General features: G+C 45.1%; 82 protein-coding genes across 82 annotated transcripts; 41 read left to right on the top strand and 41 right to left on the bottom strand.

Moving 5' to 3' along the window:
- Positions 1-820: 820 nt before the first annotated feature.
- On the top strand, positions 821-1,811 carry AOL_s00173g381 (uncharacterized protein; the record flags this gene model as incomplete). Its single annotated transcript, XM_011128123.1, has 2 exons — positions 821-1,367; positions 1,432-1,811. 2 exons carry the CDS (start codon positions 821-823, stop codon positions 1,809-1,811), a joined length of 927 nt encoding a protein of 308 aa, XP_011126425.1.
- A 413-nt stretch (positions 1,812-2,224) lies between these two features.
- Positions 2,225-3,170, bottom strand: AOL_s00173g380 (uncharacterized protein; the record flags this gene model as incomplete). Its single annotated transcript, XM_011128122.1, has 2 exons — positions 2,225-2,278; positions 2,388-3,170. The coding sequence occupies 2 exons, from the start codon at positions 3,168-3,170 to the stop codon at positions 2,225-2,227; spliced, it is 837 nt and encodes a 278-aa protein (XP_011126424.1).
- Positions 3,171-3,621: 451 nt separating this feature from the next.
- Positions 3,622-7,826, bottom strand: AOL_s00173g379 (uncharacterized protein; the record flags this gene model as incomplete). Its single annotated transcript, XM_011128121.1, has 10 exons — positions 3,622-4,864; positions 4,930-4,944; positions 5,003-5,179; positions 5,260-5,399; positions 5,481-5,546; positions 6,580-6,643; positions 6,704-6,768; positions 6,835-7,328; positions 7,430-7,542; positions 7,654-7,826. The coding sequence occupies 10 exons, from the start codon at positions 7,824-7,826 to the stop codon at positions 3,622-3,624; spliced, it is 2,550 nt and encodes an 849-aa protein (XP_011126423.1).
- A 2,874-nt stretch (positions 7,827-10,700) lies between these two features.
- Positions 10,701-12,008, bottom strand: AOL_s00173g378 (uncharacterized protein; the record flags this gene model as incomplete). Its single annotated transcript, XM_011128120.1, has 1 exon — positions 10,701-12,008. One exon carries the CDS (start codon positions 12,006-12,008, stop codon positions 10,701-10,703), a length of 1,308 nt encoding a protein of 435 aa, XP_011126422.1.
- Positions 12,009-13,484: 1,476 nt separating this feature from the next.
- AOL_s00173g377 (uncharacterized protein) lies at positions 13,485-14,658 on the bottom strand (the record flags this gene model as incomplete). Its single annotated transcript, XM_011128119.1, has 3 exons — positions 13,485-13,794; positions 13,871-14,432; positions 14,550-14,658. The coding sequence occupies 3 exons, from the start codon at positions 14,656-14,658 to the stop codon at positions 13,485-13,487; spliced, it is 981 nt and encodes a 326-aa protein (XP_011126421.1).
- Positions 14,659-15,521: 863 nt separating this feature from the next.
- On the bottom strand, positions 15,522-16,719 carry AOL_s00173g376 (uncharacterized protein; the record flags this gene model as incomplete). Its single annotated transcript, XM_011128118.1, has 4 exons — positions 15,522-15,800; positions 15,875-15,999; positions 16,073-16,503; positions 16,562-16,719. The coding sequence occupies 4 exons, from the start codon at positions 16,717-16,719 to the stop codon at positions 15,522-15,524; spliced, it is 993 nt and encodes a 330-aa protein (XP_011126420.1).
- A 5,158-nt stretch (positions 16,720-21,877) lies between these two features.
- AOL_s00173g375 (uncharacterized protein) lies at positions 21,878-24,541 on the top strand (the record flags this gene model as incomplete). The annotated part of the gene is made up of 4 exons (XM_011128117.1): positions 21,878-22,423; positions 22,483-23,087; positions 23,140-24,406; positions 24,467-24,541. The coding sequence occupies 4 exons, from the start codon at positions 21,878-21,880 to the stop codon at positions 24,539-24,541; spliced, it is 2,493 nt and encodes an 830-aa protein (XP_011126419.1).
- Positions 24,542-25,738: 1,197 nt separating this feature from the next.
- Positions 25,739-28,016, top strand: AOL_s00173g374 (uncharacterized protein; the record flags this gene model as incomplete). Its single annotated transcript, XM_011128116.1, has 8 exons — positions 25,739-26,043; positions 26,127-26,339; positions 26,414-26,417; positions 26,478-26,672; positions 26,739-26,744; positions 26,808-27,290; positions 27,353-27,364; positions 27,426-28,016. 8 exons carry the CDS (start codon positions 25,739-25,741, stop codon positions 28,014-28,016), a joined length of 1,809 nt encoding a protein of 602 aa, XP_011126418.1.
- A 1,277-nt stretch (positions 28,017-29,293) lies between these two features.
- AOL_s00173g373 (uncharacterized protein) lies at positions 29,294-30,258 on the top strand (the record flags this gene model as incomplete). Its single annotated transcript, XM_011128115.1, has 2 exons — positions 29,294-29,409; positions 29,481-30,258. 2 exons carry the CDS (start codon positions 29,294-29,296, stop codon positions 30,256-30,258), a joined length of 894 nt encoding a protein of 297 aa, XP_011126417.1.
- A 1,917-nt stretch (positions 30,259-32,175) lies between these two features.
- Positions 32,176-34,218, top strand: AOL_s00173g372 (uncharacterized protein; the record flags this gene model as incomplete). The annotated part of the gene is made up of 6 exons (XM_011128114.1): positions 32,176-32,438; positions 32,531-32,659; positions 32,739-32,788; positions 32,857-33,098; positions 33,154-33,542; positions 33,615-34,218. 6 exons carry the CDS (start codon positions 32,176-32,178, stop codon positions 34,216-34,218), a joined length of 1,677 nt encoding a protein of 558 aa, XP_011126416.1.
- A 1,846-nt stretch (positions 34,219-36,064) lies between these two features.
- AOL_s00173g371 (uncharacterized protein) lies at positions 36,065-37,422 on the top strand (the record flags this gene model as incomplete). The annotated part of the gene is made up of 3 exons (XM_011128113.1): positions 36,065-36,279; positions 36,363-37,300; positions 37,358-37,422. The coding sequence occupies 3 exons, from the start codon at positions 36,065-36,067 to the stop codon at positions 37,420-37,422; spliced, it is 1,218 nt and encodes a 405-aa protein (XP_011126415.1).
- Positions 37,423-38,141: 719 nt separating this feature from the next.
- Positions 38,142-40,566, bottom strand: AOL_s00173g370 (uncharacterized protein; the record flags this gene model as incomplete). Its single annotated transcript, XM_011128112.1, has 6 exons — positions 38,142-38,400; positions 38,470-38,510; positions 38,578-39,806; positions 39,917-39,981; positions 40,232-40,247; positions 40,419-40,566. The coding sequence occupies 6 exons, from the start codon at positions 40,564-40,566 to the stop codon at positions 38,142-38,144; spliced, it is 1,758 nt and encodes a 585-aa protein (XP_011126414.1).
- Positions 40,567-48,548: 7,982 nt separating this feature from the next.
- Positions 48,549-50,587, top strand: AOL_s00173g369 (uncharacterized protein; the record flags this gene model as incomplete). The annotated part of the gene is made up of 4 exons (XM_011128111.1): positions 48,549-49,001; positions 49,072-49,866; positions 49,933-50,295; positions 50,366-50,587. 4 exons carry the CDS (start codon positions 48,549-48,551, stop codon positions 50,585-50,587), a joined length of 1,833 nt encoding a protein of 610 aa, XP_011126413.1.
- Positions 50,588-50,872: 285 nt separating this feature from the next.
- Positions 50,873-52,034, bottom strand: AOL_s00173g368 (uncharacterized protein; the record flags this gene model as incomplete). The annotated part of the gene is made up of 4 exons (XM_011128110.1): positions 50,873-51,013; positions 51,134-51,673; positions 51,799-51,903; positions 52,011-52,034. The coding sequence occupies 4 exons, from the start codon at positions 52,032-52,034 to the stop codon at positions 50,873-50,875; spliced, it is 810 nt and encodes a 269-aa protein (XP_011126412.1).
- A 470-nt stretch (positions 52,035-52,504) lies between these two features.
- On the bottom strand, positions 52,505-54,799 carry AOL_s00173g367 (uncharacterized protein; the record flags this gene model as incomplete). The annotated part of the gene is made up of 6 exons (XM_011128109.1): positions 52,505-52,691; positions 52,793-53,165; positions 53,221-53,432; positions 53,486-53,656; positions 53,717-54,622; positions 54,708-54,799. 6 exons carry the CDS (start codon positions 54,797-54,799, stop codon positions 52,505-52,507), a joined length of 1,941 nt encoding a protein of 646 aa, XP_011126411.1.
- A 712-nt stretch (positions 54,800-55,511) lies between these two features.
- On the bottom strand, positions 55,512-56,589 carry AOL_s00173g366 (uncharacterized protein; the record flags this gene model as incomplete). Its single annotated transcript, XM_011128108.1, has 2 exons — positions 55,512-55,928; positions 56,005-56,589. The coding sequence occupies 2 exons, from the start codon at positions 56,587-56,589 to the stop codon at positions 55,512-55,514; spliced, it is 1,002 nt and encodes a 333-aa protein (XP_011126410.1).
- A 2,203-nt stretch (positions 56,590-58,792) lies between these two features.
- On the bottom strand, positions 58,793-60,541 carry AOL_s00173g365 (uncharacterized protein; the record flags this gene model as incomplete). Its single annotated transcript, XM_011128107.1, has 1 exon — positions 58,793-60,541. One exon carries the CDS (start codon positions 60,539-60,541, stop codon positions 58,793-58,795), a length of 1,749 nt encoding a protein of 582 aa, XP_011126409.1.
- A 4,505-nt stretch (positions 60,542-65,046) lies between these two features.
- Positions 65,047-65,913, top strand: AOL_s00173g364 (uncharacterized protein; the record flags this gene model as incomplete). The annotated part of the gene is made up of 1 exon (XM_011128106.1): positions 65,047-65,913. One exon carries the CDS (start codon positions 65,047-65,049, stop codon positions 65,911-65,913), a length of 867 nt encoding a protein of 288 aa, XP_011126408.1.
- A 524-nt stretch (positions 65,914-66,437) lies between these two features.
- Positions 66,438-67,781, bottom strand: AOL_s00173g363 (uncharacterized protein; the record flags this gene model as incomplete). Its single annotated transcript, XM_011128105.1, has 7 exons — positions 66,438-66,466; positions 66,658-66,908; positions 66,968-67,017; positions 67,082-67,111; positions 67,169-67,249; positions 67,314-67,624; positions 67,697-67,781. 7 exons carry the CDS (start codon positions 67,779-67,781, stop codon positions 66,438-66,440), a joined length of 837 nt encoding a protein of 278 aa, XP_011126407.1.
- A 615-nt stretch (positions 67,782-68,396) lies between these two features.
- Positions 68,397-70,354, bottom strand: AOL_s00173g362 (uncharacterized protein; the record flags this gene model as incomplete). Its single annotated transcript, XM_011128104.1, has 3 exons — positions 68,397-69,301; positions 69,421-69,622; positions 69,689-70,354. The coding sequence occupies 3 exons, from the start codon at positions 70,352-70,354 to the stop codon at positions 68,397-68,399; spliced, it is 1,773 nt and encodes a 590-aa protein (XP_011126406.1).
- A 1,057-nt stretch (positions 70,355-71,411) lies between these two features.
- On the top strand, positions 71,412-71,933 carry AOL_s00173g361 (uncharacterized protein; the record flags this gene model as incomplete). The annotated part of the gene is made up of 1 exon (XM_011128103.1): positions 71,412-71,933. The coding sequence occupies one exon, from the start codon at positions 71,412-71,414 to the stop codon at positions 71,931-71,933; it is 522 nt and encodes a 173-aa protein (XP_011126405.1).
- Positions 71,934-72,963: 1,030 nt separating this feature from the next.
- AOL_s00173g360 (uncharacterized protein) lies at positions 72,964-75,367 on the top strand (the record flags this gene model as incomplete). Its single annotated transcript, XM_011128102.1, has 5 exons — positions 72,964-73,070; positions 73,294-74,100; positions 74,166-74,205; positions 74,267-74,320; positions 74,384-75,367. The coding sequence occupies 5 exons, from the start codon at positions 72,964-72,966 to the stop codon at positions 75,365-75,367; spliced, it is 1,992 nt and encodes a 663-aa protein (XP_011126404.1).
- Positions 75,368-76,140: 773 nt separating this feature from the next.
- AOL_s00173g359 (uncharacterized protein) lies at positions 76,141-77,170 on the bottom strand (the record flags this gene model as incomplete). The annotated part of the gene is made up of 3 exons (XM_011128101.1): positions 76,141-76,488; positions 76,547-76,929; positions 77,005-77,170. 3 exons carry the CDS (start codon positions 77,168-77,170, stop codon positions 76,141-76,143), a joined length of 897 nt encoding a protein of 298 aa, XP_011126403.1.
- Positions 77,171-78,635: 1,465 nt separating this feature from the next.
- AOL_s00173g358 (uncharacterized protein) lies at positions 78,636-80,380 on the top strand (the record flags this gene model as incomplete). The annotated part of the gene is made up of 6 exons (XM_011128100.1): positions 78,636-78,799; positions 78,861-78,875; positions 78,948-79,138; positions 79,202-79,405; positions 79,467-79,757; positions 79,839-80,380. The coding sequence occupies 6 exons, from the start codon at positions 78,636-78,638 to the stop codon at positions 80,378-80,380; spliced, it is 1,407 nt and encodes a 468-aa protein (XP_011126402.1).
- A 1,373-nt stretch (positions 80,381-81,753) lies between these two features.
- Positions 81,754-82,828, top strand: AOL_s00173g357 (uncharacterized protein; the record flags this gene model as incomplete). Its single annotated transcript, XM_011128099.1, has 2 exons — positions 81,754-81,853; positions 81,933-82,828. 2 exons carry the CDS (start codon positions 81,754-81,756, stop codon positions 82,826-82,828), a joined length of 996 nt encoding a protein of 331 aa, XP_011126401.1.
- Positions 82,829-83,483: 655 nt separating this feature from the next.
- AOL_s00173g356 (uncharacterized protein) lies at positions 83,484-84,677 on the bottom strand (the record flags this gene model as incomplete). Its single annotated transcript, XM_011128098.1, has 1 exon — positions 83,484-84,677. The coding sequence occupies one exon, from the start codon at positions 84,675-84,677 to the stop codon at positions 83,484-83,486; it is 1,194 nt and encodes a 397-aa protein (XP_011126400.1).
- Positions 84,678-85,951: 1,274 nt separating this feature from the next.
- Positions 85,952-88,145, bottom strand: AOL_s00173g355 (uncharacterized protein; the record flags this gene model as incomplete). Its single annotated transcript, XM_011128097.1, has 7 exons — positions 85,952-86,913; positions 86,970-87,094; positions 87,169-87,288; positions 87,358-87,459; positions 87,525-87,704; positions 87,775-87,879; positions 87,976-88,145. The coding sequence occupies 7 exons, from the start codon at positions 88,143-88,145 to the stop codon at positions 85,952-85,954; spliced, it is 1,764 nt and encodes a 587-aa protein (XP_011126399.1).
- Positions 88,146-89,604: 1,459 nt separating this feature from the next.
- AOL_s00173g354 (uncharacterized protein) lies at positions 89,605-90,680 on the top strand (the record flags this gene model as incomplete). The annotated part of the gene is made up of 6 exons (XM_011128096.1): positions 89,605-89,725; positions 89,787-89,811; positions 89,885-90,073; positions 90,126-90,257; positions 90,330-90,452; positions 90,509-90,680. The coding sequence occupies 6 exons, from the start codon at positions 89,605-89,607 to the stop codon at positions 90,678-90,680; spliced, it is 762 nt and encodes a 253-aa protein (XP_011126398.1).
- Positions 90,681-95,115: 4,435 nt separating this feature from the next.
- Positions 95,116-97,413, bottom strand: AOL_s00173g353 (uncharacterized protein; the record flags this gene model as incomplete). Its single annotated transcript, XM_011128095.1, has 8 exons — positions 95,116-95,406; positions 95,468-95,731; positions 95,790-95,900; positions 95,968-96,635; positions 96,728-96,854; positions 96,960-96,999; positions 97,089-97,117; positions 97,195-97,413. 8 exons carry the CDS (start codon positions 97,411-97,413, stop codon positions 95,116-95,118), a joined length of 1,749 nt encoding a protein of 582 aa, XP_011126397.1.
- A 575-nt stretch (positions 97,414-97,988) lies between these two features.
- On the top strand, positions 97,989-99,304 carry AOL_s00173g352 (uncharacterized protein; the record flags this gene model as incomplete). Its single annotated transcript, XM_011128094.1, has 5 exons — positions 97,989-98,089; positions 98,160-98,220; positions 98,326-98,497; positions 98,572-98,932; positions 98,992-99,304. The coding sequence occupies 5 exons, from the start codon at positions 97,989-97,991 to the stop codon at positions 99,302-99,304; spliced, it is 1,008 nt and encodes a 335-aa protein (XP_011126396.1).
- Positions 99,305-99,787: 483 nt separating this feature from the next.
- Positions 99,788-101,696, top strand: AOL_s00173g351 (uncharacterized protein; the record flags this gene model as incomplete). Its single annotated transcript, XM_011128093.1, has 2 exons — positions 99,788-99,941; positions 100,015-101,696. The coding sequence occupies 2 exons, from the start codon at positions 99,788-99,790 to the stop codon at positions 101,694-101,696; spliced, it is 1,836 nt and encodes a 611-aa protein (XP_011126395.1).
- Positions 101,697-107,647: 5,951 nt separating this feature from the next.
- Positions 107,648-107,959, bottom strand: AOL_s00173g350 (uncharacterized protein; the record flags this gene model as incomplete). Its single annotated transcript, XM_011128092.1, has 1 exon — positions 107,648-107,959. The coding sequence occupies one exon, from the start codon at positions 107,957-107,959 to the stop codon at positions 107,648-107,650; it is 312 nt and encodes a 103-aa protein (XP_011126394.1).
- Positions 107,960-115,552: 7,593 nt separating this feature from the next.
- Positions 115,553-115,975, top strand: AOL_s00173g349 (uncharacterized protein; the record flags this gene model as incomplete). The annotated part of the gene is made up of 2 exons (XM_011128091.1): positions 115,553-115,654; positions 115,745-115,975. The coding sequence occupies 2 exons, from the start codon at positions 115,553-115,555 to the stop codon at positions 115,973-115,975; spliced, it is 333 nt and encodes a 110-aa protein (XP_011126393.1).
- Positions 115,976-119,949: 3,974 nt separating this feature from the next.
- Positions 119,950-121,069, top strand: AOL_s00173g348 (uncharacterized protein; the record flags this gene model as incomplete). The annotated part of the gene is made up of 2 exons (XM_011128090.1): positions 119,950-120,157; positions 120,243-121,069. The coding sequence occupies 2 exons, from the start codon at positions 119,950-119,952 to the stop codon at positions 121,067-121,069; spliced, it is 1,035 nt and encodes a 344-aa protein (XP_011126392.1).
- Positions 121,070-130,191: 9,122 nt separating this feature from the next.
- On the bottom strand, positions 130,192-131,268 carry AOL_s00173g347 (uncharacterized protein; the record flags this gene model as incomplete). The annotated part of the gene is made up of 4 exons (XM_011128089.1): positions 130,192-130,413; positions 130,506-130,579; positions 130,664-130,687; positions 130,803-131,268. The coding sequence occupies 4 exons, from the start codon at positions 131,266-131,268 to the stop codon at positions 130,192-130,194; spliced, it is 786 nt and encodes a 261-aa protein (XP_011126391.1).
- Positions 131,269-133,038: 1,770 nt separating this feature from the next.
- AOL_s00173g346 (uncharacterized protein) lies at positions 133,039-136,853 on the bottom strand (the record flags this gene model as incomplete). Its single annotated transcript, XM_011128088.1, has 3 exons — positions 133,039-134,384; positions 134,409-134,452; positions 134,581-136,853. 3 exons carry the CDS (start codon positions 136,851-136,853, stop codon positions 133,039-133,041), a joined length of 3,663 nt encoding a protein of 1,220 aa, XP_011126390.1.
- A 3,078-nt stretch (positions 136,854-139,931) lies between these two features.
- AOL_s00173g345 (uncharacterized protein) lies at positions 139,932-140,356 on the top strand (the record flags this gene model as incomplete). Its single annotated transcript, XM_011128087.1, has 2 exons — positions 139,932-140,187; positions 140,265-140,356. 2 exons carry the CDS (start codon positions 139,932-139,934, stop codon positions 140,354-140,356), a joined length of 348 nt encoding a protein of 115 aa, XP_011126389.1.
- A 1,194-nt stretch (positions 140,357-141,550) lies between these two features.
- AOL_s00173g344 (uncharacterized protein) lies at positions 141,551-149,669 on the bottom strand (the record flags this gene model as incomplete). The annotated part of the gene is made up of 2 exons (XM_011128086.1): positions 141,551-149,416; positions 149,610-149,669. The coding sequence occupies 2 exons, from the start codon at positions 149,667-149,669 to the stop codon at positions 141,551-141,553; spliced, it is 7,926 nt and encodes a 2,641-aa protein (XP_011126388.1).
- Positions 149,670-150,848: 1,179 nt separating this feature from the next.
- On the bottom strand, positions 150,849-151,457 carry AOL_s00173g343 (uncharacterized protein; the record flags this gene model as incomplete). Its single annotated transcript, XM_011128085.1, has 1 exon — positions 150,849-151,457. One exon carries the CDS (start codon positions 151,455-151,457, stop codon positions 150,849-150,851), a length of 609 nt encoding a protein of 202 aa, XP_011126387.1.
- Positions 151,458-152,029: 572 nt separating this feature from the next.
- On the top strand, positions 152,030-152,278 carry AOL_s00173g342 (uncharacterized protein; the record flags this gene model as incomplete). The annotated part of the gene is made up of 1 exon (XM_011128084.1): positions 152,030-152,278. One exon carries the CDS (start codon positions 152,030-152,032, stop codon positions 152,276-152,278), a length of 249 nt encoding a protein of 82 aa, XP_011126386.1.
- A 3,514-nt stretch (positions 152,279-155,792) lies between these two features.
- AOL_s00173g341 (uncharacterized protein) lies at positions 155,793-156,865 on the bottom strand (the record flags this gene model as incomplete). The annotated part of the gene is made up of 2 exons (XM_011128083.1): positions 155,793-156,223; positions 156,373-156,865. 2 exons carry the CDS (start codon positions 156,863-156,865, stop codon positions 155,793-155,795), a joined length of 924 nt encoding a protein of 307 aa, XP_011126385.1.
- An 815-nt stretch (positions 156,866-157,680) lies between these two features.
- AOL_s00173g340 (uncharacterized protein) lies at positions 157,681-159,693 on the bottom strand (the record flags this gene model as incomplete). The annotated part of the gene is made up of 5 exons (XM_011128082.1): positions 157,681-158,154; positions 158,267-158,578; positions 158,639-159,158; positions 159,267-159,556; positions 159,634-159,693. The coding sequence occupies 5 exons, from the start codon at positions 159,691-159,693 to the stop codon at positions 157,681-157,683; spliced, it is 1,656 nt and encodes a 551-aa protein (XP_011126384.1).
- A 656-nt stretch (positions 159,694-160,349) lies between these two features.
- Positions 160,350-162,250, bottom strand: AOL_s00173g339 (uncharacterized protein; the record flags this gene model as incomplete). The annotated part of the gene is made up of 4 exons (XM_011128081.1): positions 160,350-160,454; positions 160,541-160,641; positions 160,723-161,223; positions 161,428-162,250. 4 exons carry the CDS (start codon positions 162,248-162,250, stop codon positions 160,350-160,352), a joined length of 1,530 nt encoding a protein of 509 aa, XP_011126383.1.
- A 1,330-nt stretch (positions 162,251-163,580) lies between these two features.
- Positions 163,581-165,359, bottom strand: AOL_s00173g338 (uncharacterized protein; the record flags this gene model as incomplete). The annotated part of the gene is made up of 2 exons (XM_011128080.1): positions 163,581-164,341; positions 164,420-165,359. 2 exons carry the CDS (start codon positions 165,357-165,359, stop codon positions 163,581-163,583), a joined length of 1,701 nt encoding a protein of 566 aa, XP_011126382.1.
- A 945-nt stretch (positions 165,360-166,304) lies between these two features.
- AOL_s00173g337 (uncharacterized protein) lies at positions 166,305-167,149 on the top strand (the record flags this gene model as incomplete). The annotated part of the gene is made up of 3 exons (XM_011128079.1): positions 166,305-166,323; positions 166,436-166,807; positions 166,887-167,149. The coding sequence occupies 3 exons, from the start codon at positions 166,305-166,307 to the stop codon at positions 167,147-167,149; spliced, it is 654 nt and encodes a 217-aa protein (XP_011126381.1).
- A 1,022-nt stretch (positions 167,150-168,171) lies between these two features.
- AOL_s00173g336 (uncharacterized protein) lies at positions 168,172-169,143 on the top strand (the record flags this gene model as incomplete). The annotated part of the gene is made up of 2 exons (XM_011128078.1): positions 168,172-168,261; positions 168,406-169,143. 2 exons carry the CDS (start codon positions 168,172-168,174, stop codon positions 169,141-169,143), a joined length of 828 nt encoding a protein of 275 aa, XP_011126380.1.
- Positions 169,144-169,516: 373 nt separating this feature from the next.
- On the top strand, positions 169,517-170,875 carry AOL_s00173g335 (uncharacterized protein; the record flags this gene model as incomplete). The annotated part of the gene is made up of 1 exon (XM_011128077.1): positions 169,517-170,875. One exon carries the CDS (start codon positions 169,517-169,519, stop codon positions 170,873-170,875), a length of 1,359 nt encoding a protein of 452 aa, XP_011126379.1.
- Positions 170,876-172,047: 1,172 nt separating this feature from the next.
- Positions 172,048-173,705, top strand: AOL_s00173g334 (uncharacterized protein; the record flags this gene model as incomplete). Its single annotated transcript, XM_011128076.1, has 3 exons — positions 172,048-172,538; positions 172,618-173,311; positions 173,388-173,705. 3 exons carry the CDS (start codon positions 172,048-172,050, stop codon positions 173,703-173,705), a joined length of 1,503 nt encoding a protein of 500 aa, XP_011126378.1.
- Positions 173,706-175,023: 1,318 nt separating this feature from the next.
- Positions 175,024-176,223, top strand: AOL_s00173g333 (uncharacterized protein; the record flags this gene model as incomplete). The annotated part of the gene is made up of 1 exon (XM_011128075.1): positions 175,024-176,223. One exon carries the CDS (start codon positions 175,024-175,026, stop codon positions 176,221-176,223), a length of 1,200 nt encoding a protein of 399 aa, XP_011126377.1.
- Positions 176,224-177,553: 1,330 nt separating this feature from the next.
- Positions 177,554-181,457, top strand: AOL_s00173g332 (uncharacterized protein; the record flags this gene model as incomplete). Its single annotated transcript, XM_011128074.1, has 10 exons — positions 177,554-177,831; positions 178,145-179,080; positions 179,155-179,248; positions 179,305-179,343; positions 179,409-179,506; positions 179,571-179,730; positions 179,789-179,886; positions 179,948-180,109; positions 180,171-180,813; positions 180,885-181,457. The coding sequence occupies 10 exons, from the start codon at positions 177,554-177,556 to the stop codon at positions 181,455-181,457; spliced, it is 3,081 nt and encodes a 1,026-aa protein (XP_011126376.1).
- Positions 181,458-181,802: 345 nt separating this feature from the next.
- Positions 181,803-182,204, bottom strand: AOL_s00173g331 (uncharacterized protein; the record flags this gene model as incomplete). The annotated part of the gene is made up of 1 exon (XM_011128073.1): positions 181,803-182,204. One exon carries the CDS (start codon positions 182,202-182,204, stop codon positions 181,803-181,805), a length of 402 nt encoding a protein of 133 aa, XP_011126375.1.
- Positions 182,205-182,866: 662 nt separating this feature from the next.
- Positions 182,867-184,081, bottom strand: AOL_s00173g330 (uncharacterized protein; the record flags this gene model as incomplete). Its single annotated transcript, XM_011128072.1, has 4 exons — positions 182,867-183,140; positions 183,213-183,517; positions 183,596-183,661; positions 183,764-184,081. 4 exons carry the CDS (start codon positions 184,079-184,081, stop codon positions 182,867-182,869), a joined length of 963 nt encoding a protein of 320 aa, XP_011126374.1.
- A 965-nt stretch (positions 184,082-185,046) lies between these two features.
- On the top strand, positions 185,047-187,222 carry AOL_s00173g329 (uncharacterized protein; the record flags this gene model as incomplete). Its single annotated transcript, XM_011128071.1, has 3 exons — positions 185,047-185,920; positions 185,993-186,840; positions 186,935-187,222. 3 exons carry the CDS (start codon positions 185,047-185,049, stop codon positions 187,220-187,222), a joined length of 2,010 nt encoding a protein of 669 aa, XP_011126373.1.
- Positions 187,223-187,298: 76 nt separating this feature from the next.
- On the bottom strand, positions 187,299-188,020 carry AOL_s00173g328 (uncharacterized protein; the record flags this gene model as incomplete). The annotated part of the gene is made up of 2 exons (XM_011128070.1): positions 187,299-187,553; positions 187,655-188,020. 2 exons carry the CDS (start codon positions 188,018-188,020, stop codon positions 187,299-187,301), a joined length of 621 nt encoding a protein of 206 aa, XP_011126372.1.
- Positions 188,021-189,043: 1,023 nt separating this feature from the next.
- On the bottom strand, positions 189,044-191,892 carry AOL_s00173g327 (uncharacterized protein; the record flags this gene model as incomplete). The annotated part of the gene is made up of 2 exons (XM_011128069.1): positions 189,044-190,333; positions 190,393-191,892. The coding sequence occupies 2 exons, from the start codon at positions 191,890-191,892 to the stop codon at positions 189,044-189,046; spliced, it is 2,790 nt and encodes a 929-aa protein (XP_011126371.1).
- A 1,350-nt stretch (positions 191,893-193,242) lies between these two features.
- On the bottom strand, positions 193,243-194,605 carry AOL_s00173g326 (uncharacterized protein; the record flags this gene model as incomplete). Its single annotated transcript, XM_011128068.1, has 2 exons — positions 193,243-193,286; positions 193,357-194,605. The coding sequence occupies 2 exons, from the start codon at positions 194,603-194,605 to the stop codon at positions 193,243-193,245; spliced, it is 1,293 nt and encodes a 430-aa protein (XP_011126370.1).
- A 3,126-nt stretch (positions 194,606-197,731) lies between these two features.
- Positions 197,732-198,589, bottom strand: AOL_s00173g325 (uncharacterized protein; the record flags this gene model as incomplete). Its single annotated transcript, XM_011128067.1, has 3 exons — positions 197,732-198,252; positions 198,311-198,448; positions 198,583-198,589. 3 exons carry the CDS (start codon positions 198,587-198,589, stop codon positions 197,732-197,734), a joined length of 666 nt encoding a protein of 221 aa, XP_011126369.1.
- Positions 198,590-199,783: 1,194 nt separating this feature from the next.
- On the top strand, positions 199,784-200,919 carry AOL_s00173g324 (uncharacterized protein; the record flags this gene model as incomplete). The annotated part of the gene is made up of 5 exons (XM_011128066.1): positions 199,784-199,823; positions 199,909-199,948; positions 200,134-200,451; positions 200,538-200,615; positions 200,700-200,919. 5 exons carry the CDS (start codon positions 199,784-199,786, stop codon positions 200,917-200,919), a joined length of 696 nt encoding a protein of 231 aa, XP_011126368.1.
- Positions 200,920-201,302: 383 nt separating this feature from the next.
- Positions 201,303-201,913, bottom strand: AOL_s00173g323 (uncharacterized protein; the record flags this gene model as incomplete). The annotated part of the gene is made up of 3 exons (XM_011128065.1): positions 201,303-201,356; positions 201,434-201,743; positions 201,852-201,913. 3 exons carry the CDS (start codon positions 201,911-201,913, stop codon positions 201,303-201,305), a joined length of 426 nt encoding a protein of 141 aa, XP_011126367.1.
- A 2,342-nt stretch (positions 201,914-204,255) lies between these two features.
- AOL_s00173g322 (uncharacterized protein) lies at positions 204,256-205,518 on the top strand (the record flags this gene model as incomplete). Its single annotated transcript, XM_011128064.1, has 3 exons — positions 204,256-204,482; positions 204,558-204,736; positions 204,830-205,518. The coding sequence occupies 3 exons, from the start codon at positions 204,256-204,258 to the stop codon at positions 205,516-205,518; spliced, it is 1,095 nt and encodes a 364-aa protein (XP_011126366.1).
- A 408-nt stretch (positions 205,519-205,926) lies between these two features.
- Positions 205,927-206,730, top strand: AOL_s00173g321 (uncharacterized protein; the record flags this gene model as incomplete). The annotated part of the gene is made up of 1 exon (XM_011128063.1): positions 205,927-206,730. The coding sequence occupies one exon, from the start codon at positions 205,927-205,929 to the stop codon at positions 206,728-206,730; it is 804 nt and encodes a 267-aa protein (XP_011126365.1).
- Positions 206,731-206,877: 147 nt separating this feature from the next.
- Positions 206,878-210,588, bottom strand: AOL_s00173g320 (uncharacterized protein; the record flags this gene model as incomplete). The annotated part of the gene is made up of 2 exons (XM_011128062.1): positions 206,878-210,173; positions 210,252-210,588. 2 exons carry the CDS (start codon positions 210,586-210,588, stop codon positions 206,878-206,880), a joined length of 3,633 nt encoding a protein of 1,210 aa, XP_011126364.1.
- Positions 210,589-211,684: 1,096 nt separating this feature from the next.
- AOL_s00173g319 (uncharacterized protein) lies at positions 211,685-214,921 on the bottom strand (the record flags this gene model as incomplete). The annotated part of the gene is made up of 6 exons (XM_011128061.1): positions 211,685-212,137; positions 212,219-212,560; positions 212,625-213,371; positions 213,446-213,570; positions 213,693-214,122; positions 214,280-214,921. 6 exons carry the CDS (start codon positions 214,919-214,921, stop codon positions 211,685-211,687), a joined length of 2,739 nt encoding a protein of 912 aa, XP_011126363.1.
- A 2,721-nt stretch (positions 214,922-217,642) lies between these two features.
- AOL_s00173g318 (uncharacterized protein) lies at positions 217,643-218,884 on the top strand (the record flags this gene model as incomplete). Its single annotated transcript, XM_011128060.1, has 6 exons — positions 217,643-217,697; positions 217,771-217,806; positions 217,881-217,971; positions 218,052-218,598; positions 218,658-218,746; positions 218,845-218,884. The coding sequence occupies 6 exons, from the start codon at positions 217,643-217,645 to the stop codon at positions 218,882-218,884; spliced, it is 858 nt and encodes a 285-aa protein (XP_011126362.1).
- A 1,514-nt stretch (positions 218,885-220,398) lies between these two features.
- Positions 220,399-221,931, top strand: AOL_s00173g317 (uncharacterized protein; the record flags this gene model as incomplete). Its single annotated transcript, XM_011128059.1, has 1 exon — positions 220,399-221,931. One exon carries the CDS (start codon positions 220,399-220,401, stop codon positions 221,929-221,931), a length of 1,533 nt encoding a protein of 510 aa, XP_011126361.1.
- Positions 221,932-222,513: 582 nt separating this feature from the next.
- AOL_s00173g316 (uncharacterized protein) lies at positions 222,514-224,817 on the top strand (the record flags this gene model as incomplete). Its single annotated transcript, XM_011128058.1, has 6 exons — positions 222,514-222,540; positions 222,645-222,810; positions 222,884-223,216; positions 223,289-223,349; positions 223,423-224,297; positions 224,351-224,817. The coding sequence occupies 6 exons, from the start codon at positions 222,514-222,516 to the stop codon at positions 224,815-224,817; spliced, it is 1,929 nt and encodes a 642-aa protein (XP_011126360.1).
- Positions 224,818-226,085: 1,268 nt separating this feature from the next.
- Positions 226,086-228,246, top strand: AOL_s00173g315 (uncharacterized protein; the record flags this gene model as incomplete). Its single annotated transcript, XM_011128057.1, has 4 exons — positions 226,086-226,142; positions 226,206-226,549; positions 226,616-227,741; positions 227,800-228,246. The coding sequence occupies 4 exons, from the start codon at positions 226,086-226,088 to the stop codon at positions 228,244-228,246; spliced, it is 1,974 nt and encodes a 657-aa protein (XP_011126359.1).
- Positions 228,247-229,651: 1,405 nt separating this feature from the next.
- On the top strand, positions 229,652-232,816 carry AOL_s00173g314 (uncharacterized protein; the record flags this gene model as incomplete). The annotated part of the gene is made up of 4 exons (XM_011128056.1): positions 229,652-229,937; positions 230,001-231,534; positions 231,635-231,762; positions 231,843-232,816. The coding sequence occupies 4 exons, from the start codon at positions 229,652-229,654 to the stop codon at positions 232,814-232,816; spliced, it is 2,922 nt and encodes a 973-aa protein (XP_011126358.1).
- Positions 232,817-233,822: 1,006 nt separating this feature from the next.
- On the top strand, positions 233,823-234,473 carry AOL_s00173g313 (uncharacterized protein; the record flags this gene model as incomplete). The annotated part of the gene is made up of 1 exon (XM_011128055.1): positions 233,823-234,473. The coding sequence occupies one exon, from the start codon at positions 233,823-233,825 to the stop codon at positions 234,471-234,473; it is 651 nt and encodes a 216-aa protein (XP_011126357.1).
- Positions 234,474-235,296: 823 nt separating this feature from the next.
- On the bottom strand, positions 235,297-236,574 carry AOL_s00173g312 (uncharacterized protein; the record flags this gene model as incomplete). The annotated part of the gene is made up of 1 exon (XM_011128054.1): positions 235,297-236,574. The coding sequence occupies one exon, from the start codon at positions 236,572-236,574 to the stop codon at positions 235,297-235,299; it is 1,278 nt and encodes a 425-aa protein (XP_011126356.1).
- Positions 236,575-237,441: 867 nt separating this feature from the next.
- Positions 237,442-238,442, top strand: AOL_s00173g311 (uncharacterized protein; the record flags this gene model as incomplete). Its single annotated transcript, XM_011128053.1, has 2 exons — positions 237,442-237,925; positions 238,021-238,442. The coding sequence occupies 2 exons, from the start codon at positions 237,442-237,444 to the stop codon at positions 238,440-238,442; spliced, it is 906 nt and encodes a 301-aa protein (XP_011126355.1).
- A 1,782-nt stretch (positions 238,443-240,224) lies between these two features.
- AOL_s00173g310 (uncharacterized protein) lies at positions 240,225-241,427 on the top strand (the record flags this gene model as incomplete). Its single annotated transcript, XM_011128052.1, has 2 exons — positions 240,225-240,900; positions 241,003-241,427. The coding sequence occupies 2 exons, from the start codon at positions 240,225-240,227 to the stop codon at positions 241,425-241,427; spliced, it is 1,101 nt and encodes a 366-aa protein (XP_011126354.1).
- A 582-nt stretch (positions 241,428-242,009) lies between these two features.
- On the top strand, positions 242,010-243,429 carry AOL_s00173g309 (uncharacterized protein; the record flags this gene model as incomplete). Its single annotated transcript, XM_011128051.1, has 3 exons — positions 242,010-242,652; positions 242,732-243,157; positions 243,278-243,429. The coding sequence occupies 3 exons, from the start codon at positions 242,010-242,012 to the stop codon at positions 243,427-243,429; spliced, it is 1,221 nt and encodes a 406-aa protein (XP_011126353.1).
- A 668-nt stretch (positions 243,430-244,097) lies between these two features.
- On the bottom strand, positions 244,098-244,973 carry AOL_s00173g308 (uncharacterized protein; the record flags this gene model as incomplete). The annotated part of the gene is made up of 2 exons (XM_011128050.1): positions 244,098-244,261; positions 244,361-244,973. 2 exons carry the CDS (start codon positions 244,971-244,973, stop codon positions 244,098-244,100), a joined length of 777 nt encoding a protein of 258 aa, XP_011126352.1.
- An 870-nt stretch (positions 244,974-245,843) lies between these two features.
- On the top strand, positions 245,844-247,158 carry AOL_s00173g307 (uncharacterized protein; the record flags this gene model as incomplete). The annotated part of the gene is made up of 3 exons (XM_011128049.1): positions 245,844-245,917; positions 245,977-246,093; positions 246,147-247,158. 3 exons carry the CDS (start codon positions 245,844-245,846, stop codon positions 247,156-247,158), a joined length of 1,203 nt encoding a protein of 400 aa, XP_011126351.1.
- A 634-nt stretch (positions 247,159-247,792) lies between these two features.
- AOL_s00173g306 (uncharacterized protein) lies at positions 247,793-248,182 on the bottom strand (the record flags this gene model as incomplete). The annotated part of the gene is made up of 1 exon (XM_011128048.1): positions 247,793-248,182. The coding sequence occupies one exon, from the start codon at positions 248,180-248,182 to the stop codon at positions 247,793-247,795; it is 390 nt and encodes a 129-aa protein (XP_011126350.1).
- A 995-nt stretch (positions 248,183-249,177) lies between these two features.
- On the top strand, positions 249,178-253,120 carry AOL_s00173g305 (uncharacterized protein; the record flags this gene model as incomplete). Its single annotated transcript, XM_011128047.1, has 14 exons — positions 249,178-249,733; positions 249,794-249,871; positions 249,933-250,195; positions 250,261-250,388; positions 250,465-250,888; positions 250,952-251,089; positions 251,149-251,530; positions 251,589-251,685; positions 251,741-252,052; positions 252,112-252,305; positions 252,358-252,447; positions 252,511-252,664; positions 252,731-252,869; positions 252,989-253,120. 14 exons carry the CDS (start codon positions 249,178-249,180, stop codon positions 253,118-253,120), a joined length of 3,087 nt encoding a protein of 1,028 aa, XP_011126349.1.
- Positions 253,121-253,792: 672 nt separating this feature from the next.
- Positions 253,793-254,690, bottom strand: AOL_s00173g304 (uncharacterized protein; the record flags this gene model as incomplete). The annotated part of the gene is made up of 3 exons (XM_011128046.1): positions 253,793-253,815; positions 253,867-254,241; positions 254,321-254,690. 3 exons carry the CDS (start codon positions 254,688-254,690, stop codon positions 253,793-253,795), a joined length of 768 nt encoding a protein of 255 aa, XP_011126348.1.
- Positions 254,691-256,271: 1,581 nt separating this feature from the next.
- AOL_s00173g303 (uncharacterized protein) lies at positions 256,272-257,087 on the bottom strand (the record flags this gene model as incomplete). The annotated part of the gene is made up of 1 exon (XM_011128045.1): positions 256,272-257,087. The coding sequence occupies one exon, from the start codon at positions 257,085-257,087 to the stop codon at positions 256,272-256,274; it is 816 nt and encodes a 271-aa protein (XP_011126347.1).
- A 2,540-nt stretch (positions 257,088-259,627) lies between these two features.
- AOL_s00173g302 (uncharacterized protein) lies at positions 259,628-260,810 on the bottom strand (the record flags this gene model as incomplete). Its single annotated transcript, XM_011128044.1, has 2 exons — positions 259,628-260,676; positions 260,744-260,810. 2 exons carry the CDS (start codon positions 260,808-260,810, stop codon positions 259,628-259,630), a joined length of 1,116 nt encoding a protein of 371 aa, XP_011126346.1.
- A 3,651-nt stretch (positions 260,811-264,461) lies between these two features.
- AOL_s00173g301 (uncharacterized protein) lies at positions 264,462-270,871 on the top strand (the record flags this gene model as incomplete). The annotated part of the gene is made up of 7 exons (XM_011128043.1): positions 264,462-266,671; positions 266,727-267,430; positions 267,498-268,201; positions 268,286-268,386; positions 268,451-269,869; positions 269,954-270,662; positions 270,725-270,871. 7 exons carry the CDS (start codon positions 264,462-264,464, stop codon positions 270,869-270,871), a joined length of 5,994 nt encoding a protein of 1,997 aa, XP_011126345.1.
- Positions 270,872-272,036: 1,165 nt separating this feature from the next.
- AOL_s00173g300 (uncharacterized protein) lies at positions 272,037-273,617 on the bottom strand (the record flags this gene model as incomplete). The annotated part of the gene is made up of 1 exon (XM_011128042.1): positions 272,037-273,617. One exon carries the CDS (start codon positions 273,615-273,617, stop codon positions 272,037-272,039), a length of 1,581 nt encoding a protein of 526 aa, XP_011126344.1.
- Between the last annotated feature and the right edge of the window lie 1,680 nt (positions 273,618-275,297).

The raw sequence follows: 275,297 nt of genomic DNA, 5'->3' as shown, positions 1-275,297 counted from the left end.
ATTTCTCATCGTCTCGATGCAATATTGAACGTTACAAGCTTGTGTCTTCGATATTGATCGAAGCTCCAGCTATGGAGCGGGCTTGAGCTCCTAGTTTCGGTTGAAAAGTTAACCGACCACCAATTGCAGTGGTTGGTTGGCTTCTCCTTCCCCAGGATATCATATCAATCCCAGGATGTCCCATGCCATGCCATGCTTGGAACATGAACGAACGACATGCAACTTACAAACTTACAAAGAATACTTAATGCTCAAAGGATTCCGGCCTGCAACCTCCCATCGGCGTCGCCGAAAGCAAGCCAACAGCGGCACTAAAAAAGACGGGATCTCTTCCACTAGCTATGGAATGCAAATGTAAGTGGAGGTTAGCGTCACCCCGGGCTCTTTTGGTACTTCTCCTGCTTCAAAGTTAACCGCGGTAATTTCTCAGGAAAGTTATTGAAGAAGAACCGAAAGAATGCCGACTATCCTGACCACACCGCCGGGATGGGAAAGATATATTTCTTTGGCCTCCTGCCTTGAGATTTTAAATACTTCCCCCAAAGATATCATCGCTTCCTCCTTCGCACGGTTTTTGCTGTTGAGTCTAGATATATAGTTCTGAAGAGTCCGATTAATATATTGATTCGCAATCTCAGCACATGCGCAGCCTCAGGCTCAATTGAGGTCACGTCACACAAAGATATTACCACGCCGTTTGCATCTGATATCCGCCGTGGCTAAACAATAAATATCAAATATCAAATTAATATCACCAACTTCTACCTCCGACTTCGAATATTAGAATATCAAAGTATAGAATATCAGAGTATCAATCAGAATGGCGCCAAACACATTCACTCTAACACCCTCTTCAATCTCCCCTGCCGCTTTCGCAAATAAGCATATTCTCATCACCGGTGGCTCCTCAGGAATCGGTCTCTCAACCGCCGAACTCCTTCTCTCCTTCTCTGCCAAGCTTACAATCCTCGACCTCAACTCTCCTCCCTCAACCTCAGCCCTGCATAATAATAAGTCTGTATTAGTCATCACTGGTGACATCAGGGATTGGAAATACCAACGCGCAGCTTTTGCTCAAGCTGTTAAACACCATGGGGAATTGGAAGGTGTATTTGTAAACGCCGGTATCGGCGAGAATTCCGATGTCTTCTTTACAGACGAATTGGACAAAGATGGAGAATTGAAGGAAATTGACCATAAAGTACTTGACATCGATATCCGAGCTGCAGCCGACACCACCAAGCTGGCAATTCATCACATGAGGAAGAACAATGGTGGTAAAGGCAGCGGTAGCATCGTCCTTACCGCCAGTTTAGCCGGATACCTTGCCTCCAAGGGATTACCACTGTATAGTGCCGCAAAATTCGGTAAGTCATGCACCAAAAATTTATATATAGTGCATATGAACAGCTTTACTAACACGAAATTCAGGTATCGTTGGTCTCATGAGATCCCTCAAAAATGACGTCTCGCGACTCAACATCGCAATTTCCGTCGTCGCTCCAGCAATCACAGTCACCCCACTCCTCACCAAAGACGGTGCTCTCACACTTGATTCTGAAGTTAGCAAGATGACAAACTTTGGTGTTCCGCTTAACAAAGTCGAGACAATCTCCACAGCCACAGCGTGGTTATTATCTCTCGGCCAGAAGAGCAACGGCAAGGGTATCCTATGTCAAGCAGATAAGCTAATCGACATCGAGGAAGGCCTCGCCACAAGCAGGACAGCTTGGTTGGGTGATGAGATGCTGGGATACTTCAGAAACGGCCGGGGCATGAAGGACTTTAGCAAGTTGAAGTCCAAGATCTAATTCCTTGCCCTTCCTCTTCTTAAATCTCTTTTGTATCCACGGACGGACTTGTACTTTTAGCATTATACCGGGCGTTCTGGTCTCCTCTACATGAATCAAAACATTCCCTACCTCTCCATCTTCAAAAATACAAAACTATAATAATACACCCGTGTAGTACTCAAATAATAGAACTGGAGATACCTTAGATCCCCCAAACCAAACACCCAATCGCCCCAACCACAGCAGGTGCCATAACCATCCAGCCCCCCCTCACAGGCTCACAAAGCCTCCCCATTTCGACTGACACCAACTGTGCAATCCCATAACAAACGCCCACCACCAATACCTTCGCACAACATTGCCATGAAACGCCCATCAAATGCGGCCAGATAAGGGAATACTCAGCGGACCCATAACAAGATACAAGAGCTCTAAACGACACCGCACTCCCCGCCAACATGACCAGTTCTGGCGCATTTTGTGAACTAGTCATAAGTATATCCCTTGTCACCACATTCTAGATGTCGATTAGATTATCACCGTCTGCCTCAATGGGGGCGGGGTCGTGTATATGGAAGAGGAAAAGAAAAATACCTTGAATCCCAAAAGTGCCACTCCAACCATACACGCCCACCACTCAAAACTCGTCTGATAACTCCAACAGACTCCCAACCCTCCTACCACAACTGCCATCTTTAATCTTTGCAAATCCTTCTTCTCAACCCCCTTAACCAGCCTCTCTTTCTTCCCCGAAAATACCCACTCCAAAGTGAAAAGGGCCACAAACAGCGGGTATGCTAAATACGCGACCCTTTGCCGAAACAAATCCAATGAAGACTGTGAAAACCAAAACCCTTCTTCGGATGCCATATATAAAAAGACAAAAGCAAATAGCTTCCAGCGATCCGATCGGTCCTGCGCTAGTTGCCTTATTCCTACGGATTTATAATTCTCTGCATCTCTGGCAAGATTAATTTGTTGTCTACAAGAATTATAAGTAATCCCAAAAGCCGCCACTACCACTGCGATAGTATTATACACCGCCATCAAAAAATACGGGACATTCTTTTCACCCAAGATACTTTGGTGTAAGAACGTAGCTGTAGTAAGAGCAACGGTATAAATGAATGGTAGTAAAAACTTCTTCCATTTGGTGGAACTGCTGAGGGATTGTGGTGAGGAGATACCGGCCTCGTCATATTGGCCGCTGTCATAATAATTCTGGATTTCCTTATAAATCTCAACTTCGTGATCATAGGGCAATCCATCTGATCTGTTATAAGCAGGGAGAAGTGGAGACTTTTCTGTCTTTATCTCCGCATATGCCGGAGACCCAATATTTGTCGATTGCATCTTCGAAAGCTGGTGTGGTAACATGTATATTAGAATACTTAAGGACTATGTCGTGGAGAAGTATAATGAATTAATGACCGAGCCACAAGATTTTTTTTATCAAGAGGGAGAGAGATCTTGAAATCAAAGGAGTCAATTAAAGGACAGCTCCTCGGAATTGGTAAGAATAGACATGATGCTATTCCGCGAGCGTTCATTGTCAGATCTCATCGGGCGATCTTGAATATCCCTAAAATGTGCACGTGGACTCGCTATCCTCGACCTTCCACATATAGATCTTTTGACATGCCAAAACTCCACATATTACACTCTGGATTCAGAAATCAATCTCGTGATATTATGAAGATGCTACCTTTATTAAACTACAAATATGTATATTTAAATGTTAACAATATGAACTCCGATACAGTGGCATCGAATGTACCTATAGACTCTACCAATCTAGTACGATTAATGATGATAAGACTAATGAACTTCACGTTCTCCTCCTCCCGACCCCAGGCTGCCGACTCCTAACCTCCTCCCACAGCCTCTCCAAACAAAATTCTACTCCACATCTTACCTCCACCTCTCCACAAACAGGCCAAACACTCTTCTCCCCTTTCATAACCCAATATCCCACCCTTTCATAGTTTGGATTCTCCACCAACATTTCAAAATCCATCCACCCCAAATCAGGAACAACAGTCAGTGTACTGCCCGGCACAACTTCATCGATCAGAAACTTCCTAATCCCAGTCGGTAACAATCCTAACGTATCGATCTGTTGCAATCGGTGTCGAATCTCTAGCCCGAGTACTTTATAAAAACTTGAACTAGTGGAATGCGTGTGTGCCGGTGATATGAATGGGGCGATGTAAGGTCTCGCCTGACTGACGATAAAATGATTGACGTTAAATAGCTCCGCAACTCGTGCGTGTGGTGAACCCCTCGGATCTCCATGCCTTCGACTCGACAACTTCGTTTTTCCAGTGGTAGTAGTGTTGGTAGCTGTCGTCGTAGCTTCAGACCCAGGAGACCCTTGCCGCTGCGGAATCGTACTAGTGTAAGGGACCACAACTCCATTATGATCCTTACAAAGCAACTCCACCGCCTTGTAAAGTCCACCGGTGGCATTAGATGCGCAAGCCGCTGTATAGATCAGCACATTCGGCGTCGTAATGTGATTAAGTAGCCCCGGAATCTCCGCACCACCAATTCCCTTCTGTTCCGCCAGTGTAATATTCAATACCCTCTTTGTTCGCTGGTATGCTTCTTCGAACGTTAGATCCCCGACGTTGGCCCTAACACAACGTTCTATAACCCCGATGTCGAGAAGATACCCCGTTCGCAGTATTCTCAAAAGCTTCCGTTTAACTCCACCTTTTTCTTTCCCTGCAAAAGCAGAAAGATCGATTCCCTCGCCACAGAGGAACCCTGGGAGTTCCGCATCAGTGTGAATACATACTAGGGCAGCGATCAGTGCCCCGACTCCGGTGCCTGTAATGATCCTAGGCAATAGGTTTCTAAGCAATAGAGCTCTTACAACTCCAATATGGTATAATCCAAAGATAGCACCACCTTGCAGGATCAACGAAGTTCTACCGAAGGATGATCGCGTATCATGCAAGATATCTAATTTCTTTTGAGGCGAAAGAATAGGCGAAGGTGGGAGTTCAGCAATATAATAAAGCGAAGCCATCACCGACTGTATGTAGTCCTCAATCAAGAGCTTCGTCCTATACCGAATTACCAAGGGTCAGCCATTTGCAAACCTCAGAACTCGGAAGATAAATCAACATACCCTGCATAAGATTGACTATACAGATTCCCATGACATATATTCCCTAAATTCCTCAACATCCCTAATTATATACCCACATTCGTCAGCCCCTTGCCCCCCGGAAAACGACTTCAAAGAGATATGATACCCACCAGACCGTAAAAGATTCACTAAACCGGCCACATCCCCATCGCTCCTCGCCTTCTCTAAAGCCTCTAACCGCTCCTGTATCATCTTATAATCATATCTCTTACTGACCGGGTTCTTCCGCCTACCCTCTTCCACATTAGCATCACTTCGATTATCTGATAGAACGAAAAAAAATTGAAAAAAAATCTGAACATAACTTACCAAACATCCTTTCCCAAAAGCACATCGAGCCTCTCTGCCGCCTCTTGCCATTCTTCAAAAGTGGTTGCCGTAGCTAATAATCCATGTAATTCCTCAAGTGTTCTATAATGTGGTGATCTCCCTCCAAGGGACCGTATCCTCTATATTCCCTGCCACATCAGCCGCACAGACATAAAAACTACTTAGGTAGTAGCCAGAGAATTCTCGCCTCAAATACGTACCATAAACAATCCAACAAAGAACCGGAGAATAACTCGATAAAGGTTTATAATCGCGATAATGACAATCTATTCCCAGTGTTATGCATCGTTAGCCACTGGAATCACTCCCCAACACTCGGCTTAAAAACCCCACAGCACGGGAAAAATGAAAGGGGAAAGAAAAGACCCACCGACGTCATCGCGCCTGCATCATGCTAGAAAAGCTCGACTCGCTATATAGAAAACCACGTGAAAAAAAGATCGAAGCAGAATTGAAGATGAGGAAAAAGACGAGATCATCGGTTTATATACTTATGCATGCCCGCGATCCCGATTCCCCCGAAGATAAGCAAGCAGTCGGAGAGGAACAAAGTGAGGTGCACATTCCACTCTCGCGCGTCATCATTTTCGGCGAATTAATTGGGGGAGTGTTAGTTGGGCAACACAAGAAATTAGAACATGTGAAAGAGGGAAAGAGCCGCTTTGCCTCTTCTGACTTCTAATTGACCAATCACTAGCGACATGCCCAATCCAAGCCAATTAATGTACGAACGTTGGTGAGAGAAAGGTCCAAGAGAATATAGAAGGATAGCTTAGTAACTAATATCTCGTTTCATTCCCAACGTATTATTTACAGAGGTAGGTAGAAGAGGACTTTGAACCAGGAAACGAACATGAGATCTCATAACGGAAAAAAAAAAAACGGAATAATGAAACTAAGGATGAGGGAAGGGGGAAAAAAATAAAAAAATACAAAGCTGGAAAGGTATACAGCACAAAACAATATAAATGCATGGTCTGGAGGCAATAAATGCAATAGAAGGGGACACAGTTGTTTCATATCAACTTTTCTTTCTTGTCAAAAACAAAACATAATGAGGGCCGTTCTTTTCGTCGTCTCAGTCGTTCTATTCAAGGGCGGGTAGAAGACAATGCACTGCTTTTCCTCCGTCTCAGAACAGCTCCAAGAGTTCATAGTAAACTTTAGTAGTAGTAGTAGTAGTAATGTCATATAATACGATGATTTTATATCGTCAAATGCATTCGATTGTATGCTTTGAGCGATAGCGCTGATATAGGGAACTGGGGGTATCAAACGAAGAGAACGCGTCTAATAGACCTTCTTCTTCTCGTCGACACTGAATTGACCAGGTCCCATGTTGACAAGAAGGACAAGACCACCACTACATTAAATCATCAGCACATATTTCTTATTGTATTCCTCAGCTTGCGGTAAAACTTACACAATCGATAAGATTTGGAAGAAATCGTACTTGGCAAAGTCGCGGTGAGGATGGTGTGGTTGCAGCTGTTCCAAGGTTAGCGCCTATTCATACAGCCAATTCCGGCGAAAGGAGGGAAAGGATAGACTCACAGTCCAGAAGTTATTGATGATAACGTTGAAGATACTCAAGATAACCACCAAGATGATGGCGCTCCACTTAGCCTTAAATCCAACAACAACCATCACACAAGCCACGAATCCCAAAACGCTGACCAGAGCCCTAGTAAGGCTCCATTCGCCGCTGAAGACGAACCCAATGAACAAGAAGATGAGCAAAACACGACCAGCAAGCTGGAAGTACATTTTCCTGTCCTTCTCTTCAAGCTGTGGAATTCCAGCGAAAGCGAATCGTTTGCGATTCCAGCTGTCAGAAACTACCATGAGAAGCCCACCCATGACGGAAAGATTGCGAAGGAAGAAGTTAAGATCGAAGATGAGACCGTATCCGAGAGCCTGGGTAACCACGACACCGATGAGACCACCGACGGCGTATTCAGAGTGCTTGCGAGCGATAACCATGACGGAACAGGTAGCCATTGTGACGACGTTGGCAAGAAGGAAGAAGTGAGTGAGACCCCAAGGAACTAACAGTCGCCAAAGTTCATTAGTAAACTAATTCCAGTGACAGTTTATCGCGAGGCAATGAAGAAGAAGAAAAGGCAAAGAGAGAGACAGGTAAACGTACTGTGTCGGTAATCGCTAAGGTACTTGAGCTGTTCGCTCCACTGAGTAATTATCCGAATTGCATCTTCCAAGAAGGTAGCAACGATCAAAAATCGTCCAATTGCCGGTAGGTAACTACGAAATCCCAAAACATACGGCTGTCAGCTTTCTTGTCACACCTTGACAGGATCTGCCCTTTAAAGCAAGCTCCCGAGCCCATCTTCTCCGAATAAAGGAACAACATACGGCTTAACAGGATCGAAATAGGTATCCAGCAGATCTTCAATCTTGCTAGTCTGCTCTCGGATGGCATCGAGAGGCGATGGATCGTTTGTGGCGTTTGGGTTCTGTGGTGCTCCACCAAACTGTCTTGGAGGTCCACCAAGATGGTAACCGGCAGTGCCGCGGATTTGGGCCATTGTCGTCGGGTAGTTGAACTCTTCGAGAGTCTTTTTCACGGGGAAGGAAGATTGTTTCCGGCAGTTGAGATTATTCGATGGTAGTGTTCAGGATAGAACGATGAGATCGATTGGTGGGGCCCGGCGGGTAAGTATAAGCGGGGAGATCGATGAAGAACACCGTCGTCGTCGTCGCCGGCGAAGATGAAAAGTCACAGAAAAGAAACGAGGACAAGAAGAATAGAAGAAGCCGAGGAAGATGAGCTTAAGGAAGAGAGAGCGAGAGACAGAGAGAGGAGAGTAAGAAGAGGAGGAGGGAAATTGTCGAGGTTTCTTTCTGCTTGAAGAGGAAGCTGGCCAGGTCGTTAGCTTTTGGTGTTGAAGGGCGAGATGTTGACACATACGCCAGAACCACACAACAGAACACAGATATTTGTTAAAGAACAGAATGCAATATGTATTGCATTGCGGCCGACTAGCCACAATCACTTTTTTTTTTTTTTTAATTTTTTTTTTAATACGACAATCCCGGCTTTGACTTACCGATGAGAATGTTTTCTATTATTATCCGATCTCTGAGTTCGAATGTAGGGAGATATTATATTGTAAACAGGGAATGGAGCGGTGAGGGTATGGTTGTCGTGAAAAGTATAAAAAGTCAAAGAACTCAAAATTAATCGGTGGCTATGGGAAAGGGACCCATCTATTATATACATCCAGATACCTACCCGGCCTACTTACTTCCTGGCTTCCTGACTTCCTGACTTCCTGACTTACCTAGGCCTCTTATTTAACATAAGAAGAGCCTTTACATATCTGAAATTAGGTAGACAGGCAGTTGCATTGCATTTCATTTCATTCCCCATCCCTGGGAAGCTCATCCTCCTCCCGTGGTCTAAAAGCCCAAAGCTCTCAAGCTCTCAAAAGAGCTTCATGCAGGGGACCATAACCCCAATAACTTGAGCTTGCTTGACTAAACTGACCACATACATCCATTACATACATACAATCCCAATCGCTAGCGGTCTCTCTTCGCATGAAACCCGTTTCAGGAGACTACCCCAATCCTCTATTGCGGAGCACTTGCGTAAACAGAAGCTAGTCGCCTCGGAAGGACAGGAAAGCGTATGCGCATTATCGATTCCAGTATATTCCTATCGGATGCTGTCTTCTCGAAAACTACCAGAAATAGCTATATTTAGGTAAACTCGCTCTAACCCATTTCTGGTAAAACCAGGGGTTAGGAATTCTCGTTTTGGCCAGAGACTATACCGGATCTCGACACGAACATTTAAACACGCCAATGTTTCTTGCAATTAATTACGGATGTAAGCTGACACTCCATGGCCAGTGATATCCGACTTCGAATCTCACTTGTACAAGACCGAGGGTGGCCTGCGTAGGAAAGAATTTGCAATCGATTATATGACGTTGTGCATGTACAGTTCCTGTCCCCTGACTCCCTCAACATTTCTCACAGTAGGCCCGGGTTTGAACGAGTTTTGGATTCTCCAATCGATCCCAGACTAGGAATCCGAATTCTAGAATAAAGTTATAATATCAACATGCATGTAAGTACTTTAGGCATGCCGGTAAGTATCTTTGGAATGGTACTACACAGGAAGAGTCTTTATCAATATTTCTCTCTAGCTACTAGCCAGCTGGCCGTAACGGGTTAAAAACTACACTAAAAAGATATTCGCTCAAATTGACCAATTGCCAGTCGTACGCTAAATATGCCACGGACAGAAATTCTTTCTGCACGTCGATATCTATAGCAGGATAGAAGTAAGTGCTTAAGTATTCAGATCTCCAAGATCGATTAAGGTTCGTATATTGAGAAGGCTAGTTTATTCGTAGGTACTTAAGTACCTGGCAGCTTAGATGACTCAAGTTACGCATCTAGATCTAGAACTAGTTTTCATTATAATACTTCTGCCATCCGTCTGGTCAAGCTCTCTATCATAAAATCGATAGAATAAAAGCAGAGCAGGTGGAGACTAAAGATATATCTATAAGGCCTCCCAAGCATTGAGATAGCAAAAATTTTAAAATAGGCAATATGAAAATACACTAGGAATTATGTACCGTGTAGCTTTCAAAGGTTCAATTGACCCTCCCGCGCACGGGTAGAGGACTAATAATGCTACTATAGCGGTAAACAAATTTAAAATTTTTCAGGGTAGTGGAAGTTTCGTACAAAGAAGCAAAAATGAACCAACGGTAATAAAACGTCGATTGATCAGTCTTATAATCAATCTTCGGGAATTTCGGAGAAAGAGATAGGAGAGGAAGGAAGGAAGTATGTTACATAGAATGAGGTTAGTGCTAAAGCGAAACAATTGAGGATTTGTTTTCAGCGATTATTGCGGTTGGTTGAATGGTGCAGCGGATACGGCATGAAAATAAAGTCCATAAAGTGGGACGTGGAATGTAGGCGTATTTAGTCAGTTGGAGGGGACGGGGTTAATGTGATAGCTCGCGCTCGCGACTCTATAGCAAACCAGAGTAATTGCCCAAAGTTCGAGTCAGGAAGGTGGAGGGGTTCGAATCGATATTGACGCACTGTCGAACTGAGATATGTTATGAAGGAGAACGAAGGATAAGAAGTGGAAACGTAAATATCATTCAAATAGACAAAAACAACAAACCGATGTCATTGCAGAAAAACAGCACTTTTTTTAAAATGATAAAAAAAAAAAGAGGGAGAGAGAGGAAAAGAAAGAAAAGGGGAGCATGATGGTTGTGGCATGCTCTTCAATGTATTTGAAATATGCTTATAGTGAAGAATCATAAAACGAGAGATCCTAGGTGGCGATGGAGCATTGAAAGATCCGGTATTCAGGACACTGGCCAGAAATTATCTGGAAAACGAGGATGTACACTGGGAAAATACTACCAGGCATGGGCATCCCATCCATCCGTGTTCTCGACCACAGGCATATCCGGGATCTTCAAGTCCTGGTCCGTGAATACCTTCTTGGGCTTTTGTGCCGGGGGTTGAGGGGTACTACCCGTAGCAGCCGATTTTGTTGGCTGTCCAACAGAGGAAGCAGAGGCAGTCAGATTCTGGTTCGCGTCACTATCGGTCTCCGATTCTGTAGGTGCTGGTTTCTTCTTCTTCTGTCGGGGTTTAACCTCAACCCACTCGTTTTCAATACCCGGTGGGAGTTCGCGCTGGGCGGCTCGGTGTTCGTCGAGGAACTCCTGAGGGATAGCATCAGAGAGATCCGAGGTTGAAGGTGTGATGCCAGATCTCGAGTTAGCAGAGTTACTACTATCGAAAGTGTCTAGCAAGCTGCTGGATAGGGCAGTTTGGCCATTCGATCCTGCCAAAGGTGTATTGCTGCCAGACCAAGCGCTCGAGGCAGCGTTAGACTGGCTTTTCTTTGGCTTGCTAGCGGCTTCAGATTCTCTAGCTAGTCTTTGGTCTCTCTTGTGGGATTCCAATCGCTTCAATTGGTCTTCTCTTTCCAGCTTCTTCAGTTCTTTCTTCATCTCGTTCTTCTTCTGATTCTTCTTCTGAAGCGGAGTAAGCCCCTCCTTCTTCTCAGATTGGTTACCCTTCTTACGCGTGACGGTGGTGAATTCGTCTTGGACCGGTGTGATGCGCATGACGCTGGGTCCGGAAGTCTTCTCCAGCATATCATCGATCAAATTCTCCTCGTCAACGCTGTCTGGTTCGTCAATATCGCCATCTGCTCCGGTTGTCGAGGAAGTAGATGAGATAGCTCCGAGGGACGGAGAAATTGGGACTGCAGTCAGTTTGATCTCCGAAGCTGCAGGGGCTAGAGCAGCCTTGGAAGCCTGCTTGTCGGTTTTTTTCTTCTCTGGCTTGGACTCTTGTTTAGAGGATTTTGTCTGCCCGCTCTTGAATCCTGCAAGGCGCTGAAGACTGCCCTTATCTTCGGTCAAAGCAGGGGAATCCGGGATATCGTCATTGCTCTCAGATTCCAAAGCCACAATTGGGACTTGAAGTTCTCGGGTGCTCACAGCGGCCGGTTTCTGCTGCTTCTTCTGGTTTTTAGAGGGTTTTTTCTTTTTCTCATTTCCGGATACCTCGTCCAGAATGTTTCCTCTAGCGACGGCGGTTTTCTGAGCCACCGGCGCGGGAGTTTGTTGCTTCTTGGTGATGTAGAAGTATGCGCCAACGACGGCCAAGATGACGGTCCATTGGATGATAGTACTCATTCCGACACCCATTTTCGGTAAAGAGGTATTATATCACTCTAAAAGGAGTAACTTATTGTGAAGCAACGGAAATTAGGAGTGAAATCTGCGCGTTGTTTGAAGGCTCACGCAGTTATTCCGGCAGAATATATGAGAGCAGTACGAGGTAAATGAAATGAGCGAAGCTTTCGCGTTGTTAGATGTGGGTTTGTGCGTGGAGTTGGAGTTGGAAGTTGCAGTTGGACAGCTGGACCTTAACCTTGCTCGTACCGATCGGGAAGGTCTTGATACGGCTACGATACGTACTGTAAGTATGAAAAGCAGGGCCAATTAAGGACACGAAGGACTTAGGGGAGCTTATGAAGTATGAAGGATAGAATGGAACATACTGCAACGGTTACAGTATCGCAGTGGTGCCAAGTGTCACCAAAACGGCTTTATATAAGCAAGTATACTGGTAGAAGTAATATGTGGTGGTAGTGGGTATGAAACACCCCTACTTTCGACTTTCGCGATCAAATTCTCCGACAGTACTCGGTATTTCTGCCAATTGGTAAGACAGTGAGGGCTGGTTATTGCAGGCTGTGATAGTGGCTGCAGTGCAAAATGGCGTGTGAGTGTATTCGAACCAGGTGGAATGGTGGGAACTGTGATGATGGTGATGATGATGGTGGAAGTGGTGAGTGTGTGTAAAGGAGATGTTGTGGGTTATGTGGCCAAGCTCGAGTCAACGTTCCAAACCCAAGATTAATATTAGGTACTTAGGTCCGGGCTTATACAAAGTACACAGCTGCTCAGCTCAGGCAACGTTGCACGCAAACAATTTTAGTTAATCTTGCAAAGCCGCCCCCCAATATTCATTCATACTACTCTATCACATTACTAATTAGTAAGGAGAGGTTCTCGGAGAATTATATTTACAGACAGTCGGCAAGCGGGGTTTGTAAGTTTTATTGGGAAGACGCGAGTTGGATAGTGTAATCCCGCAGATCTGTTCAAACCATCGCATATACCCCGAACCTGTTTTATATTTTGTATCTCTACTTCAAAAGTTGTCTTTGAAATCGATGGCAGAGGCAGGGAATCTCTTGTTTCATGGCCACGGCTCTGCGGCATCTTTTTCTAGGGAGGAACACTATCGAAGTGGCTACGTATGCATCAAGCGACGACAAGGCAATCGAAGCCACCCCTGCGCCATGCATTGGTTCCTGAACATGGAATCCGTTTCTGGCCAAAAATTGCTCGCCTCTACCGTACTTTAATCACACACAAAAGGTTGGCCAGCGGTCGCTTGTTCACAAAGTATGGGGTTTTAGCCTGACTGTTTTTCGTTTTTCAGCAATTTCAGTGGTCCGGATCGTGATGGCCGTTAGTCAGGGCCGATATGATATATATGATATGATACAAACGCCTATTCTACCACTCTCTACCATCGCTACACTTTAACTTCGCTGTTTCAAACAAAAGGCCAAGGAGGGGGCCACGCATCAAGGCATATCGCATCACATCTCATATCCTGGGGGCATTACCAATCTGTATGATTTCCCCTGTAGCCTCGTCATTTCGGAGAGCTGGCCAAGATGTCCCGTCGGCTTTTTTCAAGCTCATCTCCACCTTCGTCCCCATTACCTTGAACGTCGACTCGTCCGGTGTTATCGTCGCATACAACGGTATAGTCGTCTGATACCTCTTATTGTCCGTCGTCTTTAAGTCGACATCAATCTCCGTAGGCCTGAAGGTAATGGTTGACTTGTCCTTATCTGTTTTCTTCAGGAATATCGAGGCATTGATATTTGTGTATGTTTGATAGAAGTCCGTTCTGTACATACATCCCCATTAGTACCGATCCACAGTATACACAGCTATATAATAAAAATTTAGATATTAATACATACCGACAAGTAACGATCTCTTCTCCTCCAGCCTCATCCTTCTTCTGGGTACCAACATAGCAATGGTTTCCCTCTGAACACCCTCCAATCTTTAAAAACTCCGAAAACTCCAACACCCGTCTCTTACAGCACGACCACCCTTTCGAGCCTTCGTGGAATATTGCAACTCCAGGGTGATGTACACAAGATCCAGGCTTCCTGCTCTCCTCTTCACTAACATATGTAATCTCACACCCATTCCTTTTGCATTTCGCTCCAGCGGGGACAGTGACACCCGGTTCATCTTCCTCGGGGACTTGCTCTTTCGGAGCTGCTGGTTGTGGATTGATCCTAGCTTGGGAAATAGGAGCTCTAACACGTTCAGTCCCAAAGGTTTCCTTCCCATCCTTCGAGATCACGGGTGCAGGGAGATTCGCACCGGCTGAGGCGGCAGCCGATGAGGTTTCGGATCCATAATCTGCTGCTGTCGTTGTAACCTTTTCGGTGGAGTGTCTTCCCGTGGCACAAGGCGGTATAGTAAGGAATTCATCGAATGTCAAGACGCGGGGTTTGCAGCATTTCCAACCTACAATCAATACAGAGTGTGGGGCAGGCAGGGTTAGTGGGGCAAATCCCATCCAAACAAAACAAAAAGAAAGCTTGACACTAAGGGAGAAGAAAGAAGGGAAAGAGTAGCACGTACCTTTCTGGCCCTCATGGAAAACTGGAGGACCTGGGTGAAAGCAACATTCTTCCTCTGGGTCAGAGAATGTCTTGCCGCAGCCTTGGTGAGTGCACTTCTGGGAGGACATTGTCGCGATTTCAGGCTTCGTTTCAGACTACCAGCGAAGGTAGGATGAATGACGCCAAGGCTAGTAGTAAGGAAAAAATGTAGGATCGCTACGAAGCTGATATGGGCTATAAGTAATGAACAATCCTGTGAGAGATGACTGCAGGGTGGGGCTGATAGTGACGTTGCTGGTGGTGCAGAAGCAAGTGCAGGTGAAGGTGAAGTTCTGTGATAGACGGGTTTTCGTTGTTCTTGTTGTTGTTTCACAACACAATCCGAAAAAGAACTTTCTAGACTTCTCCAGCATGCTTCTTCCTTGCTTCCCTTCATTCCTCCAACATTCGCTTCCTATATCCTACAAAACACCAGTATCAGAAATTCCCCGAATTCCGACATCTCGTCTCGTCTCATCTTAATCCGTTATCTATATTCAGCGATTGTACCATTTTGACTTCTCATTTATGCATATTTCTGTCAATTAAGTTTTAATTTAAAGAATAAGCTATCGTACAGTCAAAAACCACCGGACAGACCGCGGCTTTGTTTTTGCAGCAGGTTTTTTTCGTATATATAAAAGTATAAGTACTACTTAAGTATGCATATCCATGGTTCTCGAAGCCTCTCCGAGATAAGACAGAGAATGAGAAGAGGAAAGAAAGAAAGAGAAGGGTATAAAACGGATGCTCCGAAACCACCAATGGATATTATCATCATGCATAAGGTCGCATCAAAGCATTGGACCTAAGACTGATCGGAGAACAGAAAAAAACGAACTAGAACTAAAGCCGCCAGAGTGCGACAGGCCATCTAAGCCCGAAACAGCAACTCCTACAGCTGGAGGGGAAACCCCCACAAAGACAACAAGCCAAACGAAGAGAGAACCATTTACTGCGGGTTCAATACCGCAATGACTGGTGGTGCATCGTGGAGTGGCTTCTCTAACCATTCAATGTGCTCACCATTGAACACTGTCGAGTTCGCAGTCAATGTAATGTTGGTATTTGGAGCCTTCAGCGAGGCAAGGAAGATTGGAATCTCGAGAAGAGCTGGGGTGATGTGATTGTAGATCTTGACGTGGTTTTCACCGGGGTAGAGGGTAAGATCCTTAACAACAGACCAGCCAAGCTTCTGGGGCCCAACAGCGATGTCGACGGTCAAATCACCCTATAAGGCTCTGGGTTAGTCATGTTTACTCCCTCTCCTTAAAGTGAAACATCTTAGGAATCTGAGTGACTTACAACTTGCAGAGTGAAAGAGCTAGGGTTCGGGATCATGCCGTCTGTGATCATATTGGTTCCGTCCTCTAGTGGCTCCTCAAGGATCTCGGGATTGTACAGTTCAATTCCTTTAAGACCATTAAGACCTGTGGCACCTCGATTGTGAGCAATTTATTTCCCTTATAAGCCCCTCTTTTAGAATTCGTGGTTTCCGCTTACCCTTGAGTTCAACAGTCTTCTGGTAATCAACCTTGAACTTGATGGAACCAACATTGACCTCGGGGTTAGACCTGATACCAAGGCTAAGCCTCTCATTGCTCAAAACCTGAGTAGAGAACTCGTCGTATGCAGGCTTATCCAAGATCTCGGTCACAACGTCTGTAACGTTGATTGTCAGGGTGTCCTTGATGTCGAGTCTGTCGACGCTCAAGGTCATAAATGGAACGATCTGTTCACCCTCAGCTGGTGGCAAGTACATCTCAAATGTTTGAGGTGAGAAGTGTGCGCTGACGGGAGCGTGGGAGTGGGCGGTGGAGTTCATGGAGAGAGTGAATCTTTCGTTGGATGGGTTGGTGATGGCGAGGTCATCGACATGTAGTGTCGAATCATTCACGCTGTCCTGAGCGATCTTTGGGATAATGCCGAAGATTCTTCATTCACAATTAGTGCCATCACTACATTAAGATGGGACTGTAGAAGGAAGCTTACATTCCAAGAACAAGGGCAAGGATAACCAACAAAGTGGCGATGAGGTAAATCCACCACCTTCGACCACAATGTCGCTTGAACCTTTGGCCACGAGTCTGACGGACCTCGACGACACCGGCATTCTCGATGGTCTCGATCTTCTCACTTTTGTCGCTCATGTTGGGATTTTTATATTAGGCCCTGGTATATAATTGTCCTTTGTGATGGTATTAAACTCTGTTATGCTAGCCTCGCGGAGGGTACACTAAAGTCATATTAGTAATTTGAATGTTTTGTAAAAAAAAAAAAAAAGGGAAACAAATTGGAAACAAAACTAAAAAGGTACGAAGGATGAAGAAAAGGAGGGGGAAAAAAAGACTATTGATAGAAAAGGAATATGTGCATATGTGAAGAATGTATGAAGAACGTGAATTGCTCGTCCTGGTCGCAAGAACAATCGGGGAAAGTCAAAAGAATTCCATTATTAAATATATCAGGTGGCTCACAGGCGTGTGAGACTTATGACACCAGGAATGGTCGAACACGACTTCCATTGCATGTATGATACTTACTAAAAAAAAAGCCTGATCCAAAGATAATCGTGTTTCCAACAAAAACCAGCCTTGTGATACACAAAGTGGGTAGAATAGAAGATGGGAAGGCTTAAGGGAAGGAAATAGAAACCAATCGACAAAAAACGAGGCTTCAAGGGAGTAATATTTACCTGTTTCTCAGACCAATTCAAGAGAGGGGGGCAGCAAAAGTGGTTTCTAGCCTTATCAATCAAGCTGGATCCAAGGCCCTTTTGTAGTCTTGAAAGTTAGTCAAGGAAAAAAAAAAAGCAGAATAAGAAGAAGAAGAAGTGAGGACCTAAGAATGCGACACTCGATTACACATTACAATCAGGAATGCCACCCATTTCATGGGGCTAAAGCTTCTTTTCAGGTTGGTAATATGCCCGGGTTGGGTTCCCCAGACTATGTCTCTGAAATAGATCATGAGATATTGCTTCGGGAAGGCACCGCTAGTCCCTACCAGCGAATTAGGATAGCCCCCGACGGTCTCTAAAAGATTGTCCATTGGCTACCTGATTGGAAAGCGCGCATACGCAGATTATTCAAATCTTTTTTGTTAGGAAATGGTTCCTGATAGATTTTTGAGGGTGGTTGTGGTCCGGGAACCCCTAGCTTCGGCCGGCCGCTGATTCGGATTTTATGGCGGTTTGCCTGGACTTGTCTGGGTTCCATGCAAGACTGTAACCCACACTTTCGATTTTTTGGAGTAAAAGGCTGGGACATGAACATCCTGCCCTTGTATCACGCACGTTGGTCCCGCTTTCAGATGTCAAAAGGACAGGGATGTCGGGATGGTTTTCACAGCAAAGGCTTTGATCATCGATCATCGGGTCAAGTTGTAGGTTGCAGTTTGCAAGTTACAAGTTGCAACAAGCCCATTCTCTCGGTTTTAAACCCTTTCCTTCTCGGGCTCGATCTTCCACATATTATATTTTATTATATTAGGAGTTAGAATCCATTTCAAATGGCGTTGTTCTGTCGTCTGCCTCCCATCCCTTGGCGGAATCTTGACTGCGTGCGGGACCCACTCGTGTGAGAACTTCTGCACTGTTCGGGCAGCTGTCAATGACGCCCCCGACTGTGCGACCCCGCATTGGCACTGCTTTCCTCCAGCTTCTTCCGTCTAAGATGTCTTTCGTCTATTTTGTACGGAGTACGAGCCCCCTTCGAAATTTAAAGCCTATTTCTCGATATTTGGCAGTTGCCTTCTTTAAACTTTTCCTTCCCCTTGAAAGAGAGCTCTCCCGAGAGCCTCCTTCTAATCCATTTCAGACGTTTCCTCTTATCGTCCAAGATGTCTTTTTTTTTTTAAATGAACACCGCTAATACTGCATGTTCTGGAAAAACTTTTTCCAAGTACTGATTTAATGTATGTACCCGTGAGACAGAAACTATTGCATTGATTCAGACACCCGATCTATCGAAGGGATCAGGAACAAGACTAACACGGAAGAAAAAAGAAGAAAAAAGGTCTTGGTTAAAACGTCCTCGATTAACCATCTCAAAGATCCATCTCACTAAACTATACAAGGTAATTCTTCCTGCTACATCTCTCCCCACCCAGTCCGTTCTACCTTAACTTGTACATAGTACCGAGGCACCTTCCATAAAATCGCAGAATCCACCAGGGAATTCCCATGTGCAAAAAAAACAAGCCTGGGTCAAGCTTGCATGCCCGTGAACTCCAATTTGCTAGCGAGAGATTGGATGCAAGGATCCTTTCGGCCTGGCCAACATCGCCTAACGACCAAGTTTTGACTAGGATTTGTACGAACTGTTTGACCTACACAGTGGAATTAATATTCGGATGTGGACGCTGCCGCTCCAGGAAAGATTGGTTGGTTGGTTCCTTCCCCACAATTTCCAAACTCGCCCCAGCGGTCGAATCCCGCAGACCTACACATGTAGAAGCCCACGAACAGGTTCTCCAGCTTGAGGAGTAGAGCCACTAAGCTGCCGTAGATACGTACACTCTTACATAACCAAGCAGTTATCTACTGCTGCTTCGGGGTTATGCAAACATGTGGTATGATATAAATAAACCAACATTGGTCGGTTTCCTTTCTTGGCGTTTTTCCGGAGCAAGCGGTGGCCAACCAGTCAACCTGTAGAGACAACGTTAACTCTAGTCTAGGCCCCGAAGAAATGTGAATAAACCAAGATCAGCCCGTCCTGCAAATATCATGTCTAAAATTCCTGCTTTTGCATAAGGCGAATCGAAGAAAGAGCCATCTTCATGTGATACATTCATTCCATCATTCTATCAATGTTATCTCCCCACACGCAGTTGGCATTATTAATTCGCAATCCGGTTGGCTGCATCGAGGTCCCTTTCTTTTTCCCTCTATCGCAGTTTTCCCACCCTGCCCAAAAGCCCGCTCTAGCCCTTTTGAATCGTCGCCACAGTTAATCGCAACGGACGATATACCACGTTTGGTAATGCCCCGGGTTGTTGGTGGATTGCGAACATCAGGAAGCGACTTCCAGGCTATCGGTGGATGCAAGATGCAAAGAAGTGTGGATCTCAGGATATTTTGTTTCTTTTTGAAATTTAATCTGTATGAATCGCATGGGTATGGTCTGAGATTTTTTATTTTTTTTGCGTCCCCAAAAACTGCAGCGCCCCGGGCCTACCTCTCCCCGCGGGGAACAGGTATAGGACCCCATTTATCGTTTAACCGGCAACCATGAATCACTTGCATATCAGCTACCCAAGCCAGCCTCAAGCGATAAAAAGAAGATAGACAAGGCGCACATGTCTATGCTCCTATCAATTGGCGAACAAGGCATCCATGGTTTTTCTTTAAGCCGCTTGTTGGTTTCACGAGATCTATTTAATATGTTCTTTAGATAGAACTCGATTTCAAGGGTAGGTTTCGGGCATGCGGAAGCATGTGTGACCGAGTGAATACTCCTGGTGGCGATTTTCAAACTCTCAACTACATACTACCTGTACTCGAATATAATCCAAAGCGGGACGCTTCTTGGTATTTTGTACGATCGCCACTTACCTGCATGCGATATGATACAAGGTCTGTATTTCGGCATCGTCAAACGATACATCTGTGGGTGCGCTTTCATAGTTTCTAGTAGTTTTATAATCTGTTTTCTTAAATTTTCATTTATAAAAATTTGGAAGATCAGACCATACATACGGTTATTCATGATATATACATGAAACGTTGGAATACTTCGTGTTGTCGTAACATGTACAGGCTTCGGAAGTAGTACATGTCCTATCACGATCTTCAAAATCTAGATCTTGACACAAAACGTCAACGTTTTCATAATTGTAACGTAGGACAAATAATCCAATTTGAAAACGTCACCAGCAATAGTAAGTCCTTGGCCGCACCGAGAAGGGGCAATATATGCGTTCCCACTTACATGTGTTGCCGCCCAGGTGCTGGGTCTTCAATATGAATAGATGCAACAGGTCCGAGTGTTCTAGTGATCGATATTGGTTTAAATTTATTGAATCGGTTAATTTTGATTGCTACAACGAAATATTGAAGAGATGAGGATGTAACCGTTAGAAATACGTATCACGAACGTGCACCACCCGTAATAAAAAATAATCCTTAGCCTTGACCCGTGCCAATATGATTTAAACTAGTTCAGTCCTTCACCGCGGCTCCTTGTCTCGTAGCCAGAGCGGCTCTTCAGATTTCGTTTCCTAATTAAAATTAGCGCGAGGAATATCAATTGATCGGGTTTTGAAACGGAGTACCAGTGCACCTGGATGTACATGCATATATATGCATATGCCTACCATCGGCCTTGTGCATGCAGCGTCAGATACAGCTGTACAGGCGCCGCGTCACCGCCTCATATGATCATATTGTACGATTGTGCCCCAGTACAGCGTACCTATCCTCAAGCATCCAATAACCTAGGTAGACTATTCGTTCAATCCCCAGCGGGCATCGGACCTTCCCAGGCTCATTTGATGAGCAGGCTACTAAACCCCCCTAGACCTTATACCTGTGTTATATTTGCAAGCTTCGAAATTCTACTGGGAAACACGTATATGCTATTACTAAGCCTAAGTCCTAAAATAGTTCCTCGAAGATATGTATACTTTGGTAAGCTTATTTCCGCTTTACTGACTGATCTCATAGTTCCTTTGGCCTTGTGACATGCGATTCCGAATATTATTTGCAGGCGGGGTCCAGCCTAGCATTTTATTTGGAAGGCTTAATGGCCTCGTACTATTACTCCGATGCTAGTTGTTCCCGAGTTTTTAAGATGAAGACCAAAGATAACGTTACTCGCAAAGAAATAAAGCCCTGATATCATTTTTAGCCCGGCCCCCCAAGAAGCGTAAGAGGGGGTATCGTTGAGCGCTAGCGTTCGTATGTTGACTAGCTTATGTCCGTAAGATAACCAACAGCCTCTAGATGGGCGTATCTTGATTATCGAGATAATATTAATATCACAATGTCATGCCCGCAGCTGCTCTAAATTTTATTCTAGACTTTTACGGTTTTAGGACCATAGATATTTACATATACCATAGAAGGAGGCAAGAGGGCCCTGGGGCGCCACATCTGATAAGAAAACATGCTGCTGTTGCAATTTATGCGTTGCAGTCGGACAGCTATTAAAATCCTTAACCCCGATCGGCCAGCCACGGATTTCCTATCTCGTTCCCTTCTCATCGCCGACCGCTTGAACATTAACTCCTACCATAATCTCCGTCCAAGAAAACCGCCAGTCGCCCATAAATCCCAATCGCCGACAGGCCAAAGAAGGTATCGATATGGACTCGACAGCATCCATATCTTATGAGCGCCATTCTGCTTCGAGTTCCTATGCCCCTGAAGCTGGACCTCCACCCGCGCCGACGGAACTGCCTCCGGTCCAGGAGCACCGTTCCTCTCCTTCCAGTCCGCCGCCAGGAAATATTGATCCCAATCTCATCGAACCAACCACCGCCAATGCTACTGCTGCCGCTGGGCCTCGACCAGTCAGAAAGCGAAACCGAAAGGCTCTCTCGTGTAAACCATGCCGGAACATGAAAGTAAAGTGTGATCGGTCCATGCCCTGTGACCGATGTGTCAAGAATAATAGGTCCGGAGACTGCATCTATGATGGAGAGCCAGAGTCGAAGAAACTGTGCGTTACAGGCACATATGACGAACCTGTTGCTGGTAAACCCCAGGCTGCTTCTACTAAACCTACTCCCGTCGGGCCACTCGACAAGTTCAGCCTATATGTGCAGAAGGTTGGGACAGCCATCACTCATTATAAGCGTGGGAAAGCAAGATATGTTGGAGGCACGCATTGGGTTCATATGTTTGGGGAAGTATGTTTCTACGAGTTCCATATTCAATGCAATTGATGATTTTTGTTAACCTATTCTAGTTCGAGGAAATCGGACCGTGGTATATACAGAGAATGAAAGATTTCGCAACATCGCGCAGGGAGATCAAGAATCTCAAAAAGTATTTCAAGAACAAAAACCGTCACAACTTCCCTTTCTCGAGCGGTCTCCAAATTCCCCTTACAATTAACGATATACCGTCTCTGCTCCCTCAACGTCATATTGCAGACCGGTACATAAACCGTTACTTGGAAACCTTTGAGGTAACACATCCCCTTTTCCACGAACCTGCTTTTCGTCGAGAGTTGGATTCTTTCTGGCAGGATACCATAAACGAATCTCCAAAAGATGCTTTTAATGCCGTAGGTCCGGCATGGGTAGGGACGTTGTTCATGATGATGTTCCTTGGTTGTTGGTTCATGCCCCTTTCTCAAGAGACGGAGAAGAATCGTGATGTCTTGGATCGCCTGCTGGATGGAGCACAAGCTTGCATGAACCTGAGTAGTATTCGGGCGAGGAACACGGTTCACGTTGTCCGTGCATACTGTATGGTTGTTATAGCGAAACAGTGCGATGCCTTATCACATTCGGATTCAAATGTGGTATCTGTGACGGTAGCTATGATCACACAAATCGCAATGATGGCGTAAGTCCAAACCTTCGGACAAATTTTAAGCGCCGTACTAACTCTTAAATAGGGGCATTCACCGCGACCCGGATCATTTTAAAGACATGCCACCCTTGGAGAAATTCATTCGCCGACGGGTGTGGAACACCATACTCTATATGAATTTTCAAAATAGTATGGATGGTGGGATGCCATTCCTTCTAGGGCCGAGTGTGTACGACTGCCCTGCGCCCTTAAACCAAAACGACAACGACGTGGCCATCGAGCCTGCCGCCACAGGCCCAGATAATATGGAACCAGGGAGCTGGCATAAGCCACCCCACAACCAAACGACATCGTTACAGCATCCTATGACTGTAGTTACGGATTGTGCTCATCAAATAATCCTTCGTTCAATTCTTTCGATCGGTACGGAAATTATAACGCCACTCAATAACGCCAATGCCGAAGTACTTCCTTATGATGCGGTCATGAAATACGATTACCGGCTTACAAGGATACTTGATGACCTCCCGGATTCCCTCAATCCCGATCGCTATGGTGCAAGTGGATCGAGGCTTGACTTTCGAGCCAGACTGGCGACACAACAGCGAATGATCGAGTTCTTCATCCGTTCTATCCTCCTAGTACTTCATCGACCGTATGCCCAGGGTCCGGACAGCAAAGAACAGTATCCCAACAGCTATTTTGCAGCCCTCAAGCATGCGACTACTTTCATAGCAAAGAGGAAACAGCTCTCTCTCGACAAATCTGTCAATTCCGTCAACGGGATTTGGATTGCCGAAGTCTTCAAGGAAATGTTCACACTTTCCTTCCTCCTATGCTATGCTGACATACGCAGACGAGATAACATTGATATTCACAATGATGATAAGTACAGAAGCATTCTAGACAGCCAAGAAATGGGTGAAAAAGAGGCGGTAATATCAGAGCATCATTTCCAGCTCTTCATTGCTACCGCGCTCAAAATTCCGTCGTTGGTTTCAGCCAAAGAAGGTAAAGCGGTGATATTTTCAGAGGAATATGTCGCCAGTTTGAACGATTCAATACGTAATGCTGCACAGAAAGTTAGGATCGCTCTGGGGCTCCCACCGCCTAACTCGGATGAGAAAGGCCAGGCTTCCGGAGATGGAGAGCAGAGCACTAAAGAAGGCGCCCCTAGTATGATAACGAACTCGGAAACGGTAACTACCGACTCTCCGGGAGCGGATATAACACCTGACCTTACATCTGCAGCAGCACGGGCGGTCGACATGGCGGATTTACGGGATAAAACCCATTCGCAACAGATATCTAGTGGCGGTGAGCAGTATGGGCCGATACCATCGGCGCTATTCGTAAGTGGCTCTCCCAAATAATCGATCGTCCCCAATAAATATGCTAACACTATCGCCAAGGATTCAATAATGAATGATCCCAACCTCATGCTTGACGAGTTCTTTACATCATTTGTGTTTGGCGGGTTTCAATAAAGGTCGGAATTGTGAATATATCGCCCTCCCATCCCAACTCTGACAATTCCGTAGATTCATAGCTGTAATAATAAAAACAAGGTTATCAAAATAATTTGAATTTTTCTTTATCGGCGGGGTGTTGAAATGTTTTAACAGTATCGGAACAGGCTAGGTGCGCGCGATACGTGTTTGTCCATGAGCTGTTACCCGAAGCTGGAGCTTCCGAAGACAAGCGAGCCGGCAACTTTTTTTGGTCGTCTTTGAACCCCAGATTTAATGTTCATGCATCGAACTAATACCGACATGCACAAGCGGCAGGAACTGCTGCATTGGGGGTGGGGCCAAATTTTGTAATGGACGCAATGTGAGTGGCCAAAGGACTCTCAGACCGGATCGAAGACGTCAGACCCGGCAGGTTTGCGAGGGATATCGCCGGATTCCTGGCAATTAAAGACACCGTGTGGAGCATGGCATTACTCGCGTCACCACCTTTATCTTGGACCAACAGGTGCACGAAAATACTTAAATTCTTTGCCAGAAGGTCATTTCCTCACTCGATCACGATCGATTCTAGTTTCTAGAACTCAACCGTCTCAGTCCGGATTACTAACCCAACGAGCATTTCACTAAATACTTACTGAGCTCAGACCCACTTGCCAAGGATTTCTAGTATTGAAGCTTGTGAGCCGGTAAGTTGACCTGAGTCGCGAACGTGAGATCGTTGGAACGTACATTGCAAGTCGAAGCTTCACAAGTAACTTGACGTACCTTCTACGCATTGGCCGTTTCTCTACCCCGCTTTTTTCTCTCTCGTTCAAGCTCCAATTGCAAGGGGGCAGACTAATTACTAACAGGGCCAGGCAATAATACTATTGCATCTAGAATCCAGTGATTGGTCAACCTCCTGGGATTCTGTACCGGAACTGGTAATCTAGTCGACCTGCAGGCCAATTGCATATATAAACTTTTCCTGATTTCGAGTACAGTCGAGTACAGTGGCACTGCAGCTGAATAGCATTACTAACCCAGTCCAGTCCCAGTACATTCCGTCCCGTCGAGTCGTTATACGTTACAGTACTTAAAAGTAATTTCGTGTACCCTTAAGTTTAGCCACTGCATGCCCATGGCCTTCCCCCCTTCTCATTCCCCTCTTTTTTCTGTTACAAATTATAGCTGTGTCTGAAGTAGAAAAAGAGTATAAAACAACTGACCTCCATGTGGGCTCGTCGTGCTCCTTCCATCGCCCGTAGATTCAGCTTATCCCTCCATCGTCACCCAAACTTTTACCACACAAGCAACATCAAAGGATATCCAACCATGTCCAACAAGTTCACAGGTTATCAGAACTCCCAATCGAGGGACTACGTCGAGGATAGGGATACTAAATCCCAAGATACACTCTATGCTACTAGCAATGGTGCTCCCCATCCTCATCCATACGGTGCCCAGAGGGCTGGGGAAAATGGACCACTGCTGCTCCAGGATTTCCATTTGATCGATCTACTATCCCATTTCGATAGGTACATCTTCACCCATCTCATCTATATCTGGAGGAACATTCTCATGAGCATATGTTCGGACCGCTAATTCACATAACCTACAGAGAGCGAGTTCCCGAACGTGTCGTCCACGCAAAGGGTTCTGGTGCCCACGGCTACTTTGAATGCACAAATCCCATTCCTGAACTCACAGTTGCCGACTTGTTCTCACAGAAGGGAAAGAAATGCCCGCTATCGATTCGATTCTCTACCGTCGGTGGCGAGTCCGGCTCGCACGATTGTGCTCGTGATCCTCGCGGTTTCGCAGTAAAGTTCAGGTATGTTTTTCTCATTGTCTTGCCAGACATACACCGCCAATACCGATGACTAAGATAGTATTTTCACAATCTAGAACTGTTAGTTAAACCAATACAGAGAAAAAAGTCTCGAAAATATATACTTACCCTTTAACTTAGGACGAGGGAAACTGGGACCTTGTTGGCAATAATACTCCCGTATTCTTCTTAAGAGATCCCGCCAAGTTCCCACATTTTATCCACACTCAGAAAAGACATCCTGCTACTCACTTGAGCGGTGGAGACGACTCAACTATGTTCTGGGACTACTTGAGCCAAAACCCAGAAGCTGTCCATCAAGTCATGATCCTCTTCGTAAGCTATCCTTTTTATCCTTGAAAATGACGTGCTATCTTAGATTTACTAACTGCTTTTCCCTAGGGTGACGTATGTTCATAAATTGGTATGAGGAGGCTTCTTACACAATGCTGACATCAAAATTTCGCCTAGCGTGGCATTCCCGATGGATACAGACACATGAACGGATACAGCGGCCACACTCTCAAATTCATCAACAAGACCGGCGAATGGGTCTACGTTCAAATCCACTGGAAGACCAACCAGGGCATCAAATGGATCCCCGCCGAGGAAGCCAATGGCCACTCCCCAGACCACTCCCAGAAAGACCTCTACTACTCGATCGAGAACGGCCAGTTCCCTAGTTGGACACTGTTCATCCAAACCATGACACCAAAGGAAGCCGAGGAACTCTGGGAGAAACAAAAGATCAACGTCTTCGACTTGACTCATGTTTGGCCGCAGAAGCAGTTCCCTCTCCGAGAGGTTGGTAAGCTCGTTTTGAATGAGAATGCGAAGAATTACTTTGCAGAGATCGAGCAGATTGCCTTCAGCCCGTCTCATCTCGTCCCAGGTATTGAACCGTCTGCAGACCCTGTTCTTCAATCTCGATTGTTCTCTTACCCAGATACCCACGTAAGTAATCGCCATCTATTTTTGCGTATAAAAGCTACTATACTAACGACATCCTGCTATAGAGGCATCGCATTGTAAGGCAAAACCTACGTCAGTGTTATTGTAATGATGATAGGATACTAACCAAAGAACTAGGGCACAAATTACCAACAACTCCCAGTCAATGCCCCGCGCTGCCCCTTCCGCCTCGCTAATTTTCAACGCGACGGCGCCATGGCGTTCCACAACCAAGGCGGCAGAGCCAACTACCTCTCCTCCATTGAACCAGTTCAATTCAAACCCCCAGTCGTAGATATCGACAAGACCCACGGCCACTTCATCGGCAATGCCGTCAGCTACCTCTCTTCAATTCGACCCGAAGACTTTAACGCTCCACGAGCTCTCTGGGAACGAGTATTCGACGAGGGCGCAAGACAGAGATTCGTCAAGAACATCTCGGGTCATATGGCAAATTGCCACCACAAGGACGCTATCAAACGAATGATTGCAATCTTCGGTGAGGTCAGCCCAGATTTGGGATCTCGTCTTGAGAAGGCCACTGGTGTTCAGGGCTATCCCGGTATTAAGGATTTGTCTTTCAATGGTTCACATAATGGAATGAACGATCCTCTCAAGGTGGCAAATCAAACACCTTCTGAGAAATTTGGACATGACACTGGAAATGTTAATGCTGGACCGAGATATGGATCTCATGGAGAACCGGTCAAAATTGAGGGTAAGCTATGAATGGTGTTGGATGATGGGTAAACTGCTACCATCTTCAACTACTTCCTGTTCTTTTCTTCTTTTCTTTTCTTTCTTTCTTTCCACCCCTTTCTCACCCCCACTCCCTTATTGTTTTTCTTGGGCAACTTTTTTCTTTGATTCCTTGTGTGATAGTTTCTTATAATTTGGTTTCCGGTTGCGAAATATAGGTATTAGGTCCAACCTATAAGAATAAGCGGTTAGCTTGGAGGATCATGTGATGGAAGATGGTTTTTGATACGTCTCGATCTGATTTTTGGCAAAGCACACCTTTCTTCCGCTTTTGACATCTGTTCAATTCGCTTTGAAAATGCATGCCTCGGGTGCACTCGCGTTCTGTTAAAGCTCAGATGCGGTATTGAGTTTATCTTACCATGTTGATTTCGCGATTGTTCGAGAATGTGAAGCAAGGCTAGGGCGGGAAGGTTTAAGGAACGGGTTACGTATGGGATTATCATTGTTTTTTTATTTATTTTATCTTTATAGTTAGCGGCCAATGAAGAAAAGTCTACCGAACAAATACCAAACTTGAAGTAAAGTAGGTCTAACTTAGAAGGCCAAGCTATATAAGTCGGTTAAACAATTCGGCTACAGATCCGAACCCGAGTTCCTGGATCATGTTAGGAAACGTGGACGATCGGGCGTGCAGCAAGGCGAGATTTCTCGGCGTCACGGCTCGACTAAGAATACAGGTAATTGAGATTATTTTAACGTTATAACTAGCGTCAAGCTTTGATATCGGTTGATTTCCTTGAAAACCCCTGTTGTGGATCCCCATCCCGCCCGTTAACGTTTGGGACACAGAGACGAGGTCTATGGTATAAAACTTTTGGTGTGAACCGAGACGAGAACCCGGGACGAGGTCAACAACCCCGCCACCAAAAGTCCAAGAACCCGAATGTTCAAAGCTTCAGAAATTCCAGGATTCGACTCACTTGAATTGTGAGCTCGTCTACCCCCCCCACATGGGTTTATCGAACGCAAATCCGGGGTATCAAGCCGGATTCATCGAAGGCTAGCAAATGGCATCTTGCCGATTAATTGACAAAGACGGACCATTCCGGCGGGTATAAGGATGGGCATATAATAAATTGATTTGTTTTCGTTGAGCTTCTGTTATAGACATCTTCAATAGCCCGTTGATTTAATAATTAGATTTCGATATATATACACAGTATTCCCAATTTCAATTCTATATCCTAAACCCTTTCAACAGAGACTTGCTGTTTTCAAGAACAATATCTTGTCTATACTTAATAATGGCTCCCACGAACGGCACAAACGGCGCTGCCAAAGACTGGCGTAGCAAGAACAAGACCATCCAAATCCTGGATGCAGCGGAAAAAGGTGGTTACGGTGTTATCGCCGCTATAGTGTAAGAAAGCCTCAGTCATTACCACTCGCGTATCAAGCAGGACTAAAAAAAACATGTCGAAATATGTATAGCTACAATATCGAGCAAATAATCGGCATGGTCAAAGCTGCGGAACAAAAACGTTCTCCGTTGATAATCCAGGTCTTTCCCTGGGCAATCACCTTCTCAAACGGTCTACTCGTCCACGCCGCGGCACAAGCCGCAAAAACAGCTTCAGTACCTATCGCGATCCATCTAGACCACGCTCAAGATGAAGATATGATCCGACTTGCGGCCGATACTCTCCCATTCGACAGTATCATGGTTGACATGTCGCATTACGAGAAGGAAGAGAATCTGCAGAAGACAAAAGATTTGGTTGCATATTGTCACGCTCGCGGAATATCCACCGAAGCTGAACCTGGAAGGATCGAGGGTGGTGAGGACGGGATCGCGGATACTGCTGACCTCGAGGGCCTTTTGACAACCGCTGAGGATATCGAAGATTTCTTGGCTACAGGTGTAGATTTCTTAGCCCCAAGCTTTGGAAATGTCCACGGAGAGTATGGGAAGAGAGGGCCGCAGCTGGATTATGCACGACTTGATGATATCAGGAAGGCGATTAACGGTAGAGTTAGGATTGTGCTTCATGGTACCAACGATTTCCCGGAGGATGTGATGAAGCGGTGTATCGGACAAGGTGTTTCGAAAGTCAATGTGAACAAACTCGTGCTGGATGATTATTTGGTTCATCTTGAAGGGAATGCTAGTAAGTTGAGTCTTACAAAGCTCATGGAGGAAGGGGTGGAGCATGTAATCAAGTTGATGGAGTGGCAGATGGATGTTTGTGGGTCGACGGGGAAGGCTTAGATTCTAGTCGATTCTAAGCTTCCTGTTTTCTAGCCTGCGTCGAGGCGCGAAATATGCAGAATTCGCGTAAGTTGTTAGGTCATCGAAGTCTTTCATCGATATGTTCTAGATATAGGAATTTTATACATGACCCGTTTGGACCTCTTTTCCTAAATTCTGCAGCACGGTGGCTTTGGAATGGCAGTGCGCGATATGAAAGACAAGGGTTTGTCGGTTAATTCAAGATCAGTAATCGAACCTCAAAAGTTTTCTCCCCATTTGCATTGCATCGTCGACTCTTAGGCTTACGATCCGAAGGGCGATGGCTTAAGCTTGCTGTGTGTAACAGTTAGCAAAGCAAGCATCCGGTTCACCAATGCACAGTGCATGCATTATCGCCGTCCAAATGGCCAAACGGGTGCATGTGGATACCGACGACACGTTTTTGCCCCCTCAGAAAGTAACCTCTTCTGAGTTTTAAAGCTTGAAACGATGATGGCTTGTAGACGTGCACATGTCTGCATGTGCAATCGCATGGGGAGCTCGAGAGGCATGCAGCATGCAGCGCATATTATATTATACTATTCTAATGAGAATTAAAACCCTCATGAAATCGTGAAGCCGACCGCCGAAAAAGACGATGGATCATCCAATCGGAACCATTATCGCATGCGCAACTGGACAAAGGTGTATATATCGATGTTTCCCCTGTACAGTGCTCATTTGTAATCGATCCATGGTGTATTCTTTTCCATGGAAGGGGTAGGGGTTGGACTGACATGAAATTGCGAAAAGAGCTCATCTTTCCCGTGAAATAATTGGACCGAACCTCAGCCTTCCTATGTATGCATGACGATGACGAGGAGGATAAGAGTTTAAAGTTGAAATTCTTGAATTCGGCTGCACAGGCTCTAGCTTTTTGATGGGAACCCGGAAATCCTCATGACGGTTTGCTCGCCCAGGCAGCAGCGATGGGATGGACCCTGAATGCATGCCGGATATAGGACCTGCTCGGCTTGCTAACTGGATCAGGCCACAGCCCCAGAAAAGCGGCCACGGCTTGGCCTTTGTCGTGGAATGCGAGTAAGCAAAGCTGAAGAGGCAGCGCGGACGTCGATCGATATTGGTCCTTGCCGATGGTTTGGAGTCGTCTGAGAACGTACATACACCTGCAGTTGACACGATATGACGGTCGATGGTAGTACTTTGCAATACCCGGTTAGTTCATCATGATCATGATTTTTCATATGATCGAGTGAATATTATTGAGTTCATGGAGAAGTATTCTCCATGGCGAACGTAACATAACGGTTCGGGACGAGGTGATCGTGAGCTGGTTATCGAGATGGATATCGAGATGGATATCATTGGTTCACCATTCATTCTTCATGAATTCACATCAGCACCATCAGCACCACCACTACCACCACCACCACTAGTCTAGACACCAGATACATAAGATATCTCCTCAAGACTTCGGCCAGTCCGCAGAGACAATTCGTGACTTGGCCCTGCCTGTCTGCACAATTGTTTTGTTCGAGGTCTACCCAGCTGGCTAGGATAGTTTTGGTTAGTCAGCCAGGAGAGGAACAACAGGGGATCAGACGCCCAAGCAGGGAAGCCCGCATGCTTGGTCTGACACCCTTCCAGGTCAGCCGAAACAGCCCTCGACGGGATTCAGAACAAGACCCCTGCGCCTGCCTTGCGAGACTTCAAATTTAACGAAACGACGGAAAATTCCCTGGGCATGTACTGGTGCTTGTGCTTTTGCCAATAACTACTACTCGATTGAGTATACACTTAATTAAATATAAAGAAAACGCCCGGACGTTCGATTTCTTTAAATTTGAGTTTTTATTTTTTTATTTTTCGATTTTCCATGGCTCCAAGTTTAACTGCAATCAACCTCACAGAAAATATTCCTGCAAAACATTCACGATGACTTCAAGTTCGAGTTCACCAGGCGAGGATTTCCCCGCCAGCGAGAAGTCTGCTAGCGGCGTCATCGGTGTTGCGGAGTCAATTAGCACCGGTGATGTGAACGTTCCGCGTTCACACGATACCACCCACCGACAGTTAAAAGAACGTCACGTTCAGCTCATCGGGATCGGTGGTACTATAGGCACTGCCCTATTTGTCGCCATAGGAAGGGGACTGGCTCTTGGTGGGCCAGCTAGCTTGTTCCTCGGCTTTACACTTTGGTAAGGAATCCATATCCACCAGATCGATCATAATCGGATATTTAGATAATGAAGCGAGGGTAAAAAAAGCTAACACGATGGCGAAATTACAGGAGCACGGTTGTCCTCTGTGTTAACAATTGTTTGGCGGAGATGGTGTCCTATCTCCCCATATCCTCCCCATTCATTCGATTCGCTGGTCGTTTCGTGGATGAAGCCTTCGGTGTCGCTACTGGCTACAAGTAAGTTTATCCTATACAACACCAACTATATATACCTATAAGTATATAAAAAGAAAGACCACTGACAACTTCTCAATAGCTTCTTCATATTCGAGGCCATGATGGTCCCTTTTGAAATTGTCGCAACTAGTACGTATATATATCTATAGAAATACTCAAAGATTAATATTTATGGTTGCTAATTTTTTTCAACACAGCTTTCATTTTAAGTTTTTGGCCCGGGTCGACATCGGTCCACCCTGCAATAATTATCAGTCTTATAATCGTGGTTTACACTTTCGCCAATATATTTACAGTTAAATGGTATGGCGAAGCCGAATTCTGGATGGCCCTCGGCAAGGTCATATTGATCGTCGGGCTCCTGATTTTCACCTTCGTCACCATGCTGGGAGGGAACCCGTTACACGATCGATTTGGTTTCCGATACTGGAGCAATCCGGTAAGTCTACAGCTCATAATCTTATTCCCTTGACCTGCACTAACAGAAAATGAAGGGCGCATTTGCTGAATTCTACCACACCGGAAGCCTCGGTCGCTTCATGGGATTTCTCGCCTGCTTCATCCAAGCTAGTTTCACAATCGCCGGCCCGGACTATGTCGCGATGGCAGCTGGTGAAACCCAGAATCCCCGTAAGACCCTCCCCAGGGCCTTTAAGGGTGTCTTCTTCCGTCTTACAACCTTCTTCGTCCTTGGTTCGCTCGCCGTTGGGGTCTTGGTACCCTATAACTCTAAAGATCTCGTTGACATCTACCTTCTTGGAAAGCCAACGGCAGGAGCAGCTGGGTCACCATACGTGCTAGCTATGCAGAGGCTTCAAATTGGAGTATTGCCCCACATTGTAAATGCTCTGGTATTCACTTCCGCTCTGAGCGCTGGAAACTCGTATGTTTTTTGTGCGAGCCGTTGTCTCTTTGGTCTGGCTCTCGAGGGAAAAGCGCCTAAGATATTTACTAGGACCAACAAAGTCGGTGTTCCCATCTACTGCGTAGGCTTGGTTATGTGCTTTTCATTGTTGGCGTTCCTCCAACTTTCGGCCGGGACTGCGCAGGTTTTGAACTGGTTTATTGGATTAGTTACTTCCTCGCAGTTAATGAACTATGCCGTCTGCAGCTTCACTTATATCAAATTTCACCGGGCTTGTATTGCACAGGGATTGGATAGGAAGGGTAGACTTCCGTTCTGTGGGATGTTTCAACCATATGCGGCATACTACTCCCTGTTTTTTACCTTTGTCATGACATTTGTTGGAGGGTTCACCGTCTTCTTGCCTGGATTCTGGAGTCTGCCGACGTTTTTCTTTAGTTATACCATGCCATTTATGTTTCCTGTTATCTTTTTGGTTTGGAAGTTTACTAAGGGGACGACGTGGAGGAGGAGCATAGATATTGATTTAGTTGAAGGGTTAGATGAGATTGAGGCGTACGAGAGGACGATTCCAGAGAAGAAGAAGAAGGCCGAGACAACGGGCACCTTTGAGAAGGTACAGCAGACACTATTCCGTCGAGTCATGAAGAAACAAAATTCAAGTGTGGAGTCGAACCTGGGGAAGGGTCAATGAGAGTAAGGGAGAGGGCCTGGAGGGTGCTGTGATTCGATCCGAGTTTTCATATATCTGGCGTTCCGGTTGTCTAATTTTTTTTTTCATGTTAATTCTTCTTTTGCATTTTTTCTAATGTCTAATGTACCCGTCCTGATATATACTTCAAGTGTATATCAAGGTATATCTCTTTGAATTTACCTTATACTGATAATATACGCGGAGAGGGTGTGAATTGTGGACAAGCATCCAGCCGTAAATACTGTCTCTTACCATTGACCTATTTTCTACTTTTGTTTCCCCTTCTTCTTCTGCTCTCTTATCTCTTATGTATGATCCGGACCCCTTGCATCGAGCTACAGCATGCTAGCTCCCCAAATCGAATCCCTTTCCAATGCATCGATGTCCTCTCAACCATCTCCTCTCAACCATCCATACACACACACACACACACACACACACGAACCCCCGACCTTCATTGATTCCAATCCATCCATCCATCCATCCATCTACTCGCGAACATGGACTAACCAACAAAACTTGCAAATCCAGATGCTCCTAATGTGATTGATATAGGAAACCGACAGACCCAAACAGGGTCCCGTGCATCGGCTACAAGCCGGGGTCGCTAGCACCCACTCTTTGAGATGGCCTGTTACATAACAGTTACGGCACTCCAACCACCATTTGTGCCACGCAAGGAAAAGTCGCACGACGCTATCTCACCTAAAGCCGCCTCCCTGGTAGCATGGCACCCCTTCGAACAGAACAAACAGCCCTCGGGTGCTTGTTATCTGCGTGCGAATGTGCTGGCTGGGCTACGGCTTGCTTGCTATCTGGCTAGCTTCTCCAGAATAAAACAAAAAAATAAAAGTCCGAGGCCAACCGGTCTTTCTATTCTAAAAACGATGCCAGATGTCCTCCGCGAGCCATGGCATACATTGCATTGCTGTCCGTCCTGCTCTCGAGCTCTCTGTCTGCCTCCTCCTGTCGAAGTGATCTGATCAGGGATTCTCATTCGGCTTTCTGGGGTAGCTTCGTTTTTTGACTTGGCCTTGGATGGATGGACGGATGGCCTGTCTCGAACTCAAAGCATTCAGTCTTAAAGCACGAAAAAGCTTTCCTTCCTTCCCCATATCAATATTTCCGAAACCTCGAATTTGGGATTCCCGACATCGACATCATCGCTCAACAATATCGCCACGATTAATATCTGCACCCCATAGCTAACTATAGCTAGCGGACGCCGCATTTTCTGTCATCTGCCATTTTTCGGTTTCGCAGGCTATTAATATTAAGGAAACCAGGGAACCTGCACATTCCTTCCCCAGTTTGGCTTGGCTTCGGATTCAGAACCCTCCCGAACTCTCCGGGTGAACAAGCAAGCTCTTCCTTTCAATCAAATCAATTTCAATCCGACTCCCACTTCGACTACAACCTGTCGGCATTATCACTCTATACGTACAACATATCATCTCTCAGGCTAACAATTTAACCGTCTTTTACATTAATCCAACCGGCTTTTGATCTGTTTTCCCATTCGACCCTTTCTCTTCAGAACCCGACGTCTACTAGCTCTTCCGCCGTGGCATCTTTCCTCGGCGCTGATGCATGATGACCGACAAGGAGAAGCACCATAAGGCTTGCGACGAGTGCCGTATGTTGTTTGCCTTTTCACCTGCTAATTTTTTTTCTTCTCTTTCTCATATTGTTCATCTTTTCTTTTTTACTCCAATCCCAATTCAAACTGACCTGCCTCTGGTGCATTTTTCAAGGTATCCGAAAGCTCAAATGTCCCGGCGAATACCCAGCATGTTCACGATGTGTTCGAGACGGCGTTCCCTGTGTATACAGCCTCCAAAAGACGATGGGAAGGCCTCGAAAACGAAGAAGAAGCGACGCTCTCCGAGCCCACCAAGCTGCCACCATAGGCAAAGGAGAAACCAACAATTACATTAGCATCTCCGCCGGCGACAGTACCAACGGACACAACACGACGAATCAATGGCTCGAGGGAAATAACGTCTTTATGGGTGACGAAAGCAGGCTGTTAGACCTGAACATCTTGGGGTCGGGCGATGGGTGAGGATTAAGAAAAACCCCCACGCGGTCGCCCCGAACATCGATGGCATAATGCTGACAAGCTGCGACTGGCTGGATCGTAGACATAACCACCACGTCGGGGGTTGCATCCCCCACACGACCAATAGAAGCTCCTCGAATAATGGGCATTTCGATCCCAGTCTTGCTGGTTCCAGCGATACTGTAACCACCGATCTGGACACCCTCTTCGACCCTTCCGCTCAAAACATCGATTTCTCGTCTCTTCTTAGTGACCTCTCACCGTCACAAGACAGTCCCCTACCGAATCCATCGACACCGTCATCATGTTCTGCACCTCACGTAGCCCACCACCTCCACTGCACTAATGCTTCCTCCCAACCAGTCCTATCAAACCTGATAGATCATACCAAAATTCCACTCGAAGTCGGCACGGCAATGAGCCCTCGAGACATGACCGCCTTCGGTATAAACCCTGAAACTAGCCTCGGCCTCACCTGCGACTGCCTTCTCCACTTCTTTTCCGCGATAATGACGCTTAAAAAGATGATATACAACCCTGTACACCTCTCACCTCCCACACCGTTTAGCACGCCACCACCACCAATCAGCCTCGAAGAGATAACTGCCATTAGCGCAAATGCGATCGAAATCACCAAAACAAGCTTGAAATGCGCCAGTTGCAACATGTGCTTCACCACGTTGATGAATGTCGGTCAGTTGCTAGGTTTATTATTAAGAGCGTACTCCCAATTCCTACAAACCTCCAATAACGTTATGCCCCGTTCCCAAGCGAAAAAAGTAGTAAACGACGAGATGGACAAAATATTGGATATCCTCGGCCAGGTTGAAATCCGCTCGTTAGCACGGCACGGAATGGTATTGAGCAGAGATACGAGTATCTCAAAGGATATGGTTGGAAGAGGGGTTATCGAGCGCATTGCAACGGGGAATTGGGTGGGGGATAGAAATCCGTTATGTTTAAAGATCGTTAATATGGTCAGAGGACTGGCGGATGGATTGATATGCGGAGTTGGAGTCGGTGAATGCGTGAATGGGGGACAGTGTAATTCGGGGCTGAATACTCTATCTTAACTAGGTGATTCTAATGAGGATGAAGATACGACGACAACGATGATGTTTGAATCCGGGCGCTTGAGATAGAAGGCGATCGGGTGGTAATGCCGGTGTTCTTTTTATGGGATGCACGAACCGTTCTTGAATGAATTTGGGTTTACTGGCGTTCATTTACTTTGGGCAGGGACAATTCAATTTGTACGATTAATACAAACGCGGAAGGGTATGGTATGTATATAGCATTTTATTTCCCTTCTTCGTCTCTATTTCTTCTTTTTCTTCTTCTTCTTTTTCTTCCTTTTTCTTTTCGCTTATCTCTCTTCACTTTCTTCTTCTGCCTTTATTTTCATTTTGACATCAACAGGTCGGGCTTCTTTTGGAATAACTTTGGTTTTCAAGCTTTTTGATTTTAGTTTCTTACCCTTAGGCGCAAAAAGTACTGTACAAGGTGCCCAGGAGGGGATCTGATCTGATCTGGTTTTATTGATATCGTATCGTCTACAGCGAGCTTCACCAAAAAATTACTTTCATTATGCTGTTATCTTCTAATACACTCCACATTCATCGAGACAATTAGGGGATATACCAACCATTATCCCGTTCATGTCATATGTCATTCCATTTGATCTTTGATTAAAAATTCAGCCTGAGGCCAATTTAATTCGCAGTTGATGAAAAAAGAGTATATTACAATTGACTTGGCCATAAAAGATATATATAAACCGGTTTCATACCTAATAACAAAGCCAAATAGCGTCATGGCCTCTACATAGACTAGTTACAAAGAATGGTATAATATATAGTATCTACTGGATACCCGCCCTCAAAACTCCAGCCAATTTGTCCAACGAATCAGCCAGCAGTACAGCCCCGATCTTCGTAATATCCGTAAAGCTCAAACCTCTATTCCTCAGCCAAAGATTCGCTCCGCCGAAGCCAAAGATTAGGAATATAACTAGCATCTTCCGAACCCTAGTCTTCCAGATTCCTTGGTTGGTTTTCTTAATCATCCAGTCCTTGTAGACGGGGAAATATGTGCGGTAGGTGAAGTGGATTTGGGAACGGCTGTGTTGGGTAGATGTTAGCCATTATTCTTTAGTAAGATAAGGTCATATAAGAGAGGGGTTTACTCACGGATAAGTTGTCGAGTTCCAGCCGTCATCTCTTACATACCACTATTCACGCAATTATATCAGCGCCCCGCAAACCTCACAAAGAAGGGATGGGAAGAGTAATACTTACAGTCTTGTCCTTCTTCCCAGTAGTATTAAATACTGTATCCTTCATTTTCTCTTGAACCCATTTACTATACTCCACCTCGGCGCCTTGCTTGATCTCCACCTCACTCGCATCCCCCTTCAACACGGGCTTAGCAATGTTTAAAGCATATTGACACATGTTCTCCGTCGCCAGAATAACGCTAGTATGTCCGGTTACAGAGTTGGGTCCAAAGATCATAAAGAAATTTGGAAACCCAGATACAGCGGTAGAGTTATATGCTGCGGGACCCCCCATTTTCCCCCAATGTTGGGATAAAGTTTCGCCTTTCCTACCGACAACGTCAAGGGGTGCTATCCACTCGTTAGTTTTGTAACCTGTCGCCATGATTACTACGTCCGCTTTGTATTCTGCCCCTGATGCTGTATGAATGGCGTTTTCGGATAGATGGGTGACTTCGTCCTTTGTTAATGTTACTTTGTTGGATTTTAAGGCCGGGAGGTAGGTATCGTCATAAATCCGTCTTTTGAAACCAATTGGGAAAGTTGGAATCAATAGATTCCAATACTTCTCCGGTGCATTACGTTTGACATGAGCTATACTATGTTTCTCTTGCGCTGCTCGAATGCGTTCTCCTAGTTTTCCATTTCGGAAGGCTAGCCAACCGGCTTCGATGCTGGTGAATACGAGTGCCCGGGCGATGGTTTGCGAACCCGGGAGGTAGCGGAATATTCTGGGCGACCATGTCTCGTAGGTGTCTGGGCTTATACCCGGGAATTTCGGACGAGGAAGCATCCAATGCGAAGAACGGACTATCTGAGTGACGGATTTGACCTGGGGTTCTATAGCGGGCATGATTTGAGCGGCTGTACACCCGTTACCGATCAATACGACATCCTTCCCTTCCAGATCAACGGTATGATCCCAATAAGCCGAATGGAATATCTTCCCCTGGTAACCCTCCATACCCTTGATATCAATGGTACTGGGTTCAACGAGTCCACCGACCGCGGAGATAAATATTTTACATTCGTGAGTCCAGGTATCACCGACGTTTCCGATGGTATGTAACTTTTTATCTTGAGACCCAGTTTTTAATTCCCAGTCTGCGACAGGACGACGTCGTAGTCGCACGGACCATATTTTTCTTGATTCGTCGTAGACAGCGGTTTCGACTTCGGTGTTGAAGGTACAGTGGCGACGGAGATCGTTGTCGTCGCAAAATTTTGTAAAGTAGGCGTGAAGTTCGGGGCCTGTTATATTATATATTTAATTCGACCGAGATAGATATTTGTATTTGAGGCTGAAGGGGGGTAATTGATGTAGAGATGGATGGAGATGGATGTAATATGTATGTACATACCTTGTGGGTAGAACGCCGACCATCCAGGATGCCTATAAAATGAGTAGGAATAACATAAAGCCGGCCTGCAATTACATAATTAATTGTAATTTCAATTAGTTAGCGATTCGTCGGCGGTATTCGCAATTTGAACTGGCTGAACTGAATTGCATATATTATCAAACATCGCAGGAATGGAAAAAAAAGCCGTGACAAGGATTATATTATGGTGTCTATTCATTTGAACGGGTGTCGGCTCAGAGCGAATCGATGCTAGAGTCCATACAGATAGTTCGATCGTAAAAGATGGATCGCTAGATATATAAAACAACTTACACATCACAGGCCACACCTATATGAAAGTTTCGGTCCGATGTTAGTCTGACATTTCTCGCGTTCGAAAAGTTAAAGCGGGTATCGAATAAAAATCGAATCAATACGGGAATAGGCGAAGGGAGACTAAAACACCCCTCCACCTGCAACCATCTCCCAAATACAGCGGATAAGAAGAAAAGTTAATTACCTGGATATTTGTTCGTATACCAAGTACCGCCTATATCGCCATGTCGTTCGTAGATAACAAAGTCGTCGACATTGAGCTGTTTCTTGAGCTGGGCTCCCATGCAGAGACCGCTCTCGCCAGCGCCAACAATAAGGACCGTCGAGTACATTTTCAATAGACGGTGGAATGCGGAATCGAACGGGCGCCCGACTATCAAAGTAAAGCTATTCGAATGTGTAGTAATTCAATAACGATTGAATATGATTGTTGGTTCAATATTTGCTTCGGGATATGATATTAAACGTTGAAAAGAAAGAGGAGGAGAGGAAAGGTTCTTATAATATCATCTCTCCCGACGTTTGCTTCTTAGCCGGCAAAGGGACGGACGGGGCGCTAGAAAGGTAGGTATTGAAAGGAACCGAGCTTCCCGTATCTTGGGTCCGATCTGAAAAAAAAAAAAAACTTTTCTTTTCTTTCTTTTCTGTCAACTTGTTGCATGTATGCGTAGTTAACCATGTCAGATTCGCAAACAGGAAAAAAAAAAAAAGAAAGAAAGAAACTGGTAGCCGGGGTCTACACACCATGTGCATATTACGATAGTCTAACTGTGATAGTCTAACTGTAGCTATATACTATGAGCTAGCTGGGAGAAATTCTAAATTGTTCTGTTGCAGGTCCTGGATTGAAAAAGTGGGACCGCAAAACTGGGGAAATACTAGTAATTTGTGGGGGCTTGTGTCCCTAACTCCGCTATAATGGCACCAACATGGTGCGACAAGGTGCCAGTTTTCCCATTCGAAAAAGGAAGAGGGTTGTTTCGTATTCGTATGGGTCGAGTGGATTTGGGTCCGATGAATTCGTACGTACTCGATTGTTCCCGGTCCGATATCAAGCTCAAGAATTGATATTCTTGGTCATGTCGGTATTACAGACACCCTTTATCAAGGTTACACCGAAGCGCATGGGGTACAGAAGTGCATTCATATTATTGTATTGGTCTATTTGAGCGATCTAGCTCTAGTGGATCCCCAGGCATAGATCGATAAGAGTCGCCAAGTTAAAGTCCCGCGGCCTAAGTTAGGTAACTACGAGGAATCCCCAGATTTCGGCCTTTGCCGCGGCTGGAAATTCGATGTTTCTGACGGAGGACTTGATTTAAATCCACGGCGCTGTGAGTCGAAGTCTTTCGGCATGGCACATGCAACTATTATGCCATCATGTTCGGGCCTGCGCGGATCGTGGAAGCCATCGGTCAAAATCCATCCCCTTTCAACTATACGTAGTATCTCTTTTGATCCTTACAGACATCATTCAGGCCGTATTTAATGTTAAATGATGAGCATTGAAGATTTAATAGCTAATTCCCTGTTACACCAAATTATTAATATATTGCTTCAGAGCAGTGTTATGGATACTAATTATATTAATACGCAGTTAAAGAGTTAAAGTTGGAGGCTCCTTAATCTTAATAAAGTTATATAACATGTTATAAACACCAACCCAAAGTTGCCATTTCCGCTGTCAAACGAACATGTGCCCACGCCACTTTGACGTCAAATTATTGGTCTCCAAATTGCAAAGCCACGCTGCATATATGCATATTCCTTGGCTATGAGACCCACGATTCAGCTTAACGTTCTAAGCCGAATATATGAGCAGAAAGGGTTTAAAATCACGCCCAGACCGGCAAAAGATCCGGAGATAAACATACATAGTATGTTCGTTCATGTTCCAGATCCAGATCCAATCTCTCACTCTAATTGTAACAAGATCCAGCTATCATATAAAAATATATTCCGCGAATCCTAGTCACAAGTCGATTCAAATCATATCACCATATATAAGAGTATAAATAGGATATGTGATCACATTTTGTTTCATGACATTTTTGTTCCATTCTATAATTTTATATGATTTTATTATACAAAATAGGCTTGATGATGGAAGCCAAGCGGACCCTACTTCTAACGTTACCAGTAACAGATCCAACCCACGCGGGGGGGGGGGTCTCGTATCCATGGTTCTGCTGTAGCTCCCCTACTCCCCTTTGCTCATGGCCATTGCGATTCACTAATAACTGTATCTCGGCTTTATTATTGATTGAATCATGGGCATGTATGCATATATGTCAGCTACGGCTGGAAGGAATGCAGTTATCACTATCACAGTTGATCACTCGGCCCTGCCGTTCACCATGCAAAACATGCTACTATTCACAGCCTCGAACCGCTCGCCATCCGCAAGAATGGGCACGCGAGTACACAGCAGGTATGTGTATGTACAACATGGAATTCGTGCAAAATCCTATGCCTGAGCTTTGCAAAGAAAAGAAAGGAAAGGAAAGGAAAGGAAAAGAAAAAACAAAAAAGAAAGAAAATAAAGCCAACTTTCGGTTCAAAACGATAACAGAAAATCCCCCTTCGAACATACCTAATTCCTACAGCCTCAAAGTTTCAATTCTAGATCTCCTTGAAAACTAGTAGGCGAAGTCGTCGATTCCGTGGTATCACGGAAAAACCTCTCCGTACGTAATGTACACACATACTAGTAAACTATGTAAGTACGTACATACTCATACCTAGGTATAGGTAGGTGGTGGATATATGCACACGAATGCGTGTATCTTGACAACATACAACGGCATCCCAATTCGAATTCCTAAGTTTAAGTTTAAAGTTTAAGAATTGGTTGAGAATAGCGATGACGACTGAATTCACCATAAATACAACCAATTCCGAAGCCATCTTTTGTTTTGCATACTTCGTATATGTTAGTTCGTTAACGAGAGCGCAGTCATGAATTCAAATTCATGTGATTGCATAATCAATTCGAGATAGCAAAATAAAATAAAAAAAGTTTGTCAAAAGTTTTGTTAACATGTTTGCATAAGCGATGAATGGATGAATGATCATGAACGAATGGAGATAACTAGCGCCTGGCTCCTGCCTAAATTGACAATCCTCGCCGATAGACTATCTCGTTAGCCATTTGTGACACCGGATGTGCCAGAGATGTGTCGGCGCGGCCTGACTAGGAATAGAATAGAATAGGATATCACAGCACAGCACAGTCGAGTCGAGTCGAGTCTACAGAGTATACTACATACTAAGTAAATACTATGTATGTACTATGTAGGACATATAAGACCCCCGTCAAACGTTGGAAAGTGATTCAAGGGGAGGCTCGAGGAACTATTAACCGGCTGACGTATATCGTCTCTCCACATCATGAACACCACGGCACCAACCACATCGCGTACATCACGTACATACACACACGCACACATGTGCTTACACACTGCACTTACAATTCACATCACATCTGTGCATACATACTACGTTAAAAAGAGAGACAAATGTGCTGGAATGTGCAGGTCAATGTCACGACATGCACAACACATTCCAATCGGAAATAGGGAACTGTGCCCAATCGGATTCCTCCAAGACCCGTCCCCGGACAAGGAATTTCGACAGACAAAGTAAAATCACCTGCCTGCTTTGATGAAAACACCCGTTCACCACCTGTCGAAAGGGGATTGTTATCCATGGGACTTGTCGACATTTCTCGAAGGGTACGAAGGGGGTTTGTCTATCTTGGAAGGACGGTGGGTTTTCACTCTTCCTCACACCATCCCGTTTCAAGCAGTTGGAAGCACACACACTCTAACTCTGGTCCGTTTTTCAAGCAATTCGCCGGTGAGCGCGCTGCAGGGGTCACTCCTAGTCCGAAAGCCTAAGCAGGGGAGGTTGGACTTGTCCATTTTCAATCTTTCTCCACCACACATCCTGTTCCAAGATCCCCTAAGATCCTTCGAGAAATGCCATGCCATCACGCAGAGAATACCCGTCCAAAGGGGGTTATTGAATGTGGTGACCTGTGCGCGATATTCCTCCCAAGCAGAATGTCCGTTCTCTCGTGGCCATATCAACCTGCGATCATTTGCTGTTCAAGCCCCCCTATTGGAGAATGTGGGTTCGTCACTTTTTTCCTCTGCGTGCCCCGGCCTTATCCTAGGAATGTGAGGCTAATGCCCACTCAAGCAAACCCACCGCAGCACACACTCACCACCACCTCCCACCCTTGTCTTCGAGGAATTTTCTTTCAACATTCTTTTTTTCTTCTTTCTTCCTTTCTTTTCCTTGGGTGGTGTGCTTGGATCGCACCAAGCCTTTGGACTTTTTTAGCCCCCGATTTATAAGGACGGGCAGATCCACCGCACACTATCTTGCATAGACCATGCACCATTTAACCTGATCTTCGACTCAGGTCGACATAACCTTCGTTTCCAATCTACGTCACCACTACTAGTATTACTACACAAGCATATCGAATATATACACATACATTTACTCAAGGAAAATCTTGAGGAAAAACTTGTTCAAAAGGATATAACAGAAGGGGACCATTGGCTTGGGATCTCTTCATATACACAAACACATACACACACCCCCTTCAAAGAAAAACACACATCCAAACATGGAATTCGAATGGACATGCTGCAGATGCAGCCAGTCTAACAGCACCTGCACAAGATGCAACTGCAACCACTCCTACTGCAACATTTGCGCCGACATCCTCACGCCCAGCAGCTGCCCATCTCAATCCCCGGTATCGACAATACCATCCTGCGGTTATACATCTTCGTCGTCAGGGAGTTCATCCCCAGTCTTACCATATGCGTCACTTTACGACGATGCAAGGCCGCGATCGACGCCTCATGGAATGGGAATCTTAAACTCTACACATCCTTGTAATCAACTGTCTTTAATAGCACCGTTTTACGACTCTGTGCCTCCTCCGACATCAGTCAGGTCGCATCATCACCATCAGATGGGGACGGTAACAACAATATCATCGAACAGTGGGAGTGCCTCCAGACGGAGACATTTGATCCGACCGAGATTATCAATCTCTCACTTCAAGGGGCTGTGGAGCAGCAATAGCAGCAGCTGTGACGACCAGAGCGACGACGAGAGGGAGACCTTTAGCCATCATAGTGGGGGTCGAAAGCACTCCAACTCCATTTCCCGGGTAGACAGGTGGTGGTTGCAATTATGACTCTGCAATGGTTAAACCACCTCTCCTCCTCCTCGCCATCATCTACCTCTTCACAACAACAACCCCAAAAGTTAGTCATTCTTTTAACGGCATATCAACGGTGGCGTTTCTATTTCCTTAGGTCACGGCTTTTCATTGTTATTATATCAATCTCACAAACACATCGGGAGTTATCATCTTACAATATCAGATTCAAACCTATATCTATTTCATTTGTCTTCATTCTTCATCTTTATTCTTTTTGTCCCGATTTTCCTTTCTTGTATACATCATCATCATCATCATCATTATCATAGCACGGTGCATATTAGACGCGGTGGGGAAAACTGGGCATATGGCGGGAATTCCTTTTCCATCCGACACACATACATAGGAAAGGGGTGGAGGAAAGGAAAAGAACCGGGAAATTCTGTGTAACCTTCTCTTCTTGTTTATATTATAGATTCTCTTCCCCTCGATCACTGCCTCCCTTTTATCATAAGGCTAAGGGAGGTAGTATGGGTTATCGATCAGGGATTTTTCTTCTTCTTTCTTTTCGTTTACTGTATTATTATGGGAATTGGAATTGTATATTACGAAGCATATGAGGTCATGCATAGCATAGCAGGTTTTATTATTATTATCATTATCATTATTCTAGAATTCTTCTTATTACCATTCTCATTACTCTTTACCATTTTCTTGAGGATATACCTACCTGCTTGTAGATATTATCTTATTCTGGAAGGCATCTGCTCATTTATTCTTTTATCCCGTATATAACCAAGTCTTTGCAAATCCTCAAGGGCCCGTAATTTTTATTCTTCCGATCTTGAATTCCTCGACAGAAGAAAAAGATCAAAGGAAAAGAAATATACAGGAAACCCATTTTATATCTGCACAAAATCTCCCCGCAATCCCGTACTACGTCAAACCTTGAAGGTAAACCTTGAACAACCCAAGAAAAGGATCTCCAAACTGCTTGTTTACATATATATTACTAGCCCATATACGTATACTCCAACTGTCAACGATGAGGTATTAGCCTAAAGAACCAGGACGTAGTTCTTTTCTTAAAAGAAAGAACCGAACTTCCAAATGGCGCAAGTGCTCGCAAAGTCGCTGACAGAAGCCAAGACTGCGTTAACTTTTACTTACTATAACTCGTTTTGAGGGCAACTCCGCGTTAAGGAAGGTATAAGATAGACGCCCTGCAGCCCTGTTCAGTCCCGTCAAAGGAATAGGGGAAAAGGTTCCGATTAAGATATTTTGGGAATGTCTATTGGGCTGAGCCAAACGAAAAACAGACCTAGATTCTTTTAGTTTAGTGATTTTGCTCTTGTCACGAGCTAAAGTATTCAAGTTGTTGGATTCCAATTACGGGATGCGGGAAACCCGTGGGAGTGGTTGAAGTTTTTGTTCTTGTTCGTTGGATTGGGAAGGCTTAACGTTGGCTTGGAATGAAAAGCTTGTGGACCGACCAACTCCCCTCTTGAGCTGGTACTTTAAGAAAAGAGGACGAGACGAGGTAACAGGAGTGAACAACACAATTTGTCCAAAAGAGGAAAGAATATTATCGACAAACATACTTTCTAAGTAACGACACAACACAGCAGTCGGAATCCTCAAGACCTGGTGCACATGGTGTTCACCCATGGCCATGGCAGAACATTAATATAGCCTTCCCTGCCCTTAAATCTTCAGGCCAAGTCCGAGCCGACGGTTAAGCCAGGCGCCACACCGCGCAGGCGAACCGATCTGAACAAAATAACACCTTCTGCTCTGTATGGTATGTACTTCCTTACATATCTCGCAATTGCCGTTGGCCAGTTGATAAGAGGTCGCTTTCAGCGTAATACGTATGGATATGCCGCATCCGAAAGATACTCTTCGGCCGTCTGCAGAACGGACATCCGGGACGATATCAATTGAGTGACGACGGAAGAATGGGAAGTCAGAATAATGGCCTACTACATCTTTTTGCCAATCAGTTTCGTCAATTGTGTCTTCTATTCACATGAAATTTACGGGTCCTCCGATGGGAACAGAGGAGATAGTGAGGAGATACTACGATTAATCATCGTAGGATTCAACCTGTTCCCCGCATTTCAGTGACCTCCAGCACCCACGCGTAGAATCCAAATCCAAACCATCCTTAGTTAGGAGAACGCCCGGGATCTAAATCCGGAAAGCTTCAAATTTCACAATCAAGCCTTCTTATCATTGCAATGATGCAGTGGAAACGAAACTAGGACGTACGGCTCCATGACTCGAGATCAGAAACCAATCCCCACTATGGACTATTATGCATCTTCGGTCGTCAGGATCTTAGGGTCTTAGGAATCTTAGAGACGTAACGTCTACTATGTAACCCCCGCATGGACAATGCATTCAAGATCAAATAGTGTGTTCCCCGGCAATACCCCGCATGGAGAACTCGGTACGGAGCCAACCACCACGAATCACCCGCACTTTTTTATGCCAGCTAGTTAATGCAAGGGGGCTTTAATTTAGTTGCGAGAGTCAAAGCAGCACTATAACGTACTAGCTCCGTGTGACATTAGATTGATTTGTATTCAATGGGGAGTCGTCCCCATATACACCGGAGTAACTTCGAATGTGTACCACCGGCTTGCATATTGTATCTTATAACGAAACCATTTTTTCAGCTTTCAGTTTCCGAATACTAGAATCTTCTCTAAATCTAGCTAAAATGCAGCTGGTGCGAAAGCCAGAGAACACTGTATCTCAGACTTTGATATTCATGCATGTCAGGAACCCTGATCGCAGGGGAAAGAACTCACAGTTTGGCGTGTATGTAGTCCATGTACCAGTGAACCAGCGCTTAACAGGTATTATACTAGCGAAACTCACATGCATCAAGCAAATCCGGAGTTCTACATGGCGGACGAAGGGAAAGCTCGCAGCCCCAGTTCGCAGTTTCCTGGGTTATAAATAAGTGGGGGTAGCTTAGACGAAATTGAATCCAGTCATTATAACGACAGCAATAAAAAGATATATAATACTGCAATTAGGTATATATCACCAAATCCCCAGATTATCTTGATATCACACACCATATTCTACAAATCACGATAACTTCAACAAATAAAAATGCCTGTCGACACGCATTCCCAGCCGTTACAGGCAGTCCCACCCCCGACTTTCAAATACAAGTCTCCACCTTCGGCCGCTAGTATCAATGCCTCCGAAGTTGTTTCCGACTATCTTGCTCGTCTCCAAAAAGCCATTGAAAAGCCTACGGTACTAGACTTGCAAGACGTGATCTTCCCCGAAGGTTTCTGGCGAGATGGTCTCTTCCTGACCTGGGACCTTCGTACTTCGCGAGGAGTCGACAAGATCAGTCAGTTCTTGAGTAAAGATGTTACTGAGAAGAGGCTCGGATCTCTTAAGGTCAAACCTACTGTTGGGAATTATAAGCGACTTCCAGTTTTGCAGGTTGAGGAGTCTTCGATTAGCATCCTGGCTTATATTGATGTTGAATCCGATGAGGGACTCGGAGAAGGTATTATTCGGTTGTTCCTTGACTCTAATAATACATGGAAGGTTAGAATACACACTCCCCGTGCCTGATGCCCGTGGTTCCATTTCTCTAATTATAAATTTAATACTTTAGGCATTCACGATTTATACCACTCTCACAAACCTCAAAAGCCACCCAGAAGCCAGTGGCATCAACCGCCCTCACGGCGGCCTCCACGGCGACCAATCCTCAAACCCCACAAACTGGAAAGAACGACTTGCTGAATACTCAGAGTTCACTACCACAGACCCAACGGTCCTCATCATTGGTGGCGGTCAAGCAGGACTCACAGTCGCTGCCCGTCTGACCCGTCTAGGAATTCCTACCTTAATAGTCGACAAGAATCCTAGAATCGGTGATAACTGGCGTAACCGTTATCACAGCCTTGTCCTCCACGACCCAGTGTGGTATGATCATCTTCCATACATTCCATTCCCCAAGACGTGGCCAATCTTCACTCCCAAGGACAAATTGGGAGACTGGCTCGAATTCTACGCTCGTTCTTTGGAAATCCCCGTCTGGACGTCGACGGCCCCGACCTCTTCATCATATGAGAATGGGAAATGGACGGTCAAGGTTCTTCGGGAAGGGAAAGAACGTATTTTATCTCCAAAGCATGTAATCCTCGCCACCGGTCATTCTGGCGAACCCAACATTCCAACATTCCGGGGACAAGAAGTCTTTAAAGGAAAAATTACTCATTCCTCGAAATGGAGCAACCCAGAAAGACTAAAGGGGAAGAAGGTTTTGGTTGTCGGAGCGGGGAATACGGCACATGATATCGCTCAGTCGTTGTATTCGAACGGGGCATACCCAACGCTTATTCAAAGATCGAGCACTCATGTTCTTACGTCTAAAGTTGGATTGCCGGCTCTCCTTGGTACTACAGTACGTTCCCGTCTATTCGGAAATAATAAAATAGAAAAAATGATACAAACTGACAAAATTATGTAGTATTGTGAAAACGGCCCAGAGGTCGAGGAGGCGGATCTACAATTCTTTAGTCTCCCCAACGCCGTCACCAAAGCCTACCACCAAGCCATAATAAAGGACCTCAAGTCCCCCTCCAAAGATGGTAAAATCATCGAAGGCCTCAACAAAGCCGGTTTCGTTACCGATGATGGCCCCGATGGTGCTGGATTATTGATCAAGTACTTCGATGTGGGAGGAAGCTATTATATTGATATTGGTGCCTCGAGCATGATTATTGATGGAAAGATCGGGGTCAAGCATGGTAGACTCGATAAATTTACCGAGAAGGGAGTATTATTCGAAGATGGACAAGAGCTAGAAGCTGCCGAAGTCGTCCTTGCAACGGTATATTCTCCCACCTTCCCCCAAAGCCTACCGTACCCGAATTGAGGGCTAATGAATAATTGTATTTCAGGGTTACCAAAACATGCGCACAACAGCAGGTGCCATCTTCCCATGCGTCAAGGATGCAGTCAAGCCCGTTGGGGGGTTCGATTCAGAAGGGGAGTTCAACACACTGTTTAGGGATAGCGGACATCCTGGATTCTGGTTTATGGGTATGAATTTGGCGCATTGTCGGTGGTATTCGAGAGTTTTGGCATTGAGGATTGCGGGACAGGAGTTTGGTCTTTATTGATTTTTTTTTGGTTTCGGTTCCTATTTGCGACGCTTTCTTTCAGTTGGGTTTCTTTATAAACACCTGTACCTAGTACGTGGGAGAAGTAGAATTAATCCTTCTAGAAGCCTAGATTCGATATATATAACTTCATGAGTTCAATAGCAATAGCTCGTATATACGCGCTAAATATAAACCTCCCCCTATACCAACACAAGACTACCTCTATATCAAACTCTAGTAATGTGATTCCGAACTCCAGCTCCGAAGGGCATTAGACTATACTCCATAAATCCAAAATAATGTTTACAACTTTGATTTTCCTTTGTTTTTACCCTCAGGAATCGAGGTCTCTTTATCTTGCTCCCACGGAACAAGATGCTCAATATCCGCCACTCTGGGCACCTTATCCAAAGGTATCCCGCATACCTTGGCCACCTTCTCACACTATAACATAGCAGTGCACATCAGATTAGTCTTCAACAGATATGCCATAATAAGGAAAGTCGAAGTGAGAGGAGGAACGAAGCGAAGGGGGAAGAAAGAAAGAAAGAAAGAAAAACATACACAAACATGAATCGCCTCGACGTCCTCCATTTTGACACCCACTCTCCTTAGGCCCCTCAAATGAAAGGCCGTCACCGGCGCCAAATTTTGTATCAACAATCCGCACAAAACCACAAGTTCCGATTCCACGGGGTCCAAAACACTATGGTCCGATAAATAAAGTCCATAGGTAATATTGTAACTAATCCACCTAAAATCATCATGTCCTCTAAACCTCCTGTCAACTTCCTCACTATCCCCTCGATATATTGTTTTCAACCAGTTCAACCCATTTTCGAGGTTCTCTGGATCGCATTTCCAATCTTTCCGGGTGAAAGAGAAATCTCGGTCTTCTTCGCGTTCGATGGTGGCGATGGTCCAGATAACTAACAGGGGTTTGGCAACACCGATGAGGGAGACGACTTTGACCAGGGCTTCGCGGATACGCCGGATTAGAGCTTGTCGGGACGAAGGAGTCGAGTATTCGGGAAGGGAGATTAGATAGGTGTAGAGGGATGCGAGGGCGGTGGGGTCTGGGAGGGCGTATGTGAGGGTTGTGAACTGAGTGCATAATCAAATCATATGTGTCAGCGGTTAATCGTTAGTAGTTCTATGTCCGGTATCTGAATGATGGGAGAGAACCCCTGAAATGAGAACAGAAGCAGAGGAGATTATATATTACTTACTAGCATCAAATACCACTTTTCATCCCCAAGGGCTTTTGGGAAGAACTCCCGAACATCGCGAAACAATGCCAGGAGTTCCTCGGCTGTGGGATCCGGCTTCGCGTTCTACCACGTCTATTAGTGATCATATATCGACCAAAGAAAGAAAATTTAAATATATATTGTTTAGATAGTATGAAGGAGGTTGCAGAAAGTGCGAAATATAGTCTTACCTCGATCGGAGCTTTTGACGCCATAGTACGATCGAACTTTGATGCGGACGTCTACAAGAATTACCGTTGGTTGTAAAGCTTAAGCTCTGGTTGGAGCTTGAGTTGAGGGATGTTGGATTCCGCCATACATTTAAACTGGGGAAAACTACCTATTAAGTATTTAAGTTCTCAACTCGGACGTCAGGGCGCGAGAGCCAAAAATCTTGACTAGTCGTGAACACAAGCATGCATCAAGGATAGTTTCTAATCGACAGGCATCTGGGCATAAGCACGCATGTAAGTACCTAGATATGGGGCTCCTTAGTACGTGTCATGGATATTAAAATACCAGACGTCATCCTTGTCTCTTACAGTTTAGGTGAAGGGTTTCATAAAACTTCCAGAACATGCTATTTTCGCTAAGGCCTTTTGTTATTCCAAGCCTTAACCATGATGAGATGAGGGTTGCAACGTTGGTCTCGACAGTAGGCGGCTTGGCCGAGACCGGAGTCAGTTCACTTGCTATATAGCGCTTCTAAGATGTACAGATCTCTCGCAAGCGTGGGGCTTTTGGGCGCCATATCCCTGAAGTAGCCTAGCACTTTCTCCACCCACTGCTCCCATCCAACCGGCAAACAAGCTCTTACTTCCTCTCGTATCGACATCTCCACCCCCTTAAGCAGCAACAACTGGCCCATAAATCTGCAAAGGGAAAAAAAAGAGGGGTTCAAAAGTTAGTTCACGACCTAATTAGAACCCGACCGTTCCGGATAACGGGGTTAGAGGAAGTAAATGAGACTAACTGGCTTCCGAATCCGAATTTTATCGGCACTGCTGTCCTCGCTCGTTCAAATACACCTGTGATCTGCGGCCAGTCTAAAGAACTCTCAAGGCACGATCTGACTTCATCCAGCACATCCGGACTTATGATTTCTTCCGCGGGTGTGTGCAAAGCTTTATACACAAACGGCCGACGCATGAGGTGTTTGCCAACGAGATAGCGACCGTGTAGCATTGCCGTCATGACATGTGAGGCGAGTTTTGTGGGTGATAACGGCGAATGTGAGTTTTGAGGATCTTGTTGGATGAATGGCGGGTGGTGGGAACGCCAGAGGTCGAGTTGGAGCTGGAGCTCACGGGACAGAGCTATGGACGGGAATTGTGTCATGTCGGACTCTATTCCTATTAGAAAACCCATTGCTCCTTGTTGTTGGGGGTAGAATAGGTTTACCATAGCTGTATACACTGTTTCTCATCCGATTGAGAAGCTTTCTATGGGCAGCTTGAGCGAGAAAGTGGTATTGGTAGTTCGACTCGGTATCTTCGACAGGGCTGGAGGCTAACGACGAAGGGCTGGCGTACGAAGGGAACTTAGGTAACGGCACGATCTCTTCGTAATCCGTCAGGCCGCTCGGCGGAACATCTAACTCTTGAACAAGGATACTGCCAATCCCCCATTAGATGGCCATTTATAATGGTAGTGCCATGATACTAACCTCTCAAACATCAGAGTATTCCAGAATACTCTCGCCAGCATGTCGCTTTCCCAAGCATCCCAGTCCATCAACTCTGCCTTCGAACCATTAAGCAACATCAGGCAGCCGACAGCTGCCTTGTGTATCATATTCCAATGGTCCAGCACCCGTACAGCCTGTGCATAGTATAAACTATACCCATCCGACCAATAAGTAACATCATCCCTGTAGAGAACGATGGAGAGCACTTACCCAACTAGCAGATGACATTGTACATACTCCAACCCCATACCACATATCAGAAACCCAATCCTCCTTCTCTGCTCATTCAAGAATCTCAAGCCAGACGGCATACCCTCCGCCTCCTCCGTGACCTCCGCCCAATCCGGTGGTACAAATCCCATCATCCCGTCGGCCTCCTCTCCTCTTAGTGGAAATAACGGGAATCCCGCTTCTTTATGTGCTGTAACCGCCATACACCCCAACGCCAATACAATAAGCAAAATACAACTCTCGATATTATACCCAAACCCGCTTTCCATCGCTACGCTTAATGTCGCCGTGTAAAAGTATCCTCTGTCTAAAATCGGGTTCGATGTATTGAACGTATTGAAGTATGCTTCAGTCAACCCTCTAATGACCGATAACGGGAGCGAATGTAGCCAATCTTGTTTTCCGGGACTTCTGGTGGTTCCGTATCCGCTGGTCATAGGTACGTCAAAAGGTAACGGCGGCCGGGCAGCTTCCAACTTTGTAACATAGTCCTCCACCAAATCTAACCCTTGTAAAAAATCGGGTAGTAGAGCCTGTATCGCCGGCCATTGTAGTATCTTATGTGCCGAAAAGGACATTCGCTTTGCCTCTTGCGTGAGATGAGATGTATGGGCCGTAGGGACGGGCGTGAAAATGTTGGCATTGGCGCCCACCTGGGCTTTTGTCAAGCTCGGACTAGTGTTTAGGACATCGGCGATCGATAATCGTCCCTTTTGGGCAACTTCCGAGGGTAGGTCGATTGCTCCAAGATCCGAGGGAGATTGTATATGTACATGTAGGTCTGATTGTGGGTCACTTTGCTGACGAATGAGGGTTGCGACATCTTCAATCTTCTTTTCGAGACGGTATATGCTACTGTAGATTTTGGAGATTGTTTGGTCCTTTCTGGTAGTTCACAATGGTTTTTGTCAGCGACATGAATGTACAGGTATGCCGGTTATGACGGCCTGAGTAGGAAGGACGTGTGTACTTTGTCGGTTTCGTCTCCGCATAATGGCAGTCCAGCCCGTTTCTAGAGCATGTCGAACATCGTGGTCGGTCCTTCAAATTGTCAGTCGCCATTTCTCAACTGCATCGCCGAACAAACAATTGGCTCTTCAGAAGGAGAAATACCTCGTCGCATTTAGTCTTCTTACTTCGACACTGATCGCAAGCCTATTCTCAGGAAGAAGGAACGTCATTGCATTAGACATTTTATTCTACCCCCTTGCATGAACAAGAGAAAAAACGACGGCAGAAACCTGTCCTAACCGGATCGATTAGCCTACTTGAGACGCGATGAAGGGCCTAGCGCGGCTGGGTATCGTAGAGGCAGAGCCTGGGTCCGGACTGGAAGCGTCGTGCGGGGAGGGTATAAGTAGAGGAGGGGCCTGCTCTGCCATTTCGGAGTGTTTGCGCTTTGTCATGGTTGGAGATGTGAGGAATTCGGTGGGAGATGTATTGATATTGATGGAGTTGGGTTGAAGGCTGGGATGAGTCGACCGCACTTTGGGGACTCATAATTATCCGTCAATATGCAACAATGCACAACTCGGTTAACTTCAAGCTTCGAATTCCTCGAGGCCAGCACTACGAACGTGACATGACAGTTTGTATTTTTGTATATATAGCGATATGAATCCGATGCCAAATTTAACCTCGAATCGGTTAGAATAAGAATTATTGTCGAATCCGAATTAATTAATCGATCTACACATTGGGTAAAGGGAAACTATATGGACGTATATGCGTCGAATGAGCTGAAGCATAGCTCTACAGCTACGGCATGGGATTATCAAGCCCTCGAAACGATAACCTTCAATTTCTTATCCTTTGCCCCTTCCTTGACAATAACCGTAACCTTCCCCCTCTCCCTCACAAGGTCGAAATCAACCCCTTCTGTCCCTTCTGCCGTGGCAACCTTAACCCCATTCTCCCACTGACTATCAAAGCGGATATCAAAGCTACCGGGGGTACCGAACCAACTAAACACAAGCTGGAATTGTGCGTCATTAAAGTTTGCGTCGTCTCCCGCTGTGTTCTTCAGGAACTCTTGTCGTAGTTGGCCAGGAAACTCGTCGTGGATGTTAATGTATGGGACTAGTCCTTTCTTTTCGATGAAGCTTCTGACCCTTGCTATACAGAGTGGAGTTTCTTTCACGACTGCTTCCAGTAGATAACCTGGGATCGAGCCTTTTGGATCGAATTTCACCTATTTATATTATGTAAACCCAAGTCAGCATCTATATTTATATATTGAAACGAAATATATAGAGGAAATAACTTACAATATAGGTGCACTTGACACCTTCCGCCCCTTCCTCGAGAACCCATCCAGCCAAGCTAGTTTGCCCCCTCACGGTCCCACTGACCTCTGGGACATCATCAAACTCCGCACTAGTTTGTAAAAAATAGTATCTTGTGACCCCGTCTTCACCGACCTCCTTTACGTGTCCACTATACCCAGTGAAATCCCTTGGAGCTACAACTGCAAACCAACCCTCCCCAACGCCCTTTTGTACGGCATAAAAACGCACAAGTGTTCTTGAGTATCGTAGACTCTGGAATCCGAGTTTGTACCTTTCATCCCAATACTTCCTACACGCCAACTGGTGGACCACGGGGAGAATTTGCTCCGCCGTGAGCCCCTTGGGAAAAGTACCGATTCCACGACAGACAGGAGCTGGGAGTGGAGGATCGGGCTGGTAAGTCGATAGTTCAACATCGTCTTTGGTACCATTCGAAGTCCAGGGGATCGATTTATCAGTAAGGAAATTTTTAAGAAGCTTAAGAGCATCGGGGAAGACGTCTGGGTGCTTGATTTCGGCGTATTGGTCGAAGACGGCGTCTGCTGGGGGCTGTAAGTCTGGCATTGTGTAGTCTTGTCAATATTGAATGCTCTTAGGGTTTTCTAGAGCCGGATCTAATCAAGACCCTATCGATAGCTATCCAAGTCTATCCTAAGCTATGATATTGACAGTGTGGTGTTCTATTCGGATGTGTGCTGTGTATACTTATACGTATAAACCGGTCTGTTAGTCAATAAATTATTCGTAAACTAGCTGAGGGTTAAGAGGTTGGTATATATAATGGAAAAGAGCCCTGACCAGCTGGCTGCGCTGGGGAGCATGCAATGTCGTTTACAATGGTGACATCAATGACAGCAGTTGGAATGCGGGGAAGTTGCGTACCTTTCCAGAGCTTGACCCTAGTAGGCGGAATGCACCAAACGGGAAAACGCCCAAAAACGGCAAAGAAGATCCCATGATCAGTGTGCCCATGGTAACGAAATGAACCGAGGCTCAAACCCTCAAACCGTCTACAACACATGTTCATTCCAATTCGTATAATACGAAGTTTTGACATGAAGTCGAGTCATGCATGGCATACGATATTGAACAATCTTCCGAGTTGATGGAACATAATCGAGGTACAACGTTTTACCGAGTTCAAATATTATGCCGTCAACAAAATTGTTGGGATATTGGTGAAGTGCATGAGTTTGGCTGGTCTCTAAAGCTGGCTCGAAACTGGTGGGTCGCAACGTCGCGTTGACTATATACTGGGACCCGATTAGAGTACAATAACTCCGTTATGTGGGCGTCTTCACATTAGATCCATGGATAAAAGGACCATAATACTATCGTAAACTGATAGCATTCCAGATGGAGCATGCTGCGGGTAATGCCCCAAGAATCTTGAATATTTCAGATCCAGAATGGTATTATATATCTGCGCAACCCATCCAATGATTGCTTTATAATATAAGCAAACCGAGTACCCGAAAATCTCGTTCAGGAAAGCTTTGGGTTACTGATCTCACTGTTGATAGTTCAAAGGGTAGTATCGTCGTACGCAGGTTTGGGTAACTTATCTGAGTATATTGCAATATATTGTCCTGTGTCTGATTGGTTGATGTAGATGCGATCACGAAAATTGATATGAGCTCGAGAACAGTACCATGGTTAGTCAGATCAAACAAAGAGCATCAGGTATGCATGCGGCTGTACAGTGCTCTTATCTTCACGTGGGGGGGACAAATCATCCAAATCTGTTCTGCCGTGGGCCCAAAAGAGTCGGGTCGCCGTTTGAAGTGGGTCGATCAACATTCCCAAAGGCTTAGCTGAGCCGTCTTCTTGACAAAGCTTCTAGCGAAAGGCTGTTGGACCTGACCCGTTTTTAGCTTCTTGCCAATCGATTGGCGAGGTATTCATGAAAATATAGTACTTCTTATTGAAAGCTGTGGAACTGACCTCTCCCCGTCTTTAACTAGCTGATGCATGATAGGCGGGCCCAACTAAATATCTATTCAAGTATTATCCACGAGATTCTCTAGCTGGTCCGATTCCTCCGCCCGAATTTTTTTTATCCCAAGGTAACATCAAGAGATTGAAAGTTAATTCAGGTGGAAAATCCGGAAATCCAGGAAACTATCTCGGCTATGTGAGGGACAACCGAGCGATCGTGGCGTGGTCCGTCCCACTGATTTTGAGGCATGAACGCCGACTAAAAAAGTAATTCATTTCTACGGAGTACAACTATGGAAATACCAGTGGTTAACCGGGAAAAGAAATATGATTATAAAGAAAATAAAGGAAATAAATATCTGACTCAAAGTAGTGATATATTCCCAGATACGAAATTTCCACCTGCCAACGCCGTTTCCTAAAACCGATGCTTTATATATACTTCCAGTAACAAAAAGCCAAAAAAAAAAAAAGAGACAAAGTAAGAAGAAGTTGACCCAAAAGGGAAACGAAATAGAAGAGTTGATATCTGGTTTATGAAGATGCATGCAGGATCCTCCTTCTGGAAGGCGTTAATCCAATTGAGAAGATCTCGCATATGCAGGCCTCTATCCAACTCGTACGGCCCGCATCCTGGGTTTCCGACGATATATACGACCGGAACTTTGTAAATTTCTTGTATATCGGCAAGTAGTTTAGTTTGTTGGGTCAAATAAAGGCGCTTAAACCCGTAAGGCCTACCAGCAATAACTAGACCCGGAGGCTGCCAGTTCGCCGATGTATCCCAAGGCTTTTCTCTCTCCCGGATAAATCCTATCTCTGCACCCACTTATCCATCCGCATGGAACCATGAAAAACCGTTACTCTTTCCAGGACTACCCCCATAATCCGTAACTGGTGTATGGAGAACCTCATCCATCGTACTCCCCCAATCTCCAAAACTGAACACCCTGTCAGTCCGATAACATTCGTTCCCACAGTGTGGGATATTCGGATTGCATTCCTCCTCCGCCATAACAAATAACCTATCTCTGATAACCCAAGGTTCGGGGCGCTGAGTAGGTTCCTTGAATAGCATTTCCGAGCATAAACTAGCTGCGCGCTTGACATTACCATCGTTTTTGCGGTCGGCTTCTTTTGTTATCATTGCGATCCAGGTATTAACCTGCTCTAGATTCGCATGGAAGGATTGGTCGGCGAGTGCACCCCTCGCACCCCTCGCACCACGCCGGTTTTTTGCTGCTCTATGGGAAGCGAAGTCTTTCATCGAACGTTTCCCTTGGAGAAATGTGATGATTTCGAGATATACGCACGCCAGCGAGAAGATGTCACTGCGTTTGATTTGGTCCTCTGTGGATTGTACCCAATCGACAACATGCATATCCGGCATGGCTGCTGTTATAGCTGAGTCGTGTGACCCCCTCCTAGAAACTGCACGGCCGGAATATATGACGTTTCTGACCGTCTCCTGTCGTGTCAGACTACGGCGATAGATTTCCGGCGCTGCATATTCGTAGTTTGGCTTTTCGGTGGAAGTTGCGGATTTGTTCCCAACATCTAATCGTTGTGACACGCCGGTATCCGCAAGGAAAATGTTTGTGCCGTCGATGAGAATCGATTTCGGTCTGATGTCTCGGTGGACTATTCCTCTCTCATAGAGAAACGTGACCGCATCTGATAAACAGTGCATCCAATCAAACATTTGCCGCCTTTTCCCTTCTTTTGAAAGTGATTTGTATATCGCGGGAGGGTTCTGAAAGAACGATTTTAGTGTAAGTTCAGTAGCAGGTGCGAATAATAGGCACCCCTCATCTTGTACTGTATACGAGGCGTAAAGTCCGACGATATGGTGGTGTGTGAGTTCTTTTAGATATTGTATCGTTCCTTGAAATTCTTCTTCTCTAACTCGATCGCTGAGGGACATTGTTTTCCGTATAACAACCTGTTGCGTTCGAGGGAAAACAAATTTGTCGTGGGAGTTGATACTGACGGTGAGCCCGGTCTTTAAAGGTTCGATGGGGATGGTTTCGTATGCATCGTAGTTGATATGGGCGCCCCGATCAAGATCGCGAACAAGGAATGCGTATTGTCTTCTAAAGAACTTCCTCTCTACTGATTGATCTCTAAGCCGCAATCTTGAGATTTGTTCAGAATCCAATGGTAAGTCCGTATCATCCCACGAACTTTCCACTAAATCAAACACCTTCGCAACCTCTCCAAGCTCGAGCAAGATCAAAAAGAATCGTTTGGCCTTCCAGAGAATCCATTCTGCAAAAGTTGTATCCGACAAACCCTCCATCATCGGCATGTGTAATTTAGCCCGTAATGATTCATCCCCTATCGACCGTTGCAAGAATGAATTTGTAACGGTCTCCACGATCCGTCTTTCATCCCACCAAATCTGCGGCGCATTCGAAGTCGTTTGTCCGGTGGAATCAACACTCCCTCGACTTGACCGCGACTGTACGGAAATTCTCGATCTTGCTTGAGCCATCATAAACGCTGAGCTTCCGTCATTATTTTCTCGAAATGCCTGGCCTCTGGCCCGTGCTTGCTGGATTATAAATGTCTGGCTCATCGAGTTTTGGAAATGGGATATATAATTCCGAATCGTAATGTTATCCGGCCCCCTGCCTAGATAGGGAATTCTAGTTCCAGATCCCTCCAAACGCTACCAATAAATGTGTTGTTGATATCACTATTTTAATAACACCCTATTGATTCCCTATCTCCATTCAAAGGCATTAGATGATTCTATTATTTGTGAAACGTCAGAAGTAAGTTTTGTGCGTGCATACCTTGTAATATCTATTGGTATATTGGTATGGTTATCCTGGCTTTCCCGTAAAACGTTGTTGCTTCTCCGTGGTTGGAATTATCCCCTTCTGGAGTTTCTGTTACGAGATAATAATCGATTCGTTACCGTTTTTGTCGAGGGCAGACGGGACGAATATAATGAGGCTCAAGATCGAATGGATATTAGACTCGGATATATTATTTTACTTTGTATTCTTTATATTAGGAAAACGATAATAAAAATAAAAATTCACAATCGGCTCGGAATTGTGGGATAAAGGTGTAGAGAGAACTGAGAATGCCAAACCTTTCCAAAGAAGCACTTTGGGAGAGCGGAGGACAGCGATTATAAATATCAGGATTCGAAAGGGAGAGTTGAAACATGCGGAACTTCTTATCAAATATTCATTTGATGATAGCGAAAACCTAAATGGCAATCAGCCCGGGCTACCTTTTTCTTCTTCTCTATTTTCGCGAAAGGGAAGGAAACTGAACATCGATATCTTCCAAAAGCAAATTAACAGGGTTTTTTCGGCGTGCAGAATGTATTTAGATGTGGGGTGACCCTTATTGCTGACTGGGCGACACGATATCCCGGTGAATAGCACAGCTACAAGACCCAGATATTGCGACGTGGGATGACATGCCTTTCACAAGGATAGGTCCAACCCAGTGCACGTAAATCCTAGTCCATTGGGCCCCGAATTTTCAATATACGTAGTATTACATAGTTCAAAAATTCCAAGATAAATAAGTGTCACCGTATCTCTTTAGGCAGTCTACCGTTGTCGGGTTCAGGGTTTTGATTGTGTGCAACCAGATTGTCTGGTACAAAACTCCTACCGTTACAATTGCTCTGCCTAATACTTCTAAGACTGGGTATCTTAATGTCTCGCTGCGTGCTGAAGTCGACGCATGTTTCACAAGTACCAAAATTGATCCCCGGGCCGGGCTTCATATCAACCCTTGTAAAGAGATACCCGTATAGTCGCGTCGGCATAGCTTGATCGATCCTTGATGTTTAGGGAAGGTGCAATTTTTGAATAATTAAGAATGATTATCATAATAAGGATATATCTCCTGGTCTTTGCGCGGTGAAACCGAAATCAATTCATCTGGGCATCCTCGACAATTTTTGACGACGGTTTACTGATGCAGCTCGTGCTATCATAATACATTAATATGTAGCTCTAATTGATGGCAATCAAGCTAGCGAGGTGGGTTTTCCGTGGTCTCGCGTGGTAGTGATCATGACATTCTTGAGTGACACTCCTAAATTTGGCATCCGCTTTGTCACCTTCTCACTCAACTTTTAGATGTGAGCTTGAATCTAGAATATTGATATCGATCCCCGGTTCTCGGGCGCAACATTTATTTTCTGTGTTCGTTGTGGGGGTTGAAGATAACGCTATTTTGTCCAATTGGTGACCTTAAGCGAGGAGGATGTATTTTCTTTACGGTCTAAATTGTATCTCTAAAAAAAAAAGTCCAACGAAAGTCCTTCGCATAGAGAGGGGAAAGAAAAAAAAATAATCAATCCATATCTATAATATCTAAAGATGGTTCGACAAGCTCAAGAAGACATTGAGCTCCACCAGACTACAAGAAGCCCAGTTTGGATAATCTGCAGGTAAGCTTTGCCCGGCGAACACAGACCCACGTGTGCCTGCGCCTGTACCACAACTGATTTTTTTGCCTTCGACTCATTGCGTCGAAGGTTGCGCAGCTTTGGTATCGGACGCACATCCAGATTCGAAATGTTGGGCCAAGTTTCCGAATTCCCAAGCGAACGATTCGATCTGCATCGATGCATACATTTTTATGGTATGTAACACAACCCTCTCATACTACTGCAAGTGAGCATGAGAAGCAGTAGCTGACACTTATTTGTTGTAATAAGATCACTAACCAAACCAATTTATTATTTCATATGTGTGCACGTGTGGCACGAATATCCTACCGGTTTAAAGCATCGAGATATGTGATCAACGACTGTGCAAATAACGAGGAATGGAAATTAATGCGTGAACACGGAAGTTCATGCGAGATTCCTATGAGATTCCTAGCCAACCGAGAAGAAGGGACGTCTGGTTTCAATATTAGCATGTCTCTGACACGCGCACCTATGCCTGTGAGGAACATATCGCCGTTGCTAACGTTTGCGATGCCTTGAATGCAAAATTAATTTTAATAATGCTGATCGATACCTTTAACCAACGGCTTCGGTATGACTAGATGTAAATGAGCGTTTGCAAGCGAGGTAGTGTTAACTTTGGGCAACTACTTAGATTTGCAGCGTTTGTTCTACACCCTTAAGGTCTTCTAGATCTTCGTCAACTAATCAAGGTATCATCTATCGATCGTGATTGGTAATTTAGGGAAATCCTATTTTGAGATGGAGATACATATAGTGCAGCGGTCGAGGGCCAGCAGTTTTGCGAGTCGATTGAACGTCACATCAAGCTCCAGATCGCGATGCAATGTCCGTTTAGTTCCGTTGGTTGCAATCTATTGGTCTGGGCCGTGGGTATGTTAGTTAGCGGCATGGCAGCCATCGGCCGCCACAGTTCATTCTGGCGCCCACGATTTCAAATTTAGCCAGCCAGTACTGTTACTATTAATATTTTCGTGATGTTCCAAATTGTTGCAATCGAATCGTCGACTAATTCTCTACATATATGCATGCTGTAAATGACTTTAGTATAGATATACACACATAGGCTGTCCAGCTGGGCACGTGCAATCAGGTCGTGATAACTATTTTGAAATATTAATATTGCTATTTGATTCGAGCTTCAGGCATGGGAGTGTTTGGTACTTTTGTTGCGAGACCGGCATTGGTGTCACTAACGTTCTATACTGGCCGAAATACCAACGAGACTAGCCGAATGTGATTGCTGAACATACAAGAAATATTCACAAACTGGTTAGTTAGGTAAACAGTACCAGTACATACAAGAACATATTCTCGAGGCTAATAATTTGGAAAGAGTTTTAATCAGGAGGTTTTAGGTATCACGTTGGGAAGACCGTGCTTAGCACTATCCTAGCCTAGCTTACAGCTGTCAACACTTCGAATTCCTGAATTCACATTAATGACTTTCCGCAGATTCGGCTCGAGATACTTCGGAAGATTCCCCTTTTCCTTAGTGAAACAAGGTCTGTGATGGGAAACTTTGGGGTATCGACTACCCTGGTGGATAAATACTCGATCGGATTCGCTTTCGGTTGTGCACATGTGATGCAGGTTCAAGATCCGCCGTGGCCGGCCGGGCGCGAATGGCCATCATTCCACCCTTTCATTACCGCTGTCTGCAGGGCGATTTTAGTCGGCTCTGACTTGGACCAATAGCCAACAACCACAGCGTTAAAATGCCCCACCCCTTTACTCAAGCCTTCCCAAGACCTGCCCACAGAAAAAAACTTTTTTTAAACATGCCAGAGCTCGACGTTTGCATGGCGCTTGTTGCACCGATCAGAAAGAGAACATAGATTTTCGATCTTCACATACCACAAACGCACGCGTATAAATTATTATTGCTATTATTATTTGATAAACAAGATGAGGGGGAAATAAAAACAAAAAAGAAATAGAAAAAAGGGAGGGTAGAAACAAAACTCTGGCTATCACTTCATACCCTGGTGTATACGTGTGGCTTTACTGGTGACCACTCTCAATAGCAACCAATCGATTGACATAAGAACAGAAAATGACCGATAGGCAAATCCATAAGACCTAGGAAAGTAGCGCTGGTGGAGCGCGAGCTGGAGTCAGGGGGAAAGTTGTAAGGGGAACGTATGGTTGCATGCATTCCCACCGTGGGTCGTTCCGAAGAGCGTCGGAGTTATGAATTTAAGCTTATACATGCCGCACGTTTATAGAAAGGCTAGCCCTGCCGGTGATCCAAAAGGGGATTAGCTGAACCAAGAATAAACCAAGGGCCAATCCCCTTGCCATAATGCAGGAACCACCAAGACAATAGCAGGCCTCAACCCTTCGAAGTCTGCATCCAACGGATTCGGACACTAATTTAATTGGGTGGCTCTACATAGGAACATGGGGTGTTTCTTTGCCTTCAATACGGGATGGAAACAATGCTTGGTTAGGGCTTCTACTTCTCCCAAGTAGTATATATAGTCGTGTTCTTGTCCTGCTTGGGATTCATTTCTTCCTTATTCACCATCCACATCCACCCATCCGTACAGCTGTGAGGACCTTCGCTTGGAAAATATAGCATAGACATTCTTTATTACATCTATTCAACCACATAATACCAATTATTCAAAATGAAGTCATTCACTAAGCCCCTTCTCTTTGGTGTTTTGGCCATTGGTGTTTCTGCTAGCTATGGGAACGATGCTCCAGCTGTAACCACGCCCTGCACAACAGCGACTCCAGTCACACCTGTACCTCAATACCAGAGCACTTCCGAAGCTCCACCACCACCAGTGTACACTACTCAGGCTCCACCACCACCACCAGTTTACAGTGTTTCTTCAAGCCCCCCTCCTCCAGTGTCAAGCACGCCACCAGAGGTCACTTGCCCAGAACCTTCCGCCTACGCCGCTTCTTGTGCGTATTTATGCAAGGGTTCGAATGCAGTTGCGTATTGCTCTGGAACCGATGTTACAGATACCGGCTCTGGCACCACTTGTACACCTTGCGGTGGAGCCCCAGTTCCATCTACTGAGCCTGTGTACACCCCACCACCACCACCAAAAACTGAGGAACCACCAACTCCAGAACCTTCTACCGAGCCTGCGTACACCCCACCACCACCAGTAGAGACCGAGCCTGTGTACACTTCTCCTCCAACTCCTCCAAGCACTTTGTCGACCGCGCCTTCCCCAGTTCCTACTCCAGAAGCTTGCCCGTCGTACGGATACACTGCTTCCTGCGCTTACATCTGCACAGGAGGCTCTCAGAAGGTTGCCAAATGCTTTGACAAGGACATTTCGTCAGACGACGAAGGTGCAGTCTGCACTCCCTGTGGCGGCTCTCCAGTCCCACCACCAAACAATACCACCACACCTGTTTACCCACCAAGCAATACCACCATCCCACCCCCACCTAATTATAATTCAGGAGCTACCGCCCTAAATATTGGAACCGCTGCTATCTTCGGATTAATCTGCATGATGTTCACCTTGTAAAAGGTTGGATGTGTAATTTTATTTCTGAATTTTTGATCTCCAGAAACCTCCAAAAGTACAAGATGCCTGAATGCCTTAATGTATACATATACTTTATAATGTTTTTCTCGACGTGCACTAGTTAGTCAATTTACCAATATCAAAAGCGACGCTTTACATGGTCGTTCTAGTTTCTATTTCAATTCCCATCGTTCTATACAATTACCCAGCGTAATCAATTGGTTGGACTTGGCACAGCTGTTCTCAAAATTTAATTCTGTGTTGCTACTGTTGGAAGCCAGCCAGTCATAATAGGAAATTAGCTAGTCTATTTAGGAAATATCTATATTTGGACTTGGCTCCAGAACGTACAACACATTTGTCGCCCACATAATATTATCTCGCGCTCGAGAATCACAATATCACTGATTAGAGCTAGTGACAGATTCGAAAGTATTCTATATCCCACGAATAAGTTTCCGCTAGTAGTCTGGCCAATTTATGGATAAATATGCTAACTTCTATCTGTAAGACAAATCATGCCTTTATTCACGAAACTCCGATACATGAGGGTCTATATTTGTGATTAGCACTAGCGCACTATAGTCCTAGATACATAAGCGCTTAGCTACGCTAGCATATAAAATTATACCTATGAGATCAGCAAACTAAATGAAAGAGCATAGAGTTAGTATTCAATTCATGGATAACCATGGCCATATCTTATACGACGATGATGTTGATAGAGGAAATGGTTCGACTTACTTCCGATAACACCATTTACTTGTAAGTCCACACTAGTTGTGTAGCTAGCCGCATCACTGAGGAAGTACACATAGGCACCTCCAAGCTCCTGGACTTCAGCTAACCTTGGGATACCACCATAATACTTAAGCTGCTGCTCCCAGTCGGGTTGTTGGGGAACCCAGTATGTCATTGCAGTCTTGACGAGACCAGGGGATACGGAGTTAACTCTGATGCCATGTTTGGCCCACTCGTAGGCAAGAGTTTTGACCCTATATGATCCAAGTTAGATATTTAATTCGAGAGAATGTATGGACGGTTTAAAACTTACATGTTCCGAACACCGGCCTTGCTAGCACCATATGGTGCGGATGGGACTCTCTGGGATAAAGATGTTAGCTTCTGGTTGCTAAGAAAATAGCGAAATTTTTTAAGTATTGTTTACCTTATTGGGCCTGTGCGATGCCATAGACGCCTGTATTCTGTTAGCTTTACTCCCACTTCATCTTATGGCGATTTCTATGTTTCTTACCGTGAAAACAATTGATCCTTTAACTCCAAGGCGGATGAAAGTCCTGGCGGCAACTCGAGCACAGTAGAATGCACCGAAGAGCTAGAAGTTTTTATTAGCTATAGTCTAGACTTAAGCCCGTTAACCCCTAGACTAAAGTACTAACATTGATGTTGAAAAGTCTCTCAATCTCTTCTTTTGTGAAGTCCAAAGCGGATTTATGATTGGTGATGCCAGCGTTAACAACCATTCCACTTAGAGTGCCAGCTTCCTCGACAATTCTGTCAACTACAGTTGTGACCTCGTCTTCATTTCGAATATCGGCCTTGAGAGCGAACAATCGTTTGGGATATTCTTTCGAAATCTTCTCGAAATCTTCGCCGACGTCGCCAATATCGATCGAGTAGACTCTAGCGGCACCGTTTGCGAGACAGCATTCGGCAACACCGAGGCCAATACCTCTATTGGCTCCAGTTACTATTGCGATCAAAATTAGAGCTGTGGGATTTATTTGAGAGGAATATTATAAACGATAGGAGGGCCGCTTACTAGCAATAACTTTACCCTCGAGCATAATCTTCTTAACTGGCTCGACTTCGGCGGTAGCGCCGTTAGTTCCATTTGGTGCAGACATTGTGATTCCGATTTAAGAAAGATATAGGATTCTTCAAATGAAGTTGATTGCGCGTGAGGCTTGTAGTGATTATGGATGATAAAGGATGACATTGCGGGAAATTTCGTTACTTATATATGAAAGCCGCTGCAGCTCTGGCTTATCGATAGCACACTACCCGATTGATTATCTCGGAGTCCGGGGAAGCTCCAACTAGTAGCTCCGCAATTATTGATCTCGTTACGGGGCACTTTATTAGTCATGTGCTCGCGAATTATATGAGCCCGGAGAACGAATGCAGGTGAGTAGTATCAAATTAGGTCAAATTGGGTCGGGTGCTTGCGCCCGGGAAAACTGGTAGTTTTGATCCACCGTTGCCTTCATTAGGGGACTATTTCCGAGAATCTGGGACCATATGTGCATAGATGACGACTTGGCACCATTTCCCTCAACCCGATACCTTGGGTTCACGCGTAGTATCTCATTTTTGCCAGGGATGTTCACTTAGTACGGGACATAGAGCTACTATTTATGATGTAAAAATATGTGCATAGGAAATTGACTGGAAAATTCGTCTATTGAACAAAATAAACTGCTGGTACACTGCCTAGAGCTCCTCATCCCGAGATTTCGCCATCAAAACTGAGTTTGGACGACCTCTAAAACGCCCAGAAGCATTTCTCTGACTGCCCAAGCGCCCGGGTCTGGCGGCTCTACGTACCCCTCTCGCCCCTTTACGTATGTCGCTCTTCCAAATCTTGCTTTCATCCCCCTTGTTCCTTCAGCGCCATCTGCACCTGCCTTCACAGCCTTGGGGAAACTACCAGAACTCTTGTAAGTTTCGCAAAATGGAATAAGTGTATCCATAACTGTTCTATCTCCGACTCTGGCCCCACTATGGCTCATCAGACCTTGGAGGGCATCATAGACTGAGTTGGCAAAAAGCTCATTAATATCTGTATTTTCTGGCTGTCTTCGTATTGAAGCAGTAAGGCTTGCTAAAAATATGCCAAAGATCGCACCGAGAGTCCCGCCCATTGCATCAATGGAGGTTCCGAGCAACGATAGAAGGGAAACCAGTGAAGTGTCAGGAGTGTCCGGAAATGATTGCAAAATAGATTGACAGACAGCCTTGACACTCTCTCCGCAATCACCATCACCCATTTCCATGTCCCACTTTGTGAGCTCGGGCTCAGATGCGATGGCCCGCTCACAAGCCAGTTTTATGGAGTGATACAAGAGCGATGAATCAAGCTGCCGGTCACCAGTTATGTGGTCTTTAGAAAGGCCATTTTTATCGGCACCACTCATAACGCCATTGGTTGCAGTTTTGGCAGTTTCTGCGAATTTGTAGTTCACTCGTGGCCACGCGGGAGCATCAGTTGGGAGATCTAACAGTCGAAGAATTCCTTCTGCCGATGTCTTATGCTCTCGGGCAGTTCCTGAGATGTTTAATAGGGAAATAGAGAAACCGGGTCCATTCAAAGAAGTCTCGAAAGTTCCGGAGAATGTTCGCACCGGAAAAATTGACCAAGAGTTTCCTATTTGATAATGTTAGCTCATCTTACAGCTGTATCTCAAGTTTTAATGAGCTTGAGATAAGGCAAAACCCTTTTGGTGAAGCACATCATTTAGATACAAGAATAAGCTTGAGACTTACCTAGTTGGACTATAGCCTCATTTGTGAGGGCCTGTAACTCGAGCAAACTGGTTCCGCCAAAGTTGTTTACAAGCAAGGCAATGTCATCTCCCTGTTTGAATTTAAGAAAGGCTCTATCTTCATCTTCCGGGTCGAGGAGGAATTTTAGCATTTGCTCGATCAAAGATTCTGGTGAGGGTAATGGTGATAAATGTTGCAAGCCCTACTCATTTTCAAAAATTAGCTAAACGCCGCAAGTTGGACCGAAATATATCTCAGATAAACTTACGGGTTCATTATGAATACCCATACCCAGCACACAGACGTCATCGGGTACTCTCTCGTGATTTATTCGTCCAAGAACATGACAATGATCAAGCGAAGCCCCTACAGTGACGAGGTTCGAATTGACGGCTCGCCCGACAGAAAGACATTCGTCGAATGAATAATCTGTTTCCGATGCCGCTCCCAAAATCTTGAGGCCGAGTATATTTCCTGCTAGGCCTCTTCTACCGACCATTCCGGCTCGTTTCCTCCCAAGGGCGACATCATCTGTAACCGCTAGAACTGCGACTTCTAGCCCTTTTGCTCTGGCTTTTTCGCATGCTAGTCCGAAATGTAGCTTATCGCCGGTATAATTTGTTATTACCAAAATTGTGCCTTTGTCGCTCTTGACACTATTGATTCCGGCCATCACTTGCGCGGCGCTGGGGCTTCCAAAAATGTCGCCATTAACAGCTGCCGCTAGCATCCCTTCTCCGACATACCCTGACCATGCGGGTTCGTGCCCGCTACCACCTCCAGAAACAATTGAGACTTTAGAGGTGTTATGAGATGGATTGAAAATGACTTTGTGCTGCGGAATCAGTGAGAGTGAAGGGTTTGTATGACAAAGTCCTCGGAGGGACTTGACCACTAATCCCTCATATTCATGGAAGAAGTGCTTTGTTGACATTTTGATTAATTGAGGTTTGCGGAATATCCAGCCTTGACGTAGATCTAAGGGAAGTCTTGGTTGTAGAATGAAGGAGGACGAGAATGCTAAGATTTAGGCAAGTCAATAAACATTTTGTAGATCTAAGTGGCCCATGGATTGCGGTACATAAAGTTAGTATTTGAGGTCAACCAAATCCGACTAGATGGCCGACGATATGCGTACGCAGCTTAATGCCAGTGTCATGCATCTGAGAAATCTATTGTTGCTTTCATGATGTCGTCGCCCCCCGACCGTGGACCAGGTGTCGAGACAGAAAAAGTTCAAAAGCTATCGATGGAAAGGAATCGTGGCCGCGACCACGACACGATTTGACAGCAGCCGAGTTGAGAAACCTGGAGATATTAAGATGCGGAGGACGCCTAGGACCTTGCTTGCGCCTCAGTCGTTCCCACGTTTAATTAAATTCCTTGCGTTCGTGCGACATGCGCATGGGCGAAGGATGCATGTAGATGCGGATGCATGGGTGTGGAGATTCGGCTAGTTGCCTCGTCTCGGTGTCCAAATTTCTTTTTCCGTACTACCGTTGTCACTAGCCGAACCCTCGGCACCTAAGTCCCGTGGCTGTGAAAGACGTCTCGGACCTAATATGGAGAGGCCTGGAGGGAATGATGATGCTTCAAGCTTCAGGAACCTATGCCTTCTGGAAACAATAATCTAAACTATCTGTTGGTTCTTTTTAGACAGAACTGCCGCCATGGCTATGCCGGCTTGGTATATTAGCACTAAGGTCGACGCCCTCTAGGTTGCAAGGGAACTCCGACAACAATATTAATTCGAAGACCACGGAAGGCACAAGGCTTATACCCAATCCTCGAAAGATTAGTTAGAGAAGATCCCATATTAGTTTCCCTCTTCTCTAATTACTTATATGCGAAGGAGGTTCAATAAAAGTGTTTACGAGATCAAATCCAGTCGACTCTACATCAGACGTTCAACCCGAGACGCAACATTATATTTACCGCAATAATCCTAAGCTCTTTATATACCGGCAGCGCTATATCTTTGAAAGTTCGAAATGGCACCCTCTGCGAACGATGCTACAACCAACACCGGCCTTCGAGTAGTTATAGGCTGCGACGGCGCGGGCGTTCAATATAAAGATGCCTTATATGCGGATCTATCCAGCGACGCAAGAGTTGCTTCTATCACAGATATCACCAAGCCGCTCACTGATCTAACGGACTACGCCAACATCGCAATCACAGCTGCTGAAGCTGTTGCTACGGGTACAGCTGATCGAGCTATTCTGATCTGCGGCACCGGCCTTGGAGTTGCAATCTCGGCCAACAAAGTCAAGGGAATACGCGCGGTTACAGCTCATGATAGCTTCAGCGTTGAAAGGAGTATTCTCAGCAACAACTGCCAGGTTCTGTGTATGGGCCAGAGAGTGATTGGGTTGGAGTTAGCAAGGAGGCTGGTACGAGAGTGGTTGGGTTACACTTTTGACACCAAGAGTGCAAGTGCGAACAAGCTACATGAGATCGAGAAGTACGAGAGTCGAACGGGCAATGTCCATGAAGTTGTCACTTGCTCTTAGATTCGATATCGCGATTCAAGATAGGTCTGCTAGCTAGTTATACTTGTATATACTATGATTACTATATATAACCCACTAGCAAAATTTAGATTATTTGAATTGAATATTAGATAAGCTTCTGTCCTGATCATAACCTAACATCGGCATCCTTTGATTTCTCATTGCTACTTGGCAATCGTTTATATATCTATATATTATTAGTCACTGACAAGATCCTGAGATCAGCACACTGTCAGAGCTCAATTCGACTGGGAACTAGAAAAAATAGGCCCGAATCTCGCGAACAAAATAGCTAGGATGATGTAATATTGAGACTAGGATCCTAGGAATCGTTCCCACAACGTAAAGATAGCTAAATAGATTAAATCTTCGAATTTCTCTGTCCATGTTGCGCTAAACGGGGAATACCCATAAAACGATGAATATCAGTCGGTCGAAAATTGCCATTTATGCGTTTTCTCGATTCTGTCTATCATCCCGATATCAGACCACTTGGTCTCTGAGCCCGGACCGTTATGTTCAATGCCGCGCTTGGTGTTTGTTGAATCTAGAATTTAAAATCTTGGGCTCACTTGAGTTTTCGTGTCCATCAGCCTAGCCGTCCTATACCCGCCAGCGTTGCATTTTAAACTAGCGCATATCCTGGTTACTAAACACCTTCACGAGATCAGAACCGGCAAACGGTCTCGGTTGTTGTCCACCACAGCTTTGCTTAAACTGGTTTTCACTAAACTGCATGCGGCCTACGCTCCGCTTTGATACCAATGAATTATGGAAGCACCCTTGCTGGTATGTGGTCCGCAAGCCTGTGCTTTTGCCTTGGAGCTGAGACCTTCTGTAATGGCGGTTAGAGCTGTAGCTCGTTACATGTCCAGAAATGCCCATTAAACGAGTCCAACCTGCTCAACTCTACTTCCCCGGATTTCGTCCAATTCGCCTATCCGGATATCGCGAGACGGCCATCATTTCCCCACCACGCGTGACGGCCGTTGCAGTGCTGCAGCGTTGACGTTGTGTAATCGAACACATCATGAGCCGGCCAGTCAACCAAACCACATCTTCTGGAAGTGCGTCGCCGGCTCCAAAACGCAGACAGCGCAAGAGTCGGGCGCGAGGGTTGCGCACAAAGACGGGATGGTGAGTCGTATATCCCCGGGTTATGCGCCGATTTATACAGTCTACCCCGGATAACGGTCCTTTTGTCGGAAATCTGGGGTATGGGTTTATATGAACCCAAAAATATCCAATGAATGTGGACCACCTTTCAGCGACACTCTAAAATTTTGCCACGTGCATACCAATACTGCGATTCACTGAGATTTTCAGTTTGAACACTTTCTAACAACTAGCGGTAATATAGCATAACATGCCGCAAGAGACACATGAAATGCTCTGAAGAACGGCCCAAGTGTGCACAATGCCAAAAGAGCGATAGGGAATGCATTTTCGAGGATCATGGCATCACTACGATAACGATCCCAATCCCCGAGCCTGTAAGCACAGGAGGGGAAAGACGTCCGAACCCACCTTCTTTTACACCAGTGTCGCCAATTGCGACTCCAATAGTGCTACCGACGAGGGCTCCGCATCCTCAGGCGCCGTCTGAACCTCCAGTAGGATCTCGTCCGGAAGACGATCCGCGGTATCAATTTACTCCTCCTCCACCTGAAGCAGCAGCTGAAATCAGGAAACACCGCCAGTCGGAAAGCATACATAAACCCCTGACTCCAAACTTAGCAAATTTAACAGTCGACAACTTGTTCGCGGACGTTGTTCCCTCTGTTAGCATACCATCCTTGGATCCACCTAATGCTGGATTATCACCAGCAAACACGGATACTACTCATGCATCATCAAATTTAATTAGTACTGAGCTGGCCTCGATAAGATGGTTGGGGCTTTTGGCAGCAGATGCGGCGCAATCTGAACCAAATTTCTCGTTATCGCCTTTCATAACTTCTGAGGACGGCATCTCAGGCCGCTTAGCACTACAACAGCAAGCCTCTGCGAATCGGCATAGCTATCAAAGCGGGTTGGAAGGTCCTGGTGGTACTGGCTATAGGGACCTTGACCAACTATTGTACGCGGTCGACGTCCAGGCGAATCCTTCTAATGAGCGGAAGCTGTGGCAGTCACAGGAGAGAATAAAGCTGACAGAACAAGAAATGTAAGATATTTTTACTTTAAACTCGTCTCTGACTCCCCAATTCTCATGAATTTGCTCTATAACAGTCCAGTCTTCCGGAATTTCGTCGAAAATGTGAGCTCGTGGGTAAGAACAAGTATCTTGTTTAAGCACTCTTCAGTAGTCTTGCTAACATGAGGTATTTTAGATTGACCTCCTTGATCCATTGAAACATTTTGGAACTTTGATACCACGACTCGCAGTAAGTAATATATCTCAATGCATATAATTAAATTTAACGCAACGGTTTTTAATTGTATGATAGCTTCACAACGTTGGCCTTATGAAAGCCATACTTGCACTCTCTCACCGCCACCTCTCCTTGAACCCAGAAAATATGACAGATAGGAACACCGCCGTTCAGTATTACTTCGAAACCCTTCACTACCTCCAAACTGCACTACAGTTTGAGTCTTACAGTCGTTCACAGGAATTGTTAGCCAGTGTTCTGATTATCTCAACATATGAGATGTTAGACGGGTCGAACTCAGGATGGGAACGACACCTTAAAGGTGTATTCTGGATTCAAAGATCCCAAAATATTCACGGCGACTCTGGGGGAACTAAACAAGCTGTCTGGTGGGCATGGTTACGACAAGATGTGTGGGCAAGTTTCCGTGAGCGGCGGCGACCACTATCCTTCTGGAAACCTTTGAGGTCCCACGAAGTCTTGAATCAGGATGAATTGGCAAGCCGGAGTGTCTACTTGCTGGCACAAGCGGTAAACTACTGCTCTGATGAAGAAATCGAGGCTGGAAAAATGAATGTACAGGGACGAGTAGAACGTGGGGAGCGCTTGTTGGAAATGCTAGAAGACTGGACCCGTCATCTCGGGGACGAGTTTACTCCCTTGCCAGCGATCCAAGATCCAGCAGATATAATTCTCCACGATATCGAACCTTTGTGGTACCATCCTCCTCAATACGGGATTGCGGTTCAAACCCATGCTTTTGCCAAGATATTAGTCTTGTTACATCGGCCGAGTATTGGAGGCTACAAGGAGTTTGCGGTTTGTCAAAAGCTACTTGCAGACTGTGTTAATATCATCATAGGGATCGCGGCTACGATACCCTATGAAGCTGCTTATTGTCTAATGAGTGAAATGTGCTTGTTTGGCGCGGGGTTATGCGTTTCGCACGACGAGAGGAAGAAGGAAATTGTGATGGAACTAATACGTCGATGCCAAAGAAGAACAAATTGGCCAGCCGTTAGCTTAGCAGACGAGTTGCAAAGAGAGTGGGAAAAATGAAGGATCAGAGCATTGATATGTTCGATCTATAAAAAAAAGTATATCGATTTCTTGATCTTGTCGAGTTGTTTGACATTTTGGCGCGGTGTATTCTGGGAGCGGTTCGGAATGTTTATGTTCTGCTGGCGTTCGAATCAGCTGAAGCCACAAGAAGTAATACCACTTCGGCCTGTATAATACTCTTATTCATATTAATACAACTTCGTCGGCATCATCTCTTTTTAAACTATATTTTAAGCTCTATAATATATAATCACTGTGCGCTCGAGTCTCACAGGTTAGCTAAATTGGCACGGAGCGTCCAATAGTTAACGCGTAACGTTAAAATCAACAAGTATATATAATGGATGTCTGGCCGCGGAATTACAGTGAAAATTTGAGGCTTTATAAATTAAGGCCTTAAAAATTCTTCAACCCTAGCCCGGGTATGCATCAGGCAAGCCGGGTTTCCCATCGCCACTACCCTCAAGTTGGGTACACACGTAAAGATATATCTAACTTACCGAGTTAGTATTTCTAGATTTACGCGGGAGATGCTATAATTCTCAGCGTATTAGGTTCGGGAGTTGATACTAATATTCAATTCAAGCAGAAAACTGCTTGGGCGATATGCACACCCCTTCATAATTCCGAGGCAATAAACTAAAATAGATCTATACACAAAAACCCAGATGAACCAGAAGATATATATACAATGAAAATAAACTCCACCCGAATGCCAAAGCTTGCATAGTATATTTATACAACTCCCTGGTTTCCCTATATTGATCGATTTACCAGGCTCCAACAACACCAGAAATCGGAATATCAATGCCCGAAGTATAAGAAGCAGTATCAGAAAGCAAGTAAACATAGGCACCTCCAAGTTCCTGAGGCAACGCCAGTCGTGGCATTCCTCCGTAGTATTGCATCTTAAGATCCCAATCCGGAGCGGTTTCAACATAGTATGTCATTGCGGTCTTCACGAAACCGGGCGAAATCGAGTTTACGCGGATACCGTATTTGGACCATTCCATAGCGAGGGTTTTGGCAATGTTTCGGACAGCGGCTTTGGTACCACCGTATGGTGCCGAGGGGGCGGCACGGTTAGGTCCGTCTCCTACTTTACTGGCGGTGCAGACCTAATGGAAGCCGTTAGATCGGATATCTTTTATTCGGGTTAGCAGCAAGATAACTTACGATCGATCCCTTAATTCCGAGTTCGATAAACTTCTTGGCGGCGATAGTGCAACAAGAGAAAACGCCGAAGAAGTTAAGGTTGAAGAGTTTATCCATCTGAGCGCGATCGAACTCCAAAGCAGGTTGGTGCTTTGTCATTCCAGCATTGGCAACCATGCCGTGGATAGCGCCGGATTCTTCGACAATCTTGTCAACCGCGTTCTGGATGGATGCGTCTTGTGTAACATCAGTTTGAATGTAGGCAAGACGACCGTTGAAGCGTTTCGACAGGGCATTGAATTCTTCGGTGGGCTCGAGGAGGTCTAGAGAGTAGACTTTAGTTGCAGAGTTGGCGAGGCAGACTTCAGCAATACCAAGTCCAATTCCACGGTTGGCGCCAGTGACTAGCGACGTCAATTGGTCAGTTCTTGCACCCTCCAAGTAGGTATGTAGTATCCTGAAAATTTATCTGGACTTACTGGCGATAACTTTTCCCTCCAAAGTTATTCTCCAGTCAAAGGTTTCATCGGGGAGGGTGCTAATCGCCTTTGACCGGGCTTGGTGAGCGGCCTCCAACATTTCATTTCCAGTAGTTGGCTTTTGAGCGCCATTGGCGGTAGTTCCGTTGGTAGAAGTCGGTGACATTATTTAAGATGTTAAGAAAGTTAAATTTGGAGGAAAAAATGGTCTTGTGAGGGTAATATGGAGTTGAAAATGTGCGAATATCTGTCAATGGCTTGGATAATTCAAGTTTTCGAAAAGCCAAAGTTCAATTTGGGCGGCTTCCCTCTATATATGTGAAGCTATGGCCGGCAAGTCCGAGGCCCTCCTAGGAAAATAATTTTAGTTCTGGAATTTTTTTTTTACGGAATTAGGCACATGTGAGCTAACTCATCGCATCGATTTCCATCTTAGCAGCTATAGGGCGGTTGGCTTTGCGAAGCTCGTCCGATGCGAGTTTTGGATTCCAAGCTTGACCCCGGATATCGATAACAGCTACAAGCTAAGCTAGGGCCCACATATTTGATCCGCGTCTCCGGATCCCCACATTGTAGTTATGTCCACGAAACGAGCCAGGGGAAAGAAATGGTCACGGCGGCGAGATGCATTAGGCGGAGAGAGAAGCTTCCATGAAGCGCAATCTGGGGCGGACTTGCGTACAAGAGACGGCACTCTACGGCGTGAGGACTCGTCTCTAGGCATCTAGCCGCCACTACTGGTGACGAAAGGCCTCGAGCCCAAGACGGAAAAATTATGGAGAATGTGTTGAAAAGTGTGGTATATCATGTCAGCGGGCACCCGCGTCGGGGTCACTGCCAGGAGACGAGGGAGTCTGGCAGCCTTCGGTTCTCGTCTTCGCCAGCTGAAGGAAAAGCCATGCACGCCACAGACAAAAGGTTTTAAACTTTCGCCCCACACTCCACGCGTGGAAAAAACTTGGGGATTAGGACTGACAGTGGTTCCGGCTCCAAGGAAAAGCCAATCCGGGGTAAGATTTGCATGCATTGGTGAAGAATTGGTCAGGCCTTGGTTCTTGGGAAGTGGCCACATGCGCGCAGGGTCTGTTTCGCTTCCGCCGTTGAGGTGCAGCGCTGGCCAGGAGATTTCCGAGGACAAGTTTTGAAGACGGTTCAAAGGGAGGTTGGTTTACGTTAAACATGACAAGCCCGGCAATGTGACGCCCAACCTAGTTCCCTAAGACGTTAGAGTTATCTAAGACCAAAGCCCAAGTGACCAATGCAAGTAGAATTCGGTTCTCCGCCCGGGGAACTGGAACTCGGAACTAGAACTTTGTTAGATCATCTCCAGACCTGAATTAATTTTACTCAACACCATCTGTCCCGTTTCGTGGAGTAAAGGCTTGGAGGTTCGTGATGTGTCTTCTATAAAGTCGCAAGGTTTCGCCTTTCCTTTAGGTCTAATCCCCTGCAGGCCTGTCTCTACTATCCTATCTATCTCGTACTTGATCTTGGGAATTTGGGTCACTTCGAGTAAAGAAGACATCTACTAAGAACCTCAAGACCAAGACTCGACTATCGACTTCTTTTTCTTCTTCTTTTTCTTTAATTAATTTTACAGATACATTTCCCAACATCACCAGGCTGCAGTTATGGCATCTCTCACAGACACCAAGCAGCATGCAGAAGATGTCGAGTATGCCGGCTCCGGCTCAGCTCCATCTGTCGAAATCGACCCCGAGGAAGAAAAGAGATTGGTTCGCAAGATTGATATGATTATCCTACCAACAATGTGGCTCATGTATCTCCTTTCATAGTAAGTTCATTAAACATTCTATCAATATTGTATCAGGAACAGAAACTGACAGATCAAATAGCATGGATCGAACAAAGTAAGTAATTAATTACAACCTAATAGCACCACTATCAGACCCTTAAAACATGATGAGCTGACTCAATAATAGCATTGGAAATGCTAAAATCGCTGGCATGGAAGAAGATTTACAGCTTACATCGGGCCAATACTCTATTGCCTTAGTTGTGTTCTTCATCGGCTACGTCTTGTGCGAAGTTCCATCGAACATGATTCTCAGCAAAGTAAACCCGAGTGCCTACATTCCTTGCATGATGTTTGTTTGGGGTATCGTCACAATCTGTAAGAATTTCTTCAGTCGAATATCCTCATGATTTCGTGCCTTTTGTCTAACTTTTATCATAGGCATGGGATTCATCAAGACCTATCATCATTTGGTTGGCCTCCGAGTTATCGTCGGTGTTTTGGAATCTTCCTTCGCCCCCGGTATCATGATGTTGCTCTCTTCGTGGTACAAGAAGTCCGAGCAATCCACGAGATTTTCCGTCTACATTTCCGCTGCCATCCTTTCCGGTGCCTTCGGCGGACTTTTGGCCGGTGCGATCACAAGTAAAGTTCCCTTATTTTTCTAATACACAGGAGAAACTTTTGAAGCTAATTTTTTCGATAGGCGGTCTTGAAGGTGCTCATGGAATCCGAGGCTGGAGATGGCTCTTTATCGTCGAGGGTGTCGCAACTTCCGGCTGGGCGGCTGTTGCCTATTTCATTCTCCCAAATTTCCCCGCGACAAGCCAGAACAAATTCACCGCCCGAGAAATTGAAGTTGCCATTGCTCGTCTCGCCACAGAAAATGTCACCGCCCGAAAGGCAGGCGAGAAGGGTGTTGGGCACATCGAAGCGCTCAAGACTGCCTTCAAGTCCTGGGAACTCTGGATTTTGACTTTGGGATACATGACCATCGGTAAGAACCTTGCTACCCCACTCAGAGGCTTTGCCTTCATGTTCAATTTCAACATTTTCATTTACTAATCTAAACTCGTAGTTGGTTCTTCGACACTCTCTTACTTCTACCCAACTCTCGTCAAGGGTCTCGGATACACCGCCCACATGGCCCAATACATGACCATTCCAATCTATGCCGTCGCATTCGTCGTCAACTTAGCCAATGGTTTCTTCGCAGATAAATACAACCGATACAGAGGCATCATCATCGCCGGCTGGATGACAGTCGCCTTAGTCACCAGCGCAATCGTTGTTGGTGTCTACGGTTTCACTGCCCGATACGTTCTTCTTGTCTTGATGGCCGCCGGTCTTTGGACTGCCAACGGTTGCGGTTTGAGTTACGGAGGCTCTACCTTTGGATCTATGGAACCCGAGACTCGCGCTGTTGCCCTCGCTTTCATGAACGGTATGGGTAATTTGGCATCGATTTATGGTGCCTACCTTTTCCCGAGTGAAGACGCACCAAAGTACTTGACGGGATTCGGGGTTACCACCGCTATGTGTTTCGTCGGTATTGTTGCCTACGCATCTGCGCATTTCTTGATGGCCCGTAAGGAGCGCCGTCTAGCTAGTTCTTCTTAAACATCTCTATAGAGCGCTAGATCCTTCGAATATCGATAGATCTTGGGTGGGCGGGGTATTTTTGACTATATACTAATGTTTTATATATACATCATGTAATGCATGCATATTTGCGGCTTTTTTGGTGCGATCTCAGCAAATTCGAAGAGTGGAAGGGGGTGGTGGGATTGTATATATATCTTCTACGACTTTACGAATTCTAATTGCGGGACCAATAACGAAGCAATTGGCGTTTTTGTTTTAAAAAGAATCTATTTAATTGACTACATACAGCTCTAATATTTGAAAAAAATTCTATCTGTGTAAATTTGAACACCTATATACTAGTTGAGCATGGCAACAGAACAACCAAGCTTAAGTTTGACTCCCACCCAGATATAGGTCGGATGAAGCTTAGATCATAGAGGTATCAACTGCGAACTTGGAAATCTGAGAAAATACTAAATGTTCCTGACAGCGCACGAGCACTACCAACTTCAAGCTTCATGAAAATTATTAAATTTTATGGGCATAATTCCTAATGTCTTCCCCCAGGCCCCGTACGTACGACATCTATACATCTTCACGCTTGGTTTCCCATGAATTCGGGGACAGCCGATCACCTAAGTATCTGCAGATCTGTACTCCCTACACGTGTGACACATATCCTGCGTCTACTCAACTAAATAGAATAAAAATGTTAGATAGCATGTAGAGTTAACCGGCAATCATTGTCGTGATCGATATATATATCGTCCTGAGCCTTTTGTGTTAACCCGTCCCAAAAATCCAACACTTCCCAACTGTTCGGTAAGATGTATGCATGCGTAGATGCAACTTTATCACTTTCCGGTACTGGTTTAAACGTTTGCTTCTACAGGCTAGAATCCCTACCTTTTAGATCACCTAATTACCCCGCGGCCCCGCCGAAACCTTGAATCATGACATCGTTGCTTATTAATTTCTATTATTGCAAGTCGTTTGGTCGCCTTGTCGGCGTTAATGGGGATTAAACCGGGCTTACAATTATACAAGCATTATTCAATTGTCGAGTTTATGGATCTAGTTATTATAAATATACTAACACTATATTACGGGTTTTCTCCGCATTGCATTGCATTGACTCACAATCAAAAGGCACCACACCATTGAACGGTCAAATAGCGCTGTTTGGGGGTTCAGGTTTCAGATTTGAGATCTACTTGAGCTTAACGTAAGTAACAAATTGCAAATATATACTAGACTTCGCTTCGAGGGCTAGACCTTAGTCTATATATATAAGCTAGAAGCCTCCCCAATATCCTTTCTAAAATTGATAGCTAACCACCATCTGCACTTATAGACAGATTTGCAAACCACGATTCGAGGTTTAGATCCTTAGAAATAAAACAAATATGGCACAAAGCAGGGCCCAACTGCCCGTCATCCTGGGCACCATGACCTTCGGCGAGAACAGTCGTATCACCGACCCCGAAGAATGCAAGCAACTCATCGGTATATATTCTCATATATTTACACCCCCCCCCTTCCAATTCTTGGATATCTTTATTAAATTAACAAAATAACACCTTAGAAATCTTTAAATCCTACGGCCACACCGAACTCGACACCGCACGAATGTACAATTCTGGCACTTCAGAAATATACCTCGGAAAAATCGGGACAGAGGGCCTAACTGTCGCCACAAAGCTCTATCCAACCGCAAAGGCTGGTGTCGCCAACCCTACAGCCACAAATCATACCCCCGCCTGCATCAATAAGGAAGTCTCAATCTCCTTAAAATCTCTGAATCTCCCATCAATAGACCTATGGTACCTCCACGCCCCAGACCACACAACAGACATCAGCATCACCCTCCCCGCTGTAAACGACCTCTTCACGTCCGGTAAGATCAAAAACCTAGGAATTTCAAATTACAAATCCTGGGAAGTCGCTCGTATTTGTGAAATTTCAAAGGCGAGAGGGTATCAACTTCCTAAAGTATACCAAGGAGTCTACAACGTCATTCATCGGGAAGTAGAACCTGAATTATTCAGTGTTTTACGCCACTATGAAATCTCATTTTATGCTTATAACCCATTGGCCGGTGGATTCTTCACCGCTACGGGTCCAAAGTCTGTCGATGGGGACGTGGAATCCGGCACGAGGTTTGATAATACCAAAATACAGGGACAAATGTATAGGGCACGTTATTGGAAGGAGTCTTATTTCAAGGCCCGGAGCCTCATTGAAGCAGTAGCGAATAAACACGGTTTAACTTTGGTGGAGGTGGCGTTAAGGTGGATCAATCATCATAGTTTGATGAATAGAGAGAACGGGGATAAGGTGATCATTGGAGCTAGTAGTGAAAACCACTTGAGAGAGAATTGTGAGGATTTGGAGAAGGGTCCTTTGCCAGAGGAGGTTGTGGAGGTTTGTGCAAAAGCTTGGGCGGTGGTGAAACCTGACTGTGAAACATACTGGAGGTGATCACCGACTAGCAGTAGAATCGAGTCGAATTGATCAATTGATCGAGTCGCGCTGTTGATAGAATGATCGATTGCGAATCGATGTTAAGCACTAGCAAGTTCCCACTGCAAGACATTATAATTATATCGACCGCTTTCTACTTTTGTCAAAAATGGATTCGTTCCCTACAAAGTATTCGCTACAGTTCGAAACATCAAGAAAATTCCACCCATTGCGACCGGCTTTTGCCTCCTCATTGTGATAGTGTATCATAAAATTAGAAATAAAAGCTAGAAACACGACCCATGCTGCGCAGTAACACAAGAGGGAAATAGATACATTGGATAAGATAGAAAAGGAAAGGGAGACAAAATAGCAGTATTTCTAACAAAGGAAGTATACAAACCGTAAAGTTCACAGGAGCCACACCAAGAAGGACCAGATACTTTTGGCCCGAGAACAAGCTGTAAGGCTAAGATATCTATCCAGTAGAAAAACCGAGCAGACGCCCTAAAGAGGAGGGAACACGGGAATGTACAGGAAAAGAGGCGGAGAAGAGGTGATGTATGAAAAGAGTTGGCTGGTTGGCTGGTTGGTCTATATCGAACAAATGGAGATTGAAAGCCTAAAGGCTGCAAAAGCTAGCTGGTTACCTAGTCGAGGTTGGCTAGGCCCGTCAAGCTTTACTTATCCTCCTTACTGGCTTCTTAATCGTCCTTCTTTGCTCTAACGATTCTTGTGGCCCTGGAGACATGTCCATCCCGTCCTCATCCCTTACTGGCTTCTTCTTCTTCTTTCTTAACCTTCCTGTCCTTCTCATCTCGGCACGTGTCATTTCATCCAACAAGTTCATATCTTCGGGTCTGATCCTCAACCATTTCATCCTGGGCCCACTTTTACTCCTCTCGCTAACTTTAAACCCGTAGATTTTCATCTCATATTGCCTGTGTACTCCCAACCCTGGCGCGATATTTTGTGCAGCGAATCCGTTTAGATTAGCAGGCTGTGGCGGCAAGGATGAAGCGGATCCAGATGCACCGGAGTTCAATGTCGACGCGGAGACAAGTGCGCCAGGTTTCCTAGCCACCGGCGGGATTTGTGCAGGTGTCTTGTGACTCGGAGCACTATAATCGATATCTGTGAATGTCATAAGGAACAGGCTAGCAAAGCTGGTACCGAAGAAAGCGCCATCTACTTGTTGGAATCTTGAATTGGGTGGCGTGTAAACGTCCAAGCAGCATGGACAAAAGAGCTTCACGGTGTCGATATTCGGGGTATCGTTGGAACCACAAGGGAGGACGCGGGCGTTGTTGCAGAAAAATCTGGGACAATGACCGAAATGGGCGGCGAGATACTTTTCGTACATTTGTTGCATCCCCGGGCGAGAGAGAATATATCTCTGGTGAACGAGACCGTACAATATTTCTGCCGAGCTTTCAATCAGTGCGATATTGCCGGCTGTACCAGCACCCATCCTTGCAGCCTTCTTCCGGGCGGCGGCACCGTTATTGTATGCATCGCTTTCTAAGTCAACCTCTGACGCTTCATCGGATGAATCATCAGGCTCAACGTCTAAGATCATTTCTAGCGCCTCCTTATACATCGGAACGATGGCAGAAAGGCCGGTGAGGTTGAAGTCATCCTCGATAAACTCCTCGGTTACTTCGGCAAAGTACTCGTGACCAATGACAGAGCAAAAGTTGGATATCCAAGACTCGGAAACGAGAGATTCTTCCTCATCTTCTTCCTCTTCTTCTTCGCCTTCAACGTCCTCTTCTTCTTCAGCTTCTGAGAGTTCCTCTTCTTCGTCCTCCTCTTCGTAGACGTCGTTATGGGTAGGGTCGTTTGAGAAAACAGGGTGGTCTGTCATCTTGGCTGCTGATGCAGTACCAGTATGAGTGGAGTCTAGATGTAAGAAGATATGTAAGATCAGACAGGAGCTTTAGAAGAGTCCTGGAGCTTGCAAAGTGTGGCTATTTTGTGAAGGATCCAGAGCAGAAGGATGGGTGATGGGTGCCACATGGAACAACCCGATATGTTCTTCTTTCAAGCTCCAAGGTTCCCCACATCACGCAAGGACCCATGTCAGAGGTACCATACCTGCTGTTTTGCTAGCTCCACTGATACTCCGTCTGCCGGCTGTCGAAGCCACAACCGCTGAAAATATATGGTCAATGATGGTGACGTGTTATGGAATCGGATGCGAGGAATGCTAGAGTCGGGCGACGGGAAAACAGGAACCGTGCGGCAGAGGGCAGGGGAAGTTGCCGGCGATGATGATGAAGAGAGCGGTTTCGAGATCGGGAGAAAGTTGAGAGGAGGAGGAGGAGGGGAGGTTGTGGGAGACTCGAGGAAGAAGTGGGTCTGAGAGCTAGGCAAGTAGCTATCTGTGGCTGGAGCGTGGAATAAAGGTGAAATATAAAAATGGAGGTGCGAAGACGACCAAAGCAAAGCAAAGCAAGCAATCGATAACAGAAACAGAATAACAGCCAGCAGAAAGAAGAAACCAAACATTCCAGCCTCCAAAATGGTCACGTGTCCAACACACCACTCTTCCAACACTAGCAACGCACTTTTGCTCGCCCTTTTATTCATCAGGTTCACTGTACAGCCTCGAGACCACCGACATAGTTAAGTAGTATAAAACTGTACGCGCCGATGACGAAGATTGGAAAGAAATATATAAAATATAGAATAAAATAAAAGAAAAATCCATAAAATGGGTATCCTTACTCTCTCCTAGATTAAGTAGAAAATGACGCACTATTAATTTCATAAACGACCCACAGATATGCACTTCGACGGATAAAAACAACGATGTAAATTTATAGAACCCAGTGAAGGAGGCTACCGCGGAAAGACAAAAATATCATCAAGAGACATATATCATATTCAAACTTCATATAACAAGAATTTAGTTAGGTTGCTAAAAAGATATTTAACAAAATTGTATACGCATAGTTCCTCATCTAAGAGACAGCATAACAATATATGTACTAATATAATGCAGAAAATTGGATTCCCACCTTGGCCTCTAGCGCTGGTTCTTGATTATAAATAATATTAAATATATATAAGTTGAATCAGTTTTGGCCTGCCATGTATACCTATACTCTGAGTCTAGATCTCAGTAGAGTATAGAGATTAAGCCCATTTACCCAAGAAGCTCATAATACCCATCCCCAAAACTAGCCCAAGCCCTCCCAAAATCGTGGTAAAGAATCCAGCATAAGTCATCTCACCACCAAACATCCAGTCCTCAGCCCACATCTCCACAACACCGACCCAAACCAAGATACCGGCACTGAGGGCATCCAGCGTTCCAATAGCGATAATAGTCGACGGATCATTTCCGTTAAACCTATCCAACACACCGATACCGATTGCCATACCGATAGGCGTAACTAATGCGAATGCAGATGCAAAAGCCAACTTTCTGCCAAGAGACACGCCAACCGGTTTCATAACCTCAACAGCTTCTGGAGAGCTGGCTGTTGTTTTCGGTTCGGAGGGACGGGGTTCTTCGCTATGAGAGATACGGTTGATGTCATGACTGTGGCTGTGGCTGTGTAGATGACCGTGTGGTACCCGGTTTGGAGAAGCGGTCCCAAGAGCTGCGATTCTAGTTCCCAGAGCAATACCCTCGAACATTTGGTGGAAGAGGATGACAGCAAAGAGGGTGAGGAAGTAGCTATCGCCAGCGACAACGAGGGTAAGCCCAATAAGAAGAGAATGGAATATAATTCCTGCTTCCAACACCAATACGCTAACAATCTCGTTCTGAACCTTCATCTCCGCCATTAGATTAGAAGACATGTTTTCGCGGTTCGCCTCAATCAATTTGGCGTGTCGGGCATGCACAATTCTTTGTCCAAGATACTCCACAAGGAAGGAAAGAAAGAGACCAGCCATAAGAATCGCAGCTGTTGTAGCCTCGTATTCAACACCCTCGAGACATTCGTTCGTGAACATGAGGTTGGCATGAGTAAAGAGGTGGACGAATGCAGTCGAGATAATAACACCTGTACCAAATTGTTTAAAAATGAGAAGCACAGAGTATGCTTTTGAGTTTAAAACCAATGACAGTAAGATCGGTCCAAAGACACCTAGATTCTGTTAACAATGCCTCCAAAATCAAACAAAAGATAGACCTAGGACTCACCGAGGGCGCTTGTTACCAAAATAACGAACAATAAACCAACCCTCAGCTTAATATTATATTCTCGGTCCGTCCTAGTGCAAACCCTTGCTGCACTGGATTTCTCTCCTTCAGCGCCGACACAATGCCTGGTTATTCACAGTCAGCACCTCTACTCTGTATTTCGCATCCCGTAGCCGTGTAACACTCTAGAACAACATACTCAACACCAGCGTGAAAATGACAGTGTAATTGGGGTTCACCTTCCCCTTCTCCGCTCGGTTCCTCTTCCGCACCAGCAAGTTGTACCAGAACATCGTCCCCACTCGGATCAGCACAATACCTACGCATATCCCGTTAGTTTTAGTTGCACACGAATTCGAAAGTTTTAGGCTTATTGGAATCAATTTACATTGCCGATCCGTGTGAGTGACAACCAGTGTATTCCGGAGGGAATTCCGAAGCTGTCAATGTCGCCTTCACAAGATACTCTGTCTCGCCAGCCATACAAAATCTGCCGCAAAATTAACACGTCAACGTTATTACCCCTGCAATCGAGAATGGGCTATCATGGCTTACATCTCAGTGGAATGAGTATGACACTTCGTAATGGATAGAGGGATAGTTGTAGAGGTAGTAGTGCCAGCCGTATGATCATGATCATGGTCATCCTCATGGTCGTCTGCACCAGTTGGAGCCGGCGTAGTTTGCGCTTCAGCCGCGATCTGGACTTCGTCCCCATTTGGTGCAACGCACCACCTGAATTCAATATGTTAGTATTAAAGTTAATTGGATCGACATTTTACAGAGGGTGTCGTATTTAACCTACGTCTGTGTCGCGTGGGCATGGCAGTCTGTATAAGACGACGGTAAATCTTCAGTCGCTGTCGCGGAAGCCAATATCATAAACTCCGTCGCCTCGTGCATACAATACCTGTGTTGTGTGGTAAAATCAGAGTTCAGCAAATTGAATTGTTTTTTCGAAGCAAATACTTCATCAACAGAGTTTAGACATAGAAAGTATACTTACTGCGTCGCGCCGTGAAGATGGCAAGCAGTCACGGCTGTTATGTCGTCGTGGTCATCGTGATCATGATCCGCCGCGCTCGAGGTCGCCTGCGCCGTATTCTGACGTTTGACACCAGCGGAATGCGCAAGCGACAATGCCGCAAACGAGACAAAGAGAACTGATTTTTTCATAATGCCGCGTATAAATTGAAAAGATAATAAATTTCTCAGGGAAACACGAGTTTTATTGATCCGATCCTTAAGATTACGGAGAGATGGGACAGAGAAATAATTAGAACGATGGAAACTCGACCAAAGCTGAAAAGAGGTGCGGCCAAGAAGTACGACGGCTTCGAGGGCGAAGCTGCTGGCTCTATGAGAGAGAAGAGCCGGACGACAAGGCCAATGGAAAAGTAGGATAGGCAAGTAGGCAAAGGCAAGCTCCGGCTACCAAGCAAGGGGATAAATGCGCTGTAAGCTAGACAGTCCAGTGGGAAAGGTAAGAAATGACGCCCCGACGGCTCGAAGCGAAGGAAATCAAGCAGCTTCTCCCAGGACGATTTGATAGATTGGACGGGGCAGATATAAAGGATTTTTAATGGACTGGACTTCATTAGCGTGCATAACATGGTCGCAGCGCCAGGCACAGGCCAAGCCCAGCAGCGACAGGGACCACCCGCCATTCCCCATTTGGGAACCCGAGTGGGAGCGTGTTCCTTGAACTGGTTTTGAGACAGAGTCCCGTCCGAGATTGTGCAGTCGAGGGAAACGTTATCTGGTTCGGGCTTGCGTGGGGACAAACAATCCAGCCATTCGCTGAAACCTTGCGGGCAGGTGGAAGTGAAAAAAAAAAATACTCGCTCACGAGCACCCACTCCACAAAACCGCAGTTCACATTACATGTCAGGTTGGGGTGCAATCGGACTAGAGTCTGTCCGCAGATGGAATGCTAATTCATGTGAGCAGAAATCATGTTGCAATATGGTTATGGTAGTTGCTTACCCATATCTTGACGCAGCCAAGGCGGCTTCTGGAGGCCGGCTGAACTCTTTTCAATGTCGAACCTTCCTGGCCGCGCCAAGATCCCACTCAGCCGCTAGCGAATTCTATTGCATCTTGCAAACCACACACTACAACTCCCTTCATAGCCATATGATCATGCGCTGTCGTTTAAGTTGCGGTGTGTGTGGATAGGACATGAGCAAGTTTCTTTTATCCAACTCCCCGAGATTGATGTCGTGCCACCATTCCACCTGCATCTGGTTGCAGGGAATTGGTAGATTTAAATCCAACCGAGCCAGGTCGAAGATATGCATCGACGGCTTTGTGGCATTTTGACTTGGCATACGACCCAAGAATCGATCGAGACGAGGTAATAGTCTGGTGGATATCATGCTTTAGTATCGTCATTCTTTTCAGGCGCCTCATACATGGCTAGCTGGGCCGTATAGCAAACGGGATAGTTCACTTAGTAACTAGTAACTCCCATAGACATAAAAGCCGGGTACCTGCTGATTTCCGTTGGCAATACCGACATTCCACCTAGATTTTCGTGTCCCGTCGCACTTCGCAACTTTCGCTTGTCCTCCTCCCAAAATAATAATTTTTTTTTTTTTTGTTGAAGTTTGCACGCTCTCATTCATTCCCCAATATGAAGCTTCTCGGATCTAGCTTATTGCTCTTGTTAGCAGTCCTTCCAGCTGGATTTGCGCAAACGACAACTGATGACCACGATGGCCATGCTCCAGCTCCTTCTCCAACCGAGAGTTCAGGTAAACCCTTTATCTATTCCACCTTATTGATCCTTTAGAAGATTTTAATATATTCTGATAGGTTGCGAGCCACATGGCGACCACTGGTAAGTTCATTTGTGATTGTAGTTCCTCAAAGTCATCGTCGATCAAAGGCGCAAACCGACGTCGATACCTTAGGCATTGTACCGGGCCCCGTGTAGATAGAGCCATTACCACCGCTCCACCAACTTCAACGCCAGTCGCAACTGTAACTACGGACGACCATGATCACCATACAGATGACGATGATGATGACCACGATCATACCGGGACCTTAGCCCCTAGTCCGACAGAATCTGTTGGCTGCGAAGCGCACGGAGACCACTGGTATGTCAAATCACCGCGATTTATGTTGCCCCATTTCTAATAATTTCCATAGGCACTGCGAAGGGCCTGTCGCCGTGACTACTACGGCGGCAAAGACCACAAGTCATGACCATGAAGAAGGTGAAGGCACTTTGGCCCCAAGTCCGACTGGATCTGTAGGCTGCGAAGCCCATGGAGATCACTGGTAAGTTTCAATATTCCTATCATGCATGTGAATTGATGTTTTCCTCAACGTGTTCTGAACAATGCGTCCCAGGCACTGCGCGGGCCCACGAGAAGCAACTACCACCACCACCAGCGCTAGCCATGGTACAGGGTCTGGCACTCTTGCTCCAAGCCCTGCTGAATCCGTTGGCTGCGAGGCACATGGCGACCACTGGTAAGTTCAACCCTACATTCGATAGAGAATTTCCGTCATTAACCAAAATGTAACAGGCACTGCGATGGTCCACGAACGACTATTGCAAGCACAACAACTAGCACGCCTACAAACTCGACTCCTCCTGCATTGACTAGTTCCCCAGCCGGTGGTGCAGGTGTGGCTCGCGCAACTGTTGTGGTTATTGCTCCGCTTGCGGCCATTATTGGGTTGGCGTTGGCATTGTAGGCAGCCGATCATCTAGGCTTTGGTGGCTCCGAAGTGCTGCAATGTAATTATTAATTTGGTGCATGTAAAATAGTTCGCTCAGCTCGGATAATAATATCTATTTGCTCAAGACCAAAGTTTTTTTTCATTCGTCAGTCCTTTGCAATCAATTAGCCATCCCTGTAAGCCAGCAACAAAAGTGTAGAAAATTTCCCGCCGTTGCCAGCGCTGTCAACGTCATGCTCCAAATGGCGGTCGGTGGGAAACTTCTGACCAAGAGTTCTCTTGAGTTATTACAAATACCTACAGACGCCAAGCGAGGCCCCTTCAGCCGTCTCCTTATCGGCGTCTATACAGGAAAGCACGTAACATTAGATCGACGCTAGCCAGGAACGTGGGATGGAATTGCAAGTTCCGGATGTGGATGAGGCTCTTGGCGGAAACGATGCCTGGTTTAAAACTGCGATCTTCAATATTTAGCGGTCTCAAAGTCTTTACAACCGCAATGTAGTTATATGATCGATCATGCGAGCATCAGGATATTCAAATTTTCCCTGAACTCTTTTTTTTTTTAATCTAGAAGGGTTCTCTTTAAACCTTTAGACCTAATGTCGTTACGTAACATCAACTTGCCCTTTACGAAAGATAATCGAAGAAGTCTTTTTGGTGGTGTGAAAGTGGAATAAATGATGGGCCGAAGTGCGAGATTTAAGGTGGATCAAGGAGCTCCTGTTTTTTTCGTTATCTCTTTTGAGTTCCGAAATGCTAGAATGTGGGGCCTCACAAGGTTCCGAACTGCTTAGCTGACCCAATCATTTTCTGCCGCACCGCCCAAAATCGGTGGAATGAAAAATTCGAGGGCTTGCGAGTTCCGAAGTGCTAACCTTTTTGCCACCCAAATTTTTTTTTTTTTTGGCCAGCAAAGATGGAGGAATGCGCATTGCAGAGTAGATCGGGCCCATGCGACTCGGGTGGAATTAGAAGGTGAAAATAGAGAGTTTTCAGGAAATGGCTGCTGTTGGTTAAATTTGCCGTATCCCTGAATATGACCTATAGAGATCGATCGTTCAGGCCATCATGATGTTTCCAAAGGCCCACAGGTGGCGTTCTACATTTTAGGCCAGGTGAAGTCAGTTTAATTTGTGCAGGTGAAGTCGGTCAAGTGGTCCTGGGTCTGCTTTGGCGATCAAATCAAGGAAGTGGTCTGATACCTCCCAAGGCCAAGCCTATTAGTGTCGTTATTCCGTTACATCGGTCCTGAGCACTTTTTCTCGATGCAATTTCATTCGGCCAAGGAAGCTTGCGGGGCAGCTCGGGGGTGCTATTATGTAAAACATGAGATCTTGGGAATCCAGCGCAGCAGTTCGGAAGCTGAGACAATCCGAACTGCTACCTCCACCACACCTGCAGCTGCAACTTCACGCATCGAAAGCCATTGAAGTCCTTGGGCTTTTTTGATTGGGGTTCCTTAATTCAAGGATAATTAGTCGATTGCATTGCCTCGAACGGCGCCTAAAGGGGTCGGTGCAATTGGCATAGATAATGCAGTAGGCTGGTCTGCATGTGCAACACTGGCAGAATAATATACGACACCATTGGAGTGTGGTCTGTTACATACTTGTCGAGTGGATCGAAAAGATATTCGTCTCGAACCTAATTTCGAATATTTCGAATATTTCAGAGATCGCCCAAGATACAAAACTGTCACTCCAACACATCAAATCGAATCAATATGATTAAGCTGTGCTCGTATCGATTCCGTCTCCATATCTGCAATCACGGCGATTACCAATTAGGCCTATTTCGGTTTATATTGAGCTAGGAACCCAAATATTAAACACTCATCCGCGGCACGTCCCTTGTTGCGCCTGCTGTATAGACTTAGTCACATCTCAATATCGTCAAACTATACACACGATTCCAGTCTCCAGACCCAATAAGCATCTGTGCATGCATAAGCACACATGGCATATGGATCCTCCTGCTGCAGCTCCTGGCTGACACCTATTATACTGTCTGACCCGAAGCCTAGATTAAATTTGATCTTAAACATGCATCCGCTGTTGCATAACTTCAAGGGGAAGAAAGAAATAAAGAGATAGTTAGAACGTATAGCTGACGTGACTGGCTTTGCCCTTGCAAAACTAGTAAAATCCCGTTTCCACATCCATTCCCATCTTAGGCTCCCCGGTACAAGCCGAAAATCTTTTGCCTGGGGTCTACAGCAGGTTTTGGCAGAATATTAAGTCCCGAGGGGGCTAAAAAAAAGGCTTACATGGTCTGCAGCTTTGATCCCTCTCCAACTTCGATTGCGATAAATCGATGCCTGTGGCTCGGGCTCCACTCAATCTTGCGCTTATAGAATGCTCTTGTGCAGTTAATGTAGAACACAAATATTGCAAATTTGCTTTTAAATTTTTAATTTCAAAGAAGTCCCCGACTCAGCAGACTACGTATGTATATACGAACATACCAAGAAACTTAGGGCCCCGGGGCAAGGTGTCTAACCATAGCTAGGTGTATATGCTGAACCTCATAGCTGAAATTTTAAATGCATAAAAGGAGCAGGAGGGAGAAGCTCTTTAAATCGATTTCAACCATATCGTGGCAATTTTAAACCAAACTTGTAACCAAGATACCGGCCTCCACCACCAAATTTAATCGGAAACCCCGAAATCCTACTACAAGTCTTAAATAGCAGGTTTTCCGGCCCTGTTTCTTATTCCTAGCATCGATTCACCGTTGAATATAGGATTTTACTCCTCCTCCACCACTTCGATCGGCCCCCAAATCTTTCTAGGCCTCGATGCGAAAATCTCAACCCTGCATAGCAGCTACTTAACTATCACCTTCCTTTTGCTCATGCCCAGCATCTCCGCCGCTCATAATGGGCCCAATGCACACCTTTACTATCCTATTATACTTCTTCCTTGCGGGAATATGGTCTATGACTCGCCACAATCCCGCCAGAACCAAGGCCAACACTGCATAGAGCCGAGGACGTTATGTCATAGCAATCACAATATCTACCGTGCTTTAAAATCATAATACCTGCCCTGCCGTCTAAGCACCCACGAGATATATTGATGTGTCAGGCATCAACGCCTCCGGAGTTAATTCTTGCGCATGGTGCGGTAGTCTTATATACATGTATTAAAACGCTTCGGCACGCTGCTGATAGTGGGGGCGGACTATGTATTTTATTTGTAAACGAACGCCAAATTCAACTACGCTCAGGCTACGCTGTCTAAAGGCCATCCCGCGTCATTCGGAAAGTATTGAGCTGACATGATTCTGATTTTCGAGGAAAAATCACTGATTGGATGATTGCTATACAAGAGGCGTGGGGTTCTAGTATGATTTAAGCCGAAGACAGCTGAGATTGTTCGACAAGAATTTGATAGGCCATCCTTTTTTACACATGCATATTTTCTTTTCTTAGTCTTGAAAACTTTTAGCCTCGAGACCAGGCGCAGAAGCTTTCCCCTCAAGAAATTGGGATTCCGAATCGGTTTCGATTTAGTATTTGCATATCACGTAGGGGTAGAAGGCGAAATATATTTTTCATCAATGCCAGTAATGCCTTGACTCCGTTATTTCAAGAGCATTGGAATCATTCCGTATCACCTATTCTATCACTACGGTCATATATCGCAACAGATTTGGGATTATCGATCGACTTAGCAGAGTGTTCAGGCTCTTTATCATCATGCATCATTCATATGAGATGAACAGATGTTTCAACCATGGTACCAGCAAAGAAACAAAACATTTCAACCACAATCTCTGCCCTTTATATCTAAATATAGTCAATAAATTATCGTATATCCGTGAACCATAGTTCTCTTCAGTACAGTTCCATATAGCCGCTCACCTAAGGAGGAGAAACTCACCAACCGCTGACACAATTTCGACAAGAACTCTCTACTGCTGACCCGATAGCATAGATTTATTTTCGGTAGATTCCTGAGTAACTGTACGGGTGCTGGTCAAGTTCTTAGTGGAATAACGAGACCTGTGAGTTCTGGCGGAACCGGCCCGCGTTGAAAATTATGCCCGAGCCATAGTCAATTAATTAAAGGATCCTAGGACCCGATCGAATCTCACTACTATGCTCTTCACATCACAATCTTGCTGGTGTACGTTTCCCTGCTCTATAAAGTCCTAGTCCCGAGTTCGAAGTGTTTCGAGATTCTTCAATTGTACAACCGTATCAATTTATCGAGACCTCTGGGCCATGTGATAGGAAAAAAACACGCCACCCTCATAAGCGCCCTGCATCTTTATTTTCCACATCAAAAACAAGTAAACTAATAAATAGATACAATACGCCTTTATATTTCAGACTATTTACAAAATTCCGGCATTCCGGCGCAATTCAACTATAGATGCATCCATGCAACATAATGAGACCTAATACCCTATCTTCCGCATTCATAGATATCTACCAGCCATTTCAATCAATTGCCCTTTTCATATTCCTCCTAGCTTTCTTAGTTCCTAACATTATCTTATTTAACTTCCCGACACACAACAAAAAGGCCGAGGTCAAGAACACGGCCACCCCTGCAGCCCCCCAAAAGTGTGCTGCCGTATAGCGACCCGTGATACCTTCAACATCCATGCTAAAATAGGCCATTATAAGAGATAATGGAAGAAAAACTATAGTGAATTTGACGAGTGTGATAGATAGAAGGGATAATTTTTCGACAGCTTGGACTTCACGGAAGTTTAGACGGTTAAAGGTCTAATTTGTCAGTATTGTAAAATACCCGGGGAACAAAAGACGGAAATGGGATTAAACACACTAAAGATATCAAGCCTTCCGCTTCCTTCTCACATTCGGTAATTTCTCCGATAGCGAGATACGTAATTCTATGCTTCAACCTCGCAAACCGGGTTAATGCTAGAGGACCAAACTTCTTTTCTGGTGCGCTAGGTAAGTGCTTATTTTCTTCTAGTAAACGATTTAGAACCAGTTCGTAGCTTTGATAGACTCTTTTTAGGGTTGCTAAACGTCGCACGATATCGTGGAGTTCATCGATGTGGTAGAGCTGAGGGTTTTCATTTTTCTAAACAGGCCATAGAATTAGCTGCTACTGTTCCAACCGGTTGGCGAAATGTCTATACCATTTGGCTCAGTTTTTTGGTATAAGGGTGTGCCCTGTCGACAGTCAGTCCCCATGTTGAGTACCAATCGTCGAATAGGTAGTAGAATAATAAGTCACAGGATTGTTCGGGCTAAAGATTGTTTAGCATATTTGCCTTGAACCTACAGGGGGTATTAATCGCAAGTGTAGCATCATACCATCTGTCGTACAATTAACGCCCCCGTCTCCATAGCTAACTCTGGATTATAAGCATCTGAACCGTCTATATTCTTTGGTACTCCTGCAGCTGACAGGCACTTCAACACCATTCGAATATTCCTCCTGACTTTCGCCGTAGTATTCGCGACTTTGTCATATGTTGCAACATCCGATCTAAATGGCGGGAACGGTTCATGGAGCGTTATCACTGTATTATCATCTAACTTTATTAACCATATCCACAATCTGAGCATGCGAGGATGGTAGTGATCTTCATCAAAGTCTGCAGCGTTGTCGAAAATATCATCGGCTTGGTCTAAACTATACGATTTATTTGCGCGAGGGTTTTGGGTGGAGTTATTGGACTGGCTTTGGCGGTTGAATTTATTTTGGGCGTACTGGGAGACTCGATGACGTTTAGAATCTGTAATTGGAAGGCGGGGGACAGAGCTTTGTCGGGCATCGAGGTTAATCGATTGGGGTGCAGTCGTAAGCGGGAGTTCGTCGCTATGGTTAGGTATAGGGCGTGGAGATTTTCTAAATATCCTGTTGTACCACGGTAGGGGCTTTTTGAATACCTCTTCTTCCAGTTTAGGACTCCTACTACGTCTGTCGTCGTCCTCTGATGGTGCGAGATTGTGTAGAGAGTTTATGCCCAGTATGAGAACTAGTATAACGATTATAACCTATCATCAATATCTAACTGAGTGTAATGTTACGTATCGGCTAGGAATTAATTTAGCATGGCAATAGTCTTACATCTTTCATCATACTCAAAGGAAGACCAATGCCACATCTTTCGGACGATTTCAAGATTTCCTTTGCCACGGGGTGAAGTCATGCTGGCCCTAGTACGAGCGGATATGCCATACTTCGCGAGAAGGGCCTACGATTCAAATTATATTAGCCAAGCCGAGATATTTCAACCATAGTCCATGGTCTTCATGTGTATATCGCTATATACATTAATATTCGGGAATATGAAACTCACGTTTACGAGCACACGCTGTTCGTAGGCATCGAATATAGCACTTCAGAGCCCGTCCAGTTAGTTTTAAGGTTACACACAGAAAATTTAACACCGCCCGCGGGCCCGACGACCGACTCCTGGATATCATACATCCATCTTGCATTTGGAGCACTAGGACACTAAAGGTTAGCAACCATTGTTAGCATTCCATATTCGCTCTTGGAGGAAAATCGATGCCCTTGTGTGTTATCATTACTTGTTCAATGTTCTTCCAAGACTCCTTCACTGCTCCAACTTGTCTCTCATCGAAATCCCACCCGATATATGCGTTGTCCGGCCCAAAATCCACCACCATATTCCGGCATTGGAAATCCGACAACCTCCCGTCAGCCTGCTTCAGAACTTCCTCCTTGTCTAAACATCGGAAATCAAGGTCGAAGGACTGGTAGTACTTCTCATTTGTTTCAAACTGCATCCTCGCGGCTTGTGAATACGGACTGTCGGATGTTCAAGATGGGTAGATATCCACGTATGGTGCCTGTTATATAATGCATACGAACTCGATGGACGAGATAACAACTGTGCCCCTGAACTATAACAAGATCTGGATCCGACACTGTACAAATGTAATATGAAATCTCGCACGATCACGTAGCGAGGCGATGAGATTAACAGGGGTTCGTCAACTAGTTCGCGAAACCCGCCCTTGTTTGAAATTGCATTTCTAGCGGTGCGAGACTGTCAAGATAATATGGCATTGTGGGATCAAAATCCTTCAGAATTACGAACAGTCTAACTCCGTAGAAACAACTAAATACTTGAGACCGAGGTTTATTCCAGATCTATGAGACTTTTCTTCTACCTTGAGCATGTGTCTGCGTACTTTGCCGGAATCTATGTTGCGTTGTACTAATTCGCAGGTTATGGTGCGCTTTTGGCTTGGGCCAGCGTGTTGGTGGGCCTAATCAATGTTAGGTTTATTTAGCCTGGCCTGTCAGCGAGAGTTACTTCCTCAAGCCTTAAGCTCCGGTCAGAAGATACTTTTAGACAATGCCTAGCTCCGACGACAGCAGTAAAAACATAATATATAGTGGTAAAACTGATGCCACTCTTCGGGAGAATACAATAACAGACTTGTTCGGAGGTCAACGGTTAGCTATCCATATACCTATACATGTTACGGTCTCGGGGGTAATTAAAAGTTAACATTCCATACGATAGAAAATGGGAATCGGAACACTGGACAGCAAGCGACGACCGAGTTAGAGGCGGGCGGTCGCAGGTATGCTGCGGAATCAATCTAATGGTCCCGAGCCAAAGCTCGAGCAAGGCTAATGCTTGTCATCTAATCTTTCACGAAAACGGCGTGGGCGTGTCATGTTTATAGTCCTACTTGAAAATCTCAGATGACAAGTCTACCGCCATATTTCACGGTGACCTTGATATCACGGCCCTCGGAGGTGCTGGGTTTGCATCACAGCGTACTACAGGTTCCGCAGGCGGGCCGTGGGACCTTAGCAAGGCAAATGGAGTCGCCATTGGGCTCGGGGCGATAGACGGTTGGTGTTCTGCCCGGAAGCCCCGCAATTACGGAAGTTTTGTTAACAGTTGAAACGCAAACTGTCTGAAACAGACCGGATTTACACTCTTGTACTAAAGGATACGATTCTGCCAAAGAGGCCAGATGGCAGAGATCAGAGTACAATCTCTTATGAGTTTTCATTCTCAGTTCTCGGTGCGACAAATGATGTACCCAGCGAGACGAATTGCGGAGAGGCAATTCCTCTAGTAGACCTTTCCGGGAGGCCACATGCCTTACTGCTGCCTCAAGAAGCGGATCCAGGCGAGAAGACAGAAGCTCCGATGTCGATAGTGATATGGATACCGTGGAGTGCCTTTCATCCCTACTATCGAGGCAAGAGGAAGCCGGAAGATGGCCCACTCGACCCACTAGATAAGTCGAAGATTAAACGGATAAGCATCATGTGCAGAAGGTATAGCATCGAATCCCGATGATAGGGTATGAAACAATAACTTATTTCCTCGTGCACAGTATGTTTGGGAAACAGTTCGGGCGTTTCTCAGCCCAGGTTAGGTCTATTACTGCTTTCTCTGTTCCGGAAGTCACTTCGATCTACTCCGGAGCACTAATCACACCTTTAGAACGGGCCACCGGCGTTGAAGATGCCAAAGATACCTATATATTTCATAGATCGCCTTCAGCATACACAAAATCAATCCTTAAGACTGATAGAGCGTCCGAGCAGAGCTTGGTAGAAAGCCTCAAGGAACTACGGGTGGAAGAAAAACAGACACAGACTTCACCTTCTATCGGTATTCCTCAGCAAGGCAAGTCAACCAAATAGATATACCACTGCGCTCCTCCTTCTATTTGGTTTATTATCAATTTAATTTTGATTTTTGACGACAATGTTCATATGGGGTTTCACATCATTATTCGATGGATCGCCTATCGCAAAACCATAATATCATTTAATTCAAGAATATTCCCAACCCGTCGGAACGTCGACTTAAGTACTTTCAGGTGTATCTCCATTCATCTTCTTCCTCTTCCTAATATCCCCTCGCCCTCCCGTATATCATATCCTTGACTCCGGAATATATACTATTACGCGTATACGGTCAATCATTCGTCTCGCCACGTACCTCTCCAGCACATGCATGACAAAATTATTCTAATACCTAATATAGAGGTATCGTATTCGGACCTCAGCCGAGATGGGCTCTCCTGTTAATATGCTAAAAAGATAACAGCCACACGGTTCTAGATAGTTGACTTACGGCTTTCATAATATCCTGCCACACTAAAAAGACTACACACATCCGAAATGCGTACTCTTGCGGGGCTAGTATGGCCCTTCCAGGGCTCATTACTACCAGTAATCCTATCCATCGCTCCAAATAGCCTTCAATGCCTAGCCTTGAGTGAAAGGTTTTACAACAACTACCTCGAGGCGCAATCCCTTCTAAGAGGCGGAATTGGTATGTTCTTGCTCCGGTAACTTGGAAAGGTACCTCTGTAGAAAGAACCACTAACACATAACCCCACAAGTAGGGACTCGCGCTCTCCGAGACCTTGACCAATTTGAGCATCGCTCTCATCTGCCTCGGTGCGAGATGGGTTATATAAAAAATCAAAAACATTTCCTCTGCAACATAAACTACGGTTCGAGTGAGGATCTCCCAACTATGGATTCTATTCCTACAGAAGACCATAGAGCTATCGAACTTAAAGTTGCAGTAGCCGATCCAGCAATGGCCACTATGACCCTCCGAATCGAAATTTCAACGGCCACCCTTCCAAATGTCAATGCGCAGTTACCCACCGTCATATCGGTCGTATCATCTACTATTGTCACACCTTTGGCTACCGAGGAACATCGGAAATACCACCACAGTTACCATCACGATGACGGCAGAATCACAGAATCTTCCGGAGATCCAGAATCAATCGAATTTGGGGACAGAGGTGGTCCTCTCGGCGGAGAATTTTTTAGTAGGCTCGAATACACTAGTACTGCTTATCCCACACCAACTCGTATGACTGGCCTTAGCAGAGGAGAACTGATAAAATTGGAGATGAACTTCGAACAAGTGGCAAAAGCGGACTCAGCTTCAGCATCCGCTAGTTTATATCTATCCTACAATCCTATGTGGGACACGATAGCAATCACTGGGTCACATACAGCATCTATCGCAACTTGGACAACATCTACTATGTATGACGTTGTCAATGTCTCCCCTTTCCCATATGGTCCGGAGACAGAATTCAAATACTGGGTCAGTGGAGAAATTGACGTTGCGGTTAGCAGACTTAGTGAGGTCTGTCGCCGTATCGAAGAGGTCGCCTCTAAAACAAAATTCATCCCTATTTTAACAGAAGTTCTACCCGTGTCCTCTAGTCCTAAAAAAAACGTCACTTTGCAAGGAAGTTTCTTTGGAATAGCTGTATACAATTCCGCTACCGCAACTTGGAATGGACGTTGGGGCCCCTACGATAGCGTGGCGAGAACTCTCCCGTTCAATGCCACCGTCAGCGGAGCCGATGGGCCATATACACGATTTATTTCTGAAGATTGGTCTGTAAATCGACCCTTCTCAGAGGGGAATGAGGCAGATCTTATCAAAAGTTATGCAGAAATTGGGCCCATTGGCATGGTTTCTCAAGTTGGCCTATGGCATACCTACCGGTTCAAAGATTCAAATACATGGGGTCGCTCGAACCCTCTCGCTAGGGAAACTCGAGTCCCAATCCGCATCGACGCCGTTGGCTCTACAAATGCACTACTTACAGCTCGGGGCGCTGTAACGATTACCGTCCCCGCGGTCACAGAAATCGTCACCCAAACAAAAACCGTCACGAATACCCATATTCCTCTCTTTGGTCGGTTTGCAAAAGCCAAGGGTACGTCAGCAGAGAGGAGAACCGACCAGGGATCCCGCTTCCTCCTATGGCTCCCCTGGATCATTTTCTTCTGGGTCCTCATTTTCATCTGCTCTTTTTCTCTCATTTGGCACCGTTTATCCGGCTTCATAGAAAGGCAATGGCGCAGGCTGGTCCGATTCTTTCGGCCCGAAATTGAACCAACTGATTCGTCGTTTTGGAATATCATACCAACGATTCGAAGGCCAGCGGTGCGAAAGGTTTCAGGTAGCGAGGTCATCGATCCTGCAAGGCTTCAATCAGCCCGTCATAGAGGAAGCAAAGAATCATTCCAATCTGTTGAACTGGACTGATTAATGGACTACTTGGTATTGGGTCTAGAAGGAGCAAGTGAGACCACATTCAACACCACCCACATACATAGTTTTTGGAAAAACAAAAGGCAAGAATACTAATGGATTGCCACCTCTCGATTCTATGTGATTCCGTTACATTTCTTTTTTCTTACGCAGAGCAAATCGCCCTCGTATCTTCTGTCTCATCAGCAGCCCCACCACTTAGAATATTTGCTGTTAGTTGGCTAGAGAATCGCTGGTTCTAATTAAGAAATCACTCTTCACTACCCTGTTCCTTCAATTCTATACCTCTTTGTTGCAGTGGGGCCATTGACGGAGGCTTTTTCGCATTCGTCCGAGGTCGCGATTCTCTTCGTGGGAACGTTCCCTTTTTTTTTTTTTTTTTTTTCGATTAATAGAATAAGACAAAAATATATTTGGAATTTCTAAGAATGGGTTTGAGCAAATTTGGAAATATCGTGGTATCACGATATGGTCAGCTGTTTTTGATGTCGGTGGTGGAAGACAACTACTCGCCGAAAGGCAAATTAATTCCACCTGGCTGCGCTGCCATCTGCCGAATGTTTCGATACCAGTTTTTTGAAGAATTTATTCTATTCGAGAGATTCACATTTTAAACTTGAATCGGGTTTTAAGGCCAAAACGAGTTGCCCAGACCGCCCGCTCGGGCTTGTAGGCTTTGCTCATAAACCATGCATCAAACTAGCCGTTGAATAACCGCACTGAGCGAACACCCGTGACCTATAATATACTCTTAACGTTCGTCAACAATTCCCACTAAACCCTGTTTTCCACCTCTAAATTGACATGTCAATTGCTTGAGTTAGTCAGCCCCCTGACCAGCTAAAATGGGAGAAGGATCTCAAAGGGGTTCGAGTGTTCAAAGCGTGTGTGTAAGTCCTTTTTTTTCTATTGAGCCGCACATGCATTAGGCGGTTTGAAAGTTCATGAAATCTAATTTTTCCCGGCGCCTATTCTGCTCTCATATAGCAAAGACAACATACTCTACAGGTGGCAAAGCAAGGAAGTTGCCATATGTATGTTCTGGGGTTAAGTTTAATATTACGGAGGCTCTACAGGAATACTTTCATTGCAAGGATATGTGATATCGAAACGGTCCTATGGGTGCTGGCTACGTATGTGTTATCCCCGTATATGGTGCATATATGAGGGTAATTTGGTCATCATGAGAAAGATATGTATGATGGTGCTTTGTGAGCTTGGTATCGGGTACAATAACTCCTAATCCATGTTGCCCTTTTCCTTTCGCTCCGAATAACCCCGCCCTTTTCTGACAGGTGTAGCTGGGGACTACCCTCGTCCGTGACTTTGGGTTTTAGAACCATAGCCACAAATGCGATGCATAGAAATACACATATACACATATGCTTTGACGAAAGAAGTAGAGATATTGAATGGAAACTAACTACCAAGTATTCAAACCGAACTCCGAAATGAGTTCTGGCCTAGTTTTCGAAAATCATGATAAGGTGGCGTTTTTGTAATATATTGTGGGAATTGGTTTAATCATCAATGGTGGCGGGGTAGACATGCCGTAGAACGAGTGTGTGCTTTTGTGGGAAAAGCTCTTCACGGGTTCCAAAATACACATTCGACAGGTCAGGGAGGGGTTGTGACAGGATGTCTACTCAGTCGGTGTTTTGGAGGTAGTAGCTAGAGAAGGATATAGCCAGAAAATCGTAGGCGCGGGGTAAGTTGGGCATTGCATTGAACGATGTACCAATGTAGTATACAGACTCCAGTCTCGAGTAATACAAACTTTCGTTTTTCGCAGATTATATTGGAGGCATAGCTATGCACCCTTTCGCACTGGTATAACAGCAGTGGGCGATCGAACTGCCCCCGCCTACCCTGATTATATACTCCGTACAATCGCAATATGATACGTTTTATGCGTTTTATTTTGGAGCAGGCATTGCAATTGAGTGCATGCACTAACATCGTGGGTTCGCGGTTCGCACCAAAGCACATCAGCGCCTGGATTTGAAGCTACTGACCTACAGTTTAACTTGCATTTGCAGGTTTTAAATGTTTAATATTAATGTGAACATATTATTATTATTATTTATTATAATATTATTTTGCGAGCGACAAAGCTATACCGCTGTCCTTAGAGTGATAAGGGGGGCAAGTCTTGAAAACAATGCACGCGCAATCCGCAGCATACCCAAAATGCTATGCAAATGCTTGGCAAATGTGCAGTGCAACGGCCTTAAGGGTTCAAATTGTGGCCGGATGAGGTACCTCTTCGACACCCTAGACCAAGAAGAAACTTCGGAATTTGATGTTTCGACCTCCCTGGCAGTTGCAGGTAGGTTGTATATAGCACTCCATTGGTTTTTCTTCCGAAAATCACATCTTCCCCATACTCTGTTTACAACATGCATACTACGTAGTTAGCATAAACTACGGTCGTGATACCTGCGTGGAGGTTGGAGGAGATGGTGACGGGGTTATATTCAACCGCTACACACCCGTTGCCAGTAAGAGTCATATTGCAAGATAAGTGGGTCACATGGTCTCTGTGGGTCTCTCGGGGAATAAAATCCCAACTCCCCTGATGCATAAATATCATGATATCGATCCTCGCCGGCACGAGGATGGGGCGACATCGACAGCCTGGGGTTATAACATGTACCAGGTACTCAAGCAACCCCCCGGAATTCGAATTCGCACCCGGTCCCAGGAGCACTCTTTTAACTCCACAAACATGGCAAAGGAATTATTGCCGTAGATGCGGCAGGCAGGCGCTTTCCCTAAGTGTAATCTCCCCGATCTCTTTTTTTGCATATGTGCGTGTGTGTGTGTGTGGAGTTTCAATTCGCAAATCTAGAATTTAATTTTTTGTTGACATATACAAAAATAATATGAAATACTCTCGCGAGAGGAGGGCTGCGGTATGCAGGGGTTTCTAAATGTTGAAGCAAAAGTTGCTGTTCAAAGGAACTTTTAAAGTTTTGTATGAGAAGCCTTTGAGGCCATGTGGTAGGAAGGGTAGGCAGCGATCCTTGTACGACCATCCCAGGTGGCCCATATGCACAGTACGTCTCGTGGAATTGGTTGCAGGTGCAGCGGGGAACCTGTAGTATCACCATCAAATCTCTTGAGAAGTGGTGAGCTCGAGATATTTTCTGGCGCAATCTTCCGGCGAGAGAGAGAGGGAGCTCTGGGGCGTTCATGTAGATGCATCTCTCATGCACGGCGCGCATGCGCGAGATCATCTAGAGGACGCCGATGGACGTCTTTGAGATGCGATGCTGCTGTTGTGCAAGTCCATGTTGTTTCCAAAGGGGTGTTAGGCAAACAGGCATTCTACGACAATAGAACTGTAACCGAGTTTAAGCCTTCGGGTTTTATCTTTTTTCTTACGCATTCCCTTCCATTTTTTAAATTTTTTTTTTAAGATGTATGGATATACATCCTACATCGTCGTTTCAGGCCGCTTTTGGAAACTTCAAACTGCAGTTTCAGAGTTTATCCGATGGCTAAGCTAGCTATCAGTGCAGCTCGTACCGTAGATGGTGTCCTCGGAAACCCATGCTGTGCTTCTACGGAAAACGAAAGACTCGTATTCGTCGTTTTTTAGGAGTCTAAACCCGAATTTAGATTTATGCACGATTCGACATAGTTTCTATATCCATTTGAACGAAGCTCTGCACGCCGACATTGTGTTTTCATCAGCAGAAAACTATGCATTCGGACGAATATCCTGAATTGGTCATACTTTCATGGAATATCGTGGTTTGGTCTATGCATTAGCAGTGAATACAAAACTTCATCCCACATCCTTCGGCAGTTTGCTAACAATACATAGCGGACCCGGCACGATTTTATCTATTTGGGGTAGATAACTTAAATCTAGCTAGCACAGCCCTCGAGAATCTTTATCAATCCCGATTATATATTACAAAAAGGACAAACTGTGCCGTTTTGGGACACTGATACGCCAGGTTTCGAGTTTACTTTCGTGGCGAAGATTTTAGCATAAATTGATATTCCATACCGCGCGCAGAGATTCGATTGATATTAATTTGGATATCGTATACGTAAGGGTAAATTCGATCAGGTGTATGACCCGATATGGGCATATGAGACCTTTGGACAGGGTATACCCACGGAAGACCTGTCAAAAATACTTTTCGGCTGTCAACAATGCGTATGTTCTTGAAACACGATGTATTCTGGTTGCTGGGACTAGAGCAAGTTTCGGCACACGCATTGTTCGACCTGATTGTGTTGCTATCTTTTGCTCCTGCAAGATATTTCTAGAGTACTTTGACCTGCGATTGCTAATAAGAGGTCAGTCCATTTACGTGCTCTACTGGCTACTAGCTACCCGTCGATAGTTAAAGTTGCGGGTCCAGAATACATTCAGCAAGGGCCTTGGAAAGCTAAGTTTGAATGCAATCCGAAAGAGTTTTTGCATAGCCTTTTTTTTTGGCAAAGACCATTTTGTGATATCCCAAAAAAAGATACAACCGGCTGGGGCGTCTATAGATCTCACAAAGTGGAGACTTTGCGACTAGACTGAGCTTCCTGGAAGATGGTGTGGAGACACTGGCCAAGGATTTCCACGTGATGTTTCCCACAATAGAAACACGGGTCGTCGTTCTTACCCACAGCACAGCACAGCACAGCACAGCGGCCTTGTTCGAGGATATGCATGCTGGCTCTAGCTTTCCTCGCGACGAGATCCGTATCTACTCGCAGCGCGCGGCAGCTCCCGAGATGCTCGCTGGATCTTTCCTCTCTCGCCAAAATTCAACGTGGCCCAGCACATCGACAAAAATGGTGACCTGCAGACCTGTATTCTGCATAAGCGGGGTTGTGGAGGGGAAGAGCTCTGAGCCCACTCTCCCGAAGCTCTTCAGACTTTGACCGAGAACAGAAATCTAGTTCCGCCAAGTTTTCGAGGTGGATAAGCTCGCCGCGCTGTCGCCCAGCCTCCTCGCTGCATTGAAGTCGCAATGCTAAACTCGCTGAACTTTCTGTTTGCATAAGCACACACCCGCTCCAGACCCTTGTAACTTTTGAAAAGATTCCTCGCCGGCGATATGGCATTTTACGCCGATAGATATGAAACCGTGATTGCCCATGATGCTGACATCGGGGAGCTGGCTAGTGCTCACGATATAGCATGCAGTTATGTATGAAATACTGTAGTAACGTTACAAATCCGGAGGAAGATTCAACCCTAGCTAATAGTTTAGCTCGGATCCATGAATTCTGAATGTCATTTTTGCCGGTATCCCGAAGCTAACTTTAGAGATTTCCGTCAATAAAATAGATTTTATTTAGTCCGTAGACGAAAATAATATAGGCTTGCTGACAAGGGTGATTGAACTTTGTGACTAGGGGAACACTCGAAATCGATGGGGCTTTGTTTAGTCATCAGAAGTTATCTTCGCTCTAACGACGATAGGAAGTCGACTCCACAACGCAACTACCCGCAGCGAGCTAGGTTCCCCACCGAGGTCGACTACATTGCATGCACGTATATATGATTGGGATTGAGGGCTGTGCACGTAGACGCTTTCTCGTTTCGACACTTTTCCGGCGAGCTCTAGATACGGCCCCTCCAAATTAGTAACATGCAATCCCGCGACCGTTGTGATTCTAACTTCTGGTACATACCTTTAGTAACCATAGGAGAACCCTTATCCTGCAGTCATGTCACAAGATATTTGGGCTTGGCTGCGCCGAAGGAAATGCCGTTTTAGGAAGCAAAGTTTCTATATCGATCTTCATACAATAGTCCCGTAGGCATGCCTGTGGATACCACATGCAACCCGATGTTTCTATCCAAACATGCAACAAGGTTCAAACAAGAGCGTCGATATATGGATTCTAAGCCGATGCAAGGGTTATATTTGTGGAGTTTTGTATCGCCTCGAGGGTTTGAAACCGCAGGAAAATTATGGATGGTGTTACAGGAAAGGCTTCCTTTCGCTGCAAGACGCAGGAACAGTACCATAAATGCGGGTCGTACAGGGCTTTGATGCTCTTGTTTCCCGTGCAATATCTGCAATCTGGTGATGATGAAACGGTATACATGCATTGGCTCTGGGAGCCATTGGTGTGCCCGTCGACCGACCGTAGAAGATATTTCGAGATCCGGCCCTAGGGCTTTCTCGGTCATGGGAAACCATGTATCCCTTGCTAGCGAACTGGCTCCGGTATTTGCGTAAGATCTTGAAACGGCATTGGGCTGTCGACAGTCCTGAATCCCTGGAAAACATGGGACAGTGCTTAAGTAGTCATACGCATATGCCGTCAGGAGGAGAGGTGACACTGCGCTGGCCTAGTAAATGCACATGATCCGGTATCTATCACCATCGACGCGTGGTCAGCTCGGTGTAGACTTTCAACAATGGCATTGAGTTCATGAATAGCCCCTAGGCATGATCAATTAACTTTGAGGTTGACTGTCAGATCGATCCCGACCGGCCCACAACTTCCCCAAATGGGTAATGTAACAGTGGTTTGCACTCTCTGCGTGATACGTAGGCATATTCCACTGAAAGCCCAGATGCCGACTAAGATAACCGGTAGTGTCCTGCATTATCGTGAACCCATTTCATCCCATGGCATGATATGCCCTTCTCAGTGTCATTGGATGTATGCGACCGTATCAATCTGCATATTCGGCATTGTATGGTAGCAATGGGTTTGCGGGATTACAGATAGCTCTAGAAGATCTGATTGCGACCCAAATCCTGATTATTAGTATCCTGTAGCCTTGGATTACATGTCTGGGGACCAGTTGTATTTTACCCTCCGGTAACCTTGATATTTAGTCAAGAATCAATGCACCCGCAATGCAGTAAACCGCCATAGGCATTAATCTGTGCAACACACGGCGTGTTGCATCTATGAATTAAGGAAGGTATCAGCGTTCAAGAAATCTGGCCCGACTTTGTCACGTTGCCTCATCCATGAATATATCGAGCGTATAAGATATAGGAATCTGGACATTATGGGAAGAAGAGTTTAATGTGCCTTTTTTTCCTTAAAGAGAAAAAAGGAATTCGATCTTCAGAAGCTACTGAGAGCTTCGAAGTTGGTTCGGCGGGAAAGCTGGCGAGCAACACAAAAGTAGACGGCTGAAATTAATGCTAAAATGAGATCTCGAGAGACCTTTCACGGATTGAAAGTTTAAGGTAAACGAGTATTAAAACTGAGATCTAACTGATTATAACTACTCTATACTCATCATATTCGTAAACTAGTTTTAATCTCATCGATCAGCCAGCATCGAGGTTCAACAATCCCCTCAAGCGGTGAGCCTAATACATGGGAAACTATTTCGGCGTTGCCGTTTTGTGGGCCACGGCAAGTGCGAATTACAACAAATCTGCCATATAAAAAAAGTTAAAACTGCCTTCTCTTGCGGCATCAACGACATTATCCTTCTTGGAGGAAAAAAAAAAGAACCCCAACCAGCTTGAAAACTAATCTACAATGTTCTGGGCAGCTCAATAGGGGAAAATAGGAAAATGAAGATTCACACATCCTAGTCACACGGTCATGCTTGCAGCTGAAGAAAAGGCTGTATCATCTTGTCAGGATGAATCAAAAAGACTTCGAAATGAGCTGTGTCCCTTCCGGGATAGTGGTTTCGATCAAGATATCAATTAGGGGTACTATATGCGAACCCTTCATCCGTCCCCAATAGAACTCTCGATATTGATATGCGGATCGCAAATCGAAGAGCCTCCAGCGATGCTAAGTCCTGAGAAGGATGTCCCTTCTCGCCCCCTCTATGGGTCCAGTGTATCTTAACCATGTCAATTGGCTGCCTAACGATCACGGGTACCATCCTGACAGTGGTATCGATTATAGGGCTGACGGTGGAGCAAAATATTGCTGGTCGCATTATGATGATCCGCTTCTGCAGTCCGTCGACGACCAATGGGAATACTCTCACGGTTCTTCTCCTTGATGAACTGAGAATCAACCGCCGGAATAAAGAATATATTCACAGTAACTCATCATCCGTGCTATCCCTACCCGTCGTTTTCGTGAGCCGTAAACACTGTTATGCAACATCATGTGTCGCCAGTCTCCCACAAGCCATATATGTCCCTTTCCAATTTCCGGCCGGGCATAGGATTGCAGTATAATGACTGGGTTCTTTGATGTCGTACGGGTTTTGAAATGAACTTGCAATCCGCATTCATTTTCTTATTATCTCATTGTTTTTTGTTTTATTTTGTTATTAATCGTTCCTTTCATTTTCCCTACTAACTTTTGAAAACGCATCGCTAGCTTCTTTTCAATCGACTGTTTGGAATTTTCGATATGTTCCTGAGGCTCGGTAGGCAAAAGGATTGGTTCCTTGGTATTCGCTCAGTGCATTTTCTTCAGCTAGACAGGGGTCCCATCAAAGTAGTCAGAAGCTAAAGCAATATTTGCAACTAGACTGCCCAGTGCCGACCGACTTAAATCAGAAATAGAAATTTATCTCTCCACCATGGCATGCCAGAACTCTAGAATCTAATAGTATTCACAGGGAGAAAAAAGAATATAAAAGAATATAAAAGAATAAAAGAATAAGTATCGATCAAGATTACTACAAGATTTATTGAACTGTTTGACTTTTCGCGAATGGGATAATTCCGATAGGGCTAAGATAAAAAAGGAAATCCCATAAAAAAAACTAACGAACACGAATTTGGCCTCGTATTCATCACTAGGCCCTGGCGACTGTGCAGAGAGCCCAGCAGGGGACTTGAGATCCTCCACGAAATGTTGGTGCGCTTTGTTTTTTTTGGAAGATTTCTTGTTCTGCCAGCGCTTTGTTCGCCTTTCCCAGTGGATATTTTTCCGATGCAGTGGTATTGGGTGCTCATTCTACGTCCATTAGACTCTAAATTGTCCTCTCGTCTATCCAGACCTTGCGGGTGTTACGGCCGATGAAACACGTATGGATGGTAAATTTGGGTTCCTGTATTGCGAGCTTCACGCACAATGATTGAACAAAAATACCTGTGTGATTTCCTTTATCTTGGAACCATGCCATCAAACCCATGTACATGCGTCAAACTCTCTTAGTGAGCTCGCTGTGACTATGTAAGGACATATGTGTACCGTACATACATATATGTAAAATAGATAAGTCATTATGAACCCTGCCGCACCAGAGCATTTGCAGAATCAAAAAAAAAAAAAAAAAAAAAAAAAGGAAAGTTAAAGGATGAACAATATACGCCCAAGTAGCCCTGGTATATTGTAAAAACGCCGTTGCGTCAACTGATCGTCAAACTGAGTTCCCTGATACGCTGAGGGAAGATCATACCGCTAACCTTGGCTTTTCGGCGAAGGCGAAGCCTACCAGCAGGGCTGAACTAGAGTTTTCGGGCTAGGGTTTTGGGTTGAGAGCCCCATTGATATTGGGGAACGGGACTGGCGCCTGCCCAATTTAGTCGCATACACTTAGTATATACGTATGAACTAGCCTAGGCTTTTGACCAACAAAGCAAGGAAAACGATCGATTACGAACTGAGTCGTTAGCATCTGGCCGCCTTATCGGTGGGCACGTAGCTCGGCTGCTGAGGACGTATGTGTAAGGACTTGTAAGCCAGGACGTAGCAGTGAGTACCTAGGTAGGTATGTAGCACTGCTGTGAATCATTGGTATGTCGCTCATATGCACATTTGCATATGCCCAGGCCTACTATACTCTAGCTAGCATACCGTAGTATCACCAGCACCAAGTCGTACTACATATGTTGAGGGAGACCAATCAAACCTGGTTATCTCATTCGCAAATGTGTTCCGTTGAGAGTCAGGTTCCCGGTGATAGACCCTCCCGAAGTGTTGTCCCTTTCCCCAAGGCCCTGGGATCCCCCTAGTTTGTGTTGTCCGACAACACAAGACTTCCCTCGCCCGGGGATGCTTCGAGAATGCTGCGGCCTCGTTGCTCGGCAACACTTCCCTCCGCCTCCGTCCTGGTTACACACCGCAGAACAGCTGTCGGTGCCAATGTTCGACCGAACTGCAACAAATGTGCTGCTTGCTAATACCATCCGAACGAACCCGCTCCCTTAACTCCGGTAACAGCAAGATTTTCCAAAAACCCCACGCAGCCGCGCAGTCTTGTTAATATGATCACGAAAACTACATGTTTCTCCACAAAGGCCCCGCTAGAAAGCCTCAATGGTGACGTCGACGTCTCAGAAAGAAAAAAGTCTAGAATATTTCGAACATTTCGAATTTTCCACAAGTTGAAGTCCCCATGCATATGGCCGTCAAGAAATTGGCATTGGGTAATAGCGGTGATGATGACACTCCCGCCTCGGCGACCTCGGGTTGTTTGTGGGGATTCCCAGCTCCCAGGGCTGAGACTTCCCTTTCTCCTAGGGCTGAACCGAATGGGTGAAACACCTGCCCAGCACACCTACTTGCCTTGCAGAAGAGCGAGGTTTTGCGGGAGTCGCTTAACAACGGTTGTGCGACGGTTGAGGCGTCTTTTCCTTTCTCAATGCACTGTCAACAGGAATACCAGAATCCTGGTTATATGCATATATTGAAAACATCAGACCGAGTATTAAGGTCTATAGCTTCCTATCAGTTGATACTGGTATTGCGGTAACCTTTTTTTCTGTCAAATGTTGTGAATCTCTTAGCTTCTAGATCCTTGTGCGACCTTTTCTTCCTGTTCTCAATTTCGATGCTCCTACTCACCTGTGCGCTTCGGGTATCTTCATGATCAGATCCTGAGAGCTCGTATACACGGAAATGACGATTCGCTAGGCTCAATCTAAAATACGGCGCTCCGAGCTTAAGAGTGGATCATCGAGGCCAAAGAGCAGGAAGAAGTATGTATCGAGATCTATCTCCGTGCTTTCCTGGTATATTGCTGCTGCCCCTGCATCTATTTTACATACAGAGGGCTTGCGCTTGCCAGCCGTTAAAGCTAGAGATTCACTGACTCGCAAAATATATCAATTGAAACTGCTTGGGAGGAGCTTCGAATATCGAGCATAGCCATGCTTGAGCAGGTATTCTCCCATATTTGTAAATTGCGAAGGATATACCCGCTTCCAGCAGTAAGCTGGGCTATGGTATGTATGTAGTATGACCTATTCGTGGTATCATGTTCTTATCTTGATCTGGCTTTGAGCTTGCAATCGGGTCAAGGCATGGTATGGCATGTATGTCAGCACATATTTAGAACGTTGGCGTGGCCTTACTAAGGAGTCAGATATTCTAAATAATGAAGCCGATAGACAGGGTCTGTATGCAGTTCTTGAAAGAGTGAATTCATCAGGGTCTGCAGCGATGATTCCGACTGGCAATCCAGAAAGCTTTCAAACAAAAATGTCGTGTGTCCCCCTTGTCGTCTTTTCCAGCACACTAATTCTCCCTTGCCTGCGTGGTTTAAAAGGCCGGCTTGCCTAAAATGGACTGGACAGACTGGGTTCGCTGCAGACGCTGGGACCTCTTCCTGTTTCAAGTGACCCACTTTAGTAAGGGGAGTTTCTCGCTAGCGAGATTGCATGGGAAAGCTCTCAAGAAAGAAGAAAGGAAAGGTATCACACGTGACTTGAGAAAATTGTCTCGGTCCCGGCAGCCCCAGCCGAGGAATTATGAGGCTCTGGGAAGCTAGGCAGGGGACTTGACTTTCCCGTGTGGAAAGAGCCTCCTGATTTTTTTCCCCTTCGTTCGTTCTTGGAAGGCTGCTTTGCCGAAAGGCACCTCCGCAAATTTCTCAATCCCCATTGGCTCGCTTTGCAAGGCCGTGACGTTAACTAACCCTCCCCTTGAGCCTCCCGTATTCGTAGATTCGACATTCTCTTCTATACTAGCTATAGCGTGAACAAACTTTTTTAGGGAACATCGGAGTACATAATTCCAACTGCCGACATATTCTTCATTCTAGACCAGGTTTGTGGTAACAACCTAACCTTGCTCTTTTTCGTTCCTCAGCCTTGTACGACAATACCGTTACATCGTAGATGACGTTACTAGTATACATAGTCTACTATCATCACGTCGATAGGAGCTATAGTTTTTTGACTATTAATTAGGGATTTTCTAGTCGCACACCATTCTGCCTAGGTCTTTTGGAGAGGTTTCAAGAAAACAGCTGTGTACATATAATGCTTGTGCAAGAAGATCGAAGATAGGGAAATGAAACTCTGCGATAGTATCACAAGTTTCGGTTTATATTTGCCGGCACTACTAGCTGAGAAAGGGTCAATCAGGTGCCCATTTGGTACGTCTTGGGAAACACAGGAACCTCGGTGATCATCATGACTTCCGGTTCCACGATACCTTCAAGAAACAGTCCTGCCAAGTGGGCCAAGCTTTCGTCTGTTTCGTGGGTTTCGGAAGTTTCTCGTAGATTGAGCTAACTATGCGGATATACGTATACCGTTCACTAGATTCGTCTTAAGGATAGCTAGTTGACTAACAAACAGGTTTCTAGTGTATGTGCGGAGAACATCTGTGCGCACTTCCCGATCCTAGGGTTTGACGTTGGATTGGCTGCCTTGCAGACCAGCACACAACCGTGGATATACCAGACTTTAAATCCGTTCTATTCCAAGTATTCGTAATCACACCCACACGGCAGAAGAACAGATTGGTAATCGCTCACTAAATTTTATGGGGGTAGGTCTGTTTCAACGGAGCCTCGTAATTCGCTGGTCACGTTCCTTTCTGTCAAAACTCGCATGTTGCAGGCTCTTTTAAGCGGGAGAACTTCCGTCTATTCTATCACAACCCCACGGGTTAACGTTATGAATATTTGTTACACAGTTTTAAGGATCGAATCATGGGTTCCTTATCTTATACCTCGAGTTCAAGGAATAGGACAGTTGATCAACCAAGAACTTAAGAGAGCTTTGCCTTGATAGTTTGCAACATTTTGCCTGTAGGTAATTTCGCGGCTTCTGGGCATTATTACACGGAGGTGCACTGATGATATGGGGCCATATACTTGATCGTCGGCAAATGTCGCGAGAATTCTGCAATAGGAAAATGGTTTCCCTGCTGTGGAAGTTCAACATTATACCGAATCTCATATATAACTATATATATCAACGTTAACGGAGGCTTGGCCGATTTGAAATCAATCTCGGTGCTTTCACGGATACTTTTTACGATCGATGGTTATATCCTTCCTTGATCATCTTTTCCCTGGGTCCATTCTAAGAAATATAAATCTAAATACAATACAGATTAATAAGCCAAAGTAAAAAAGGTTTATACTAGTATCTAACCTTTAGGATATCTCTTGGCCCAGCTTTCCTCGTGGAGTTCGCGCCAGATGGCTCCGAAATTGCTTAAATACCCATCCGGGTTTTTGGATCTTTAACTAGATGGAAAGTGGATATGAAATACATTTTTTTCCATATAGAGCATGGCCAAGCGTCAATTATAAGGAATAGGCGGTTTTCTCACAACCAGATAACCAGATTTGAGAATCAAAGGATGTTCGTGTCCCGGCTCTTTTCCAATTGTCAACAGCCGGCGCACATTGACACCATGTTTTCATCATTCTGTAACTCCAAAGGTCAACCTAGTTTCGTGAACTTGGCGCCCCATGTGTTTCCCGCAAGCCAAAAAAGTTTATCCGATAGGATTTTGGTATCAATACGTATTTTGGCTTTCATATCCCGCCCATGAGGCTCATTTCTATTGGCTGTACTGGGGATAGGAAATATACACTAGCAAGCGATAATTAAGGTATTCCGTGTCCACGGCTTTGCTACCGTTTTGGGTAGAGTATTTCCGGCTTTTGGTACCAATCCCAGGATGAATTCCTTTGCCCACCAAAAGCACAAGAGATATATATCACAGTCACGACATGATTGGGAATAAAAATGGACAAGCAGGATCCAGATAGATCAGCTATCGATACTGAGGGTTGCTCGCCTGGGGGCCCGGGTCGTGCTTCTCCCCGGGAGAGAATTTCCCCGGAGCAGGTACAATCCTGGTCACAGAATTTGTAAGCCCTCTAAAGTATTTGTTGGTGAACCCGGGATTCCTCACCACCATCCAGTTGGTAAAAATAGAAATATTCCCCACCTCTAGCGACCGAACCAACGCAAACATTTCACGAGGATGGTATGTGCAAGTCTAAGCCGCAAAAGAACTACAACGTTTCCAAGAATAATGATAGATGGAAGCAGAAGGGCCCCGCAAGGTGGACCAAAGGAATAAGTGCCAGAAATCTTTCGAATTTCGCCCGCGATGTTATTTTCGACCATGAATTTGAGATTTTTGACACTAATGTGGCCGAGTAGCCTGATACTGACTCGCAAACCCCAAACCAAGTAAAGTACCTTGGGACATCGTACGAGAACTGTGGGGTACAGGTAGACGGCTCTGTTCCCCTCCCCCTAGTTTCTTTTGCATTTTGATATCTGCCTCAAATATCCCTTTCCTACATACATACTAGTAAAGTAATTTGGGAAGAATAGTCGTCAAACCATTCATGGAACAATTTACTAGCTAGTTAGCGCACAGGCAAGAGCCCGGAAGTTGAAATCCTGAGAACCTTGTTCACCCTACGGGGTAGTGTGTTTCGGCCAGTCGGGATCGAATGGACAAATGATAATTAAGACCGTTTCACAGCAGGCTCTACGCCATTGTAAGGACAGCCGTGCTTCAATTGTAACAAATGCTCCGTTTAAGCGTCAAATTAACAAATTTAATATCGAAGAAAAAAGTATGTATAGGAAAAACACACGTACACCCATCCTCGTTAAGTCTTATAGGGCTCGTGCACGTTCAATTATTCCAAAAGCTGCTAACCCTAGTCCCTGGTCAGGCCGGTTTGGGTTATGGGAAATATGGATGCCTAGAAGAACGAACGTGTGTGTTCTCTGGTATTCCAATCATATCAGACGACATCCGGCTGAATGCGACTCGATTCGGTAGAGCCACTTATGAGGAATTATCCACTCTAAATCAAGCTCCCCACACCCATCACGTATTTCCACCGTTGCAACGAACAAGATAAATCACGCCTCCTTCGTAGTTTTAAACGGGACACGCGGATAGTTCGTGTGAGCCGTTTCGACTAGCCTCGATGTGTTGGCGCTCGCTGTTTACCAGGCTTTGTGCCCAATATTCTGGATGATGGGAATTCATCCCAGGAAGGATAGACAAAAAGGTAGAAAAGTAAAAAATTCAAGAAAAAATTTAAAAAAAGAAAACTTGCTCAGGCTATAAAACGGGTAGATTATAAATTTCCTGAGTGTTTGGATTGCTGACAAAACTCTGACAAAAGCTGTTGTTCGTCAATGCCACCAGACTAAAAGTCCAAATTTGAAGGTTTTCCGTTGCATTGTGCTTACCGAAGAGAACATTCCTCTCGCAATATTGTTTCACATCGTGTGTTTTCGATGACTGCGGCTTCGCTAATTCGGTCTTTCTTTCTTCCCTTTCCCTTCCATTTTTTTGTTTTTCATTTTTATTTTGAAAAGAAACATGTAAACAGAGTCGTCTATCTGTTCGCAAAGGTTGGTATCAATAGAATGTGGCGTGCAATGCAAGAAACCGCTGCGGCTTTATGCAGGTAGACGAGTCGAATTCGGAATTCGCGAATCGCTTCTCGGCTTTGGTCGGTTTAGTTCCCTACGTTGACTTATCTATCTAATAATATCGAAAAGTATTATAGATGTGAGCCACTTTCGCCTTGTGAGATGTCTCTCTCCAGATCTCTTGACAAAAAGAGCCTCTCAAGATCTCCGTCAAGGAGTACCGAGAAACTGTTGCTCGGATATCCTCGTTATCAGGGGGAGATCCTTGGTTTTGGTTGGAGCTCAAGGCCTCCCAACAGAAGGGTTAGAAGATTGTTCAAACCCGTCAAAACCAGACGAGTTCCCCATCAAGATAATGAAAAAGGGAGAACAATCAGTCATAACGAACTGGATGGTTTCTGCTCCACGTCGGTTGGTGTTTTTTTTTCGCCAAGTGCGAATATATCGAAATCAGGGACCCTTGTTTGGTGGGGACAACGGTTGCCACGACTTGCAGATTGGTTCCACATTTTCAGCACAAACAGGTCCTGTCATATGAAGCCCCTATTATAGAGCTTCTTGAAGTGTCACGACAAGCCACAAAGACCGAAAATATAGCGGCGCCATGGTCATGATATTCCATCATACCAACATATTCGTAGGAGTTCGCAGGCGCTGTAGAGTTGGCAAGTTATTGGGGGGGGTTTGTTGTCGAATTGCAATATTAATATTGGAGTATCTGTACTTCCTGCATACGGTGATTGGTCAAAGGATCCCACAGACATCCTGCAGATATGACAAACACCAGCCAGCTTCCAGCCTTTCTGCGTTGGAAATATATCTTGAAACGTTTATTCAAGAGATTGTGAGGTGACTAGTACTGCGGTCGGCAATGCGCCCTACACATAATATTCATTTGTTGGATCCGTGGAAGGAGAGTTTAGCTAGAGGCGGCGGCGACATTGCAGGCCGCTAAGATTAATTAATTGTCAAGATTGAGTCTTGGTAAAGCTATCTATGGAATCGACGGAGAAAGAATTGTCAGAAACCCGGTCCTCGCCTCTTGGGAAGAAATTTTTGAGATCAAGTGCTTGATTCTGCCTTTCTGGGGAACTTGATTCGATTTCGTCCAAATCGGGTATCTCAAGAAGACGGCAAAATTCAGATATACGAGCTACTCACTAGCCTTTTCAATATGAGTGCTCGAGTATGTAGTCAAGTAAAATGATTCAGATACTCAAATTCTAAGGCCTATTAGGCGGGGCCTTGCGGCTTGTACAGACAATCCGGCCCAGGGAGGTTGGGACCGACACACCCCCATACTAAACAAAGAATAGAACAAGCCAGCGAAATATGTGAAAGGGTGATCCGCAGCAAACACATACATACAATGGCAGGAGGTGGTGAAGTTTTGCGAGTTAATTGCCAGGCGTAGCTTTGATAAAGCCCCGGTGCTATGCAATCGTGTCTACGACGCGAAGGTGGAAGGAAAGAAAATCCCTACTGCAAATGCTCGTGCTCCGCCTATACTAATAATATGCCCCCCCGGGAAAACTTTGTTAGGGGGCGGGGCCCGAGCCGCCCATGTTGATGAGGGTTTGTGAGGATAGTCTTCCGGGGAGTTCCCGGTTAGACAGCCTTAGGTGTTATTGCAGGAAACCGATAAGGCAACCAATCAGAGCGCTGTAACAGTCCAAACACTCTTGGAAGTCTATGCACCGGAGCAGCCTTTAACCCTGCAATTTTGGGAGGCTGCGAAGGAACCAAGCAATAACCCGCCGCCCTTTTTGCCCTGAGCCAATTTGGATAACGGACGGAGTCGACAGGATCGCAAATTTGGGCGGTACTTGTACCGTGTACCTCGACGGCCCTGGAACCCATTTGACATGCAGGGGTTTCAAAAAAATGGGAGTCTTCAGTCAAAAAGCAAAGTTTCAAGACTTCGGTACAGTTTCTTTTTTGCTTCTTGGATACCTTCCACATAGCAGAGCCAGTGGGCCTACTACTGCTGTGTATGTCGATGCATGCAGCTCCTTTTGGCAGTGACCATATTAAAGAATATTTACTTTTTTCTTTCAAGCGCACGGCGGTGCCGGTTCTAGCTCGTGGGGCAGCCTGTTGAACATAGCATGGACTCCCTTCACTGGACAGGCCAACTTGAAGAGGACGGGCAGGCCTGTAGTACTCCGTAAAGAGAGCTTCGTTCATGGCACTGCACCCTTGTTTCCAAAATCCAAAACTGGCCCGCTAAGTAGTCTGCAGTTGAAGTTAAAAAAGAGCCTCGTTCCCGTCTTTGGAACGACACTTCTCAAACTACATCAAGCAATATTCATTCATAAGAAGAACAGGTCCTCCTGCGTCATAAAACATATATATCTTCGAAGAGCGCTCCTCCTTCTCCTCTATCCATCTTGTCTTTACATCTCTCCGCACTGCATCCTTCTCTTTTCTCTATAATAATACCTGCGCATCGCATCATCATTGCCTATATATACTGCGCACCGTACACCGATCGATACCCCCTCCTCTCATCTTTCTTCATATTTCGATCCTTTTTCCGCCTTGAGTCTTATCCTTCCTTTCAATCGAGTTTAGACATCCCTTTTTCTACAACAGCGCAATAGTAGAATCTCGTTATTGTAATAGTGTAATAACGTTAAGTTGAATCAACAATCAATCTGGGGCTTTCGGCTGAGCTGAGCTGGGAACGTCAACCTCCAACGCAAACGCAACACATCCTCACACGACCTCAAATGCAATCCTTCTTCCAACTTCATACAGAGCCAACAGCGACACAGGCGATGTTGCATACAATGCCCGCAGATATGACTCCAAGAAAGCGTAGCAAGAGCCCGAGCAATAGCTCGTTGAGCCAAGCGCGTCCAGAAGAGGATTGGACTAAGATTACAGATTTGGCTGAGCGCCGAAGAATACAGAATAGAATTGCCCAGCGCAACTACCGTATGTGCCTGAGATCCTCATATCATGATTCACATATATATTTAGGGAAAAGCACGGGAAACTAACATGAAACGGAATCATTCAGGCAAGAAGTTAAAGAGAAGACTTCTCGAGCTTGAGAACAGGGCTTCTTCCCCAGAAACCGATTCCCCACCACAGTCCCGAGCGTCTCCTGGCGAGACCGCCTATACCTTCCCTCGTCAGAGCGCTCCACAGGACCACCAGACTAAGAGGAGATCACTATCACATCTTCCGCAGCCTAAGACTCCATTCCATAGCCCACCACTCTACCAGCAAGCCAGGAAACAAGAACGCCGTCACACTATGCTTTCTCCTCCCACTCCTGGGTTTTACAACATTTCTGATGCCATGCCCCAGGGATACCCAATGAAGGCATACCCATCGTGTCCACCCACAATCCTCCCTCTTCCATATGGTGCCGAAGATATGATGGAGACCAGTCAGTTAGCATATGACCCATATCTGCAACAGGCTATGGCTGGCAACTACGATCTCTCTGGAACATTTTCTGACGGTCTCAGAATTAGCCCGGATATTGTCGACCTTGCTACTGAGCAGGATCATCTATGGACTGGTGAGCCATCTTGGCAAAACCCAGCTAGTGCTTGGGACTTCCCAGAAGAACACGCCTCCTTACAATACGTTCAAGACTGGAATATGAGAATGGCAGCTAGCCCAGCATCGGATATGACACGCAGCGCCAGCAGCAATTATACCACTGCAAAGCACGAAGGAGATGTCAGTGGTGGTGAGGAAGACCGCGAATTTGAAGACGGCCTTTATGGTATCAAAAACGAACTTCTCGGCGAGGATGTTCTCCAATGGGCTGATTTCTGGAGGGAACAGCAGCTCCACGACGAGCTCCCACAGAACCAGGGACTTACCCCGTGAACTTCTAAACCATCTTGCAATAATCCACTAAACTGTTCTTAATACCTGGGCTTTGCATCTTGCGCTGGAGTTATCTGCTGCTTCCTTTTGCTTTCTGCTTTCATTTGGCGAATCATGGGCTTTATGGTTATAAAAAGCTTTCCTTTGTTACGAGTTTTTTTTTTTTTTTTTTTTTTTTCACTTCCCCCCCTTTTCAAAGGCTGGTCACTCGTTCAACTATTGGTGTATATCACCGTTTACATTCGCTGCCATTTCTGTGATACCTCTTCATTATACTTTCGCTTCTTTAAAGATACCTTTTCATCTTACAACTTTTACTCGTTTCTTCTTTTTGTTCTTTGAACTTTTTCTCTTTCTGGGTACGGTCTTCTGAAAGTTTCTTTTTTTCTTTCTTTTGTTTTCATCTGTCATCATTAAATATATCTTATGTCTTCTTCCTTCCATTCCTCCCTCTGTACCATCAAACGCCGCTGCATCCTGTATCTAGATACCTACTGAGACGAATAAAGAATTGGTCGCAAATAAAGCGCCAACTTGAATTTTTTTTTAAGAAAAAGAGAAAAAAGAACTCTGCTCTAGCAAAGTCCGTAGCCATACTGTAAACTCTTCTTTTGGAAGGAGCCCTAGGCCTTTTTCCCTCTATGACCATGACTAATCATAAAAGTACCACTGTGAGGAATTCCTACTAAGACGGCAGCAAAGAGATACTTTGATGAGTAACCGCATGTATTCCACTCAAGTCTACCCGACTCCGTCCCAAGTTATGTACCGTGCCTAAAGTACCTACATACATACGACAGAGGCTTCATGCAGCTAAATTCCGAACACCGGCTAGAGCATCCAAGTCTTATGCAATACACCCTTGAAGCAACCCTTCAAATCCAACCATCCTATTCGACCACATTTTTAGACCCACAATAGCTTTCCAAATCGAGTTAACAGGTCCTGTTTATATATTTATGTTGAATTAAGTATGATTTTATTTTATTTTATTTTATCTTGTGGATGCGTGTGAGCTGATGACATCGTCACACACAAGAACATTCTAGCTCCCTTTCGAAGCTTTTCGGCACAGCCGCTTGGACGTCTGGGTATCAATCCACAATCTACTAGACCACATACAGCGAGATTATAAAACATCAAGAAACGGGACCCTTTTCCTATAGTGACAATGACGATCACCCCAATTCGGAGAATCCACTCACGGGCTAGGCCCCAAACCTGGCTGACTAAACGGACCTATATGATTCGCAAGGAAGGATACACATCTTCAAATTTGCGAAAAATGGCCACGGCGGGCCGTTCAAGATAAATAATATTCATGGCCTGGATGAATAAATATCGGGGTTTGACCCGATGGACTTTGTTGCAATCTCCGGTCTTATATAATACGGGTATACTGAGGCCCTGGCATAAGCCGAAAGCCGATACTAGACCCGCGGGAATCAATTCCGCCGTCGCTTGAGGAGCTATGCTTTGATTATTTTATTTTGAATATCAAATACCCTCAACTATACTAGTATACTCCCAGGCTCCACTCTCTGATAATCAATTTGTCTTTGAAATTTCTAGACAAGTTCAGTCTTTATGTAAGCACGTGGGGGCGAATCTATCCGTCACTAGTCTCAAATCTAATCATAATCCAGACCGGAAAAAAGTCTTAGAGGTGCAAGTCGTCCCCCAGGAGTATTCTTTAGGCTGATTTACCTCGTTTTTACATATAGAAACAACTCCAAGTTCGCAAAGAAGATTGGTAGGAGAGAACCCTTGAAGCTCGTGTAAATATCCATGAGTTTGTACGAGTATAAGTCGGAAGCTGGTTGGAGTGCTGGTTTATTCACTGCATTGTTCACTTACCTGCGCTCAGGCTTATGCAAGCAAACACCACTGCACAAGCATCCAAACCTTACCATAAGGCCGGAAGTTGGTGGAGAAAACAAAACTTCTACCAGGGTTCCATCGAACCCCCCTTGTAAACTCGACCCACAGAGAGCGACAAACACTCGTATAGCCACAGTATGTACGTATTACGGCCGACAGTTAGCTAGCTTGCGTGTTGTCTATGGGATCCAGCCAGAATTTAATCGAAGAGGCCCGTACCTGGAAGCTATGTCGATTGTGGGGCTCTTCTTTCCCCAGCACCCATATGCAGCTGGAGTCCGTGCGCAAGCCTGTGTCCGGAAATCTACTTGCTTGCAAAGGGATAAGTAAGCGTTTGGGCTGCTGTGACACGAAGGCAAAAAAGATAAAACTAAGCAGGATGCTGATGTATCATGTATCTCGACAGCTTCCTTTGCGTTAAAGATAGCATGCTCATGTATGTACGAACCCTGGGACGCATATCTCGGGGTTTGAAGGGGCTCTTACGCGATCGTAAGCTTTCGAATTCCGCGTCAACGTTGCAACATCATGTCAAGCTTTCTGCTAGCTACGAGCTATGAGCTACTTCCTTACATACTATATTACTACTTTCGAGCTCCTTCAGCACCTTTGCTATGTAAGTATAGGAGATGCTCGGCTTTCAGCGCAGCCTTTTGCATGGGACCCGGTTATTTCTCGTGAAAATGTATAAGCCCGCGATAATGTGCATAATCCAGCGACCGGCTCCGCGACCCGCGTGGAGTTCATGAGCTTCGCCCATGAGCTCCTTCGAAGCTCCAAATAAACCTTCACCTGCACTTGCATTGCATTTCGCGATATTCGATTATTGGTCAATGGGAGTTCGGATCACTTTTTTGCTTCAGTCGACCGCATATGACGTGAATGGTGATAACGAGCATCCTTGAGCCTTTCGAAATTTCATTATCGATTAAAGCAGCTCGCATCACGATGCCACATCATGAGCATCCGCATATCGATAAAGGGCGGAGTTCCCGGATATACCCTGGTCGCAGCGTCGTCTTGGTGCCCTCCACAACACTCACTTCCAAGTCGACTGACACATATCCATAAAACTTGTTCGGATCCGTCCAGTATATCTTCGAAATTCTGGACTTCTTCTGATCGAACTAGATTCACAAAAAAAAAATGACTCGTGCGCTCCTACGAACGGCAGCCTATTTCGCTCTGCTGCAGAAGCTTAAGAAAACATAGTATAACTGCAATACAAACCTTTCGGGCACGAGTATCGGTGATCCTGTCGCTGGAATCATCCACACATTCTGTTCAGCTCCAGAAATTAATGCCAAGGAGACATTGCGAAATAAATCGTGGCCCGATTGCTCGCCGCCGCATTATCGGTTCAGTTAGCGAGTTTGCGGAGAGGGCCCCAGACTACGGAGAGGGGCCGCATCTGCGTTCCGGTTCCAACCAAGCTGGCCCGGCTGTCAAGCTGACGACCACTTTTACACAGGAAATCAACTGTTCCATTCTTTGAATGGAGTGTTACATCCAGGAAGAGGAAATAGGTAGCCAATAGGTACCTCGAGAGTCATGTCGAAGCCTTGTAGAAAAAATGATTATTGTCACAGGTTTGTCTTCTCAGGAATTTGATGAAAATCTTTACTTCTATGAATACCCTGCCCTAGGCCCTGCCTGTAAACATATACTCAGGTCCTATAAGGCTGCAATTTTGCCAGGCAACGAATGTCTTATGCTAAGGAGATGACAGCGCCGAACTTCAAATATCTTCTCTTATCAGACTTCAAGCGAAGCTATGTAGCTTTGAACCAGAAGTACCTGGTACAAAATACACTCGAGAAGTTCTCCGGCTCCCTAGACGTGGGATCGTCGTTATGGGTCCCGGAAGATTTCGTGACATTACTATCGAGACCTCGCACCTCCCGAACTGCGAGGAGCTCGCGCCCAACGGACTCGACGGGAGCGCTAAGCTTCAATTTGGAATCCGAATGTGCGAAAAGTTTACTTGAAATCTCTAAAGAATAGGAAGATCATTATCTCTTTGGACTTGGTGTCATAAGGCTCAGTTGATTGTCGGCGAAGCATCATCGCCATGATTAATTGGGCAAAGAGGGTTGATCGACCCGGCAACCCTTGATTATTACTTTCTGCTATATGGTTCTGGTAGGGCGGACCCACGTGCTTCAAATGCTGTTTGTCGAGTTTCCCGAAGGACAAGGATATGATGAATGTTTGTCCGGCCAAGTCCTATATATAGTGGCAAATTGTGCTACTGATTGCAGGGAAAGCATAGTTCCGAAGGCTAGGAAGATCCCCATCACGTTCGTATTCGAGAAGTAACCTTGTAGAACTTTACTCAGCCCTGCGAGAATGATTTCTCGAAGTAAAACTAACCGATTAAGAATCTTACGATCGTCTCTGCAGAAACTCGCTCTGGGTGTTAGTTTCCTATGCATGGTTTAGTTCAAGTTTAACTACACGAAAAGAACTATACTGTCGGAGTGCGCGAGGAATATCAAAAAGCACTTTCCTCTGAAGGTTTAGTTAAATATTCTGCAGAACATTTCCCTTGCCGATCGTATCGACAAGGACGAAAACAATGAAATAAACTAGCCAGGATGCAGACCACTCCCATAGGGCTGAAGGCAAATGGCAATGTCCGCCGGCTGGCGGCTGGATTCGATATTCGATTGAGCTCTTAGCTTGTACTACCGATCACCATTTTTTGAAAGCACGGAGACGTAACAATGCATCCTATCGCGCAAACTATATTGTTATTCCCTCATTGTGAGACTTTCGGGGCATATTTTCCTCATTCTTCTACATAGACATGCCACAGTTCTTATGTGGGGTTTAGTCCGCATTCGGATATGATTAGGCAGCTGAGAAAGCGCCAGCGATGTCTTAAAATTGACATCAATTGCGGAGCTGGTGTAGTTCGCGAGTTCGTAGACACCTCAGTATACCAGCGAGCTCTATTTTAGAAGCTCGAGCAGCTGCGGAGCTAGTAGCTTGAGGTTAAGCTTTTTCATTCAGACCTACCTCGGTTCGGTGATAGCGTCTTGGGGTGGAGCCGTTCGTTTCCTCATCAAAGTGCATGCAGGGCTGTAAGGCTGAATCGTCGAACACAGCGAGGTAGCCACCACCGAGAGATCCATCTACCGAGTGGCGAATGTTCACGATCGGGAGCGGGTTGACTATAATACATGAAGCTAACATATCCCATGTCGTACGGTGAAGCGGTATGACAGAATTTGAAGCAAGCAATAGTCATGGTATTGGATAATGATTGAGTCCTCAAGGGCTTAAGGCCTTGTTTGTAGTCAATATGCATTGTCCCTGGGGTCATTTTAGTATCAATTATCCTGGCTTCTAGAGCGTGCATACATGCATTTGCGCCCTTCTCTTAAGATCTTTCACAATGCAGAGTTTTCTTGGTGCAATACCATGGCCAATTGGAGTATTCGATCAATTGAATGTCACCACTGCGGAAGGAGAGGACATTTCACCGGCGATATTATCGAATCCTACAATGAATCTGATTCTGAATCATAATGAGTAAGTATTTGGTATACTAGGCCAATGCATGCAATAGCCGGAATACAGATACCCCACTATCGATCGAGGCATTCCAGTTTAGTTCCTTTCCATGCCACCGGTCTACATACCAGTATCTGTCATTCAATATTATATCATGTGGAGGATTATTTTGGGGGTTGGTCAGTGTTCCTAAGTACTAAAGTGGAGCTATCAGAGCCCAAATTAAGCAGAGCACTGATACCAGTTGACTAAATCGGGATGAGCTGAAAGTTCGGAAGGCATATCCTTATCCTTTTCTAGCTACTGACAGGCCACGCCGCAATATGCCATTGACTGACAGAAGCGAGGTTGAATATCATGTCAGTCGTAAGGCTGAACTGCAGTCCCACCATGCATATCACGTATAACAGTCAACGGATGAATTAAAAAAAAAAAAAAAAACCGTGCAGCGCTAGTACCTAATATCATGCTATGGATTCCTTTCGAGGAAGAATGAGCTCGAAAGCTGAATATTTTATGATGAAGAAGCATCGTGAAGCCACTTGTGATTCGTTCGGTTCAGGCGGCTAGATTATGGTTCCCTTACAAAGCCAACGCAAAGCCTGCAAAATGCTTACAACAGCCAACCCAGGAATCAATTGCCTGCTGTATTCGGAGTCACCGTAATCAGCAATACCATTGCCGAGTGCTTTGGGACAAGTAGTTGCTCAAGTATCACGAGATTTCTCTTGCATCTGCGGGCGAATGTATTCATGAATCTATCATGTTACATGTTGTCTAATTGACTCATTTCCCACCTTTCTCAGGTATCGATCGAACGGCGCGCCACTTTATGCACTGGGCTTTGACGACCCGGGAGATATATAGCTTCCCTGGATGCATGGCAATCAACAGTCGAATTCGAAACCCGGAAGCCGATATTGACGTTGTTTTTTCTTCCTGTAAGGCTCATTCCGATTTTTTGATCAGTAAGAGACCCCGATATTGAAGTCTCGACCCCAGACATAAGAATCTGAATCACGTTCGAACGTTCCTGGCTGGCTCTGGAATAGTGTCGCTGTCAGCGGTACACGCCTCCAGATCCGTGGCCCCCTCCCATAAGCTTAAAATACACATCTAAATCAAATTGTGGCTACGTGGGTCTCAAACTAAAATATTTATTCAAAGCCAACTAGATATATGTATATATGTATGTATGTACCTTGTATGGACGCACACACATATGTACATGCAGGTGGCTTTTATATTCAAATTGTTTAGTAGACCCCACCCGCCAGGCCGGGCTCGAGCTCTAAGACTAGACCGCCACAGTCGCATTTTGCCCGCGATTCGTTTGGCACGGCGTACACGTCTGCGGAGGACCGTCCTTTGCGAATTTTTCCTTGATACCCACATATACATGTCAGCAGAAGCGGCATCCAGCATCTGTCGGTGAACCTTGCTCGCAAATCTGATTGGCTCTGGATCCTTTGAACGGGAGGCACAGAAACTTGAGTCGAGCTGGGATAAACCCATTCTATTCGATATTCCCTAAAGTTTCTAGACAAGACGTGCTACGGAAAGGTGCTGCCTACTTGTCACCTGTTTCTAGTGTTATCATGACAGTGTCTGTTCTTAGATTTAGTTGATCCATTCTGTTATTACTATGCCCCTTCCGACTTTTCTATATTGGGATCGCTGGGCGCATATGTGGGGCTTCTTTCAGAAGCGGGGTCGACAGCGCCATAGATCTATGATCTGTCATGCTGGACAATGCGGACAAGTTCTCTGCAGCTCTGCGCTGTAGATGGCTATATACCTTACACTCCACTCCACCCTTCCATGGTGTCTGGGTATGGGGCGCAACGTGACCGGTTTCCCAGGCCACGGTATCACCGGTCACGGTGTCGCCCTCATGGCCCGGTACCAGTGAACTATTTTGATGACCCACTCTCCTTAAAGAAAGCCACTTTGATCTGCTAGCATGGATGAAGGGGTTGGGAAGGTACCTCTTAGACGGCTCGCAAAGGTATCTCCAATGAACCCCTTTTCGACGTCCTCATTTACCCAGGACTTTACTCGATGATTGGACAATTTATTGTTGGGAGAATGGTTTCGAAACTTCATCGTGCAACCATGCGAAAGTCCCTTTCAATATACTCCCGTCCTCTTCTTTCTTTCTTTCCTTCCGATACCCCCATCCCCCCTTGTCTATTATAACTTGATACATACATAACTTGATTTCTCTTAAAGAGAAAAAAAAAATAGCTAACATGATAATTGTGGCTGCACAGGGATAGACTGAGAAGTTAAGGCGGTCTGTTAGCCGTACGCGTATGTATCTGTAACGTTGCCTTGTCGGTACCACGTAAGTAGGCTGTATGGGGGGGAGGGGGGGGGTCCACGTACCTGTATGTTGGATAATAGGCTCTGAGGCTCTTTCCATTCGTCTTCAATCGAATTTGTACCAACATGGATGTATAAATACTGGTTTAGTTTATCTTGGATTGTTGTGTTTTTGTATATTAGTACCTAAATGTATTCATGTGACACTAGTATTTACAGGGAGGGGAAATTCCGTTCCTTTTCATCTATCCGTCAATTTGCCACGTTATCCGAGAAATACTTGTAAGGGTTTAAGGGATGAAGTGATATGGCGGACTGTGGATATTAAGGCGTAGTTTAGTAAGAGCGAAACGAATTGAATCCTTTCGAACGACAAAGGTCGAAACACTGAAAACTTCGATCGAACTACTTCGAGGAGGGAGATACCTTCCAGCTAGCGGCGGATTACTCAATAGTTCTTGAGAATTTGGTGTTCTAGGTTTTGAACGATATATCATGCAACTCTATGAGGTTTCCGGGAGATATTCTTGCCAGCAGAAGGCCTCAAATACCGGTCCTGGAAACTCAAGATCTCAGAACACCAATATTATGACATTTATGACAGCGAAAGGGAACTTGAAGAATAGTAAACTTATACCATCAAGGACGAAATGCCAACGCCATGGTGTGGTAAGTCGACGGTAATTAGACTTGCCCCAACTGCCGAAACTGACCGGTGAGATCCTGAGAGCATGAGAACTAAAAAGCTGAATATTTCCATACGGAGAAAAAGAACCTCTTGAAGTTGGGTTAAAAAGCCAATTGCAACCGTACTCGTTCTATCGATATTAGCGATTTGTGAAGATCACATATTCCTTCTCCTAACGCTTCGTATTTTCGATAAGGAAATAGCTATTAACGAACGAATCGACCTTCCACCTAAATCAACTAGACCCGGGAAAACTCGAATTAACCCGCGTATGTACATATGTGAGACGAACATTGCATAATTTTGCAAACGGAACTACCCATTCACTCATCCTGGTTAACGGTTGCAGCGATTGAAAATTTCTAATTGCCGTTGGGCATATGGAATGTATTTGGTACTCCGTAGCCGAAACGTATATGCGTAGACGGTTGAAAGCCCCATAACCGTATCGCCTTGTGGATCCACGTATGCTATGTGATCTCCACTCGTGCCTCGGATGCATACATTGCCCTGACGGATGTGATGTTACTCCTTTATTTCAGGTTGGAGGTTGTGGGTTATCCCTCATATTCGAAGACTACATTCAGGAAATGAAGCAATTATTTAATTATGATTGAGACAAAAAGAGAACACTATATGCAAAGGTACATGAAAACAACGGAAAATAACAATAGTGTTACAAAGACGGCTAGTGAATATCCTACAGCAATCAAAGTCCTGCACATGTCATCTCCTCCCGGGTTGCGGAATTTCCACAGCCATTAGGGCCGGGAACAATATCAACCTCTCCACTAGTACACCTCGTCATCTTCATTCTATTCTCTTGGTATTGCTGAACACAAGGTGAGAAGATGAGTTTCCCAGTGAGTGTTTTTTCGATTGTCCTGACCGAGACGAATATCCAAAGTAGGACAATAATCATTGTGAATATCTAAATTTCGAAAAGGGAAAAAAAAAATTCCGTTAACAACTGTTCTGGGGGAAAAGGCAGAGTTTTCGTTGTGTGCGAAAGAATTTTCTTACCATGGTGAGTACTTTGAAAAACCCGCTGGGCAGTTCTTTCGAAATCTGGTTTGTAGCAAGAACGAAGACGCCACCTGTGAGATTCCCGATTAGTGTGTGTGTGTTTGGCGGCGGGTGTGGTGGACCATCGCGCATCAGTGAACGGATGTGACTCTTACCTGGAAAGACAAAGCCCCAGAATCCTACCAGAAAAAAAATATACATGTCAGCGTATTTGATACCATCGTAGCTGTTCCCACTGTTTATTCTCCTAAGACTACGGAACGAAGAGAAATAGGACCGCTTTTTTTGACATACCCATATTAAACGGAAATCTTGTCCTCGTAATACTTGCAACAGCGAAGAAAAGCCATACCAGAGCAAAACCCCACATCACCAAGGCAACCGCGAATCCTAGGATGTAGAGAATTCCACCTGCCATGGCGTCCTTTACTGCGGGTAAAGTCCCAGTGATCGGTAACAAAACATTTGCGACTTCTCCGAGTTTCATGATCCCAAAAGCACCAGACCCTAGAGGCCCGAGGGGCAGGAAAACCGAAACAATAACCTCCGGAGTCGGAAGATGGTGCAAAGCTAGCCTTTGGAAGTACATGACCAAGACGACCATAGCGAGAGGGACACCACATCCCCAGAGGACATACGAAGTTACGAGCGTCCAGAGAGCATGTGAGGGGTGACTCTCTGTCATGGCGCCAGCGACCAAGGCACCCGATGCTGCTGCGACGATAGGCGACACAATCGGTAAAAGCCAAGCAGCTGTCATGGTACCTAGCTTTGCTTCATGAATATGCATTCTGGGGGGATATGTTTGTTAGTAGGGTTTCCGATAACTACTAGTACTTAAGAACCTCGTCGAGACAATAAGGGTGAGAGCGGGGAACCTACATCACGAATGGCATATACATGCAACATGCACAAGATATGGCAACATCGATCCACCAAAGCGCCCAGGCCAGAGTAAGCATACCCTCGCCCCAAGGCAGACAAACCAATAGAATCATATTGATAATCGTGCATAGGCCCATTGGGAACGTTCCGATGAACAGTGATTGCACCGGATGCTGTATCATAAATCCCCATAGTCCCGGAAACATCAAGTACCTTAGAACCGATATTAAAGAGAATGAGAGGAAGAGGACTATATTGAGGCAAAAGAGGACGATGGCGATGTATCGAATCCAAGGAGCGTTGAACGGGAGGTCATAAAGAAGAATAGAAACAATTCCGGTACCCATGGTTATTGCGAACCATCTACATCCCTATATCAGCACTGCCTTGAAAGCTAGCCCCTTCGGCCTGAACTCAGCATAGCTATTCTCTAGCTATTCGAACACCTCCATTCCAGATCTGCTGTCAGGTGCGTCGACCGTTGGGTACGAGGGCATCGAGGGGCGGACTGGAGAAGCTAGCGAATGCGTTGTTCTGGGCGAGATTGTTGCATTTTATGTGTTGTTTAGAGTACTTACGAGGGTGTGAAGTGCAGAACGACTCTCCTCCATCCTCGGAGACTTGTAGTGCCACAGGACTTGCGACCCGATTCTAACCCCTGCGGGCTGCAAGAAGGCTTCTCTGCTCTTAACTGACCAGAAGAAATACAACCAGCTGGGAGGTTGGCTTCGGACGGCCCAACGAACGTTGAGTATGGGTCCATAATTTGATTCGCTGCGCAACGACACAATTCAAGCTGTATCCCAGTTGGCGGGTTTCTGCGGCTGCAAGGGGACTGATTCGTCAATACCGATGATGCGGCTCCTTTATGTTTGTGCAGGTGCAGGTATGCGGGCGACGTTATAGTCAAAGATTTAAAAACGGACGTTAACGGCGTGGAATTTGGAGCCTGGAGGGTGCTCCCCCAAATATAAAAGGTATGATCTTGTCTTAATAAAGTTCCGAGCCCATGGAATTTTTTTTTTCGTCCGATATGTTTCCACGAATGTGAAAAAGCACAGGCACAACTGGTAGAAGCTTAACTGTTTAAATTTTTTTCCTTTTCAAACTTCTTTGTCTAAGACAAAAGCCAGCAGAACAGCGCTCACGAGCGTAATCTATTCTCATGCTAAGACTTTTTTATTTATTTTTTTCTCTCTTGCGAGGTAGCATTATGACTCTGACACATTAATTAGGCCCAGGCCGGAGCTCGGAAGGCTTTAGTAACAACTAACCAAGTTCGACACTAACATGGTATGAATGGTTACGTAATCCAATCCGGCTCGGACCGTCCGCTCACCAAAGCTCACGGATACTATCAACAAACCATCGGCTATTCCCCGCGAACCCCAGGTTGTTGGGTTTTTACTCTTTTACTCTATTGGTATTAATTCACTCCCATAGAATTTTGTGAATAAATACCGGTTGACGGAAGAAAGATTATATGAGGTTACAGGATATCTGGAATCAAACAATCGGGGAAAATGATACTAAAATTATGGTGAAAGAATGATGCTACCTAAATTTAAAACACTAACGAGAAATCCAGAAGATAAGACCTGCAAAGATATAGGGCTTCAACGTGCTTCGAGACTGCCTCTGACGCCTAGGCATGTGCCGCCTTGCGTTCCTTTTCAACCAAATAAAACCGTGAAATGTTTCTTTCGAGGGCACCCCACTGATTTTCAACTAATTCTTCTACCAGTTCCTCCAGATTGCAGACCCGTTGTTCGGTTTTAGGATTCTGTAAGTCATATTGATCCCATGAAAAGTAGATCTGCAAAGGCCGCAAGGTCTCTGTCATCCAGCGATCGAGGTTCTGTATCACATCATCCTTATTATTAACAAGAAGCGTATACCACCTCTTGCGCTCGGGACTTTTCTGTGGCTCTTCCAGCTTCACCTTGATTTCCCTTTTCTTAGGCTTTCCTGGGCCGGAGGGCGGGTTTGAGAATTGGGCGGTAGTGGCGGTTAGATCTGTATCTGATAAATGGGTAGCTGTAGTGGATGTTTTACGATTTAGCGATAGAAACGAGGGCGACCCTGATCCTATTGTCGATGCTTTATTTTGTCCCAGAATACTGCTGCCTGGACCGAGATCAGGCCTCGAAGCTGAAGGATATGGTTTATCGGATTCTTGAGAACTCTGCTTGAGGGTCTGGTTAATCTCGCTTACGAGACGACCAGGAGTCATAGGAACTGTGGGAGGTGAAGAGAAAGAATGTGGCATTGACGTTGGCAGTGATGGTGGTGTCTCTCCAGCTTCTTGGGAGGCCCTCTCACTGGTGGCTGTTTTCGGGTATAGGTGGTCGAGACAACGTTTAATATGAGGGTCTGTCGGCATGCATGTCTTCTGGGACGTATTGGACTGGCGAGCTACTTTCAAGGAAGGCGAAGGGGGGATTCTCGCTCCTGTTGGCGTTGCTACTGGTGGCCCACCGGTCATAAACAGTGCTCCCGCCCCTCCAAGATATGGTGGCGAGGTGTTTGGAGGCGGGTCCATCTTAAACGCCAGCATTTCATCAGGGAAAATGGTGCTTTGAGTGAAGCTACTATCCATTGTAGCGTAAAGCGGGTGCCCTAACCAATGTGTGGGTGTCGAACCTAATAGATTTAGCTGTGCAGGAGCCTGGGAAATACCTGTAGCCATTTTTGCGAAGCCATGTTCGAGTGCTATAGGGGGGTTTTGCGTTTGTAAATTAAGTCCCGATGTTGGGGAGGTGAGCTGCGGTAGGAATGAAAAATCTAGCGGTTGATTCATATAGGGGTCGAATTGGGCAACCGTAGCGTCGATATCGCCAGCCATGCTAATTCCTTGGCCCGAAGTTGGTGTAGTCTCCAAAATAGATTCTGTTAAGTGGCTTTTCTGTATCATACTATTTTTTTGAACCAAGGTGGACTTCGAGTTGTCTTGTTTACAAGACCAGTTCCTACAGAACTCACGCAGCTCTTCTTTGGTTTTATTAGTATACATACCGTCGGGAACGCCTTCTCGGAAATGGTTCCGCTTTAAATGCTCCCTATATAAAGGAATGATAGCGTTAATATAACATATCGATCATAAGAAAGAGCATAATAGCTAAAACTTCAATCTTCAAGGGCTACTTTTGTAGGAATAAAAGAGGCATGAAAATACTACTATACTTACTTTATACCACTGAAGGATGCCCTAGCAATACGCTGACATTTTTCGTAGCGGGTGTGATCTAGTTCGTAGAAGGGGCAGTTGTATTTTTCCGAGCTCTGGTTGTCCATGTCGTGTTTCTGGCGTCTCTTGTCTGGGGGTCCGTTGTGATCCTCGTCATCATTGTTATTATTTTCCCTTTGAGAGCGGGAACGTTTGCCAGTAGCTCGATTTGCTTGCTGACTGCTACCAATCCTGGGTCCGGATCCATCCATCGAATGGCCTCCATTAGGGCCTTCGCCACCATCTACGCACTCGAGCGGTCTTTCAGCATTGCCGTCTTCCCAGTTTCCACCTTCATAGCTGTTGTTCTCTTCCTCTTCCCCTTCCCCTTCCCCTTCCCCTTCCCCTTCCCCTTCCCCTTCCCCTTCCCCTTCCTCTTCATATTCATCACCCTCTTCGTAGTCTTTGTACCTGTACCCTTGGTATCCTTCCCCATTTACGTCTCGTTTATCTTCATCTTCGTCTTTATCTTCGTCTTCATCTTCATCTAATTCTGCTTCCAATACTTTTTCCTCTTCATGACGTACTTCCTGACCTTCTTGTACCACTTCCTGGCCGCTGAGGATATCGGAGCCGCTATGGTAGCCCCCATAATACTCTTCGATGTTGAACTCCGATTGGGAGGTATTATCAGCTCCCATATCATGACTGGGAATCCCCATGCCATCAGTATCGAAATCTTCACTCCATTGTTCTGGTGTTGAACTATTACAAGTGGTACCTCGGGTGGGAGTTTTGGGTAGCGGTGCCCGGAGGGAATACCCAAGTGATTCGCCCCCATAGAGTCCAAGTTGTAAAAACCGGTCTTGGTACGAACCCGGCTTTGGGCGATGTAGCTGGCGTTCCCGTTCTTCATACTTTGCCGTGATAAATTTACGTAGTTCGTTGTCACCAGATCGCTGCGTTTCCCATATCGCAATTGGGTAGCACTTAATATCATGGCTGATAAAGTATGAAAGGATGTCCTTTCTTCGATACTGGACGCAGTCGGCGATGGCATTGGCAGGAAGTCGAGCGACGGCTGTGTGTGCGTTGTCTTTGAAGATATCGAATCTGTTACCTAATAGACTTTGCACCATAGGTAGATCGCCTCGTTTGATAGCGTCGTGTAGCTGCGTGCTTTCATATTCATGTGAAGGCAGACGGGACGGCTGTAGGACCAAATCCGATGAATGCCTGCCATGAGTCTTCTGTCCTTTGAAATTGGAGATTGAACCGAGATGCCGGGGCATCGGCACCGTGGATCCGAAGCCTAAGGCTTCTGCATCGAACGGTGGGAATGATGTACGATCAGAATCATAATTATAAGCTGGCACCCGTGTTACCTCGCTATTGACGGCGGCGGGTTTCAGCTGCTGCTGTGGGGTTTGTGTAACAATGTGGACGTCTGGCTGAAACCCCGTGTGTTGCGCATCAACGTTAACCAGATTCGGTAGGGTTGACGGAACCGACGGGAACTGATCTCGCGAGGCTACTGGGAGTCCGGATGTTAACTTGTTTTTCGCGGGACAGGAGGATGGCGACCGTAGTGGCGAATCAGGAGCGCCTGGCTGAATTTCACCCTGAGGCTTAACTATATATCCGGTGGGCAGGCATTGACCATGGGCATAAGAATTTCCGAGAAAGTTTTGAAGCAATCTCTCACGGAATTCGGGATTTGCTGATTGGCTCACAGCTGCGGCGATGACCTTTTGAATATCCTCACTCGACAAGTAGTTACGGTTTGCATTTTCGCTTACGGACCGCTTGCCTGCTTCGTAGAAAGCGAGTGCGCAGTCAAAGAGGGCCTCCAGGTTATCTTGAGCTATGAGAGCTCGCTTCTCGTCGAGGCATGAGTCGGGTGGAAGCGTCTCCGCAAGCCAGCTTTCGATTTTTTTCAGAAGCGATACCGATGTGATACCGATGTCGTGGCCACAGCCGGGGCCAGGAATACTATATATTCCAGCTAGATCGATATGATCGGTATCCTGATCCTGAATCTCAAGTATTACCTTTTCGGTGTCGGTGTCAGTCTCGGTAAGAAAGTGTTGACCCACAGCCTTGAGAGGCTCTAGAGAAATATCATCTTCCGAGGACGAGGCCGAACTGGGATTCAGCTGAGAGAAATGGTTCTTCGTAAGAAGAAGGCTACGAGAGGATCTATGGCGTTGCTTCCGCTTTTTCGGAAAATGTTCAAGGTGGTGAAGAATACCGCGTCCAATAGCTTTGCAATTGACAGATATGATGGCGAACATTGTGGAGTTGATCGATCGATATCGATTCCCTGTCATTGATGAGATAATAGCCGTACTAGCTTATAAGCTTACTTGAGAACTCGAGCGAGGCCTGGAAACAAGACTATGGGAGGGTCTGTATCACGGACCAAACTCATCTCTAAGATCAACTAGTGGCGTCGTGGTGAGAGAAGATATTAATGGTGGAAGGCACTTTACGCTCAGACGGTTTTTCGATTGGGATCTTGTTGACTAAAGTACTTTTGCCGAAGGTTCTGAAAAGTCTTCCTGAATGAAAGAACGTGCCGGGGGGGAATGAGAGAACTGTTTGCTATATACTTGGGCGATTTAGTTCAGCCTTGAATTGCTATCGTCTCAGCTGGGCAGGCAAACGCATAGCTATAGATGGAAGTAAATATTGTAACGAAACCAGGTGGACTCTGCGTTTGAATCTTCGCATTCGTCACGCACAAGTCGAGCGCTCTATATAATGGTGGGAAAACTTTGAAACGAGGCAGGGAGCTCTGATCTGTCAATCAGTGTTCGCGTTTGATCGAGCGAGCATTCAAGATGCTTTTCGAATCGAATATCAAACAAGGCCGATTGCATATGGAGCTCTCTTTCGATGTCAACATGTTCGTCAAATTTTACGTTTTTTCTTGCGACTGTACATGTGCCGCTGATTAGATTCAAGATAGAATCTAGCAACTTAAGAATGCTGGTAGCTACTAAGCTAAGCTAAGCATTTTTAATTTACTCGAGGGATTATGCGTATGCACTCGGAGGCCTTATAGCTGGCTCTGCTATCGAATATTCGAATCTGCACAAATCGAACGATGAGCAACATCCTTGTTCGTTGGCGACGAGGTTCGATCTTTCTTCCCCGAAAGATTTCCATAGCAGAGCCTGGTTTTTTCTTCTGCGTTTTGAACAAAAGCGCATGACGAGGGCTCAAACGTTGGAGCAATTCCCTGTCCATCTGATTAAACTTGATGCCCACATGCCTCGGAAGTGACGGGTTTGTACGCGGCCTGGTCGGGATAATAAGTTCCGTAAGAGAGGGTATTAATAAAAGACCTTTCCGGATTTCAGAAAAGCAGATTCTAATGTTTCATGGAGTTTTCGACCTGAATGCGACGGTTCCAACTAGTTCGACGATAACTCCGCTGATTACATGGCCTAGCTACGCGCCGTCTTCTAGCGATTTTTCATCGGGTCACCTTTTCTCCAACCTTCTTATTTTACTTTTTCTTGTTTGAACCTGCGAAGTTTGCAACTTTTAGAGAATTCAAGCTTGAATAGAAGGCATATCTGCCTAGCCCTAGACCGCCCGACGCCCAATTATCGATAACTGTTGTCCTAGTCCCCCTTTCTCTTCTTCAAATTGAAGAGCTCAGAAGGCCTATAGGATCGAGTCCAAGCTTGCAAGATCGATCACAGCTTCGGACGTTTCGCGCAGCACACTATTTTCCGAGACAACCATTCCGATTCCATCCCATTCTTTTCCCTCGAGCCTCTCTTCTTCCTGTTCTTCTTGTTAAGAAGATAAGAAGAAGAATTCAAAGGGGTCTTAAAGAAGAACGCCACAGCGAAAAGTGCCGGGTTCCATAATTTATTATTTTATTTTATTTTATTCTTGCTTTATTCTTATTTTATAATTATTCTTCAGTGTTCCGTCTCGTTAATTATAAGTATGACTGGGGCATTCGAAGCATGGTGTCTGGCACAGGGCAGAAAGATTTCGAAAATGAAGGCCAGGTAACGACTGCGCCGTGGCTACCGGCTCCATATTCCAAGGATCTATCTTTCTCCGGCAAAACTTCAAGACCTACTCGAGCTCCGATAGCAAGTCGTGGAAATTCAACCCCCAAGCCCGTCGAGGCACAACAGAAGGCGCCGGTGTGGACACCAAGAATATTTTCTGAGGTGTCGATCTGACTGCTCTGTTGTGGTGAAGGGGTTGCGTTGGCTGTTGCCATCTCTGCGCTCGATATCAATTTTGTGAGTCTGTCCAAGCCCCTGAGATCCTTCTTTCTACTTTCTTTCTTTCCCCCTCTTGCTCTTCCCTTCCCATCCTTGAGTTCCCCCTCCTTTTCTTTTTTCTTTTTTCTTTTTCTAACTTACGAAGGTGCAAGCAAGCTAAATGACGAAACTAACAGAATTTCAGGGTATTTCTGAGCGGGAGCTAGCTACTCTGCAACTCTGCATAGAGCTAGCACAAGCTCAGATTCATGCTACCAACATACCCCGGTTAATTTCCATAGCACGCACCCTTAAGAATCCGCCCTGGCCGCGACCGGTTGGGCCTGGAATATGTGTGTTTTGAGACGCAACTTACTCACTTAGTAACTTGCGGACCAGTCAAGCTAGTTACCAACGTTAGATAGGTGGGTGCTAGCTAGCTAGCTATAGCTGCTAGTTAACTGTGTGGCGATGCAAAAACAAAACCCATAGCAGTATCCTAACCTTGAACTTGCGATATAAGGCCTAACTAACCCGCTGTCCTAATTTTTTATTTTATTTTTTGTACATTTTTATTTTATTTATTTTATTTCCACCGAACCAGAACGAGGCGACATAGCTTTGCTAGCAAGGAAAGTTTCTTTCTTAAAAAACAAAAAACAAAAAAAGAGGAAGAAGAGAAGCCGAAGAAGAGTCCTATTTCGCCTTTTCATTTACCTTACTCTGAGGCGCAATACCTAGTATTTAGGCCTACGACTTCGTTTGAGTGATGTTGCTTGAAGGTGTTCAGGGCCATATCGAACATGGTCTTGAAGATAAATACCCCTCTCGATACCCAAAATATCTGTTTCTAGAATTCTACCTTTCTACCAGTCCAGTTGTTAGTTACTGAAAACATAAATAAACCTCAAATCTCCAAAGAAAATTCTCGTCGATATATTTTGCCATTCTTTCAAATTCAACCCTTTTTTTTCCAATTAAGTCTTCTCGTTCTAAATTCGCCTACCGAAGTATCCTTCACTCCTAAGAAACCGTTCCTACAATCCTAAACGGATCCTGCTGCACGTCCGTCAAAAAATACCCTTTTGGCCACTGCATTCCCACGCTACAACGCAGCAGAGAAAGAATAAAAAAAAGATGCCGGCTCCTTGCTATACTCCTTCCAATTCCCAGTCCCAGTCCCACCGACGGACTAGTTCTCGCTCCCAGCAGCAAGAACCCGAGTCACCAACCCTCGAGCCCACTTATCCACCTAATATCTCTAAAACCAACAACAATAACGATGATATTAACTGGCAAGACGTCGACACGATCCTCAAAACCACAGCACAACGACAAAGACCTGCTCATATCTATGGCGCTTCTGGTTTCTCGGACCTGCCGCGTCAATCCAGTATGCTCCCCCCAAAAAAAAATTTACCATCCCCCCAAACGAACCTGCTAACAAGAAAATAAATAAAAAAAAGACAGGTCCCTTCAAAGCCAAGGCTATTCCAGCATGGCGAACCGTGGTTCAGGGTATGGTTCTTCGAGGCAGTCTTAGCCGCGAAACAGCCATTTGAGAACTATACTATCATCGATTCTCCGCTATTCATATGCGATTATACTGGGCTAGCAGAGACACTTTCGTAACCACTTTGTTGCATATTTTGTGTTGACGAAGGTGGAAGCGAGAATGTCTGCCCCAATCCCACCTTTCCTGCGTTGGGCCCCCGTCTACGCGGGGAATCACATCTCCATCTCTCATCGCGCGTTTCAATGACCGTCTACATGCATGATGCACCATTCTCGGAGCCTTTATATACACACTTTGTGCCGAACAAGACATGGTTTCATGGTGTAGTTGGTTATCACGCGACCTTAACACGGTCGAGGTCTTGAGTTCGATCCTCAATGAAATCATCTTTTTACCCTTTTTACCCTTCTTTTTTTGTCTCTTGTCTTTTAGGAGGTCTTCTGTTTCACTTTTCATTCTGTTCTAGTTAAGAAATCTTGTGGTTTGTCAATGTTTTCAACGGAGTTAAGGTATACAGGGCTAGCATGAATCTTGGAGCAACTGCATTATAACTTTCATACCCTTTCGCAATCTTTCGTTTGCCCGTTTATCAGTTTTGTCGTGCTGGTTGGAGTCATCGAGTTTTAGCGCTTTGTTCGTGCATTTGGGCCATGGAGTTAACAGGCGCATACTTTATAATTTTATTATTTTGGAAAATAAAAAAAATTAAAAAAACTTGGGACCAAAACGTCAGGCGACCCCGCATGATCTTACGTAAATTGAAAGTGATGGCTGGATATTAGTCGGTATCGATAGTAAAAATAGCTGCTAATTTAGGTAGATACAAGAAAGAAGAAAAGTATACGAATCAAATTATGTACGAAGAGAATGGAAGACAAGTAAAGAAATTGGCAACGTGTAATATAAGTTGCAAATTAAAAGAAAATATATTAAAAAGCTGAAAAGAAAAGAGGGATATTATAGTGGGTAATGTAAAGGTTAACGTGAGGTGCAACGTCAAAGAGATAGCAGCGGCGGACGCTAAAACAAATAAAACATAAAAGGAACCAAACACCGGACATCATTATTGCAAGAGACAATTGTACATCCCACAATCCACATTACTTTCCGATATTAGAGTCGGCCGCATCAAAGACCGGAGCTTGCGCACAAGAAAACCCAAAAGGAACCAGAAGAAATGAAAGGAGAAAGAAACGAAATTGGTAACTTTTGTAAGGTTCAGCTTGTAGCCGATGGAGTTTTACCGTCTCATATATGGACTATTCATTGCGAATCCGGGGACTCCCAAATCATCCTCGTCTTCGTCATCATCATCGTCGACGATGCTCTCCATGTTAACTTGTGCATTGGTAAGAGCATCGGCAATATCCTCATCTTCCTCCACAAAATACTGAGGCTCCGATAGACTAGATTCTACATTATCATTTGCATCCTCATCATATACGAAAGTGCTGCTCTTTTCGCTAGCATGGCTCGGAGCCCTTGGCCGGACCCTTGATGAGCTAGCAGTAGCTGTAAGCGTAGACGTGGAGCTGCTGAGCGATGGAGAGGGGCGGGGAGCTATTGCGTCACTGCTCACTCTGCTTGTGATCCCCACAAATCTATCCTTTGCGAGAGTCGATGCGAGCGCTGCTGGCCTGCTCAAGGATATCGGTGGAGTTAGTAGCCCTGTCAGGAAGTTCTGTCGTGAGGTTGGCCTGGATGGTGACTGTTGAACACTTCCTTGGTCCGATGAATCTCTTGCCATTGCAGGGGACGTCGACGCGGAGACAGAAATGTATCCAGGGTCATCGTACTTCGCCTTGCCCTTCCTCAACCCTCCAAGGGCCCCGCTGAGGCCCCGGTTGGCAATCCCATACAGGCTGCCAACAGTGGTAGTCGGAACCTGCTCGGTGGACGCACTCAATGCCGCGTTACGTTCTCTTTCCTGCTGCTCCATCTCGAGGTTCGCCTTCAGCCTAATTGCAGCATTCCGCACGGTGACTTTATCAAACTGTGGTTTGCTGAGCTGGCGGACAATCTCTTCGAGTTCGCCGATACGAACACTAAGAAGTTCGCGAAGGAAGATATTTTCGTGTTCCACTTCTTTAGCAGCGGGTGATTTACGAAGGGATTCTATTTCCTCCGCTTGAGTTTCGATAGTAGCTTCTTTCTCTTGGAGCTGTTCTTGCAAAACTGCGAGTGATTCTCGGAGGGCCTTGTTGTCGGCGGCGGATGGCGTGTTCTTGGTCTCCGTCGCGTGGTAGGGGACATGTTGACGGGTGATTGCTGGAGATTTGGAGCCCTGGGCAGCGATAACGGCGGCTTGGGCAGCCTTCTTTGCGATCTCCAATTGGTTTTCCAAGACTTCGATTTTATCGGTATAAACGCTTTGTTGAGCTTGTTGAACCTCCATCTGCTCTTTCAAAAAGATCCTTTCCCGCTCAATATCTTCGATAGCGTTTTCAATGTCACGCCTGTGTTTTTCCTTGAGACTGTCGATCATATTCTCGTACCGCTGATGTTGATCTTCAAGCTTCGCAGTATTTTGGTGAGCTTCATGTTGCATTGCAACTTCATGGGAAGTCTTCATTTCTCGAATAAAGGCATCCTTAGAGTCCATAACTTCGTCGTGCAACATCTTCAGTCTCTCTTTGGAAGTTTCAGTCTCCATCATGATCTTAGTGATCTCAGTCTCAAGGTTGACTTTCACGCTCTCAGTTTCTGAGCGTGCGGCCTCGAGCTGAGCTTGGAGTGCTAGAGTAATCTTGAGAGCCTCGTGACTGCTGGTGTCCCTCTCGGTGACTACCGCTCTTTCTTTGTCGATGACCTCTGCCCTCAATCGGTCTACGAGAGCTTCCATCTTGAGGTTGTCCCGCCTGACTTGTTCAACCTCCACCCTTAATCTAATAGCTTCTCTTTCCTCGTCTTGCATCCTCAACACGTCAGCTTCCATGCGTTCTTTCATCTTGAGAACGTGTTCAAGTTCAATCCGCAGCCTGATCGCGTTCTTCTCCTCAGCCTCAAGCCTCTTCATCTCCTCCTCTCTACCCTCCCGCATCCTCAATTCAGTATCAAGCCGGGTCTCAAGAGTCTGAATGCGGTTTTTCTGCAGCTCATTTCGTTCTCTCCACCTCGCTTGCTTATTCTCTACTTCGGCGGCAGCCTTGATAACCTTATCTTGAAGGTCTTCTAGCCTGGTGTTGGAGCCATCATGTAACCGTCTTGATTCCTCAAGACTTGCTTCCAGTACCGGAATTGCCCTGCGAAGCTCCGAGGCTTCCGCGACTGCGGCTTCCATGTCGGCAACAATCTTATCGGACTTAGCTTTTGCGTCGGCAAGTTGGCCTTCTAAGTTCGCCTTGGTCACGGTCAAATCCCCAACGGATTTTTGCAGGCTCACATGCGCGCCCTCGAGAAGAGCAGCTCTCATTTGGGCTTGTGTTAGTGTTTTGTTTCTCTTGTCCTCTACCTCTTTGAACTTCCTCTCCATTTCATCAGCTCTCTCTTTCGCTTCTCGCTCTCTCTCGGTTGATATATTTAGCCTCCTTTCAAGTTCAGATATTGAGTCCTGCAAGACTTTTTTGGCATTGACTTCTCCTTCTTGAGCTTTTCGTCCAGCTTCAAGAGTCTTTTCTAGTGCAGAAATCCTCATTTGTAAAATCTCGATGGTGGCAGCGGCGCCCTCCTCAACTCCGTTCCCTTCTTCCTTCTTTACGCCCTTATCGATAACCAAAAGTCTTTCTTCATCCTTCTGCTTTTGCGTCTCCAAGAATGATGTCATCATAATTTTGATTTCTTCAACGCCTTTAACAGTATCATGGATGGGTTCTATAGGCTTCGAAGAGGTAGCAAATTCTCGAGTAGCAAGGGCATCCATAACGACGCTTCTGATACGCTCCAATTTCTTGTCTTCTTTTCTTTTTCCGGGGCTCCTCAAGACATTGCTACTGTCGTCATCAGCATCTTCCTCGTCATCGGCATCGCTCCAAGCACTTTCCCGGGTTACCATTCTTTTCCTTAAGGGGGTGAAATTTTGCAAGGCAGAATATATGGCACCCAATTGCTTTTCCACAGGGTCAAGCCTCGTTTCGAGTATTCCGCCCACCATACTTTCAACCCGGGTATCGAAGAACGAGGCGCGGGAACGGAGCTTAGAATCCTGGGTATCATTATCTGGGAGTAAGGAATCCCAATCGCTATCCGGCTCCAGAGGGTCGATAGTAGGTATTCCTCGTTCCGCAGGAGTCTGTGGCACGTGTGTAATAAATGTATTAGCCCTTTCTGGGCTTGCGGGGCTAGGTGCATTAGCTCTTACCCTGTTCTCAGCTTGGGTTTGCTGCGAGGCGAACTTGGTTTTTTCGGGAGGGGGGATATATTCAGGTAGTGCTGGTGCGGGTTGGATGCTCTCGCTGCTACTAGACGGAGACGCTACAAATGCAGATTCCACAGGTGGGTTAAGCTGTACCTCTCTCTGCAGGTCATCTGAATCTTCTTCTTCTGGGTGTAGCTCTTCGTCCTCTTCTCCGTCAGCAGCCTCGGTCTCCGCATTCTCTTGAGTAAACATGAAATTAAAAGTATCATTTAACTCTTGGGCTGACGGCATTGGGAGCCGTTCTGCGATTGGCGCAGAAGAGAGTACCACTTGATCGCCTCCTTTCTCAGTTGCATCTGTAAACATAAATTCTGCAGCCTCGGGATCGAACACGACGTCGCCCGGTACGGTGGCTTCTTTCTCGTCACTAGGAATTGGAACATCTTCCTTCTGCTTCCGTCCCATCAATGCTTGTCCAATGGCCAAATCTTCGAGGTGTTGGTATTCCTGATCCATCACGCCAAACACGTCGCTCTTGGCCCGCTTTTCATAGTGGTCGCTGGCGCTAGCAGGTCTAGCTTCTGCGAAATTGGTAGCGTCGGTTGAGATCTTGAAGAGATATTTCTCGGACTTGGTCAATTCGACACGGGTGTCGGTTTCGTTGCCCACATACGATTCCATGATGCTTCCTCTATCCCTGTGTTCAAGTACTTCAGGGGCGGAAGATGGCGAAGAAGTAGTTGGTATTTGAGGTAATTGATCATATGCCAATGATTCTTTGTCATCGTCCTCAAGTGCTCGCTTGGGTGAAGCATTCTTTGCCCGCTCCTCCTCTTCTTCTTCCAAGTGCCGCCGTTCAATTTCTCGCTCCATCTCTCTCATTAATGGACCAGGTGAAGGTGCGAACATGGGAACGTCATCCCCGTCGTCTCGGCCGCGGATAAACCTGCCTTTCTTCCCACTTCTGTTATCCCGCAGAAAGCTAGGCCGCCCACCGGCAGCCCACCCAAGTTCTTCTTCGGTATCTTCGGGATCCAACGGCGTGACAACAGCCTTCTTGGAGGTGGTTGGCGGTGAAATGAAATCCTCGGTTCTGTAAGAGAATATAGGAGTGGAGGTGTTGGACATCGACGTAACCGGTCCTATTTTCGGAGGGGTGAAGATTGGGACAACGGGATTGAAGCCCTTAGAGAAGAAGGAAAAGGGGCTTATAGGTCCCTTTGAATCACTCGAAGGTTCAGAGGAGAAGCTGCTGTCCACTTGATTTCCAGGTTCTAGAGCAAAGCTGGACGGCTGAAAAACGGGAGCATCGACGTTGAATTGTGCACCGCTACTATTGCGAGAGTGATTGATCTGCACGGGGGCAACAGGCTTGACAGGTGCGAGGTGGGTAGTAGGCGGTGAGAAGACAGCTGCGTTTGGGTTAAATCCACCGAATTTAAACTCGGGGGCGCCAACGTTGAGTTTGGAAGTTGGTTGATTTTGCGAGGCAGGCGCGAACTGGTTAGATACATTCGACAAGCTGGACTCCTTTCGTTCATGATGAGGGACAGCATCAGGCACCCATTTGCTCTCAGCGCCAATTCCAGAGAAGTGGCGTCGTCTGGGACTCGGTGGCTCGCTAGGGTTCGTGTGGATATCAGAGATGTTTGTCTGGGCACCATCGCTGAGATCATCTCTGAACCCGCCGCTGAGAGCGCCGTTCATGTGGCCATTCTGGACACTGAGGGTATGCTGTGCAGGGATCAGAGGGATCGAGACATGGTTGCGAGTATTCGGAAGCTCCGGCTCTGCGCGCGCCATCTGAGAATTATGGCGGCTGTGGATCGGGGTCCCACGTAGGAAAGGGGGTAGCCGGGAAGAAATGTTGGAAATATTAGAGTTTTCACGGGTGTGAAACCTCGATGACGGCTTGGTCGGATCTGTGTCATCCCCGCTGTCCTCTGTAGCTTGTTCGGCAAGTGGAGATGTTGTGGGATTTGAAAGAAATCCCATTGATGTTTCTTCTAAAATCGGTGACGTAGGATTTGTTTCGAACTCTGATTTAATAGGCAGAATTACAACTTCCTTTTCTTCTGTAACAGCAGGATTACCGGTCAACTGAGAGCTAGCTTTGCCATCAACCGGTTGGAGTTCAGTTTCTGGAACCGTCGTGGCATCTTTGACGGAAGTCACCACTTTTACTAGTGAAGGTTCATCCGCGGTTTCTAATACATTAGCTTTGGCTTCAACAACCTGTTCCACGATACCATCATTCGCTGACTGGGCGAGATGATTGGGTTCCCCCGCTGATTCCCGTTTGATATCCTCTTCTTCATCTTCGTCCTTGCCACCTTGCATTTCCTGTCTCAGATGCACACTTAACCGATTCATTCCATGCTTGGGTACCGGCACTACGATTGGTGTAACCCTCTGTTCATCCGGTTTGCTAGTGGGAAGAGAGCTGACAGTTTCCTCTGGCTCATCAGCCTCCACTAGGTCTTCGAGACGTGGTTTTAATGGCTGCTGTAGTTGATTCTGTAGTTGATTATGTTGTTGTTGCTGTTGTTGTAGTAATTGCGCTTGCTGCTGCTGCTGCTGCTGCTGCTGCAACTGCATTTGGTGCTGGGCGACTTGTTGATGCAGATTCTGCCATTGGACTGAAGGGCGATGCTGATGCCTGCCGAACATGGGCCGGGGATCATGACCGCCCATGGAATAGTCAACTTGAGATTGCGGCAGACCATTAGGATCAACAAAACCAGGCGGTTGTGGGCTGAAACTTTTGAAAGCCCCAGGACTAGCAATATTACGCATATCCATTTGAGGTGACCAGGTCGGAGGCATAGGCTGTTGGCCGTAAGATGAGGGAGTAGGTTGCGGCTGTGGCGAACTACGAGTATTGTATGGTTCCCAGTTTTGAGGTTGGGGCGATTGTTGGAAACCGGGCGGTGGGACACCACCGTACATGGGTGGTGTGCGCGATATGCTCATACTTTGGCGTTGGAGATGGAAAGGCTTGTTGAAGGGACTGGCGGTAGAAACCGGTGGCGGCATCATAGGTGATTGAGAGAAGTGTCTCTGATGAGAAAACGGAGGGTGGCTGCCATTAACTTGCGACGGCGGTGGGGAGAAGGTATTTGAGAAGGGTAAGGATGGATGCGGCGAGGATGAATTTCGCTGCTGTAATTCCGGTGGTATCGAAGTACGGCCACCGATTGAGGGCACGGGTGACGAAGAAGGAGGTCCAAGAATATCGCTGAGATCGACACCCAAAGCCTTCAGCTTCTCTTCCCGAAGTGCGTTAACGTAGGATTCCCATTTCTGTTTATCCGGTATGCTCACACGGGGAGCCTCGATTTTAGTAGGTATATATCGGTCTGAATCAGCGGGGAACAATTCTCGGGACATCTGTTCCGAGCTAGGGGTCCAAACATAAGGCTTCTCTCCGAATTTAGCGTACTGAGCCTCGACTTCCTTCGGGGTAAGGGGTTGGAGGACACGGTTTTCGAGGGGGACATTGATTATCACAAGCTTGCCATGCCATCGAACCGAAGTCCGCGAGCGTGTTGCAGAAGTAACAACAGACGGAGTCGGTGTTGGTGTGTCTCTACCGATATATAGGGGTTGGAGGTTCGATGGAGTCGATGGTATCTCATCATCCTCCTCCATCATCCCGTCTAACGGTTTCCTCGGTAGCCGTCCCAGATGCGGAAATAACGATGTCTCCGCTCTCCTGATTGAAACTATTGTCGGCCCATCCATGTCGGTAGACTTGGTTGGTGGTGTAGGCGGAGAGTTGATCTTTGAAGACTCGCCTGACTTATCCTTTTCTAACTCGAGTTCAGGCTCCGTACTACCATTGCTAATGGCATATTTTGAGCCTCCTAGTCCGCTCCCTAGTGATCTTCTCCCAACGCTTGACGCGGCCATTGATTGCGGTGCTGTTTTGAAGCCAAGCGGCGCTTGTGTTCCTCTCTTTGACCCAGGTTCTTCAGAATCGTAGTCCTCGTCTGCGTGAGATGAATCTGTTCCAAAAATAAGATCCTCGTCGTCGCTTTCTTCCTTTTTGGAGTTCCAAGCGAAATATCCTTGAAGGCCGGCGGGAATGCTGGTTAATCTCCGGTGTAAAGATGTCCGGGGTTCCGGCGGCGGCGGCGCTGACACTGGTGCCGGTACAAATGATGTTTGCTGGGCGTGAACGCTCTCAGCGGTAACTGTAGAGGCGGACAAGTTCTTTTTATGTCCGACCAGCCAGCCGGGTTCAAAAATCTGAGCCTGACGGATTTGGAGAAGGGAATTTAAGGTGGGTGTTTTGAGGTCGTCGCCAGTTGAATCTTCCTGGTTAGTGGAAGAGTCGTCGATCGAGGTAGTCTTGTGTTCCTCGTCGTCCTCGTCGTTCCAAGCGTTGTAGTTTGATCCAAAAGCTGTTCCCCCAAACCAGGTTTGGCTATTCGCAGGTCTAAAGCCTCGTCCCCGGATCCACTCCTCTGTGTAGCGTAAGCCGACGGAGCTTTGTGTCCAAGTTTGGAAATTGCGGGCACCGGGGTACACGGGAGCAGGGGAATTGTGAAGGGAAGGGGCGTTCGAGGAGGCTGTATAGTAGGTCGAGAGAGAACTGCGGCGCTGCCGGTGGTTTGGGGTGGGAGTTTTGCGCGGGGAAAGCGGAGACTGATCCTCTGCTGTGTCAACGATGGTTGGGGATCCAGGTGGGTGAAAAGGAGAGGACGCCGACCTGGTCGGCGAAGGAGAAATGAGGGCAGCCGGCGAAGTCAATTTGACAGAAAAACAGGCGCACGTTGTTCCAGCGCGGCAGACAGACCACGCTGGGATCTACGTTAAATTAAAAATTACTTCGTTTAGGGTGGTACTATCGACCACCAAAAGGAGGGGGGAAAGAAGAAGGATGAACAAGAAGAAGCGACGCCCAGGGGCTAAACTGTGAGCTGGCAGAGCGGTATCATAGCAGAGCCGACGCGTATCCTGGTTCACAACAATGTAATGGTGGTCAGCATCTATACTTAACTATTCGATAGGGAAGGTAAGCAGCTAAGTGTCTAAGGGCTTGGGTCTCCACCAACGACATCAATATGAGCAAACAAGGACCGTAGACTTGAGTACTAGTAATTAGGATATCCTACCTCTGAAGCCTGGAGCAAGGGATCAATTAAGTATCGTTTAGGAGTGATGGGACCCTTGGCGGTGTACCGGTAGCTTTAACAACGAGGGCGAAATAAAAATTTGGTTGAACTAGTATATATATTATGTCGTTCGCAATCTTTGTCGTACTAATTGTCGTCTTTGCGGGCTGATTAATTTATTACATCTGCATGGACATGATGTATCCTGATACGATACGATATGATATGAACATACCTCAGGCAGGCTCTGTCGCAAGCAAACAATAAGTTTGTGACAGTGTTTGGACAGGGATACCGAAAGGAACCGAGGGAAGAGGAATGACAAGGAACCGAAATCTAAAGCAAAACTAATTCTGAAGAAAGCAATTCCTAGTAACAGCAGTCTGTATATGATTGCTACTATATATAGGGCATATATGCATACATAAGTGAGTACGAGGATAAAGAAGAGATGGCCAAATAGGGATACGGCGGGATTGATGTTGATGTTGACGCCGATGTTGATGTTGATGTTGATGTTGATGGAAAGGAGGGCGAGTGACAAAAACGTCCGCGCGACTGCGACCAGCCTCGGGCAACACACAGCTGTTAGCTCCTCCCAACACAGCCTCGAACCCAAACTGTGTTGGGTAAGTAACTACTGCATACGGCAGCTAAAGTCCATAAGTAGCTGAGCTAAGCTGGTTTAGTGCAGTGCAGTGTCGAGACTCATATATTTATATATACAAAGCAGTAAGGAGTAGTAAATAAAGGAGATACTTCGCCTCAAGAGCACTCTGGAGGCTCGAGACTACAAGGCTCGGGGCTATAGCTAACTTAGATACATACACATACACAAACATGAACAACCTAGCTAGCCTGGCCTCGAATCCGGTGTAAAGAAGAATGAAAAGAACAGCATAGTAACCTAGAAGTACAAGAAGGTGTATAAAAACTAAAGGAATCGAAGGTGGGGGGGGGAAGCCGCACCATCAAGATGGATCTATGGAAAAGACAATATCAGAGTACATCCATCCATCCATCCATCCATCCATCCATCCATCCATGCGTTCATTCTAAGCTCATTCGGGAAGATATTGCCTCGTTTTCAAACTCCTAGACCTGTGGGGCAGGGTTCCTTTAAACTAGCTCGTACTTGAGTAAATGGTATCCGCTTCTGAACCACATTTTGTAGTTGCTGTTGGAGATTCATTGTCTGAAGAAGAAGGCTTGTGACCGCGAGCTCGCTGAGGGCCCTCGTTGACTCCACAAGTCGTCCTGTCGACATCAGTAGATTCTCGTTTCGCGATCGGGTCGGAACCGGAACCGGAACCGGAACCAGCACCGGAATCGGAACCGGGGCCGGGGCCATATCGTGGACCGTAATAGCCGTATTCGTGGCGGGCCCACTCGAAGTCCTCTTCTCCATCCTCAAAATATGGCTCACTGTGGATATTTGGCACTGGTTCCGTAACCCAATCTCTATCAACATTTGCCGCCATATCTAATACTTCGTTAAAATTGTTGGTCCATCTCATCATTTGTCCTGGATTAGGATTCAGGCCGTGCATCCTCCAATTCCAATATTTATTTTTTACAGACTCCCGTACCGTACCGGGGATTCTATTAATTGCGTCTTGGTAGTTTTCGACGGTTGCTGCAAGATTTGTGGCGGTTGGTTGGGTTAAAGTTGCGAAACAAAAGCAGCCTATGCGAGCCAATATAAGTGTTAATTGCGGTTCCTCTTTAGCCATGACATGGTGAGATAAAGGCAAACTAAAATGATGTTGTAAGATAGGAAGCAGAGGAGTTCATACCAAAGATGACTGCACATCGATCTGCAGCTCTCTGGCTGTGGCAGTCACCACCAGACTGACGGCGGCCACCCTTCTTAGGGGGGGGAGGCGGGAGGCGGGGCCATATTCCGCCATGGTCATCACATCTACAAGCACGACAGGAGTGTTGTCGCCCACGAATCATGCGATAGGCCTCCAAGCGCGTCCCATGATCTGCCCAGATAGGCCAATCTTCTATAGGGACGGAAGGGTGGTCCCCATGAGGCCTTCGATCGTAAACCTCCCGCTCCGGGGGCATCTTATCCCCATAGCGCCTTCTTTGTAAAACATATTCGGCTTTATGGGATTGTCGTCATCATTTCTTTTGACACCCATGCCTAGGTTTGTATCGACGGTTTTTGTTGGAATCTGATCATGAGCGCTAGCAGCGACCGGCGTGGAGCTGGGTGAAAGAAGTGTTTGTACATCTGTTCTGGTGTGAGTAACCGAGCTGCTGGAAAGGAAGGACTGGCCATGGCGGGTAGTAAACGATGAATTTGTGGGGAGGACATTTACGGGAAAAGTGGAAGAAGGAGAAGGAGAAGGAGAAGGAGAAGGAGGAAGAGAAAGAGATAGAGATAGAGAAGAAGGAGAAGAAGAAGAAGAAGAAGGAGGCGGAGGAGGAGGAGGAGGAGGCGGAGGAGGAGGAGGAGGAGAATATGGAGAATATGGAGAAGAGGATGAGGATGAGGATGAGAAGGGGATTGCCTGCACCAAAAATGCCCACCCGAAAACGTTAAGAAGCACAAGAATAACCCCCATGTCTCTTTCTTTCTTTCTTTCTTTCTTTCTTTCTTTCTTTCTTTCTTTCTTTCTTTCTTTCTTTCTTTCTTTCTTTCTTTCTTTCTTTCTTTCTTTCTTTCTTTCACAAGATCTTTAAATTTTGTGCGAGGACAAGGGAAAAGTTACTACAGGGACTCGGTTTAATCTTAACCCCGTCAACCGGCTATGTAAGTACTGTACTTACGGCCTATTCAGTGCATGCGCATGTGTATATGACATAGGTCAGCCTTGCTTGAGTCTTACAGATGGGCCGGGTGCTGATGTTGCTGATTTATATAAGCCTGATTATTATCACTTCTTCATCTTCACGGTGAATTATCCTAAGGTCAAATGACCGGTACATGTACATGTACCATAGATGTTATCCCAACTACATCGTAAACGATCGAGCTTGGCCTGGATGTGACGTGCGGCGTAGTATCTATTTCGTGTCATCTTGAGACGTCCCGCCGGGTCCGGTCGACTCTCCAGGTCTCGTCAGCTAGCTCAGTCTATACACCCCACACAATTCATAGCCGATCATATGAGCAGGAGGCAGAGAGTTCGAGATTTTATCCTCCCCGTCTGAGTTTAAGACCGTTTTGAAATTGTGATCAGCCGTCAAGTTGGATCGAGCGTGGCATGGCCGCCAGGGCTTTTTTTGCATAGTAAGCAACCAATCATTTGGCTTGGGTCTTCAGACCACCCGAATCGTACTGCCACACCTCTTCGTTCTGTCCAGGATGGTTGGCTTTCATAGCAGCGGTCTCTCTCTCTCTCTCTCATTATTTTTCTTCCTCCTTTTTCTCCAAGAAAAGCTACTAAAAGAATTGCTTTGCATTGATCGAGTTTCTCATGCCCACCGGTGGAAGCTGCGGACTCTCACTTGTGAAGCTGTACCAACTGCACTACAACTCGTCCACGGCGGGATCTCGAAACGTACATACATGGACCACAGCCTTCCGTCTGTACCCACCAACGGATTCGTTTCAGAAAACGTTAAAACTTGAGGACTTGACGCACACCCGCACCCTGGTATCGATCTGTTGCATGTAGATTCGAGGCTAGGGAACAACATATGTTGTAGCGTATACGTACGTACCCGCGGTACCCGTATATACTATTTTTGACAAGTTCACATTCGAATTCACACACGGATGCCGGCGCGTTGATAGTGATGAGGATCCGCAAATATTCAAATGAGTACCTCCCGACCTCGCCCCCAACTGAAGGGTCGAACCAAAAGGCTGTAGCTGTACGACTTGGATCCCTGGAAGTACTCGCAAATGATACAAATATAGTCTGGGGATACAAATATCCTTTATTTGTGCCTCGATTAGGATAAGGTACCTGCCGGTCCTTCGCCTCTCAAAACATACAATCCGTCGGCGTCCTTCTATCCGGATGGTTTGTGGTACTCTGCATGAGGGAGAGAAAGCTTGTCTCCGAGGTAGTAATAATGGAGGCCAGTAAATGGGACGAAGAACGAATCTTGCAGGGGTAGCGAGAGGCCTATTCTGCCTTCAGTCTGAATTAGTGGTTGTATCAGCAATCAGAAATCTATCAAACCAAAAAACCAGCTATGCGCTCCCCCAAATAATTCGCATGACCTTTTTTTTCTTTCTGTTTTAATCATTTTTCCCCTTCATCCTCTTTCTCATTCACATATAAGGATATGAGTGAATCCTCTTTCTTTGTCTCAAACCAGACTTCGCAAAAAAATCTCCTTCTAGATCTAGTCATATACCGGTACGAATCCAGACCCTTCATATCCCTCGCCACCGGTGACCTAACCAGAAGGCTGTATACGTGCGAAAGCTGTCGGATTTCACAACAGAGACATATGTAATACAGTGTGCCTCTTTTTCACTCTGCCACCCCCTCGAGAATGCAACATAACATTGCTTTTCGACATGTCTATACGCTTGAAATACCATTCTGACCTAAGGATAGTAGTCAGGTTCTCTACATATCATCCGCCGTATAACTGTTACAAATACCTACTACATGCAGTGTATCGCTAATTTTACCGAGCTCTGATCTAATCCGATAAACCTCAAAACCAACATTGAAGAAAGCCTATTCAGTCCTAAAATACAAGTCCCAAATCCCACTTGTGAGTTTTCTTCATCTGTTGCACTGCATCTAGCCACCCTTCCCAACAAATGCAACCGGAAGAAGGATCATTTGTAGCTTCCTGACATTCCACAGGTTTCAGGTTAAGTATTAATTTTGTCATCGCTCGCGCACAGTGCCCTAAGAGAGGAATGGCCTTCGAAAGAATTTCCGCAATCTTCCCAAGGAAGCCTAAGAGACCTTCCGAGCTCTTCGAATACCGCCGCCTCAAGAACGAGCCACCAGGTCGCTGGCATAAAAGACTGGAAGGAACTCCAATGTTGTGTGGTGGTGATGTTGGCTGCCAAAATTGTAAGATAGAGTCGCTATTTATCAAACACATCTGGCGCAAGGGACTATCCAGATCGCCCACAGTACGAACATGATAACGTGGCGTGATACTTTGTTCCGCCGCTTGCATATGGTATTTCATTTGCCTGAGCCCGTTAATATGGAACGTGGGCAGTTTTACCTTGGTTATCTTGGGAGAAAAATATTGTATTTCGAATATACGTGCATTATAATTATGTAGGTACATTACGTACTCGACTTGAAGCTGCACAAGTCAATATTTGTGGTGGTACCATGGTGGCACTGGCGTATATCCTATAGCATGCTTAGTACCTATATAGATCACTCTGGTTTGATAATTGACCCTACCCTCATCTACGCCTAGCTAGCCCCGCGGGACCTCGAGGCTAGACAATTAAATAAAAATAGTAAGACTAGTTCACTACAGGCTGTGACCAAAACTTCGAAGGAGAAGTTTCAAAAGAAAAAAACTAACTAAGATAAAAGTCACGGAGCATAAATTATGTCAACAAAATAGATCTATGCTAACCTCTAGCATCAAGAGTTAATATGATTAACTTCCAGTCTTGTCTCGGGCCTGTCAATTCTGCTTTCGCAAAATACAACAGCGAGATGTGTTGACTTGCCAGGCTTTTTGGCCACGAATCACAGATTGTGTTGAACTGCATGATATATAGCCTGGAATTAATCGATATCGATATATCCTGATGCTACTTATGTATGTCTATATGAACGAATCCAACTACGACATTAACTTCATGACATCTATTATATCGAATTATGTATAATACCTTACCTACAACCGCATCTACATACAGCTCCTCTTCAATAGGGATTTAACCATTTTCCGAAGGTTTACGGCGAATATGTAATATTCCTCCGCACGGATGTTAAATTAAGCTTAAATTGCATGTGGGTCTAATTATAATTACTTATATAGTATACCCCGGTTTGGTAGCACCGTCACCTGGGCTAGTGGTATCACCCACCAGAAGCTGGTTCCGGTTTCTTGCGCCGACCGACGGGCACTTGGGTGTGCTATTGTGACGGAAGAGGTAGATACAATCAGGCTACCCCCTTCTTCACATGTTGGTCCATTTCTTCGCGTTTACTAACTAACCCCCCACCCGCTCCACCCGCCCCACCCGCCGACCCCCCATTTCCTCCACCGTTGAATTTTGAATTGGAACTGCCCCCTGGCCACATATACGGTTGCCCCTTCGGATCGTCTGCGGTGTATAGTTGAGGACTGACACTTTCAGTCTCCTCTCTTTCTGGGGCCAAGGCAGCCATTTCCCATTCTTCCAGTATCTGGACACCGCGATGTATCCACTGATCTTGCCAAGTCAGCATGATATTGCCATCGGGTCGCCAGTGCCATCCGTCATGCAGCCGTCTGACCGGCCCAGGAATATTGTCGATGGCGTGTTGGTAGTCCAGGAGGTTCACTGCTGGGTCGTATGGAGGATTAAACATAGTAGTGCTGCAGAAGCAACCTATTTCATTTTATTTCATCAGTATAATCAAGAGCGTGCAAACCCGAACCAAAAAAAAATGAAATTTGAATACATAAGGAAGTATATACAAAGTATACATCCATGTCGTATATAGGTCTTGGATGCAGGAGACGGGGAAGTCAACGTACCGAACCAGTATTGGCATTTTTGGGCAAAGAATATAACTGGACCGCCGCAGACCCTCCGCCCCGGATTCCAAGCTGCCAAATCGCCGGTCTGTTGGTTACAAAAACACTCGAGACACAACGTCCTGACCCTTGTGGCGCGGGCAAGATCCAATCCTCTGGGTCGCTGGCGCCCGTCGATTTCCGGATAACCGTTTGGCGGGTCATCAGGCATACTGACTATGGCGCTGGGATCGGGGCATACGACATAGAGTGGAGAGTAAAAAATAGTTGGATTGATAGTCTTCTCTACTAGATTTTTCCCACTGTGGTCGTTCTCCGAGATTTCAATTTTGCTTTCGGTTTGATTTGGCTTTGAGACTATATCGGAGTCATTGCCATCCGTATGGCCATGGTCATCGCCTTCGTGCGGGCGCATTTGCACTACGGGTGTCGCTATGGCCCCTGGCGCTAGACAAAGCCAAAGAATCGCCAGTTTGATTTTGATACAACGCATTTTTTGTATTGGTCATATAACCAACAGGCGGATCCGCGGAGGGTATGTATGAACTTAATTATAAGAGCTATCTCGGTGTATCGATATTTGGGACTATGATTTAATCAGAAGATTATCAAATACTGTGAATTAGTGAATGGGAAAGGGGACGGATGTACCCACGTAACAAGTATTTATATTGGTACACAGAATATATTATAAAAGTTCGGTGCTGGTATATACCTATAAGTACGTATATATTAATCCATATAAACCAGCTTTATAAATCTACGGTAGGTCTAGAGCTGTAAGGCCCGCGCCCGGCCAGGATTTCTAACATAACATTTAGAGTATACACCTGAGCTTAGTATTAACTGTGCAAATGCAATTGATCGCGGCCAACTGACATGTCAGCCTAGTCTCGAGACCAGGTGCAGCTGTGCCTTTAAAGGATTAGTCGTGCCCACGACAATGGAAAAGGAATGATAGCATTGACGTCGTGGTAGATTTATATCTTTCTTACTAAATTAAGAACATATCTTGAATTATTTCTGGACTAGCTAAGCTTCTCCCTTTTATCAATCATAATTAATTAATCGCTGGGAAAGCAAAACTGTTGTCTGGTTTCAGAATGTTCTTGCCTGGAATATTCGCCACCAAACTCGTGAAAATTCGTAGGATTCAAGGAAATGGTACACTTAATGGCAACAATAGCTGTGGGTAAAAGGAGGGTAACAATATAGGTACTTAGTTAGGTGTGGCTTGGTGGGGGTTATGGTCAACAGGTTAGAGATTCGGGGTAGTTGTGCGGCGGAGTAACGACACCGAGCTCGAGTTCAGCCTTTGAATGGACGATTGACGCCGTGGGTTGGTTCGAAAAGTACTCTTGGATATAACTCAAAAATGGAGCACCCCTGTAGGGTTGCCATATACCTCTCCTGATTTTCAACGGATAGCAATGGTTCCCATTCATAATAGTCCCCACGATCAGATCTTGGGGTCCAACGAACTCTAAATACCAGCTCCTTTTCACCTTTGACGCCAATAACAAGGTAGCTGAGCGCGGGTGAAGCTGTTCCAAATTGCCTATAGTTACGAATGAGATCGTTGGCGGCATTCTTCAGTAAAAGGTCGATAGAGAAGTCATATTCTTGCGCCAGCCTCATTTCCGTTATGAAAGCCCAGTTGTGGGGAACCACATGGAGTATTTCCAATGTACTGAAACTGAAGGAAGAAATATCCTCGGCTGAGAACTCAATTCTTCGATCAAAATTAGGTGGGAGTGCGGGAGCACCAAGAATAGGTCCGGCCTAGGCAAGAAATGTTATAATTAGTAGCTGTGCGATCGAATATATATTGGGATTCACATGCACATGGCGAGGTCGTTGGAGGGAGAAAATTTGGGGCAGAGGGAGAGCCAACCTGGGTGATATCGGTCTTAACGGATAAGGAAACTTGGGCTGGAAGGAGAGCCTTAGCTCTAGCGACAATAGAATCTCCGGGATAGAGTTGTTCTCTTTCAATCCCAGTTCCCGCAGATTCATGCAAAGCGATGTTCTTTAGGGAACCCGAATGTTTATTGATCACGTCCGCATATATGCAGTATGGGGATCGCGATTCCTGGTCGTTTAATCTTTCTAGGCTGAACTCTTTGCAGAGTGAAATGAATACGAGGGTCTCCAGGCCGGGTCGCAATGATCTAAATAATTGAAGCGAGCACTGGAGATCGGTTTCCTAAACTATCATCTCCAATGTACGCAAGGAAAGTTTCTTGTCTCCTAAGGCTCTCAATACCCCTAAATCGGTGCAGAATCGTAGACTTAAGTCCCGGATCTTCTGTGAATCGGCACAAAGAGCCAAATCTTCCGTCACAGGGGCGTATTGGATGGCGATAGAATAGGGTCTATGCAAGCGCGACAATGGAGCGTATATGGTGGCGCGGAAGAGCTCTCGAAGAGAGCTCATAGCTCCAAACTGTGCCTGGATTTCCTCGTCCTCAAACGGGGGATGGTCCTCACTCCCTAAGGTTTGCTGTAAGGCTCCAAATTCTGTGCGTGATGGTACGAACTGTAATTCAAGATGAGATAAACTCTCTGCGGTTATGACGAAATTGTAGATGATTAAGAAATTTTTTGGATGGTTGTATATGTTGCGAAGGCTCAATTTGCGGATTGATTGACATCCAATATTCTGGTAAGTGCCTCGGGCCAGTTGAATTGGGTTCCCCAGGTCAATCGATAACGTCACAAGACCCTTACTGAAGGACCCGGCTTGCAAAACACATGTTGGTACTGTGCCATGGGTCATATTCCAACTAATCTCATGAACCAATGTAAGTTGTCAGAAAGTGTTATAACAAAGTAACATCTCAAACTGTGGCTGGGCCGAAAAACAGAGCGACTGAAATGCACGCAATACTTACTGCAGAAGCCGAAGTGAACCACTTCGGGAAATTCTATTCAACAGCGGATACATTGTCTCATCGGCGAATTCATGTTCGTTTCGAGGACACTCGCTCATGAAAATGAGACTCTTGATGTAACTGCAAACATCCTGCGTATAGTGAAGAAAGCCTCCATTCCTGCGGATCAATGCACGGTATTGAGTCCCTCGGTCGCTCTTGGTAACAATTGTGCTGTATAGTTCTGGAGCATAGTGCGCGTTCAAGATCCTGCTACAGCGAGCCAGACTGCATAAATCCCTTCGTTTTAACTAATCAACGTCACGATATCAGAGTTAACTCGCGATTCACTTTATTATATTGCTCTTATAGAATGAGCTGCGCTTACCAGGGAGCTAATTTGGACAGAGATCTCGACTGGGAGAGATTCTAGTTTGGAGTAAGACATTACGAGCTTTATGGGCTCATTACTGGATGGATGGGATTGTCGTTTATTTTGGACCAGAAGTTCGTGCTAGTGGGTGTGAAGTAGATATTGGACCGTAGTGGTAAATGAAGTTAAATATGAGAATGGGCTCATGGATGGCGGTCGAGTGTCGAGTGTTATGAAAGAGAGATTTGCTATGCGTACTTGAGATCTCAAGATCTTGATTTAGTGTGGAGCTAGGCTATAGGTCAATTCTGACATTCATCATTTTCACTAAAGGCAGAGTATAGGTGAGTAACTCCCAACATCAAACGAACTCACCGGCATGTAGTTACTAGCTAATAGTAGTTAGATCTAGCTAGAATGTAAGTACATACCTGATTACACAATTCCGAGCTCAGTTAGCTAGTTTAGTGTCGAGACTATAGTCTCGTCTTAATATGTTGGCTAACCCTGCGTAATTACTTATAGAAATGCATTGGCATTAGTTCACAGATACCCATATACCATTAAATACTCTGCATATGATCTCGGGTTTAGTTTCTGCAACGTATTCTTACTTCTTGCATGGGCTTGCATTAGCCATGCTTTATAAATACACAAAATCTAACATAGACCAAACTTCATATATTACAGCGGGATGATCTCACGTCAATATAACTTATAAGTCAGGCATTCTAAATTGTTGCTAACATATTGAGCGATTGTAAAAGGAAATTGGGGTTTGAATCTTCCGGTTCTAATCCACAGTTGAGGAATCTGGCAACGAGACAAGTTCTAATCTATATAATATAATATAGTGTTTAATTTGTTTTACAGTATAACCTCGGCGGAAATCTCAAGTTGTTGACATTTTATATCGTCATACCTCCTCATCATATCCTCCTGCCAATACATCTTTAATAATTCCTTGACACGTTGTTATCAATTCACCTAATGCAAAAGCCTTGTGACACGGTTTATGTCCACCTATGTATGTCTTGGTTTAGCGGACTAGTCTCCCTATGCATTGGGAATTTATCTTGATAAGAAATTGTAACGGGGACTTACTGGTATACGAAGTAGTTGTGAAAGCAGGATATTCATAGAAACTGAGGGTATTGTTTTGATGTTCAGCTGGAGAAGTCAAAGCAGTGGCTAGTCTCGCGGCAGTCAAGGTACTACTGGAGGCACTGGTTGAAGGCGAGCTGGTAGCAGTTGGGGCAAAAAGATTAACTGGATTGTTATTTGCCACAGCTGTGGCGGTTCCGAAGAGGCCACCCGCCCGTGGAGTAGCAGATATGGTGTTGGGTGGAGCAGTTCTAGCTCCGAGACTAGTGCTGGGCTCCGGTTTGGGATCCGGAGTTTCGATTACAGTCGTAATTTTTAGACCTTCTATTTTTTTAACAAGGGCCCGCACTGATCCGTGCCATTCATGCGGGGTGCCTGAACTGAGTAGCGGCCATAGACCCGCCAGCTTCAAATTCCGAACAAGGGATCCTACTGCAACATCGGAGCAGGCCTCTTTGCAATATGAAGCGCTGGAGATGCCCTGGGGTTTCTTCGCGCTGACTATGTCGCTAGTAAATTGTCATAACATTGTGACAATAGCTTTGATTGCTCTCAGTCTTTCTCGCATTACATATACTGCAAATTTTACCAACTAAATTTTAGAATTTGTACTGAAAATATTTGTTTGATATGACATATGCATTTATACGTAATCTCTAAAGTATTTGCAATGCGCAATGCAATAAAAAATGAAGGGAGGCTTACCTAAAAACCCATCTGGCAGATGCTTCAAATGAATTTCGACTTTGGAGCTAACAGTGCCAGTGGACGCCGATATTATCCGCCAAGAATAGTTGCCACATTGACTTGTCGAGGATACTTCTAGTATTAACTTTCTGGATATTGCCTTGGCTTTTGTAGTTTTCGAGCCAAGCGCTTTTGCAATAAAAATCCAGTCTTCGTATAGAGGAGAAGTTGCTCGCCTTTCGTATGTCTTCATCCATAATTTTGGCCACGGATTGAACACCTTGCCGCACTCATACTTATCACTGACAATCGCAATTTTCTTAAGAAGCCCAAAGGATATCTCGGCTGGGATTTCGTCCGTTTGAAGATGTATGATTTTGAAAATGACGTCTAATGCTAGAGCATCATCGTCTTCCAGCTTCATTATCTTGACGGCACCGTATGGGACTAGATTTTCGATATCGAGTTCTCTTGTCCCTCGTGGATGTATGATAAGTTTCCACACTTTGGAGGCAATAGAAAGAGCATGAGATGAAACCAAGAAAGAGAAGTTGCCACTCTCGTTCTTCAAAACGACCTTTAAGTCCGCTGCTTCATAGTATACTGGGTGGTTTGAGATCCATTGTAATGTCCTTTGCGTGTAGAGCACCTCAGGTTGTTTCCCATCCTCTCCATTCTTTTCTTCGGGTTTTTGCTTTGCGCCATCGGGATTATTTCCTTCGTATTTTTCCGGCGGTGTCGGCCAAGCTGGAGGTTGACAATAATCTTGGAAACGGGACTGACTGTCTGCTCCTGTATCGAAGCCAAGTGGCCAGGGCCCGGTGGAAAAACTTTCTGTCATGACTTATCGAACTGGTGAATTCTGGAACACAAATCTCTGATTATGATAGCTGTCTAGACCATATATTCGAGACGTATCATTATTTCTAATGCATGCAATGGCTTAACAAATTTGTTCGATTGAGGTCCGGGGTTTCTGTTCACGAAAAAAAGGGGAGGGTACTCGATTGCCAATAAATTTAAACGCTTTCGGGATCTCTGAATCCATGGAGTATATTTATGCTCTACATGCACTGCAAATGTTATTATGCTTCCAGACAAAAGGTGCCTGCAACGGGGTCTTAACTTGATGCAGGGGTTGTGATGTAGGCAACACTCGAATTTGGCGTAGTGTGCCAAGCTTAGATAAGCATGCCGATCGAAATTTATAGCTTGCGCCTTTTATTGGATATATCGGTGTACCGGTGTAGTATAGTATGCATATGTAGTTTCACTTGTCGGATTTCGTACTACACAGTAGGGTAATTACTAGTTTAAATCCAACTAGTATGTATGTTTCCCTCAATTAGCGGTATGATGCTATAAGGTCTTCGTCAACTAGATCCGGGATTAATGACCGCGCTGCTCGACAATATGATATCGAAAGCTGGTCTGTAAACGTCGGGTACTGCATGTGTCACCGCTTCGAGAGCCAGGATGGTAGTTGTTTGTAGGCCTGCGAGCTGGGGTTTTAATTCGTTGCCGATTTGCAATCCTTGACATGCACGGCGCCTATGTAGTCCATTTAAATCTAGATGAATCACGGCATGTATGCTTCACTCCATGCTCAAGATTAGTATGTCTGTAAACTAGCCAAGACGTCCTTGATTGATGAGTGGGCTTGTGTAAGGTCGGACAAGATGACATTGCCGTAAGGTTTCGAACGTTTTGAAGAGGCACGACAGTGCTCCAATGCTATCTATATACATATACTGAGGGTCTCACGATATCTTACTATATGTGTACTGCTGATAGATATCCATTTGTATTTGTGTTTATAACCACGATGTTCCTCGCGCTATAGCGAGGCGTAGACCTCCGGTCAAGAGCGAGCTAGATGTGAATTATGGAGCAGACGAGCACACGAAGCCAATTTTGGAAAGATTAGTTCACAAGTTTTTTTTTTTTTTTTGCAAATAATTGTTTATAAAACCGAAGATTAATGCCCTATATTCGTCCAATACAACTTGTGTTTTATATTTGCTTAAAAACCTGGCTGGTACCCGCCCGTAGATATATCCGTGACAATCCTTCTGCACTCAGTTATTAGATTGCCCAACGCAAAAGATGAAGGACAAGGGCGATAGTTTCCTATAGAACCCGCGTTAATCAATGTTAGTAATTGGGACCATTTATACTTGGGCTCGATAAATAGAGAAGAGATTACCTCGAAAACGATACATAGCTTCGAAAGCGGGGTGCTCGTAGCGAAGTTCTTTCATAGTGGCTGCCCATCTATCATCCATATCATTGAAGTACAACATTCCTCCGAACAGAGGAGACTCCCAGGTTTGATTATCGTAGAGGTTGAAAGCGATCTCTCCCGTGTCTCCAGTGCCGAAGAGGGGTTCGGAGCTAGGCTTATTTTGGGCGGGGAGTTCCGGCGGTGCCGATTGTGCCTGGGCTTGTGTTATATTTGAATCTGCTCTGGAGGGCCCGGGATTTGCATGAGGAAGCACTTGTTTTACGAGGTAGGCGGCCTCTCGCTTTGGTTTATCCCTTTTTTGCTTTGATTGGTGCTTTAGAGGGTTTTTAGGTTTTGGTACCTTAGGTTCAGGCTCAGGACTGGGGCCGGGACTAGGCTCAGGACTAGTTTCGGTGGCCACAAATTTGAGGAAGGTTGTCATTCTGATTGTCTCAATTTGCATAACCAGAGTGGTGAGCGATCCATGCCATTCTTGTGGCGTCCCAGAGCGTAATAAAGGCCATAAATTCAAGGCCTTCAAGTTTCGAAGAAGCGACCCTGAAGCTATGTCGGAACAAGTTTCACTGAGGCAGAACTCCTCTCTTAATCCGTAAGAGCCCGAACTAGCACTGGCAATATCGCTGAGGAATTGCCTAAGTAAACAAATAACTTGATCAATTGCTTTTGTGCGTTCTTGAAGTATATATTCTGTTCGAGAATATTTCCGAAGTAAAAAGTCAGCAAAGTGTATTTTCCCTGAAATTTATTTATATGAGAAATCCATACCAAGTACTCTGGGAGGTATAAGATTCACCTCTATTTCGGTAGTATGCGCAGAAATTCCTTCTCCTCGTACATCACGTCGAAGGTATGTGCCACACTTGCTGATCGAGGATATCTCAAGGACCATTTGCCGGGAAATCACATCGACTTTAGCATTCCTGGTATCCAGTGCTTGAGCGATGAACATCCAATCCTCGAAACCTGGACGTACTGCTTGCTCTTCGTATTCCTCCATCCAGACCAGCGGCCAGGGATTCAAAACTCTCCCACAACCATACTTCTCGCAAGCTGTGGCGAGCTTCCGAAGGGCGTCAAATGTCAAATGTTGGGGTAAATCTTCGGTTTTCCAATGAATTACCTGAAATAGGATATCCAAAGATGAAGGATCAACATCTTCCAAGCACAAGACCTTTATAGCCCCGTCGCTAGATGCCTCAAATGTATGTCTTTCTAAGTTTTTGAGATTGTTTGGACTTAATTTGCTCCTCCATTCTTTCGATGCCATCGCAAGCGCATGCGATGAAACCAAAAAAGCCATTCCGTCGGGGTCGCCTTTTATGATAACTTTGAGGTCTGGAGATTCGTAGTACTCCTTCAGAGGGTTGACCGAGAGGTTTAGAGGTGTATTGCCTTGGTTGTTGGTTTCATCTTTAATTTGGTTGTCTCCATTTGTCAAAGGTTTCTCAGCAACCACTGCTGTCTCGGAACCTCCACTAGTTTCGGTCCACCCTTCGCTATCTTCCTGCTCCTCCGCCTTTTTGGCTTCATTTTTATCTATTTCATCTGCTGAGCGCGGGTCAGAGGTTTGCTCATCTTGGCCGGTATCCTGGGAGTCTTTTGATAACTCTTTTGACGGCTCTCTTGCCGGTGGTTGGCAGTATTCTAAAAGGCTGAACTGTAATTCGGAGCCTTTATCAATACCAGATGGCCAGGATTTTGCCATTGTTGTATCGGCCATATGAGACTGTATTTATTAGTTACGTAGGTGGCTCTTGGAGGAGGCAGGAGAGCTCAAAGAAGGATAGGATAATGGTATATAGTTTCGTATTGGGATGATGGTTGAGCTAACAACTGGACCGGGTCGGTTTGGGGGCGCAGGGTAGCTATAGTAGTATAAATATTTATACAGGCGCGTTCCGCAGACCGCTGAGCCGGCGCGAGATGGGACAAGCAACAGCGCTCGCGTACTCTAATTAAATTGCAATTGGTCTTATGATTCTTAGAACTCGGCGATTGCATGAGTCAATCGCGGGGACATGCACGATACAGTTGATTGGGTGGAAGCCTTGTTGGCAAACTGGTAAACCTCCAAGCTTCAAAGTAGCCGTCTCGATTTGAGAAATCGTGCCTGGAGTTTTGGTCGCTGTAGAGCCTTAAAAAACAAGCCAAGTTCGAGTGAGCGTCCGGAAAATGCCACAGCACTGGGGGTCTGGGTTAACATAAAACAAGGCTTCTAGAATTCATATTGACACCCGGCCATTTCTCAACAATGATCATATGATTGTGCCTGTCGCGTCGGTGGTTGTTCAAGTTCCCCAAATTAATTGTACGCCAACGCGGCACAGCTGCCTCACATTGGTCCGTTTAGTAGGTTATTTTTAGATGTGTTGCACGTGACAATCTTGGAATGCCTTTGAGCAAGATAAACCCAAGAATGTGTTGTAAGTGTTGGATTTCGGACAAAGCCCTAAACCCCGCGCTAATACAAATGCGGTTAGAACTAACCAGCTCTTCCTTCGCAAAAAAAAAAGATCTATCGTGGATGGAATTTGAAGATACCAACAATCATCATCTATAACGACATCACGACCGTCTTTGTCTCTCCTCGCTTAAATCCTCACCAAACGAAACGTTACGATAATTCGTCTGGAAGACTGCCACATTCAAAATGTCGAAAATCTCAGTCGGTTCGTTTTCCCGATGCCTCTCTAGGGTGGATCTTGCGATGGGTGGAAGATCGACAGGAAGAGAGAAAGAATGAAAGAACATAGGCTAACAGGGCTATCTCGCAATATACAGCCGGAGTGCGTGGACACGTCAAGGAACTTCTCTCCTACAGTCTCGAAACCAAGAAGCGTAATTTCTTGGAAACCGTCGAACTCCAGATCGGCTTGAAGAACTATGACCCTCAGCGTGACAAGCGTTTCTCCGGAACTGTCAAGCTCCCCCAGGTTCCTCGCCCAAACATGAGCGTCTGCATCCTCGGTGACCAGCACGATATCGATCGTGCGAAGCACGTTGGTGTTGACTCCATGTCTGTTGACGACTTGAAGAAGCTCAACAAGAACAAGAAGTTGATCAAGAAGCTCGCCAGGAAGTACGATGCTTTCATCGCTTCCGAGAATTTGATCAAGCAGATTCCACGTCTCTTGGGACCTGGTTTGTCCAAGGGTATGGCCTTATCCTTTCCAAAAATTAAAAAAAAAACCCCCCCTTTCGAGGTGTTTCCGTAGCTAATTCTGCTTTGTAGCTGGCAAATTCCCAACCCCGATTTCGCATAATGAGGATCTCACGGGTAAATTGACGGATGTCAAGTCTACAATCAAGTTCCAGTTGAAGAAGGTTCTCTGCTTGGGTGTTGCCGTCGGAAACGTCGGTATGACCGAAGATCAGTTGATTGGTAACATCATGTTGGCCATCAACTACCTTGTCTCTTTGTTGAAGAAGGGCTGGCAGAACGTCGGAAGCTTGACCATCAAGGCTTCCATGTCTCCTCCTAAGCGCCTCTATTAGATAGCTAGATCTTTTGTATTAAAGACCTTAGCGATTCTTTAAAATAATTATATAATTATGGTGCATGAGAACGGATAATTTAACGAAGTGTACATAGCATGCTTGCATCAATGAACATAACCTCATAGCCAGAAAAATCACTTCAAGTCTAGATCTCAGTAGTAGGGGCTTGGTTTAAAAGGATGTGTTTCGGGAGTGGCTCAAACTCCGGACAATACTCATGTATTAGCTCTAGGTCCTGACATGGCATATTTGAAACATTTAACCTCTAGACACCCCCGATAAATTTCAATCAATTGGCTAGCCGAGACTTTGATATCCCAGAAGACTCTTATTTCAAGTCTCAGACGGAATTATAAGTTCCATAAAATCCTTTACTAAACTGCCGTACGTGCTAAAGCTGAAACTTGGAACCTCGTTTAGAACACACCTGACCAATTGAGCAATTCCAGTAGCATGTACCGGAAATGCATGAACGAACCCCCGATCAACGGAAACCGGAAGCTCACTTCCGCAAGTTTTATGATTTGGAATTTGCTGGCTAGTTCCGGCCTACTGTCGGAATTTTGGGTATCAACAATGTTACGGTCACACAAGACATCGGATTGGGACTAATATGTCTAACGTTGGACCTGTGTGACGGTTAGGACCAACATGTTATATTGGAACTATATCTTGTATGACCTTGGAAAACATAGCCACTGGAGATTGAATCCAGATCAATCTAGTTCTTATGTTGATAGGCGTATTTGGACTTTCTGGGGTTGATGTTTCAGGCGATGCGACTATGGTCGATATCGATAGCTGCTATTTCAAATCCGAGTGAGCTTTGTTAGTTGCGCAATTAAAAGCATATAAATAAATCTACAAGTTCTGGCGACGACCATACAAATTATCAAATCAAGACAGAGGGAAATTGTCCACCATTTCTAATATTTTTGAATCCTCCACTGTCATATCATAACCGTAACTTATAGATCTTTAGAGTAACAACCCTCGAGCCATCCTAAATTCCTTGAAAGATGGCGTTCCTTCTAAAGAAAATACTTTTATTATTATTATTGAATTGGATCAATCAGGTCGCATGCCAAGATCAACCGTTCGCTTTAAATGTATGCAATTCCCAAAATACTACCATCTTCGTAGCTGATTAGTGACGGTTACTTCCTTGTGACATCCTGAGATCGAGATATCCTTGATGCTATATACGTTACGTTCGGCGTTAGGACTAATAGAAGTCTTGAAAAACCGAGTAGTTTGAGGGCCCTCAGTTCCAAAACGGCGCAATAACAGGGCGCATCCAGGACCCAGTCCAGCAATTCGATCTCTCAGACTTTACCGTTATCGAGGCACAACCCTTACCTTCTGGTAGCGGCATCCCGATAACTTCCTTTAAATCATCATTACTCCGACCCTGCTCACCAAGCCACTATATATCCCGTATCTCCCCAACATTCCAGGATAACATCATCGACCGAGGCAAAACCGTTGGGGTCAAGATAGCGCCAGGCCCCGATGGACAGCCTCTGTTCCGAAGTTTCGATTTGAACACTACTTGCTTAGCATGTATATTCGTACCGGCCATCACCCAAGGGCAGCCCTTACCACCTCCTCTCAGCGATGACCCTCTTACGAAAGTTATCGCACCTGCGAGTTGTGATATCACCATTATTGGCACCAAATACTCGGCGCCCGGTTCAAACCAAAAAACTACCGTTACATCTACCGTGAAATTTACGGCCAGACCGGTTTTTGACATTTCAGCCTCGACTACGCTTCAACCAACTGATATGGGAAAATATCAATTTTCAGACCGCTGGACGGATCTTGTTTCGATTGAGTTCAGGATCTCAAATGCTAAAATCGCGATACCGGTCGGTTTGCCTTCGAGACTTGAGGCATTGCTTGCAAGGGGTGCTATTATCGATAGTCTCGCCATTGATAATCTCGCTGGAACAAAGCATCCAGGTTCTGGGGGTATTCCGATTCCTTGATTGGTCATGGCCCCTTGATCTCTTTTCGAAATTTTCAGGTGTCTATGCAAATTAAACTTGGAAATTACTAGCCCAAAATGTAAGCTTCTGCTTACAAAAAATCTATCAAGAAATCATATGACAGAAGCCTAATGTACCCTAGCTTGTGTTTTATCTTGGGATACAATAGTATTACGTACTACATGTCATAATATCAGATTGACTACCCAGCCTCATCCTTAGTACAAAGTGTATGCTGTTCGAAGATCCAACAGTCTTCTGTGTTGACTCCTGAGCGTGAATGTGTGTTGTGTCCGCCGTAAAACCTCCTGTGAAAGTTCGAGACTGAGTTCGAGTACCTACAACCTGCAGATTCCACCACCTCGCACTCCGCATGAACGCACGGACAGCTAGCCCCAGCCAATCAATATGGCGAGACCTAGATGAGAATACCTTCCGTACCCATCTCATCAACCTCGAAGAGCGTACGAACGCCGTTCCTGTAGATCCACAGCTCTTTCTTCTGCCCACTGATACCGACAGCGGCAGAAAATTCTCAATCGATGACGAACAGAAGCTTGCAGACGCATTTGCGTTTTTGGTGGCCGTAGAGCAAGGGGCACAGAGCGTTGCGGCAGTTTGTCTGGAAGAGAATTTGGAAGAACAATCACTTGTCGTATGTTTTGCTGCTATAGACACAATCGATGAATATTTGCAGGAGTCCCTAGGAAAGATTTGCGGAACGCTGGCCGTGTATTCTAAAAGTGGTCACGGGTCAAACGACGATGAACTATTTGAATTAATTATACGGTTGCATCACCGCCGTATTCTTGGGCGCCTACGTTCCTCAAAGTGGGAGAAGCCAACGTATCTCTCTCGGACACATAAAAAGCCTCTCTGGGAGGACTTCAGAAACCTCCTGCATCGTGTTCAGTTCCTCTACACAAAGAAAGAGAAATCACAACGGAAGGTTGTGGAAACGGAGATAGAATACCTCGCAAAACTCTACGAATGCTTCGAAACGGTACCTGCACAATCTGATGATGAAGTCTCCTCTATTGAAAGCCTTGTCAAAGCAAGCTATGGACTATGTACTTCAAACTCGATAAAAGACTATGCCCACCGTTTAGAAACGGTCGGGCCAACTCCTCAGCTGCAGTCCGCCGTCAAGACATTGAGGCAAATCGAGAAGATCGCAGCCTACTACCGTGTCGCACAAACTCTCTTACGGGCCTCTCAACAATATCCGTACTACTTCCAACATCTCGAGCTAAAATATTTGCCACCGTACGCAGGGATACCGACGGATATCGGGTATGAGGAGTGGGCAAAGACCTGTCACGTTCATGCTGAGGTACAGTTGGTTGTATACTATGACTTGCGGCAAAAAGGGATGCCTGTAGGGAATCTACTTCCTAGAGTCATTGGAACTAGCAAGTATCTTTGCTATCTCTGTTACCTTTTTTTAAAATCTCATGGATGCTACCCCCCAGCGAACACGCATGGCCGCCTATATGACCAATGGACAATCCCAGACCTCCTTGATATGGAAGACGGCATAAGACGAAAGTATAGGGAAATAGTGCGCTTGATGGATGAAGAGGTAGCGGAGAAGGCGACCGAAAAACCACAATGGAGGTCGGAGCCGATGACAAGTCGAGAGAACCTACTTGATGCAATAGAGGATAACAAGTCTATTGCATTGTGGCGGAGGGCAACAAAGTCCAACTCTTCGACTAGTCTAGAATTCTAGAAATCAAAGAGTCAACTGATAATAGTACTTTAAACCCAGCTGCAACCAGTTTAAATATTTGTTATATGCGAGTAAAAGCCTCCGTGTACCTTTGAAATAAGGTCGATTACCATTAGACTCTTTTGCAGTAATCTTGTTGCACAATTATAAGATCTATAGCCAGTAGGTCTGTCTCGTACCCAGACCTGGAAGCCAGTAGGTATGTACAACGAGAAACTATACCAACGTTACAAGGTCCTTATATTGAAGAAATTCCAAGCACTGTTTATCCCCCCGGGGTGCTCTCAGCTATCAAGTGCCCGGATTCTTGGCTTCACACGCCGCTAGTGGTTTTATTTGCAACGAAGTGGCTTGCACAATCTAGATAAGTAATCTGAACCTATCTATGTACTCAGATATATTTAACTGCATTATATTATAGGATGTGTAGCCCGCCACTCCGCTTTAACCCCAATAAGGGGAACTAAACTTTATAATTCAGTCTCCAGGTCAAAGAAAAATAAGCTTATAAGAGAATGCCATTACGATCTGTTACCCTTGTTTCGGAAATTGCACCGTAGTTCGTCGGAAAATTCTGAAGCATGATCGAATTCCGCATGACAGGGTTGAAGTTTCAAAACGAAGGCTTACTTCCGGTTACAAATTCCTCTTTTTATCCCGGTCGGGAGCTACCGAAAATTCGATTCGAAACTAGCGAACGGCTAGAACATCCTCTTAAAGGCTAGTATCGATCTAGAAACATGCAATTTCTACCGGCGTCAAAGGGGAAATCTCAACCGTTTCGTTGTTTTAGTCTCGTTTGCTAGGAGCCATTGTTCATGCATGGCAAGTATGACACTAGTAGTATCAGGCTAACTCCCTCCACGATCAGTATCTGGAATTGCTTGTGTGGTCTTGTGTTTTCTTGGGTTGCAGCAATAGAGATGTATAATGATTAGGCTATGCTCCGTGATACCACGAAGACTTTATTTCGAAATCGGGCTGTGACAAACAAAACCCCTCGATAGAAAAAAAGAAGCATAAGGGCTAAAGGAAGGGTTTAAAAAGATCGGAGTCTCCGAGTTTTCTGGCTGCCAGAAATGTTTAGACCATTACTCGACATATAGTTTACGTTTTTAATTTTTATTAGCCAGTTCTACGATTAGTCACGACATCGACATTATAAGCCCAACATGCGATCAAGGTCCCTATTCAGAGTTTCTATTAATCCGGACAAATCAATAAAACCGGTCCGAACTTCCTCATTGGATAGACGGACATTTCTCGAGCCGCCGAGACTCACCAAATCCGGCTCTAATAGCTCTGCAAGATCGGAATCATGTGTGAGACCGGCATCAAACGTTAAACCGTCATCCAGCTTCAGAAGCTTGTTTTCGAATGTGAGCCGGAAACAACCAGAACAGAAAATCTCTGGCCGAGGCATACTAGATTTACCTTCAGAAGTTATTCAGAATGTTCTCAGTTACTCCGATATTAGTGTGTTGGATCGGGTAAACCTTTCGCGGACATGCTCGGGACTTCACTTTTGCGTCCTTCAAAGCATTTACAAGAACTTCGAGCTCAAAATCGCCTATCGAAGACAGCCCCAATTCAAACTTCTTATTCATAAAAAAGGCAATTCCGAAGTTTTTAATACATTTAACAGATATAAACATATGATAAGGTAAGCTTGGAGACCTTCTGGTAACTTCTAAGAAAATTATTTGCATCGATGCATCTGACTAATATAATATTCGCCACAGATCTCTTCGAGTCGTTTTCGAAGACGTAACGAACCAAGTTGCAGGGCACTCGAGAACACTATACCGAAACGGCGAATATACATTCTCTGAGTTAGATCTTGACGAACTATTTTGGCTTCTTAGCGGCTGCGGGCAGGTCAGAAGTTTTGGCATTATAGCACCAAAAGATTCGCCCTTCAACCCCAATATCGTACTTAAACTGGTCCAAAATGCAATTTCCAACATCCCACGCCTCGATGACCTTAGTATACAATGCCGGCCCTGTAAATTCGATCTTTTTGACTTTCTGGATGGTCTTATATCAGAAGACGAAACAAAATTCGCAACTCTAGATTCATTGGCAGTTTCTTTCCACGGGCTTTTTGATGGTAATTCGGCGAATGATAAGATATTCGAAGCACTTTACATGGCCTTAGGAAGTGCAAAGGAGAATATAACCAAACTTCGTTTATCCGTTTCTACAGACGAAGGACCCCAAAAGACAGCTCAGTGCTGTAGTCTTCACCGACCGTTCGATCACAAACAACCAATGCTTGATGTGGCCGCTGGTGTCCAGTTTCCAAGAGTGTACCAGGTGGAGCTTGGCGTGGGTGGCACTTTCAAATGTCCAGAACGGTGGCTAGGCGTGGATTACTACAACATTACCAAGTTAGTCATACGTAGCGAGCTGAAGGCACATATTTTCGATATCAAGGTACGTGGTGGATCCGGTTCATTCAAATTGATATTTGAATTTTGAACGAAAAGGCTAATATTGGACTGCTACATAGGCATACCTTGGAATGTGGCGTTTTCAAAATGTGAAGGTTTTGGAACTTTACTACCAGTCCGACAGTAGAGACGAACAAACGGTTTGGGCGTTTGCTAAGGAGATGATCCCCCTGTTTCGTAATCTATCCAAAGCAAAGATTGGAGAAACTTGGTCAGAAGTTTTCCGATACTGTGGTATGAAATCGACTGCGTTGAAGACAGCCACCGCAGTATACATGTATATGCCTCAACAAGGTACTAGGGTGGGTTCCCCGTATACGTTGAAGAGGCTGTACTATTACGAGGATGTAAAGATTGGCGACCCTCTTTCGGCCTAGAAGTACCTAAATTCCGGAACAGTATCGACTCCCAAGACACGAGGAGCAGCATTTTAATTTTAGACGTTCTTGCCGATATATATAGGTTGGCATGTATATAGTTTTCTAAATTTACTTAATGTATAATTAATCATGGCTAGGCCGGACTTAGCCGAATCGCGGATGGATTCTCCCTCTTGCGATTGATACAATCAAAGTATTTCTATATATACGCATGAGTTTGCGTAATCGCAGAATACCATGAGCAGCCCTAGCATGCAAAAGCTAGCGGGCATGGCAATAAATGTAAAGCTTTTTTTTCCTCTTATATTTTTGTCTCATACTCCGCCCCAGCCAAAAGAATTCCAGGGTGTTATTTATCTGCATTCACATAGCAGAGCTTAGGTATAGTAGGGCTAGTATTTAGGTGTGTTTTTATATCTGATTGTCGACTGTCACGCTCCTGAAGTCGCTACCAACAACGCTAGTAACTAAAGGCATGCTGCCGCGCGATATCCATAGTGGAACGTGAATAGCTAAATAGCTAGCGCGTATGCCATGGCGCCACAGATCCGGTGTATAAATAGCTAGCTATATATAGTACTATAGTACTAGTACCCGTAGGTACATGTATATCTAGCTGAACGGCCTTCGTGTCGGGGATGGTCTATTGATCTGGCCGGGCTGATGGAATGTATAATATATTATTAATAATGAAAGCAACACTAAAAAACTCCATCGATTGTGATATAGCCAAATTCATATTATTCTCTTTAAAGTTCTACATGTGAGATTAATCTTTGGCAGTTAATAATCAATTTCCGTTGTCGATCTTATGAATCGAATCTCAAGCTCGCTGGGCTGCACTAGCTAGGCGCACGCGCACATGGTAACGATCTAGCAGATCTTAAAGCCGGCTGTATCCGGCCAGCGACGATCCTTGTCTGTGTAACAGAAGACAAAGCCAACGCAAATAATACAACAAGCACCCGTTTTGTTGCTGATTGTGATATTTTGTTTGATAAACTGCCATGCGGCAAGAATTTATCAAAGATTATCAAAGATTTATCCTCTTCCAACCTTCTATAACGCAAATCTTTAGTTTTCGACAACTGTGACAAGATTAAAGTAAGAAGACTTGATCTCTTGTGCTTTTCTTCTCTATCATCCTTCCCCATCATCCTTTTTCTCAGCCCTAAACCTTCCTCTCACGAACCTTCGCTGCCGCCAACTCGTTCAAGTTGACCCTGATCAGTTCTTGACTTGCAGCCGTTTGGAAGTGATAGTACTTCCAATAAACCGAACCACAAAGCTCAAAAATAAGAATATTTCGTTCAAAATGGTCAACCTGATGTCTCTCCCGATGGAGATGCTGCTGGAGGTATCCAGCCACCTCGACGAGTCCTCAAAGTCGCGTCTTTCACAGACGTGCAAATACCTACACGATACCGTTACCCCGGAGGTATATCGCGACCTCACAGTCAATATGTTCTATCATCCGAGCGCCGCGAATGACGTGAAATCTCTCAGTATCACTCCTTCAAAGGAGAAAGGGGGGAGGCGGGCCGAGTCACCCCTTCATGCCCTCGACGACTACGGCGGCTATGTTAGGACCTTAACGGTCCGAACCTCCCGGATGCCCAAAGAGTGGACTAAGACGCAGGCTCGAAAGAGTCGTGTCTCAATGAGGTGGCTCAAGGAGGCCATTCTCAAGTGTACGGGATTGAGGACAATCCGGTTAGAATCCGGGTCCGGCGTCGACTCAGCAGAGTTGCCGGAGGCAATATACCAGCCATACGAGATGTTCTATTCCTTCCTGGGAATAGCGGAAACAGTCGCCCTCTCCCTCAACCACCTGGAAGAGATGGTCATTTCTGGCCTCTCCGACGTGGACTCGTTCAAGGAACACCTTATCGCCGTGGGAGGTCCGTGTGACCTTACCCTATCGGCGCTCAGTACGATTCGCTTCAAAGTCCAGGAAAGAAACTTTGGAGAGCGAATATCCCGTTGGAGGCAGATTTCAGATGCCCTTAACGGGATCGGGACAACCATACAGGTTGGAAACATCGATCCGGCGTCACGAAGACGTCGAGATGCACATCCCGACCTACCCCAATTAGACTGCTGGGAGCGAATGGTCAAGCGTGTCAATTGCACCATGGATGCAATTTCACCCGACTTGACCTTGTGTTTCGATACCGAGGACGTTCGTTCTCTCAACCTCTTGTCCTTGCCAACAGACAAGAGTTCGTATCGGGAGGTCATTCCCCGAACCACGAGATTCCGAAAGCTGAAGCAGCTCTGGATCGCCCAGTACCAGCCTGGATCAGGCTCGCCCATTCCGTGGGAGGAAACCTTCCCAGGGCTCTTCAAGTCCCTACCAAATCTAGAGGGCATCACATATCGCCAGTTCTTCCGCGACAGCGACAGAAGACACAAAAACGAATGGAGGATGGTTGAAACGAGGTACAAACCCGACCGTATCGAGGGGACGGTGGCTCGGCACGGTTCGGTTAGGGATGAATTTTACAATATTTGATGTTTTTTGGGAGAGGGTAGAGCCTGCCGTTATTCCCGGCATGGCAGTGGCTGTGTTCAAGACTCAATAAACTCTATAGGAATTTAACTTATTAATGACATTCTTTTTTCCGACGTGCGACCAGCACTGTTTATATATACCTCAGTTCCCAGGCTTAGTAGCAATGGGACCAAGCCTTGGCTTCCGATTGGAAGTTTTGACTGTCATGATTGTCATCGCTTATGACCCTGAGATTTGGTACCTATCGTCATAATCATATCCCGTAAAACACAATGCCGCGTGGCGTGACACTGGTCTGTAAGGGCATGATAGATACCCTATGTAGCAACCTGCATGTTTCAAGAAATGTTTATTGCCCTCAATTAGGGCGCTGCGAGTTACTTGTGTATCTCGCGTCGAAAAACTATTAGGGGGTTATAAAAGTCCTAATTAAGAAAGCTGCAGATTTCTGGCCTCATATCTTATAAATTGAAGATATAATCCTGTATCGCAGTAGTTTAGATCTACAAGTCCGGGAGAAGCTTCCCAAAGCAAGATGTGAACATTTCGGCCATGCACGACGCCGTGCCCGTCGGCCAGCAAGTGCCTATTCCGCCTACCATTAGTTCGGTTTGTGACCCACCGAAATCAACAATCTGGGTTGCGACTTCCAACTGGTATTCGCTCCAAATATTCAACGTTACATTCCTGAGGAACAAGTCTTAGCGGTCAGGGTTTAAAGAAAGGACTAGCTGTCAAGCGCCGCGCTTACAGTATCCTCTTCTCGGCTCGTTAAGAAGCATGTTTGACGAACTTCCCGATACGGATTAGGAAAGGCTTCGGTATTCCAGAACCGCCACGGTAGTGCGAACCAAATGTGGGTCCAACGTCATTGCCAAGACATGTATCGACATGGATTGAGGCATGCATCCTTAAAGGGTATTCCAGATCCTAGATTCGCACGAAGTTCTCTAGCTGGTTTTATTAGGAAATCTAAGGCGGGAAGATAGGTCTAGATGGGGACTACTGCAGATATTCTGGCCTATCCGTGGAAAACATGTTACCTACCATCGCTTGAACTTTCATCTATAAAGGAACGACCATGTCGTGAAGAATGCGTCCTTGAGAATACTTTGTTCCTTTTTTTGGCCGAGGCCATAGACTTTCGTTTTTTTCTCCCTGACTTTTAGTCCTTTCTTGGCAGGGCTTTGCTACTAGCCTCTCCGGTCATTCCTTCAAAAATTGGGAGAAGTCTTTGCGAATCCTTTCGAGATCGCGAGATAGAACGGAGTGTTGATACATACATTTCTTTCATTTCTTTTCGTTTATTCGAATATTCATTCATCCCACGATGGCGGGATCAGACGCCTTCACGACACTCATTATGAAAGGTTTGGTGTATCTTCTTTTGCTGAACACGATCAGCCCGGTGCTTGCCGTCCCGGTTGAAAATGAGTCTCCGATCGTTGCCAGGGAGCAGACTCTCAGAAAAAGAGACTACCCGGTCCTAGCAGGACATCCTACTAGCTGCAATGCTTGGACAGTAATTCGTAGGACCGATACCTGCGCTTCCATCATTCAGGTGGCGAAGATGTACCAGATTGTACTTACACAGACGACATTCCTTAAGTAAGCTGAAACTCCTATCCTTGAAGAATATTAAATACACCTAAGGCCTCTCTATTGTAATATATGAGTGTTTCGTAAAATTTTGAGGGTGTAGGAATTTGGGATATCGCAGTTCCAACTGCGTGCGAAAAGTCTTAAGGGGAGCCGAGACTCGAGATATATATCGATATCATGTATACTATTAAATTTAGTATAACCAGACATGCATGACGTGGATATCGACCCATATATCGTATCATCCGGCCCAGTTCCTATTGGAGTTAAAGAAAGTCAGCAGGGATGATTCGTTAACGTTGGTGGATAACTACTATAGGTACAATCCTGGATTGAAGAACAACTGTGCGAATGTCAAAAAGTCGACCTCGGTCTGGGCTTGTATCCGAACACAAGACCCCCCAAAGCCTACAAAGAAGACCACAACAACCACCACCAAGAAGACCACCACCACCACTCCAAAGAAGACCACTACTACCACAACCTCAAAGAAGACTACTACAACTACTACAACCCCGAAGAAGACTACAACCACCACAACTTCACCCAAACCACCAGCAACTACGACAACCACCAAGCCGAGTACTACTACCACTACCGCTGAGCCAAGTACTACGACTACAACCACTTCTTCCGCTAAGACGACTAGTACTACTACTGAAGACGATGTTGATGATACCAAAACTACCACTTCCTCCGCTAAGACCACTACCACTATCACTACTACTAGTAGTGATACTGAGGTCAATGTGGAGACTACCCGTCCCAGTAACTCCACTACCACAAACGCTACAGGTGGTGGACCATCTGTCAAGACTACTACTACTACTTTGAGCACAACTAGTGAAGATTTAGATGGAAACTCTCCTGGAACTACGACTTCACAGACCACAACCACGACTCCCAAGGTCACTACCACAACTAGTGCTGATGGCGATGATGAAAGCTCGACTACGACTACCACTTCGCAGGCTACTACTACAACCACAACTTCTAAAGCTACTACCACAACAACTAGCGAGAAAGAATCTACCACTACAACAACGACTACATCAGCCAAGCCGACTCCAACTGGTTACGAATTTGCCATTACTGGAGCTCAGAATGGCTGTGCTAACAGACAAGACATCAACACATTGGAAGCAAAGGATCCTGATGTTTTCAATCTGTTGCTTGTAGCTATGAATAAGCTTCATACCGCCGGCGAGACTGACCCATGGAGTTACTACCAACTCTCTGGTATTCACGGTATTCCGTAAGTTCTAATAAAACCTTTTGATAAGATTATACAAGCTGGGAATCACCTCTGATGTTGGTTCGATCTTCTAGGTTCGTAGCATGGCCAGATCCGAAGGCTGCCTCCCCAGGTAATGGTGAATCTTTCGATAGGACCAGAGGTTACTGCCCACACGGCAGTCTTCTCGTAAGTTTAACATCGTATACACCATATACCGAATTAAGAACTAACTAAATCGATAGTTCGCTACCTGGCATCGTCCATACATGCTTGTTCTTGAGGTAATCAAAATTCCAACAACGATTTGTGTTGCCTTTCCTAAAACCTTTTTCTAACATCCTTACAGCAAGCTCTTGTCGCTGCCGGTGAGGAGATCGCAGAGAAATACAAGACTGAAGCCCTCAAGACGAAATACCAGGCTGCTGCAAAGAGGCTCAGATTCCCGTGAGTACAAACCTTTACTACGTCTTCGAATGCGGTTATCGTTGCTAATAAAACCTAAACAAAGATACTGGGATTGGTCAACCCGCCAATTTGAGAGTCACACCCCGGATATCGTCAAGAAAGAAAAGGTTACAGTCATTACTCCAGATGGTCAAAAGACCATTGATAACCCATTCCACTCCTACATTTTCAAGGATCAAGAGAATCAAACATTCAAGAAGCCAGTAAGTATATGATATCACATCCAACTAGATTGAATATATAGTATTAACAAGATTACAGTTCATTGGAGCGAAGCGTACTACCCGTGGTACTTCCAAGTTCACCGGCGTTTCTGATGAAGCTGCCGCCGATAAAGCTATGCAGGCTGGTTTCATTACGTATGGCACCAATTATCACGTTACAATCTATGAAAATAACCACTAACATAGACATAAATAGCCGTCGTCAACAAACTTTCAACAACTTGATGAGTACATCTTCCTTCAACGACTTCTCTAGTGCCCTCGAAGTTTTGCACAACCAAGTTCACGTTGAAATCGGAGGTGAAGGTGGTGGTGCAATGTACTATCTCGCCTATTCTGCTTTCGATCCCATCTTCTGGTATGTAATCCTCAATGCCTTCTCTATTATGAAAAAAAAACCTAACAAGTGCGAATCACAGGCTTCATCACAATAACATCGATCGCCTCATGGCAATCTGGCAGGCAGCTAACCCAGATCTTAAGCTCGCCAGTGGTCGTGGTGTCGGAACCTTCCAACGCCGCGTCACAGCCGGTGTTACCCAAGATGACGAAAACACTCCACTCTACCCCTTCAAGCACCCCAATGGAGAATGGTGGACCTCTAAGGACGTTGAAGACGTCAGTGCAATCTGGTCGTACGGCTACGGTTTCCCCGAAGTACCCTGCGACAAGAAGGATGTCAGTCAGGAGGATCTTGATACTTTCTCTACCGAACAAATTAACTTGCTTTATAAGCCTGAGGCTTTGGTCCAGAAGCGTGCAGAGACCGAGTCTAGAAGCGAATGGAACGTTAACATTATCGTTGATCAGGCTGAGATGTCTGAGACTTTCTCTATCTACGTCTTCTTGGGCAAGCCGCCATCAGACTCTGCAGAATGGATTAAGGCCGATAATAAGATCGGTACTTTGTCTGTTCTTGGAAACCCTGATATGAAGAGGGTGTCGAACCTTCAGACTGCTATTATCCCAATTAATGCCATTCTTAAGGCCAAGGGTGTTGAGGGTACCGAAGAAGAGATCAACGAGTACCTGAAGAAGAATCTTGCTTGGACAGCCATGAGCGTAAGTCCCTAACCAACCTCCCAAACCACTTCGCGTAAAGTAATATATAATAACCCTTACGAAATAAATAGAATGGTGAGGAGATCGATGTCAACAAATTCAAGACCCTAAAGGTCGGTGTCACTGTCAACACCATCACGGTCAGCACCGATGTCTCCGTCAAGGCCGAATTCAGCGATCCAGTTCTCGTCACTGCCATCACTGAAGAAAAGAAAGCCGGTGTCAGCACAGTCGAAGAACTTGCTGAGCCAGTTGATAAGAGCGGTAAAACGGTAGCTGCAGTTGAACGTTTCGCTGCCATTGTCGTCGGCGAGACATCAGACGCCGCTGATAATGCTGCTAAAATCGAACCCCATCCATCTGGAACCGAATCCAAGTCGGATAGCACTACTACCAAGGATTCTTCACCTTCTAGTAAAACTCAGCCCAATAGCACACAAACGACTGCAAGTGGTAGTGTAACCTTCTCCACAAGCATTAAGGCCTCTACAACTACCTCCCCCAAGGCCACAACTACAACCACCGCAAAGTCCCCCCCTACCCCTGCTGCAAAGGATGATGGCGGCAAGGCAGGTGATGATGATGAAGATGAAGGTGGGTATGGCGGATATAGACGGAAGCGTGCTCTCAAGTACTTTTTCTAAATACGACTTGAAAAATGCATGAACGATCTATTAACGATGACATGATGTTACGAATTTATGAGTTTCGTGAATATATATATCTGGATGTCCTTTCCCTTTGATGTTCATATTTTAGAGGATAGGCTTGTATCATAGAGGGAATGAATTTTAAGAATGATCCTCCCTAACAACTTATGGTTCCACTATGTTTTCATGTTTTCCTTTTAACATAAGAGGATATTTCAAACCAGTTTATGATCGAAAGTAACAAAAGTGTATAGGCTTGACCTAACAATTGAACAAATTGAAACTACCTAGGTTCCTAAGTAATTAGTAGCTCTGTGTCAACCTGACCCCATCTCCTCTTCATCCATTATTGTTCCTCTGCAGCCCCGTATTCTCATAACCTTCCTCCCTCATCTTTAGAAGCCTAGCCTCTAGCTCCTCCATCCGATTTCTCAACACCCCCTGCCTCTGAGATGGCGGTCCATTTTCGGGGCCGTTGACCTGACCGTTACCAAAACAGTCGATCAAAGCCAAGTTGCGGCATTGCGCAATTTGTAGCTCCAAGATGGTTATCTTGAGCATTTTGTTTTCTTGGAGGAGCAGTGCATAGGCTGCATCCTCAGGTTGACCGCCGTCGTTGTTACTTCTATCTTTGTTGTTGCTGTTGTGGCTGCCGCCGGTTGCCATAAGTGGCCGGGAAAATGGGGCAGGATATTCTGTTTGAGCGGAGGATGGCCTTGGGGAGATATGTGAGAGCATCATGTTTGAAAAGTCCATTCGGAGAGAGAGAAAGAGAGAGAGGCTGACAGTAGTTTGGCGCTGCAGTAGCTGGTTAAAACCGGTATGGTAGTGTACTTGGTATCTATAATTCCATTAGCTTCTACCTAAATAACTACCCCTGCCTCGTGTAGTAGTTTAGCTACCTCGTTCTTCACCTTCTTTCCCTTCAGACCGTTCTTGACTCTTAGCTTGGCGAATGGACTGGTGGTGTGGTATCTGGAGGTGGAGATGGAGCGAGAGAATTGTTGGTGTTTAGAGGTCCTTTCCATTATTCTGAAATAGCTGAGCAAGGACGAGCTCAGGGTTTTGAGAATGGTAGTTGGAATGTTGTTCCCTTTGGACCGGTATGGCGCTTTTGGTTTCTTATCTTTGTAAACATCTAGACCTTATATTAGAGATATACTTTATGAGAAACAATCAATACTCTACCTCGGTGAAAAGTAAACGAGTTAGAGAACCGGAGTTATGGATATTCGAATGGAGGTTTAAGAGGGCTTGCATGCTAGCTGGCTTGTGGGATCGGTTAAGGCTAACTGCGGACTATGACAGTGATAATATGGTTATTTCTAGAAACCAGGGGTTTAATACAATAACATCCTCCAATACAGAAAACTCTATAAGCAGCGCAGAATTAATAGGCCTGTTTACAAAGAGTCCCCACTTCCGGTTCCTCCGTATCCTTTATACACCGAACAAGGCAAAAAATTATTTTCCTTAAAAGCGGCTGCGAATAACCATCCCTTTGCATCATTCCTATTCAGTTTTAAGTGTGGATACTTGATAGAGTCAAGGAATACACTACCAGCCACGGGGACGGGGTCAAACGGCAACTGGGTCAATGAAGTGTTAAAGATCCTAATCTGGTTGTCGCATATCAGAAAGTTTCCGGTAAACGGTTGGTTCGTGACATTCCTAATACTATTTTTTTATTTCATCGATCAAAAGGTGAGTAGACCATCTTCTATAATTTCAGAAAAAGCTTTGACGTACAAATTCCATGGAATATCCGGCGTGGCCGGTGCTAATTTGACATATCCATTTGGTGTTTTATGGTTAATGTTGAGGGTACCCGTAAAATTAAAATATACCTCTCCAGGTGCACTAGCCTTCGAAACCGGGACAAAGTCGTAGGGATCGCCCGGAGGATCCATGCTTGCGATAGGGGTGAAGAGACCATAAACAGAAAGGCCCAATAATCCAACCGGATTGAGATTTATCCAGTTCACTGGCGCGTAAACGAAATTCGAGTAACCGTCTTTGAGTATGTCGACGAATGGGAAGGCTATTCGGAAGGTCTGCGAGTACATCTCATAATCATTAGCACCTTAATTGACTACATAGCTTATATACAAATGAGTGAAAAGGGAACACACGGTAAAGTCTGGAATCGTGAGTCCAAACCCATGGATATCATGTTCCAGTTGAATGGCAACGATGAGCTATAAACAATATATATCAAAGTCACAAAGGGTGAACCTAGGTTAGTTGCATATTATCCATGAGGCAGTAAATAGTGGATTTTTGTGAAATCTTTTCCTCACAGGATACATGTCCTCCAGCCATCCTGGCAATAGCTCACGATACGCAGCCGTCAATATCGGATATTGTGCCGGAATTATAGCTCGAGCTTGAGTTATTGGAATAGGTACAACCACAATTGTTGAATTAATTGTCGCAGTGACGTCGAGTAAACCATATTGCTGCCAAATCGGATTCGGCTGGGACTGACTGGTTGGTAGGGGTAGGGGGACACGAATATCGATTCCGATACTATTTATTAGACCACTGCTCGCGAATGGAAGAACGACTAAAAGGATTGAAACAGCATATGAACTCGCAGATATCATGTGAACCCGCATTTTGTTGTTTTGGTATATATATACGGTATTAATATACGGTATTGATATATCAATCGATATCGCGTAAGGATATATAAAGGACTGGTAGTCTCATAAAGACCCCAGGCGGACGGACCGTATATAAAGATCCTAGATCGAGATCGAGATCTCCCTTCCAGCATCAATTTGATCTTAACAGCTTAATTAATTAGCTGCAGAATACTCTCCTACATGCTCATTCGGAATGGCCCGCATGAACGTGTACAATGATATGTCCAACAGTTTGAGGAGAAGTAAGCTAAGAGTAAAAATGGTTGGGAGCTCGCGAATCGAATCGGGGCATCTTGCATGAACAGAGATCTAGATCGAGAGGTGTATCAATATCACTAACCTAATAAAGTTTAGCCCAGTTAATGACGACCGGGATAGCTTGGAGAACAAGGGCTTCGAGGATGTGAAGGTCAAAGCTAAAGCGCCTGTGGATCCCAGTGACCTGGTTGGGCGGGAGGTTGGTAGGTATCGGTATACCCGTATACCTTGTACCCAGGTATTTCAGTAAGAACTCAAGTACATGCATACATACTACTTACTTAGTATGCATGCATACATATGTCGACTTGATCAATTGAATATTCTGCAGTAACCTCGTTTACCGCGAACTGGGATATGGTGCTATTCCAATAGCCCCAAAGAATATTACGATAGCAGCATCGAATTATCTGAAATTATAAGTATGTGGAACGATAATAAATTTGCAAAGCATCGTGCTCAAAGGATTTTCAATTTTGATGCGGGTCCAGCTTCTAGGTTAAATTCAATCAAGATAAAACCCAAGTCATGATCAAGTAAATTTATGGATAGATGTAGTCTCTGCCTCGATATATATTCTTATTCTAATCTACTACTCTAAAATAAACACCCCGGCAATACTTCTAACTAACAAGTAAACAGCCGCTTGAAGCCTCAAACTTATAATTAAAATACCCATGGACCCTCAAGTCAACCCCGCCGACATCGCCATAATCCAACAGTGGTGGGAGAACCTCACAGCCGCGGCTGCAAATGACCTTTCAGAGGTACGGGTACATGAATCCCCTTCAGCTTCTCCAAGTCCTCCCCCCGGAGCATTATCTCCGGATTCAATATCTTCAACCCCTGCAGCACCATTTTCACGCTTTGAACTTCTCCCCGGTGAGATCCGTAATGAAGTCTACGCCTACCTTCTTTCCCCTTCTCTGAACACCTCTCACGATGTCTACACCTACCCGCTCGACCCCGCCCGCAACGCCAACAATAACAACACAGTATCAATCCCTTCTTCCTCGTCCACGAACCTCAATGATTCTGACAATATAAATACCATTGCTCCAACATACCCAACGGATATTTATACCTACCGTGGTCTCACTCCCAGGAAAGTCACAAATGAAGATCAAATCTCCTCTTCGGACTCTGATAGTGATGATGTCGAGCTTGTTGTATATTCGAAGGGAAATGCAATGGCAACGATGTCCAGAATTCGAATATATCATGAAATCTTATTAACAAATAAGAGGATATATAAAGAAGCCCATAGATATTTATACACCATCTGTGGGCCGGTATTAAAGATCAGGGGGATCCCGTATACTAGTTCTTTATGCCGGTTAATGGGTCGGCTGGGATTCCGATGGTTTTATACCCGTCCGACGAAGCGGGATATCAAGGGTAGCATGGGCACTTTGGATATTATATGGAAGGAGGTTAAGAGTGATGATGAAAGTACACCCAAGATGAAGTTCACACCGGGGTCGAAGGATCCTGAAATCGTCTTAACGGAATCACAGATTACGCCCTTCGTCCAATTACTACAAATCCTCAGTATGCATACATTCATCTGCTAACTTTACTAGTATATCATACTGAAATACTAATTGTATTCGTTCAAATCAGAAATCAGAGACACCGATCAATCTCAATTCTTCTCCCTTACATTCACTCTTCACACCCCACAGAACATCTACCAAGAACCAATCTCCTCTTCGACTACAATTTCGCTATTCCAAACTACCGTTCTCGAAACCTTCAAATCATTCACTGGCACGGGCATAAAGTACAAATTCCTCCCGGGATCCAATCACAACCCCGGAGAAATCTCTCAATACCTCAAGTTTTACAACCAGCCAATAATGTGGATCCGAGCCGAAGCGCTCCGAATAGTACTCTTAATAAAATACATATCAAAACAAGGTCTAAATCCACAATACAAACAACGAGATCTAGTCGACGACTTTTGCAAATGGGTTTTCATTGGAGATTTAGTCCGCAACAAAGTTGATGGTTCTTATCAACAACTGGCAGATTTTAGGCCCCGGATGGATGACTTATACCCAGTTCTGACACTGAAACAAATAGTCCACATATGCTTCTACAACGTTTCAAAGTGTTTGTTCCTTATGGTCGTTAGAAATATTTTACCCGAAGAACTGGAGATTACGGATGAACTTGGTACTTTAAAGGAACTTTGCCATGATTTGGACGAAATAACTTCGCAGACAATGGAAGTGGAGACCGATCTGGGGTATAAAGAAATGACCGTTTTGAAACCAGACCATATCGCTAGTGTCAATCATTTACAGGCTATGATCTGTTTTTATTGTCATGAAAGAGGGATGGCTGGTAAGGGAATCGAATACTTCCAAAAGTGCATCAAGAACTCTGAGGGCCAGAGGAAACGAGATTTTGAATTTCTAGCCCATGCAGCGGATACTTGGAGAAATGATGGTCGAGTTACTGGTGAGGTAAACACCCCCTACCCCTACCTCCTAAACCTCTATTCCCCCCTTCAAAATTCCCAATATTACTAAGGGAACTATGGCTGATAATATCTATTAGTTAATGTACACCCTACTCCAACGTTTTCCGGAAGCCGACCTAGACATCGACTTCCCCGACAAGATGGAATCCTCTCGTCTACACTACGAATGGACACTCCTTCAAAGATATGGATACATCGGCGACCCTCTGACCGACAGGTTCGTGCACATGCCCACAACAAACGGCCCAAATCTTAACAATTTCCCCGACAATCTTTATCTGGAAGACTATAAAGCCTCGAGGTTTGCGAAGAAAGTATGGTTGGGCACTGGGACGGACGAATTGTTTATTAGTGATCCATTGTAGGAATACAATTGCACTGATTAGTTCCGGATATTAACTAAAACGGATATATATATAAATATCGAGCGAGATACCTATTTCAAGCTCTCTCCTCTATAACTTCGACTCCACCTCCAATCTCATGGGTCATCTTGATCACGAACACACTCTTCCCTGTCGAAAAACACTCAGAATACCCTTCACCCCCGGATTCAACCCTCTCTAAAAACAAAAACCTCTTCGTAATAACTCTTACATCGGATACGTGCAACATCAAACCTGCCCCCTTCCTACCAACAGTAAAAAACTTTAGTACTCTAACATTTGGAAATCGTGAATGAATACTCTCCGCAACCTATATATACCATACTCTACATATTAGCCCCAGTCCTAGATATTCCCTTTCATACCAAAATTTAAACCTAGAATCAAGAAAGCTAGATATCTAAAACTTACATTTGCAAGGTTTATCGTTTCCTTCCTAGTCCCTACACTTAGCTCCTCCACCATCTCCCCGCTCAAATCCACAACCCCCATCTCCAACTCCGGCCAACAGTCAACCACAATCTCCACTCTCTTAACCCTACTCATTCCCCATCTTCCTCTACTAACCCACCTATCTTCACACCCCTTTGGCGGCATTCTAAGGTAATTTGTCACAAAAACCTTTAGGTCCAGCACGCTCTCCATCGATCTCCCAACAGCCCTCCTAATCGCCTCCATCCTCTCTGACGTATTTATCTCTCCAATCTCAAAAGACCGTTTTGTTCCCCTATAAAAAACCACCAGCTTCTCAAGTTTTGCATAGCTCCCATCCGTCATTTCTTCATCCAATAATTTCTCAATATCATCTCTTATTCCCACCCCTCTAGCAGGGGTTTTACAGCGGAATTCAGCATGTTTGAGACGGGGGTTTAGTACCAATGTCTTCCTGATAATAAATAAAAACTGGTTGAATGATATCCCCAACGAATCGGTAAATGTGAATTTCGTTATACCGGGGAAGTTAATTATAAAATTGGGAAATCCGACGGTGGAGTTTATATGTGCTTTGTCGGAAGTTAACATTGATGGGGTGTAGTTTATATCTAGTAATCTGGTTCTTTCAGTCAGCCATGTATATAACCCTATCCACTTAATTAATATAATATATTAATCCCAATCCAGGAACTTAATAGTGTAAATGAGAAGGGCTATATATAATAGATATACCGCGTACGAGCCCCAAACTTCTTGAACCCATTCAATTCTTTATAAGAAAGTCCGCTGGAAACTATAAAGTCTCTATAAAGATATGAGCTCGCAAGGTGATGGAGCCGTTTGCAGACACGGGAAAGGGCCACATAATTTTTGAGCTTGAAGCCTCCAGCTGAGAATATGTGGATCAGAAGTTCGTCGGGAAGGCGGACGAGAAACGAAGCACATGTCATTTTAAAACACTCTTTCTTCCGTATGTATACGTGAATGGGATCGAGATGAAATTGACTGGGAACCAAATAATGTTATTGTTGAATTTTCGACCCGCGCCAAAGCATCGGGACTGGAACAACTAAAGTCAGCGCCAAGTTTCGACGGGCGGCCCAAAGTGGAATATTTTATGCAATCAAACTTCCGTCGTTAGATGGCGAAGAGCAGAGCATGCATAACATTTCAGTCGTTTGCGCTATCGTAGTCTAATGTCTTCTATGTTACAGTATAAAACAACCATCATATCATGCATGCTAAATATCCACCCGTCTTTACAGACAGGTTAAAAATATCAGCGTGCAATCGTAGAAATACAGCGAGATGAGTAACAAGAAAATCCTAACGCCAGCCCTAGAATTCTATAATATAGAGGCCCCATTACATCCTCTGCGGCGCCGACTCCGCCCCAGGAGGTCTAAACTTTTCTTCAATGGCTGTTTCCCTATCAATCCTCCCCTTAGTAACCTCATAATCCACCTTCTCCTGGCCCGGATGAACAACCTCTCCAACCGCCCTTCTCTTCGCATTAGTATCTTTGACATCTGCCGGATCCCAGTACCTCCATTCATCGCATCCAAACTCCTTTCTTCGATCTGTAAATCCCTGGCTGTGCAACTGTTTCGCCTGTTCCATCAATAAACTAGCCAGCGCCTTGAGCTTCACATTCGTCTCCTCTCTACAGTACTTAACTATCTCTGATTCTAATTTAACTACCCCTTCGTAACCTAAATAGGTTCGTAGCGTCCAGGGCGCGATTGTCATGACTGTACGGATATTGATGTAATGTAATTCATCTCGGAGATGAACGGGGACGGATAGGTTCACCATCAGTGCACGGTGAACATCAACTATCGTAAGAATCTGTTCTCGCTTTGTATTGCTTGGTCGAAGAATTCCCATTAGACAAAAGATCGTGGCTACGACCTCCGCGCGACCATTGACCTCTGTCGGAGATTCGGCAATTTGTCCGCCAATCGTTCGGTACCCAATGTCCTTCTTCTCACCCATGGCACCGAATAGAGTAGGCGATTGCTCAAAAAATCGGAAATAAAGGATCATAGTAAGTGCCGAATGTCTCCAGAAGGTTGCGTTCCCACCCATAACCGAATTTAGAAGCGTAGCCAGGGCTTTTAGGATAGCAATTTTCTCAGGCCCTTCAGTCATTGCTTTGACAAGAATAATTTTGATGAAGTTGTAAAGAGATAGGAAGATTCCCGGAAGACCCCTATCCCCAGTCTTTTTCTGTTGGGGGTTAACAAAATCATCTACGGCAATGATTTGGGGCTCCTTCTCTTGGCTAACAACGTTGACGGCTTGTAATTGACCGACGATAACCTTTGCGGCATCCAAGTAACCATTGCTATTCCCGACGACTTGCATAACCTTCTTTGACAATTTCGTCTTGAAATTGGTCAAATCACCGTTCATGTAATAGGTCTTGATTGTTTTAACTCTGAGTTCCACGACCCCCATAGAGACACGGAATTCAGCGTAAGACGAAAAAAACCGAGCGTATCCGGGGTTTGGAGGGCCCATCTTGATGATTCCCTGCAAGTATCTTTGTTTCCATGCCAGGAGTTGGATGACCTTAGCCTTAATGTTTTCGTATTCGGAAGTAGCGTATGGCATCGTTGAAAGCAGCCTCTCAACCATTTCCTTGATTCCGGCCTAAAAATCTCAATTAGCAACTAAACCTGATAAATTGCGAAATTATCTCGGAGACATACTTCATTCACAACCCCTGGTGCTGTCGCCCGCTGCGGTTGCGCCTGTGCTTGTTGCGCCTGTACCTGTTGTACCTGTTGCGCCTGCTGTGCCTGAACTTGCTTCTCTTTTTCAAGCTTTTGCCGCTCTCTTTCCTGAAGGAACAGCTGCGCTTTCTCTTTCGCCGCCAGTTCAACCGCTTGCTGCGCATCTTGTGCCTCTTTGGCCTTTCTCGCAGCCTCGTCTTTCTTCCGTTGAGCTTCCTCCTTGATCTTCTGCTGCCTTTCTTGTTCTTCCCTCGCCCTCCTTTCCGCTTCTCTGATCTCCGCCAACCTCCGCTGTTCCTCCTCTCTTCTCAGCCGCTCGGCCAATTCTTTCGCCTGAGCAGCCTCCATTCTCCTTTTCTCCTCTGCTTCTCTCTTAATTCTCTCTTCATCTTCTTTTTGCCTTCTGGCAGCCTCCTCTCTCACGGCCTTCCTCCTCTTCAAGATCATATCTTCGAATTCTGTCTGTTGTTTTGCCTTCATCTCTTCGAAATGTCTTAGGTACTCCTCCCCTTCCTCAAACAGTTTTTCGTTCCTCCTGATGCTATCCTCAAGAGCACGTACCCTCGCTTTGTAGTCTTGTTCCTCCTTGATCTTACTATCCATAACAGCTTGTACCTCCTCATTGGTAAGACTTGGAAGATTTATCACGGGCGGGTCAGCCGGTAGATATTTTGTATGCTGGACCATTTCGGGGAGTAAAGAGTTTGATGACAGTGAAGATACCGGTCGACACTCATTAGGGCCAGAAACCACGGAGGTGATAGTTTCCGGTAAATAACGTTTTGTAGCGAGGTACACCAGCTTCCTTAGTACCTCTTTATCAGGTCCCTGAGGGGCAGTCTTTTTCATTGAAACCCCCTTAGCGGTAGCTCCCTTTTTCTTTCTGTTATGTGGATTCCATGATTCGCTTTCGATCTGTATCCGTTCCAACATCTGTACCAATGGTTCATCGTCGACATCTTTAGAATTAGAATTAGATTTTGCCGTCTTTTTCGTAGAGGAAGAAGAATTGTTGTCGTTATCGCCGTTGATGTTTTCAGGTAGTAAATCCAACGAAAACCCTCTAGCTACCCAATCCTTCCGGAATTGATCCTCAACAGCTTGTAGTTCAGCTTGAGTTTCCAGCCTATGGATCCTCATCGACTCACAAACTTGAGCTAAGGTCAATTCTACTTTCCCATCGTCAGTAACAACGGTAGAAGTTGTAGCAGCACCAGGAGGCGTCGTCCTCGACAAAGATATAGCGGCATCATCACCTTCGGTTCCCACGAAAATAGAAACTTCAGGTTGTAGAACGAGTGGTAGCTCTGGGGTCTTTGTTATGGGGATTGGTAGTCTGGATTCCGCTTTTGCTAATTCGAGAAGGTATGCATTCCATGCCTCTGCAGCACCCGGTTCGGCTTCTGGATCGTTTGGGTCGAGGTGCTCACGTTGACAGCCGTAGCCTTGACGGGAAGGGACGGAAGGCTCGGCCATCCTTTAAGATACGCTTTAAAGGAAGGAAGGAAGCGCGGAATGAAGGAAGATCTCAAAGTGGGACCGGAGAGGCCCTGGTTTGAGACGCGATGAATCGCAAGAGATTTGGTGGAGGTTAAGGTCGTAGGTTGTCCTGGATAAATGTGTGGAAGGAATCTACTGCTGGTAATGAGTTGCAGGGAGACGCGTTGTTGGGGGTTGTGGCAGCCTCGGTGGTGTCACAGCCTGTCTGCCTGGCCTAGGTACGTAACTACTACTTCTACTACTACTCAAGCACGCACTGGGTACTTAGGCAGATACCCCCTCAATTAGGTGCCTACGTAGGTGAGTAAGGAGTTAAGTTCCAGGCTGTTAACCAAATAGGATCCAATGTTGGTTCAGTCGCGGGTCGTCTAGATAAAATCCCTGTTTGTGCAACTGCACAAGGCGCCATGTTAGTGTGTGAGTTTCAGCCATCAAATGATAGGTACGGCGGCACGCAATGGAGCCAAAGGAGGTCATAGTAAATCAAAAACCTAAAAGTAATAAAAGCAAAAAGCAAGAACAATTGGAACTGCAAAAAGGAGACGATTAGAACCATGGAACAGTGATCATAGGGGAACAGGAACAAATTTATTGAACTATAGCTAAGCTATACTTCGCATATGAAAAATAGCAATAAATAGAAAAGCATTTTGAAAAATAAAAGAACAGCAAAACTTGAAGGGGGAGGGGGTTAGGGCAGGGGGAACGGGAAAGGGGATGAAAGGGAAAGGGAAAGGGAAAGGGAAAGGGAAAAGGCACCAGGGGAAACGAGCGGGGGCAAGAGAACGAGGGGGGCGGGCACAAAAGCAAGACGATGAAAAAATGTTAAAAAAAACATCGTCTATAACAACAGTCCTTCTTCCATTTGCTTATCATCATCGTAATCTCTCTACTGTATATCTTAAACGTTTATTAGTATATGTATGATGATAGAAAGATGTCAGTAGCGGGAAGACTTACATTCTTTCAACTTCATGTGATCTTTGGCCCACAGTGTGTAGGGTCCAAGCTACAACACTGGGGCTGGCCTCCGTGAATTGAATGCTGCGGCTCAACATGCCCTCCCTCCATGGCGGGAGGGGCGGCAGAGAGACGAGGCAGCGGTGGGTTACCGAAGACTCACCATTGTGAGTGTTCTATGCATGAATTTTTTAGTACTGAAGTGCAAAAAAAAGCGGAAGCAAGCGAGTATATAGCTTACCGGTGCCTGGTTCAGGGGGCATAGGGCCGCGGTTGTGGTGGTAATTGTGATGATGGTGGTAGTGAGGCCGTGAGGTCGTGTCTGGGATGAGTTTGGGGGAGTTGGGCGGGCCTGGGAGGGAGGGCTTAGTCTATGAGGACCACTGGGAGGGTGGCCTCGTCCTCGGGGGCTAGTTATAAAACGCGTGCATCAGTAAACATTTCATGTAAATGTGGAGAAAGGTAAAAGAATAAACTTACTTATTTCCGAGGAGGTATCCTCCCAAAGCCACTCCCTCGAGTCTAAATCGGCGATCTTGGCCTTTATTTCGGCCAAGGATCGCTCGATTTCGTTGAGGCCCGCCAAAGCCTCCTGGTACTCCTCCCGCCTCATCTTCAACACGGCCTCAGTGGCCTCACACAGCCGGTCAAGCGCCCGGCTGTAGGCGCTGAGTGGAGGGACGGGCATCGGCCCCTGTCCCTTGAACAGGGGCCAGCCCTTCCACCAGTCAGAATCGAAGAGCGGTTTCATTGCCGCCTCCCAGAGTAGGACGAATTTGGGATCTGGGAGGCGGCGGCGGCAGCGGTTCCTCCGTGAGGGGAGGACCGTGGGCACAGAAGTGCTGGGAGGGAAGTCCTCGGCTGACTCCAGCCGAGAAACTTTCCACTCCCGCTCACGGTCCCCACCCCCTTCGACGGCGCGTTTGGCGGGGCGCCGCATTGTTGGTTCGGGTCCTGAGACCTGAATCCAACCCCCGCAGGTGGTTGTTTGTGGCGGCGGCGACGGCAGCGGTGGCGGCGTTGGTGATGCCGGTAGTGGTGGGAGGGGGTGCCCAATCCCCTCTCCGGCGGCCGCATTTTTCTCCTCTTCGGCGGCGCGCCGCTCCCGTCCCCGCTCCAAGATACCTCGGAGGTATCTTTCCAGGAGCTCGTGGGAGCTCCCAGCATCCTGCTCGAAGCTACGAAGAAAATCTTCGTGCTTCGGACCAGGGGCCGTTAAAGACTCCCACGAGTACTCAGGTGGATTAAGTTCCTCGCCGAGGTACTTATCCACCAATGACATTGGTGGTGGCGGAGCAGGGACGGGGACTGGACCTGGGGCGGGGGCGGGGGCGACAACCTGGGGGACCAAATAGTCCCAAACGTATCTGGCCACATCTGCGAGCCAAGCCACCCATACGAGGTGCACAAAAATTGATGCGAAAGGAGCAACCCTTTCGACTTTGGTGTGTCCGAAGACACGGAAGAAGGGCTGGGGGAGGGGCTGGGGATGGGGCCGGGCAGGAAAGAGCGAGCAAAACTGGGCGAACAACGAAACGGAGAACTGGGCCCAAGAGGAGAAAAGGGGACGGGGATCGGGGAATAAACACCAGGTGGGGGGGAGGTCAGTGGGATATCTCAAACTTGCGGTAGTAATGTGATCCAAAGCTACCATGTAGAGATAGAAGCAAACGAAGGTGAAGAAACAAATGAGAATCATCTGGCACATCATGACAGTCGAGACCGACATTGTTGCAAGAAGATGATACAGGAAGAAACGGATAAAAACAAATAGGAAATACAGGAGTAGGGATATCTTGCTCGAAATTGGGAGCAAAGTCACCAAAGTCAAACGAAGATAGAACAAGAAGGGAATGAAGAATATCTTGCAAGATAACGAAACAAAAGTCACGAGATCCTACGAAGATAGCGAAGAGGATAGGGAGAGAGAATATCTTGCCAGAGAACCTGACGAAGATAGCGAAGAGGAGTTAGGTATGGAAGAATATCTTGCAGGATAACGAAACTAAAAGTCACGGGATCCCACGAAGATAGCGAAGAGGAAAAATAGGGAGAAGCAATTCCGTTTCAAAAAGAAAGCGAAAAGGCTCTTACTGAAAATTAAATTGTCAAAAGCAGGGACAAACTACGGCGGCTCGGCTCGTAGAATGTACGACAGATAAGAAGTTTTGAAAAGCGATAAAAGTTGCGATAGCAGAAGGCGAAGTTGTCGAATTGGAAGCGGGAGTGTGGTTGAAGGGGAGAGGAGAAAAGGAAATGGAGACAAAGAGGAGGGATTTAAATGGATAGAAGAACCATTCCGTTAGGGAAACCTTTTCCTCTCATCGGATAGCCGAAAAGGGAAATAATAATGAAAAGACGTTGCTGAGCATTGAAGGTCGACAGATATTTTGGCGATGTTGTGTGACCGTGTGTCATTTTTGGGAGGCTTGTGTTGTCGCTCTCAGAATGGTCGCCAAGAGCCATTCAACTGCCCTGACAGAAATGCTCGGCAAGACTGCCTGTAGCTTCGCAGAAGATTGGACATTTTGAAACATCAAGCCTTATCTTATCAACCAAATGCTGCGGTGCAAAGGCCATAAGCTGGCCTACACTGCTTGTCTTCCATGATTTACTGCTCCTTCGTTTTCAATTCACCAACCAATGCCAATAATTTCCCAGTCATGAAGCTTCCCCTGTGGTTTAAAACCCCCATCTATAGCCTCAGTCTGATCCCCAATCTCCTCTTCCCTCCTCTCCTTTCATACGTGGCGCAGCCATATAGAAATCTTCGACAATCGCCCTAGCTAGGGACTTCCAGTCTTATTCTCCGAATCCATCATATCCAATCCCCTTCGCCCCAGAAAAAGGTGAAAGCAACAAAAAGCAAACTGGCAGCATAACTCAAACAAAAATCAAAACTTCTGAACTGAACCAGCATATCCATACCGTATACTATTATACGAACAGAACAAAGATGTTCTATCGATTTATCGAAGTCGGCCGTATACGAAACCAGTGCCAGGGTCAACCCGTTGCTGGGGACCAAGGCCGCCGATGTAGAGGTGTACACAAGGGAAACGTTTGGAGCAGTCCTCTTCGGACGCCACACGAGGTGTATATGTCGTCTTAAGCCCAGGCAGTCGTTTCCCCACCGGCGTATTGTGTTATATCGAGCCTAGTACTGCCCAAGAGAAGCTCAAGTTCTCCCGTACCTGTTCAATCGATATCGTCGCACTTCCGTCGTCCGGGGAAAAACAGGCTACTAAACACAATTATATCAGTGTACCGCCCCCGGAACTACCAAACCGAAACCCCAATCAAGTAGATCCTACCACAGTCGAAGGGTCCCAAGGGCCAAATTCGAGTATTCTATATCGTCGATTCGTCGGTAGAGTCGTGGAAAACCATCAATCAAAGCGGTGGATCCATGGGGTGACGTTAGAATTGGCGGTGTGTTGGGGCGCGTTTACCGAATTGATCACCCATTTTCTTGTTCGTCGCGTAAAAGCGCATGGCTGGGCGCTGACAAGGCCATGCACTGGCAGGTAACTACCTCGCATACAGAACTTAATTAAATTCACCGATCCAAGGATATTTATAATCAAAATCTATAAAGTATTCGATGCGGTATACGTACATGTGCATGTACGGGCTAACGAAGAGGCTATACCAGGTTACTGTTTATCTACAGGATGGTAATGGACGCTATCGATATCTGGCAAGGTAGATCTGATACCTAAGTCACGTCAACGGCACATACCGGACGGAATTCTACATAGTACTTACCTCTAGCTACGGGTGGATCCACTCAATAATATTAACCTGAATCCTGCATAGGACTAGGGGAGGTAACTCTCCATGAAATTCGAGCTTGGTGGCAGCTCCTTAAGTACTACCCTTGTAATCTCATTCGAACGTACTTGGTACAAGTACTCTTCTGGCTTTCTTTCGCCAGGCTTGGATATTGTAGCATAATATTGGGTCCTAATCCAAATGTTGGCAAGCAGTACCATATCAAAATCAAATCCCATTGCAGAGGAAATAATCATTATCTTGCGACAGAGTGGGCAACGTATATTCCAATAAGTACTAGTATATGTAATCGAGCTAATCAATTACCCCTTATACATAACTATACGTAGGTAGGTGCACAAGGCTAGGTACCTAATACTACGTGGGAAATCAATGCTAGGACGTAAGTAAGCTACCTAAGTCAACCAAAATTTGATCAGGAGCGTAGCGTTAACTACACAGGCAAATCATGGCTCCGAGAGTCGACTAGCGCTATGTACCTAGGATATTAATATTAATATTAATATCGATATATATATACTTTCCAAGACCTATAGCTACTTACTCAAGGACCTAATATATATATAAGGGCTCAATTACTGAGGTTTTGGTTTATCTAAGTACTTAATCAGTACTTATATACGCTTAGGCGCCTACATAGCATGCTTGATTTGAAGCGTGAGTACCTAATAGGCCTAGGATCCCTTAATATTAAAGTATTCAATTGTATTACCAACCTTGCACGTACGGGAGACACATGCACAGGCAATCCACAGGTACATACTTAAGTACTTAAGTAGTTATAACTACGTACGTATAGATCAATAGTTTCAAGTATGATTGGGAACGATAACTAGTGTCTACCTAAGTACTTAGGTAAGTACCTAGGTACTTAATAGTCTAGTTTTTAGACGGGTACTGAACCCACCAGACTAGGTACTTAAGTAACTACTTAAGTGGATACATGTACCTAGGTATATAGCTGTGGCCAGCCGTTGTCTGAGCACGAGACGAGATTTGGCCTTATTCTCACAGTACCTTGACGGTACATGAAAATGCAAAGTAGTAGACGACTACTTACCTAAAGCACTCTCTCAGCCAGGATACTGTCCTTCCACTGCTCCACCCTCTTCGTAGTATCCACAACCACTAACTTTCCTCCAACCCACCCGCCCATTTCCTTGACATCTCCCCCCCCCTCAACTTCCTCTAACACCACCCCAGCATCATCAACATCACTCCCAACGCCCAATCTGACCGATCCCTCCACCTCTTCTCCATAATAAACAAGACTCAAATGTGGAATAAACCCTTCCTGCCCACTCTCCGCGGGGGTCGTATACTTCTCCACCCAACACCTCGCTTCTTCCTCAGTATAACCCGGCAAGATAGCAGATCTAGCTGCTACAGCCAATGATTTCAGGGACGTGGATTTGTGTATCTCAATGGTGATTTTAGTCCAGAACGCTGTTCCGTAGCGGATACGTCTGAATTTTACGACGGGTGGTTCTTGGATGGTAATCAAATCTAGTACATTTTGGAAATCTGTAGAGGAGGTGAGAGGGATACCGGAGGAGATGGTGATGTGGGGTTGGAAGTCCGCTATGTCATCATATTAGTATTGAAAGATATATGATAAATGGAGAAATTGGAAACATACGAACAGGACCGGGGATACGAGGAGGGAGAGTATTGGATATGAGGGTCTTTAGGATCGTAGAGAGGGCTCCGGGTGGTGGGAGGAGCCAGAGGGAAGCTATATCACCATCATCACCATCATCAACTAATTGCCTCTTCACTTCAAAGGGTGTATTGTTTTGTGATGACCGATGAGAGATGGATGGATGCAGGATGACGTACCGCCTACACGTCTATCGATTAGCTCATTGCGCTAGTAGTCAACCGAACGGGAAAGAGAAAAAAAAGTTTTACCAGCCATGTTTTCTTCGCGTCTGAATCAACTACGAAAAAGAATTCGATCAAAGTAGTCGCAATTGATTGCACAGGTTTACGGAGTTTGTGATGATTCTTACGGGATAGAATAAAAGTGGAGAGAGATAATAATAATATATTCATCAAGGCTAAGGCACTAAGAATAATGGACAAACACACAAACACACACACACACGTGCATCGGAATCAAACCGACACTGGCCCAATATCAAGCCACCAACAAATCACGAAAAAATAAGAAAAATTATCGCGAACTCGCAATCACAAACATACGATCACGTCTCAATTGGCACCCATCAATCGGGTAAACATCCAGACCGTGAGGGCGTATGTATGATGTGACATACGATACGAAAATCCGAAAAGAGAAGAGAAAGAAAGAAAAAAAAGTATGTATCCGACTCCCCGTCACAAAATCCCCACCACCCTTGAACCCCCCCGAAGGAAAGAAAAAGAGATCAGAAAACCTTTCAGACAAAAGAATCGGCCGCCCTCCTGCCAAGGAGAGACTTTATCGAAGGGGCCGGGAACGGAAGAAAATCCATTTGATTTTGAATAGTCCTCAGCAAGCCGTCAGAGACGGAGCCCCCAGGTAGGTATTGTAGATTATATAACTTGTTAAGGTATAATATCCACTACTCTGTGAAATAGTTAGCATCTTCTCTTCTTCTTCTCTCAAAGTTGAACTTTTAGGGGGGGTTGTGGAAGACTCACGTTAACTAAAGAGAGAAGAAAGAAGAAGAGGAATTTCGTCGAGAGGACCGCCAATTTATACACGAAAGAAAAAAAATTTTTTTTGTGGGTTGCACGGCCACAAACAACGCTGTTGATACCAGCCACGGAAAACAACAACCGCCTGACAACAAGCAACTGCCTGTTTGATATATGTGGCGGTGCAACACATACCCTCCACCCCGCCAAATTGATTGGAAGAAAAAAAAATCATTTCATCCGCCCCTCTTGAGTGACTGACTTGGGACCCAGCAAGGAAAGGATAGTTAAGTTGTTAGCCAATATTTACTCATTCATCTTCCCCCCCCACCATACTATCCTCCCTCTTTCTCTCTCCCATCAACCACCTCTTCTCGTCAGCCATCATCATCATCACTTCCACCCATCAAATAATTTATTATTTTTACTACTCCTTCTTCAAGTAATTTATTTATAATCTTCTCTCACAATGGGCTTCGGAGATTTACTCGCTGATACTGGCAAGTCTGGTATGTGTGCCCCTCATTAGTCTTCTTCCTTTCTTCTTCTACTCTACATATATTGCCGCTAACATATACTTCCCTATACTTATAGCCTTGAACAGCTGGCTCGAGACTCGCAGCTACATCACTGGGTATGTCTTTTTATTCTTTCTTCTATTCCAGTCCAATCCACTTTACACTACGTCTACAAACCCATCGCAAGGGAAACAAAAAAAAATACCGACAAGAAAGGAAGAAGAAAAAAAAAACTATATTTACCCCACTTTGCGAAATAATTTTTTTAAGCAAAAGAAATGTACTAATTATATCGATATAGATACTCTCCATCTCAAGCCGACGTCGCAGTCTACAAGGCCGTTTCGTCCGCTCCAGATGCCTCCAAATACCCATATGCCGCTCGTTGGTACAACCACATCACCAGCTACGAGGCCGAATTCGGCTCCTTGACCGGTGACGAAAACACTCCTCTTGACACCTACGGCCCAGAGGGTGGTCCAGCTGCCACCGAGGTCGTTGCTGCCCCACCAGCTGCTGCTGAAGAAGAAGACGATGATGATGTCGATCTCTTCGGTTCTGATGATGAGGTTGATGAGGAGGCTGAGAAGTTGAAGGCTCAGAGGTTGGAGGAGTACAAGTATGTTTCCCTCTCCATCTCTCATTCCACTTATTTTATTGTTTTCGAAAAGAGAGACAAATTCTAATGTTATTGGCGGGATACAGCAAGAAGAAGGCCGGCAAGGTTAAGCCAGCTGCCAAGTCCATCGTCACATTGGATGTCAAGCCATGGGATGACGAGACGTAAGTTAACCCCCCGGTTTCCTACCGTTAGAATAAAGGGGGAGCACAATAAAGAAAGAAAGAGTACTGATTGATCGAAAATAGTGACATGAAGGAACTCGAAGCCAATGTCCGTTCCATCGAAAAGGACGGTCTCGTCTGGGGTGCCTCCCAGCTCGTCGCCATCGGCTTCGGCATCAAGAAGCTACAGATCAACTTGGTCGTCGAAGACGAGAAGGTCTCCCTCGACGAGCTCCAGCAACAGATCGAGGAGTTCGAGGACTACGTCCAGAGTACCGACGTCCAGGCCATGCAGAAGCTGTAAATATTTTTAGTTATTCCCAAAAGTTAACTAAAAAAAAGTTTTTATATCTATCACCTCTTTTCTCTTTTCCTTCTCCTTCTCTTCTACTCCCAGTTCTATGATATCAGGAACCGTTTGAGAGGATTTGAAAATGGGAGGTGTGGGGAAAGCGATTCTTTGTATGCCTTTTATGTTTTTTCATGGTGGGGGATCTTTGTCTTATTAAGTAGCTACCTTAGAACGGGGTCATGTTTTTTCTTTCTTGGGATTTCATCATACATGAGAATTATAAGGGAACACAAATGAATCGATGCTTCTGACCATTCCGGTTTCGCCAGTATTATTAAAACCGTATATTACCCAAGTGACTAATCTACAAACATCGACTTCCTCCCAATCCTCCATCACTCAACCCTACCCTGCGTCTTCATCCAATCCGTGAACTCCTTCCGTTGTTTCTTCAAAAAAACCATCAAATTAGCTCCATATCCAAGGAAGGAGATCAAAAGGGGAAAGGGGGAGACAAAAATCATACCCTGATATCCGCAAATCCAGCCCTCTCCTCCAACCCCACAAACAATCCTTTCCCTTTCTTCCCATCCACCAAAATCTTTCCACTCTCAACTCCACCGGCGTAACTCCTAAGACTGATAGGCTTTAATTCCCATCCTGAGCTGACGATTCCGACCAAAAGTAATGATACCGACAATAAAGTTTCGAGGGTGATATCTAGAGGGAGTGTTGAACCTGATGTTATTGTCGCGGAATGTGGAGAGGAAGAAGAGGAGTCGTGAGCGGCTGCGGCCGTGGTGGAGAGGAGGGAGTGTTCGTGGGCGGAGTAGCAGCTATAGTGGTCATTTTGTTAGTGTTTTTGATCGACGTGGTATGGTATGGTACGGTATGGTACGGTATAGTATCGTATTTGAAGGAGGAAGAGGAGGGGGGTTACATACGCGTGAGCGAGGAGGATGGAGGAGAATGCTATTAATAGCTTTGAAGGTAGAGATCGGGCCATCTTGACGGTAGTCTAATACGGATTCGAAGCCGATTGTGGGGGTTGGGTGTCGTGAAGATACTTAAGCACCAAGCAAGTAAGTAGGTAGATAGCTCTCAACTTAGAACGTAAGTCAATTATGACGGCGGTGAACTGGAGGTTTGTGGACAGAAAGGGAAATTCTCTTGGCGTTTCTTTAATTACCACACCTTCTGTTGGCTCTCAACACAATTTCTTCAAATTTTTTTGTTATTAACAGGATCGGAGGGGAAAGATGGATGCATCTGGTGTGTGTGTGTGTAAAAAGACAAAGTTAAATCTAGGATTTAGGTTCAGATCTTCAAAAGTCATGATATCAGTGTTTTCAAAACCTTATCGATGGGGGTATAAATAGAATAGAGAAAGTAGATTTGTATAATCGTTATCATCGTTGTTCGACTCTAATTATCGTGTGTCGGCTTATCTATGAGATCTCGAGATTACCTATATACTTGTACGAAACCTCACAAAGAAAGAATTATATAACATTATATATTAATATCACCGTCTTGATAATACAATATAAAAATCATAAACTCAAAAGCACGATGCTTCTCTTTATATTCCTTCTATCCTTTGCCATCCCGGCATATCCTTGGGAAACAATAGCTTTAGACGAATACGGCACTTCAAACTGGTATTATCCTCTCCTCTAGCTCTTCTCTCCGTCCACCCCCAAGCCAATATGAAGAAGTAGTGGCTAATATATAGTATATATCATAAACAAAACAGCACCGGCCAAATGCTCTACACACACTGGCCCTCCGTTACGGACTGTATAGATATTGACTACTTCACACACTCGGCCTGGATCAACACCGGATCCGGATATTTCACTGGTGTTCCCGTAGCATTCACGGCGGCGGGTTGTCAAGCTGTTATGAGGATCGGAAGGATCCCTGGGCTAAATAGTTCGGGGGGCTGCATAGATGTTAATAATTTGTTTACGCAACCGTGGGGGGGTAGGATCCGGAGCGTTTTGTTTCAGTAACTACTTACTTACTTACCTCTGACCTTTTTACTTAATTTACTTATATGAGGGAGAGAGTTTGAGCGCTATACGAGACTTGTTTACGTATATGTTTTATCCTTTTTTGCCTGCAAAATGTCTAAACCAGTAATAGCAAAAAAAAATTATTTTCCGCAGTTTTTCAAAAAGTTGTATATCCGAACATAACTTTCTTAAATTAAGACCTTTATGCATATGTGTCAGTACACCCATCCTAATGAGAGAAGAGTTTTCAACGATTATATATATACTAATGTATCTATCGGAATACCAAGTATTCCTCTGACAGGAGTATATTTGATGCTCGAAATTAATTTATAAAGCCCCACTCATACTATAATTATAAAGGGACCTAATAGAACAGGCAGTTAATTAGTGTATGATGTAAAAACTAGTAGATTTGAATACAATACGAGACTAATACATGTATACCTACTTATACAAGTACTCAAAGCCCATTAGATCTATAGAAGCTAGCTATATAAAGCTTAAGGGTTCGTACTTACCTCGACAATTCAAGAACCACTATATATAGCTATATATATACAGGCTGGCAGCTGTAGAGTCGAAACGAACTAATCCGCATGAAGCACGATGCTTGTATTATATTTATCAAGCGAAAAATATACTCTAGAAGCAGAGGATCACTGGTTTCGTTACAACAGGCAATCAGCCTCTCGTTCACGCGTTCCGACTCTCGACTGTTTTTGATCTCTGCTCCTTAAATTAGATGTTAAATATAAAGGGTGCATAGAAGTTTCCACAAAATATCTACTTCTAGCAGATTTCACTGTTTTATTCAACATTCAATCCGGGTTAGCCTCAAAATGTTTGTCGATGGTGGGAGCGCCCTCATCTTCTCCTACCACTTTCCTATTCCGATTATACCCCGGGTTTCGAGAGATTGCATTGGGACGACACCTGCAACACGATTTTTCCACAAACCCCGTCTTGCAAGCTTGGCTTTCGAATTGGTGATATTTGAGTACATCGACGGTTTATGCTCAGACGGATTGCAAGTTCGACAGATTTTACTGTTGTTAACTGTCAAGATGTTGATGTTTGGTGAAAGTTGAGTGTGCATGTATATAAAGGTCTAGTGAACCATCGTAAAAGCCAATATTCATTCGATCTACACCAAAACATTCAATTCATTCAGCACATTCCTTCGAGTCTTTCTATATTTTGATTCTAAAATCCTCCTTCTATTCGATTCTAGTACACACATATACATTCCTTTCGGTGTTTATTCTATTCTATCTATCACAAAATTCAAACCTATTTTATCGATATTTTTTTATAAGTTTACTTCAAAATGCATTTATCCGCACTCGTCGGTCTGTTCAGCATCACTCTCACTGCGAACACTCCAACAGCTGTAAAGACTCCCGCAGCTGCGATAACCCAAAACCCCGCCGCCAAACCCTCCACTTTTGTAACTTCGATAGCTCCCACATCCGCTCCTTTCCCTGCGACCTTTACTCGGTCTATGCCGACAATTCCCACCCCCTCGGGGCCGCCCGTTAGATACTGGTTTAGTTTGTAAGTTACTCAAAATGTATTGTACATTTTAAAGTCTATTCTTGTGAATACTAACTTCAATGTTGCTATCGCCAGTGGAGACTCATACACCAACACCAACTTCTCGGTCAACGGTATTCAACCTTCTATCGAAAACCCCTTCGGAAATCCCGAAGGCGTAGATGACAGGCGCAGATACAATGCGACGTACATTCCATACATCACCACGAAGTTCAACAGTTCTATTACATTTAACTACAATCTCGCTCGAATTGGTATGTCTCTCAATTCACACGATACTAAAATATATCACCATCATGCACCATCATTCTTGAAATCAGAGATAGCTAACCGCAAGGATGATACAGGTGCCTCCCTAAACTACACTTACGAAAATACCACCTCCCGTCGCTCCTTCCAAGGGCAATTCAACCTTTATACGTCCAAATATGCTTCCCTCCCCTTCGAAGAAAAACCATGGCAACAGAACGTTGATACGATATACTCTTCGTGGTTCGGTATTAATGACGTAAAAAGCATCTTTGCCAGCGGTGGAAACTCAACCGACCCGCGCATCGACGAATTGATCACATCTCAATTTTCGTTGCTGGACCAACTATACTTCGATGTTGACGCAAAGGCGTTTTTGGTCATCAACCTACCACCGCTGGAGACAGCTCCACTCTTTGCTTCCGATACATCTAGAGTTCAGGGAATCGTAAGATCATGGAACAGTAACCTCGCTAGGAAAGTTCGACAGTTTAGAGATGAACACTCCGTTTCTTCTATTTTGTTGATCGATAGCTATAACATCATCAGGAAGCTCCAGGAGGAACCAAAGTATGGTGTTAAAAATGGTGTTTGGGCGGATAAATTGCATATCAAGACACAAGTTCATAAAGTTCTTGCCAAGGAGATTGCGGCTGCTTTGGAAGCGGCGGTGGAGACTACGGTGGAGACTCCAGGTAATGGAACTGTTGGCGGACCTACCACTTTTACGGCTCCTACACCAACCATGGAGCATGGAAGCAGTGCTACCAGTGGAACCCTTTGGTAGTTGGATACACTCGAGTTTCATGGTGTATATATATACTTACTTACGTATTTACATGTTTGGATGGATTTTTGTTTTATACTAGATTTGCTGTATTGAGTGCATAGATTAGTGGAGTTTATGGAATATTCTACATTCTTTCGTTTGTGATTACTTTACCACAGTAACTTGATATTCAAAAACCTACCATATATACCAACACAAAAAGTTTATCAGTTTGTTGTATTTTCGTCCGGGAGAAGGATCTATACGATGCAATGCCGGCTTCTAAATGCGTACGCATGCCTAAATCTTAGACCGGCTAAGGCCAAGGCAGTCCCCTTAAATTTATCTCTTCCCGGGCTCCATCAATATCAACCCCATGGCCGACGACTTTGCATCTTAATTCGATTAAATGAGGGATAGCCCACCATGACTGCCCCTTCCTTTGGCGAAAAAGAATACTGGGATATTCGCTTTACTAAAAACCCCTCCCCATTCGACTGGCTTCTCCCCGCGGCAGCCAAACCTTTTCTTTCTTCGATTCGATCAACGCTCTCTACTGCACCTTCCCCGCGAGTTCTTCACATAGGTTGTGGAACTTCTTCGCTTTCATATAATCTAAAAGATATCGCCAAGGATCCAAGTCATATCTATAATGTCGATTTCTCATCTATAGTTGTCGAGGCAGGAGAGTCTAAGGATGGGAGCATGAATTGGAAAACACTCGATTTATTATCAACCCAACAGATCTTGGAGTTTGAGAAATCAGTATCAGCTGACGATGAAGGGGGTTTTGGTCTGATCATCGACAAGTCAACTGCAGACGCGATAGCCTGTGCGGATGATGTAGCCGTCGAACTTCCTTATGTGATTACAGCGGAAGCTATTGAAGGAAGAGGTCAAACTACCGCAGATATTCATCCATTGGTGATATTATCGCTACATATGGCGTATTTGACAGCCCCGGGTGCGAAATGGTTGTTATTGAGCTATAGCAGCTTTAGGTGTTCCTTCCTGACATCCCAGGATCCCGATGACAGATATGTCAAGGAAGAAGTCTTGGAGAAGGGACTTACAGACCCGAGGCTGCTATGGAAGGTTATCAAAGAAGAGGCTTTAGGTGCCCGCGAGGAAGTTAGTGAGGCTAGTGGTGTAGTGGCACGGCCTGTGGTTAAACATATGTTGTATACTCTTGAAAGGACGTCCGTCAAACTAGTCAGCAACATAAGATAGTAAGAATATAAACATTAGGCTATAATTACACTAAACTCGATGCTATTAAAACTACCTATATCATACACCTAGTCTAATATAATTCCTGAGCACACCGAAATACACCGTATAAAATAAGAAAGATTATGTTAATCAATGGGGAGAGTCTTAACTCGGACTAGTCCTGCCGCCCCCTCTCCCGATCCCCACCCCGTACCTCCTCCTGCCCGCCCTTTCGGTATCTTCCCACCACCCGAAGCCAAACATATACCCTGCGAAGACTTCTTCGCTGCCAGTCCCGCCTCCTTTCCCACCTGCGCCCCATTCCGCGCCGTCTGGGACGAGTCTCAGGACATCACTACCCGCCAGATACCCGCCAACGGTGGCAATGGAGTTACTCTCCCTTGGCAATAATTCTCGGGCTTTGACACCGATATAAGCCACTACTGTCGTTAACATTATAAATGCGAGCAAGACTTGCAATACTCGAGTTGACACGAGCGATTGTACTAGTCTCGACCTTGGTCTAGTCCTGCTCACGCCCTCAATCCTGGTGGCTCCATTTGGATTTGGGATTCGGGTGTCCTGGTTTAGTGTCTGTGTGGCAGATACGGCGTATAGCCATGCGGTTCCTTCCATAAGCCTTTCAGGATCCAGTAGCTCCTCCGGTGGCATCCCGTTTTTTCCATATACCACACCTCTGATAAAATCGTCGAAAATATGTGGAGATGATGAATCGGCCTTCAAAGTGGCGAAACTATATTCGATAGAAACGGATTGGTTCGAAAACCACCGTGCCGTTTCCTCCCTCCTTTTAGGTGGGGATACGCCAGGTGTCGTAGTATCGATCATGAAGTCGGGCAACAAGAAAGTTGTCTCCACCTCCAAGCTCTGCGTGTATCCACTGCAAAACAATGTCGAGAAATTCGCGATTCTGTTGTTGTTCATTTTACCGTAGAACACTGCGAGCTTCGGACAGTTTTCGCCTTCAAATGAAGAGATAGGTACTACGTGGCCAAAGTATCCAGTTTGCGGGTGCTCGATGAAATCGGTCAGCCATGTGATATTGTTGGATGTCGTCCCCGAATTTCCGCATTGGTCCGGCATGCTGATATTCACCCATACTGGCAGCTCTGTTAGATTCTGGCCCCGTTCGATTGTTTCTTCCTGCCCCAACCGCAGCTCCAGATGCCTTTCCCGAGGGATAATAGAGCAGTTCAACGCCGACCTCACAGCAGGTACTGATACCGTAACGCTATCCGCAGCATCCATTTTTTCTGTGGTATCATTCAACACGGATAGTTCCCCAAATGCGAGGTCTTCGTAGGTCCATCGGGGATATGACAGATTCCCACTAACGATTAAACTCGAAATAATGTCATCCGTAGTATTGACATTGTAATCTGGGAAAGAAACGTTAAACCAGGTATCTTGCTGTACTGTAAGGGTACTTGCGTTGGCCGCCAACTGTGAGTAGAAGAGACCGGACACAGCAATCGTAAGTACCGGGGCGATTAAGACTGCAAATGTGGTGGCGATGACTGTAACATGCTTCTCTTTGATGGCGAACCAGAGAGCGGGGAGTGTTAGTTTTCCATTAGGATTGTATAAAATCCCACGACTTGCTACCGTGCTGTCGGCACGCATAGCTTGATATGGTGCAATACATCGGGTGGCATAGTCGAGCATGTTAAATAACGTAACAATGACAACCATCACGAATGCCGGGACGAAAACCCAAGTGTAGTGAACATATCCACCATCAGGGATGTAAGCCAACCCTTGATCCCGAACAGACTTTCGGTAAAGAACTTCTAGGACGACTATAATAGCGATAGGAAAGACCACTAGTGGAATTATAACCCACCACTTCAAACCGAGTGGTTTCCACCATTTACTTCTCTCAGCGGGTTCGGGAAGCTTTGTTTCATCGGAGTAGCGCTGTCTATCACCCGAGTCTGGATGCATATCCGCTAGTTCTATTTTGAAAATTCGACCACTAGAGGTGGCTTCTACGGTTGAATAAAAGCGGTAGCGGTGCAGCCAGTTTTCGAGGTCCTTCTCGGAGAGATTGGATGTTCCGGATAATGATTGCTCGAGTGACCTACTGCGGGAGAGAATGGTAGCTACCGCCCCGATGGAGCTAGGGTCTCGTGGTGCGACGCCCTGCCGTGGAATCATGACACTCAGGAGGATTGTAATGAATATCAAGATTGCCACAATTATTTCCATGACAATAACCGACACGGGCCGAAGGATAAGCCGTTGTTGAATCTTTGAGACGGTGGCATCGACGATAGTGGTATCAGATGTTGGCTGCGTAAGCGAACTACCTGCGATCTGGGCTGCGAGGGTCATATAAAGATCTTCGGCCGCCGGTTTGAGGATGTCTGGTTCCATGAAAGCAGTATAGTTCAACTGAGGTTGTATTGCGGACATCAACGTAAAGAATGGGTCAAATGTCTTGTCCCAGCCTCCATTATTCAGTTGGCTGTATGATGCAGCGAGTGCCGCGTAGACCGCATCTGTAAGGTCTTTTGATGTGAATCCCGGTATACTTGAGGCGTCGCTTAGCGGTCGCAAACTGGATATCTGAGAGTAATCGTTGAGACGGTTGTGTGGTATTGTGATTTCATTTCTCTGAATTGTATACGAGGGAGTACACACGAAGGCCGTGTAATTCTTCAGGCTATTAAGGTAGTTGAATCGGGTTGAATATGCAATACCGACGAAAAGTCTGTTCGCAGCAACCGGATCCTGTATTTCCTGGCAAGTCGAGTTCTGGACCCTTCCATAGTACCCCTGCTGCGTATCATTCCCCAACCAGCCTGGTGCATCAAGTCTGATCTTTTTCAGTGTACAGCCCGGGACGAACGCGGTTGTATTATAAAACTGAGATAATGGTGTTATCTCGTTGACCAGATCCCTATCGTCGATCCACTCCAACCGGGCGGGCTGACAATCTAGCTTTGCGGAGAATACATCCGCTGGAACGGATATGGACGCAATATTATCCAGTGGTACATTACCAAAATTGCGAAAGGTTTGGATTGCAAAGTCGTGACTCGTCCCCGCCGGGTAGGACAGGTTTAGTGCAGTGACTCCAAACACCGTTAAACTGGCACGGGCATCAACATCAGGCTTGAACCCCACTGCAGAAAACTGGTTCTGATATCTTAAAAAGTCTTTATCCGCAGTTTGTAACGCCGTCCCTTGCAGGATGAATAACCCTGTAGCAAAGATAACTGCAATCTTTAATGTTGCAAACGCAGTCGCAGAAAGAATAACCAACCAGTGTCGATTCTTACACGCATACCAAAATGCGACAGGTTGGAAAGGGGATATATAATCCAGCATAACCGTGAGCTTTGCGTGCTTCGGGCCTTTCGCGAGTTCAACATATGGCATAAGCAGTTTGACCTGGTAGTCAAGGTGCCGCCAGAACGCTGCCAAGACGATGAAAACTAGACAGAATTTGTATCAGAGCGTGCCATCAGAGAACGGATGTAACCCCGTATTCTGTGAAGGGAAAAAAAACATACCGGCAGTGGGGCCGTAGGTCCATAAATAATGCCTACTCTCCCGTTCATTGCTGAGTCCCTGCTCCCGTTTTGACCTCACATACAATCCGATCAAGGTGATGAAGATTCCAATAAAGACGAGTAGGAATATAAAGAGGGACCAGGGGCGCAGAACGAGCGGCATCCATCCTGTCACAACTTTATCATGCTGACGGATACTCGCAGTTTCGGAGACGACATTTCCTTCGATGGGAGAGATGCTAGCATCCGAGGGTGAAGCTGGTGTTGGTTGGTGGTAGATTTCTCCGGATTTTTCTTGCTGGGCAGAGGCTCTTACCGGTCGAAGTTCGTATTCCATTGCTACCGAAACTGGCGCCGACGCGATAACCGAAATCACCAGCGCCCGGAACTCCCACGCGACAAGTCAGAATCGGCTTTTTAAATGACTTGTCGAGGCAATTGATCTCGTCTAGAACAATAAGATGTCTAGAAGATAACGAATCCCCGAGTCGAACTTTTCTAAACTTCAACCATCTTGTGGCGGCTGGGCTGATCGCCCCATAGTCCCAACTAAGGAAGAAGAAATATCTTTTTTATCCGATAACAATGCATATGCTCCTCAATGCATGGGAATGGTGGATGCTGGGGGCGGTCTTGGACAGGACCCTTGACTCTGAAGCTCGCAGAATGCACCAAACTGGGCTTAGGGCTTGCCGCTTCGGGCTTAGTGAGATAACTTGTTCTTGGCTAACGACTCGGATTTGCCAGTTCAACTTCGCGGCCCAAATTCTTGGGCAAGTTGCAAAGTTTGTTAGCCAGGTACCGACGAGGTTAAGCATATCTTGGATGTTTGAACTCGATAACATACAAGATGCAATGCAATGGGAATTCTACACGTTGATGTATTCTAGGGATCTATATTCTCGATACGTATACTGGTCTGATAAACCCTCAGAACACGCCCAGAAATCAGGCTGATTACTAATCTGTGTCGATAACTGTACCTGGTCGTTTTCTCGTATTTGACAATCAAGCTGGTTTGTCAGCACTCTGATATTATCATCAAGATCATATAAGCCCAATTTGACAATCAACTAGACAACCAAGCACTGAGCCAAGCTAGTTTAGTGTCGACTAAATCGAACATTATGGACTCGAATGCAACACTTACAACACAATACAGATATCGTCACCTTCAAATCGCCTCGTGCTAAGCTTAGGCCTGTTGCCCCGATGCAGCAAGGTTTCACGAATTTATAATCGATCTGTCCACTGAAAAATATGAGCTAGAACTTTCTACAATACATCGAGTCTAGTTTCGAGTTCTAATTAGCTACAAGATACATTATACAATGCAAAGTCTATATACTATGTCAAACTAAACGCTCCAAAGTTGCCCTAAGGGCTAAATTATCTAACGATATGATCACCAAAACGCCGGCGAGCTCCTAACTCTAACCCTGACCAAAGGCCATATCATGCTTTTCAATATACCCCCGGCCTTTTCTAGTATACGCAACAATGATTTTATTATGGTCCTCGTCAATTTTAAGACAGACCCGATCCTTGAAATTGTTCGTGCTACGTCTCCTGCTCCCAAAGGTGATAGTTTTCAAGTGTTTCGGTCGGGATCCAATTCTAACTGCGTATTGATAGATGTCGCCACGTTCGTTGATGAGAGCCATAAAATCTGCGTTAGGGACTATTGCCATATCTTGGATCCTAGTGCCAAGGCTATCATCGTGTAGCTGGTGGTTAGAACTTGGAATACCGGGGGCTCCCCACCGAATTATGGAGGGCTGTCCAGACATCGTCCAGGTACTATAACAGAGCGTGGACCCACTGGCTTTAGTTTCGCAAAGACTAAGCGCGGAAACCCCATTGTCGTCACTTTCTCTCTCTTGCCACTAAAAATTCAAAAGTTAGATTTGTGGATAGATACCTGACTATAGTCGAATACGATGGCGAGAAGAAGGGCCTCGACAAACCTCAATATGGTAATCCCAACCCATTTGGCATCCTGACGTCCCGAATTCCAAAGTAAAAATCTTCATTTGCCCAATGCTCACATCGGGAAAGCATCGAAATAGTAAGATATCCCCCCCAACAATGGAAAGTTCGTCCGGAAACCCAAATTCCGCAGGAATATCAAAATCCAACACCCGGCTTCCTTGACTTAGGTCGAACGCATTCAGCGTTCTCTTGTTTGTAATTACGAAAAGGAAGTTTTCATCCGGGTGGACCACCAAGCCACTTGCGATGCCCTCTAGAATCTGATACCAAGCCAACTTTGGCCTATAACCGTCTTCCCCTAGCGACCAAACTTGAATCTAAAAGATTATAGAGTTATAATGTGGCTCTCATGCATGCTAAAAGATATCTGTGAAGTTATACTTGACTATTCCCCCTCAAAAGGTTAACCGCCACAGCTAAGAAATCTTTTGATGGTGAAATCGATATGGACGTTGGCATCGACCGTAATATAGAATCCTCAGCCGAGACTAGTTCTATCCTCGCACGAGGCTCAGGAATTACACTGGCGTATGAATATATTGATATTGAAGATTTGCCGTAGAAAAAGACACGAGATGAGCCAGTGTGTGTAGAAATAGATATAGGATCTGCATTGAAATGGGTAAGATTTATTTCTGGTTCCTTTTGGGCTTGACCGAGCTTCATTAGCCCGAAAGTTGATGTGAATTTTCTTAGTCCACCAATGCTGCCGCTGCTACCGTTTGGACTAGGAAGAGGGGTATTCGAAGACCGGCTGATACTATCGCGACTTGATGGACTGCTGCTTTGACTTGATTGACCATTGCTCCTTGGTGGTTTCCCCACACTCAACCTACCATTTTGCCGGTTAGTGCCTTGCTCAATTGGCTGTACTCGATTTGATGACCCATTCCGAGAGAAATTAACTTCGAGTCGTTGATCCGCCATATGATAATGGCGAGACATATCCTTCAGAGCGCTAGAGACTTCTTCTTTCGCATCTTGAAGAATTCTTGATAGAGTCGTAAACTGGGTGATCTCAGTGAGAGAAGTGAGGCTCCCAAGATCCTGCGAGTAGTCGATCCTCGAGATTTCAGAGCATACAGGGCATGGATATGCATCCGGGGTTCGGATAGCGACTCGAGTACTCTAATATAAACTGGGTCAGCCTCTGCATCCATCATCGTAATTATGGTCTACTGCTCTGCATATGTTCTCAGTACGTTTTCATTTGTTCGAAGCCTGATTCCAGCCCGACGTTCATACTCCACGAGAAAACTTTCCGTCTGTATTTCGTTGAGTACGTGTCCTTCTGGACAATTAGAGGCATATAATTTATCTGTGATGTCTAAAATACCATATGCCCATCGGCGCGAAATTAGCAGACATCTCCTTCAAAATAGAGATATTTGAGACAATTCTTTCACATTCAATTAGAAAGACTGGCTTAGGTGAAATGTAGTTGCTTACTATAACTGCCTTGTCGTAGAGTCTTGATAGAATCTAGTACTCTTGCCATATTTCTATCATTTATCGTTGTCAGAAGTTCCCTTCTGCGCAGGAATTCCGAAGTCCGGCTTAGGGATGACCGCTGTGCTAGCGTTGACTGGGCAGTCTCAACACGGGAGACCTCCTCCGCTAATGATGCAACGTAACTAAGCTTATCGTAAGCAAAATTCGTAATATTCGTGTGGCATTCTTCCGCAAGTGAGGAAAGTTCTCGTCTATAATCGTCGATGTTTCTGGCACGGTAGGGCTCCGCAGAAGCCGCAATTAATACAAGTAGAATATCGCACATCGACCAGAAGTAGTCGAGGTCATCAATTTGGTCATTGGTAGCTCCGGATTGTTGCTGTATCTCAATAACATTGTTTCGAACCCTGCCAAAGTCGAGAGGATTCTACTAGGACATGTGTTAACGAGCAATACATTCAACAGACATATATAAGTAATAATATAATTCGAAATATTTTAGAGAAATTTACTGGCCTCACCAAAAAAATAAAGGGAAAAATGAAAAGAAAAGCACTGAAACTTAGAATTTAAAAATGACATACTAGAGGATTTGATATGATGCCATAAGGCACTCCAGCAAAATATCTTAGGTCTCGAGACGTCTGCTGCGTGGAACTCTGCACTGATTGCCGAGGAAGAAATGCCTTGATACCAAAGCAGATAGAAGCGTCCATGGAGCCATCGTTAGGGAAAATATCTGGATCATTAACAGCATCGGCTAGGTAGTGGAACCATTGTGATCGTCGCCGAGCTTGGACGCCTTTGATATGGAGGAGCCGTGATCCAATATATAGAACCTCGAGTATAGTTCTCCGGATGTCATTGGCAGAAGGATAAAAAGATCGATATTGCTGATGCAAATACCTTAAAATACTTGGAACTTTATCTGGTGAAAGAGAGTATAAACGAGGGGGCACAGATGATGGGTCCTGAGATTCCGGGATAGTTGTGACGGTTGGCTGCCGGAACTGGTGGACAAGCTGGAGTAGAAAGACGGATCCAATAGTTTCCGCCAACTCTATGAAACTAGCCGGCCCATCACGGTCAGTTGTCCCTGTGATGTCAGAGTTCGATCTCGAGAGAACATATTTTCCGATTGCCTCTTCGCAGAGGGAATCTACATCTGTTCGCCCATCCAGCCGGCTATAGAATGATGATAGTCCAGCGATTGTGAAAATTGACATTTGATTTCACATTCTAAGATTCACCCTGAGGTGTAATTGTAAGAATAATATCGCTCGAGGTGTAGCGAGGTTCTGATAATTAATGACGCTGGACCGAACAGTTTTTGGATATAACAGACCGATGACATGTGCATTCCTAAAGCTCACGAGTGGCCGTGTTCTAGTTTTTCTTGGCGATTCTTTTGCAAAGTATATGCACTCTGTGTCATCACCCTGCACTTTTGTAATAAAATATTTCAGCCGGACTTCGAGGCTATCAATTCAGCTCGTGAGCAACAATGCAGATAATGCATGTACATGTACATGTACCTGTGTTATGTAGTTTCAATGCCAAGGCGGCCCGGTCTCCACATCGGGTTCCCTGATTGGTGCCCGGCCGCCAATCCGAGCTTCTGTTTGGTCGAAAATGAGAAGAATTCGAAGGGGCAAATATTCCTTTGCGACATAAAATTCGACAGCCTCCCCCAAACTTCTGCAAAGTGGTCCAAAGAGGCTTAAGGCTGAGTGCGCTTCCTTACTCATACATGGTCTGAAAGTGACGAAAATGTGTACGTACGCGATGCGCCAAAGCATTGCGAGATTTAAATATTTCTGTCAAGTTTATAGGTTTACGAGTACAGACGTACGTACGTATTAATCCCATAACCAGTATAGAACATATGCGGAGTCTAGAGTTGGGCCATTCCACATCAGAATCTAGTATCATCAATATGCAATTTAGCATCCCGAAAGCTGAAGCTCTGTCGTCAATAACTTCGGATTCTATCCCTGGATGCATCTGCCAGTTCATATGCAAGAAAGTTCGTTTTTTCGGTTGGGGTAAAAGAGTAAAAGCTGTAGAGGACTAGAAGTCGGGAAATACCGTTTCAGCGCGCAGAAATCTGGCGGAAAATTCTTTTTTTTTCGTAATTGGACCTATTGGATTGGCTGGGAACTGACGAGATGTTTCTTTTGAATTGGGGATTCCGGCTGCGCAGCTGCATATGCAGGACGGGACATAATATATGCAAATGAAAAATGCAACATTCGAACACAAACAGCCTTCCTGCAAGTCGAGAAACTTGTTTGAGAGAAGGCTGGAGGCCCAAAGAAGGGAAGGATTTATGGTGACACATGCACGTGCCTCTATGTCCGAAGCTAGCTAGCCCATGTCCATGCATATGTCTTACAAGGGCGCTAGACCTTCATGCAAAGACCAGTATCTTGAGGGTTTACTTAATTGAAAGACCCTTAAAATGCTGGTTGTTCCGCGATCAACTTCCCACTAGACCAAAACTTTCACGAATTGGGCCCAAGCTTCTATATAGCTATTATGATCATATAAACGGTTTATCGATATATCCAGCTTTTGTAATTATTAAATTAATATTAATATTGTATACATCATGTCGAACGGTCCTCCAAACTTCGGAAATGGCACAGCTATACCATTGAACACCTTTCAACAAAACATTACAAACGGGAATGCGAATAATCAAACCTCTGCGATGAATGGCTCCGGGCCGCCTAACCAGGGCGTGCCGTCTTCATCAGGGCTAAGGTCATTATTTTATACGATATATTAATTCAAAAGTTGTGCTAGGGCTAACAATTGAGCTTTCGAAATATATATAGACGTGCATTGACAGAGCGACAGATAAACGTATGTTTGGCCTCTAGGGCACCTGGGCCTGAAGGCTATGCTCCTCAAAGCCTCAAGGAACCTTTTCATAGCTTTAGATAATTAGAACAGAAGCTGACTATTCCATTCATTGGACCCATATATCAGATGATTGCATTCTCTGGGTAAGTACTGACGTCACATCTACAAAATCGTCCCCTTTCGGGGTGCACTAATATCATCCCCTGACTTTCAGCTGATGATGTCCGCTATACATATAGAGTTGTTGGAACAGGTGAGTTAGCTACAGGCCTTGGCTTTGTCACATTTCTGGACTATCGCACCGTATACCGGCTATTCTCGAATGTCGATAATACAAGGCACTGGCTCCTAAACGTTACATGATTGTGATCAGCACCGCTACTTGCAAAGATTTTTAAACCCGCTAAGATGGTTTAAACTCCTATTAGGGATATTTCTCACGACGGGACACATGATTAGAGATGCAGGCCCAGGTGGCGCACTACTAGGCTATGCTATCGGGGGCCTGATTTATTGGTCAGTGATAGCGACCCTAGGCGAAATGACCGCTGTATTACCCGTTGAAGGGATCCTGGTAGAATTTCCCTCTCGGTTTCTTGGAAGCCATGTGGGATTTGCTGTTGGATGGCTGTATTGGTAGGTAGATTCCGAACCCTTGCTTTTGAGACCTAATCTAAGCAAATCCGTACCCATTAACGGGTGCCGAATTGCCTAGAGCTAGATCTGGAGGGCTGCAGTATTCCGGCTTGTTTATCATATATTGATGTAACGATGGTAAATGCTTCAATGTAGGGCATGCTACGCTATTGTAGTACCAACTCAGATAGTTGAGATATCAAACATCATGGAATTTGCCTATGATAAGAATATTCGATGGCGATTTACCAATGCGGACAAGCTTCCCAGGACGTTTTGGATATTTTTCTTTTGGGTTTTGTTATTACCTATTAACCTAATCCCCATAAAGGTTGGAGCTCCTAATCAAATAGCGTAATTAAACATCGAAAGAGTAATTCGGATATATACTAATGAGATTTTAGATATACGGAAAAATCGAAGCAGTTGTTGGGTACTTCAAAATGCTGGTACTCTGCGGACTCATAATTTTGATGCTTATCATTGCCGACGGAAATGGTAAGCGACCTAGTCTTGGTAGCTCAAAAATTTAAATTCGACTATGACCTAATAATCCCTTTTCCTGATATAGCCAGACCTGGTCAAAATAGAATCGGTTTCTCTGCTGGTGGGTCAACTAGTCTTCCAAGATCTCCACTAAGGCTTTTCGTGCAATATAAATCTAAGTTTCCAAATGAATAGCATGGCACTCAACTAATGGCCCTTTCTTAAATGAGTTTCAACTGGGGACAAGAACGATATCTGGCCCAGCTGGGCAGTTCCTATTAACACTGTAAGTATATCCTCATGGTGGTATCATTCTACAATTCTACCATTATCCTTAACTAAACAGAAAAATGCTACAAACTTTAGCAATGTCCTCAGCGCTGCACTTTTCAGCTATGTGGGGATGGAAATAGTAGCTGTAGCTGTTGGCGAGGCAAAATATCTGGACCAAGCGAAAAGCCCCGAAAGTATTAAAGTCGGAACGAGAAAGATCTATATTCGAGTGATCGTTCTATACCTTGCTAGCATAACTGCTATGTCGTTCCCAGTTTGGTCAACAAATCCAAACCTTAAGCGGGATCCTCGTCTACATGATGGCTTTGAGAAAAGCGAAAGCGCTACATCTCCATTCCTCATTGCCATCATCGAAGCTGGAATACCTATCCTGCCGCATATTTTAAACGCATTTTTCGTCTTTTCAGGATTTGCATCTGCGGTAAATTCACTTTATGTTTCCTCGAGAATTCTTTATTCGCTAGCAAAGCGAGATATGGTATGGCCAAAATCTTTTCAAAAGAGACTCAAGGTTACCTGTCGAATGAAATCCCTGCAGGGAATTCCGTCGGCTGCTGTGGGAACTGGTTGGATTGTAGCACTTGTTTCCATCGTGGGAATATGGCAAGAGCCTTCTGAGGTATATAATGAACCAATCTATAGGATTTTCGTACCGAGAAGCTAACATTATCCCGATAGGTCTTTAGGAAGTTTTCAACAAATGCTGTTGTGTCAGCGCAAATTGTCAACTGCTGCATCTGCCTCTCTTACATAAGATACTATCGCCAGTGAGTATTATCTAATCTAACCTACAATTTCTATTCCTTTTCTCTATGCAGATACCCACGAATCTGTTGCTAACGGGCCCAAAGCCTTCGACAACTAGAAAACCAGGTGGCGCCAGACAAGCTACGAGCGAGCAATAACCTTTATGCATACAAATCACACTTCCAGCCTGTGAGGGCGACTTTTGGATTCATTGGTTGTGCTTTTGTGATTCTTACAAGTGGTCTTCCCGCCATGCTAAAGAAACCAGTTGATGCAGGTGGGATAGTTGCATCGTATATAAGCGTGCGTACAAAAATCACCCCAAATCCTGATATTTGGACGGGAAAAGCAAAGAGGGGCAAAATAACCACGACATAGAGATGATACTAACTACGAAAGATTTTATTAGGTCTTTCTCTTTGCTTCCTTGGCCCTGTTTTATGCACTTAAGGAACCCAGGAGCTACAAGGCTGGAAAAGTCAAGGATTTTGAAATACAATATAGATTACCTGGGAGTGAAAGAAGAGGTGACCTCCCACTAGACTCTTCTCTCGGGATTAAAGAGAATCTAAAGGCCTTCGGCAGTTGGATCTTGGTATACCTGTAGTCGGGCCAAGTTTGTTCTTCTTATATGTAGAAATTACTTTTTATCAATTTAATGACGTCCGTCAATATATCTTGTTTATAGTTTACGCACTGGGTTAATATTGCAGTTTTGTATATAGGATGGATGAGCAGATACAAGGGCTTTTAGGAACTAGGTGAATGTACATGTATTAGTTTCTTCCGCCCCTAGTGCATGTCTTGGATTGATTAGGATAGGACTAGATCGATCTAGTAAACCTGACAGGATACGGCTTACGAAAATTTAAACGTAAACTTAGTTGATATATCATTAGCGCTAGCTAACAACATGTTAACAGAGATTTTAAATAAGGAGCTCAGAAATCTGTACGGTGCCGCTCTGGGTCACATACCAGCTTAATACTAGTAGTCTTGACCGAGAGAGAGCTGATGAAAGTAGCTGGCCTCGATCCCGCGTCCCTCATGGCCTTCGTAAATCTAAAGAGCCTCATTACATCATGTTCATAAGCTTAAGACCTGTGTCAGGCTCATGCAATCTTCGTATGTACGGGCTTCCCGCGTGCAGAAAACCTTCTTTTTCCAAAGGACGGAGTGGCAATTTTTAACAGACTCTTTCTGTCACTGATTACATTCTGCTGACAAATATTACATTCAAAAGGCGACGCGTTCGTGGCGGCGTGGGCTGAATGGCGCTGAAATTTGAGGCTTAGGATATTCATATATTAGAAGTATATGCACATCACGGTAATCGCCGTACCATATGCATGCGGCTCATAAAGATAGAATATAATTGGTCCATCATATTACCCCGCTTCCCTCGTACTTTCCTAGCCTTCGTTCAAAAATTTTAAGGGATATTACTACGGGTTGGTGACTCGAGAGGGTCCCAGATTTAAATATTTAGTATTTACCCTTGACTCACCTACGGTATACCTATCGATAATATATTAGTAGCGTATTGTCACATTTTGCAACTCGGTCAAGATAGCTTTTGTATGAATACATACATTGATCGAGGCGGTTTCGAGATACATCGGAAGACTAGAACATAATAATTAAGGATATCCGCGAATAAGTACCGCTTAAAATGGAGCCACGGCACCTTTACAAGTGTATGCGAAGCGACTGTGGCCGAGAGGTCCCTGATTCATCTGTGGATGAGTCTCTAAGGATATGTTCATGTCCCGCAATTTCTCACCTTGTACTCTCCGAAGATATATATGGAGTCCTCTGCGCTGATTGGTGTCGCAAATGCAAGACCAAATTCCCATGCTCTAATCCTCGTCATATCACCTGCTTTGAGTCTCTACTTCCCCGCGAGGCGGATGATATTCAACACCAGCCTAAATCTGCTAGAAGGCTCCGGAATGATGCCAAGATCAAGAGCCATCTATCTGCAATTTTCTCGACGGAGACGGATATCGTTCTGCAACGTCGACTCCATGAGGAAGATAACAGGGTTGCCCGCTGGTTTATAGCGGAAAGCACCGAAGCCGACCCTCGCCGTGGTGTTCTTTATGTCACCGACCGATTCCAAAGATTGAGCGCTCAGGGAAAACTTGCGGAGAATCAATTTCCTAGTATAGTGTCTTTTATCGGTGACACTGGGAAGGGCAAGTCGACTTTAATCAGAGCTATGATCAAGACATCAACAAGAACAGCGGGGCTATCATTCAATCCTGATGACTTGAGCATCAATGATTTACGATTAAATTCGCTCGAAACACCAGTAACAGCGATTCAAAACCCTAACTTTAACTTAACCCCGACCAGCGCGGGTATACATCTCTACGCCGATCCCCAAACACTGAGCGAACGAAGTCCTATTCTTTTTGCCGATTGCGAAGGCTTCAATACTCATACGAAAGCCCAAGCGGTTAGCGGGATGGATCTAAACAGATCTCATGAGGATATGCCATTTAGGAGGAAATGGACAATCGAGAGGGGAGAGCACAAGCGCGAAAGCATAACCGATGGATTATATCCACAGTTCATGTACCTTTTCAGCGATGTTATATGCTACGTAATGGATGGAAGCGCATCTGTTTCGAAGGATATAATACGTCTTCTAGAGTGGGCCGCTCGCGGAGAAGCAGATTCGGTCAACATGGAGCCCTATAAAGCTTTGGTGGTTGTAATAAACCAACCTAGCAATTGGCAGAAGGAATGGGAAAGTCAGGAGTTTTCCGCTCGGGATAGTATGCTAGAACAGCTTCCAGAGACTGGTTGGCGGGAGTCGTCCCTCCTAACCGAGGCGGTTGACCGAATCAATTCGACAAGGGACAGTAATAAAATTTTTACGACTTACGCGCTAGTCAAGAAGTATTTTCAAAGAATCGAAGTGTGCTACATTCCGAGACGGAAGGATCGGGGTGTCGCAGCAGAATTAATGTTATCCAAATACCGTCTTTTACGACATACCATCCTGAGCTGTTCTAAAGAAGCGCAAACCAAGAAGAAGGAAAGTTATAACAGATTTAATTTTACTGATCTTTCAAGTCAATTCGACCTGGCCTTCCACCATTTCGCAACATCTGATGGGCCATTCGATATGTACAAAATCGCCCGCAAAGGGCGGTTGAACCTCGGAAAATGTCTGACCACATATTGGTTCTTATGAAGTGTATGGAAGAAACCAGTAATCTTCAGTCAACTCAGCTCTTTGGGGAAATTGTAGCTTCAAGCCTCATCAATGCATCGTTAAGGGACCACCAAAGAGGTAAATATAAAACTTAAATCCCATCAAGTTAGACATTAGTTGTTAACCTACTACTAGCCTTACCACCGCAGTATACATTTGAAACAGAGTTCCAGTTCTTGAAAACATGCCTCGGCGGCATTACTCGATTTTATCGCTCTCACAAACGCTGCGAATTTACTGATGGTGATGAAAACTGTATTATCAAGTATGAGCACCATCACGAAGGGCACAAATCAATTAAAAAAGGAATCGGTAGAGGTCCCTTTATCCCCGAGGACATTTCGAGTTGCGTTCAATTAGCGTTGGGTGACATTAAAGCTTCATTCATAATGTTTCATAACCAACTCTGTTGGCGGGATGGCGGAGCGAAGCGTCCAGACGACGAAAAGCTTATACGTGCTCAACGACTGAGTATTCTTTCACAGCAGAAAATGAAATCATTCTGGAATAGTTGCAAAAGTTACAAATCATGTTTTACTTGCTTGCGTTCGATACCGCATCATGTTCTCCCATGCGGCCATGCTTTATGTACGACGTGTGTCCGAGATTTTGCTACGCCATCGAGAATAGTCCATTTAGCTTACGATATATCGCAATGTTTCCTGTGCAACGCCAATTTTCAACAAATTCAGACGATCCGATCGATTCCTCCTTGTGCCGGTATCCGGGTTCTAACATTAGATGGTGGGGGTGTTAGAGGTATCATCGAGCTCGTGATATTGAAGCGCTTGATGGATATAACTGGACTCGGGATTAACATTGGCTATTTTTTTGACTTGATTGTTGGTACAAGCACTGGTGAGTTGGTAATGTTCCAAATTGACAACAATCATATATCAATTCGATATTCTAACCTCCCGGGTTGTGTTAGGTGGGCTTATCGCACTAGGACTAGGCCTACGCGGCCTCAGTCTCGATACCATGTTCCAAGAGTTTACTAACATCTGCGAAAACACATTTTTCGGACCATTAGGTCAAACTGTTAAGAAAATAGGATTTGCCTTTAACTGGTACGATAGTTTGTACAGTACTGAATATCTTAAAACGCGGGTGAAGGAAATTCTATCTATCGACGGGAAAGATCTGTCTATGTTTGGCAGCCCTATGCAGACTGGAAAACAACCGATTACGCATGTTGGCGTAACGACTGTAAAGAAAGGAGAAATCGCTAGTACAGTTGCAAATTACAACAGGACAGTCCCAGGTAAGTATATTAATTTCTCCTTGTAGGAAATATTTATAAATTGTGCATGTCGCTAATCATGCGCCCTGGCAGAACAACGACCAGACTTTGAAAGAGAGGACAATGATGAACAAGATCTTGCAGCATGGGAAGCGTGAGTATCATCCAAAATTTAAAACTATTCAGCTCATGGATTTAGATCTAACATTCGTTGGGGTTGGGACTAGGGGACTCTGTACGTCTGCTGCACCTGTTTACTTTAGCCGCTACGTCAGATCGGGTCCAAGTCAAGACTTCTATATAGATGGTGGTGTAAAGAATAACAATCCTATCAACTGGGCATTAAACGAAGCCAAACAGATATGGCCGGAACTCAAGGACTCAAAGCGAACGGATATTTTGCTGTCATTAGGGACAGGAAAATTCGAAAATTACACGCTGTGGGAACCATCTTTCGTTTTTAATCGAAGCTGGGTCAGAGACATAATCCAAGCCTTCCTACAAAACTTGAACGGAGAGGTTGTATGGGAGGAATTTAAACAAGACAAAGGGGCAGAAAAGTACGACACTAAAACGCATCATCGCCTTAACGCTAATCTACCGATTAAAAGATGTAAACTCGATGATGTGAGGCAGCTTAAGGTTCTACAAGAAGAAACAGAACGCTATTTCGATCCTATGACCCCAAAAGGTGGTTACCGATATTTACATTCTGTTGCACATCGTCTACTTGCCAAATTATTCTTTTTTCAAGCTACGTCCCGCCCGCGACATGACAAGGGGAAAGGGGCTACTTTATTACATCTTCCTGGAGTTATTCGATGTCGACTCGATAATCATTCAACCGAAGTCAAGACCCTAGTAGCCAAAATAGCTTACTTTTTCTCTTCGAATCAGGACTCACTCTTGGATGCAGTCAACGAGAACAATAAGCTTCCCTTCAACCAGGATACTGTCAGAAGGGTTAGGGGTCATGATGCTATCTTTGAAGTAAATCATATAATCACTACATCAAACATTAAATCATGGCAAGCGGTATATATCAGATTTCATGACGACAAAGAATATTACCCAATTAGCGGGTTTCCTTGTAGGATGGACGGTATGTAATCTTGCCCTTAAATCATAGACCTAAATCTAAAGCTTAATGTTTAGACCTCCTCAGTAGAGTAGGAGATGATAGGTACCACGACACTGAACTGCCTTACCCTATCCCGAAGCCCACGAAGCCGGCTATGAACGATCAAACCGCATGGCACCAGCCCAATGCCCAAACTAGATATGCACAAGGCTCACGAATTCAGGATACAGGTAGAGTCCTTCCAAAACCTGGAGAACCGAGCTACCGCGGAGCGGAAGCGCCACAATCCCAATCTACTCAACGTGAGGATGTTTATAGGGAGGACAACTATTTACAGACGGTGCAGGGCCCAAGCGGTGGCGTTGGACTACCAAGCTCCCAAGTTCAATTTCAGGTTCAGGTTCAGGCTCGGCCTCAAGGTCAAGGTCAAGCGCCACGACCGTACACCTATTCATCATCCACCCAGCAGGATATCGAAAGAAGAAGAGGGGGGTTTCGGGGATTTTTCGAAAATGAAGAACGCGTCCCGCGAAGACTCTGAGAATTCTCGTCTGGTCCGAACCCTATTTCATATGTGTTGTTTTTGCCCAAACTGATCCCACACGAGGCTGATTAGTCCAGTGATATGTGTTGTAGATGTGGTATTCCGCCCCTGTTAACTAAGTCTTATAAACCCTGAAATTTTGCAACCAAATTTAACTATAGAACTAAGATACTTCGGAAGGATTTTTGAGCCTGTTGGGAATGCATCCTGTGACTGAAACAATAGACGAATTTAAGTGAAGGTTAAAGGTCGGCGTTGGGGTTGTATCTCTATACCTACTTAGGTAGATATGGCGATACTATCTACTTTTTAGTGAGAAATCATCCACATTTTGTATACCTCGAGTACTATACTCGGGAGCCAATGTTAACCACCCAACGACTTATACATCAGTATGTTTTCTTCCTCGCTTTGGATTAACCTCTAATTCTTTTGTATAAATCTTTAGAGTACTTGGGCTTAGTTGAATATTAATAGATCCTCAAGGAGGTCGGGCAGGGATATACCAAGCTGTAAATGTAAATCCGTAGGATGCCACCGGCCGGATTGCAAATGGATACCGCGGGAGCTCTTGTGTACCATCGGACAGCCACGAGAGTTTTATTAATATTCGAGCCAAGGTTGAGTGCTAGACTCAAAGACTGGCGTTCAGTAGGCCGGATCCTGGGTCGTTTCGAACTAGCGAGACCCGACGCAGTGGAACAATCCAACCAACCAGGCTGGTCTAACTAAGCTGATCTTTCTGACAAACCTCTAAATCTTGATATGTATAATCAGTAGCGTGCTAGGACAAGTGGGAACAGAAGTTACACGAGATACCTTACAGCTGAGGCGATCAATGTTGTCCCACTAGTTATCTTGGGAGGAAAGATAGGGCGGTGTAAAAGAATGACCTGGTGCAGGACAGGACAGGGAGGATTAATTATGCTTCCCGCCACAATTAATATTACTTAGCGGGCTCAATTGCAAGCTGACACGCGTAATAATCGACGAATATATATAATTCGTTACCTCTTTGCCTCTGAATTCCTCACCCAGACCCGTGTTATTATTCCCTGCCTGCGTGAACTGATCGATCTTCCTTATAGTCTGAACTTCCAAAGTTGTATCTTGACAAGTCTGGTTGCAGACTGTACTTAGTTACTGGGTCTGTTCAGCCTGTCTGCGTGATTTACATAAGCAGCTTCAACACAACAACTCAACCGCCTCCTCGACGTCACCTCATCTCCACACATCACGATATCACCACTTCTTTACCACCGACCATGGCTAGGATGACCGTCTCTCTACCCTATGATATCCTCTGCCTTGTCGCGGGCTTCGTAAGTTTCTTCTTATGGTCGATTGAATACCTTGACTACTAGTTATAACTAATGGTATCCTAGATCGCCTCACGCCGAGACCTCATTTCCTTCTGTCAGGCATCCCGCCAAACCCGTGATGCCGCTATACCCCACATCTACAACACCATTTTTTTCGAGTCATGGCCGGATACTGAGTCTAGGCAATCGACCGACCAGTACACAGTTGGATATCCTGTTAAAGTCCTCTTCGACTTACTCAATGAAGATTTACGTCGCCCCTCAGACCGTCAAGTCTGGACGGGGCTTATTAAATCACTTTGTCACACTATCGTCCCAGATACCAAGGATAAAATCGCCGATAGGACCAGAAATATATTTATGAACCAGTTGGTGTATCTGATAGAGACACTTCCAAGGCTTCAAAGGTGCCTAATCTCCGAGCAATTTATAGGATCCATACCGTTAAACTAACCGTAACACGAATCAAACAGCCTTTACATAGATACAGCAGATTTGCTGATACCAGAATGCGAGGCTGCTATTTCTGCTTCCCAAAGTATTAATAGTCTCACCATTATACCCCATAAATTCAATAGTATAACCTGCGACTCCCGTCGTTTGGCCCAGTCCACAACTCGGTTTCTTCCACTGTGGGGCAATATATCATCACCTGTTCTCAAATCTTTGACAATAACGTCTCTACCTCCATCCCATCGCTCGATTCTCGACCGTACCTCCGTTCTTGGATCTGTCGAACTCTGGAACATAATCGCGAATTGCCCAAGCCTCAAACATCTTGATATCCGTGTTAAAATCTCAGGCAGAGATAGAGGAAACAACTACATTAAAGACCTAGCTGGACGAGCATCAAACAATGCTGGGTTGATCATACAAGATTCGGACAATGATGTCGCCGAAACGCCTAGATCGTCAAACATGCCTATTGTAAATCTGGAAACACTTCGGCTAGAGGATTGTACGATGGCAGCATTTGAGTTGAACCGGCTAGGCCCATCTTATTGGAAGAAACTGCACATTCCTTTCAACGGCCGGAAGAAATTGTTCAAAGAAATAGGAAACAATGGCTTAACATCTAATGGAGAACGGTCGATGATATTCCCACGGAACCTTAAGAGTCTGGTGGTCGATAATTTACCCCTCTGTTCGGACCGAAAGGAAGCATGGCACAAAAACTTTGAGAAGGAGTTCGCGGAACTACGACTTGACGAATTGGTAGTTATCACTCAAAAGGCTGACTTTTGGGTTGGTGGGACACCATCAAGGATCGCAGGACTATCGGCCACCCGAGATGGACACGACTTGTCACCTAATACAAGAAATGAAGCCGTAAACCTCATTTCGGGGAGTCGCCAAGGATCAATTGAGTATCGACAACCAATCTGGAGATCTACCTATTCTATGCATAATGATCTTGCGCCGAACTCTTCAAATACTATCTTAGGAAGTATGGGAGTGATCGAGCCAGGAATGGGGATTTGGTTGAAAAGGCTTCTCTTGAAAGGCAGTTGGGCAATGACAAAGGGCTTAGTGGCGCAGTTGTTGGTGACTTGTTATGGTTTGGAAGAGTTCGGCGTTGCTCTGCTTTGGAGAGAGTGGGTAGGTATTGCATGTCGGAGCGTTTTTCATGATATCAATGACTAAAACCTCGATATAGGAACACAATATCTCGAATTTTTCAGCGTCTCTAAAGCGTTTACGGCGTTTGAAGGCTTTGATTATCTTGAATGAGCCGCACAGCACTAATATGAACCCAGAATGGGGATTGCCGTTACCAACGAAAAACAAAGTTTGGGGGAGTAAACTAGAATTAGAAGACGATGGTTTCTTGCAGTTCGGACAGTCGCAAGAGAAGCTGAGGTATTGGGGTGTTGGGAAAAAGATGTGGACGGCTGTGCTGGAGGAATCTAACGAAAAAATCATATGGAGAAGGAATAATGGGGAAGGGAGCAGTAGAGCGGGCGGTATACTAAGGAGGGTGTTTAGAGAGGTTGACAGGGAGTCCGTGGATGGAGTGAAGATCCTAGAATGGATCAGGTTCTGCGATGAGGCATGGGTTAGTGAAGGAGATGACTCAAGAGCTCCCGTTTCGTATAATCTTTAACTGGGCGTCGGATACTATTGTTTACGGTGGATTTTCCCTGGTATGGTCTACGGGAAGGGCATAGACATCACCTGCGAATAGGCCTCGATCATATATACTCAAGTGATTTGGTTTAACTGCTGGAGTCTAGCATCTTGGATAGTTAGTATATACAGATGTCAGGAAATGGGAAGAAGATAACAAAAATAGATGGAGTTGCAGGCATTGGGAATGGGGAAGGTGGGGGTCATGGAGTTTTTGCTTTTTGAACATCGCAGCTGCGCCTGGTCATCTTCTTTCTTATTGATTTTCCCTTCCAACTTTTTTTCCCCCCCAGCTGGGTCCAGCAATCTCGTTTTAGGACGTTTGAAAGCCATCGAATCCGATCGAAGCATAGATGCGACTTGACACGTCAGTAATGATCCGAGATGGTAGCTAGACTATTATCATCCCACGCGTTTAATGTCAACGCGACAGCGACTCTTTCCATTCCGGGCTAACTCTTCTCATTTTTTCGAGGCGGGGTTCCATGCAAGATGCGATGTCATCTAACTATGCCTGAGCACCGTGCAACTGGATTTCGGCTGAACTGTGAAGGATGCCCATTCTACAGTGCAGCACAATGCATCCTCGTTGGCCGTTCAGCAAGGTCTGGGGATTGCGATGCTTCCCGGAATCCTATTGGCTGGAATGTTTTCTGCCAACAACCCCTCGACGCTTGCACTTACGCCATTCAAGGCTCCTGCTTTTCAGGATTCAGCGGGAAAAAACTTACTTAAGAAGATATCTATGCTTTTAGTGGTTTAAAAAATGGTAGTACATCTAGATACCCCCGTATCCAATCGTCAACTTGCTGTTGGTGAGTAACGTTACTAAAGACCAATATCTCAAGCCTCAGGGTAGTACTGTGGTGAGTATACCCTGAACCAAAAGTGGGTACGAGACTCGACTCCCCGAAGAGCAGACATATAAATTTATAAAAAATTTGTCACTCGATCGATGTATCTGCCATCATCTTTTAGCGATTATTAACAGCCACACGCTCATTTCTACAATCCGAGTACGGGGCTAGTCTATCATTATACTTTAAGCTGTGGATACTAGTTGATGTACTGTTTAATCGCCGGCATCGATATCGAGTCTCAATTACCCTTCGCTTTATTAAGGGTTCTCTTTATCTTTCTCAGCAAATTGGTTTCAATCAATCCGGAGTATTTTAAATTTATATACAATACACCAGTCATCGAAACAACAATTTCGAGCGAATTAGTTCGGCGCCCAAAGAACTGGTAGCTAAGGGTAATCGTTTAAACAACCGAAGAGACTATATAATGGAACTTTGACATACGTCTAAGTACGTACGTCTTGTGGCATTAACGAGTGAGTTTATACCGCGGGGGGCATGATTAAGTCCTCACGTGCCCCCATGAAGAGCGGGCGCTCCTCTTGTCCGAACTCTCGTACCGGTACTCCTTCCGGTGCTAGAGGTATTCAAAGGGCACCTAGAAATGGTAGTAGCCCCCCGAAGAACGATACCCACCAAGATGAAAGACCAAGGAGTCGAGGTTACATCTCTAGCAATTTATATGAAGAAAAGAGTAGCGTATCAATGAACGACTCTCTACCTCATCCCGGGAAAAGATCCAAAGAAGTTGATTTAAACATCGAAAATCCGACTTCTCCTTATGTTCCACGGTCCCGCCGTTCTCGAGGTATTTTAGCCTGAAACCCCAACAATTGAATGGCCTCGCTGATAGAAGCAACGTGATGGACAGAGTTTGGGAGGGAAAATAACCCCAGCCGCTTGATTCACTACACGCTGCCTTCCGATATCGCGGCCGATAGCAGTAAAACAACGGAATCCTCGTCAATACCAGCTAGTCAAAGCTCTCTAGTAATCACGAATCCCGCCAGTAAGGATTCTAAACATGTCAAAAAACAAAAAGGAAATAGTTTCAAGTCCAACGGCGAGTTTCTTACCAAGACGCTCGATGGAATGGAGCGATGGCTGTTGAAAAACGAGAGCAGCTTTTCTGCAGGCGACCTTGCGGCTTTGTCCTCGGAGAAAGAAGGGTTGGAAGAAGAGTCCCCGTTAGAGCAGCTGCTTAATTGTGCTTTACAAATATACCATTGGGGACGAACTCGTGGAGACTCGGATGCCATTGTTTGGAAAGATCACCCCTCGGATGTCAGAAAAGCTTTTAATTCCGCTATCCTCGAATTAGGATCAAGTAATTCTGGGAAACCAAACTATAAATCCCAGGACGAATTGATTTTGCGCATGAGGTACAATCCTTCGCGCTTGTATTCGAGTTCACAGCCAAAGGACGGTATACAAAATATCTACGTTCAAGAATACACCGTCTCTAAAGAAAACACCTCATATACTGCCCCACTAAAGCCCAGGAATCTTCTTAACCCGCTAGTAGGAGATGGAGTCACCGCAAATCCATATAGCTGTTTAGCCGAGGGGAAACTACCCGGCTCTTCAAACGAATTGCTAGTGCCATCTCTATCCTCGAACGTAAAATCTGGTGGGGGGAAATTCTGGGACCTTTTAAACTCTTTAGAATCAAGTTCGGACCCGAAGAGCCCGTTGCACTGGTACCGGAATGCGGTACAAGGCAAAAGTAAGGAAGACGAAAACTCGATATCGTCGCGATCAAGCCCGCAAGCTTCCAAGGAGTCCACCTTGTATCGAGCACAGAACTATCCCGGAGTAACAAACTCTATGGATTTATCTGCAGGGTGTTTTCTATCATGTCCAAGCCTTGACTCGATGTCGGAAATAACCTGTTCGAAGCCATCTACCCAAGGCCCTGTATTTTCGAGACCTCGCCCCGCTCAGTATTCTCTTGGCTATCACTCCTCAGATAGCCTAGATGAAATCGACGACGACGAAGAATTGGGGAAACTCAGCGCCTCGCTTTTATATCTTGTTTATTTAGGGTTGACCTACGAAAGGGGGTCAAATTCTCGATCTAGTGCTGGTGGTGGACCCAACGGCGGCTCAACAAGCGGATATAGTAGTGCACCTGGAGGGAGTGGAAACTCACCCGGGAATTTACCTGCTTCAAGGTCTAGACAGACGAACCGGACTAAAAAGCACGGCAGAGGAGATTCTGATGATGACGACGGTGGAAAAGGTTCAGAACCTCCCAAAAGGAAAAAGAAACTTATGAGTGCACAGGAAATCAATCAGCGTTTAGCCTGCCCATTTGCAAAGGGAGATCCGACCACACATGAAAGGTGCCTCTTTGTACACCGGCGGGATTTACCGGGCGTAAGGTCAGTGAAGGAGCATCTATCGTAAGCGTAACTGTCGCGATATCTATCGGTTGCGTCTAGCTTGCTCTACTCCATTGGACTAAAATTGAATTACCTTCTAACCTTTTACGTACATGTTTAGGGAACATTTGAAAAGAAACCACTTCAGTGGGACTGTTCCTCCAGAGATTCGGCAGGCGCGAACATGGTCACAAATATTCCTTGTTTGTAACCCAAATTGGCCTAATCATCGTCCAATTCCATCCCCTCGTAAGTCTATATATTCTTGAAGTTATAGTACTCTATATACGTATTTCTTTTGTTTGAAAATAGCCTGACGTTTCATAAAGACCTTGATGTTTCCCACATTCACCCTTCGCCTCAAACGAACACGATTTCTCCTGGAACTTTTGCTCTGAGCACGAGTGCGGTGTATCCCTCGATTGGAGACCGATCACGGTCAATTGCCCCTGTAGCGCCAACGAGTCGAACCCTTACTCAACGGGTCTTTCCAAGCTCTCCAACACCTGCACAAACCCCGATGACGCTCTCCAGCCTAGCCACAAGTGTAAATGAGAGTTTAGAAAATTCACAAAATCCCTTTTTCATGCAAACCCCAGCGCCGCAAATCCGCGACCTAGAACGCACAGGATCACTATTGCCCTCTAACACTATACAATCATCCATCGACAACCTGCTCGGTTTCGACAATCTCAATGAGTTTTTCCAGGATTCGATTGAATGGCTTAAATCTAATGCAATCACTAATATATATACTCAGTCAATACCAGATAGAAGATCCAGTTCTCATGAATTCCTGGATAGGGCTTCTACAGGCTCATCTTCCTCCAATGTTCCTGTTCAGATACTCACTCCTCGATCCTCCCTTGAGTCCCTAAGTGATGTCATAGTTCAGGATAACGAATTTGATCAGTGGTTTGAATTCCCGAAATCTTACACGCCAACAGCTACTCCTCCAGTATCAATCCACAGATCTAACTGCGGAAGAGAAGGAAAATACCTGCTCCGCGTTGCTCGAAAACCCGCCTTGCCGAAAGGGACATCTTCTGAAACTTCAAGTAGCAAGAAATTCTACTTTGATAACATGGAAGAATTCAAGGCAAATTTCGAAAACTGGATGAAAGCTCAGTTCTATGACCCGGGGTTTTGCTGGGGGCTGTGGGAACTTGAAAATCCTGGGAGACAGGAAAGGTTATCTGATATGCAAGCGGTGGTCGACGAGTTGGAGTTCATGTTGCTTGCATACAGGTCGAACGAAGCCGCTCTGTTTTTAGTGGCGAAGCACTTACCTTATTTAGACTAGGGGAAGGATTCGATTTCATGAATATTGGCGGGTTCAACTAGCATAAGTTATGTAACCATTTGATCATTACCATTACACCCTTTAATTAAGGTTTGAGGTAGACACGATCTATATCTATATCTATATATGGAAGCGTTCATCCTGAGATAGATATATATCGGCCGGATTTTACTATAATATGATGGGGTTCTGCATCTTGTACGATTAATCGTTATAATCTATTTGCATATTGGGCAATTTTTTTCTAGAGTAAATCTGAGATTCTATATCAATATCAGTACCTTGATGATTTCAACGAAGCATTAGTTCAATTTTATCTCGTGTTAACTATTATAACCAGTTGGCATTAACATGTTTTGTTACTTCAGCTCGTCGTATACTTCATATGGACTGCTTCTGCGATACGAGACAAGTATCCTCCCCACAACAAAAGTGTATTGGAAGACCGCTATAGTAGTCATGCATGTCGTACTAGACATATACGTGCACTTCTCCTTGTTAAATTTTTTGTTTATACTAAGGTATAACGAACGCATCAATAAAGATTGAAGATCCAATAATTAGCATCCCGCTGTAGCCAAGGCCTCAATTACCTTCTGAAATATTATGAACACTTGAAATTTAAATTCAATGTTGCGGATTCATGTATATAGTATACCATACAAAATCGAATACGAATCCTCTAGGCAAATAGACGACATCCTAGCAACGATACTGTAGACCAAGACTCAGATCAAGATTCCGAACTGTTTTAAGACAAGGGAGGGATACTAATCGCTGAGCATCCTTATAAGTGTGGCTTGAAAGGATTCCCTCACTCAATGTTCCGTTCTGAATCATACGACTATTTAAACAGCCCCTCTTACAATCTTTCTCCTTTTATACTGAACATCTACCTCCATTTCCACTTCCAAAGTTGAATAACCAATTAACGAACTTTCAACCATCCTGATTCCCGTATCAGTTCTCTGTAGCCTAGGACTTCCTTGTATCCCTAGCGTTCAGAATGGGGTCTATCAAACCATTGATCGCGTTGGTCTTCACCCTCACTTTCTCTGTCTGGCTCTGCGCCGGAATTCCTACTCCAACTCTACCCGATTCGGCCACTCATCATGGATTGAATCTCTATGACGACATTGAATGGACTGGTCCTGTCGCCCCTGGTGGTAGCAACTATACATTATTTGGGAGCATTGAATCCATCAAAGCTCAAATCGAATCAACTCCTGGATTCGACCCTTCCGTTTTTAACACCGCATCCACTGTCAACGAGCCCGATCTCCTTCTCAAACGCGGCGGCAACTACATTATCGACTGCTCCCGCACTTCAGACCAACGAAGTGGTGCCAGCCTTCTTGATTATATTTCTGCCCTCGACAAAGTCAAGAATTTCCATGGCTCCTGTTCAATCACTGGCCGTGCCTGCAAACGATTCGGCTGTGGAAAGGATGGAAGTATCGGTTTATGTGTCACTCGTGAAACTCCATTTAATATCGAATGCAAGGAGGTCTTTCGACTTGCCGACATCCTAATCACTACTCTAGTCAATGACTACACCGGAAAGGCTCCAAACAAATGTCAGCTCCTCAAAGGTGATAAAAAATCGGCCATATACTACTCTGGCGATATGTACTGGTCGCTAGATGGAAAATGGTAGAGCATTAGCGCTTGGCATTCATCTTGTCTTCTTCAGCCGTGGCTTACGATTCCTTCTCCTTGGCCACAAAGAGCTTCGAACTTTGAGCCGAGTCCATGACTTGTCACCCTCATTCAAACATTTACTCCTTCTCTCTGAATTTTTGTTTTCACAATAAACTATCCCGCTCAACCTTTTTTTACAAGACTTTATTATATCGACGATATCAACCCCTATCATTATACGGGATTATTTTATATACCGGCTGTGTTCGAGGTTCTTGCTTAAGCATGCCGTACGTACTCGCAGATAGTCCTACATAATTCAGCTGAGATTCTCTCCCCTTGATAGCGAGATAACTTATATCTCAACAATTCAAACTCGCAAGGACATTCTCCACCTTCCCCCAGACATAACATCTTGTAACAACGAGACTACAGTAGCTTTACGCATTAAATAGTAATTATAAGTCCCCCCCGCGATATACGTATGCAACTGTCGTGTTGATTTTGTTGTACTTGCTAAAAGAAGTAAAGAGCTCAAACGGTCTAGCTATAGCTGCAGATTTGCTGATCGTAAGTTCGTTTTTGGAATCACGTTAGCTTACAATTAGCACCATAGATTTATGTAATTTATATTTTCACACGTGGCATTAAAGGTAATTCCCATGTAAATCACGGCTGGTGTAGCCAATACCAAGGCTTAGTAGCTAGTAACCCAAGAAAGGGCTTCTTATTTGAAATAATGGTATCAGTGTTACGATTATAATGTGTCATGATAGTTAAATTGTAGTTCGGTATTCTAAGACTATTGCGAATATATACGCTAAGATATGGTTTAACAATCAATCAAATGTAATCCTTTTCCCCGTACCCTCTACGATTCTACCGGTGAGTCTAGATTCCACAGTCTTGGCCTGCTTCTCCTCGGTCGTTAGCGGTCTCTTCGGTTCCCTGCTAGTCTCTTTTCTAACCGGTGCATCCTTTGATGTCTTCTTGTGCGACGAGTTTGGCTTTTCTGACTTTCCGTCGGTATCCGCTTTTCCGTCGCCAAATCTCTTTTTATATCTTGTCGTTGAATCCTCTCCGTATTCTAGCCTGAGCCTTCGGTTCCCCATGAAAGCATAAGGATTGGTCTTTTGTTTCTTTTGTTTCTTCGTAGTCTTCCTCTTCTTTTTTGGTTGCTCCTCACTATCACTCTCACTTCCACTCTCCGAATCGTCCTTGTTGTCATCCTCTTCTTTCTCATCTCCACTGTCCTCAGCACCCTCTATCTTCCCCGAAAAGACATTCTCCGCACTCTTAAGTTCCTCAAAATCAACCCAGGAGAACCCCTTACACTTTCCAGAGTCCTCGAATGTCATAAATCGCACCTTCTTTATCTTTCCAGCGGGACTAAAGTGTCTAAATATCTCTTGCTCCGTAACTTCATACCTGAGATTCCCAACAAAGATACTACGGCAGGGTGGGTTTGTCCCAGAGTTGATAGAGCCCTGTTCTCCCTTCTTCTTGTTTTTATCTTCTTCCGGCCGACCATTGAAATCCGTGGATGCTTTTATAAGCACCTTTCTGCCGTTGAAAAGCTTCTCAGAAAGTTTGAGGGCATGCGAAATACACCCAGCTGTCAAAAAGTCGACGTATGCGAAGCCCTTATTCTGGTTTTTGAATTTGGTAGATCTTGGGATGTTAAGCCGGGTGATATCCTTCTGCCTGATACCTGTTCCTATCACTTCGGAAGCCTCCCTCTCTTTTTTACTGTCGTCGTCGTTATCATTCTCTTTCGATCCACGAGTAAAGAAGTCAATCAATTCCTCCCGAGTCGTATTGAAAGTAAGATTTCCAATCCAAACACCATATGGGCTTCGTTTCGAGTTCGCGCCATTGGCGGGAGCCTCGCCTTCCTGAGCACCCTTCTTAGATCGATCAATCAGAGGAACATTGAGAGATTCAAGAGCATCGGTGTCAACACCCTTCGACTTCAGCTTCTTCAGTTTTCGGAGGTCTTTTTTCGATGGCGGTTCCGGTAGGCTAACATCGATTTCGAGCTCTGGTTCGGAGTTCTCTGAAATCTTTCGCTTTTTAAACGTTCGATCGGGAGATGTATCGACCGGCGCGTTAGCCATTGCGGTAGGTAATTATGAACGGGATGACAGGCTAGTATGATACTGAACTAACGGATTGTGATGATGGTTGGTGAGGATGCAATTTTGCGGTTCAAAAGTCGCAAATGGAAAATTTTATGCGACGCTAAGACTTTGGAGCCCGGATGCCAAGACTAATGCCCGGTCCATGGTTCCCGCGAGCCCTGGGGACGACAAACTGCAACGCGTCAACACATATTAGGAGCTGTCTAGCCTAGTATTTAGACCAGTATAGGCCCACAGAAATAGCATCTTTGAAATCCCTATAAATTAAAAAAAAAGAAAATTTACTAACAGCTTAAACCAAAACAAGTGGATAATGTTGTTGACGGAAGGCGAGGTATTCATAGGATACCAAAAGGGCCCAGCGTTGCCCCATGGGTGTCCCTTCACAGGCTCTCCGACACTTCAAGCATACAACGTACCTAACCCCTCAACCCCCCACATACTAATACCACTTCTCTCCGCCCAAACAAACTCGCAAGAAAATTTAGAGAACGTTCGAATAGCCAAGAATTTTTACGTATCCTTCCTCTAGTAGTTACAACATGCAGCAGTATGTTCACTCCTAGTCTGCTTCTAACCTCATATATAGTCCGCTTCCTCCCCGTCAATGAAAGAAACTAAATTCTCCCTTTCCTCCTTAGCGGCCGCCAATTTAAGTTGTACACCGGGCCGAGGGTACCTGATCCTGAATGTGTCAACAATGGTATAGTTGAGTGGATTGCAGAGGACCCAGATACCCTTCTCTATTTAGGAAAGGAGGAAACAAATGAATATCATTTGGCTTTCTTAGTCGACATCTCAGTGATGCTTTGCCACCGAAGACTATCTCTTATGATGGAAAAGATGGCGTACCCAGCTCGCAGGGTTATCGACGGGGCAGATTATCCAATCATGAGAATTATGATCGAATCTGGAGAAGATATAGGCGTTCTTCCACTTCTTCTACATATCATTCACAAGTTACCCGAAGCTCCTAAACCGATCACCTTTAGAAGGCTGAAAGATTTCGCAGGCTTTGCTCGCAAGTATCAGCTTGCTGATGCTGTAGAAAAGTTAGTTTCATTCTGGATTCGTGCTCTGATTGGCGAGGACGAATCCCACGTTACAAAGCCAGGGTTCGAAGGCTGGTTGTTCATAGCCGATACTTTCCCAGGTATCGATTGTTCGAGTCGGATAATTGAGAAGCTTTCACTTATATTGTCACGGGAAATCTGCCAGCGGGAAGGCGTAGAGGGCTTCCAGCGGTGGTCGCAGCCAATGGACGGTTCTTCTGAAGCCAACAGTATCACTCAGATTCAGGATGAAGACATACCATCCTGCATTTTCGGTATCTTAAACCCCCACTAAGTTCTATTTCTATGAAGCCTGAACTCTCAGGGACAAATCTTCAAGAGACTTACACTAACTTTCTCATCCTTTTAGCGCACATCCTCCAGGAGAGAAAGCGATACCTGTTTCATTGGACGCGTCAAGTCACCGCCTTTACGCAATGCTCCAGCTCCAGCTCCCTGCCACCAGCAAGGGAAACCAATCACGCTAAATCAATGCTGGGGAGGTCTCTTAAAAACCTTGGCTTGGCGGAAATGTTCCTCTCAAACCCGGTTTCCCCAACTCCGACTTGGCCGGTTTGGATGTTCGCCGATCGAGTTCAGCGGATCACCGCGAAGGCCCACCAAAACGGACTGCAAGATCTGAAGAACAATGTCAAGGATGTCTCTAATTTTATGTCAGGATACAGGATCCTTGATATCCTTGGGCCTCAGTATGCTAAACTGGTGCGGTGCCGGAAACGAGTTCTAGGTATTGATATAGAACCGGAGGAGGGAAATAAGAGAAATAAGTAGAAGGCAAAGAACTATTTCGCTCGTGAGTCAGTGGCCAGGGCCATCATTTGATCCTAGCCCCGGTGCCACTTAAACTTCACTATTCCTTTGCTCCTTCATCCACCGCTCCCCCGATTCGCCACCTCTTTTCCCTATATCCACATGTACAACTTATCCCATCTATTTGTTTACTCCCCCGTTTTTAATGTCGTTGGCCGATTCGAGGCTATAGTTGTTACCGACCACGCTGAGCCGATGTATGTACAATTTTATCGCCCTATTTACTGCAGAAGAGATCTCATCTTTCATGCCGTAGCTAAAATCCCTATCCTCTAATATCACTGTGGATTATTTTAATCCAGTTGACTAGAAGGTTACCATCGGGCAAATTGACTAGGCCTTTTAGGTGCCAGTAAAGGGCAAATTTCAAAATAGAAGTTCTCAAAACTGATAAAGATTAATCTATCAAATCTGACAGAATCTATGAATTCAAGTCGCAATCTAAAATTGCAATTTGTATCTATGTATTGGTTACTATTCTTATGCCGAACAGCCTTTGATACTATTGTGTTTTAAAATAAATGTTTTTTCTAATTTCTAACCCGGTGAATATGGAAAGAACTATTTTTATATATATATGTTTTCCATTTTTTTGTTTTCCATTTTGCACTATCTTGATACTAAATTTGTAAAGTTTAGACCTATAAACAAGTACTGTATATAAGTACCTACCTAATCAAGTATGTGTTTGGGTCTGCTCCGTTTCTGAAATACTACCTGTGAGCATGTAAAATTGAACCCAGAAACGTTAAACGGTCATAAACCCACCTTACTAGATTTATTATAACCTCATTCAATCTTGATAGCGAGCTTGAGCGCTAGAGCGTTCTGTGACGCCAGCTCGCTTGCAATTGAGTCTATATTTGCGGCCACTGGCTAATTGAAGAACCAAAACTACACATATGGATGTGCTGCCTCGACTTCAGCGAATCTAATTTAAAAAAACAAAAAAAACATGCACGTTCGAGTATACTAGTATATTGTAACCTGAAATTACAAATATCTTTTAAATAATAATGGAGTTTTGATATTTCGCTAGCCGCGATGAGTTCCATGCTTCTTTAGCTGCAACACTAGACAACAGCCGGATTGCATTGAGCCCAGTATATATGTGCGCGAGGCTATAACATTCTTCGACACGGTACATCAGCTTTGGCTTACAGCCGGTTCTTTAAATAGCAACATGCAACGTTGTTGGACCTATGTTGCGTTGCCTTCCTCCCAGCCATTCTTGGCAGCACAGCATAATTCTAGAACCAGCGCTCTCGACAGGGTCAAGCTTTAGTATCGAAATCGCGGCTGCTAGCTGGGGTATTAATCCTTGATGTCTTTGGAACTTAGTCACCAGCTCCAGGGAAGCAAGCGAAGTGGGTCGGCTTCTTATGGTCTTAACTTTTAGGGTATTTTGGGCCCGAATTCGAAAGCTAGTATAGATATATGTATATCTGTTTGCGTTCGGTACATTCAGGTTCCACAGTTGGTCCCACATTTGCATTCAGGTATATACCTAGGCCTACACACACGTATATGGCTAAGCCCACATACAAAGGAATAGTTCTCCGGGTATATATTATCCATTACATTCAACCCGGCAGTCCGCTTGAAGTCCAAGTTTACCGGCCAATATTGAAATCGAAGCAAGTGCACCTCTCATTTCCGTTTAGCTACATATATTACCTTGCACTTAACTTTGGCGTCAATAGTTGTGAGCGCTAGCTTTCGGGGGTCTGTTTTATCCATGGGATGCATTTCATATGGTTCACCCGAGAACCGGATCTGATTATCGAACTCGAAGATGAAGAAGACCAGCAGATGTACGGGTTTCTAGTTTCGGCGGCCTGTTTGCGAGTATCATCACGCTTCTTCGATCGAATGTTAGACCCAAAGAATGGATTTAAACCTCTCCCGCAAACAAACTTAAACGGTAATCCAATTACCGTTTTGCGCCTCCATGAAGATTCTATTGCAGCATTAGGGTGGATACTTAATATCATACACTTTCAATTAGACAGTATCCCTAGGGAAATGAATAGAGAAAATATCTTTGCTGTGGCAATCTTATGCGATAAGTATCTATGGCAAAGGGCAATTGGCCTGTGGGCGGAGAAATGGGTGGTGGCGTTATTGCCCAGCGAAGAAAGCTCGAATTCAAGGAATAACGGCGCCGAATACCTTACCGAACCTTGGAAAGAGGATATTTCGAAGGAGGGCTGCGAAGAATGGCTTTTCTTAGCACAAGCATTTCCGAATATCGACAACTATACATCATATCACCGAAAGGTTTTCAATACACTCGTGGAAGAAATTGTGGGCGATATGGAGTCATTCGATGATGCAAGCAGGATGTTGAAATCATCCAGGGATGGGCAGAGAGTGGTGCTGCCGGTGATGTTTGAAAGAGTTCCTCAACCAACTTTTAGTACGTATCATGTCTTGCCGTTAAAACTCACCAATTTACAGCTATAAATTTGTTTTGAAGTATCGGGTGCTAACTATAGCGCACCTGAACTCCGATTTGTAGTCAAGATCAAGGAAACCCGGGATGAATCCTTTTCAAGGGCCATTTCAGAGATGACGGATTTGCTTCTCGAGATCGAAATTCTTAAGCGGCAGTTTGATGAAATCAAAGGCAATATTATAGAAAGAGACTGTCAAGGAGATACCGGATGCTATGAAGTTACATTAGCATCTTCTATGGGGTCATCACACCAGGCAGGCTGGGATCTTGAAGGAACCTATTGTCCTTCATGTATTCGGAAGCAAGTCTGCCTCTGGGTTGTCTGGGAGAGAGTCGAAAAGTTGCGTGAAGTTTTGAGGTATTATGCTTTTGCTCAAGGTGTCCAACGAAACAAAAATAGAACTTCTGCGACATGGCCAAAGACGAATGAGACACATACTTTAATAGGAAATGTAACCAGTCGATTTGGGAACTTGTGGAATAGTTAACTTGGAAATCGTAAGACCGATGCCTCAATTTTTACAGCTCGGGATCTCGTAAAACCAATCATGTCAACTGTGATAAAACACAAAAACTACATTGATTCCTTTTAGCTAACTGGCTTTACATGACTTACATACTGTGGTATACGCTTCTAACTTCGCTAGGGTCTCTGCCTTCACATCTGCGCCTGGTCTCGAGGCTATCTAACTTCTAGCATTAGCTCTCCTAGTTCCACATGTCATTGTGTTGAACGTTGGAATATTTGCCCGTTGTGCTGACAAGTACTAGTACCTGAACACCCAGTCCGGTGAGGCTGTATTGCATTGGTCTTAATCCCAGGGCTGTACCAACGAGACCAGGCTGCACATATTGTATCGATCTCCTTGATCCTATATTGATTTTAAGCTATTATCATTAGTAAACCCCCTGTTCAGAGGCCTCCACTATCATACCACCAAACACCGCATATAATCTTAATTCTATAATCTCACCGATTGCCACCTTAGCCTTAGCAAATTCGTACAGTCGTGGTCTCGTACCCATACATATTAAATTGTTTCCCTGGCTTCGGCCCACATAACAGAAACATGGACCCGGAGGTTCAGAAGCATTACTATAGTAAATGCCCCGATCTCAAAATTGAGCTTCACCATGATGGGAGGATAGTGGACATAGTATACGGCACATCCGCGGCCATTCGGAATGCCTCTGATGTGTTCAACCGTATGCTGGACCCTGATAATGGCTTCTGCGCCCTACCAGTAGACACAGACCTCGGAAGACAGCTGCGAGTCCTCTCCTTACCAGATGACCAAGCAGAGGCAATGCTCATAATCCTCAAAATTATCCACTACGAAACGAAGTCAATATCCAAAACACTTTCTTACCAACTACTGGTTGAGCTTGCAGTGGTTTGCGACAAGTACGATTGCGCTAGAATCGTTCATCCGTGGCCGGATACCTGGATTCCCAACCTGATCAACGCGAGGGATCATGATCTTTCAAAAGTCGGGCAGGAGGACTGGCTCCTAATAGGACATATCTTCCCAACCGTTAGAGGTATTGCAAAATTGGTACGCGAACTGTCAGTACAGCTTGCAAAAGAGTGCTATAATTGGAGTCCAGACCACTCAGAGTTTCGACGGTACCCCCGGTCAAGTTCAGACTGCTTTTCGGATGAAATACATGGGCATACTGTGAAACTCAGATTTACTCCTGATCGGATAGTTAGTATGTCAGCCCTGGCTGCAAAAACTTAGTCTCGTTCCCAGCGTTGAGCTCCAGTGTATTTTGGCTTACGGTTTCATAGACTATATTGTGGAAGAGAGCGAACGTGGGAAAAAGTTGGCTGTGGAAAAGATCCGAAACTTTTGTGCTGGATTGGACGTTATCAGCCAAGGCCAAGGCCAAGGCGATGCTAATACACCGCCATGCAGTGACTACGCGTGCCTCGAATTGGCCACCGGCTCTGTCGTTCGTTCGATAAAACGACTCGGACTTACTATCCACCAGATTTCCAGTACAGCGGGCTTTGACAAATTTCCTCTTTGGATAGTTTGTAGACAACTGAAAGCAATTGCGACCAGCTGCAAAACAATTATTCCCTGGACTGTTACAACATACCCTGTGTTCGTCTTAAGGAAAGGCTTTTTTGACTATGGAACATATAAACTTAGCGGTGGTGGGAATATGGAGCATATTCAAGCTGGAATACTAGTAAATCCGACGGCTGCTGGTGAGTTAATCTTCAGCGGTCCCCCTGAATCTTTTTAAAAAACAAAAAGTAGATTATATATATCTCATAATTTATAAGAAACTAGCTAATTAATGCTTTAACCTTGATGTTCAATTGTAGGCTCTCCACCACCCAGTGATTTACTAATGGGATCTTCAAAACAGGAACGATGCACAATTGCGAAGAAAGCGCAGGAAATAGCGGAGATTGCAGATGCCGTTGAAAACTCTATCTCCGGTTATATATTGCAATTTGAGATAATCAAAGACTAAAAAGTGAGATTCTGCAGATCTAACTTATGTTGCCCCCCTGAGGGACGAGTTTAATAGGCGAATATGTTTATTCGCAATTGATTGCCATGACGGAGGGGCTCAATAGGGACCTTTCACGACTTTCACGACATTACAGTCGCTAAACATGCACCCAGATTGAAACCGATATCATATATTCTGGCGAATCTGTTCTTGAAAGCCACGCATCCTCGTTGCAATGCCACATTCTGATTTACCAATATCATATTCTGGTCTGGCGTTCTCCCAATCTTCTGAATCTGTGATTTTAAGCTCTACGCCGATTATAATACGTTAGATTTATCTATTGAATTTGAGTCTAGGTAACATTTCTTTTTTGGGTAGGCCAAAGCGTAACATACCTTCCGATGGATTAGATAAATATATCGCAGAGAATTCTGAAGTGGTGGTCGTACCTCCCTGCAATTGATAATGGCAGTAATTTTCATCTTTAGGCAGTTTAAACAAATGCTTGAACAACCCGGCCGTATCTATTCGACTCCACGGAATTATAGTCGTACAGCTCAAGGCTAAGAATTTATTCCGTAATAACCATAATGGCATACTTGTGAAAGTGTCAGGGGGAAATGGAGCAAACAGAGGAAGCCCAAGTTCCCTAGTTGACCGTAGTATTGAGCCAACAGCGACATCTACGCAGACCCGATTACTGCAAAGACGCGACTTCTCGCAATCGTAAATTTCGGCATGCAGTGACATATCGCGGTAGAGATCTTCAAGGAAAGGAACGATTTTAAGCAGTTTCGATTTCCGAGTATTCCAAATTTCATCTTGTACACGATTCCGTTAGCTAGCTCTAGTAATCTAAATTTTGATAGTAGAAGAGTGACGAAAAACTCCTAGACAAGTTTGGGGAAGAGACGAAACAAGCCAAATTAATGTAAGATATACATACCTAGAGCTGAACTTGGTATAAGATCCGTGCGAACTACAGACATATCGTTCGGACTTAGGCTTGTTTGCTCATGACGCTCTGAATATCGTACAAAATGTGTGGATTCCTTCAAAGTCCATCCAGCGCACTCTATCGCCAGCTTTGACGCTATACCAGTCGCTTGCTTTTGTGCATCTGGGATATCTTCAAATACATGAGACACAAGCAGCCACCCTTCATCGCCTGTATTTTGGTTTTCTTGAACCAAATCCTCTATCCAGAATTCAGGCCACGGCAAAAGGGCTTCGGCGAGATCGTATTTCTTGCAAATCATTGATATGTTTACTAACTTTTGAAATGAAATCGATCGTGGGACCTTCCTGGCTCTATGGTGGAGAATGTATAAGACCGTTGTTAAAGCATCGGCATCACAGTCTTCTCCTAAAACAAGAACCCGGAATATTCTGTTATCAACAACCTGGGTTGGCAGCCGAGCTATATAAAGGGAGCTGTGCCATATTGAGCTAGCGTCCGCCAAGGCTGCTGCGGAGACGAACCCTCTTCTTTTGACAGCACCTTGGACGAACTCTAGAATCAGATCCGGAGAATTACTGAATTCAAGTTCGGGTGTCATTTTGACAAAGACAGCAGCAAGGGAGAGCGAATAACAGATGAGTAAAAAAAAGATAGGTTATTGTCGAGATTGAACGTCTATAGAAGGTGCATGTTCGGACCAAGTGACGTACGTGGGCTTCTAAGCACCGTCTAGATACGGGCAGTGCACGCGAGACTTATATATTATGGGGCCGAATGATGATCAGGGCAGCCAGACATATATTTTGGGATAAGCTTTGGATTTGAATGTAAATGTAAGCATTGATCTCACGGTCGTATACATTTCTTTGAGAAAGGGGCTCCGGGATCTCTTGACTTTTAAAGTAGACTCACTTTAATCCAAATATCGAACAGTCAATGGTGGCAGATATCGATACAAGCGACCTATAGCCTAGCTGATATAAAAATTATTCTTTTTAAAGGAGCCTACAGCTATTGAGCAGTATTGCCTGCTCGAAAAACCTGCATCGATATATCCAGACAGCCTCGTAACCAAATTGTTATTCAGGTAATATTGATAAATGGGTTTGCAATGTTCTGGTCCGCGATGCTGTGACCTGGGAGTAACAAAAATGTTGGCAAAGCCACTGTGGCGTTAATCTGCCACAGCTACTACGCGCCACATCTCGGCATTTTCCAATGACCTCAACCAGGACAAACCTCAACACCATCCCTTTCGGATCGCCATCGCCACAAACGCCAATCCACCAACCTCATCCCTCCCATCGCGATCCTTACAACCATCCAACGCTCTCCCATCACACGAGCATCTTCCGAACAACTTTTATGCCCTCCGTTACGAAAATCGCCCAGTTTGTCCGACGTGTCGAAACACCCTCACGGCTCATCCAAAAAATTGGATTGGAGCGCGTTTCGCGATCAGCTAGAGATGGAGATTTCACATGGGACCAATGACCGAACTAACCACGATGCAGAGCCAAGGGCATCGTACAAATCATGGAAGTACGTGTAATTCGAAATAACGACGACAATGGTGGATATCATGTTAATCAGATTTGCAGGAAGAAATACCGTAAGCTTCGGCATCAGTTTGAGGGCGTGATGAAGCGCTCCGACGAGCTCTTTAGGCAAGATTTAGTCGCCACTGCTACCATCAAGAGGATTACAGAAGAGAATAAGTGAGTGTTATTATCCAGATAGCATCAATCCAGAGCTGACCGAGACCCAATAGCCGACTCTTAGATCAACTACTCGAATTGAATTCGAACCCGCACATAAAACACAAGCACTTCCAGGATATCGGTTCGCCCACTTCATTGACACCGCCGCGGATGATGTCACCTACATCGCTGGAGCAATTCAAAACGAAGTTTTTCATGGATGATCCGAATGGCGGGGAAACAGAGGCTCCGAATCCACCAGCCGAGACCCCTAACGAGGACCCGGAAGCAATGGACGTTGACACCTCAACGGCAAACATCCCAGATCCATTACAGGCCCCAGAAGAATCGCCTTCAGAAACGAATCCGAAATACACTTCTAATGGCGTAGTACACGACCCCTCGAAGCCCCTCACCCCACCTTCTCAATCAACTGAACAGCCTGTCCGTATACGCGGGGAGCTACCAGAGGAACCAGAGTATACCCGTGGCTCGACTCCTCCACGTTTTCGCGAAACATCGCCGTTCCTCAATCCAATCGAGGACGAAGAACTACCACCCGGAACAATCATCCACTATCACCAAGAGGATGGAGCATTCACAGCACCATCACTTCCAAACGCGTCGCCTACTCACAATAAATTCCCGGCTGCGACAAACGCTTCGATACCTGCTGCCACTGCCGAGGAAGAACATCACTGGCCACGAAATCCGATGAGCGTGTACTGTTGGCTTCGAAAGTATCAACCCCAGGTCTTCTTGCAGGACAACGAGGCCCCTGGCGGAAAAGAGCGGAAGAAGAAGGGCAAGCGAGGCGCGGCACCTGTTGAGGAAGATGAAGAGGAACATCACCCTCCCGGTCCGGCTTCTCCAGCTGAACTGAAGCCCAAGCGAGGTGGGACCAGAATGTCTTTTGCTGGCGACAACTCTGATGGCAAGATAGCAGGGACAAAGAGAAGGAGAGCCCAAAAAGACGAAGGCGACGAGACACCAGAGAGGGGCAGCAAAGGGAAGGGTGGCTCGAAACCTCCAGCTGCGAAAAAGCCAAGGAAGTCCGGCGCAACAAAGCGAGAGGATGACTAAATCATCATCCAATTTTCCTTTTTTGATAATAGAAGGGGCACAAATGCTATCATGATGATAGTATATCTTTTTTTAGATTCTATGTATTTCGCTTCACTCTGCTTGGATCTGGTCATGTGTTATGGTGCCGCATTTGACTTTTCGGAATGGCGTTCCTGGAGGGCTTTTCAATATGTATGAAACGGAAAGCCGAGGTGTTCCTAATTATATTGTGGAACTTCGAATAATATATCTCTTTACTCTCATCCTACCCGCAGCCCTTCTACCAAGTGCCTCAACAAAACCTCAATAGCCTAACATATCCCAATCAATACCCTATTATTTCGATCAATATATCGTCAAGATAAAGATTACTAATTCTGGCATGTCGCCAAGTATGCACCACATGCGTATTGCGACCAAATTTTCATAACACAGAAACTCGTTACTTCGTGGAGATGTGGTCCCTTCATAGGTACCTAAGTAGGTAATCTTAGAAATAGAATTGGAGGCCTAGTCTTAGATCAGACCAGAACCTTCATTATATTCTCAACCTTGCCATTCTTGAATATGAGACCACAACCGTCATAAACCAAATACTTCGTCAACGCACTCAGAAAAACAATTCCCTCTGCAAACAGCCTTGAAGACATGATTAATAGCCCATAGAGGTCATAGCCTCCCCACGTCCTATCGAAAACCCGGGTGGCGTATCCATAGCAGCATTCCTACTAACTCCCACTCCTTCAGTAAAAACAGAACTATACTCCAATACATCCTGATTCCGGATGACACCACGGTCACCAAAGATGTAAAATAATAACCTCCGGGCAACGGTTTGAAGATGTTGTGGGAGGTACAATGTGACCGCTGCAGTTAGGAAGCCAAGAAACAGGAATAGAAATGTGTAGAATGCCAGCTTTTCGGCTGTTGACATCATATAAAGGCCGAACGTGACTTCGAAGAGGAGGAACCGGCGTTGGAGCCAAGTTTTGCGCGGGCGTCGTCGCGGAGGATGTCGGTAAACGGATAGTGTAGTAGTCATCTTGATATAAAACCTTTTGACATTGAATCGCTGGTGGCCAGTCTCAATACGGTATTGAAGATTGGAGTTAGACTTATAATTAAGAGGATATTATATAGAATCACGTGCGGGAGCTCTGAAGTCGTTGACTTAATGGCATAATTATACGTGCATGTTCCGACCGCCGGATCTCCTAGGATCGTCTGTTAACTTCACTTTTCGTTGTTGCAATGCCCATCACATTCCGAAGGAAAGCTAATTTCAAACGTCCCGGTGAAATTGTGAGATTTCCGCTCCAATAATTCGGATCCAAAACCGGCAGAAGCGAGCCCAGTAGGCAGAATTCCAGAAACCTGATTTCACATGGATGGGGAATCCCGAGTAGTAGACCACGTTCTATGAAAGATATCTTAGTATTTTCCAACTCAGTCGAAATCCGGTTGCTTCCGAAGTTGGAGCTAGAGCTGGCTGAACAACACTCGCCGGGAAGTCGGAACTCCGGTGTTACATACAGAATTAAGGGATGAGCCAGGTCTTTTTTTATTGAAGCAATTTATATTAGATACTTTCTTTGTTAATTATCACTCGAGACTTTGTCGAGAATTCAGCTCAGGAGGCTTCGAAGCTTTGGGATCGCTGGTTTCCCAATTGCAACGCGTTGAATATTAATTGTTATGGGATGTTGGATTTTAAGATCTTGTGTCACCTAAGCTAACCGATCTAACCGATCTTGGTTAAGCCGCTTGGATGCTGAATAGCTCAATTGACCAAGCGCAGCGCAAGCGCAGCTCAGATACCGGCATACCAGGTACTAGGCCCGTGCGAATTGAAAATCCCATGATCTCGACCTCGAACTCAGCTCATAACCAATCCTAACTCAGAACAGCACTTTAGTCGAACCTCCTTCACCATCCTCTTCCTGAAGTCTCCATGAACAATTGATCTTATGCCATTGTATATTATATCTAAGTGTCCATGCACATTAGACCCATCGAAGAATTAAATCACAGACGAGAATGCCCCGTAATACTCTTCAACGGCGTTTTACACGTACGTCATTGCCGCCTGTAACTTCATCTCCTCCAGGGCCAACATTTCGAAAACCACAATCCTCCCAGTTGTCATCTTCCCGTGGCACTAAACGTCCTCGTCCAATCTCTCCATTCAGGGCTACTCCAAAGAGGTATATCGGTCCAGGTGGTCTCTTCGCATACCATGGGTCATCGTCTAGTTCCTCGACCAATGCCAAAGTGTTACCCACTCCCTCGGGGCCGAATTTGTCTAGGGAGTCTCCTGCATCTTTCGTATCCACTCCCCAACCCGAAATCGTTCGTTCTTTTACCGGATATCCCGACCTGGACCTAGTAGAAGAAACAAATGCTCAAATTGACGGCGAAGCTGAGGAAGAACAGGATGGAGATAAGGCTGTTATCATGGCAATTGACTATCGTGGGAGGAGGCTTGGTTGTTCTTTCTATACTGAGCAGGATGAGACACTATGGTTCGTCAATGATATAGAGGTCAATATTTTTGGTTCCAGTGGTGGAGCTGCTAGAGAGGTTCTCGAAAGCCGTGAGTGCATAGTCATACTAGAACCTTGTTTGTTCTTCATCGGCTGAAAATACACCCTAGTGAGGTTTCAAATCCAACCGACAGCGATGCTATTTCCTAGCAGGGCGGACGACTTGTTCTCCAGTAACACAGACAGCGGTATTTACCCAGTTAGTCCCCATCGAATTTCGTCACAATGGTGTCTAATGAAGTTTACTAGATACTCTAGAGAGCTATCCGGGTGTTGACTTGAGCATCCGACCAGCACCAGAATTTTCAGTGGAGCAAGGCCGGAACAAACTCTCTAACTTAGATTTCGAATCAAATGATGAATACGCAACCTTCATTACACCAAACGACACTAATGCGATGGATGATGACGATGAATATGGACTAGGACCAATGCCTGGAAGGGCTACGGGCAAAAAACAGACCATGCTCCGACTTGAGAGCTATATTGATACAGAAGGGAATTATGTTTCCGTAATTTACCCTAAATCACTTTATATATTTGGAACTTTGCAGTATCTTACTAAAGTTTTATATAGGTGGGCTGCGCCGGCGCCGTTCTTTTGAATGTCCGAAGGAGACGGGCCATCCAAAACCCTCACATTGAAGTGAGCCCGGATGAATGTGGTGTTTCAAGACTTAAGCTCTGGACCATGGAGAATACTATGTAAGAGGCACTACAAACGCGAGACAGACGCATGTATACAACTTCACCTTCCGAGCTACTTACAGGGATGTGGCAGGTTTTTGAATGCAGACACCATGACCTCGCTCCAGATCTTCTCCGACGAATCACATCCAAGTTTCCACAAACAAGGGCCCCATGGCCGTGGTAAGGAAGGCTTATCACTTTTTGGAATCGTAAACACTACCCGCACTCCTCAGGGTTACCAATGTCTCAAACAAATGTTCTTGCGTCCTTCGCTTGACTCCGGGGTAATAACCTCGAGATATAATGCTATCAAAACTCTGATTCGACCTGATAACTCAAATGCAGTTGGAGGAATACACAAAAGCCTGAAGAAAATCCCTGATATACGCAAAATACTCATAATGTTGAAGAAAGGTGGTGAAAGTAGTGGGAACGGTATGCTGGGGGACGTTGAGTTCGGCGCTAAAAGGAAGGCTAGAAGTACTTCAACAAGGACCTGGAATTCGCTTCTTCATGTCGGGAGTCAACTTAAGATCTTTATTCATTTTCTTTAGCGAGAGGCTGATTGGTAAATATAGTTCGTCTACAATACAGTCAAGATCCGAAACTACGTCGCCGAGATGCTTGGGACACTAGATATCGAAGTTTTTCGAAAGATCGCCGACGCATTTGAGATCGTACATCTTCAAAACATTGGGAAAATGATTGATGACACTGTATGACCCCCCAAGTAGCTCGTTTTCAGCTGTTATGAATAATAACGCTTGCTTTTCAGGTCGATTTTGAAGAGTCCCAGTATCAAGGCCGTGTCTGCGTCAAACCTGGTGTTGATAGTGACCTTGATGCCATCAAAGATACTTACAACAGTTTCGATTACATGCTTGGCGATGTTGCAAAAGAGATTATGAACCAACTTCCGCCAAAAATCAAAACGACTGGACTAAATTTAAACGTTGTTTACTACCCGCAACTCGGATATTTAATTTGTATTCCGCTAGGACCAGATAAGGAGCCAGTTTACTCCGGAAGTAACGACGAGGACGATATCATGAATAAGTGGGATTGGATGTTCTCGACAGCTCACAGCGCTTACTTCAAGAGTCAGCGGACGAGGGATCTGGAGGAAAGTTTGGGTGACATATTTGGAGCTATCTGCGGTAAAGTTAACCTATAGGCATTCCGTATAACCGCTAGCTCTAACGCAATCGCCCTTAGACAAAGAAATCGATATCCTTCACGAACTCCAAGAAAAAGTGATGAAATACAAGGATTTATTGACATCAATTTCCAGTATCTGTGGTGAGTTAGACAGGTGTGTATTCATGCTACCTTCTTAATTAAGTGCGCTAGAGGTTGACTCTGAGAAGTATTCTCTCACTCGCACAAGCTGCGATGACACATCATTGGACCCGTCCTCTAATTACCGAAGGCAACATAATCCGAATTCACAAAGGAAGACACCCGCTGCAAGAGTTATGCGTCGCAGCGTTCATCCCCAATGATACAAACCTCGAAGGAGGTGGAGGCGAGAACAGTGACCTTAACAATCCTCCCCATTCTCCACTCGACAATGATCAGGCTAGCAAGAGCATGATGATTGTTACGGGACCAAATTACTCCGGAAAGTCCGTTTATTTGAAGCAGGTAGCATTGATAGTTTACATGGCACATATCGGATGGTATGATTCCCTTGCTAAAAAGCCAAGATATAAAAACTCTGTTTAACGCCGGCTCGTAGTTACGTTCCTGCCGAACATGCCACGATTGGCCTCACAGACGCTATTCTTACGAGAATTCAAACCAAAGAATCTGTTACTAAAACACAAAGTGCGTTTATGATCGACTTGCAACAGATTGCAGCGGCGCTTAGGTTGGCAAGCAGACGTTCCTTGCTAGTCGTTGACGAGTTCGGAAAGGGGACAGAATCCACAGGTTATATATCCATTTTCCTATCTTAATCTTAAAATATTAATTGATATAATAGATGGAGCTGGACTTGCCTGTGCAATTGCAGAGCACCTATTGGAACTTGGATCAGATGCGCCAAAAACTCTAATGGCGACGCATTATCATGGTGAGAACTATTCTCTGTGAATCCATACGGATTACTAACTCGCCTTTTTGATTTTTAACCTAGAAATCTTCGAAAATGGCTTTCTTGTCGGCCATCCTTCGCTTAGTTATGGACACATGAGAATACTTCTCGACGAAACCGCGGAGAAAGCCCAGAACCAGATTACCTATCTATACACATTAGAACAGGGGAGATCGACTAGCAGTTTCGGGACAGTGTAAGTAGTCATAATTTGACCTGAAGCCATATATATATTAGTGCTAAAGATCACCACTATATATAGATGTGCAGCAATGAACGGTATCGATAAAGCGATTGTCGATAGAGCAGAAAGCTTGATTGTCAAACTCGCCAAAGGAGAAGATTTATCTAGCGCCTGTTCGGAGATGAGTATGAGGGAGAGGAGAGAATTCGCCTATGCTGTAAGATTATCTGTTTTCCTGTTCACATCCATCGGCCTCAACATTGGAAAGCCGACAGCGCTAGGCGGATCACTACTGCATTGGAAGTCATTTTAATCATGTCAACATGCGGATTTTAGGAACACATCGCACGAAGATTTTTGATGATCGATCTAGATACCGAGAGGACAGAGGACGAAGAGATTGCTGCAGAGGGAAGAGAGGTCATAAAGGCAGCCTTGGAGCAGATTTTCAATGGGAGACTTGCGTAAAGTGGGTAATATTGTATATTCAGTTGGCACGACTTCGCAAATTTCTCTCCCGCGAAGCATTACGCTGCCATCATTACCTTTTAAAGAAAGAGAAGGAAGGGGAGAGAAAGAAGATGAGAAAATGGAAAGTGGCGTATACAATTAACTTATTATATTCACCATTGAAGTCTAATCGGCAGTTCAAGCGGACTGCGCTTATACCATTAGACCACTGGCGATAATAGACTTCAAATTTGTGCAAAAACTACTGCTCATAAACATCAGATGCGAATTCCCCAAAAAAAGACTAAAATAATAACAAAGCAGTATGTTCTCAAGCGCCGTTCTCCGCCTTAGGTATTCAATCGGAATCCTGCCAATGGTTTGAAGGCAACGACACACGAAAACGTGAAGACCTAAATAGTATTATTTGAACTCATCGTGATATACCAAGGTTGACCCCTACTATACTCAAAATAACTCCCCTCTGCATATCTCGCTTCTCTTGCGAGATAAGCTCCCTGCATAAACCACACATATGATTGTGGATTCCTTTTAGCCTCAAAGTAAAGGGGCGTGATCTGCATCATGATTGCCGCACGACAGTCGTCCGCAGTGTCTACAATATTGCAAGCCATGATTAGTTCATTAAACGTATATATATCGGGTCATAACGTGTGCTCCGTGTGTTGTCTAGTTTACGAGACCGGTCATAACTAATTGAGGGATTATGATGATGGTGATGAGATTAGATGGGTTTTACTTACAAAGTTCCACCTGTTTACCTCGACGATCCTGTGGGCCCAGAACCAAATGAATGATCTCGTGTAACAGGAGCATGCTACCCGAAATGTGATCGTTCATCGCGTTTTCAGGGTCCATAGGCCCCGGTGGACCTCCCCTAATTAAATTCGAGTTTTTTGGCTTCTGAAACGATTTTGGACAGAGAGTTATGGCACTTAGCTGCCATGCAGAGAGGCCTAAGACGTTGGGTTTGGCGCATCCTTCGTTTTTTGGGTTGAAGTTAGTATTGTTTATATTCAAAATCCATTTGTCGTTACAGTATATTTTCGGTTTTGTGGCGTTTAGATGTTCGAGTGGTTCTTTACGATCAATGAAACCGAGGGCTGTTTCCATAATACCTAGAAGATAGCCATTGGTAGTTATTAGTTTCAAGGACAACTGTACAGCCTTTTCATATCTTAAAGAGACATTAGTTACCTTGGATAAAGAAGAATAACCCCAGTTCAATAGGTGCATGGTAAATATTCTTCCCGTCCTCCTCGTAGGGGTCTTTGAAATCGATTCCAAACCAAGATTCGATCATTAATCTTGCTCCAATTTGACGCAGGTGTACATCTTTATTACTGAAGACCGTCTCTCGCTCTAAAGCATCATTGAACATTTCTAGCCCCGCCTCCAGCATCGAGATAATATCCATGTGATATAAGTTGATGGTATAGGCTTCTCCTTCTGTACAGGCCCCTGGCCCTCCCTTGACGATAGTGAATACATCCTCAAGTTCGGTATGTGTGGGGAAAGCGACCCCAAACCCCATCAATAACGTGATAAAGAAGCTGGATAGATGCATTTTTGGGTGGAACGATTGGGAAGCTAGTCGATCAAGAATCTGTTGCGATGGGTATTATGGAATGTTTCGAGATATCGATGGACACTCAAATTTCAAGGCCTTAAGCTCTGATCTAAGGAAATTTAAGAAGTGGGTACTAAATGTGATGTTTTGTGGGTACTCGAGTACGAGATGGTAATGAAAGCAGATGTTCGACGTTGAGATCTGGACAAGCTATCACACCGCTATTCTAAACGGAACTAAATCTTGGAAAATCTCCTAGCTGAATAATGTTATTTCTAGAACCGACTCAAAGAACGTTTAACCTTCATCACGAAAGTTATAAGTACGATTGAATGCTCTAGACCCTAATCTTTCGACGAACTAAAAGGGCTTCTTTGGGATGCACCAGCTTAGAGCTCAACTCAATCCTGGAGATACTCTCTATGGCTGCAGCGCTGCAAGCCAATTCAGAGCTTTGTAACTAGTATTTTTGCCATCATCAAGTATCTCCATAAGAAGCCCATGAATAGCATGCATCCAATATATATCTCTGCCCGAGGTAGAATATATATCGTAGGTGATTTTTCTACCCAGTTATCGATCCTGGAATTGTTGCATAGGGCATTTTGATTGTATTTTATTCAGCTCACGAAGCTTAAGGCTAAGAATGTGTTTATATTTTAATCTAAAATTAATCTATTTAGGAGTAAGGCCGTGGTATATATGGTGCGAGAATTAGGGAATAATGTAAGCCTGTAGAGTTTAAGACTCTATCGTTTGAATATAATATTTTAAAAGAGCGACATGTACGGCTGATCTTATATATCTCCAAGCTTCTAAAGGCCACCAAAAAATGGTATGTTGAACCATGGGGATATCAAAAGTGAACCCGAGATTAAGAACATAGTATAATATGTATGTGCAAAAAGAAAGAACAGCGAACTGGCAGCGCTAAATCTTTAGATCTTCTACATTTGTAATTTAGCTAGCCGTTCAAGAATCAGTTAAGAAAAGATAAGAGATCGTAAAGAGAGCCCGTAGTGTGTGTTCGATATATCGGGTAATTGTACCAATGAACTTTCAAATATGTATAAACTGCTGAGGTCCTTCGATTTACAAAGCGGTAAAATGATACGATCGTATTCGAGAGTGAGTCTTTGATTCTGTACGATGGTTTGCTCACAATAAAATGGAACTAATTCGATTCGAAGGGTGCATGATCGATCGATGATCGGACCAGGCATTATCCTAATTAATCTGGAGCCCGTTTTATGTTGTATTCCCATCAATCTTAGTGCGCGTGTTTCTTGCTCGGGTTTGGATCGAAGGTGGGCGGTTAAATGTATCGTTACCAGTGGGCCATTCGGTTTGGCGAAGCTCGTGGCTTGGGATGAGTGGGTATGGGATCTGGTTCGGCTATTTTATGATAATTCCCTAATCCATGCTGGAGAATCAGGCTGGGTAGTTGTCGCTGCCCCGGCTTTGACGGGCATAACAGGTACGCTTGTGTATTCATACTAGCTAGGCAGAATACACATGGGACCGCAAATCAAATTAATAAGAATGTTCTTCCAGATCTGGGTATGAGATCAAGGAATATTATGCTTCTTTTCTCAGTTTCTTTTGCTCATCCAAAGCCTTTTTATGTCTTTTGCTTCGGATATGGTCTGTCATGTAATCTTTCCTGCCAAGGGTCTTCCCGCAAATCGCGCACTCTGTCGATTTGTATCTATGGTCTCTACTCAAATGTCGCTCGTAGAGCCTTTTATTTGTGAAGATTCCTTTGCACTGGTACACTTGGCAAGGCCAAGATTTTCGGCGATGATGAGGGCGGCGTCCCGGGGCTTTTGGCGCGGGTGGAGTGGGGCTGCCCGATGTGGATATATACCTCGAACTGGAGCGCGAGCTAGAAGGTTCTGGAATAGCCAGCCGATTCTGGCTCCCTTCTTCGATATCTTCTTTAATTTCCTGCCTGTCGCTAATAATGGGGCTATCGACTTCAAGATCAGGATCAGACTTGATCCAGCGCTCGGCACTAACTTCAGGAGTTTGGGCGCTAGAGTCCAACGAGCATGGGCGATCGTCTCGATCCAGCAGCTCTGGGGATTGCGACTCCGCTTTTATCGTTCGCTGTCGCGGCGAATCCAAGGGACTTCGCCACAAGAGTTTTAGACTCGGGACGCCAGCCGGAGCGAACCAAGTTTTGCTATCCTCGAGCTTAAATACCGGTTCGGTATCCTCGAGTTTGATTTTTGTGTTCTGATCCTCAGGACCGGAACTACCCTCATTGTGCGATTTCTCGTCGTTCTGTATGGTGGAGTTATAGCTATCCCTGGATCTCGAGCATTTCCATTCCCACTCGCTAGTTTCCGGTGTGTTATTGAGAAGCACGGCTATTGTTATACCAACAGTCATGTTAATCTCAATTATGTATGTATGTGACACGTCTCTTTATATAAAAAGATACCTCTTCCTCGCTTCGCGGGGGTGTAAAAAAAAGTATAACGGGTTGAGTAGAGATAAAGAAAGAGAGAGAGAGAGAAAGAAAAAAAACGGGGTAGTAGTGTACCTTGCGGATTGACGTATTCAAACGGGGCCGTTTCGTTATCCTGGTTTAAACAGAGGAAATCAAGAAGGTAATGGGTTTGAAATAAGGGCGGGCGTTCAAAGGATAATTGGTAGAACGAGATTGGATAAATTTTGAGCAAGGCTGAGACGGCACAACCAGCAGAGAAACCGGTTGTAGCTGCCTCGTTAACCAGTCGCACGGTACGGATTCGAAGCAGGTTAATGAATTCGAACGCTATCTTGGATGAGATATGCTATTCAGATTCGTTGAAATGCTGATTATTCAGTCGTGCGTAACGTTGGACGGGCTGTGCAAGCCATTAATTGCGCAGTTTGCTGCAGACTCGACATCCAATTAATCTTAGAACACGAACAGGATCGATCTGGGTATTGAATGCCTATTTTGAAACGAAAAATCGGTATGAAGGTTCCACAAACATCTCCAAAGCAATAAAGTCGCACTCCTCGTGGGGGATCTTGGGATGAACCAGACGAGCTCTGTTTTGAGATCCATCGAGTTAACAGGCACATTTATATATTACGGCCTGCTAGAATCACCATTTTCAGAACGTTTCGCATGAGGATATGTTGGGGGGCACGACAAGAACTAGCTGGATCGTCCCGTTCCAGACTTCAATAGTGCGTAGGTGGGCCAATTGAACGGCAGGCTTACAGCTATTCTGCATGGGCTCCTCTGAAATCTCCTCGGGTATCTGCTTCTCCAGACCTTTTGCTTGCTGTTGACTAGTCCTCTTTCTGTATATTACAAGGGTCAGGGATGTGGGAGAGTCACCCTCCCGTACCCCGCTTTATAAACCTTCGCCAAATTGACGCTAATGGTACAAAGAAGTACGGTATAAAGTACACTTCGATGCGTCAGCTGTTTGCCCAGATCACTGCAGTCTCTGCTTGTATTGTCCGAATCGGGATGATTTCTGACGCCGTTTGGTTACCCTGAATTCATGAATTCCCTTCTTGCTTGACGAGTAGCCGTCCCCGAAAGCATATAACATTCCAATGACGTTAACGCGTTTACACTGCCAGTGCCCCCCAACTATATGCACATATGATTCAGCTGTACCAGACAACGGGTTTTTTTCCTATGCACTCATGGTCATGAGCTCGATCTATCCTTGCCCATGAAGCCGTTTAAAATCTTAGCGCAAGTTCGCTTGCTCTGTACAGCGTGCAGGCATAGTATGTTTTAAATTTTCGCGACGAAACTTTTGACTGCCTATGAAGTATTCCAGGAAGATAAACTCGCATTGATCATAAACTATTGGACATTGACAAAACAATACGGTAGCCACAGTTGTAGATACTGGTGACGATATTAATGCAAAGGGTAGCATGAAGCATACAGAGATGAAAAAATAATTCCAATGACAACAAGAAAAACGACGATAAAGTCAGCATAAGGTAAATGATGTAAACAAGAGAACAAAAAGTGGTGGAAACAACAAAGAGTATATTGAAACTAAGAGCGGGGACTTGGGGTTGCAGGAGCAGGCGGAGAGCGGAGAGAACGGCAAGCGGCGGACGGAGAACGGAGAAATAGGAATGAGAGTAGAAAAGAGAAGGGTCAACAGGCGGTAGTAGGTTATCTTATGCACCAAGTGCAACTATTTGAAGGCGGAGGGAGTTAAAAACAGAATATCTCGTAAACCAGACAGTAGATATCCATGGAAAGGGCATTTATCTTATGCAGGAGAAAAGAAGAAAGGGAAGGGGGAGGAGGAAGAGGAGGAAGGGGGAAGAGGAGGAATGAGTGGGGAAATCACGCTACCGAAGAGCAAACCAAGTTTGTGAAATTTTTAAACGATAAATCCATAGTCCAGATATGCCAGAGTGGCCATCACAACAAGTACCCTCAAAAGACTCTTTCGCACCAACAAGAACTCCGGATTACTAAATGCCTTTATGTTTCCAATGACTTTACTTGAGTCCCCATACCCTAGGCCTCTTTGCATGATTCCGAACAACCCCCCACTATCGTCAAGGTCAAGACATCATCGTTTTCTCAGTCCCTCAAAGAAGATTAATTCTGCCAGTGAATCTCCTTTGAGCTATGAACAGATACAACGGTAACACCACGATCCCTTACGACAAGGAGAGGTTGTTCGGCCTCAGGCAAGAGACGATAATTTGCGTTCTAGGGTAGACGATTCGAGAAAGTTGGAACCTCGGTGGAATATTAGTAACGGGACAGAGGTGTCAGTGAAAGAGACGATGAAGAATCCTATGTGATGACAAAGCTCAGTCTTCTAATTCAGGTCGCCATGGGGAGATTAGCAGGTCCTTCCTTTCGACTAGAAGCTTTTCTTCTGCATAAAGAGGTAGACAGTGAGTTGACTTTGGTAGTTAACCTATGGTCACTCTCAATAAGTCTAGGCCTCTCTTCGGATTGTTCCCATCTCTTGCAGAACCTCTCTTATCTCAACGTCGAGGGCTTCGGCGTTTTTGCCAATGGCTGCTATCTTCGCATGCAGCATCAGCATTTTTGCTTCAGTATCGAAGGAGGACAAGTCAGTGATGATAGGTTGGTTGAGAAGGTCGGGATAGATAGAATAATGGCTCAAGAACAGTGGTGTGTCCTCGAGGTAGGGAGGAGAACTGGAGGTGCTCACAGTTGGACTGGAGGTAGGTGAGGGATATGACTCTAATGAGCCAAAGGGAGAGAGGGGTGAGGAAGAGAAGGGCGAGGCTGCACTAGTGGTGGCGGCCGTGATATTAGCGGTAGTGGTAGTGATATTAGCGGTGATGGTGTTGGTGTTGGTGTTGGTGGTGGTGGTGGCGGTGGTGTTGGCGGCAGGAGGGAGCAATGGGGAATTTGCAGGATTTGCTTGATGTGCAAGCAAATTGTCATTATGACGTTTAGACTCATCGTGCTTTTTCCGATTGTCCTTCCTCGTGAGGAGTTGTTGACAGATATCACAGAAAAACAGGGGTTTCTCATGTTTCCCCATGTGCATTTCAAACTCCCTTTGCCTAGTAAAGGAAGCCTTGCATCCCTCCCAACCACAGAAGAAAGAGGCCTTCCGAGGTCGTCGGATCCTGCTCTTTGGCTCGGGCGCTGTCTTTTTTTCGACCCGGGAGCGTTTGGCTGGAGTAGCAGCTGAGAGTTTCCTCCGCCGCTTCCCGCCATCATCCTCCCGGAGTCTCCGCGCGGCCAGGGCATTCAAATCCTCGGTAGGTCTGAGGCTCCCTTGTTCTTCGAGATGTCCAGAAGTCAAGGGAGAAAGGATTGGGGAACCGATAGCATCTTCCTCATGGCTCCAAGGGGAGTCTGGAGACTCAGCTGGGGTATTTTGAATACCTTGGGAGACCTCTGGGGAAGATTGGAGGCTGAAGTGCTCCTCCGGGTCGTTTCCATCTGAATATAATGTAAAGTCGCCCCCAAGTAGATTGGGATATGTGGGACTTTCGTCCATGATGTCTACGTACAATAACTATGTTAGCCATCCATGATACTATTCAAACAAGCTAGACTCAGGGAAACTAACCGAGTGGACTAAGCAGGGTGCCGTCGAATGAAAAGGATGTACCAAAAAAATTGTCAGTGAATGACATGGCCACAGATTGGCTGTTGCCCGTATTAAAATGAATGTTACTGTGATTCTCGCCCCCGTAAGGGAAGGAATTGTCTAATTTCGAACTCTATGTTAGAGCTACGGCTACGATTTCGAGTCCGAGGAAGGTAAGTACTCACGACTGCGCTCGGCAGAAAAGCCAGTCACGCATCCATTTAAGAACTCATCATATTGAGCTTCTGTATGATCTTCAGCAGTATGAAAAGACACACTACTGTGACGAGAACCGTTGGAGCCAGCCAGCGGTCCACTGTCGTAGGTCTCCGAAGGACTTAGTTGAACACTCCCCTGTTCAACATCCCCGGGTCTACAGATCGATAACAAATAATTTACCTCTGATTCACCAGGAAGTTCCTGGTCAACGTAGAAAGGTTTGTGGTGATCCGGATTACTAGAAACCGAATTCGATTTAAGAGAAATTTTGACGGTTGTCAAAAAAAATAAATAAAAAAAGTTGTCGAGGACAGTGCCAGCCAGAGAAGTCGTGATGACTGGCTGGGTGTCCAAAGTGAGACGGCTTGGTAAGACCGTAGGTTGGGTGGTCTTGTCCTCCTTCTCGGGGGTTTGGTGGGAGCGGTAGGAGATTGCGACGTTAGCAAATGTAGTGGCAAAGAGAAACTCCTGAAAGCTACTGATCAGGTCTTGTCGAGATATTTCCCCCACTATAAAGGCGAAGAGAGATTCCTTCGTCAATTAGGAAGGGACAATGAGAGAGATTTATCCCTATCCTCAACAGGTGGAAGTTCTTCTGACCCCCAAATCTAAACGCTGCCCGAAATTTCTGAACAGTAGGCAACATTGCAGGGGTCACAAATTCGGAATTGCCAAGGATATTTCCACCACACCCCGGTTGTAATACCTGGAGCCCCGCACCAATAGTCTTGCGTCGTAGCAATACTTCAGGGAACAAAGTCAAAGAGCCTCGCACGGCTGGTTTGAAAGTTCAAGAAACGAGGCTTTTTCATTCGATTGTGCAGTTCATTGTGCCTGATCGATATACTCCTTCAAAATACCACACAACGCATATTCCCAGGATTAATGCAGGCCTGGAACATCCTGAATGACTGCTGCACATGGGTCGCGTCACGATGCCAAATAACACTCTGTTCACCGATAATCTATGTGAAAAGTATCATCTTGGATATTAAATACTGCATATCAAGCCTCCAGTTCTACCTTCTATCGTTGGGATTCATAGTCGGCGATATTGAAATAGCAGGCATCGATAGCACTGCGACGAAGAGCCTGCGTAGACGCGATCGACTCGCACGAGGAGCAATTGATGAGTCCTAATACCCCAGCTTTCCGGTCATCAGATACCTTTAATATGATGATAATGTGGCTAATAATCAATCCTCGGAGCAAATAATCCTTAATATGGCACAGCTACGGTGGGGAATTTGGACGGATCGAGGGCGACCGATGCTTGATCTAAACGATATCCTAGTATACCGTCGCGTCACCGGCACAGTCGACTCGACTCCATCCGGCCTACCGATATAATTGCACTCGCTAGGCATCTACTTCACTAAAAATATTCTTTACTAGAACCTTCCAAACTTCTCCCAGAAAGAATACAATCAACCTCGCAAGAAATTTGCAACCCTTCAAATTATCGCGCCCATGCTAGCATCAAGGTAGCGACAACCGAAACGAATGATGTAGCGCATTGAATCCTTGATCTCCGATTGGAACAAAATCCTTCTACAGAGCTAGCTAGAACTGCTGTTTGATCGCGGCACAGTTATCTGCCTTCGCAGTGCCCGTATGATCACATGCACACTGATAACCCCGCTATAGCTACTGTTTCGATAGACCAATAGAATCATCACCACCACTTCTTCCTACAATACTCTTAGTAAAATCTCCGAAACAGACTTCTTCTGTATATTTATGTGGGGTTCTGTCAACGAGGGTCTGACAGTTGTATTGAGGTGCAGGGATCTTGCCTAACCCAAATGTTGTCCGAACCTGCCCCAGAGTTGCCATGGTCGAGCTTTCGCCATAAATTTCTACCAATGGTTGAAATTTCCACCATAAAAAACCCCGCCTTGAAAATCATACATGCTGCAAAGTCTCGATACGAGGGCTTTGAGGTGGTAACAAGCTTACGTTCTATGGAGAGTAGTAGAGAGTATCTCGACACCAAAACACTTTCCCCTACCCTATACCATGTACCATGCCCAAGCAAACACGGTTACGTATCAATTGTGTGACACGCATGGAAACAAGGCTGATAGCGTTCAAGCCACTTATGATCTTGTTTTAACTGATTCGCATGCTAGCAGAGAAAGCTCCTAATTATATCAATTGACCGGCTCTTGGGCCGATGATAGTTTCGGAATGCTCCGCCGAAAGTTAGTAGGAAACTTCCAATTCAAGGATGACTATATACCTGGAAAGACGAAAGATATCATATCAATCAAGATCACGGACAGGTCAGCCGATCGTGCCACATGTCTTGTAGGTAATACAATTGTGCCACCCAGATCCTTTGTAATTCGACGCAAGAAGCCGAATGCAGTTTTGTTTGTTAAACCAAGCGAGCAAGCTCTGGCCAACCAACGCTGTGAACTCTGGTGCCAGCGGGGATGAATTTCGGGCATTGAATCATCGATTGCTCCCCACATCAATGCAAGTTGATAGCAATGAATCCTTAATGTTTTAGGACCTTACTTCCTAGCGATGGTAAATACCTTGCAAATAACTTTCTATTATATCACATTTTAGTTCCAAGCCGCTACAACCTTCTATCGATCGAAAATTTCGGAATTTTCTAGAGCCACGCTGCACTGAATGATTTTTTCCTATCTAGACCTGCCTCTCTTCAAAAATTAAAATCCGTTACGCCTATTACGACCACTGAGTTATCCAGAATTTAAAAAATCTCCAAAAAGTTTATAATCTAAAAGACTAAGGGATCGAAGAAATACGTACACGTGTATACACCCAAAATCAGCCTCCAATTCAAAACCTACGACGTAAAATCCACATGGCCTAATTTACCTTATGTAAGTACCTAAATTATAAGAGTTCTGGAAGAAAATCAAATCAAACGTTTATATTATGGGCGGCTCCACTTAACTGGCCCACGCAACCGGCGTACACGTCCAGGCAAGCCCAATACTTCCAGAACATAAATAATAGTACTGGATATCGATAGCCGTATGCCGACGTGTCTAAACTACCATATACCTTGCTTGAGACTCCATATACAATCGATCCATATAATTGATCAATTGATCTAGGACTAATACACCTGTGGTTGAAACTCTCGTAACTATAGTGTCATCAAGAAGATTCTTTATCGATATCCTCGGGAACCTATATATTGAGCTATCGAGCTTACGACGTCGAAGTTCACAAATATCTTAAAGATCTTACCACCATATCTATCTTTGGAAGCGAGACCAATCTACATTTTATCATCTACATCTAAAAGCTCAGTCTTATCTCTCGAGATCGAAATCTATCGCATCCGTTAAAACTTTACATCAATCCGCTCGATCTTAATTCTTTAAAAATCTAAATAATATATTCTGGACCATTAATGCATTGGTCCCGCCAAGGAGCCCAACCGATACCCACCGCCTCGGTCACAATTCTACAACCTTAGATCCGATCATCCATTATGTCAAGTGCCAAGATTTGCTTCGAATGGCGCGAGAAGAGATGCAAAAGAGGGTCTAAATGCAAATATGCGCATCAAGAAAACCTAGTAGAGGCATGCAGAGTTTATCAACGATCAGGAAACTGTCGCTTCGGCATAAAATGCTCCCGCGGTCACTTCACTAGCGAATCTGGCAATCAGGCTTCACAAGGTAGACCATCGAGCAGCTCAGCAGTTGCTTCATCCAGGGCTTTCGTCACTCCTAATGTAGCAACCACTGCAACCACTGCAGATGCTCCTGCATCCAGGCCAGTCAACCCTTTAGAAAGTTGGAGGAAAATTTGCAGGATCCGAAGCCCATACTCATCGGTACAAATGAAAACCTTCCTTGAAGGAGCCCTGCAAATCATAACAACCAAAGATGTCGAAAACGTCCAGGAAGTGATAAAAGAATTTGCGGATGAAAAGAACCTAGAGCACATCCGCCAGCTCCTGGATGCAAATTTGGCATATGATGGAACCACCGGGCAACTTAATTTTATCGCCCATGTTATTCCATTTCTCAAGATCATTACCAACACTGAATTTCAAAACTCAATCGTCGTCGAAAGATACGCCGGTACTATCTACAACGTTATGTACGGCGTCTCTGGCACCCGTAGCATCAAATTCTTCCCTAGGATACTATCACGCTTGAAGACTTTGATGTCCCATGACCCTGATGAGTACCTAAAGGTTTTTTCAATGATTGCGTCAGCTCTCAGACACACCATCCATCTGAACCAAGCAAATGCGATCCTGCAAGATGGAATGAAAGCAATCGTAAGGGAAGCTTTATCACAAGCTAATGAGCAGAAGCTGCTAGAAAACCCTGAAATGAGGGCGCTTCACCAACATTTCAAAATATTAAACGAGCAACTAGAGCTTGGAGAGCAAATTCCCTCTTTAATCCCCACTCAACCCGCATCAAGTAGCTTAGGAGAAGGAGCTGTGCATCCAAGCCAGAAACTTCACCCTGCAATACAGAATACGATACGACTACCAGGAGATCTTTCGGACAAAGGGCCCAGGCACGATAATGATCATGCTTCGATTGCAAACATCCTTATCCTACCTACTGCTGAAGAGATTAGATCTGATGTGCCTGAATATCTTCCCCAACTTGGAGGGGAGGGGCTCCGCTTGGACCGAAACAAGAAACTTCTTGACACTCAATTCCGGCTGCTTCGGGAGGATAGTATAGGGTATCTTCGCGAATCTCTTCGCCAAATCATAGAGAACCGTGCAAACTTAGATGTTCTTCGAGGATCCAGAAGGCGAAAGCTCGATGGAGTAAAAAGATTCTTCACTGCAGGAACCGCCGTACTAATTCACCAAAATGTCAGAGTGGAAAATGTTTTCTTTAGCGCCAATCAAGGGCTGAAGGTAGGTATCACATTCGACCAACCAATGGTGAATTCGACTCCCCGTGAACGACGGGAGTGGTGGGCGCACGAAGATGTCCTTGCCTTTAATTCCCTTGTCTGTGTCCTTAATGATGCAAATGAAGCAGTCTTCTTTACTGTCGCTGATAGATATGTGACGGAGAGAGATATCCGAGAGCAAGACCGGGAGACTATGACGCAAGGGCCTGACCAAAGCTTATCAACTCTAGCAGGGCATCCTGCTCGCGCCGGGATTATTCTAAGCTTTGCGAATGCCGTCAGGGAAGACGATATCAAATGGCTATTCAAATTGAGATACTTCCAAGATTCTTCCAAAGTCAGCCTTATTGAATTTCCAAAAACCTTGTTAGCAGCGTTTCGGCCTATCCTACAAGGTTTGCAAAACCGTATAAGTAATACCCAGGCAATTCCCTTCATCGATTGGCTCGCACCTGATCCGTCCCTCGATTTCCAACAATCTGTCGAAGATAACTCTCAAGTTGATGTTCGGCCGCCACCATATGCTTCGCGTCCTGGGTTTTTCTTCGATTTACAATCAATCTTTACTACACCACCAAAAGATCCAGTCCCCCTTTACCCAACAGAACATAACTTTGACACACAAAAGTTACTCGAGAATACTACCCTAGATGACGGACAGGCACGATCGCTTGTGAAAGCCCTCTCCCGCGAAGTCGGCCTGATCCAAGGACCCCCAGGAACTGGCAAAAGCTTTGTTGGAACCAAGATTGTCAAAGTTCTACTCGCCAACAAAAAGAAAGCTGACTTGGGCCCCATAGTTTGCGTGTAAGTTAGTGTGATTCTCCATCGCATCTCTTTCTGATATCTGACATGCAAATAGCTGCTATACAAACCATGCTCTGGACCAATTCCTCGAACATCTTCTGACTATTGGTATCAACAACATTGTCCGTTTGGGTTCGAGGTCAAAATCCGAAAAGCTTGATGATTACCTTCTCAGGAAACTCGTAATGTCAACTGGCAATACTCGGGTTGAAGGAAAAGAAATGTATGACCTTAGGAATGCGACTAAGATACAAGCATCTGAAGCTACTGAGTACTGTAGAACTCTCGACTCCCTAGACTCAGAATATACGCTTCGCTCTCACATCAACGAGAACTATCCCGTCTTTTTCAAAGCACTGTTTACAAAAAATCAAGACATTGAGGGGTTTGAGGTCAAACGTGGAAAACGGAAGCCCTTCGCGGCTTGGAGGAAGAAGGCTACATCTGGAAAAATCAATAGACCTGTCGAATCTTTTATAAACAGCAATATAGACCCATGGTCCTTGAGTCGCCACGAGATCTTCGCGGTGCTCAAATTCTGGAAAGACGAAATCCTTAGCAACTCAATATCTGGTCTTGCAGATGTGACGAAGCAGCACCGCATCAAGAGTGAAACTCTATCGACACTCAGGAAAGAAAGAGATAGACGACTTCTACAAGCAGCGGATATTATCGGTGTGACAACTTCTAGTTTGGCTGGTCACGCTGACATGCTAGAAAGAATTCATGCCAAAGTTTTATTCTGTGAAGAAGCTGGAGGTATTACCAGTCTTAATCAACTCCGTAATTTAAAGTCGTACTACTAACCATGAATTGCATTTCAAAGAAATTCTGGAGGCGCATACAATCACTGCCCTTATCCCATCAATTGAACACATGATCTTAATTGGCGACCACGAGCAACTAAGGCCCCACGTTGCAAACTACGACCTCTCCGTGGAAAGCAGAAAAGGCCAAGCATACCGTTTAGACGTATCGCTCTTCGAAAAACTTGTCCAACAATCCTATGGAAATAGGGGCCTCAAATTTCCTATAGCTAGTCTCAATACCCAACGTCGAATGCATCCCACGATCGCAGACTTAATCAGACTGAAAACTTATCCCAATCTTCTAGATGCTGTCCCAGATTATCCACCGATCCCTGGCATGAAGAAGCGGCTATTCTGGATGACCCATGAGCACCCAGACTCGAAAGGTGATGCCATAAAAGCGACGACCTCTTATACAAATGACTTTGAACAGGACATCGTTATTTCATTAGTGACGCATCTTTTACACCAGGGCGTCTTTAAGGAACATCAGATAGCAGTCTTAACCCCCTACCTTGGACAAATGTCTAAACTCAGGAGATCGCTAGGGAATATCATGAATATTATCGTTGGAAGTCGGGACCAAGAGGCTCTGGATGAATCCGAAGAATTCCTTGATGACGAAGAGGACCAGAAGCCAACAGATCCAACACTTCAAACTGTGATCAGGAAAGCAAGTCTTGCTACGGCCGTCAGAATTGCAACCATTGATAATTTTCAAGTATGCAGATGAGTTTTGACTAACTAACATCAAACCCTTTATGTATCCACGCATATGCTAACGATGACTCGATCCGTGCTTCAGGGTGAAGAGGCAGATGTAGTAATTATTTCCCTTGTTCGGAGTAACAATGAGCGCCAGTGTGGCTTCTTAAAGACCAGCAACCGTATTAACGTTCTTCTGAGGTGAAATATATATAATCCGATTTCCAAATTGACCAATTGATATTCTAACCATAGTATATTTCAGTCGCGCCAAATGGGGAATGTACATCATCGGCGACGCCAATACAGCCGGATCAGTACCAATGTGGCAAAACGTCATAAGCCAAATGAATCTTAACAACTGTCTCGGCGATGCTTTTGAATTAGAATGCGACCGTCACAAGGAGACTTCGATCCGCGCGGCCTCGAAAGAAGACTTCATCACATACGCTCCAGAAGGTGGATGCAATCTTAAATGCGAATCGCGACTTGAATGTGGCCATGCTTGCCCTTCAAAATGCCATTCGACTGCCCTCCACAAACTTGCGCCATGTTCTCAACCTTGCCCGAAACAACTTATAGGCTGCGACCACCCTTGCATTTCAAAATGCAGTCAGCCCTGTCCACCATGCCGCCATCCTTATCGAGATGTTCCTTTAAAGTGCGGTCATACAGTTACAATTATGCCATGCTTTGAGTACCAAAAGGCAGCCGAATCCTACTACTGCACAGCAAAAGTTCAGAAGATCGTCCCGGGGTGCAATCACACGGTCACAGTCGATTGCGGACGTGATGTCAACTCACCCAACTACCGGTGCCCTGCTGTCTGTAAAAACCTTCTTGGGTGTGGGCATCGCTGTCAAAACCAATGCCGGAATTGCAGAAAACCATCTACCAAAACGCCAGGAGATTTCACCATCCTCCACGGCGACTGCCAGCAAATTTGCAATCGTCCTTTTAACACTTGTTCGCATTCATGTCAGAAAGCGTGTCACGATGGTGAAGCTTGCGATTCGTGCCAAATAGAGTGCGAGATCCGTTGTACGCATTCTAAGTGTAGTAAGAAGTGCAAGGAACCTTGTCGACCGTGTGCGGAACAATGCACACTTGGTTGTGCGCATCAGAAATGTTTGATGCCGTGTGGTGTTTCATGCAACATCCTGCCTTGCGATGAACTCTGCCCCAAACTTCTCGAGTGCGGTCATCAGTGCCCTTCAATCTGCGGAGAGAAGTGCCCGGACAAGAAGTTCTGCCGGGAGTGTGGGTCCGATGAGGTCCTAGATTTTCAAGTAGACATGTTGATGCTCGGGACTTATCGAGACTCCAAGGACGAACCAATAATTTTTCTCCCATGCAACCATTACTATACCGTCAGTACCCTTGACGGAACCGCAAACATGAAAGATTTTTTCGCATTCGACGATACGGAAGATTGGAAGATCGTAGGCAGATACTTGCAGGAAAAGTCAGCGCCGAAGCTTCTCACATGTCCAAATTGTCGGGCTCCATTTACGACATCCGTCCGATACAACGAGGTTGTGAAGAAATACCAACTGCAAAACTGTATCAGACAGTTTACACTCGCCTCGCACAATCGACTGATGGAAATAATAACACAAATAAGCTCATTCCAGGATAACTTAGAGAAATCAAGGGAAGCATTTAAACCGAAAGATATGAAGCAGTAAGTCAACAGCCAGCTCATCCTAAAGTCTACCAGCAGATTCATAGGAGTCTCATGATTAATCCTAATGAATGTTCTCTACAGAATCGACGCACGCTACAAGGCATGTTCGACACTATCGAAAGTGATCAAACGATACAACTCCGAGGTCTTAGAAAAAGAACAACCGTACCACCGCGTCTATGAGCTTACAGTATCAGCGTGTCGCAAATACGGTATTACAGCGGATGAATATAATCCTTCAGTAGTACAATATAGATTCGGCATTGAAGGGGCGTACCAAGAATTGCGAGTAATCCTTTCGAAGATTTGCGATATGGATATCATCGCCAGTAGGACGACGACACCAGCTTCGATGAAGAAGGCGCTTTGGAAACTTATAGCCGCCAATACCAGCTCCACGGTTCTCAACTGCGATAAATTGGTCCAGATATGTAAAGAACGAAAACACCAACTAATTGAAGTCCAAGCTCGCATTGCGTTAGCAAAGTTTGTGACTTTACATATCAAGCATAGAGACGAAATGGAAAAGGAGGAAGACAAAATATCCGACACAGCTGCTGCAGATATCAAAGAAGATATCGTAAAGGACTTGGCAGAATGTTTAGAAATCTGTGATACTGTTGCCACATGTAAAGGGCTCAAATCCGAAGTTGAAGAGACGATAAAGTCTGTCCGAGGTGGTATTTTTTATTCCAATGTTACAAACAAAGAGATGAAGCAAATTTATGACGCAATGACCCGTGAGTTTGGAGGAACTGGGCATTGGTACGTCTGCCCTAATGGACACCAGGTAAGAGATATACTTTCCGAGAAACTGTGAACAATCGTAGCTAATATGCATTTCTCTTGTAGTTCACTGTTGGAGAATGTGGCCAACCCATGCGAATCGGAAATTGCAATGAATGCGGAGTCCGGATAGGTGGAGAACATCACATTTCGGTCGAAGGAGTTACTCGGGACGCGGGCCTTGATGTCAGAATGCAGAATTTAAATTTGTAGGGCTGAATTTTGGTGGATACCTGTATACTAGTCGAGCTATCTACTGGTTTTATAAAACTCAGTGTGTATTCTATTTCCTTACAATACGCGACTACTATTTCCTCTACCTGAAGATATAGTTATATCCTCAACCACAAAGTACCAAACGGGTTATAACGTTACCCACAAATCCTATTAATTATAGATTCGAATTTCTTACCGTAGTAGAAGATTTTGATGTTATTCTCATTGCCAGGTTTCAGAAAGATGATAAATATATATGGTTCGGCCCTTATAAGCTAATAAGCTTAATCAAATTAATCGAACGGAATATTGGTAGTGCTAGCACTAACATCTCATTCAATTCTTATGCTTAGCTAGTGAATATACGAAGCGTCCACATTAAGTCGCAAGGATAAATCAAAGTTTTTCGATTAACTCTCATCTTAGTTGCACTTTCCTAACACATCGACACCTCAAATCTACCCTCCCCTATGCCATACCACAATCTAGTCTATCAACAACTACATCTGATGTCAATCGATAAAGAATACAGTTGAAAAATAAAAGGTAAGAAAGGAATAGAAAGTTGAAACGAAGAAATGAAAGGACATGTATAGTTTTTGTCATACCAAAAATAAAGTAATAAGACATCAAAATATGAAATATATACCAAAAAAAGCAAAGATATTTTAAAAGTGGTATCTACAAGAGAAATTAAGAAAAAGAGAAAAAAGAAGAAAAAGAAAAAGAGAAAAAGAAAAAGAATCTTCATCTCAAAATCCTCAGATGATGCCACGGCTGGTAAAAGCAATCTGATGATAAGAAAAGCTTCCTGTGGAGAGGGAAGCAATAGAACCCCGGACCTTTCCGACTATCTTGACACACCAACCAAAGCTCGATAGCAATATACTATCATGAATGAAAAGCAGAAAAAAGGACAAGCTAAATGCAGAGTAAGGTAGAAAGGAAATATGATACAACCGAACGCCAATTCCCAAAGCCAATGCAAAAAAAAAAAAAAAACTGACCACCCAATTGTAAAAAAAAAAGATGCTTTGTGTAACAGGATATAAAAGAAAGAGTTGGATAACTCGGAAAAAAAAAAGGGCATCCTCCAAATAACTAGCTTTTGCACTACCAGTAGGTAGCTAACGGGCGCAACCTTTAATAATGATCTAGTAGCCTAGACCCTAAATCCAGTCAAAGGAATACTTCTTCTCCTGGCAGCCCTAGAACCCGGAGATCTTGGCGGCGAATTAGGCGGCGAGATCGAATAAACTGAAAAATCCGGGATTGGGGTAAAGGCCTTGTCAAAGCTGTCGCTGATAACCTTATCAAGCATGAGGGTGCTACCGTTGCTTTCGGCAAGTGTGGTAGTCGTGGCATTGTTGAGAGCAGTGACACTCAAACGTCTAGGTCCAAATGTCAATTCAAGGTTTCCATTCTCATCTCGCGAGGCTAGAGCGGCCTTTGTGAGAGATGGAGAGCCAAGGCGAGGAACTGGGGCTGTGGAGTAGATTGTGGTTGGAGAAGATGCACCGTCCGAGCCATGGATGTTGAAATCACGCTCGCTAGATGATCTAGGCGTGATTTCGGTGGTTGTTTCCCAAGACAAGGATCGAGCTGGAGCAGAGAAGGGTGGGGTTTGTGGCGATGCTGGCTGTGGCTGACGGGAAGTACTTTCCTTCAGAGCCTCACCAAGAACAAGTGGTTGTGGACGTGAGATTCGCCGGTTAGTGTACGAAGGCGATGAGATTTGAAGAGCTGTGGGCGGGATTCTTGGGAGATTAACAGCCTCCTGTTGCTGTTCTTCAGCAACCCGACTAGCCAAAGACTCAATAGAAGGTAAGGTTGCAATCCTCATGATTGTCGGCTTTGGTCTGCTTGGGGCGGTCGGCCTAGAAACCAAGCGTGGTTTGATATTCTCCTGCAGCATTTCGTCCTCATCGGCTAGTGCTAATCTCGGTGCTTGCTTCCCGTCGCTCTTCCATACCGGTGCCGGGGGTGGCTCCATCATCCACATTAAATCGTTATTAGGGCCGTGAGTCGCACTCGTCGCCTGAGCGAAGTTCTGAATGAGAGGAGCGGCTTGGCTGCCTTCCCTTGCTCGCACAACTTCATGTCGCCGCCATCGAGAATATGCCATAGGTGCATATGTATCGGACGAAGCCATCGACATCACATCACCCTGTTTTGTATTTGTTTGTTCAGTCCCCGTGTAGTGATGGTAATGATGAGAAACGCGAGCCATAATTGACGGCACAATGTTTGTTTCGACATTGTCGGCAGTGGTCTTAATCAACTTTCGAAGCGCCTTCGGTCGGTTTTCCACTTCGTATCTCCATCTCTCACGAAGAGACTGATTCGCCACCTCTGCTTCCTTCCGAACCCTTTTGGAAGTCTCGGTCATACCGCACCAACCGCAGGAAAAGAAGTAGAAGACACCAGTTTGAACGATTACCAGCGGCGATGTCCGCTTTGTTGGTTTGTTTTCGGCTTCCTCGTCATCTTTAGCAGACGGGAAGTTCCCTGGGATCGAGGATAGGGGAGGAAGAGGAGTAGGTTGGTTTGTGACAACGGGCGAGCATACTGGGAGGTAAAAACGGTCGACGTCGTCGGAGACAGAAGGACGCTGGCTGGGGGAATCGTCTAGATAAGATTCGTCGTCGTCGTCGTCGTCGTCGTTGTTGTTGTTGTCGTGCCTAGACGGCGGAACACCATTATGTGTTGAAGGCGCCAGAACCGGACGGGGAATCGCCAACATTGTGAGGATAGGAAAGGTGATTCTGAATGAAAGCACCGAACAAGCGGTGGGAATGTCGGGGGGAGGATGTTCACGATGTCGGCATCAATGGGAGCATGTTAAGAGGGATATCGATAGTCTTGAAGAATTAATATTAGAACAGGAGCGATGGAATGTTAGATAACCATATCAATTAATAGACTGGCAGACTGGCAGCTGGAAAAGGATGTACCCGGGCCGACAGCGAATGAATTGGTGGCAGGCAAACATCAATCAACACCACCAGGGAAACCCGAACTAGTGAAGGAAAAGACCCGGCAAATTTTACTCTGAAACGGCGTCAAGATGCAACGAGAAAGAGCAGAGATGAGGTAAGACCAAATGAATTCATACATACTACATATATACATATGCGAATGTATGGAAGCATGAAAGCATGGTGCGGAAGTGATGGGGGATTAATTATAGAAACAGACGGACACACAATCTCGAGCCGCTCATGATTGTAGACTAATCATGGTTCCAGGCGCCAACCAACATCACAAACACAAACAAGACAGACGACGATAGGTATCGACTTTTCAAGGGTGGATATTCACAGTTGGTTGGTTACTTACAGACGTAGTATACGGTGAGTGCTTGATCGATAAATAGATTCTTCCGGTCTGTAGTGTATGTTGGCAGCGGCAGTCGAATGAGAGTTAACTGATCGATATCGATAGAAGAGAAATCCTACAACCCAGCCGCAAGGAATTCAATTCCACTTGCTCGTCTCCAAAGATCGAAAGAGAAAATAACGAAAGACAAAAATATGAAGATCGATATGCTGGCAAAAGGAGTCGAGGAATGAACAGTTCAGTTCTCCCTTTCTTTGCCTCAATAACCACTGGCTGGGGGGGTGCGTAGGCAATTTAACAAGATTAATACCGCCTACCAAAACTGCATAACGACAATTCAACCTGCTAAGCCTGCTCCCCACGTCGTTCGTCTGTCTAACTAGGTAAGTTCTCTGCAACAGTTGGCCTGCCTGGCCTGCCTGCCGTTTAATTCCCTTTCGCCCTGTCCTCTTTCCTGGCTGTCATACAGTTAACCCAGTCTGGAATGGTGCCTGGACCCCAAGCTGGAAAGGTGGGGAGGCTTTGGTCAGGCTGCAGGGGCCACTCCCTCCAAATCCCGTTCATGTAAACGCCAACGTGTAACAGCACCGAAGATCAATTTTTTCAGAACTGGACATTTCTCTGCATATGGGAAAGCTTTAACATTACATACTGCCTACAGGTAAGTAAGTATGTATCTTGCAGCTTGACACTTGCAATTGATTGAAAAGGGAAAGCCGTTAACCGTCCCCACCGACCACCACCCGTCTGCAAGAATTAATCGGCCGGCTGACCGAGAATATTTAAAGAAATCCACGCAATTGGCGCAGGAAAGCATTCTACACAGTACAGTGCACATTTCTACCGATTAAAATCAGTCGTGCCATGTTGGACAAGGGAACAAAGCACCCTGCCGTCAACTTGGTCCCTGAAACTGCCCTCCGAACCCAGTCTCACCATCGGACAAAGGCTAAACGTTTGTATTCCAGACACCAAAAAAACTACAATTCCCCCACAGCCACTGCCTGCCTACCTCACCTCAACTCTTCCCGTCAAAAATCCCGCATTTTCAGGCAGGTGGTCTCTACAGGCCAACTTGCTAAAG

Source organism: Orbilia oligospora, assembly GCF_000225545.1.
Source record: "Orbilia oligospora ATCC 24927 unplaced genomic scaffold scaffold00173, whole genome shotgun sequence".
Taxonomy (NCBI): Eukaryota; Fungi; Ascomycota; class Orbiliomycetes; order Orbiliales; family Orbiliaceae; genus Orbilia; species Orbilia oligospora.
The sequence above is the reverse complement of the archived record's forward strand: the minus strand, read 5'-3'. Positions and strand labels throughout refer to the sequence as shown.